Below are 288,358 nucleotides of genomic sequence, written 5' to 3' on the forward strand. Positions count from 1 at the left end.
ACAGTGTTATCCCATTACACAGTCACAGATGCTGGGAAATGTGTGGGAGGATGTTAGATGGGAACAGGACTGGGCTTGCATATTCCAAATGAATAGCTTGCCCATAGTCACTCGAGAACTTGGGTGAGTTACTGCAGAGATGCCACATGTTGAAGCATAACATAGCACCATTGTGGCAGGTTGGGGGGGGGTTGGTGGTGGGTCAGGAATAAAAGTAAATTTGAAAAAAAGAACAGTTGGCTAAACTGGGGTAATTGAATTTGATTTCCATCACTGAGTTATACAACACGTAAAGCAGCAGGGAAAGAATACAAATATGCATTGCTAAATTCATTTCCGAGATGCCAGGTGCACAGATTGAATACCTTTCACATGTAAATGGAGTATTATTTTTTACATTGTGTTAACAATATCAGCTTTTTCAGCGCATCATGACGCACTAGTTTAGACTTGAAACCTAAATAAGGACTCACACTTAAAATAGCTGGCTGATTATCGTGAAATATTATCAGTAGTTTTGAAGGATTTCACATCGTGTTGAATTTGTGGCAGCTTAATTCTGGAGTTTCTGTACTGAGCTTTTGTAAAGGATAAAAGATACACTTGTTCTTAATTGCAACTTGCCAAATAGGTAAAAAATATCAACAACAACAAAATGGACTTATGAGCCAGTATGCATCTCACAATAGTAGTTTGTTGCTTCATTGTGTCTCCTGATTTGCTTATAGTGTCAACAATAACGTACATGTTCGTTACGTTTGGAAAACTTAATGATACAGATCAGGCAGTTCAAGCGCTTTTAGCAAATAGTTACAGTCTGCATTAAATATTTCACTGCAAGTTACTTTCTACTGTTTGACCCTATGCTAGAAGTAATAAAATTCAGCTCTGTAAATCGAAATTGCAGCTTATTTTACCATACGTGAGGAGGTCATGAACTACATTACCAGTAAGATTGAGACCATCTGTTCAGCTGCCTCTGCAGCTTTCCCTAGTTTCTCTTGTATCTGTTCTTGTCCTTTCTGAGCTCATCTTGCCCACAAACCCCACCTCCTGGTCCCTTATCCCCATTCCCAGTGAACTGCTGACCATCCAATTTCATTTCCTGGCCCCTAAGCAAACCAACAGTGTAAATGATTCCCCCCTCATATTATCCTCCTTTTCAAAGCACCATGCCCCCTCTCCTGAAAAACCTGAATGTTGTTTCTTCTGTCCTTGTAAATTTCTGCCCCATTTCCAATCTCCCTTTCCTCTCATTCCTGAATGTTTTCATCTCCCAAATCCATGCTCATCTTTTCTTCAACTCCATGTTTAAATCTCTCCAATCATATTTCTGCTCCTGCTGCAACATTAAAACAGCTGTAATCAAATGCCTGAATGGCATCCTTTGTCTGCCATCATATGCAATGTCCCTCCTTGTCCTCTTTAGGGGGAATTGGTGGCGTAGTGGCAATGCCACTGAACTAGTAATCCAGAGGCCCTGGCTAATGTCCTTTCGGGAAGGAAATCTGCTGTCCTTACCCAGTCTGGCCTACATGTGATACCAGACCCACAGCAATGTGGTTGATTCTAACTGCCCTCTGAAATGGCCCAGCAAGTCACTCAGTTTGTCAAGGGCAATTAGGGATGGGAACACTGGTCTTGCCAGTGACGCCTACATCAAAAATAAATCTCTGCAGCCTTTGAGATGCTCAACCAGACCATACTCCTCCAACTCATCTGCACTGTCCAGCTCAGGGTTACTGCCCTTACTTGGTTTCCCTCTTACTGATCTGATCAAATCCATAGCGTGTCTAGCAATGGTACTGTCCCAGTACCATTACCTCTGGATCTACCTTGGCTCCCTCTTCCTCACCTAAATAACGCCTTTAGCTATCTAAAGAAATGGGGTCATCTTCCACATGTCTGGTGATGACACCCAACTTTACCCTTCCACCACCTCGCTCAACCTCTCACATTGCTTCTCTGACATCCAATATCGGATGAACTGCAATCATCAGTAAGACTTCCGCCTCCATAATGTTACCCATCTCTGCCCTTGTCTCTGTCTGTTGCAGGAACTCTGTCACTTCCAGACTTGTCTATTCCAATACTCTTGTGGCTAGTTTCCCATCCACTCCATACACTTCAGCTGCTCCAAAACTCTGCTGCCTGTATCCTATCATGCGCCAAGTCCCGCTCATCCATTAACCCTATGCTTGCTGACCTATATTGGCTCCAGTATCCCCAACACATCAAAATGAAAATTTTCAAACTTGTCTTTGAATGTTTTTATATGCTTCTCCCTATCTGTTATCTCTAGCCTTCAACCTCACCTCCCGCAAGAACACTCTGTTCCTCCAGCTCTGACCTCTTGTGCATTCTCCTTTACCATATCATTGGTGGCCATACCTTCAACTATCTAGCCCTTGCATTCTACAGTTCCGTCCTATAAACCTCTCTACCTTCCTCTTTAAGACTCTCCTCACTTCTGTCTAATCTTTTGGTCACTTCTCCATATATCACCTTTGGCTCAGCATCTGTTTTTGTCTGATTACACCTCTGTGAAATGCCTTGGCATATTCTTCTACATTAAAAGTGCAATATAAATGCAAGTTATTGTTGCAGTTTAAAAAATGTCAAGCAAGCATGCTGCTGCCAGCCTGGCAATGTAGCTTTGAATCAACCATGATGCACTATGTGAAAATACCTGAATGATGTGTCTTCCCTACCCTGTCCTCCACAAGGTTAGAAATAGACCTTCCTGAAGATTCAAACACTTGGGGCAGCACAGTGGTTAGCACTGCAGCCTCACAGCTCCAGGGACCCGGGTTCGATTCTGGGTACTGCCTGCATGGAGTTTGCAAGTTCTCCCTGTGTCTGCGTGGGTTTTCTCCGGGTGCTCCGGTTTCCTCCCACAAGCCAAAAGACTTGCAGGTTGGTAGGTAAATTGGCCATTATAAATTGTCACTAGTATAGGTAGGTGGTAGGGAAATATAGGGAAAGGTGGGGATGTTTGGTAGGAATATGGGATTAGTGTAGGATTAGTATAGATGGGTGGTTGATGGTCGGCACAGACTCGGTGGGCCGAAGGGCCTGTTTCAGTGCTGTATCTCTAATCTAAAACTACCCTATTCACTGTAGATCTGTGCTGAAGTAACTTGAATCCATTAGTGTGCACATCCAGGTGAAACACGTTACAACATTCCTCAGCTTGATTATAGCAGCCAACACCCCACTACAGGACATAAAATATGTAATCATTTCTAACTGATGCACGGAAGGTTCTGACAGTCAGCAGCCAGCTCATTGTGCTTAATACATTGAGTAAATCTGCTCATTCTAAAGCAACTAACTGGGGCAAATGATATGTATAATATGTATCTATATTATATATATTTATTTTCATGTCATTTCATAAACACTTGCATTGTAGTCCAACTATTGCAGTTGTTCATGAATTAACTTTTAAACCACATATTTTTGAATTCACTTCCTCTGGCACAGGTCTCACACCTTTAAATTCTTCTCATATCAGGGAGTGTGTTGTAATGGTGCTTGCTTTGTAATCCAGGGTAACTTGTCCCAGAGCTGCCTCTTTTTCTAATCTGCTAGCTTCAAATGTGATGAGTTTACTTAGCTGTTTGATCTGTGTTGGAAGGAATAAAAGTTGACTGGTTGTTATAAGTGCCACTTCCTGTTGACTGAACACTTGAGCAGTGCTGGTTCACATAAAATCCACAACCTTAACAGCATAGCCCTACCAGTCAAAGGAAGGTTATACAAAGATGAATAGACATGACCAGAAGAAATAGAAATTAAAGCACAAAAGTCTTCCGAGATTTCTCTTCTTCTCTTGTCTAATTTCCTTTTCAACATTTGTTAAAATTGAATTCACTCAATGGCACAGAACAGACATTGATTGGGAAAACTATAAGAAGGAAGAAAACAAATCCCCTATATTTTGTTTTATTTATGAGCATTTGTTCATGTATTTTCATTCATGGGTGGATGAATAAATATCATCCATTAATAATGATCTATCTTCAGATCCATAGTATTTAGGTTTGTCAATGCCGTTAATTTTCCAAATATTGTAAATGGGTTTAAGGTTAAGATATGGAACTAAAGTGAGTCAATCGAGTTAAGATGCAGATCAGCCAGGTGATCTAGTTGAATCGTAGAACAGGCCTGAGGGGGCTGAATGGCTACTCCTGTTCCTTAGCCATTTTATTCCTGTGATGAGAAGATGCTCTTCAAAGGACAGTTCTATGAGAAAAGAGTGATTAAGTTAAAGTTATATTTTCTTGAAAAAATATCTAAATCCCCACAAAAGTGAAAATTGGTATTTGTAAATGCAACTGAATGCTATCAATACAAATTGTAACCTCTCAGGCAGAAAATAATCTATATTTTGGGAAGGAAATTCTGAGGTAAATGTGTGAATCGTGGATCGATAAAGCAATTGTCAGCGTAGGAAGGCACTCTGTGATGGTGGGTCTCTGTACAAAATGAGTAATCCTGTTTTGTAGTCAGAATTAAAAAAAAGTCATGAGCTAACGTTTTGTGAAAAGGTACAGGCTACAAAGCTGACCATAGTGACACTAAATTGCCAAGAACAAACTACAAGGAGAGAGGAACTTTGTCTGGCACTACTTGTTATTGGTCAAAATGCTCGGAAGAAGATTAAGTTTGTGTTTGAATTTTTGACATTTTTAATTTTCCCCTCACAGGAGGTTTGTGTTCACAAGATTTTTATAGCCAAGGAAGACCATTTGGCCGATTTTACTTCATCTATCCAGGAATAAATCCTACTCTCCACCATTGCTTGGTTCTTAGAGTAATGGAGGCAACACATCTATCGGGGAGTCCATTCCATGCATTGATTGCAAGAACTCTTTATTTGTGTCTTACCGTGCAACTCCCTCAGTCTGAGAAGACTTTTAACCTACAAAAACACATTTTAAATTAATTATATAGGCCTTAAATCTATGTTCTCTTGTGTTGGCAAACATTTACAAATAGAAGTTTTATGTTCTTAGAGAATTATTTGTCCTTTTTCTGTGTATCTGTTGTTTCCTGCAAAGCAAAGATACTCAGTAGCATATGGACCAAAAGCTCCCAGGTTCAATGATGAGTTAAATATCTCACCTGGGGCAACACTTGGGTCAGTACAATTGGCCTTAATGCCTTGGCTGGGGAGAAGGAAATTTAGTCAGGGCACCTGCTCTTGAATTCTATCCAGTGACCCCTGTTGCAAAAGTAGACATGTTTGGCTGCTAGATGATAGGTTAAGTGAGGTGAGGATGGGGGCTCAGCTGTGACGGTGTCTATGGTGGAGTAGCTTGTTAAAACCCACTGTCTTACTTGATTGATAATACTACCCAGAAGCTCTTGGGGATCTTTGCTATAAAAATGCAAGTTCTTCTTGTTTTCTAGGCTGACACTTCACGAGCCGAGTGAGCTGCTGGAACTCTAGTCCATCATGAGTATCCAGGAAAAGAAAGAAAATTGAAGCAAGAAATGTATAAGCTGCATCCGCAGTGTAAAATAATAAAACTGTGGTATGTTGTACAATAAATTACTGCTTTTAGTCTTGGTTGAAAATCATGTTAGTCAGTTCAATTCAGAAAACACCGATAATATAACTCGTAGGAAAACCTAAATTATCAATGATCTAGTTGGTGTAGCACTAGATTCTTGACAAATGTCAAAATTGCTCAGTTACCTGTTGCCTTTTATATTATAACTATATTGCTGCACTGATAAAGTTACTGTCTAAATCCAAGTTGGGACCTGACTTGGAGGACAGAGTATGGCACTAAATCATTCCGGTGCGGATCTATGCTACAACTTCATAGCAACTTCATGGGCGGCACAGTGGTGCAGTGGTTAGCACTGCAGCCTCACACCTCCAGCGACCCGCATTCGGTTCTGGGTACTGCCTGTGTGGAGTTTGCAAACCCTGTGACTGCGTGGGTTTCCACTGGGTGCTCCGGTTTCCTCCCACAGCCAAGACTTGCAGGTTGATAGGTAAATTGGCCATTGTAAATTGCCCCTAGTGTAGGTAGGTGGAAGGAGAATGGTGGGGATGTGGTTGGGAATATGGGATTAGTGTAGGATTAGTATAAATGGGTGGTTGTTGGTCGGCACAGACTCGATGGGCCGAAGGGCCTGTTTCAGTGCTCTATCTCTCTATGACTGTATCAGTGTAAAGAGTAACTGTTTTGTGGTGAGGCTACAGTTATCAGGATAAATTTAGCACGTCAGCACGTACAGGAAAATGGTGAATGCACTGCCAGTGATTTTCTGTCCACCAGAATTAAAGGCCCAGATTTTGCAATGGTAATCATGGTGAAACTGTCAGTATTCACTGTCATTACTCCACCGAAACTGACAGCAACTTCTGGACTCCGCACATGCGTAGAATAATGTGGGAATCCAGAAGCTGCTGTCAGTGACTCTACGTTTCCCCGTAGGATGCGTTGCTGAGGCACATCCCAGAGTGCAGTTAATGCGAAATTATGAATTGATGAGTCTTGCTATAAAAACCCTTGAAAAACTTGCATGTTGTTTAACTTTTTGATGGCATATTAACTTCTTAATTGTTAAACACTTACGCTGGTCCTGAGAAGCCGATTTTGTATTTGTAGAATGTCAAATGTCTCCATGAACAAAGTTACACATTTTTAAAAGTTTTTTTTAAAAGTTTGTTTATCTTTATTTTAGCTTCTATCTTAATCCAATGATCATTTATTTCACTATCTGAAAATTTAGGCTAAAAGTGAAGGATATTCAGCACTTGTAACTTCTAGGTTTGCTGTCTGAGCAAATAATTCAATGTGACTGCTTACTTGCTTGCTGACGGCACTGCGGCTGCTTGCTAAGAATGGCACCAGATTTAAACTGCCAATGGGAAAGGGGGAAATCACACCATAGAGATCGCTACATCTTTGTGGGCACCCTTCTTTGAGGTCAGCATATGCACCATTACTTTGCCGCTGACCACAAAATCCAGCCCAACGACACTGGTTGTCACAACATTTGCCTCAGTGTAAATTGCAGCCTTAAACTCAGTTGCATCAATTCTGGAGCAGGCCACTAGATGGCACTATAGTTGGAAGTAAAGAATTCTTTTTAGGAAGAGGAAAATGTGGTATTGTCCCTCTGGAATCATGCCTCTTCATGAAAAATGGGAATGCTTTTTTCTCTCACTCTAATTAATGAACTGCTGATAAAATTGCAAAGATTGAAAGGTCCCATTTTTCATTGTTTTCACCCCCAGAGTCTGTCACGGCTGTCTATGAGAGGGCAGTTATATTCATATTTAAGTGATAATCTCACCTGACTGATCGATCATGCTACATATTATTTAGTTGCTTCTTATTTTCTGAGGGTCTGGTCTACAGCACTTTCAGGAATGGAAAGTAAAAAGATATTAATGATATGGGGTTGCACTAGGCCACAAAAATGCTAAATCGTACCTTGTCTGCTACAGTTAAAGAATCTGTCATTAGAAAGACTCCTGTTACCACTTTGCATTTCAGGGCATTACTAGCTTGGCACCAGGTCCCCACCTACTGAAAAACATCTACATTGTGTTTTATCCCCTGTTTAGTACCCTGACATTGACAGTAAAGATGTGAGATTTATCCAGAGTCCGTATTGGGACCAACTAACGAGCATCAGGCTAGAAGATGAACAATCAGATATGTTTCAAGTGAAGGGAGGAGTACGACAAGGATGTGTACTGTCACCAAAATGATTCAATCTGTACACAGAACAAATATTCTGGGAATTAGATTTACTTCCAGCTGCAAAAATTGGAGGTAAGAACATAAACTTCCAGTATGCTGACGTTACTTGCAGAATCAGAATATCATAGATCAAGTAAAATCTAGAAGTTTAGAATATGGATTGAGTATGAACACCAAAAAGACAAAAACAATGGTAGTTAGGAGGAATACATTTGAAGAAACCAGAGTGAAGATTGAAGTGGATGGTGTCACACTGGAACAAGTAAGTAAGTTTAAAAGCAAAATACTGCAGATGCTGGAAATCTGAAATAAAAACAAGAAATGCTGTAAACACTCAGCAGGTCTGGCAGCATCTGTGGAGAGAGAAGCAGAGTTAACGTTTCAGGTCGGTGACCCTTCTTCAGAACAAGTAAGTAGGTAAGTTTGTCTCTTTAGGACAGATGATAACAGAAGATGGTAGATGCGATGCTGAAGTCAGAAGAGCAATAGAGATAGCCAGAAGTAATTTTGTGAAGATGAAGGATGTGTTAACAACAAGAAAGCTCAAGCTTTTAACAAGGAAAAATACTCATAAGATGCCATATTCTATCCACTTTCCTGTATGCCTCAGAGACCTGGACAATAAGGATCTGTGGAAGAAAATAGAGGATTTTGAAATGTAGATGTTAAGACATATGCTTAAAATTCCTTATACAGATTATAAGACAAATGAAATTTGAAATTGCAAGAGCAAAAAGGACTCTAAAAGGTTACATCCAGAAAAGAAAATTCAGTATTCCGGCCATTTAATCAGAGCTGAAAAGCTACAGAGATCTCTTCTAGAGGGCAAAGTGGAGGCAGCAGAAAGAGGGATCAACCTAGGTGTAGTTGGATGGTGGACATCAGAACGGTTGCAGACAATCTACAGTGGATGTGTGAGGGTGGCACAAGATAGACCAACGTGACATACCATGACAGCAGATGTGGTAGGAGTAGCTGCAAGCAGCAGTAGTAGCAGTACCCTGATACTGATAATGATCATCTTTTAAAAAAAATGTTAGATTTCTATGAAAATGGAATAACTTTTCAAATTAATGCTGGAGTCTACTTGCTACGATCCTTGATCAAGTTCATGGTTGTTGACAACAGTTTGATCGCGGAAGGTTTGGGGTTATACCGTCAGACGTTTATCACATGGGGATAAAGGCCGAAGAATGATTCAGAGGTCTCTGCAGTTGCTGAGGTTACAAGGCTGTAGGAACATTAATGGTGGCATAGCAATTGTGTTAATGCAACAAAATATCCTTTCGACCACTGGTAATGAAACAGCATATTTCTAAGAAAGGCTGTGTAATCACAGACCTTTGCAAGGATTATAAATGTTAACTGTTCATCAAAGAGTAAATACCAAATTAATCACAATTATTTGAGGTACGTCATGTCGTATAGAACCATTTAACTGACTCAAATAAAGTCACGAAATTATTCTTGGAAGTAGTTTGCTTTTAGCTCATAACTATTGGCTTCAGAACCAAATGAGCAGCAATTATTGATCTATTTTTAAAAGTACAGACAGGTGGATATTAAAAGCTTCTTGAAATCCAAACTCCCCAATGGAATGTTTTATGAATCATCATTTAGGCAAGTTCTATTCTATTTAACAACCAGGTAAAGATCGACTTGATTTGCATGATCAATGTGTACTGAGGTTTAGACTTTAAAGAGTTCACTCCCTTTGTAGAACAATGGAATAATGTTTGACAAGCTAAGATACAAGGATTTTTAGCTGATGTAATGGTACAACTTAGTACAAAACACTCTACATTAGATTCACTCCAGTGAATGTGTATTGAGAACAATACTGCTGATGGTGATATTTTTTAAAGATTCAGATATTCTCATACCATGTGAAATGACTTGGAGATTAACAAGTTCCTGGCAAAGATAAATACACTGAAACTAGTTTTACAATGATAAATTCTCTCTCATGTAAGGTAGTTGTGTTGGCCCCAGAGAGCTGCTTATTGCTGTGAGACTGTTAATTCTCACCAAGTCCTTTTCGTGTTACAGTAAAACTTAATAGCCAAGGCCCAGTTAACCCTATTGAGCAAACACTATGCAAAGAATTGGGAACAATAGATGTCTGCGGTGAAGTTCATTTCACAGCATATTTATAGCATGGTTTTGTGGGGTATAAAAAGTTTTGTTTTTCATAAAGTTTTCAGCCTTTCCTCAGTATTTGTTTAATTTACTTGTGGTTTTATATCAGCAGTGTGCAATATATATGTGACCTCCAGGAAATAGAACAGATCATGTATATTTTTCTCACAAGATAAGTTTAGGTTTTTAAAAAAATGTCCTTTTGGACCATTTGATATTGTCTTTCCAGAAGACCAATCCATTCTTAAATGTTCTGTGACCAGGCATCAATCTTTCTTCTTAACGATCTGTTTGAGTTGCAGAACTTTTTAACTTGAATGGTGCTTCCATTTTGTATAATATCTTAAGAATACTTATGCGTCACCCTGTTCAAATCTCTCCATTGCCTTGCTCTTCCCTATCTTGGTGACCTCTTCCAGCCCGATAATCTTCTGGGAAATCTGTGCTTCCCCAGCTCTGGCCTTTTGTGCATTCAGCACGCCATTGATGGCTGTGTTTTCAACTGTCTCGGACCTAACCTCATTATTTCTTTCCCTAAACCCCTCCACCTATCTACCTTTCTCCTCTTCCTTCCTTAAGACCTATCTCTTTGACCAAGTTTTGATCCCCTGTCCTAATGTCGTCTTCTATGGTTCAGTATCAATTTTTGTCTGATTACACTCCTGTGAAGCGCCTTGGGACGCTTTACTTCATTAAAGGCGCTATATAAATGCAAGGCAGTGATGGTTAAAGATTATAGATGTACTTTTATTGTAAAAATTTGTCAGTGAGACCTGTGTGTATTATTGTAAAATTTGGTCCAAAGACCATATGCTGTGCAACACTGCTGCTACTTATTCCATTCCATTTACAAACTAAGTTCTTGGTCTTACCATGGTTGGCACTGTAGATGCTAATCTCTCCTACAGCTTTGAGTGACAATGTTGTGGGAATACCACATCCAAGTTCTTCTGAGTCACAGGCCATTCTCACTTGGACATATATTGCTGTTCCTGCATCATTGGAATTTGCTACTGAACACCATTGTAGGAGTACAATCACTGCAAGGACTGCAGCGGTTCAAGGAGAAGGCTCACCACCTTCTCAGGCAGCTTGGGATGAGCACTAAAAATGTGACTCTACCTCCACAAAAACATAATCACAATAGAAGTTTGCTGGCCCAAACTTGAGTTGATTTATAAAAAAAGACATCTGTGTGACTTTCTTCAGTCCTGGATAGGAGATAAGGAACAAATTTATTTGGTCCTATATCTGTTGAAAGATGAGCGGATCGGCACAGTGGCGCAGTGGTTAGCACCGCAGCCTCACAGCTCCAGCGACCCGGGTTCGGTTCTGGGTACTGCCTGTGCGGAGTTTGCAAGTTCTCCCTGTGACTGCGTGGGTTTCCGCCGGGTGCTTTGGTTTCCTCCCACAGCCAAAGACTTGCAGGTTGATAGGTAAATTGGCCATTGTAAATTGCCCCTAGTGTAGGTGGTAGGAAAATGGTGGGGATGTGGTAGGGAATATGGGATTAATGTAGGATTAGTATAAATGGGTGGTTGTTGGTCGGCACAGACTCGGTGGGCTGAAGGGCCTGTTTCAGTGCTGTATCTCTCTATGACTCTATGAGCAGGGATGTTCGTCCTGCCCAACATTTATTGCACAGCCGTCATCACTGAAACAGATTAGTGGTCATGCGTCACTGCTGCTTGTGAGACCACTCTGTATGTTTCCCTACATTACAGCAGTGATTATACTTCAAATGTACGTCATACCATGAACTTCTTTGAGACATCATGAGGCCATGAAAAATGCTATTTAAATGCAAGTTAATTATTTATTTTATGACATTGACTGCTGTAAATATGCAGCTATCCATGGAAAAAGGTAGTCTTGTAAAGGCAATATTTTACCCAACTCATTCACTCCACACAGCTGTCCTGATGTTAACTGTTGGTGTGTACTCTGCAGTTATATCAGTGACATCTCATAAATAAAGATGTAGCATCTCCAGTAGAGTACAAGTGAATCTCCAGTGGCATTGTGTCACGGGTTAAGACCAAGTATAGTTTTCAGGTGAAGCAGGATTAAGTGACAGGTGACAGTTGGACTAGGATGTTGGCACAGTCCTGTGTTGTTTTTCTCTCCTCGGGAACTATTGCAGTGCACCTATAAGACTGTAAAAGATCAGTGCACCTTTAAGAACTCTCCGGAGGCTCAGTGAGCCAAAGTGCATTCTGGTTGCCAAGCAACAGCCACAGAGAGAGAGAGAGAGAGAGAGAGAGAGAGGGGACAGAGATTCAATGTTGCAGTTTTGACTTTTAAAAATTAGCTGAGCGGCAATCAGTTGAGAGACTGTTCCAGCAATTGAAGGAAGAAAAGCTGTGTTGTTTCTCGCTCAAAATCCTACAAAGCTTCAAATCAAATTAATTCCATAAAAAAAATAAGAAAAAGTTTTTCTTTCGCAACAAATTGTTGAGATCTGCTGTGTTCATCGCTGGGAAAAAAGGAGAGTTTTATGCTACAACAGATGAACTGTTGAACCCTTATCTTTGGAAGGACATTCATTTTTCATGGGACCTTGGAAGACTGCAAGTGAACTTTGACTGTGTTGTATTGGAAGACCATTCATCAGGAACATAATCTGCAAAGACTTCATTTTTTTTCTATTTTTTCAGTCAACTAATTTAAAACTGAGCATATGTATGTGAATGTGTGAGATAGATTTTTAAATACTAAGTTATAAGGTCTTGGTTTATCTTAGTATTTAAGATTTTAGTTTTTAAAAAATAAATAGTAAATTTGTTGATACCTAAAGATAACCTGATTTGGTTCGCTTCATTCGGGGGGGTTACTAGATTATTCAATTTGGCTGTTTTTCTTTCCAATTTGGAAAGCTTAAAGAAATATGATACAACCTGTGGATCAACAGGACTGAGTTGACAGTGCATTGCTCCCAGCACGATCAGAATCATATATTTTGATTGGGGGCTTTGTCCTGAGCAGTCGTAACATATTTTAATTGGGGACTGGTCCATGGTTGAATTATTTTTAATTAGGCGGCTCGAGTCTGGGATCAGAATCAGACTAATTTGGAGGGCCCATGTTTGGAATCATATTAATTACTCATCTCTGGAATAACATATAAATTGGGCTCTCGCATCTGGAATCATATCAATTGGAAACTTGATTGTTGGGATCCAAATCTAATGGCAATTATGAAAAATAAAAGGTACCAGGATTCTTGTATAATAAGGTTCAGTCTATACTGTCGTATTGGCATTAGTGGGTGCAGCAGAGTTTTGGGAAAAACAGAATGTTTCCCTCAGTGACTTGATAACTTGAACTAAGAATAAAAATAATTGGTGGCAAAATTGGGGTTAGAATTGAAATCAGGTGCCAAAAAGCAGGGATAATTGACATAATAGCCCAACATCTGGAATTAGAAGAAAAAGAAGAAATTGAGAGACTAGCAGGTCGTGAGTCAGAGAGTGTTGCAGTGGAATTGGCTAGGATTCAGTTAGAAATGAGAAAACTTGAATTGGAGGAAAGGGAGAAAGAAAGAGCGTTTCAGGGAGAAAGTGAAGAGAGGGAATTTAAGTTAAAAGATATGGAACGAAGACAAAAGGGTAGTCTTGAATCCAGGGAAAATTCGGGTCAGGAAGAATCTGAATGTTTATCTCAGGACCCAGCGAAAAGATGTTTAAATTTATTCAGGCTCTTCCTAAGTTCGAGGAAAGGGACGTAGAGGCATTTTTCATATCTTTTGAAAAAGTAGCCAAACAGATGAAATGGCCAAAGGAAAGTTGGACAGTACTTATACAAAGCAAATTGGTAGGCAGAGCTGATGAAGTTTATGCCATGCTTCCTGGAGAGGCTTCTGCAGATTATGAGATGGTTAAAAAAAGGCTATTCTTGCTGCATATGAGTTAGTCCCTGAAGCTTACTGTCAGACATTCAGGAACTTACGGGAGATTGGCTGGGCAGACATTGCAGAATTTGAGAAGGTGAAACAAATTAATTTTGACCGTTGGATATGGGCATTAAAGATGGGAACCTTCGAGAATTGATTCTCTTAGAAGAGTTTAAAAACTCCATTCCTTCAGTAGTGAGAACTCATATAGATAACCTGAAAGTTTTGGAAGCTAGGCAAGCAGTGGAAATTGCTGATGATTTTGAGCTTGTGAATAAGACAAAACCTTTTGTCTGTCACCCCCATAACCCCGGAAGGGTAGAAAGTGGGAGAATGAAAGGAAGGCAAGTAGCCGGGGACAAGAAGGAACAGCTGGGAATGCCCCAGGATCACCACCTCAGGTCAGAAAGGAAGGTACTGAGGGTAGATGTGAGGTTCGCAAGCCCAAGTGTTGTCATTGAAGCAAAATGGGTAATCTTCGTTTAGAATGCTGGAAATTGCGAGGTAAACCCATAGAACTTGTTGGGGTACGCAAAGCTAGTGCAGAGGAAAAGACTCTGACTGAGTGTATAGCAGATCAAGCTGTAGCTTTAACGACAGCTGTGAATGTGAAACCAGATACTAAAACTAAGAGGAGTGTAGAGCTTAAGAATAAAATACCTGAAAATTATAAATTATAATGAATTTTTATCAAAGGGAAAGTAACTCCATATCCTGTAAATGAGGCAGGAAAACCTATCATTATCCTCAGGGACACAGGAGCAACCCAAACACTCTTGCTGGAGAGAGATATGACGTTTCCACCAGAGAGCACCTTGAACACTAAAGTTTTAGTTCATGGAATTGGCGGGGAGTACATACCGTTACCTTTATATAAAGTGTGCATAGAGAATGACTCAATATCTGGGATAGTAACTGTAGGAGTTGTCCACAGTTTTCCAGCAGAGCGAATTGATCTACTCCTAGGAAATGATTTGGCTGGATCAAAAGTATCAGTTTCTCCGACAATTACAGAGGATAGAAGTGAAATTAAGGAAACTGAGCAATTGCAGGAACAATTTCCGGGAATATTTTCTGCATGTGTAGTCACCTGAGCAATGGCTAATCAGGATCCATTGTCGGACGTAAAAGGGGGACCACAAACAGCCAATATTTGAAACCTTATTTGGGGATTTAGATAATCCAAATGAGATGTTTACCAGATCTTCTATCATTGCAGCACAGCAAGCTGATCCAGAGGTATACCGAATGACACAGACGGCTCCGACAGAAGCTGAGGTGAAAGGAGTTCCAGAAGGCTATTATATGGCAAATGGTGTTTTGAGGAGGAAATGGAGACAGCCTCATAGACCTGCAGACAAAAACTGGACAGTTGTTGAACAGATAGTGGTACCATCTAAATATCACCAAGGATTATTAAGGTTAGCACATGACATTCCTTTTGCAGGACATAGGGGAATTAGGAACACCAAATCATGCATAAGCCAACATTATTACTGGCCAGGTCTGGCAAAGGATGTGAGACAATTTTGTAGAACGTGCCATACATTACATACTGTGCAGAACCCATGCCAAAAACAAAAGTAGGACATTAATACACACTTACTATCATGGATATGGCTACTCGATTTCCAGAGGCCATTCTTTTGAGGACAGTTGCTGCTAGAATAGTAGAAAAGTTAACCCAATTCTTTACGAGATATGGGTTGCCACTTGAAGGTCAATCAGATCAAGGTTCGAATTTCATGTCTAGGTTATTTCAAGAAGTCATGGGTAATTTGGGGATTAGACAGTTGAAATCTTCAGCATATCACCCACAGTCACAGGGACCTTTAGAAAGATTTCACCAAACTCTCAAAACAATGATTAGAACATACTGTCACGAGTATCCACATGACTGGGATAAAGGAATGGACTTCCTTTTACTTGCCACCAGAGACTCTCCGAATGAGTCTACAGTCTTAAGTCCTTTCGAATTGGTTTATAGACATGAAGTAAGAGGTCCTCTAAAACTTATTAAAAAAACAGATTCTTGGAACAAAAGAGTGAATCTTCAATACTAGACTATGTATCTGTGTTCCGGGAAAGGCTCACGAAAGCGTGCGGTGTAGCTCAGGAACAGCTTAAAGCATCCCAAGCCAATATGAAAAAATGGGCAGAGAAGAATGCAAAAGCCCGTGATTTTCAACCAGGGGATGAATTATTGGTGGTGTTACTGTTACAGGGAGAACCATTAAAAGCACGGTTCAGTGGCCCATATAAAGTGATCAGAAGAGAGAGTAAGGTAGATTACTTGATTGACACCCCTGATTGCCGGAAGAAGAACCAGTTGTGTCACATCAATATGTTCAAGCAATATTATCACAGGGAGGAGGATAAGCCAGTACAGGTACGTTAGATAATCGGGACTGTTCAGAAGGAAAAGGATAGTGAGGATGAGGCAGAAGCAGGCCTAGGAAATTCTCAGATTGCACCTGCAACTAATATTAGTGAATACAGAATGGCTAGGAAAATTAGACAATATCCTTTGCGCTTGGGGACAAAACAACGTGAAGACCTAACCAGGCTGTTCACAACGTTTAAAAAGGTTGGTAGGGATAAGCCGGGGTGTAAAGGCCTGCTCAAGTCACAAAAAAAAAACCCGACCCAAACCTGATGGAACCACATCGGACCCGAGCCCAACCCGGCCCGAGCCCCTCCATTTTCCCCCCGAGCCCGACCCGACCCAACCTGAGCCCAACCTGACCACCGGAATGTTCCCTTTACTTACCTTCCGACTCCCAGTCTGCAGGGAGCTGCAGCATGAGCGTGATGACATCATAGAGATGCTCACATGCTCACCGCGCAGACTCAGAGTTTCCCTGCTTGACGTCCCAGACTTGCAACTCAGGTTAAGTTTTTAACTTTTAACATTTAACTGCAATTCTTGCTGTGTGTGTCCGACCTGGACCCGGCACGGCCTGACCCGAGCCGAGCCCAAAGGCCGGATCCGGAAGAGCGGCCCGATCCGACCCGACCCGAACCCAACAGGTGTCGTCGGGTCGGGTCGGGTTTGGGTCGGGTAGCAGGCCTTTACCGGGATGTGCAACCTTAGCCACACATGATGTGGATATAGGGGGGACCATTCCTTTAAAACAACATCTTTGCCGCTTAGGCCCATTCTGACTAGCCCTGGTGGAAGCAGAGGTCCAATGCATGCTGAAGGGCAGCTAGAATTCGCAGGTGGTCTTGATGTCTAAACCTGGTGGGTCAGCTCAAACTTGCATAGACTATGGAAAAGTCACTGTGGTAACGAAGGCAGACTCCTATCCAACTTCTCATTTAGAAGACTATATGGACAGATTGGGCAACACCATGTGTCTTAAAGAGACAAATGTGTTGGAGGGATACTGTCAAATTCCTTTGACACCCCAAGATAAGGAAAAGTCAGCTTCTGTTACACCGGTCAGGGTTTTCCAGTATCAAGTGATGCCACACAGGTTAAGGGGTACTCGAGAAACTTCTCAGAGAATAGTGAACCCACTAGTTGCCAGTGTTCCTAGCTGTGCAGTTCACCTGGCTGAGGTGATGGACAATAGGGGCACTTGGAATGAAAACACAAAACAACTGGGAGACTATGTTTAGAAGGTTGAAATGGTGCGTAAATGCGGGAAAATTTTAAAATATTTTTTCCATTTCTATTTTTTGCATTGTAATGAAACACATTTCGGGACTGGCGTGTCATTTCACCAGGGTCGGAGGTGTCATGGTCCTGTGTGTTTTTTTCTCTCCTCGGGAAATATTGCAGTGTGTCTTTAAGACTGTAAAAGATCAGTGCACCTTTAAGAACTCTCCAGAGGCTCAATGAGCCAAAGTGCATTCTGGTTGCCAAGCAACAGCCAGAGAGAGAGAGAGAGAGAGAGAGAACAGAGATTCAATGTTGCAGTTTTGACTTTTAAAAATTAGCTGAGCAGCAGTCAGTTGAGAGACTGTTCCAGCAATTGAAGGAAGAAGGAGAGCTCTCTGAGACAATTTAAACTGAAGGAAGAAAAGCTGTGTTGTTTCTCTCGCAAAATCCTACAAAGCTTCAAACCAAATTACTTCCATAAAAAATAAGAAAAAGTTTTTTCTTTCACAACAAATTATTGAGATCTGCTGTTTTCATCGCTGGGAAAAAAGAAGAGTTTAATGCTACAACAGCTGAACTGTTGAAACCTTATCTTTGGAAGGACCTTCGGTTTTCATTGAACTTTGGAAGACTGCAAGTGAACTTTGTGTTGTATTGAAAGACCATTCATCAGGAACGTAATCTGCAAAGACTTTTTTTTCCTATTGTTTTGGTTAGCTAATTTAAAACTGAGTATATGTATGTGAATATGGGAGATAGATATTTAAATAAGAAGTTATAAGGTCTTTAGATAATGGTTTATCTTAGTGTTTAAGATTTTAGTTTTTTAAAAAATAAATAGTTAATTTGCTGATACCTAAAGATACCTGGTTTGGTTCGCTTCATTCAGGGGTTACTGGGTTGTTCAATTTGGCTGTTTTTCTTTCCAATTTGGAAAGCTTAAAGAAATATGATGTGACATGTGGAGCGACGGGACTGAATTGACAGTGTGTTGCTCCCACCGTGATCAGAATCATATATTTTGATTGGGGGCTTTGTCCTGAACGGTCGTAACAATTTGCAAATGTAATTCAGTCCCCATTTTAAAGTCATGCATTCTATCCTTATTTTAGATTTCCATTTTACATTCTAATGTCCAATTTTATAATGGAATCTGTCTTTATAAGTTTGCCAAACTATAATTAAAGCCTCTTGCCAGTGGTGGCAATGTGGTGCCTCATTTGGGAGGATATAATCACAGCATGGCAAACTTATATAAGAAGGTTCCATTGTGGACACAGGACTTACAATGAAGCAATTTGACATGTGTGCACAGATGTAAGATCTTATTGAAAAACGAGTTGAAACATCTTCAAAACATTATGGCTGTAAAGGCTCGATGTGAAATAAATTTGGATAATCTCAATCCAGTTCCTAGGTAACATGGCCCACAGCATAAAACTGCCCCTAAATGAGCAGTAATGGGAAATATATTAGCAATCTCTCTCCAAGGGACCACAGGGCCGCTGGAATGAGAAATGGAAAAAAAAATTCTGACCGAGTCCAAAGTGGATCTTCTGAAGATTTATTCTCTGCTTGACCTGTGATTGTTCAAAGCTAGAATCCACGAAAAGCCAGTCCTTGGACCACCACCTCACTTTTCATCTCTCACATGGGAGCCTGGGTATATGCTTCTTCCTCACTTTGGGTGCTCGAGATGAAAGTGCTCCAATTCCCCTCTGTTAATCTTGCTCACCTTGATCAGTGCAAAATGGACACATAAATTAACTGAAACTAGTTCCTTACTGCAACAACCTTAATAAGATGTCGAAAAGATTATACCCCAAAAAAGCAAGAAGATTTTATTTTAAAAGAACCTGTATAATCTGATTAAGCAGGCTGTCAGTGGAATACAGCATATCTGTTTTACAGACATAATACAAATAGACTGGGCATGTTCTTTCAAGCAACTGCACGGCAGATTGCATTTCTTGGAGGTACTGTTGCCTTATATTGTCTGAACATGTATCAGGCACAATATGTAACCCCATTGAATTGTTAGTCACAGGAACCTCAGCCATGTCTCAAATATTTGTTTTGTTTTCTGCCCATATTTTTTTTAATTTATGTGCATGAGACTACATTCAGCAATTAAACCATTTGTTTTTGTTCTGTTCCTCACTGCTTTGCCATTGGTCTACAAGGTAGGACAGTATGGGTCACAGTTTTCTCCACAGCCATCCTATAATCAGCTGACACAAGCTAATGATTGACAAAGAACTACTAGAGTATTGCTACTGGTGGAGTGGCTATTACCAACTGTGGAACTGCACTTCAATATATCACCAGGTTTAAAGGAAGGTTGTCAAGGGGAGGACACTCAAAAGAAAGCCAGATAGTTTATAAAATAGCTAAATGCATTTTTGAGGTTATGAACTGCAGCTGGTATCTACAAAGGAAGGAAAGGAACCACACTACAGAATTTGAAAGATGCACCCAGAAATAATGGGATGTTTCTGCATAGCAATGAGTTGTACAGTCATGTAACTGTTCCATCAGGATTTAATATGCAGCTGTGGAAGTCATACATTTTCATCACACATCAAGCAGCTTTCACAATTGTAGACAGCAGCAATGATAACTGCTGTATTTATATAGTGCCTTTAACATCATAAACCAGACCAAGGCACTTCACATGAGCATTATAAAGCAAAATTTCAATATGAGCCACATAAGGTGATATTAGGGCAAGTGACCAAAAACTCAGAGGTAGGTTTTAAGGACTGTCTTAAAGGAGGAAAAAGGCAGAGAGGTTTAGGGAGGGAATTCCAGAGCTTAGGGCCTTGGCAGCTGAAGGCACGACCATGAATGGTGAAGTGATTAAAATTGGGGATACCGAAAGAAGCCAAAATTAGGAGTGCAGATTTCTCGGAGGGTTTGAGGGTCTGGGGGAGATTAGAGAGATAGAGTGGGGCGAGGTCATGGAGAGATTTATAAACAAGGATGAGAATTTTAAAATCGAATGGGACTTTGTGGTGACCTTGAGTTTACGGAGGGTAGAATGTCAGAGTCCAGCCAGCAGCGCTTGGAACAGTCAAATGTAGAGGGAACAAAGGCATGGATGAGGGTGTCAGTAGTGGATGATCTGAGGCAGGAGTGGAATTGGGCGATGTTAGAGGTGGAAATAGGTGCTGTTAGTGATGGTACAGATATGTGGTCAGTAGCTCATCATGGGGTTAAATATGACACCAAGAATTTAATAGAATTTAACATAATTAAATCACTTCTTGACACCAATCTTAAACCTTTTGTTTACTACTGATTTCAAAACAAAATATCTTTTCAAATATCTCCATTTTGGTGAGCTTTATTGTTGATGCGAATTTTTCATCAAAGGTGTTTTTGTCCCTCTCTCGCCAATTTCTCATTTGATGAGGCTGTTGGATGACCTGCTCTTTGACCTTTGTTGATGCTTTGCACTTGTGAGATGTGTGACATTTTGCTGGGATGTCTTGATCACAAGTTTCTCTTCTCTCTCCACAGGTTCTTGGCTGAGACTAAAACTGAGTAGGGAAATTAGAGGTGCGACCTTATCCCATCACCATGTGATATAGTGACTGTATAGACATGCACCACCCTCAGCATGGTAGTGGAGTGATTCTGGTTCTGGAATAGTAATCCAGAAAATGGATTCTAATTCCCCTACAACAAGTTGTGAATCAAATTCAGTAAAATCCAGTAATTTGTGACCAGAAGGCTGCTGGATCATTCTGCAAACTGACTGGTTTATTCATGTCCTACATAGAAATGAATCTGCCACCCCTATCCAGTCTCACCTACTTATTTACTTAGTTGTCAGAGCAACTAGGGATGGGCAATGAATGTGACCTTTTCAACAATATAAATAAAGGAGAAAAATGATACCTTATTTAGTGAGCCTTATCAACCAAACTCTCTCAATCTACTCCATTTACATTTTTTACAAAATCTATTTGCCCAATTATCTGAAATACCCCACACTATAGAGCAAAGAAGAACAGTACAGCACAGGAACAGGCCATTCGGCCCTCCAAGCCTGCGCCGATCTCGATGCCTGCCTAAACTAACACCTTCTGCACTTCCGGGGCCCATATCCCTCTATTCCCTTCCTATTCATATATTTGTCAAGATGTCTCTTAAACGTCGCTATCGTATCTGCTTCCACCACCTCCCCTGGCAGCAAGTTCCAGGCACTCACCACCCTCTGTGTAAAAAAAACTTGCCTCGGACATCCCCTCTAAACTTTGCCCCTCGCACCTTAAACCTATGTCCCCTAGTAACTGACTCTTGTACCCTGGGAAAAAGCTTCTGACTATCCAGTCTGTCCATGCCGCTCATAACTTTGTAAACCTCTATCATGTCGCCCCTCCACCTCCGTCGTTCCAGTAAAAACAATACAAGTTTTTCCAACCTCTCCTCCTAGCTAATGCCCTCCAGACCAGGCAACATCCTGGTAAACCTCCTCTGTACCCTCTCCAAAGCCTCCACGTCCTTCTGGTAGTGTGGCGACCAGAATTGCACGCAGTATTCTAAGTGTGGCCTAACTAAGGTTCTGTACAGCTGCAACTTGACTTGCCAATTTTTATACTCTATGCCCCGACCGATGAAGGCAAGCATGCCGTATGCCTTCTTGACTACCTTATCCACCTGCGTTGCCACTTTCAGTGACCTGTGGACCTGTACGCCCAGATCTCTCTGCCTGTCAATACTCCTAAGGGTTCTGCCATTTACTGTATACCTCCCACCTGCATTAGACCTTCCAAAATGCATTACCTCAAATGCAACATGGTGTAGCCATGGACGACACAACTGTAATTGTTTTTAGAAATTGATTGGCTTAATTTTAACCAAGTAGGAAAGATGTGCTAGGGTAGTGCAGTCATATAGGCCAGAAAGTGTTAGGATCATTCCCCATTACACAAAAGCAAGCCACATTTTTAGGTTTTCCTGGTGCTGCTTCTGGCATGCTCTCCTCATTGAACCAAGGTTAATCTCCTGGCTTGATGGTAATGGTAGAGTGGAGGATATGCTGGGCCATGAGATTACAGATTGTGTTTGAATACAATTCTGCTGCTGCTGATGGCCCACAGTGCCTCCTGGATGCCCAGTTTTGAGCTGCTGATCTGATCTAAATCTATCCCATTTGGCACGGTGGTAGTACAACCCAATACGATGGAGGGTATCCTCAGTGTGAAGATGGAACTTCGTTTTCACAAGGATTGTGCGGTGGTCACTCCTACCTATACTGTCATGGACAGATGCATCTGTGACAGGTAGTTTGGTGAGGACAAGGTCTAGTAGGTTTTTCCCTCTTGTTGGTTCCCTCACCACCTGCCACAGGCCCAGTTTGGCAGATATGTCCTTCGGGACTCAGCCAGCTCGGTCAGTAGTGGTGCTACCGAGCCACTCTTGGTGATGGACATTGAACACCCAGAGTACATTTTGTGCCCTTGCCACCTTCAGTGCTTCTTCCAAGTGGTGATCAACATGGAGAAGTACTGACTCATCAGCTGAGGTGGAGGGGGTGCAGTAGGTGGTAATCAGCAGGAGGTTCCTTGCCCATGTTTATCCTGATGCCACGAGACTTCATGGCGTCCAGGGTTAATGTTGAAGACTTCCAAGGCAACTCCCTCTTGACTGTATACCACTGTGCTGCCACCTCTGTTGGGTCTGTCCTGCTGGTGGGACAGGACATACCCAGGGATGGTGATAGTGGTGTCTGGGACATTGGATGTAAGGTATGTTTCCATGAGTATGAGTATGTCAGATTGTTGCTTGACTGGTAGTGTGTGGGACAGCTCTCCCAATTTTGGCACAAGCCCCCCCCAGATGTTAGTAAGGAGGACTTTGCAGGGTTGACAGGGCTGAGTTTGCCGTTGTCTTTTCCAGTGCTTAGATCAATGTCGGGTGGTCCATCCAGTTTTATTCTGCCACAAATAGAAACATCTTCTCTCTGTGTACCTTATCAAATCCTTTCAGCCCTCTATTCAGTTACCCTTCAGCCTTCTCTTTTCTAGAGAAATGAGCGCCCGCCTGTTCAGTCTTTCCTGATAGTTATAACCTTGTACATTTTCTCTGCACCTTCTCCAGTACCTCTATATCCATTCTTTGCCTGTTTGAGTAGATGCAGAGGTAGAAGAGCTACAATTGGCTTCGGAGAGGGGAAGAAATCTTCCAGGCTTCCTTCCCTGATTGCTTTATCCAGTATATCGCTGTTGGAAGTGTAAGGGCAGGATTGGACTCGGATGGAATTTCTTTCTCAATCACCTACCCTGCCAACATTCATCAAGTAAGCATTCACTTGAAAAAGTGGACACTTGAGTGAGGTGCTCGATGAGCTGTGCAGTTGTATTCAAAGAGTACTTTAGGAATATGTGGTCCTTAACACATTAATGTGAAATGGGAGGATGAGCGGAAGGTTGCTCTAAAAGGATTGGGGCCTAACTGTATAATCCAGAATAATGCTTTTGTGTGGGATTCGGAGCTTTATTTACCTGGGTTAATGGTAGTGAAAAATTAGATGTGCGTAGAAAATAATTCCAAGGCCATTTGCAGCAAACCTCCCTTGAAGCCAAGTCCTAAACTCATTCAATTTCTTTCAGGGATACCCTGATGGGAGCTACAGAGAGAATCATGAGGCAGCACCTCTTAATGCTCAACATTGGTCAGAAGTCTGCTCCCATGCAGATCACCAACCATTCCGAGTAGCTACAAGCAAGCATTGCATGGCAGGAGTATTGAAAGGGCTTTCATCTATACAGTGTATTTCACAACTCAGGACATCTGAGAGCACTTTACAGCTAATGAAGTACTTCTTTTAAAATAAAAGTGTTGTAATGTAGATGTTGCACCTGTCTCCCAGGGTGACGCTGCATGCTTGAATCAAACTGCCCTGCTGAAATAGCTCAAGAAAATGCACAGGATCAGACAGCCTCTGAAGCATCAGACATGCAGCAGCAATTTGCAGTGCTGTCCTGTAACCCAGCCCGAGACAGTACAAGGCCACTACCATCCCAAGAGACATTCAGTGATGCCCAGCATTTAGCCACCTCGCTTAATCCTCTCACTGGGGAAGCACTTAAAAGCAGCAGTAGGATAGGTTTTAGGAAGACACATACTGTACATGTCACCAAGACAACACACCACCTTAAAAGAAAATAGTAAACACAAATCGCTTGCAGGGAAATAACCGATTCCATTAGATGGCAACTTTGTCAGGGTATTCATTTGTAATAAGACACAATCAGGTGGAAAGGAAAGACTTGCATTTATATAGCACCTCACAACATCCCAGAGCACCTTACAGCCAATTAAGTACTTTTTGAAGTGTAGTCACTTTTGTAGTGTAGGAAATGTGGCAGCCAACATCTGCACAGCAAGCTCCCACAAGCAGCAATGTCATAGTGAACAGGTAAACTGTTTTGCTGCCATTGGTTGAATAATGGCCCCGGGAACTTTCCTGCTCGTCCCCAAACAGTGCCACGGGATCTTTTATGTCCATCTTTGTGGATAGATGGGACCTTCTTATTCAGACGGCATCTTCGACAGTACAGTGTTCCCTCAGTACTGCACTGGAGTGTGAATCTAGATTATGTGCCAAGCCTCTGGAGTGGAAATTGAACCCATACCCATCTCATTCTATGATTAGAATGCTACCACTGAGCCAAGACTGGAAGGTAGTCACTCATTGGTGTCTGTCGGAACTTGATGTGCACAATGTTGCTGCCACATTCCCCTACCTAGCAACAGTCGCTACACTGAAAAAAAAAGATAATTGTAGGATTATTAACTGTGCATCATATTTCCATATCTCTCAATCCGCCCTTTCTCTCCGATTGCATCAGATGAGACATTAAACCATTCGTCCTATCACATAGACGGAAAGGATCCCATAGCACTATTTTGAACAAGAGCAGGAGAGTTCTCCCCTGTGCCCTGGCCAATATTCATCCTTCAGTAAACATCGCAGAAACAGATTATCTGGTCATTGCTGTTTGCGGGAGCTTACTGTGCACAAATTATCTGCCGTGTTTCCGACATTACAACAGTGACTATGCTTTAAAAGGTACTTCAGTGGCTGTAAAGTGCATTGGAAGTCCGGAGTTTATAAAAGGTGCAATAGAAATACAAGTTATTTCTTATTAGAATAGGGATTGGGGAATTTAAGAGGTTCTTACTAGCAAATGGCAAGAGCTGTTTTAGCAGGCAGCACAACTCAACCAGAAAACTAAGGCCTGGTATCCCAATTTTCCAACTGGTGTTTGTGATTTTCTCATGAATGCCATTGGCAAGAAATAGGAAAATCAATAGGCCGACAGTGCAATGGGACTCCACCTTAGCATAATTAAGCTGCAGCTCTATACAAATATCGATCATTTTTATAGCATAATGTTATGACTGAGGCGGGAGGAATGCACTGTTTATTCTAGTCCCACTTCCCCACAGGTCACAACATATTTTAACATTTTCCCACTTACCAATCAGGTCAATCCTATACTCTCTTTTTCCCAGAATAAAATACACCAACCAGGTTTCTTTATTAAACAACAAAATTATTAGTTTATTATAAAACAAGACTTAACCAATAATGAAGTAAAACACACACACATAGATTGAAATATTAAAACCCCTTATTTATCTTAGCCCCTCTCACATGCATATATATACACTGGTTAACTGAAAAAAATAAAAAGGGATTTTTGTTTATAGCGCTAATACAAAGAAAACAGAGAAAAAAAACCTAGGCGGAGTACTTGCTCATTCTTGAAGAAAAAAAAAGGGATGGAAAGATGTCCTTTGTTTTGATTTGGTGTTTCAAATGCGTATAGTTGGCTGTCACTGGGATCTTCCTAGAAAAGTTCTTTCCAGGTGTTGTTGATGATCAATTTGAGTAGGCTTTCCAAGAAATGCAGCTACAGAGGCTTCAGATAGATCTTACAGCAGAAATGCAGCAACAAGGTTTTCGGTTCCCAAACATTCATACAGTTGGAAATAGGAAACTGACACATTGTATGCAGGGTTTCTTTTCAAGAGAGAGAGAAGCGCTGGGCGTTCTTTGGCAGGCAAAAACCAACGGTCTGTCGTAACAGTTCAAAATTAAACTAAAAACATTTCAGAAGTCAAGCCTCCTGACTGCTATAAATCTTGACCTGTAACTTCTTTGTAAACATCTCCCCAAGTCAAAAACAACCCCTGCTGAGTGATTATCCACAGACAGGTGCCTTGCAGTAAGACTTGCTTACAAGCCAAATCCAGGAACCTTTTGGTGACTTCTTTAAAAAAAACATAAAGTTCAGCATCTCTTCAAGATCAGTGTCCATAATTCAACTATAAATCCTTAAAACACATTTTACACAGTAGCTACTTTGTGCACAGTCATTCCACAAACCATGGCAAGATGAATGAATGAATTTGCAGTTTTTCATCTTAGTTGAGGAAGTTATGTTTGCTAGGACATCAGGAGAGTGCCTTGTGTTCCTTCCCATTGTGCATGGGATCTTCTGAATGGAGACAGGAACTTGGTTTAAATCATCTGAACGACTGCAATAGATCTGCACTTCAATCCCGCAGGCTGTGGGGTTTGAACCTTTCATCCTATGATTTGGAAGTGAGTCTACCAGATTTTGAAATTGGTGTTGAGAGTGTGGTTGCTGAAGGTAAGAGGTTGTTACTTTCTAGAGGAGTCTGTGGCTGTGTGTCCGCACTCCCTACCCACTGCCCAGAAGGAGGTGTTTTCTTTCTTCCTTTATATTTTATTTAGTGCATTTTCCAACATTTGGAAGGTTACTGTATTTCTGCCTATCAGGCCAAAGAAAATTTCTCCTGGCTGGGTTACAAATATTTGAACTTAATAGGATTTACACAGAGTTCAAAGCAACTTTACAGAGTTCAGTTTCTTTCACTGGGAATTCAACCCGTAGTCATCTGGTTAATCTGTGAACTGAAACATGTTCAACCTACAACAATCCCAAGTGGCAGTGTTCTACAGTCATAAGACAAATTGCATAAAATTACATAGACTGTATAGCACAGAAACAGCCCAACTGGTGCATGGTATTTATACAGCAGACAAGCCTCCTCCCACCCCTCTTCATTGTAAATTGAAAACTAATCTGTAGAAACAATTAGGCTGGATTTTGTGCAGCCGACTGGGGTCCCATCACTGGCCAAAAAGGTTTAGGGGATGCCCTCCTTGGCTGTCTGGGGCCCCCCCAGCTGCATTTTAACAGCGCATCAGCAGTTAACTTCCCGGTGACGGGATCCCTGTCCCTTTAAGATCGGGGATCTGGCCTCCAGGAACTGCCTGCCAATTAGAGAGCCGGCAGCTGAGCAGTCCCAGCTATGACCACTGCTGGAACTGCAGCAGGCAGCTGAAGAGGAGCAGCCATGGAGCCTGGATAAAGGTAAATGGCGGTGAGATTGCCAGCGCCATAGGCAGATCCTGGCAAGGGGGTGGTGGGTTAATGAGGACAGGGGGATGGGAGAGGGGCAACCTTTGCTACTGGCGTCCGTCAGTGGGCTACAGATTGCCCACAGAGGAGGGACCCCCCCCCCACCCACTCCCACTCCCAACCCCCACCCCCACCCCCACCCCCATCTCCGCTGCCTTGAGTAATTGGGCGACCTCCCCACGTGGCAGAGGCAGGCCCCTGCTGCTGATAAAATACCAGCAGCATTGGGAAGAGGCCCTTAAGTGGCCACTTAAGGGCCTCAATTGACCTCTGGGTAGGAAGACCATCATTGGCCTTCTCCGCCCCTGACTACATTGGAAGATGTCTGGAAGGCAATGGCACTCGCCTCCCTGCCTTCCCTTGCAATTTTATGGACTCCCCCTGCCTCTGTTCCCATCTCTAGTGGACCATAAAATTCAGCCCAATATTTCAGTGAGTGAATGATCAATGTATGGAACAGGCTCCCTAGGGAGACAATGGAAGCCATTAGTATTGATTCATTCAAATAAAAATGAGATAGATTTCTTTCAGAAATCTAACATTTGAGACACAGCATATGAGTAATATGAGACCTGACATGTGGTGAGTGTAATATTCTTGGCAGGAAGGTGATTTTGGACCTTTGTTTTCCAAAGCTCCAATCACTATGGTTTTCCTTGTGTCATATCTGAGTTTGCGAGAGACTCATTGATCGGGATTGATTGCTATGATTAGTCAACAACTACATTATTGCATCATGTGACTGCTGGGTTGGTTGAAGGCAAATTAGATGGAACTTGGTATTTTTGTGTCTACAAATTCCTACAGTCCGATGGCAATTTCTATTTTTAAGTAGTCCTGCAGGAGTGAAGGTGAGTCAACATCATTAAACCAAAACTTTAGAACTGAACCCTGGGTTAATAGGCGTTTCCTCTTCTAGATGTTGATTTTTGCACCTCTCCTGTTTTTAAATCCTTAAAAGACTGGAGGCTATAAATTATGTTTGACCATAAAGCCAAACTATGCTCTAAAGACGCTATTCCGTCTCCTATTTTAATGCATTATCTCTGATAAAATAGCAGGAAAACAATCACATATATGGTGATACCATATCATGTCATTTACATTCTCTATAGGCAATAGAGAATGCAAGAAATCCAGAATGTCTTGTCTGTTTTGTTAAGAGTGAATCAATTTGGGCTGATTCTAATCCTTCAGTGGCAATGCACCATGGTTGAAGGATTGTAATGTCAGCTGCACAGAAATACCTCTTAAAAAATCAATCTGCTCTTTCAGCTTTTTCAAAGAGCCGACACAGACACGATGGGCCGATTAGCTTGCTTCTGTGCTGCATCATTCTAGTCTAGTCTATAAATCCATTTACCATACATTCCATTGCAAAGCATAGTCAGTTCAGATCTCAATTTCTAGCTAGTTAGGCCACAGCTGGAGTACTGTGTACAGTTCTGGTCACCACACTATAGGAAGGATGTGATTGCACTGGAGAGGGTGCAGAGGAGATTCACCAGGATGTTACCTGGGCTGGAGCATTTCAGCTATGAAGAGAGACTGAAAGGCTAGGGTTGTTTTCCTTAGAGCAGAGAAGGCTGAGGGGAGGGGGGGGGGGGGGGGGACATGATTGAGGTATACAAAATTATGAGGATAGATTAGATAGGAAGAAACATTTTCCCTTGGCTGAGGGGTCAATAACCAGGGGGCATAGATTTAAGGTAAGGGGCAGGAGGTTTAGAGGGGATTTGAGGAAAAAAAATTTCACTCAGAGGGTGGTTGGAATCTGGAACACACTGCCCAACGAGGTGGTAGAGGCGGGAACCCTCACAAAATTTAAAAAGTATTTAGATGAGCATTTGAAATGTCATAGCATACAAGGCTATGGGCCAAGTGCTGGAAAATGGGATTAGAATAGATAGGCTTGATGGCTGGCACAGACACAATGGGCTGAAGGGCCTGTTTCTGTGCTGTATAACTCTATGACTCTATGACATATATGCATGTAAGTAAACTCTAAGATGTTCACCAAAGAAACAGATATAACGAAAAGACTAATGCAACATGAATTGAGATAGATTATTCTTTCAAACAACAAATGAGAGAAGCTGAGGGCCACAAATGAATTTTGCTTCTAGCACTGTTGAGTGTGCAGTGTAGATGTGTCAGGTGCTCACATTCCTTTCTCAGCATGGAAGCCATCTGATGCACAGCCCTGCACTTGCAGAAAAGCTTTTGCCCTGTAGCAAAATCAAGAATGCTTTTGTCAAAGCAATGTCCTTGATTTTTGTGAGCTATGTGCTAATGGCCAACTGGAAGGTATTACCCACTTCCCTGTTGGAAAGTGTATGATGTCCACTTGCTGCTAAAATGGACTTACTAATGTCATAGCATTGCGGTTTGACCCAAGATAAGGAGAGGCACAGAGTAAGCATATGGTGAGAAAGAAAAACATACAACAAAGGAAAGATTCTCAGGCTGAACTCACTACTCATCTGAAATGCTGATTTTATTTTTAATATCTTACACGTTGTTCTATTGTTCTAGTGAGTCATCTTTTTCTTGCTTTCTGCGAGATCATGTTTTTAATGTGGTTTTTAGCACGCAGGTCCAGCTGGCTAGTCGGTTCTAGTTTAGCCTCTCTATGTGTCTGGAAATCTTTAGTCATAATGTTAGACTGAGACAACCACCAATTCATTTTAAGTCATTTTACTTGATGCTACTACCCACCATGGTAACTTTAAACATTCATCATATGGCTGTGTTTCACTCGGTATTCAACATGGTAAAATCAATGGCTAAAAGTGCACAAACTGCTATACATAAGTTTCAGTACAACTGAAAATAAAATGTGTAGTATAGTACTGAACATAAAACAGACCATGTATTTCTCTGGTCCATGCCACTCTCCTGATTTCCACCAGTGGGGAGTTAAAGTGGTACAGTTGGACTTTGTTCCCTGGGTTAAGGAAGGAAAGAAAAAGAAAATCACACAGAGATCGTTATCCATTCATTACTGATGGAAAGTGCATGTGTGTGAAGCTGGGGTGAGGAAATGGGTGGGTTCAGCTGTCAAACAACTCGTCACATTCACAGTCTGGCCTCTCACTTAAAGAACAGCAAATAAAGAGAAGGCCAGGGAGTAAGTGGAAATGTGGTGTTGAGGTTACAATCACATCAGCATGATCTTATTGAATGGCAGAACAGGCTCGAGGGGCTGAGTGGCCTACCTCTGCTCCTAATTAGTATGTTTGTATGACAGGGGAACTGCCAGCAACTGTGGAATTGTACCTCAGAAAAGCTCAGTGCCTTACAGAGAAACAGGAGAGATAATTGGTGCAGGGGATGGGAAGGTGTTAAAAGATGTTTGGCCGCCTGTTTGCTCTCATTAGACACATGTAGTATATCCCAGCAAAAGCTTAGCTCCTTCAGAATTCATATCAAAGAACTCTTCAGATGCCACATGCAGTTCATCCTGAATGTGAAAAGGCAGAAAAAAATAGCCGGCACACGCAAAAACCACCAGCATTAAGTCAGTGGTCATAAATGGACAGCAGAACTGGCTGTATCTATATGTGGTGGGAATGGGTGAGCTTCAGCTCCCCAACAAATCTCTTATGGTAAGCTTGATTAGGGGAAAGTTAAGACCTGCAGTTAGTTCACGAAATTCAAAGCCACACTCAAGCAAAATATGTTTGACTGTGGCTTTCTAGTTCATGGAAGACTTTGCTGAACTGTGGTGTTGCCGGTTGCAAGGGTATGGTGCTTTGCTAAAGCCAGTGGCTGGTAGCTTTGTAGCAGAAGACAAGGAAGAAGAAAGTTTGTCTGATTGGTGAATTATTACAGTGAGATGTTTTACAGGAAGATGGTAATACCTAGACATTATCATTCCGCTTTACAAGGTGTGAGCGATGTGATTGTACTTGAAAGGAATGCTTGTGACAAATTACAGCTTTGCTTACTCACCTTTAGTTCTGGCTGGAGGTCTGATCTCTGTAAATTGGAAATTCCATCTGTTGAAGAAGACAGGATAAAAGGTGGGCGTCCCACATGATCTCCAGTGCACCGTACGCCATAAAAAGGGGGATAGCAATAATCTGGAGCCTGTTATCTCTCGCAAACAGCATGTATAAGTAGGCAGATTTCAGTTAATAGCAGACCTGGCCTACTGGAAGAAGCCGGAACTGGAACAGGTTCTTAAAACATAAGGTGGGCCCCACCTAAGAATTAATTCCTGATTTAGTCACTTGGTCTTTTCAATCTCAAAGATGGTCTACACCACTCGCATTTCACCTCCATTTCTCAATTTACAAAATGGAATAACTGAATTAGATAGTTCCATTATGATCTGCAATATGACTGCTTAAAATGTGGATAATGTATACACATCATGTGTATGGGAAAGACTTTAAATGTCTTCCTCTTTGTTTCTCTATATCATTTTGCATTTGTTGGTATCTTAATCGTTTTATTACGGTAGGTATGTGGCTTTGGTTGCAGATCAGTCAAACCCTCTCAATGTGAAGAAATGTTCATTTCTACTTGTTTTTGCTTTCCTTTTGTGGTGATAAAACTATTTCTGTGACATTTCTTTTCTTGCCCAACCCCCTTTTCGAACCGTGTGATGTTTTTAATGGAATACATGTGGCTCCCAGCTGTGGCATATGACATCTTTTGAACCACAAGTGAACCTGACCACACAACCAACATGCACTGATTATCATCATCTTACTTACGATGGTAGGTATCATGACTGAAGTTGAGTTGGCAGCTGTCTGTTCCATGGGTACTTCTGCTGCTGTTCCTATGGGTTGATGGAATTATTAGTAGTATATGATTTTTTTCCATAGCTTCACGATGCATGGCTAAGGTATCATTTCCTTTGAATTCTAAATTAGGTTGTAAGATAACCCACAACTTGAAAAAATAGGTTTAAATATCCTTTAATTGCTAGGAAAATGTCATTTAAGCGTATTTATTTATCTTTGTAGCTGTCAATCAACTATTTGAGAATGGTTTTTAATCTGATAGCTGTTTATGGTCCAGTCAATTTAGGATTATTTTGGGAGCAACTTCAGAATTAAATGAGATTGTGGTGACATGCAGTTTTAATATGCCATTATGTAGGGGAGGGAGCTATAGGGGTCGGGTTGCTTCCTATGTATTTGTGCAGAAAGACACATCTGGGAGTGTTACAGGGCTTCAGTACAATTAAACTGGTCAAATTTTTTTTTTAGAACATTACAGCGCAGTACAGGCCCTTCGGCCCTCGATGTTGCGCCGACCTGTGAAACCATCTGACCTACACTATTCCATTTTCATCCATATGTCTATCCAATGTCCACTTAAATGCCCTTAAAGTTGGCGAATCTACTACTGCTGCAGGCAGGGCGTTCCACGCCCTTACTACTCTCTGAGTAAAGAAACTACCTCTCACATCTGTCCTATATCTATCACCCCTCAACTTGAAGCTATGTCCCCTCGTGTTTGCCATCACCATCCGAGGAAAAAGACGCTCACTATCCACCCTATCTAACCCTCTGATTATCTTATATGTCTCTATTAAGTCACCTCTCCTCCTCCTTCTCTCCAACGAAAACAACCTCAAGTCCCTCAGCCTTTCCTCGTAAGACCTTCCCTCCATACCAGGCAACATCCTAGTAAATCTCCTCTGCACCCTTTCCATAGCTTCCACATCCTTCCTATAATGCGGTGACCAGAACTGCACGCAATACTCCAGGTGCGGTCTCACCAGAGTTTTGTACAGCTGCAGCATGACCTCGTGGCTCCGAAACTCGACCCCCCTACTAATAAAAGCTAACACACCATATGCCTTCTTAACAGCCCTATTAACCTGGTTAGCAACCTTCAGGGATTTATGCACCTGGACACCAAGATCTCTCTGTTCATCTACACTACCAAGAATCTTCCCATTAGCCCAGTACTCTGCATTCCTGTTACTCCTTCCAAAGTGAATCACCTCACACTTTTCCGCATTAAACTCCATTTGCCATCTCTCAGCCCAGCTCTGCAGCCATGATGAATTGTAGAGTAAACTTTCTAAATCCAAATTGAAATCCTGAGCTTGTGTTAACCGCTTTTAAAATGGGGTCTTGATCGGGAACTTTAACATTTCTCATATGAAAAGTGCCTTATTATTGTCTCTCTGAAATATCCCAGAGCACTTCACACAGTGAACGATTTTTGAAATGCATTGGCTGTTATTGGAAAACATGTTAACCATTTTGCAGACAGATAGATCTCACAAATAGCTTTAAGGTGAGTGACCAATTCATCTGTTTTTTGTATGTTGGGTAGAGGGATAAATGTTGGCCAGGTAACAGGAGAACTCTCAGCTCTTCAAATATTGCCATGATTTCTTTAAGATCCAGCTGAACGACTACAATAGGTAGATGTTGGTTTAACGTCTCTTTTTAAAATTCTTTCACGGTATTGTGGGCGTCGCAGGCTAGGCCAGCATTTATTGCCCCTCTCTAATTGTCCTTGAGAAGGTGGTGGTGAGCTGCCTTCTTGAACTGCTGCAGTCCAAGGGGTGTTGGTACACCCACAGTGCTGTTAGGGAGTTCCAGGATTTTGACCTAGTTCCAAGGTGTGTGGTTTGGAGGGGAACTTTCAGGTGGTGGTGTTCCTATGCATCTGGTGTCCTTGTCCTTCGAGGTGGTAGATGTTGCAGGTTTGGAAAGTGCTGTCGAAGGAGTATTGGTGAGTTGCTGCAGTGCATGTACATGGTACACACTGCTGCCACTGTGCATCAGTGGTGGAGGGAGTGAATGTTGAAGGCGGTGGATGGGGTACCAGGCAAGCGGGCTGCTTTGTCCTGGATGGTGTTGAACTTCTTGAGTGTTGTTGCTTAATGTCATGTTCAACATTGAGGGTAAATCTGATTTCAGATGCCATCAGCTAGCTGTATCTCTGGGAGGACATTGTTGTCCTTTAGCAGTGGTGACCATACACATAATAAAAACAAGAAATGCTGGAACCACTCAGCAGGTCTGGCAGCATCTGTGGAAAGAGAAGCAGAGTTAACGTTTCGGGTCAGTGACCCTTCTTCGGATCTAGTTCTGAAAAGGGTCACTGACCCGAAAAGTTAACTCTGCTTCTCTTTTCACAGATGCTGCCAGACCTGCTGAGTGGTTCCAGTATTTCTTGTTTTTATTTCAGATTTCCAGCATCCGCAGTGTTTTGCTTTTATTTTAGTGACCATACACATACCAGGCTGCACATTCTGACTTTGTGCATTCAATGGGGAACATCCCTCCCTAGTGGAAATTTATTTAGTTTAGAGATACAGCACTGAAACAGGCCCTTCGGCCCACCGAGTCTGTGCCGACCATCAACCACCCATTTATACTAATCCTACACTAATTCCATATTCCTACCACATCTCCACCTGTCCCTATATTTCCCTACCACCTACCTATACTAGGGGCAATTGCTAATGGCCAATTTACCTATCAACCTGCAAGTCTTTGGCGTGTGGGAGGAAACCAGAGCACCCGGAGGGAACCCACGCAGACACAGGGAGAACTTGCAAACTCCACACAGGAAGTACCCGGAATTGAACCCGGGTCGCTGGAGCTGTGAGGCTGCGGTGCTAACCACTGCGCCACTGTGCCGCCCTTTCTTTGTTTAATTTTGTTTGCTCCAACATGAATTAACTCAATAAGTTATGTGGTGACTGAAATATTAAGTTATGCCGATTGACAGCCAATGGCATGGACACATTCTAATCTCTTTGAGTCAGGAGGGGAATAATGCAGAAGTTCAGAATAAGGTTCAGACATTGGCACTTCAAACTCACAAGGTTCGAGATCTGTCAAACTGTAATTGTTTACATCAAGGAAATGGCTCTTGCATAAAAGACATCTCTTGTCACATGTGTGGTTGCTCATCTTTGGTTCTGGCAGGAGATCCAAACTCGGTGAATTGAGCTTTGCAACATGTACATGTCACATCTGGAAGGTCTATGAAGAAACCACTCCAATTATTTCACCCAAAGGTCAAGTTGTTTTTCCACTTTAGTAGAAAATACATTCCTTAATTGGTGTTTCCCTTGTTGACTTGCTCTAATTGTATTGCTTTGAAGTATTGTGCTAAGTCAGTTCCTTGCTGTATCATCTGGTTTATTTGTATCATTTAACTGGTAAATACATCTGACCAAGTAGTTTTGGCCACAATGCATCAGTGTTGGGATGAGTGTGAATTGTGAGTGGTCTACTCTGTGACGGGTTTGCAGTGAATATTGGTTGAGACAGGAAAACACGACTTCTTCAAGAATTACCTGTTTTAGATAATGTCAGCATTGTATAATGTTGAGGAATTTTTAAACCAGAGCACAGTTGGAGATGCAGTGTTATCTTTGTCTTACATAATAACATTGATTTTTCCAAAAACAATTAGCATTAATGTAGTTGTGTAAAATTATTTCAATGATGTAACTTCCCATTGCTTTTTGAGCCCTTTAACAGAGATAGAAAAATAATTAAGCTGTGAAATTATTTTCTTTTAGACGACACTTGAAGTGGATGGAGACAGATTCTGCAGTATCCTGCAGATGCAAATGATTTCATTTGAATAAACGATTATTCGTTACCTGACACTGATCATACCTGAAAGTCATTTGGAATTTGACTAATGAGCAAATGTCCCCTAATGTGTGCTATAGAATAAACTTGACACACGCAGGCATTGAGGTAACCTGAACCCCAGAGCTCATGTGATGCCACTATGATGGAAATGAAGTATTTTTGGCTCTGGTGCTTTATTTATTGTTAAAGCCAGTTATTGCTAGATGATTCTGCAAGTTACCAAAAATAAATGTTATGGTCTAAGATGCAAAAGGGTCACTTCAGATGTGTTATTATAAAAGCATTTCTTGACGCCTTTTTGCTTGGGTGTTGGTCTATTCAGTCTGGCCGTGTCTGGTATCAGCAGACAAATTGTGTTGTCTTTGAACTTTAACTGGCAGCTGTATCTGTGTGGCTAAACATCCTACTGTAATTCAGGACTTGTGAATGGCTGAATGTTTAATATAATTTAAAAAGAGACACTTTTTAATATTCTTTTCTCCCCCAGTGTATCTCCAAAGAATTTTGGATGGTATATTTCTCCCAGTCAGCCCTTATTCTGAACCCAACTGAGATACTCGACCAGCCCAAGGCTCTGTGATGATGCTTTGCAACGTATGTGGTGAACAAATGTGACTCAAGGACCTATTTTATGTTGAGTTAATTCAGAAGAACTGCCTTCTAGTTTTGATATTTTGATGGGAATAGAGAGTTTTGTAATTATTCATAATAAACTGTTTTGTGCTGAGTACTGTTCATTTACTTGTTTGATATTAAACATGTTTGTTTACTGGTTTGTAGTCTATGTCACAGTCTAATGGAATGTATATTCTACTGTTTTCTGAAGTTGAGGTGATCACGTGGCAGCATGTGTTGCATTCCAGTAAGTCAGAATAGCGTGACAAGGGTTCTCTGATTGACCCTTGGGTCTTGCTGCATTTGCCAGATATTGGGAAGGCAAAGTCACCGTCTGGTTTGTTGGAGATGTGAGGTTTACTTGCAGGAGTGTTTGACAACACTGTAGCCAATAAACTGCTTGTGTAACCACCCACCCCCCCCCACCCACCCAAAATGTAATAACTGCCTTCTACATTCATAACAGATACAGTCTTCAGCTTCTTCTCTGCCTTGTGGACTTCTTCCTTCAAATTTTACCCATGCCTCATGGAAGTGCTGACTTGTGATAAGTCATGGTTCCACAGACATTGCCCAGTCTTGTATCCTGTTCAAGCGTCCAATCTTCATTAATGAGCCCCTGTAGTCAGTATTGGCACAATCCATTAGGGAACACTGGAACACAATCATGAACAAGAACCCATGGCTTATTCTCTCCTCCTTGCTAGCCTAGGTGTGCTGAGGCTGACTGTTGCTTCCCCTATGGTCATTGTGGCTGAGGTCAACTAGATCTGCACCAACTGGGGATTAACCTGGAAATTTCCTGTTCTGTACAGTTCACTGGGTAGCTGTAGCCTACTATTTCCACTATAGCATGCTACCATGCTTATGTACCCAAACTAATATATGCTGTGAACATTTGAACTCTAGAACGTAACATGCCTTGCCTAATTGTAAGCAAATATTGTTACAGTTTAAAGTGCCTTAAAGCATTGCTGTGTCTGGTATATTTTGGGGGCAGAATATTATCTACTGTGTGTAATGACTAGGGTATCTTAAGCCTGGAGTGTGTTCAGAACTGAATTGCATATACATGTATTTGTGTGTGCTCGTGTGTGTAGGTTTTATAGTTCCTGCACAGTTATGGCGTAGTGAAGTGTGAAAATAACATTTGATTTTTAAGTTGTATAAGCCCGTCTGTTTTCTCACGGCACAGTCCATTCAGTTTGAAGTTACTGATGGGTTGGTTGTTATTTGCATGTTAACTGACATCACACCTTGATTATGGTTTGGGCATATAACTGCACGGTTATACTGCTGGATTTATTGTGTTCAGTTTTATATTCTTTGCTTTTCAGTTGTGGCTAGAGTTAGTGTTCATTTTTTTAAGAGGTAACTGAAATAACTGGTTAGTCAATTAAAAATAACAGGTTACGCAGAGAATAATGGAATAATAGCAGTTGGTAGGAAAAGAGACAGAAGTGTAAGGAGAGAGCCAACTATGTAACAGCCCCGACAACCAATTTTATCTGCAGTGCCTGTGGAAGAGTCTGTCACTCTAGGGGCGGCGCAGTGGTTAGCACCGCAGTCTCACAGCTCCAGCGACCCAGGTTCAGTTCTGGGTACTGCCTGTGCGGAGTTTGCAAGTTCTCCCTGTGACTGCGTGGGTTTCTGCCAGGTGCTCCGGTTTCCTCCCACAGCCGAAGACTTGCAGGTTGATAGGTAAATTGGCCATTGTAAATTGCCCCTAGTGTAGGTAGGTGGTAGGGAATATGGGATTACTGTAGGGTTAGTATAAATGGGTGGTTGTTGGTCAGCACAGACTCGGTGGGCCGAAGGGCCTGTTTCAGTGCTGTATCTCAAAATAAAAATAAAATAAATAAAATTGGCCTTTATAGCCACTCTAGGCGCTGCTCCACAAACCACTGACCACTCCAGACGCTTACCCATTGTCTCTCGAGGCAAGGAGGCCAAAGAAGAAAGAAAGAAAGAAATGGCTAGCTGAGAATGATTACAAGTTCGTAATCATATGAAAGGCTTGCATAGCTTCACAAACTGAAGGTAAAGTGTTATAACAGTTTCTTTAGATCAGATGTTGGCTATGATATCACTTCAAGACATCATCTCTATGTTGTAATGCATACAACTGGTGCGGCTTTATATATGTGTATATGTATATATGGATAGATAGAGTCTACTCTTAATTCAAAGTTATGTAATTCACATGATCTGATCATTTAAATTTTTGCCACACTAATTCCCCAATTGTAGTTGTTGACATTGCTTAAGTCAAATTATTGGATAATTCAAAAATTTTTCAAATGACCGGGAATAGACTGTACTTGAATCCATCTGTATCCTGGCAGTAGCTGCAATCGTCGATGCTCGTGTTCAACATGCTGGATCTCAAGGTCTGAACACTATGATCTCTGATTGAGTTGCTCTACAGAGAGCTAGCATGGACTCAATGGGCCAAATGGTTTCCTCCTGTGCTGTAATGAATCAAGTTTAATATTTGTGAAGTGATCATTGCAAATTTGACAAGAGTAATCAATTGTTGGTTTCCCAGGAATGAATTAATTTATTATTGAGCTTTTTTTTTTAGAAAAATGCTAGTGCTGGAAATCTAATGGTTGTCCTTAGACAGCTGTGTTCCCAAATTGTTCAAAAAATAAGTGCAATGGGGAAATGGTGCATCTTTTTTTCTCTTCATGTCCTGTGCCATTCTGCCCCTGAACAACCTCTATTACTTTTCTGGTGTCTGCACCTGACTGGGGTGCAGCAATACATATATTGCAGGAAAATGGTGTCAAAGGGCTCTGAACTCAAAATCTCATCTAATTGTACCAGCTGCATATCCGGGCCAAATTGTACCTGTAAAACCCTGACATTGCTATTTCCTGCAAGATCAATTAGCTGCTTTCAGGCTTAAAGTGACAGGCTGGTGTTGTTAACCGTGTTTTAAAAAAAATTGAAAGTGGTTGAGCTGCTTGCAGAACCTGCTGCTGAGTGTTGCTAGTCTTGCCCACCGTGATGGACATAGTGTTCTGCACTGTGTCATTCCTCCTCTTGTAATATGACTTATTTGAGGGGAAGCAATCAAGAATCCTCCTGGACAACTGCTGAAGATATTTACCTGTCCCTCTCCTAAGCCACAAGCAACTATCTTGCTCTCGCGGAGCAAATCCTTCCCCCAACTGTACAACTACTCTACCCTGACCCTGCATCGAAAGAGAATCCTCCTAGTCACACTACAGTTCACCCCCTATTACTGCACCCATCATTCTTCACAGCCATGCTTCTTTTCTCTGTTTCTCCATCTACTGCTTGTCACCATGATGCTGCTCTTTAACCAACCCCCTCCAACACTAACTCGCGGCACTCAACCATCTGATCAGAATGCTGCTGCCATCCCAGCCGTGAGCAGTTCACAGGAGCAAGACGTGAATGACAGACACCACAGCAGTGCGAATTCTGCTTGGCTAAAATACATTTCCACATTATCCAATAATCATTAGCAGCACTGGCCTGCAAATTTGCAGTGCAGTACATCCTCCCAGCCACAAAACTTGATATTACTTTACTGGGGCTCCCATTGTACCTACCCCTTTAAAGTGGCTGCTGCCTTTAAGGCACAGGAAGCACCCAGACTTCCTCGAACATTTTTACCCAGTGCCCTATACCATTCCTGGTGTATTCCTACATTATGTTTTTTTTATATTCATTCATGGGATGTGGGTGTCGCTGGCCAGGCCAGCATTTATTGCTCGTCCTTAATTGCCCTTGAGAAGTTGGTGGTGAGCTGCCTTCCTGAACCGCTGCAGTCCATTTGGGGTAGGTACACCCACAGTGCTGTTAGGAAGGGAGTTCCAGGATTTTGACCCAGCAACAGTGAAGGAACGGTGATATAGTTCCAAGTCTATGACTGAGATGAGGAGAAATTTCTTCACCCAGAGAGTGGTGAGCCTGTGGAATTCGCTACCACAGAAAGCAGTTGAGGCCAAAACATTTTGTGTTTTCAAGAAGGAGTTAGATATAGCTCTTGGGTTTAAAGGGATCAAAGGATATGGGATGAAAGCGGGAACAGGTTATTGAGTTGGATGAACAGCCATGATAATGAATGGCGGAGCAGGCTCGAAGGGCCGAATGGCCTACTCCTCCTATTTTCTATGTTTCTAAGTCAGGATGGTGTGTGACTTGGAGGGGATCTTTGTGGTGATCTGCCTTCTTGAACGGCTGCAGTCCATGTGAGTTGGGTACACCCACAGTGCTGTTAAGAAGGGTGTTCCAAGATTTTGACCCTGCGACAGTGAAGGAACAATGATATAGTTCCAAGTCAGGATGGTGTGTGACTTGGAGGATGAACTTGAGGTGGTGGTGTTCCCATGCATTTGCTGCCCTAGTCCTTCTAGTTGGTAGAGGTCGCAGGTTTGGAAGATACTGTCTAAGGAGCCTTGGTATGTTGCTGCTTTCCACTTGTAAGTGGTACACACTGCTGCCACTGTGCCTCGGTGGTGGAGGGAGTGAATGTTTGTGGATGGGGTGCCAATCAAGCGGACTGCTTTGCCCTGGATGGTGTCGAGCTTCTTGTGTGTTGTTGGAGCTGTACCCATCCAGGCAAGTGGGGAGTATTCCATCACACTCCTGACTTCTGCCTTGTAGATGGTGGACAGGCTTTGGGGAGTCAGGAGGTGAGTTACTCGCCGCAGGATTCCTAGTCTCTGACCTGCTCTTGTAGCCATGGTAGTTATATGGCTACTCCAGTTCAGTTTCTGGTCAATGGTAGCCCCTAGGATGTTGATAGTGGGGGATTCAGCGATTGTAATGCCTTTGAATGTCAAGGGGAGATGGGTCGATTCTCTCTCATTGGAAATGGTCATTGCCTGGCACTTGTGTGGTGTGAATGTTACTTGCCACTTATCAGCCCAAGCCTGGATATTGTCCAGGTCTTGCTGCATTTCTACATGGACTGCTTCAGTATTTGAGGAGTTGCGAATGGTGCTGAACATTGTGCAATCATCAGCGAACATCCCCACTTCTGACCTTATGACTGAAGGAAGGTCATTGATGAAGCAGCTGAAGATGGTTGGGCCTAGGACATTACCCTGAGGAACTCCTGTAGTGATGTCCTGAAGCTCAGATGATAGACCTCCAACAACCACAACCATCTTCCTTTGCACTAGGTATGACTCCAACCAACGGAGAGTTTTCCTCCTGATTCCCATTGACTTTAGTTTTGCTAGGGCCCCTTGATGCCATACTTGGTCAAATGCTGCCTTGATGTCAAGGGCAGTCACTCTCACCTCACTTCTTGAGTTCTTGACATCTTTTGTCCATGTTTGAACCAAGGCTGTAATGAGGTCAGGAGCTGAGTAGTCCTTGTGGAACCCAAACTGAGGGTCACTGAGCAGGTTATTGCAAAGCAAGTGTCACTTGATGGCACTGTTGATGACACCTTCCATTACTTTACTGATGACTGAGAGTAGGCTGATGGGATGGTAATTGGCCAAGTTGGGCTTGTCCTGCTTTTTGTGTACAGGACATACCTGGGCAATTTTCCACATTGCAGGGTAGATGGCAGTGTTGTAGCTGTATTGGAACAGCTTGGCTGGGGGCACGGCAAGTTATGGAGCACAGGTCTTCAGTACTATTGCCGGAATATTGTCAGGGCCCATAGCCTTTGCAGTATCCAATGCCTTCAGTCGTTTCTTGATATCACGTGGAGCGAATCGAATTGGCTGAAGTCTGGCATCTGTGATGCTGGGGACTTCAGGAGGAGGCCGAGATGGATCATCAACTCGGCACTTCTGGCTGAAAATTGTTGCGAATGCTTCAGCCTTATCTTTCGCACTGATGTGCTGGGCTCCCCCATCATTGAGGACGGGGATGGGGATATTTGTGGAGCCACCTCCTCCAGTTAGTTGTTTAATTATTCACCATAATTCATGGCTGGATGTGGCAGGACTGCAGAGCTTAGGTCCGATCCGTTGGTTATGGGATCGCTTAGCTCTGTCTATTGCATGCTGCTTACGCAGTTTGGCACGCTGATAGTCCTGTGTTGCAGCTTCACCAGGTTGACACCTCATTTTGAGGTATGCCTGGTGCTGCTGCTAGCATGCCCTCCTGCACTCTTCATTGAACCAGGGTTGGTCTCCTGGCTTGATGGTAATGGTAGAGTGGGGGATATGCCGGGCCATGAGGTTACAGATTGTGGTTGAGTACAATTCTGCTGCTGCTCATGGCCCACAGCGCCTCATAGATGCCCAGTTTTGCATTGCTAGATCTGTTCGAAATCTATCCCATTTAGCACGGTGGTACTGCCACACAACACGATGGAGGATATCCTGAATGTGAAGGCGGGACTTTGTCTCCACAAGGACTGTGCGGATGGTCACTCCTACCAATACGGTCATGGACAGAAGCATCTGTGGCAGGCAGATTGATGAGGACGAGGTCAAGTATGTTTTTCCTTCGTTGGTTCCCTCACCGCCTGCTGCATACCCAGTCTAGCAGCTATGTCCTTTAGGACTCAGCCAGCTCAGTCAGTAGTGGTGCTACCGAGCCACTCTTGGTGATGGACATTGAAGTCCCCCACCCAGAGTGCATTCAGCACCCTTGCCACCCTCAGTGCTTCCTCCAAGTGGTGTTCAACATGGAGGAGTACTGATTCATCAGCTGAGGGAGGGCGGTAGGTGGTAATCAGCAGGATGTTTCCTTGCCCATATTTGACCTGATGCCATGAGACTTCATGGGGTCCGGAGTCGATGCTGAGGACTCCCAGGGCAACTCCCTCCCGACTGTATACCACTGTGCTGCCATCTCTGCTGATGAGTGTAAATTAAGTCCAAGAGGAAATTGGGACACTGAGGTCGAGGTCTTGGCACAGCACACTTGATGTGTGCAGTCCATCCAAATGCCCCATTTTCCCCTGCCTCCTCCCTCCCAACAGCACTGGTAGACAAAAGTGCGACTCTAGAAACACAACATTTTGGAAATGCATAGCATGTCAGTTAGTGACTGCAGGAGGGATTAATCTTTTAGGTGGGATCTTCATTAGAACTGAAACAGTAACCTTTCTTTCTCACAAACACTGGTCGAGCAGCTTTGTGCTTCTACCATTGTCTGTGTTTCTCCATTATTGATCTGTTCTTTTATTCTTATTGAGGGAGATTTTTATTTTGTCAAATTCTGGAGGCTTTTAAACACATGAATAATTGTTGTTGCAGGGCCATCACGCGCTCTTGTTCTTGGGAGGAATGCCAGCTCATCTCAGTTTTAATTCACAAGATGCTGAGTGACTGCAGGTCCTGACTAAACACTTACTCTTCTCCAGGAGTACTCTTTGATCTGGAAGGCAGCTTCTGAATCAGAGGATTAGTAGCATAATACCCTCATGAATGCTTTTATTTTTGTATGGATTTCTTATCCTTTGGCCTCTTCATCTCTTTCCCCCACCCCTCTCCCCCCAACAGTTGAAAAACTCCCTAAGTCCCGCTCTTGGCCAGGCAGGAGAACTTTGCCTTGCCTCTGCCAGTACTATAAGCAGCAGGTGTGTGACTGCAACCTGAGTTAACTGGCTGTCAGGTTGTTGTTCCCTTCCTCCCTGTGACAGTTGCCTCTCGAATAAGTAACAAGTGAGTTTTGTGGAGAATTGTGGATTTGAGTCTGCATCCTGAAACCTTGTGGCACAATACATTGTGGAGTGCCAGCAAGTGCCAAATGTATTACCCTCATTCTAGGATTTGTTGTCAAACAGGAAAGATAAGCACATCACTACCAAATACCTTATGATTAATATATATTTTTTAAATTGTGCAGTGGACAGTTTAAAGTCAGGAGAAATACATGCAGAAAACTCCACAGAAGGAGCAAAACCAGGTAAACATGCTTTGGACACTAAGCTGCATTCCGCTTCTGACCTGAAGTCTCTTTGCAGTCACATGTGGAATAGACCAGTACAGTATGATATTGCAAGCCATTTAAAATACATAGGATGCTTCCTTCCAAATAAATAATGTTATTGAAACTACTTTGTTACACATCTTTTTGTTACATTTACGATCTTTTTTAACTATTAAAATTGCTGCTTTAAAAAAAAATCTTTTACATCAAGCCAATCCCCGGCTATGTGCGTCTATGCAATTAACAGGCACTAGTGTTACTTAATGTGAATGTCACTGCTGTACCAGTCTATGATGGCTCTGAAATTACACCGTGTGAGACATTTCCCTCTCTATCATTATAGTGGAGGAATTAATCCATTTAAAGTGAATGGATTAATGCCCGTGTTAAGATAGCAGAAAGAGAAATTTCAGACAAACACATTAAGTGTTTATAAGTGGTGAAATTTCAGGGCCAGTGTGAATTAAGGCTGTAATGCTATTCAACATTATCATAATCTCAGTTTAAAATATCGTTTCAATATATCATGATACATTTTATATGACATTTTAGAAGCTGTTCATAGGGAAGAACAGTTGTGCAAGTTTTGTTCTACAGAAGTGAGCGTGTTTCAGTTTTCATGGCTTGGCCAACTGCTGGGCTTGCGTGCAGAGTGAATAACACACTTCAGTGAATTATGGCTAAGTCATGCGCCACATCCTTAGACCCAGCTCCAAAGATTCATTCCACCAGAATATTGCACAAACGGCACTGCGTCATCACCATAGGCCAAATCCAGTCCTTGGGAAGGAGGCCACATTTGAAGGGAATGTGTATCAATGATCTCCCACTTGGGGCTGCCTCTTGAGCAGAGCTTCCCACCGGGATGCTGAATGTAACTGTATATATGTTTTATTTGAGAAGCCTGGGTGAAGTTCAGGACAGCAGCGAGATGGAAGCATTCAGGAGAGAAGGTGGGCCGTATCAGGAAGCAGTCATTAAATGAGCTTTGGTTTCAAAAGCATGTAGACTGCAGGGAAGACTGAGGGATGTGTGACATTTCACTGTTTTGAGGTCATGAGTAGGAATGAGCTAAGAGCAGTCGAGAACGTGTATAGAATGGGGTTGGGGGGAGGATTGGATGTCAAAAATGTGGGTTGAATTGCAGAAATGACTTGTGAGTAAATGGGTTGATGATAAAGAAAACATCTTGTGTTTGAGAGCTTTGCAGTTCAATGTTAATGCATGTTCAATTTCTATTGGGCTAGTATCCACTTTTATTTCTCTTTCACTCCTGACAGATGCCAAAAACACTCTAAAGTCCACCTTACCATCAAGTGCAGTACCCTATCTAAACATCAAAATCCTTAGAGAGTCCCTTAGCTACAACTTAATGATAGAATACTCATGATGCATTGACGTTTTTTGAGCATGCCCAATATAAATGCAAAAGTCCCATTCAGTAGTATCAAAGATCAAAACTCTCGACACGTCCTTTAAAACAAGGCCATTTTCTGAAGTCATCTGTACATATCTTTTTTTAAAAGGAAAAACTAGGTTTGTATGGCACAGAGTTGACTTGACAAACTAATGAAACAAGACGGCTGATGCACTCCTACTGCCGTTTTTTTTTGGATTGACGTAAATACTGTGAATATTATGGGAAAGTTAAGAAAATAAAGGCCATAAGGTGTAGATTTAATTTTGGCATTTCAGCCTATGTTTCTTCCCCCCCCCCCCCTCCCCCTGCTGTGCTTGGACAGCCTGTAATTTCCCATTCATCAATGGGCGGAAGTTCAGAAGCAGTAGCCCAGCATTCAAGTAATACCATATAAGATTGACAAAAAGGATCTCGATCCAATTCTTGCAGTTTTTGGCACTTGATTTTTTTTTTTTGCAAATTGAAGGTGTGGGGAATTCTAGGTCATTCTTGGTACACAGTATATTGCACATTTACATTGGCTTATGATAGTTATTGATAAGGAAATGGTTAACTGTTCTGAATGTACAAAAAATTTGAGGCACTTCATGTTGGCCATAGAAGTTCTACAATGGGGCAAGATTTGCTGAAACATAGGTTTTGATTGTAACTGGTGTGTCTCTGTTACTGTCAGCTATGCTCACATTGTAGGCTCAGCAGAGAATGGTTTCGAATAGTACGCAGAAGCAGCACACTGGTAGTTATTACCTTACATTTCCTTCACTACGAAGTACTTTTGGATTTTGTTTTTTCTTCCTTCAACCAGTGTTAAACATGTGACCATCTGACATGCCTGCATTTCTGGGGTCATTTATGTGGTAAGAATAAGCATAAGGAATAACCTGCAGAGCTTTGGGGAAAAGAGCAAGGGAGCGGGAGCAAACGGGATAGCTCTTCCAAATGAGCAAGCACAGGCATGATGGGATGAGTGGCCCCCTCCTGTGTTGAAAGATTCTATGACAATCGGGCCTGGTAGCCTCCGGTTCAAACCAGCTTCCACCCAGAAGTAGGCAGTTGGTGGTCGATGCTGCTTTAACTGTGTCTGTAATCAAACCAGGGACAATCTGGAATGACTGTCCAGGCGCTAAGAACTAAGATCAGCTTAGCAATACTCTGATCATGCACAAGCCAAGGCGGTGAATGTGGACAAGCTATCTGACCATATCGGGCATCACAACCAGTCGATCCTGTTCTTGCCTGTTACCTATACCGTGTTTCGATGCTATAGGCATTAAATGATGAATTGCAATCACCAGGCTTTGTTGCATAAATACCAAAGTGCAATCATACTCACTATTAGAACAGGATCTTTTCCTTTTACTGTTTATTTGCCCCCAATCCCCTCCTGAAGGTGCTTAGTCATGATGAAGTGCTTAAGGTTGCCAGAAGTCATTCATGACTTCACACAATTGGTTAAGTTTCACATGAGCCTCAATAAAGAGTAACCTCAGTTATTTGACTGTGGAGTGCATTACAGTCAGGCCCGATCCTATCCTTAGACAATGGCCATAGGCACAGCAGGAGTTACTGCATGGTAATAAGAGCACATGCTACCCCAGAAAATGAAGTCACCCAAGAATCCCCTCATTGAGGTGATAATGGCTATTTTAATTTTGGGGGCCTTACTACAGATACATTTTAAGAAGATATATGAGTCAAAGTCAAATTCTGGCTCTTTTTAAATTTTCTGACCTATTAGTTTCATTTTTTAGAAGAGAAGGGTACTTGGACAGAGGACATCTAGAGGACAGTCTCAAAATTAAACCTGAGACTTTCAATTGTCAGAGGAAAAACTTGGGGCATTCAGAAATGTTTCACAATGTTTTTGTTATTCTTTCCCCCTCCACTCTTCTCCTGAAGGTGCTGATTCTAATTGGGTCACAGTTCTACAGACACAGACAACACTCCAGGACCTCACCCAACTGACCATTCATCATGTGTGAGCTTAAGACAGCAAGGCTGTTCAGTCACAGACAGCATCACAATAGATGCTGCCCTTACTGGCTGTCTGCACACATATGCATTCTATCAAGAGTAACTGGGTAGCACAAGAGCTGGCTGTTTTTGTTTTTATTCCATTGCCCTACTCTCCACCTCGCTAAACCACTCACGTGGAAGCCATGTCGAACATTCCAACTGCTGTCCCTGCTGAAATCAGCTAACACACCACCAGTCTGTAAAAAAAAACATTGTTTTGAAATACCTTTGAAAAGGTCAGGCTAATGGTTGCACCAGTATTTGAGCAAAATACCAAATACTGCACCATTTTTTGTTAAAATTGTGGTACTTTCACCTGATCCCTTGTACTCTGACCTGTATGAATGGATTAATTAATGTTGGTATCAATTACCATTACAGGGATAATAATGACAGTTGGAAGGCCAAAACAGTGAGGGTGTACAACAGTGAAAATTTGTGCTAACTTTACACTGGAAGGTTTTGAAAAACAGAGCCATTTAATATTTTCAAGCCTTTCTGGTCAAATCTGTCCGTGTTCCACCGATAGTTAAAAGTAATCAACTGGAAAATAAACTGCATGATATCTTGATCATGCTCTTAATATTAAAAACAAAATTGCCTTCATTTCCCTGTCAGTACACAGCGTGGGGAGATTATGTTGTGATATTTGGGTCTATTTCCGAGATGGACATGGCTATAAAATGCTACAAGAACAGTAATTTGAATCTGCCATTATCATGTTGCTATGACATGTCTTCCGCTTGCAGCAATAATCTTATCTGGATCAAAAGTGAACATTGCATTAATTTTGATAAGGAGGGATGTAACCCTTAAAGAATTGCCTTGGATGGTTGACACAGAGCATGATTTTCCCCTGAGCATTTCAGCGCAAGTGCTATGTGCCCAAGAAACATTGGGATCAGAAAGAGGGATTTTATGAGACCAGGTATGTGCAGTAACAACATCTGCAATGACCTATTTCGGCTATTGAACGTTACTTTAGAATTGACAAACATTCAACTTTGCAGCAGCACGGCGAAAACGTGACAAGTGTGTGTCCTGTGTATGGATACAAGTCAGATGTGATTGCACTTTACAGAAATTCAGGGCTATAAACCTTCAGAACACAGAGTCTTAAATATGCTCAAATTCGTCATCTCGAATGGGGTAAAAGGTCAGCAGTGTAGCTCTGTCCCGTGAAAGTGGCGGTCAATTTTGTACTGATGTGGCACTGGTGAGGATTGTGGAGAGATTTGAAGTCTAGACCCTGTCTGCTCCTTATCATGGAATGATTACAGCACAGAAGGCGGCCATTCGGCCCACACCTGCTCTCTGCAAGAGCAACTCACCTAGTCCCAGTCCCCGGCCTTGCTGAGGGAGAAAATGTGCTGGAGGACGTAACAATGGTCATTTAAGATTGGGGCAGCAAATAAGATCAATTATATGGGGGGAGGAAAAGGAGATGCAGAGGATTTATCAGAGCTGTAATGTACTTGCCTTTCAACCCTGCCTGGTGCTGCACACTGGAGTAGATGTGTTATCTGTGATGTTGCTCCTGTTGATAAAAGCCCCTCATTCTCAGGGAGTTGTGCTGTCACTAAATGCTCTTCAGCGATGAGCACTTAACTTACAGTCTATTGTGGTCAAGGTTTATTATGTGCTACCCCTTTTCCCTTCTCCTGGGGAGGCAGGGTTTTGTGTGTGTGTGTGTGTGTGTGTGGTGGGGGGGGGGGGGGGGAAGGGGTGAAGATGGTTGTTCTAGAACTGTAAGAATGTACAAGACAGAAAAAGACCAGTCTGGTTAATCCAGCTGGTCTCAATATTCACTATGGAATGTCTAAGGGAGAAAGTTAAAGGTCAATCATTTCTCTTTACCTCAGAGGCAAAGAAGGCAAAACTTTGAATCACAATAACAGTTCTTGTGGTGCTTCCTGCTCACTGTATATACAACATAAAAAACAAAAGTTAAAATGGCCTTTGACGTGCCAAGAAACATATATGTTATGGGTGTTATGAATAGAGGAGATGCCTGAACATCCTGATACCGTTAAGATTCCTTTTATCTTTAACCCTCAGAGGCCATTCTAACTTCCTTCCATGATGTACATACAGTGAACTGGCGACTGTGGTACTCCTGCATATTCTGGTTTACCAAGTCTCTCCTGTTTCTTTTTTTTAAAATTTCTTTTTAAAACATTTTTTTAAAAGAAAGCTTTCACCAAGTACAAAGAACAATTATATACATACTGGTTGCTTATTCAGCACACCAAATTACACTGCTACATTGGGTAGTTAATACTTAACTGAGGCCTTATCAACTCTTTTCTTTAAAATTAGATATGCGTAATTGTACAACTTTCACCTTGGGAAGCTACCACTGGCTGACTGAATTAGCCTTGAACTCTTGCCTCTACTGCATTTCCTGAGTGTTTCTCTTCTCCCAAAAGTGACGGTACAGCTTTAAGAGTCTCCTGCTACACCCAGGCTCAGTAAACTTTTCACAAGCTCCATTCTCAGTTCAGTTCACACAGTGACAGTGGAAGGATGGATCTCTCCTTCCCCTGAGTGAAGTATTTTCAGTTACCTCTCCCGTTTATTGTGAACAGCTGGCAGAACTACTTCCAAACGTAATCATTTCTAGAAAAATATAGGTGTAATATGATTGCTTTAGTTCAGAGAGTGTACAGGATGAAAATGATCCTTATATTGCAGAAGCTTGTACAGTGCTTTATTAACACTAAAAACTGCAGTGCGACTTCGAAGATCAGTACCCGAAGCTTCACCGTCTTGAGGTCATCCTTATTTGGGAGAGAATACCCTAGAAAATCAAAGGAAGCCAATGTTAGTCATTTGGCTGCAAGGTATAATATTTTGTTCAATATTACTTTTCCAAACATTCATTCTGTTAACACAGACTATCTTTTGAGACTGGGCAAAATAGTTTTAAACCCTTGCAAGTGATGCAACGATTAGTGCCTATGACGCCCAAATTCATAAATATGACTTCTCCGTATCAGTTACCCAGGAGTGAATATGCCTGCTTACAGAATGAATGCCCATAACTCTCCTCCTTGCATACTCACTATGTTGGACTGAGGCACTTCCCACTGTCTTCTATGCTCAATGTTTCCCAGGATCTGATAACATTGGTTACTCTTCCTTTTAGCTCCCCTTCTTCCTACAATCGACATTCTTTGAAAATTCAAACTTAGTGTCAACTTCCCACACTTCTTCATTTATCCCAACTATTTGCAACCTTAGTTGTGTCTTGTATTACTGCTCATCATTTACATTTCTTAGTTCAAAAAAAAATGTAGCGATGGGCAAAAACAATTAGTGGGCTGCCTGCGAAGTGGAGACGTGCACTACTCACAGAAAGTACTTGTAGTTGGAAGGTTTCATATCATCAATGTCTCTGGGTGAAAGTGGAGGGAACAGAAGATCAACAATGTTAAACTTCTCATTCTCTTTGAATACTGAAATCATTGGCACTTAATGAGAGGCCAAGTGATTTCTTCTGTCAATTTACAGGACTAATTCCGTTTTATAAAATCCTGCTGTTGAGAGCTACATTGGACTGAATAGGATCTTCAAGCATGGAGATTTTTTTTCTATATCTGATAATACTAGAACTTGAATGCCATCAACTACTGCCTGCAACTTTAATTATTAAATGTAATGATGTTTTACAGTTAAGAGTGTGACAAAGTTGAAAATCAAAGAAATATGTTTGTGGTGCTAACCACTGGCTTTGAATGGTATTCTATTCATCACCTTTACATATATGAGCAAAATGAGGCTGGTATTTTTTAAAATAAAAGCCACTGAGTAAATAACAAGGACAATTTGTACAAACACCAGCACCAGTATTGAGGGCACCAGCATCAGGACCAGGCCTTTATCATCCAGTGCCATCAATCCAGTCTGGACGTGCATACTGTAACAGAAATGCAGAGTTCCATGTGGAAGCAGTAAGAGTTCTGTAAGAACTGAGGATATTCTGAAAATCAGTACTGACATCAATTAGGCTAGTCCTAAAAAAAAATGGAGAAGGGTCTCGGGTGCAAATGTGCCATTTTTTCTCCAATTTTGAAATTGTTAATTGCTAGGATTGGAATTCTGGAAAGATGGCTTCAAATGAGTTGAATGTCCTTCTTCATCCACACACATCGGGTTATCTTCCAAATGATGTGAAAGGGGAAATATTAGTGTCAGCAGCAGTGCCTGGCCTCAAAAGGTACTGTGTCTCATTAAAATGCTGCTGGAGAACTGCAGTGTCAAATGGATACCCCACTGCTGCTTTCCGGTTCTAGGTTGGTGCAATATTGGGTGGCCTGGAGGCTGGGTCCAGCTGGCAGGAAGGCAGGTGTGGGAGAGGGGTTGGGCTCTTGAGGTAGGGTGAGGGGGGGGGGGGGGAATGGGGGCCAGGTAAACCTGAGGCAGCAGCAGCCCACAGTATTCTTGAGGAGCCTCAAAGAGCTCCTTCTAGTCTGACAAAAATCATTTTAAGACTTGGGGCCACTTCTGTGCTACCACCAGGTTTTGTGCTGTACCCTCCACTCAGTAAAATCACATTAGGCTGCTACATGTGATTTTCAGAGGTTAATGAAGCTGCTGCCTGAATCAGGCAAATGCCCCAGCTACCCAGTGGAAGGCCCCAGGAAAAATGGCGGCAGTGTTAGGCCAGGTGGTAAGTCCCCGACCACCATTTTAACTGCATCAGCACCCTATTTCCATCAGGTGAACGGAGTGAAAATCTCCTCCACGGGGTTTAGTGCAGCTAGTGCTCCATCATAACTGCTATTAGAAGTATTTATTACATTGGCTATTGTACAGCCGCAAATGAAAGCTGTGGACTAAAAGCTCAAAAGGCCTATTTGCCAGGGATAAGGAACTGATTGATTTGTTTCACACTTTCACCACCAAAAGGTCAGAGGACAAATTGCCAGACGACTCAGATTTATCATTCCTCCGCAACTCACCCCAAACTAGATCACCAGGAACCTTGGATGCATCACCTTCAGCCCAGTGAGCCTCTCGAAGTTAGATATTTCCCTCCTCTCCATGAGGAACATAGGGACAGGAGTGGGCTATTTATCTCCTCCAACCTGTTCTGCCATTCAATGGCTGATCTGTAACTCCATAATACTAACTCCTTTCCCCCAATTCCTTAATACCTCTAGTCAACAAAAATCCATCCATCTCAGATTTAAGCTCATTTAACTGCTGGGGAGCTTGGTTGTGTTTACACTTGACTCCAATAGGTTGTTGGAGAAATTGAGGATCTTCTCTATCACCAGGTGAGTTGGAAGAACACAGAAAAACAAGATTTAAAAAAAAACTTTCAAAGTTGTTCCCTTCCAGTTGATGACGCTGCCAAACCAGGTAAAATTTGCCAAACTCCCAAATGCGTCTTAGAAAATGAAATTGGGAAGTCAGTCGAATTCTCTCTCTTTCATATTTTGTTTTAACTTTTCAGTGGATTCAGACAATAGTTCCGTGGTTCATGGGACATCATGTTGAAATAGCACGGCTTGATAAAATACTTTTAAGCCACGGTTTAAAGAATACAGAGGACGACATGAACGGCAAAACTTTGCACAGATGTGACCAATTGCACGTCATTGACGTATGCAAGGCTGCCTTTGACATTGCGTAACACACATTCCGCACATAGCGTGCGTGTGCATTTCCAATTATACTCAGGTCTGTATCTTGACAGCTTTACATGCAGGGTTATAACATATTATATGACCATGTTTGTTACTGGGCAACCACTTCAATGATTCCTATACAATGCATTTTGTGGTTAAATAGCTAATAATAGACCAAAGTGTGTGTTTGCAAAGCTGTAACGTGATCAAGGGTTTTGAATGATACTTGGAAGCATACATTAAAACCTCAAACGTCTTGCAGCCTTGAGTACATTTTCAAGCTTGTTTATATTATTTATATTGTACACAGATTTCCATTTCCTATACATGCTCTCAAGCCTTTGGGAGTTTACTTGCTCCGTTGTTGCCAGTTTTTAGTTAGTAATCATTGTTAAAAGTATGGTTGTTTTCCCTGTGTGACCTTGTATCACATAGAAGGGTAGAGTTCCCAACCCTCCAGGACTGCCCTGGAGTCTGCTCTGGGAATTGGAAGACTCATCTTCAGGGCGATCCAGGAGAGAAATATTGGACATGGAGGAAGAAGACTGTTTAATGGACCAAAGAATCATCCAACTGGATAATGAAGAGCTGGTTCACTTTCCAATTGGCCGTGGGAAGACACTGCGCCCCGAGGATGGGCATGTTAGGCAACCAATGGCAGGACAGTGGGGGCGGGAATGTCGGAGGCGTTGGCAACGCTATAGAGGAGTGAATTACAAAGTCAATGCGCTGGATTTTAAGAGCCCACTGCCAATCTCGGCGGCGAGCTCAAAAAATAGTGGCCCAGCCAGGCGGGCTGCACGCCAGGGCCGCTGCGATCTTAAGCATGGTGGCTCATTTAAATAGCTGGGGCGGCCCACCCACCCCCCCCCAATCTCGTGGAGGGGGCGGGCTGTCTGTCCCTGGCAATGGTGTCAGCTGCCGGTGCGCAGGTGCCATTTTTAAAGGGCAGACAGCCCTGCCGGCAAATTAAAATTTTTGAAGACAAACCCCCTCCAAAATCAAATAAATAAATGTCTAACGTCACTTTCCCACCCTTCTCCCCCCCCACAATGACAATGACATTAACTATTTGTCCTTCCCCCCCAAAACACTTCCCTTTAATATCAGACCTTTACCCCACAAACTACACAAATTTACAGTTCAACCCTTCCCACCATCCCCTGCACCCATTACGTTTATTTGACCTCCCCCCAACCCCACCCTCACCCCCCCCCGGCACCCGCACTGAAAATCCTACCCCCTCACCCCTCCCCACCGGTGTTGCACCGCCTTTCCCCAGACGGGGATTTGAAAGTGCGGGCATGCCAGCCGCCACACTGAAGATAGCGGCGGGCCCTCACGATCGTGGGTAAGTGTATGTTAGTTCATTCTTTTTATTGATTTGAATATTTAGATTGTGGTCCCGTTGCCCAGCGACCGGGGGGGGGGAGGGGTGGGGGTGGGGGTGGGGGCTGCCCCAGAGCCTCGCCACTGCCGGGAGGATTGGGCCGGGCCCTCAAGGTGTTGAAGTCCGTGACAGGCCTCATCCAGAGCTATCTTCAGGTACCACTCCCCACCCCCCCCCACCACCACCCCCACCATGGAGCCTGTGCCTGGGGGAAGAACAAGATCCAGCTCGTGGTGTTGGTTGTAACGGAGTCAAAAGGCAGTGCAGTTTGTATGGGAAATGATGAACTCACCGCCTGGATAACTCAGTATCTGCAAGTAGCCTGGGGCATTTCTGCGCTGTGCTTGCTATTCCGAGGCGCCCGATTCTGCAGCTTGACTTGTTAGATTCTGAAGCACCATTAGTTTATGCTATTGAAACATTTAGCCTCTTCTGGCCATGGCCTAGCTTTCAGCTGTTGTGGTCCCGGAGACCATCAGCAGCATAACCAGCTTCTCAGTTCCAGGGGACCCAGCCCACTACTTACTGGGTCTGTTTACTGGACAGGAAGGGTATTGCAGCTTTCATTGCTCACTGCAGGATGGTTCGTCATCTGGCTATGTTGAAATGTTGTCCACTTCACAATTAAACATAACTAAAGCACCTAGGGGATATAACTGATTGGAATGAATGATGCTTGTCTTCCAGCTGATACGCTATTCCTTCCCAACCCTAAATCCTAAGCAGTCTTAGGACTATTCCTAGTGATTAAAGTACAGAGGGAGTGCTGCACTGTCGGAGGTGCTGTCTTTCAGATGAGATGTTAAACCGAGGCCTAGTCTGCCCTCTAAGGTGGGGGTTAAACATCCTAAAGCACTATTCAAATTAGAGCACGGGAAGTTCTCCTCAGTGCCCCGATCAACATTTATCCTTCAACCAGTACCTAAAACAGATGAGCCGGGGCCATTTATTTTGTTGCTACTTGTGGGAGCTTGCTGTGCACAAATTGGTTACAGTGTTTCCTATATTACAACAGTGACTATCCTTCAAAAGTAATTCATTGTAAAGTGCTTTGGGGTGTCCTAAGGCACTATATATATGCAAGTTTCTTTTTTTTTACACCAACTTCTGCTTTCTCCATTCTAAACTGCCTCCAAGGAGGAATAGATCAGGATCAACAGAGCAGTTGAAATGTAAAACAGTGTCTATTATATGAGAGATAAGTGGAAGCGTACCTTTCACTGTGGTGTAGCCTATTGGCGCCAAACATGGGGGCTACAGGGTTAAAGAACTGGCTGAAGAGGTTTCTATAAATTGAATCAACATCTCTACAAGGTCACTTCCTATCTCATGTTTACGTTAACTTATCAAGGCACGGAAATATATTGCCTCAATGTCTCTCTTTGAGTTTGTATTTTGAATGTTCTGACAGCCAGTTGACTGTGTAACTCCCCCTAGCTCTCCCAACAATTCATCATCCACAAAGGGTACATACTACAGGGGTCTTGTCCTCAGTTCTGGTACCAGTCTGATGGGTGGGACTGCCCGCAAGGTTCCTCCTCAGTTCAAGTTTCACCGATTGCCTCTTGCCCACAGTTTCACTCCTTGGCATTCGCTCTGTGGTGATATCTGACAGGATCTGCTTTGCTATTTCTTTTTTCTTTGACAGTAAGCTGGGGTTGAGTGCAGAGAGCGAGTCTGAGCAGTCCTGCCCTGTCTGGACAAATACTGGGAGTTAGTAAGAAAAATGTGAGCACAAGCCTCAGGCTCAGACGCTTATCAAGGGAGGGATGCCGTGCATTGCAAAATCATTTGAAACCATTGCATTTGTTTTTGCTTTTAAATATATTGAATGCCAGAAGATTCCAGAAATACATTGCATGAGAAGAAAGTCTAATTGTTTAGCAGAGCTTACTTAAATGCCAAACTTAAATACTTATTCTCAACTCTTAAATGCACCAGTATATAAATATGAATGCACAACATTCTTAACAGTAAATGTGTCACACTCTGGAATGTAAAAGGAGCCTTGTACAGACTATAGGTACAGATCTCCTTTCCAATTTGGCATTGTATTAGCAATCACACATGATTCAACCTGCATTTCATTAAAATTCTACTCTTCAAAGTTTATATTCTCCCTTCCCCAGCCTTCAAATTTTTAATAAGGCACCAGTTGAGCTTCCAGGCATTGCAGGAGGGGTGTTGAGATTAAATGTAGTCTTCAGGTGAAGTAAGGTTAGAAGACAGAGCTAATTTGACCAGGTTTACAGATGTAATCCAGTCTCCAGTTTATTGCCGTATATTCTGTCCTTAATTTTTGCATTTCCATTCTGACTGCTTGAGATTGATTTTCACTTACATCAGGTGGCTGGTGGCCCAAAAAATCAGGATCTCCACCTGATGTCTTCGGCGAAAGGCTAGACCATTTTGATGGTCAGGGTTCATTTCCATTCTGTTGGTGAGCTTCCTGCTCATTTCCAGCAGTGATGATCACGTCACACTTTGGGCTGGGGTTTCCAGTGGTCCTGCTGTGCATTTAAAGTGCGCTTGCACCACTCAAAAGGGCAGCAAGGACAGTAATTGCGGATCCAGGGCTCGGGTTATCTCCCGGGATACGTAGGTTTCGGAGAAATGTCAGCAGCCGGGTCTAAGGAGAATGAGCCTTGCCCACATGCAACCAAGCTTTTTGTTATTCATTTATGGGATGTGGGTATCGCTGGCAAGGCCAACATTTATTGCCCATCTCTAATTACCCTTGAGAAGGTGATGGTGGTGAGCTGCCTTCTTGAACCACTCCAGTCCATGTGGTGTAGGTACACCCACAGTGCTGTTAAGGAGGGAGTTCCAAGATTTTGACCCAGTGACAGTGTAGGAACAGTGATATAGTTCCAAGTCAGGAAGTTGTGTGACTTGGGGGGACTCTTGCAGGTGATGGTGTTCCCATGCATCTGCTGCCCTTGTTTTTTAAGTGGTAAAGGTTACGGGTTTGGAAGGTGCTGTTGAAGGAGCCTTGGTAAGTTGCTGCAGTGCATCTTGTAGATGGTACATATTGCTGCCAGTGGTGGAGGGAGTGAGTGTTGAAGGTGGTGGATGGGGTGCCAATCAAGTGGGCTGCTTTGTTCTGGATGGTGTCGAGCTTCTTGAGTGTTGTTGGAGCTGCACCCATCCAGGCAAGTGGAGAGTATTCCATCACACTCCAGACTTGTGCCTTGTAGATGGTGGACAGGCTTAGGGGAGTCAGGAGATGAGTTGCTCGCCGCAGAATTTCCAGTCTCTGATCTGCTCTTGTAGCCACGATATTTATGTGGCTGTACCAGTTAGGTTTCTGGTCAATGGTAACTCCCAGGATGTTGATAGCGGGGGGGGGGGGGGGTGGATTCAGCGATAGTTATGCCGTTGAATGCCAAATGGAGATGGTTAGATTCTCCCTTGCTGGTGATGGTCATTGCCTGGCACTTGTGTGGTGTGAATATTACTTGCCACTTAACCACCCAAGCCTGGATGTTATTCAAATCTTGTTGCATGCGAGCACGGACTGCTCCGATATCTGAGGAGTTGTGAATGGAACTGCGCACTGTGCCATCAACAGTGAACACCCTCGCTTCTAACCTTATGATGGAGGGAAGGTCATTGATGAAGCAGCTGAAGATGGTTGGGCCTAGGACACTACTCTCAGGGACTCCTGCAGTGATGTCCTGGGACTGAGATGCTTGGCCTCCAACAACTACAACCTTTCTTTGTGAGATATGACTCCAGGGGGAACGTGAGGAAGAACTTTTTTACATAGCGGGTGGTAATGACCAAGAACTCGCTGCCCACAAGGGTGGTGGAAGCGGAGACAATCAATGATGTCAAGTGTAAACTGGATGGCCACTTGAAGGAAATAGACTTGCAGGGCTACAGGGATCAAGTGGGGGAGTGGGACTGACTGAATAGCTCTGTGGCGAGCCAGCATGGATTCGATGGGCCAAATGGCCTCTTTCTGCACCGTAAATGACTCTCTGATCACAGCCAGAGGAGGGTTTCCCCCTGAATCCAACTGTCTTCAGTTTTACTGGGGCAACTTGATGCCACACTTGGTCAAATGCTGCCCCTCACCTCACCTCTGGAATTCAGCTCATTTTTCCATGTTTGACCAAGGCTTTCGTGAGGTCTAGAGCTGAGTGGTCCTGGCTCTCTCTCCCCTCCGGACCACTCCCACTGCCCTCATACATCACTATCCTCCCTCTAACATAAACAATAATTGAGCTTTGTCCTAAAATGACTTGCAACCAACCCATACCAAGACATGCAGCACCTTCTAGTGATTGTGTTTGATTTCTGCACTCACTGCTTCCCCTGCCCTGTGGGGAACTGACAGGAGGGGAGGAGTTAGATTCATTTAATAATTTTATGTAGGAGTTCCTGGAAGCTCGAGATGCCCTTTAACAAATTACATTTACAGTTTTTTTTGGAGTACATGCAGAGATCTCTTTTACATTTTCGTTTCCAAATGTGCTCCCCTTCGGTTTTGACCTGTGTGGATTGTGGGGCAAAGCCTGGAAGGGTGGGAATGCCGAGCAGAAACCGTGAAATATGGAAAAGCTCACAACTATCCATGAGGTGATGGTTTATGCAATGGTTGGACTGTTCTGGAATGTTTTAGGTATTCTGTACTATCCTGTTACATATCTTGTCTTCACCTACACGAGGGAGACCAAGTGAAGAGGGATGGTTATGTACTATTGCTGAGACACGTTAATGACTCCTAAGAATTTGTTCTATTGAGTAGATTTTCTTTTTAAGAAAGTTCTTTTTTTCATTACTTCTCCTACCCCTCACGGCTGCAATTGTCTCTCTGGTATCTTGCCCAAGTGGCCATTTTTCACCTGTGAGCCCAAAGTGTCATCTGTGGCTCAGCTGGTTAGCAATTTTGCTTCTGGTTGTGGGTGCAAGTTCCACTCCAAGGCCTCTCGGCTAGGCTTCAATGCAGTGCGGAGGGAGTGCTGTCTTCTGGGATGAGACATTAAACTGAGGTCCTGTCTGCCCCTTCAAGTGGGCGTAAAAGATCCTATGGCACTATTTCGAAGGAGAGCAGGGGAATTATCCCTCATGCCCTGGCTAGCATTTCTCCCTCAATCATAGAGTCAATGAGAAGGAGGCCCATTGGCCCATTGAGTCCATGCTGGCACTTTGCAGAGCAATCCAGTCAGTCCTGCGCTCCCATTCGATCCCTGTCGCCCTGAAAGTTTACTTCCTTCAAGTGGCCATCCAGTTTCCATTTGAAATCATTGATTGTCTCCACTTCCAACCCCCTCATGGGCAGCGAGTTCCAGGTCATTACCACTCGCTGCGTAAAAAAGTTCTTCCTCACATTCCTCCTGCATCTTTTGCCCAAAATCTTCAATCTGTGTCCCCCAGTCCTTGTACCATCCATAAATGGGAACAGTTTTTCCTTGTCTGACTTATCTAAGCCTGTCATAATCTTGCACACCTCTATCAAATTTCCCCTCAATCTCCTTTGCTCGAGCGAGAACAAGTCAGCTTTCCCAACCTAACCTTGTCATTAAAATCCCCCATCCCTGGAACCATTCTGTAAATCTCCTCTGCACCCTTTCAAGGACCCTCACATCCTTCCTAAACTGTGGTGACCAGAATGGACACAATACTCCAGTTGGGACCTAACCAGAGCTTTACAAAGATTCAGCATAACTTCCCTGCTTTTGTACTCTATGCCTCTATTTATGAAGTACAAGATCCCATATGCTTTGTTAACTACTCTCTCAATATGTCCTGTCACCTTCAAAGATTGATGCACATGCACCCCTAGGTCCCTCTGTTCCTGCACACTCTTTAGAACATTACGTCTAAATTGCCTCACCCTATCCCTTCTGCTAAAATGCATCTCCTCACACTTGTCTGTATTAAATTCCATCTGCTACTTGTCTGCCCATTCTGCTCGCCTATCTATGTCCTGTTGCAGGCAGTTTGAATCATCCTCACTGTTTGCCACTCCTCCAAGTTTGGTATCATTGACAAATGTTGAGATTCTACTCTGTATTCCAAGATCAAAGCCATTTTTATATATAGCAACAAAGCAGTGGTCCCAGCACTGACCCTTGGGGAACACCACTGTCTACCATCCTCCAGTCTGAAAAACAACCATTTACCATGACTCGCTGTCCTTAAGCCAAATTTTTATCCAATTGGAGACTGACACTTCTATTCCATAAGCCCCAATTTGTTAACCATCACAAAACAGGTTGTTATCACATTGCTGTTTGTGGGAGCTTGCTGTGTGCAAATTGGCTGCTGTGTTTCCTACATTACAAGAGTGACTACACTTCAAAAGTACTTCACTGGCTATAAAGCACTTTGAGACATCACAAGGTCATGAAAGGTGCTATATCAATGCAGATCTTACTACTGACCACTCTTAACAGGAGTGAAGCACAGGACAGAGAGTATTATCTTGCTTATAATATGGCCCAGTGATGTACTATCCTGTAATTCTGCAAATTACAGTGTATTTTACTAGACAGAACCAATAATTAGCCCAGTTTTTAATTTAATTCTTAAGGAGTTTTGCACTTGAGTTAACTGATTCAAGCTGGAGCAATAATGAGTATACAAGCTGACCTCACTGGCCTTGGGAAAGTCACTATGGTTCTTGTTTCTGCACCCTACTGGAAAGTACACATATGCAAAGGAATATAAAGTATGATTAGAATAGCATCTGCAGCATTGTTTGTGTTCTGAGCGGACAGTCTGCATTCTGGATGTCAATCCATGCAGTACCTGAGAAGATTGCCAATAACCCAAGGCTCTAAAGCTCCAACTACTACATAGAGTAGTTTCAGCCATGCTGAGCATGCTGGGTAAGGTGAGCACCATTACCATGGCCATTGTACAAACAGTGCATGCATGTACAACCTGCACCGATGAAAGCTTTATAATGAATTTTTAAATCAAAATAGTTTTCTTGTTGTTTTGGTAATAAATTGAGTTGCAGATTATTTTCACAATGTGTTCACCAAGAAGATTCAGGCCTCTCATTTGGAGCTGAAGTTAGCAGGCCTCAGTTCTTTTTCTTTTCTGTGACAATTAGCTTAACTTGATGATGTGACTAATGCATGATTACCGTGAGCCAGGAGCAATAGGCTGGACAAAGACTGACTAGAGAACACAGCTATGACAGTACTCCAAACAATTCCAGCAAGTGAGGAAGTAGGGCTTATCATCATCAACACAGAGGACTGGAGCACAATGCCTCCTCTTTGTCTAAGCCCAGGTTAAGGAGTTGTGAGACAGGCCAAACTCTCAATATTTTTTCTATAATATGCTGCCTTTTGAACAAAGTTATTTAAAAAAATCTAAAACTTTTCTGGAAATGTATGAAGAAAATTGGACGTAGTGATATGGAGCAAACATTTTGATATTTGCCAACAATTTGCTTTCAGAGTGAGCAGGAACTATTTTGGCAGTACTGTCCACGTGAGTTTGTTTCACACTCTGTGAAACGAGGGCAGCAAGAACCAGTTTCTGTTCCCCACGTAGCGTGATTAGGCCAGATTAGGTAAATTGGTTCTCTGAAGCAAGTTTTTTGGACAATCTGGCATGGTATTGTATGGTAATTCTTTCCAGTGCCCACCCACAAATTCATTGAAGTCACTTGCCATGGTGGGTTGCTCATCCAGTTCCTTTACCAGACCCCCACAGAGAAGAATATCTGTCATTTTTGTTGCTTTCAGAACCCCAGGAGAAGATTCATTCTGGAATGAAGTTTATTTGTGGCCCTGAATTTGGCAGAGAGTTGGAAACAGTCGTGGTTTTATCTTCATGTTCGAGTTGCAATTTGAGGAACTGAATGGCATGGAGTAAAATTAGAGCAAAGAAATCTGAGGACATCCAAACAAATTCAAGTTTCTGCACTGTGTTTGTGGCTTTTTTAAACAAACAAAATTCAGCTATGCTCTTGGTGCAAATACTGTTACTGGTTTTTTTGTACCTTTGTCTCTCCGACCAGCTGCGTCCTCAACCTGATCACACTCTGAATCCAGGAACAGACTGACTTTCCTGGGCATGTCTTTCACGTTGGCCCTGCCTCTTCCTGCACCCACTGTAACCACATTCAATTCAATTCAGAAATGTGACTTAATCCTGCTTTTCTAATACATTGCATGATGAAGAACTATCAAATACGTCCCTTTGCATCTTCAACCGATTACTGTCCCTGCTAGTTTGCATTCTGCAGGACCTCACCCTAGTGCTTAGAATTCATACATGTGAACTGTCAGTGTTTCACAAGCCCTGTCTGCCTGGTCACCTTTTGCTAATGGAAATTGGTCTTTCACGGCCTCTGGCACTTCTCGCTAATTGTTCCCCAAACGGTCTCAAAATTTGCTTGTGTGGAGTTTTACTGATCGGCATGGTTTTTAAGATGGTTCTTGGGATTGTCATGGCTTGCATAGCAGATGCTGTGAAGGCCTGCACAAGCAATCGGCAAAAAATCTTCATAAGCCTTTTGATGTGGTGCCTCATGTGGCCCTCATCAAGAAGCTGAGAGAGTACAAGGCCAATATTTGGATTTTATCCACAATGTGTAATGCAGGCCCCAGACGTTATGTAAGGATAGATAAGAGACTCCCAGGATAATTCTGCCAGAATAATTCTCCAGGAGTGAGGTAAAGCTGTTCACTATCTTTTCTCACTCGATGTCTTTATAAAGACAATGTTGGATGGCATCGTAAAGGATAACCTCTGTGTCTGTACTAGGTATTTCAGAAATGTACATCTCAAGAAACTTAGCATCCAGAACACAAGTTTTTTTTTAAATTCGTTCATGGGATGTGGGTGTCATTGAAAATGCCAGCATTTATTGCCCATCCCTAATCAACCATGCGAAGGTGGTGGTGAGCTGCCTTCTTGAACCACTGCAGTCCATGTGGTGTAGGTACACCCACAGCGCTGTTAGGAAGGGAGTTCCAGCATTTTAACAAGAGTGAAGGAATGACGATATATTCCCAAGTCAGCATGGTGAGTGACTTGGCGCCGGGGTGGGGGGGGTGGAAATTGCAGGTGGTGGTGTTCCCATGCGTCTCTTGTTCTTGTCCTTCTAGATGGTAGAGGTCACAGGTTTGGAAGGTGCTGTTGAAAGAGGCTGGGTGAGTTGCTGCTGTGCATCTTGCAGATGGTACACACTGCTGCCACTGTGTGCTGGTGGAGGAGGGAGTGAATGTTGAAGGTGATGGATGGGGTGCCGATCAAGAGGGCTGCTTTGTCCTGGATGGTGTTGAGGTTCTTGAGTGTTGTTGGAGCCGCACTCATCCAGGCAAGTGGAGAGTATTCCATCACACTCCTGACTTCTGCCTTGTAGATGATGGACAGTTTGCTTGATTGGTGTCCCTGTCACCTGCTTGATATTCTCCTCCTCCCATCACCGGCATACTGTGACTGCAGTGTGTATGATCTACAGGATACACTGTGACAAATCACCAAGGTACTAAAGAGTACCTCCCTCATACCCTATGACATCAAGAAGGATGAGCAGCAATGTCCTGGGATCACCAGCGAGTCCAGGTTCCCTGCCAAGTCACACGCCATCCTGACTTGGAGATAGATCACCGTTCCTTCATCGTTGCTGGGCCAGTATCTTGGAAGCTCCTCCCTAACAGTACTATGGCAGCACTGTCACCACAGGAATGGCAGAGGTTCAAGGACGTTCACCAGCATCGTGTCAGGGCAACTCGGGATGGGCAATAAATGCAGCCTCGCCAGCATCCTGAGAATAAATAAATATAGTAAAGCTGAGGAAACAGTTGCAGCAGATTGTTTGTTTTTAATGTGGAAGCAAACAGTCGTGCTACAATAAACACTATATGAAAGTCCTGATGAAGGATTTGTTTCTGTTCAGAGTCAGTTAAACCATGATGAATGGCAGTATTAAGAATAATATTGGTTTTGGCACCACCAGAATAATTAAAATTCCTGATTTGCTCTTTTCTTTCTTTTTACTAATTGGCTTCTTCCATCCCAATAAAGACATTTCCATAAATCGCATGAGAAACGTCAACTTTGGCTGATAAAGTTAAGGTAGATTTTGAACATTGATGATAAATGATGTTCTTACTGTAACTCTTTAAAAACAAAAATAAAGGAACCTTCCTGCTGCTTTGTTTGGTAGATAACCAGGATACCAAGTCGGAGAGCTGCAAACGTAAATGCCTACCCTTACTGCCGTTGCCACTTATTGGGTGTCACCAGTAATTGACATCTCTATGCCACTGGAAGGTCAAGGTGACCCCCGCAAATATTTACATATTTTTGGAGAGCACTAGTGCAGTCTCCCAAAAGGTAGCAACATCGGCCCAAAGGAAACACAGTTATCACTGCAGAGTTGATTTATTGGTACAAGAAAATAATGTACTATTTAGCAAACAACAGTTGTATGATGGACAAAAATCTAATGACATCAAGCACCCTTTTTTTAATGTTCCTTCATGAAATGGAGCATGTCTGGCAAGGTCAGCATTTACTGCCCATCCCCAATTGCCCTTGAGAAGGGGGTGGTGAGCTGCCTTCATGAACTGTTGTAGACCATGTGGGGTAGGTACACCCACAGTGCTGTTAGGGAGCTCGTTCCAGGATTTTGACCCAGCGACAGTGAAGGAACGGTGATATAGTTCTAAGTCAGGATGGTGTGTGACTTGGAGGGAAACTTGCAGGTGGTGGTGTTCCCATGTGGCTGTTGCCTTTGCTCTTCTAGGTGGTCATGGGATTGGACCCTCTAGAGTCTGGGAACCCCAGAATTCCAGACTCCACTTCCAAAGAAGTGGAGAGTAACTGAACAAAAGGACACTTCTTCTCCTCACATTTTATCTACACAACTTTTATATTAACTACACACAACTATCGCAGGTTTGTTGCAATGCTGCTTGTGACAGACTCACTTGCTTGCTTACAACAACCTATTTTGCCCGTTTGCTTGCCAGGGAAGATGCTGCAGCACCAGCTGATCCAGTGTTAAAATGGGCAGAAGGGCCCCAAGGTTAATAATCTGCCACAGAAGACCTGGGCCAAGACAGAAGCCTTCAACAGGTTAGTGTTGGGTGTAGAGCCGATGGAGAGGAAGCCTTACAGGTCCATTACCTTTGCTTCCCAGGGTTTACCACCAGCTCCCACTTGGCATTGGCAGGAAGTGGCGATAAATATAGATGGATGAAAGGAAAATCCGTCAAGGACACTTGCCCCCTTCACCCTTAATTTGCAAGCAGTGGGTTGGGACCATTCATTCCTGATTATGATGGGGTTGCCATTGCTGCCTACATCTCACGCTGGAATAAACAAAAGTTCAAAGAACAGTTTTACACACTTGATTTTATTTTTAATTAAAATATCTTTGGGTTGGTTAAAAAAAACTCCAAGGTCCCTTGGGTTCTTTGTGCACTTTTCCCTAGCAGACAAGCTTTTAATGATTCTTCGAGAGGGATGTTCAGGATCTGGCCACTAGGAAGTGCACAGGAGAGACTCAACCGACTTACTTGAGGCTGACGTTATTTTTCCTTCTCGGTTTCCTGTGGGAAATACACATCATCTTTATATTGGCTGCTTGATGGCTCAGCTTGAAATCAGGAATTTGCCATAATGGTAAACAGAAACCACAAACTCGTTGGGAATGATAGCATACTGGTTATGTTACTGGACTAATAATCCAAAGGCCTGCATTAATGATCTGGAGACATGAGTTCAAATCCTATGACAGCAGCTGGGGAATTTAAAGTCAGTTAATTAAATAAACATGGAATAAAAAGACTAGTACCAGTAATGGTGACCATGATTGTCATATAAACCCATCTGGTTCATTAAAGCCCTTTAGAGAAGGATATCTGCTGACCTTATCCCATCTGGCTTATATATGACTCCAGCCTCACAGCAATGTCAATGACTATTAGCTGCCCTCTGAAATGTCCTTGCAAGGCACTCAATTCTCAGAAAGGGGGTTCACCATCACCTTCTCAAAGGGAATAGAGAATAAATGCTGGCTTTGCAAGCAGTGCCAACATCCCATGAGTGGGTAAAACACACCAGCCCCTTACTACTCCCTGGTGCAGTGTTTTTGATATGGTTGTGGCCTCTTTTACTTTATTCCAACAAAAAAAATTCTTCATGATTCTGATATTTTGAACACCCTGGCCTTTTAAAAATTTATTCATGGGATGTGGGCATCGCTGGCAAAGCCAGCTTTTATTGCCCATCCCTAATTGCCCTTGAGAAGGTGGTGGTGAGCTGCCTTCTTGAACCGCTGCAGTCCATGTGAGTAGGTACACCCAGGGGTTCCAGGATTTTGACCCAGCGACAGGAACGGCGATACAGTTCCAAGTCTGGATGGTGTGTGACTTGGAGGGGAACATGCAGGTGGTGGTGTTCACATGCATTTCCTGCCCTTCTCCTAGTTGGCAGAGGTCGCGGGTTTGGAAGGTGCTGTCTAAGGAGTCTTGGTGCGTTGCTGCAGTGCATCTTATAGATAGTACACAATACTGCCACTGTGCGTCGGTGGTGGAGGGAGTGAATGTTTGTGGATGGGTGCTAATCAAGCGGGCTGCTTTGTCCTGGATGGTGTTGAGCTTCCTGAGTGTTGTTGGAGCTGCACCCATCCAGGCAAGTGGAGAGTATTCCATCACACTCCTGACTTGTGCTTTGTAGATGGTGGACAGGCTTTGGGGAGACAGGAGGTGAGTTACTCACTGCAGGATTCCTAGCCTCTGACCTGCTCTTGTAGCCACGGTATTGATATGGCTACTCCAGTTCTGTTTCTGGTCAATGGTAACCCCCCCAGGATGTCGATAGTAGGGGATTCAGCGATTGTAATGCCATTGAATGTCAAGGGGAGCTGGTTAGATTCTCTCTTGTTGGTGATGGTCATTGCCTGGCACTTGTGTGGCGCGAATGTTACTTGCCATTTATCAGCCCAAGCCTGGATATTGTCCAGGTCTTACTGCAATTCTACACGGACTGCTTCAGTATCTGAGGAGTCGCAAGTGGTGCTGAGCATTGTGGAATCATCAGCGAACATCCCCACTTCTGGCCTTCTGATTGAAGGAAGGTTGGGCCTAGGGCACTACCCTGAGGAACTCCTGCAGTGATGCCCTGGAACTGAGATGATTGACCTCCAATAACCACAACCATCTTCCTTTGTGCTAGGTATGATTCCAACCAGCAGAGAGTTTTCAGGCTAGGAATCCTGTGGCGGTATCACGCCTCCTGACTCCCCAAAGCCTGTCCACCATTTACAAGGCACGAGTCGGGAGTGTGATGGAATACTCTCCACTTGCCTGGATGGGTGCAGCTCCAACACTCAAGAAGCTCGACACCATCCAGGACAAAGCAGCCCGCTTGATTGGCACCCCATCTACAAACATTCACTCCCTCCACCAGCGGACGCATAGTGGCAGTATTGTGTACTATCTACAAGATGCACTGCAGCAACACATCAAAACTCCTTAGATAGCACCTTCCAAACCCACAACCTCTACCACTTAGAAGGACAAGGGCAGCAGATGCATGGGAACACTCCCCACACCACCTGCAAGTTCCCCTCCAAGCCACACACCATCCAGACTTGGAACTATAATCGCTGTTCCTTTGCTGGGTCAAAATCCTGGAACTGTGGGCACTTGTATTCTCCTTATTTAAGGAAGGATGTAAATGCGTTGGAGGTGGTTCAGAGGAGGTTTACTAGATTGATACCTGGACTGAGCGGGTTGTCTTATAAGGAAAGGTTGGACAGACTGGGCTTGTTTTCACTGGAGTTAGAAGAGTGAGGGGAGACTTGATTGAAGTTTATAAGATCCTGAATAGTCTTGACAAGGTGGATACGGAAGGGATGTTTCCTCTTGTGGGCGAATCCAGAACTTGGGAGCTTTCTTTTAAAATTAGGGGTTGCCCGTTTCAGACAGAGATGATGAGAAATTTTTTCTCTCGGAGGGTTGTGCGACTTAGGAACTTTCTGCCTCAGAAGATGGTGGAGGCAGGGACTTTGAATATTTTAAGGCAGAGGTAGATAGATTCTAGTTAGGCAAGGAAATCAAATCAAAGGTTATTGGGGTTGATGGGAGTGTGGAATTCGAGACACAAACATATCAGCCATGATCTTATTGAATGGTGGAGCAGGCTCGAGGAGCCAAATGGCCCACTTCTGCTCCGAATTTGCATGTTTGTATGTATGTAACTCCCTTCCTAACAGCACTGTGGGTGTCCCTACCCCACATGGACTGCAGCAGTTCGAGAAGGCGGCTCACCACCACCTTCTCACGGGCAATTAGGGATGGGCAATAAATGCCTTCATAGCCAGCGACACCCACATCCATGAATGAATTAAAAAAAAAGATTTCATTGAAACATATACAATTCTCAAGGGGCTTGACAGGGTAGATGCTGGGATTATGTTTCCCCTGGCTGGGGTATCTGGAACATGGGGTCACAGTCTCAGAATAAGGGGTCGGCCATTTAATACAGAGATCAGGAGAAATTTCTTCACTCATTGGGCTGTGGATCTCTGGAATTCTCTACTCTAGAGAGCTGCGGATGCTCAAGCATTGAGAATATTTAAGTCGGAGATGGACAGATTTTTGGATACGGGGATAGTGCAGGAAGGTGTAACTGAGGTAGATGATCAGCTATGATATTACTGAATGGCAGCGCAGGCTTGAGGGTCTAAATGGCTTAATCCTGCTTCTGTTTCTTATGTTTGGGCCTTGGTTTGTGGCTTCATCCAACTGCAGCAACGCCTCACTAATACTGGTCAGGAGCAGTGGGCTAAATTCTGAAATGAGCTTCCTGAAGGGGGAGCTTGGACCCTGAACCTTCTGACTCAGACACGAGTGTTTCTAAGTGGCCGAAGTTGGTCCATACATAGTCTTGTAGATAATCTGACTAGGGCTATGCTTTAGACGAGAATTGTGAGTCTACACAGACTTCAGAAGAAAACGGCATGAGAAAGTGAGCGTAGAGTGCACTTAACAGAGAAATAAGAAACAGTTGAGAATAGATCCCAATAATTAAATGCAAGGTGGCAATGAAATAAATCGTTTTTCCACTGAGATACTGGGAGGTGAAGTCTGTGTCATGCCCCATTTCTGGGTGCAAAATGAGGTGGATGAATTTTGAGCAATTTAAAAAAAAATTCATTCTCAAGATGTGTGCAGTTCTGGCCATGCCTTTTTATTACCTACCCATAGATGCCCTGAAAATATGGTGGCGATTCAAGAGCTGAGTATCTTGCTATGGCATGTCAGTTAAGTGTCAACCACATTGGTGTGTGGCTGGAGTCACATATAGGCCAGGTAAGGATGGCAGGTTTCCTTCTAAAGAACCAATTGGGTTTTTATTGACAATCCAACAGATTCATGGGTGGGAATTTAGGTAATGGCCACTTAAGAGTCTCTTCCCACTGCCATTGGTATTTTACCAGCAGTGGATGGGTACTTTAGCACCTGAGGAGGCCGCCTAATAATAGCTGCTGGCCTCCTTGTGGGCTGTGGGGGGGGGCTTTACTGATCGGGCACTTTGTGCTCCACCGAGGGTCCACCCAGAAGCACGGGCCGCCTACCCTCCCCCCCCCCACCAAAACAACCCCTTCATCCTAGACTCCGATCCCCCACCACCTTGCTGGGCATAGCCAATTGTTGTCGGCAAGGCCCAACCTCCACTTACCTTTTTGGATGCGCACGTCCATATTTCCCCTCTCGCTGCGTGCAGTCTCAGCACTGGCCACCGCTCCCAGTGGCACTGCTGGCATTGAACAGCTGCCAGCCCTCTGATTGGCTGGCAGTTCTTGGAGGCGCGAATTCCTGCCTCAGAGGGGCCGAAGCCATGAGCTAATTAAGGGCCTGAACTGAGCAAAACTGCAGCATGGCTTTCAGGCCTGGTGGAGGCAGGCTCTCCCCCAGCTTTGTAGCCGGTGGGCAGGGCCATCGCCTCACCGTTAAATTCAGGCCATGATCACTTTTATTGAGACCAAGTTTTTACTTCCAGATTTTCAAATTACCACAGAGGAATCTGAACTTGCATCCTTTGGGCTTTCTCATGTTCCAGCCCTCTGAATTACTAGTCCAGTAACATAACCATTACTCAACACTACACTAGTCTTCCCACGTCCAATTATCCCAGCTACTTCTGATTGTCCAAGAGGCCGGCTTGAAACAGACGCTTCATCCACCAAGCGTGAGTTTCCAATGCTTGACCAGTCTCTCCCACCACCCACTTGTTGACTGAGTGTGGCAAGCACAAATAAAGTAAAAAAGGACAGAAGGAAAGAAAATGTAAAAGAAGCAGGTACAATATACAGGATAATTTGAGACCGAACGCTCAAAAAAGATGTGATGCAGCAAGAGGTGACAAAATAACAAGAGTATTTAGGTGTGTGCAGGAAATAAAGGTTATAGGGAATGGAATTTACAAAGTTATGTGCAAATGTCATTTTGACTCATGATATACTGCCCCAGATGTATTATGGTGCAAAACATGCTCCACAGTGTCATAAAACAGGGTTGAAATTAATAGGAAATATTTCACTATTTCAAATAGTTACGAACATACAAACGTATATATGAATATACAAATTAGGAGCAGGAGTAGGCCACTCGAGCCTGCTCCACCATTCAACAAGATCAGGGCTGATCTGATTTTAACCTCAACCCCACATTCCCGCTTACCCCTGATAACCTTTCACCCCCTTGCTTATCAAGAATCTATCTACCTCTGCCTTAACAATATTCAAAGACTCTGCTTCCACTGCCTTTTGAGGAAGAGAATTCCAAAGATACACGACCCTCAGAGAAAAAAATTCTCTTCATCTCTGTCTTAAATGGGCGATCCCTTATTTTTAAAAAGTGACCCCTAGTTCTAGATTCTCCCACAAGGGGAAACATCCTTTCCACATCCACCCTGTCAAGACCCCTCAGGGTCTTATATGTTTCAATCAAGTTGCCTCTTACTCTTCTAAATTCCAGCAGATACAAGCCTAGCCTGTCCAATCTTTCCTCATAAGGCAGGCCACCCATTCCAGGTATTAGTCTAGTAAACCTTCTCTGAACTGCTTCCAATGCATTTACATCCTTCCTTAAATAAGGAGACCAGTACTGTACACAGTACTCCACTCCGATGTGGTCTCACCAATGCCCTGTATAACTGAAGCATAATCTCCCTACTTTTGTATTCAATTCCCCTGGCAACAAACGATAACATTCTATTAGCTTTCCTAATTACTTGCTGAACCTGCATACTAATCTTTTGTGATTCATACACCAGGACACCCAGATCCCTCTGCATCTCAGAGCTCTGTAATCTCTCACTGTTTAGATAATATGTTTGGATTGCTAAATGTCTCTCTTTGGCCTCCTTGTCTCGAGAGACAATGGGTAAGCACCTGGAGGTGGTCAGTGGTTTGTGAAGCAGCGCCTGGAGTGGCTATAAAAGGCCAATTCTAGAGTGACAGGCTCTTCCACAGGTGCTACAGATAAAATTGGTTGTCGGGGCTGTTACACAGTTGGCTCTCCCCTTGCGCTTCTGTCTTTTTTCCTGCCAATGTATCATTGACATAAGAACATAAGAAATAGGAGCTTGAGTAGGCCATTCGGCCCTTCGAGGCTGCTGCACCGCTCAATGACATCATGACTGATCTTTACCTCAACTCCACCTTCCCGCACTATCCCCACATTGCTCGATTCCCTTACTACCTAAAAATCTATAAACCTCTTCTTGAATATACACAATGACCGAGCAACCACAGCTCTCTGGGGTAGAGAATTCCAAAGATTCACAACCCTTTGAGTGAAGAAATTTCCCCTCACCTCATCCTAAATGATGACCCCTTATTCTGAGACTGAGTTCTAGACTCCCCTGCCAAGGGAACCTTTTTCTCAGCATCTGCTCTGTCAATCCTCTTAAGAATTTTACCTGTTTCAATGAAATAACCTCTCATTCTTCTAAAATCAGAGAAATACCATTAGTTTAAAAGTAGTGGCCCACCACTGTTGTCAATGGGACTTACCAACGGACAGGTGTTATTCCAGTCTGCTACTTTGGATGCAACTGTGGCGTTCTGTTTCCTTCGTATGACAGTTTCTGTTGCACTCAAGTAGCTCCGATGTGAAACCGTTTCTGATGTTAGACTGCTTTTACGTTCCACCAAGTCCAGAGAATTTGAAAAGTTATTCAACCTCTTTGTGTACCCTTCAGTTAAGGTTCCTATCGTGCTGCTGTTTCGCTCAGCCGCCTCACCTGAGATGGTTGTACGGTTTGTTTTCCTTACAGTTACTCTAGAAAAATCCATGCCAAGATCGTTCTCGTATTTAGTGGACTCTGGCAGGGCTACTGCCCGACTGTTTCTCCATGAGGCCCTTTCCAGTGGATCCATAGAGAGACTTTTTGTCTCTGTTTCCACTTGCTTAGCTGTGAGACTCCTCCTCCTTGATTCGTAGGAAGTTACACTGCTGTCATCAGCAGCAAACCTAGGAGACTGTATCGTAATACTGCTGCTAACTGACATCTCGGACACTGATTCAGTCTCGTCCTCATCGCAGCTATCTGATTCTGAGGGCTTCATTGTAATATCACTCCTTCGGATTGATATTTCATAAGGTATACTAATATTGCTCCTTTGTAAAGGTGTTTCACTTGAACTTATAGTAATATTGCTTGTGGAAGTATGTTTTTCCTTTGGCATTGCAATGTTATTGACCCTTTGAGAAGGCAAATCTGATGGAAGTATTGTGATGCTACTGGTCACTTTATTTGGCACAGTTTTCGGTGAGAGCCGCTGCTCTCCAGCACTTGGTTCTGTTCCAGCAGTCATCACTTCCTTCTTATCGATGGCGATGATAGCTGGCTTAATAATTGCTTTTGATCTCAGCCCCTCTCTCGGGCTACAAACTCTCTTCAATTCTGGGCCTGGCCTTTGATTCACAGTTACATCTTCAGAAGCGATGGCTTCGGTGTGTTTATATGCCACTGGCTCTCTGTCTGTGTTGCATTTCATGTCAGTGTACTCCATACCGATGTCCTGGGACCTTGTTGAATGCAAGACCCTTGACCTGCGTGGTCTTGTTGTCACGGATGTAACTTCCGTCACGGTTTCTGGTGCATCAAATGTTGGCAATTTTTCTGCAGACTTTACCGCAGTGAATTCATTATTGGTGCTAACTGGTACTTCAACCTCAACTGAAAAGGCATTCTTGGTCTCACTGTTGGAAGTTGCAAAAGCTGTATGATTCCTATAAGAGGGGATTGTTCCATTCAGAAGGCTAGCAGTAGTACTTACAGACGATGAGTCCTCGCCAGAATCGTTAACCTCATCTTGAGCCATCACATTCTCATTTTCAGAATTGTGTAAATATCTGAGTGTCTTTTGCTGTCTTTCAGAAAGTGCTGATGATTGTTCCAAGTCACCACAGTCTCTTGATGTTCTATCCGATTTACTCTTTGGTCCATTTTCACTCTGTTTACTCTGAGTGGTCCATGGTCTCTTTACATTGGGCTCGTTGGCTGCTGGAGGATAGCGACTGAGCACTGATGGTGGTTCTCTGGGCTTCTTAAGCTTCTCTGGGTGCAAGTCCTGATCTTTCTGCACAGAGCTGTAGCTGTGCACAGAGGATTTATCTTCTGATTTCTTTTCATTAGAAGCTGCTGTTCTTGGGTTTGAAGAGGGCCTTTGAAATCTTCGACTTGCACTGGGACTGAGAGGACGCCTGTAACTTTTCCCCAGATTGTCATCCTCTAGCAACAAGTCTCTGTTTCTCATTCTCTCCCTCTGTGACCTTGGCTGAGATGAAACCTCGTAAATCTTCTCTTTCAGGATCTGTGGTTCTGGTGCAACACTTTTGTATTTTGCTTTGTCCTGTCGAGACCTATTACGAATCTCCTGGTGTGCAGTCTCACCATTTTCTAAGGTTTTGTTCCTTGCCATTTGCAATTTCATCTCGTCTATCTGATCAGCCAGCATTTTGGCCTTGTTTTGCTCACTCAGAAACTTTTCTTGTAACTCGTTGTGTTTTGCTTCCGTTTTCTTCAAGTCCTCCTCCACCATCTCAAGCAGTTTCAAACGTTTCTTCAACTTTTCTATTTCTTGAGTGAGATCCTTAATTTTGTTGTCCTCCTGACCTTCTTTGTTTCTGAGCCCAACATTGTGTGTTATATTTAGAGAGTCTAAACTTTTCTTTGCCAAGCTGCCTTTAGGAGACAGGCCAGTGGACATGTCTTCCTCAATCCTGAGATCACCTCTATCCCCTGTATAATTATACGTTTTCTCATTTACATTTGTCCTGAGATTTGAGGAGTTCCTACTTTGATCTGTCACATTTATCTTGTTATTTTGTTCTAATTTCTTTGAGAGGTCCTGTATAACTTGTTCATTTTGCTTCAGTGTTTCATTCATGGTCCTCCTTTCCTCGGCTAAAATGACAGTTATAGATTTTAATTTTTCTAGCTCTTCGATTATGTTTTTTTCCGATTTATCAAGCCGACTTTCCGATGACTCAAGTTCCTTCACTCTCGCTCGAAGGACCTCCAGTTCCGTAATCAGCTTCCTGGTGAGGTTCTTCTCTTCATTCAAACTTAGGCACAGCTGAGTGCAGTCCGACTTACTTTTACTAAATGCTTCTTCCAATTTTTCCAGTTCTGCCATTCTATCCTGCAGTTTCTCAATCTCAACTTTGAGGTCTTTGCTCAGCTTAACCTCTGCCTCCAGTTTTTCTTTCAAGTTCCTGCACATATCTTCAGCCTTCCTCACCTCCTCGTCCTTCCCCTCAATGGTAAGTACCCTCTTGCGCAGGATATCCACCTCGGTCAGTAGTCTGGAGTCGCTGCCTTCAGCTTGGATGACTTTATCCTGCAGGTCCATTAACTCATCCTCCGTTCGGTGCAGAGTCTTGGTGGCTTCCTCTAACTCATCAACACGACGTCCCAAGCTGGTCAGCTTTAGGCGCAGCTGCCGGTTTGAAGTCTCTTTGAGGTTCATTGTGTCAGTCATCTCCGTTCCTTCAGAAGGGCTTGCTGAAGGTCAAGGTCGAGGGGTGGGGAATGGGAAAGGACTTATCTTTCTTCTTTGCACTTTTCCCTCCCTCTTTTGAGCATTTAGGCACTGCCCCTTCCTTGGCTGGACTTTAATTCTTCAGTCCCAAAATATTCTTGAGCACAATTTTCAGTCCAATGGAAATCTCTTACTCCTTTGCATCTGAAATGCTCTTTTCGGATTCAAAAGCATTTTAACCTGTTAAGAAAAAGAAGACCCTTGAGAAATTTTGCCAAGATTTTTCAGGTGTTTTTAGAAACATAGAAACATAGGAGCAGGAGTAGGCCATTCGGCCCTTCAAGCCTGCTCTGCCATTCAATACGATCATGGCTGATCATCCAAACTCAGTACCCTGTTCCCGCTTTCTCCCTGTATTCCTTTACCCCTTTAGCCCCAAGAACTATATCTAACTCTTTCTTGAATATATTTAATGATTTGGCCTCAACTGCTTTCCGGGGTAGAGAATTCCACACGTTTACCACTCTCTGGGCGAAGAAATCTCTCCTCATCTCAGTCCTAAATGGCTTACCCCTTTATCCTTAGACTGTGACCCCTGGTCCTGGACTCCCCCGCCATCGGGAACATCCTTCCTGCATCTAGTCTGTCCAGTCCTGTTAGAGTTTTTTAGGTTTCTATGAGATCCCCTCTCATTCTCCTGAATTCGAGTGAATACAAGCCTAATCGACCCAATCTCTCTTCATACATCAGTCCTGCCATCCCAGGAATCAGTCTGGTGAACCTTCACTGCACTCCTTCCATAGAAAGAACATCCTACCTCAGATAAGGAGAACAAAACTGCACATAATACTCAAGGTGTGGCCTCACCAAGGCCTTGTGTAACTGCAGCAAGACATTCTTGCTCCTGTACGCGAATCCTCTCGCTATGAAGGCCAACATACCATTTGCCTTCTTAACTGCCTGCTGCACCTGCATGCTTACTTTCAGCAACTGGTGCACAAGGATACCCAGGTCTCGCTGCACCTCCCCCTTTCCCAATCTGTCGCCATTCAGATAATAATCTACCTTCCTGTTTTTACCTCACATTTATCCACATTATACTGCATCTGCCATGTATTTGCCCACTCACTCAACCTGTCCAAATCACACTGGAGCTTCTCTGCATCCTCTTCATAGCTCCCACTCCCACCCTGCTTTGTGTTGTCTGCAAACTTGGATATAGTATATTTAATTCCCTCATCTATATCATTAATATATATTGTGAATAGCTGGGGTCCTAGCACTGATCCCTGCAGTACCCCACTAGTCACTGCCTGTAACTTGGAAAAAGACCAGTTTATTCCTACTATTTGTTTCCTGTCTGCCAACCCGTTCTCTATCCATGTCAGTGCCTTACCCCAATCCCATATGCTTTAATTTTGCACACTAATCTCTTATGTGGGACCTTATCGAAAGCCTTCCAAAAGTCCAAACACACCACATCCACTGGTTCTCCCTAATCTATTCTACTAGTTACATCCTCAAAAAATTCCAGTAGATTTGTCAACCATGTTTTCCCTTTTGTAAATCCATGTTGACTTTGTCTGATCCTGTCATTGTTTTCCAAGTGCTCTGCTATTACATCTTTTATAATGGACTCGAGCATTTTCCCCACTACTGATGTCAGGCTAACCGGTCTATAATTCCCTGTTTTCTCTCTACCTCCTTTTTTAAATAGCGGGGTTACATTAGCTACCCTCCAATCTGTTGGAACTATTCCAGAGTCTATAGAATTTTGAAAAATGACCAGCAATGCACCTCTTATTTCTAGGGCCACTTCCTTAAGTACTCTGGGTTGTAGATTATCAGACCCTGGGGATTTTTAATTAACAGTGTTCAATGTTATTACCTCAGTCAGGCAGTGCTTTGCATACACAGGTGTTCGCAAACCCTTGAAAAAAAGAGTCACTGAGAATTTCCTGTGGGATTCTCCCAATTGGCTGCCGGAAAGTCGGCAGAAATTCCAGGTACATCTGTAAGCAGGATATGTGCCAAAGTTACACCAACCGATCGGAAAAGACCACTAAGGAAGTTCCTAGTGAGAGTGTCACTTTTAGTATTCCTTTTAAAAGATGAGACTATGAGAAAACTTTATTACCCTCCCTCCACTTCTGCCTCCTGGTGGGTATAGTAATGTTAAAAGAACAAACTTGCATTTATATAGTGCCTTTTACAACCTTAAGATGTCCCAACATGTTTTACAGCCACCAAAGTGCTCTTGAAGTGCTATCACTGCTGTACTTCAGGAAATGCGGCAGCCAATTTGTGCACAGCAAGCTCCCACAAGCAGCAACGAAGTAAATGATCAGATCATCTGTTTTGGATGATGATTGCAGGATAGATATTGACCAGGACACAGGGGGAAAACTCTAGTGTTCCTCTATGAACGGCGCCATGGATTCTTTCAAGTCCAGCTAAAAAATGGCAGCTCTGACAGTGCAGCACTCTCTCAGTACTGCACTGGTGTGGCAGCCTAGATTTCTGTGCTCAACTCTCACGAGTGAGACTTGAACCCACAATCTTCTGACACAGAGGCGAGAGCGCCACCAACTGAGCCACAGGCAGCCATCTGGTACCTTGCTATGTGCCCCAATTCCTGTGTGATCCTGTTAGGCTATTCAATCACAGAGGGCTTCACAGTTTGTTCCTGAACCTGAACTTATCCTCACCCAATGTCTATACATACACATACCAATATGGGTTTCTGGATAGCATTTTTAGGAGCAGTAACCCTGGCCCATTTTTCATCTTCCTGGCTTTGGGGTACTGAGGCCAAATAGAGCGATTAGCCAACTCAAATATCCAATTATTTTCTTATTCAGATTTTGTTCATTTCTGTCCCCCTGTTGATTTGTGAAAGTGTAATTCCATTTAATTCTCACTTGTGGAGTAATTACAGAGCCAGGTAGTGCCTGCTGAGAGCTGTAAGGCCCTCGTAGAGGTCCAGCTCTATTTGGTCAGGAATGTCCCAGCTTAATTAATGCAGCAGTCAGATGTATATTAGAGATACCTCCACTCTGCTTCAACATTTTACATCAACCCAGCTTCACAACAGCATCAGTGGGATTTTTATATCCCATTTTCTAACCGGCCATCCTATTAGCCTTGAGTAGGATGGGCATTTTGACAGTTTGGGCTCAATTATGGGCAAGTTTTCTGCTATGGGCTGCACCCACAGGGAATTGGGTTGAAATTTATTTCAGTTAGCGACCTGTCAGTTAGCAGAGGCGAGATTATCATCCCATTAGTCTGGGCTAATGGCCTGGTGGTAACAGGTTAGTGTTCCAGTCCCCTGCACCACTCAGTCAAGCATCTGGAGATGTTTCTGAGAAAACAGCACTGATCTGACACCTAAATGGATGCTGGTACTGGGCAGAAAATAATATTGTGCACTTAATTGCAGAAAACCAAAACCATTAATAAATCAATGTGACAAGGTGACTAATTTGTAATGAAAGTGTGTCATTTGTAAAGGTTTCTGAGTTAGTAAATATTTTTGCAGTTGTTGACTTCATCTGACGGATTAAATCCAACATAGATGAATAGAGAAAAACACGTTAATCAAAACCAGGGGGGCATTTTCTTCAGGTGTTGTTTCTGTTACGTCTTGAAAAATGCATCCCATATTTAAAGGCTTGAAGAAAACTTGAGAATTATAAAAGGTCATTTGGGTCATTGTAGCTCATCCCTTTAATACTAATCCTGCATACTCTGTACAAAGAAATTCAGGATTACATCGTATTTACAGCACAGTAACAGGCCATTTGGCCCAACAGGTCTATGCTAGCGTTGATACTCCAGGCGAGCTTCCTCCCACCCCTCTTCATCTCACCCTATCAGCATATCCTTCTATTCCTTTCTCCCTCATATGTTTATTTAGCACCCCCACCCCACCCCCAAATGCATCTCTGCTAGTCACCTTAACTACTCCACATTCCCAACGCCCTCTGGGTAAAGATGTGCTCCTGAATTCCATAAGGAGTAGACCATTCAGCCCCTCTACCCTGCTCCACCATATGGGGAGGCAGTGGCGTAGTGGTATTATCACTGGACTAGTAACCCAGAGACCCAGGGTATTGCTCTGGGGACATGGGTTCAAATCCCACCATAGCAGAAGGTGGAATTTGAATTCAATTAATAAATCTGGAATTAAAAAGCTAGTCTAATGATGGCCATGAAACTACTGTCGACTGTTGTAAAAACCCATCTGGTTCACTAATGTTCTTTAGGGAAGGAAATCTGCCGTCCTTACCTGGTCTGGCCTACATGTGACTCCAGACCCACAACAATGTGGCTGACTCTTACATTCCCTCTGAAATGGCCTAGCAAGCCACTCAGTTGTATCTAACCGCCAGCACTGTGGGTGTACCTACCCCACATGGACTGCAGCAGTTCAAGAAGGCAGCTCACCGCCACCTTCTCAAGGGCAATTAGAGATGGGCAATAAATGCTGGCCTGGCCAGTGATGCCCACATCCCACGAATGAATTAAAAAAAAAATTCAATATAATCACTGCTGATCTGCGTCAACTCCACTTTCCCGCCTGCTCCCCATATCCCTTGATTCCCTGGGAGAGCAAAAATCTGTCTATCCCAGCCTTAAATACATTCAATGATGGAGCATCCACAACCCTCTGGGGTAGACAATTCCAAAGATTCACAACCCTCTGAGTGAAGAAATTTCTCCTCATCTCAGTCCTAAATGATCGACCCCTTATCCTGAGACTGCGCCCCCATGTTATAGATTCCCCAAGCAGGGGGAACAGCCTCTCACTGTCTACCCTGTCAAGCCCCTTCAGAATCTTGTATGTTTCAATGAGTTCATTTCTCATTCTTCTGAACTCCAGAATATAGGCCCAATTTACACAACCTCTTATCATAGGTCAACCCTCTTATCCCAGGGACCCATATAGTAAACCTTCACTGTACTGACTCCAATGTAAGTATATTCTTCCTTACATACAGAGATCAAAACTGAGCACAGTACTCCAGGTGTGGCCTCACCAAAGCCCTGTACAATTGTAGAAAGACTTCCTTATTCTTGTACAACAATCCCCTTGCAACAAAGGCCAACATGCCATTTGCCTTCCTAATTGCTTGCTGTACCTGCATGTTAACTTTCTGTGTTTCTTGTGCAAGTGCACCCAAATCCTCTGAACATCAATATTTACAAGTTTCATGCCTTTAAAAAAAAATGTTTTTCTATTCTTAATACCAAAATGCATAACCTGACACGTCCCCACATTATACTCCATCTTGTTGCTCATTCACTTAACCAGTCTCTATCTGTTTACAGCCTCTTTGTGTCCTCCTCACAGTTTACATTCCCACCTAACTTTGTATCATCAGCAAACTTGGGATACATTACTCTCTGTCTCTTCGTCTGTCATTAATGTAGATCGTAAATAGCTGAGGCCCAGTACTGATCCCTGTGGCACTCCACTAGTCACAGCCAGCCAACTTGAAAATGCCACGTTTATCCCTACTCTCTGCTTCCTGTCCATTAATCAATCCTCCATCCACACTAATATATAACCTCCAACTCCATGAGCCCTTGTTACATATTAATCTTTTGTCTGGCACCTTATTGAATGCCTACTGGTTCCCTTTATCTACCTATTAGTTACATCCTCAAAAAACTCTGATTAATTTGTCAAGCATAATTTTCCTTTCATAGAACCAGGTTGATTTTGTCTGATCATACTAAATTTCTAAGTGCATTGTTAAGATTTCCTTAATAATAGATTCCCTATTTGATTTAGTAGTGACTATCTTATAGTTCTGGTCCCCCCACAAGCAAAAGCATCCTCTCTGCATACCAATCCTCCCATCATCCCAAAGACCTCTATCAAGTAACCCCTCTGTTCTTCCCCCTCTAGAGAAAAGAGTTCATTCTTTGCTGATGGGTATATCCTCTCATCATTCTCGTAAATCCATTCCCACCCCCGCACTCTCTCCAGTGACCCTGCATCCCTTTTATAATATGGAGACCAGAACTATTCACAGCACTCCAAGTGTGGTCCAACCGATGTTGATATGTCTAACATAACTTCTCTGCCTTTCAATTCTCTCTCTCCAGAAATGAACCCCAGTGCTTTGTTTACCTGTTTAAATGGTCTTATTAACCCGCGTTGCTACGTTCAGTGATTTGTGCATTTGTATCCCTAGATCTTTCCGCTCTTGTACCCAACTTTGACATTTTTTTCTCTAAGGAGTACTTACTCAGAAAATTAATCCAATTCTATGTGAGCCATGTGTAATTGAAAACAACCTGCAATGCATACTGTCGTTTAGATGAAACGTTAAATCAAGGTCCCATCTGCCCTCTCAGGTGCATGTAAACAACTTCATGGCAAGATTTCGAAGAACCATAGAAAATTTACAGCACAGAAGGAGGCCATTCAGCCCATCGTGTCTGCACTGGCTGAAAAAACTAGCCGCCCAATCTCATCCCACTTTGTGGTCCGTAGCCTTACAGGTTACAGCACTTCAGGTGTGTGTCCAGGTACCTTTTAAATGAGTTGAGGGTTTCCTCCTCCACCACCGATCCGGGCAGTGAATTCCAGACACTCACCACCCTCTGGGTGAAAAAGTGTTTCCTCGTCCCCTCTAATCCTTCTGCCAATCACCTTAAATCTGTGCCCCCTGTTAATTGACTTCTCCTCCAGGGGAAACAGGTCCTTCCTGTGCCCAGATTGTCACAGATTTAGTAAGATATTCAAAGATCTATCAGATTTGAATCTGAAATTGTGAATAAATGCAACCCTGCAACAAAGCTGGTCATATATATAAATGCAGAGATCCAGTCCCCAGTGATGTTGGGATGTAAGCCTATCCTTATTAGCCTTCAGTGAATTTCCCGGTCGGTATGAATGACGACTATCTAATCATTCATTGCTGAAAATGCAACCTTATAATGGCTAGTACATAAATTATTTAAACATTAAAGTGTTCGTTCTCCAGTTCAAGGCCAAATCTCTCAGCTCAGCATAATTCACGCTATCTGCAGACTACATATCCCCTGTATTATTGACCTGGTACAAAATGAAGTTACACAAATTTGACTGCCATAAATCAATGGTTCGGAAAGACTCAATCAGCACTCACTGGCATACAGCGCCAGTCTCTGCCATTCTCACTCTGTCCGCAGACAGTCGAACAACTGAACCTGCCAGGCTGCTGCACAAAAGTAATACTTCAAATTCCCGAGCAAGTAACCTCATTTTTGAATTTGCTTTTATGCTTTCTCCCTCCCCACCACCCCCACCCCCACCACCACCATGCTGGACCAATTGCCCTCAGTACTTCTTCTTTGGGCAGCATAAATGAGACAATGGCTGCTGCATGACTTTGTATTGAGTGCCGTCTGGTGCATCAGCAAGCAGCAGGTTTACAGTTACTGGGGGGGGGGGGGGGGGGAAGCTGACATTGAGCAGGTAAGTTTCAGACTAAGTGGCCTAACTGCAGGTTAGGTTTGACTGTTGGCGACCAGCTTGAAGCCATTTAACCAGGGACTGGAATTGTGTGCAGTTGGAACGATCTGAATTTGTTTCGTTTTTGGAGGGGTAACTCTGAATCTGAGCCACACATTCTTTCACCGCCTTTCACTGAGCACTTGAGGTTTTAAAATTTTGTTTTTATTCTTTCATGGGATGTGGGCGTCACTGGCAAGGCCAGCATTTGTTGCCCATCCTTAATTGCCCTTGACAACTGAGTGGCTTGCTCGGCCATTTCAGAGGGCAGTTAGGAGTCAACCACATTGCTGTGGGTCTGGAGTCACACATAGACCAGACCAGGTAAGGACAGCAGATTTCCTTCCCTAAAGGACATTCATGAAGCAGATGGGTTTTTATGACAATTGATGATAGTTTTATAGCACCATTACTGAGACTAGCTATCAATTCCAGATTTTTTATTAATTGAATTTATTAATTGAATTTAAATTCCACCAGCTGCTGTGGTGGAATTTGAACCTGGGTCTCCTAGGCTTTAGCCTGGGGCTCTGGATTATTAGTTCAGTGACACTGACCTGAAACATTAAACTCTGTTGCTCTCTCCACAGATGCTGCCTGACCTGCTGAGTATTTCTAGCATTTTCTGTTTTTATTAGTCTATTAGCTGCTCTTCAGTTAGCCTGGCAGAGGATTACAATACAGCAATTATACAGAGTCCTCGCAATATCAATGCGTGCGATTTTTCAAAAGGACCTTTTCAAAGGACCCCATCCTGCCCTCCCCTTACAGCCACAGATTTGCACTTTCAACAGGAATCACTGGATGGGAAGAGTGATGAAATGTACAAATGAGGATATTGGGCGGAGATGGGATTGGACTTTGTGATGCCTTCTGTAGTGGAGCAGCCTGATAGCTCAGGGATCGGTGAATATTGGATATGCAGATTAAATATTGGGGGAAGCCTGTCAAGCGTATCGGAGAAAGGAGTCAATCGGCGTGAAATTGCTTTCGGTCTACTTTTGAGCCTGAAATAAACACGCTGCAACTGGGAGGCCAGAGACTGGCCCCGAAATTGGGCCTTGGTCTCATTTGGGTGAGCTGCTGGAGCCTGTCGCACCTCCACGCATTTCAAAGACAACTTTTGGGCAGTTTGTCCTGTCAGCTGGTGGAAACCAGTGCTTGAAGAATCCTCCGTGGAGCAGGCCTGGTTTTGGGCGGCCCAATTTGGCAGAGGGGGTCCTAAAACAGGCAACAGGCCGCTCACTTACATATGCAAGTGGCTGAAGGCCTGACTTTAGGCAATCGCCAGAACTGGCGCAATGACTTCAATGGCTCCAGGAGAAAAAAGAAATTCGTTTAAAAATCAAACAAATGGGCGCAGGCAATCTGAGAACAGACATAAATGTGTAGGATTTCCCCTCCTGTGATATTATGAAGTACCAGGTCAATGATATCACCAATAGGGAGGGTTGTCCACACCCCACTATCTCGTCAATGGATTTCACTCCCATTCGTGACAACTTTAGAATGCAGCAAGTTTAGTTCACCGCAGGGAGAATTCCACACACACACTGTTGCCTCACCGACTCAACATTTTTAAATCTTTGAAGACAGCTGTAGCAATTGAACAACAATAACCAGCTCTATCTTCATCAAACGTTATCAGAAAATGTTTGTGCAACTGTTTTTCATTTTATTTGGTCACACTGAGGACAACACCATGGATGAAGAGAGTGAGAAACAATCAGTGATTGAGGGGATGCTAAACTCGAGGTTAACAAGGCCCAGGAAATGGGGAACTTTGCCAAATATTGATACACTCTTAGTGACCTCATGTCCTAACTTGTGAAGCATAGGGCTTGATTTTAACTCCCACTCCCGCCTCGTTTCCGGGGCAGTTAAGATAGAGCAGGGGTTCTCACCCACACTGTTCCTGCCCTGATCTGGTCGACTGCAATATTAAATTACAGACAGCAAGAATGTTTGCTCCAGGCGAGTGGAGTCTGCCTTAAATATGCAGGTTGGGCTCCAATTACATCATTAGGGCCTGAGGAGGCAGGGGCAGCAGTTCCTACCCTGTCAGGCCAAATCTGCCAGGAACATCAACCAGGGCTACAACAGGCCAAGCAAGGTAAGTTTTTACGTTTCCTTGTGGGTCAAGCAGAGCGGGGGTGCTCCTCCAAGCCCCACCAGGAAACATGGGCCTCCTATGCTCCGGGCTTTGTACCAACACCCCAATCACAATTCAACAACAACTTGCATTTATATAGCACCTATAAAGTAAAACATCCCAAGGTGCTTCACATGAACATTATCAAGGAAAATTTGACACCAAGTCACATAAGGAGATATTAGGGACAGATGACCAAAAGCTTGGTAAACGGGGTGGGTTTTAAGAAGGGCCTTAAAGGAGGAGAGAGAGAGATGGAGAGGTTTAGAGAGGGAATTCCAGAGCTTAGGGACCAGGCAGCAGAAGACATGTCTGCCAATGTTGCAGCGATTAAAATCGGGGATGTGCAGGAGGCCAGAAGGAGCGCAGATATCTCGGAGGGTTGTCGGGCTAGAGAAGATTACAGACATAGGGAGGGACGAGAGCCTGGAAGGAAATGAAAACAAGTACGAGAATTTTAAAATCGAGGCACTGCCGGACTGAACAGGCCAGCGAGCAAAGGGAATGATGGTGAATGGGAATTGGTGCAAGTTTCCTACTCTGAGTCACTGATTTTCTTCAGTTATCCACTGACATAACCCTGTTCCAATTGGTATCATTCACTTTTTCTTACAGTGGTTAGCACCGCAGCCTCACAGCTCCAGTGACCCAGGTTCAGTTCTGGGTACTGCCTGTGTGGAGTTTGCAAGTTCTCCCTATGACCGTGTGGGTTTCCGCCGGGTGCTCCAGTTTCCTCCCACAGCCAAAGACTTGCAGGTTGATAGGTAAATTGGCCATTGTAAATTGCCCCTAGTGTAGGTAGGTGGTAGGAGAATGGTGGGGATGTGGTAGGGAATATGGGATTAATGTAGGATTAGTATAAATGGGTGGTTGTTGGTCGGCACAGACTCAGTGGGCCGAAGGGCCTGTTTCAGTGCTGTATCTCTAAATAAATAAATAAATATTTACCCAGAACTTTTCCTTCAATGTCTGAACAATAGGATAGTTTGCGGAAGGAGCAAGCTTGAGAGTACGTCTTGTCTTGTTTACCTGTCGCAGGCAATTACAGAACAACGCCTGAGGTCAGCTACCTGTCCTCATGGGCTGGGATTGTGTCTGATACTGTGGGACTAAACAAAGGAAGAAAAAAAAAATAGGGTAAAAGTAAAAGGTAAAGCTGTGGATGCTTGTGTGTAAAAGTGGTTGAGAAATAGAGGTATCAAGAATGCCGACTGGAATGCAATTTTCACAAAATATGGATAGCATTTCTATTATCTCTACAACTGGCACAAGTTCACAAGGAAGAACTCTTGGCAACCAGAAATTTCCAAAGTCAATTCCATTTTGGCCTTTTCTCGTTTTATGCTCGCTTATAATTTGAAGTATGTTAGAGAAGTCCAAGGCTGTCAGTTTTCCAGTTGAACTGCTCAGTCTTGTACATCTGTAATTGATTCACAGCCAAATACTGTGCACAACTGCACTCTAATCAGTCCATAATTTGTCTTAGAAGGTTACCAATTGAGGCTACACTGTAGCTTCTTCTCAAGACTCCACACAGGAAACGCTGAAGCAAATGCACAAATATAATTTGCAAGCACTCTACTTTGCATTGTATTGAGTGAGAAGGGCATTTTCTTTTGTCAGATTCTAGGAAACTGTGAGGACAAGGTTATCTCACACTCACCTGGAACTTGAGTGATGCAAGTCAAGTGTTGTAGACTCTCTACCTTTCTGGCACTTCAAAACAGTTAATTTCATTTGCATTTTGCAACTTTCCAAAAATGTAGATGTTGAGTCTGAATACTGCTGTGTTATACAGGAATATTTTAATGGGGCATGTTTAGCTTGCAAGGCAGGAATTCTTGTATGTGAAGCAATCTGGTGGTGCAATAGTATTATTAACGGAAAGATTTGAATTCTTCCCTATAATGCGATTACCTTTACTCAAGCAATTTCTTGACAAAAGCAATGAGAGTGAATGAATCCAAGGTAATTTTTTCCCCCATCCACTTTCAAGTACTAACAGAAGAACAGGTTGTGGTCATCGGCTCATCCTTACAGGTAGGTTTTTGTGTGTGGTTAGAAAAAGGGAAGGAAGGAATAAGGAAGAAATTGCTTCCACCATGCCCTCAGGCCATCCCAATGCACCTCACACCCAATAATTACTTTGGAAATGCAATCATGATAGAAGAAGCAATGGACGGTTAAGTTACAAGAAAATAAGGGCCTCATATAGCTGCAGAGGTATCAAAAACAATGGCAGGACTGCAATCTTTATGTCACTTTCACAAGATGGATACTATTTTTACTATCCCTACAACTGGCCTGGGTTCACAGAAAAGAACTGCTGGCAGCCAGAAATTCCCAAAGCCAATTCCACTTCATGCCAATTCCCATTTTGGTCTTGGCTGCATATACATACCAGTTGGCTCTGTCCCGATGCTGGAAGCTTAGAAGGACAATAGCCGGAAGCTCACTGGGGACCAATAACAGCTCATGGCCCCACAGACTGTCAACTCCAATAAACCACATTATGGTATCAATCCTTATATGTATAATTGTAATTTATAATTTGTTTCTTGCAGTGAAACTATGCCAACAGATTATGCACTCACTGCTGACTTCGGAGTTCTTGGGAAGCAATTATACCAGTGGTCCTGTAGTGTTCAGGGTTCAAGCTGAAGGGTCAATCAATGTCAATAAATTTAAACTGAATGCAATAAAATGTGGCTCTTGCAATCCTAATTCATCAACTACTGCAATAGTTTGAGTATTGAAGATTGTCTAAATATGATACAAAATTATGAGGGGCATAGATAGGGTAGATAGGAAGAAACGTTTTCCTTTAGCGGTGGTGTCAATAACCAGGGGGCATAGATTTAAGGTAAGAGGCAGGAGGTTTAGAGGGGAATTGAGGAGAAATTTTTTCACTCAGAGGGTGGCTGGAATCTGGAATGAACTGCCTGAGGGGGTGGTAGAGGCAGGAACCCTCACAACATTTAAGAAGTATTTAGATGAGCATTTGAAATGCCATAGCATTCAAGACTAAGGACCAAGTGCTGAAAATGGGATTAGTATAGATAGGTGCTTGCTGGCCGGCACAGACACGGTGGGCCGAAGGGCCTGTTCCTGTGCTGTATAACTCTATGACTCTATGGCACCGAGACTTTCTGTTGATATATATTTCTAATAATCCAATGACCATCATTACAACATCCATGAGTTTTAAAGCATTTGGAGAAAGGTACACTAACATATGTTTCTGCTTAAACCTTTCCATAGCCCATTTCAGTAAAGTATCAACACCAGAAGGGTTTTGTTTTATGACTTGCCGTTTAAAAATTGCAGTTTGTGGCCAAGAATAATTGATTTGTGTTTTCAACTTCATACTCAAACTAAAACAAATTGCACTAACCCATCTTATTTTCACTTATTAAAGATGTGGAGGGCAGCTGAGATCCAACATTATGCTTCAGTCTAGTCCAAACTGACAAATATAACAAATCCAATTCCACAACAATGGCAGAAGACGATGCGAGTGTCTGAAGCATGGTCCATTTACCCAATGTTGGCACAAAAAATTTCTGCTGGAGCTGTGCTCATCTCTATTTCCAAATCATGCTGCATTACCATAAAAGGAAACAGTTCAGGTTCATGCACCGTGGCAGAGATTTTAGCTCAGTTGTGATCTGAATAGACCTGACATAAGGAATAAAGGAGCAGTAAGTCATTGCATGAAAACTAATCAATGATCTTGGGTTCGCCTCCTAGAAGTCAAACATGGGATTGAAGTGGGAACTCTACACTATCACCAGGAATTTTCTCAGGAGTTCTCTGGATTGGCTGCCATAACTTTGGCAGAAGATTCATGAAAACCTGTTTAAGTGTCTAGATATACAACATCAAACGATAGTATTGAGATTTCTGCAGTTCCAGAGCCAAGACTAGCAACGGGTGAGTACGAGGACTGGTGAATAGCCATGGGACACCACCTCTCCCCAAGCAAGCCCTCTGCTTTTCGCTAGGTTTCTGATACTGTATTTCAACTACAATGTCCATGTCGGTGCAAAGTGAGACTACTTTAGACCGACTCTACAGGTACAGTATAAATGCAGTGTAAGAAATGATTTGTGTATTAGTAGTTGCAAAAATGAAAGTACTTTACTCTGTTATTTACATCTTAGCATTGACAAGCCACCTCCACATTTTGCATTGTGTGCATTATTTGCTGTATTTAAGCATTCCATGGACTTCCCCAATGGTTTAGTGGGTAAATGCATTGCATGGTTCATGATACTGGGCCACAGGGGCCAGGAAAGCGTCAGGTTTGATCAATGGTCTCTGTTGCATTGTCTGGTCTCAGTTGGGGTGCTGGAGTTGGTGACATCATCAATCCACTAGAGGGGAAAATGAACCAAAGTTCCCACGTCTGACCATTATCCATTGAAACGTATATGCGTGTAAATGTCACGTGAGAACACAATTGGTTTCATTTCTGATGCACTTTCACCCCTCCCTCACTGGCTAAACAGCTTGCCAGCAATCAATGTCTGGGTTTATGAGTAGACACTTGGGCTGGGCATTGGATTTGCTACCAGCATCTGAGAAACTCGATCCATAATCAGCCTGTGCCTACAGGAGAGGAGGGAGAGTAAAACAAATGGCCCATAATTAATGTTGAAAATGTGATTCTCTATCTGACCATCCCTCACACAGCAAGAGTCAAACAATTACAACTTCAGTGAAGAATAATCATAAGCAGTATGCCCCAATGGACTATAGTTCAAGCCATCATTTAATTCCATTCTAGTAATCCATAAACTTTGATTAACTGATTGTAAAACCTTGCTGATTATTGTGATAACTGATAGGTGGAGCAGTCCATTACCTTCAATAGAATAATTTTTGACCTTGAAGATACATTAAACCGTGCTATATCATCAATCAGGGCACAGAACGCAAAAACAGGGAAGTTAATGATATACCGGTATAAAACACTGGTATGGCCTCAACTGGAGTATTGTGTCCAGTTCTGGCAGCACACTTTCGAAAGGATGTTAAGGCACTAGAGAGGGGGCAGAAAAGATTCATGAGAATGGTTCCAGGTCTGAGCAAATTCAGTTACACGGATAGGTTGGAGAAGCTGGGCTGTTCTCCTTAGAGAAGGAGAAAGTTTAAAGGAGATTTCTTAGAGGGGTCTGGATAGAGTTGCTAGGGAGAAACTGCTCCCATTGGCCAAAGGCTCCAGAACCAGAGGACACCGATTTAAGGTGAATGGCAAAAGAAACAACAGCAACACGAGGAAAAACTTTTTTACGCATTGAGTGGTTAGAATCTGGAATGCACTGTCCAAGAGTGTGGTGGAAGCAGATTCAATCGAGGCTTCCAAAAGAGAACTGGATAATTACCTAAAGAGAAAAAAATTTACAGTGCTATGGGGCAAAGCAGGGGAGTGGGACTAGGTGAGCTGTTCTTGTAGAGAGCAGGCACGGACACAACGGGCTGAATGGCTCATTCTGTGCTGTAACCATTCTATGAATCAAGGGATCTATTCTATGAACTAATACAGACAGGCAGAGTTATTTTGACTTTGCAGTCTTATCTGCATACAAGAAGTAAGTAACATTTACTTAATGTCCTGTCACTTCTCTTGGAAATGTCTCAATACATTTGACACACAATGGATTTCAATCGCTGTTATTCCGTAGATAAGTTCAGCAATCACTTTTTTTTTAAAAGAGACAGCGTGCTGGAATGTTGGCTAGAATACTGGGAGATCTTGTTGAATCGTGCCACTAAATCTTAAAGGTTCACCTGAGCCTGTCCAGTTGGCGGAAATGGTCTCAATTTAGCACCTTGTCCAAACGACAGCATTTGGGACAACCCTGCATCGCATCAGTACTGCACGAGAGAGCCAACCTAGATTTTGTGTTGCATTTCTGGAACGGGACTTGAACCCATAATCTTCTGATGTGAGGCTGCTATCAACTGAGCAATAGATAAGATTAAATACACATGTCCAGCAGATCTCTTGACCTGTAATGTCTTGCAGGAGTGAAATTATGTCTCATGCTTGGGCTGGGGACTTACTTTTCAGTACAGCTGACAAAGTAGCTTATTTTGCTTGTCTTACTGGTGCTGTTTGATGGCAGGACCACCCTCACCTCCCACTGCATAATTAAAACGGGTCAGTTGAGAGTCAGTATTCAGAGTGGTTTTCCTTAATAAATAAAATTGGTCAGTTTTAAAATATCAATGTATGGATCATATGACGACACATTGTGTTTCATGGAATCAGCTGCTAATTTATCACCCTGGATTTACTGGGCACTAATGCCATAATTGATTTTGCAGTATAACCACACACAACGGGCTGAAGCTTCTTTCCCGGCTGCGATCTTGAGCCCGTTGGCTCATTATCATATGCAGGGCAGCGGCCCCCCACCCCCCCCACCCCAAAATCATGCGGTAGGGCTGGCCTTGGCAACGCCGTGAATGGGGTCATCTGTTTCTGCGCAGGCGCCATTTTTAAAGTGCTGCCAACCCTGCAAAGAAACTGCGGAGTTGATCCCTACCCCGCAACTGCACTAAAAATGCAGAGTTCACGCCCTTCCCCCCCATTACACTATAAATACAGAGCCCCCCCCTCCTTCCCCACCTCAGTGGCGCCAGCTTTCCCTGGATGGGAAAGTGAAGGTGCGTGAGTGCCGCCCGTCACAACTCTGGAACTACAGGTAAGATCGCTGTGGATTAGATTTTAATTCATGCAAACAGGTAACTTAAATATGTAAATTGGCTTCCCATCGCACAGTGGCAGAGGGCCCACCACAGAGCTTCCCCACCACCAGGAAGATTGGGCCTGGCAATGCCAGCATCGGGTTCCGTGGCGGGCCGATGCCACACCAATTTTCCGGCCTCCCCCTCGCCACCATGGAACCTGATAACAGGAGGGGAACAAAATCTAGCCCAAAAAATGTAAATATTGAAATAATTATTACATAGTTTACAGCAACTATACATTTCTTCAAGCCACAGAAACCCCAAAGGTAAAGGCAGTCAATCGTGGATAACAAAGAAAGTTAAGGATTGTATAAGATTAAAAGAAAAGGCCTATAAAGTTGCCAGAAATAGTAGTAAACCTGAGGATTGGGAGGATTTTAGAATACAGCAAAGGAGGATCAAGAAAGTGACAAAGAAAGGGAGAATAGAATATGAATCTAAGCTAGCAAAAAATATAAAAATGGACTGTAAAAGTTTCTATGGTTAGGTAAAAAGGAAACGTTTGGCTCAGACAAATGTGGATCCATTACAGGCAATCAGGAGAATTTATAATGGGGAATAGAGAAATGGCAGAGAAGCTAAATGATTACTTTGTGTCTGTCTTCACTGAGGAAGATACAGGAAATCTCCCAGAATTAAAGATTCAAGGGATTAGGGAGAATGAGGAATTAAAGGAAATTAGTATTATAAGAAGGTTGTATCGGAAAATTAATGGGGCTGAAGGTTGATAAGTCCCTGGGACCTGCTATTCTACATCCCAGAGTGTTGAAAGAGGTAGCTATGGAGATGGTGGATGCATTGGTGATCATCTTCCGAAATGATATAGATTCTGGAATGGTTCCTGCAGATTGGAAGGTAACAAATGTCACCCCACTACTTAAGAAGGGAGGGAGAGAGAAAACAGGGAATTACAGACCTGTTAGCCTTACATGAGTCATTGGGAAAATGCTAGATCTGTTCTAAAGGATGCGATAAATGGACACTTGGATAATAATGATCTGATTGGGCATAGTCAACATGGATTTATGAATGGGAAATCATGTTTGACGAATCTGTTGGAGTTTTTTGAGGATGTTACTAACAGAATTGATAAAGGGGAGTTGGTGGACGTGGTATACTTGGATTTTCAGAAAGCTTTTGATAAAGTCCCCCACAGGAGGTTGGTTAGCAAAATTAAAGCACATGGGATAGGAGGTGATATACTGGCATGGGTTAAGGATTGGTTAACAGGCAGAAAGCAGAGAGTAGGAGTAAAGGGGTCATTCTCGCATTGGCAGGCTGTGACTAGTGGTTACCGCAGGGATCAGTACTTGGGCCCCAGCTGTTCACAATATATATCAATGATTTGGATGTGGGGACCAAATGTAGTATTTCCAAGTTTGCGGATGACACAAAACTAGGTGGGAATGTGTGTTGCGAGGAAGATGCATATGGCTTCAAGGGGATTTGGACAGACTTATTGAGTGGGCAAGAATGTGACAGATGGAATATAATGTGGAAAACTGTGAGGTTATCCACTTTGGTAGGAGGAACAGATATGCAGAGTATTTCTTAAATGGTAAGAGATTATAAAGTGTAGATGTACAAAAGGACCTGGGTGTCCTTGTCAATAAGTTACTGAAAGCCAACATGCAGGTGCAGCAAGCAAATAAGAAGGCTAATGGTATGTTGGCCTTTATCGCAAGAGAATTTGAGTACAGGAGTAGTGAAGTCATGCTTCAATTGTATAGAACCTTGGTCACACAGCATCTGGAGTACTGTGTGCAGTTTTGGTCCCCTGACCTTGGGAAGGATATTATTGCCATAGAGGGAGTGCAACGAAGCTTCACCAGACTGGTTGCCGGATGGTGGGATTGTCCTATGAAGAGAGATTGGGGAAACTGAGCCTGCATTCTCTAGAGTTTTGAAGAATGAGAGGTGATCTCATTGAAACCTACAAAATATTTAAAGGGATAAACAGAGTAAATACAACTAAGATATTCCCCCGGTTGGGGAGTCTAGAACCAGAGGGCACAATTTCAAAATAAGGAGGAAGGCACTTAGGACAGAGATGAGGAGAAATTTCTTTACTCAGAGGGTGGTGAATCTTTGGAATTCTCTACCCCAGAGGGCTGTGGAAGCTCTGTTCAAGACAGATTTCTGAATACAAATGACATCAAGGGATATGGCGACAGTGGGGAAAAATAGCATAAAGTAGATGAACAGCCATGATCTGTTTGAATCGCAGAGCAGGCTCGATGGGCTGAATGGCCTCCTCCTGCTCCTATTTCCTATGATCCTATTAAACTGTTAAATAATTTAAATATTTTACATAACTTAATTTCTTCACACCACTAATTATCATTGCAACCCTTAACATTTCCAGTGTCAAGTTTCGATTCACTGCTCATCCATATTCTCATTGGAAAATTTTGCCCTAAAGACCATGCATTCAGTGCCTTTCAGGAATGATGGGGACAAACTGTTGGGCTTGGATTGGCTAACAGTGATTCCATCACTAACTATGCATAGACTGAAGAATGTAGACTCTATTAGCTGTAGAATCGCTGGGTAGCCAATTGTACGTCATGTCTTGATATAGCAGCCAATAACGTTACAATCGATTATGCCTTGTGGACACCACCAATGGTTTGGAGCTCTTTGAATTTCTGTGTTCACATTGATCCTTCTCCAATGATGTTGCTAGGACTTTTGTAAAACGGAGTTTGTTTGTTTTCCTCCCTTTTTCTCTCTCCTTCCCTCCTCCACTGAATGTCTTTATTCACTTTCCAAGGTTCAGTTTTATGTTTGCTCTCTGATACCTTGCCAAAGTATCTATTCGAACTTTTTAGGTTCGGCAATGAGTGCCCTACCTCAGCCCATTTACCTCTGAAACCCTCTTGTCACTTCGACTATTCCAATGCTATTTTGACCAGTCTCCCATCCTCCGCCATCTGCAAATGTCAGCTTATCCAAAACTCTGCTGCCTGTATCCTATCACACCAAGTCCTGCTCACCCATCACCACTCTCATTGTTGACCTACGTTGGCTCCTGGGCTCCCCTCCCACTCCCAATGTCTCAAATATAAAATTCTCATCCTTGTGTTTAAATCCCTTCGTGGTGGCCTCACCTCTCCCAATTGCTATAGCCTACTCTACCCTACTCCCATTTCCCCACCACCCCCACCATCAAACACCACTCCCATCAAATTCTCCATTCCTCTGACTCTGGCCTCTTCTGCACCCCTTCTCCATTTGCCTCAGCATTGGCAGCCATGCAACCAGCTCCAGTCCCCATGCCCTGGAATTCCCTTTCTTAAACACATGCGCCCCTCTCTCCTCTTTCAGGACCTCCCTTACAACTGGCCTCTTTAGTCATAGCTCCGAACATCTCCTCCTTTGTCTCGGTGTCCATTTTTTGATAATATGTTTTGCAACGGTTTTCTGTGTTAAAGGCACTATGTAAGTGCAGCTTGTTGTTGCTGGACCAAGAATATTTGACTGTGGAGGATTTCAAAGGCAAGACCAATCCTGTCACCCCCCACCCCCCAATGCCCACACACAAGCATGATAGCAGCACAGGATATGGCCAGTTATCAGGAGGGGCAACACTGAGGTCTTCCCCTCCCTAATTCAGGGATGCAAAGCCTAATTGTAGTGACTCCACCCCAAATCAGTTCAGCTGACTCATCACAGATCAAATCTGTGAACTTTCTGATCCATATGAATCATCAATATGTCCCAAAACACTTTACAGCCAATGAAGTTCTTTTGAAGTGTAGTCACTGTTGTAATGTAGGAAATGCAGCAACCAAATGGTACACAGCAAGCTCCCACAAATAGCTATGAGATAATGACCAGATAATCTTTTTTTTTTTAGGGACACCCGGAAGAGCTTGCTGCTCCTCTTCAAAATAGTGCCCAGAGGTCTTTTACGTTCACCTGAGATGGTAGTGGGGGGTGGGGGATGGGGTGAGGGGGGACCTCAGCTTCACACCTTAACCGAAAGTTGGCACCTCTGACAGCGTAGCAGCCCGAACACTGCAGTGGAACTCATTGCCTTAACCAGCTGAGCCTTTCAGGTTGAGCTGCCAGATCACAGGTAGCGATGTTGCCATTCTAATGTAATAAATTTCAGGGAAAAGTCTAAAACAGTGCACGTATTGTGAGAGAATGTAATACACAATGATTTCTTGCTGAGGTACAGGCATTTGTCAGAAGGAGCCAACCTGTTCAAAATGTCTCCTTCACAGTACCAATTAAGAAAATATTCAGCTTTTCAGGGTCTGGCAGTGAAGGTCAAAGATGGTCTCATTACTCCTGTTATTTTGGCTCAGCTCCATATGTGTAATGGACAGGAGTGTAGTCATGAGACAAGGAGATAACTACACAAAATCGCATGGCTCTGACATTGACTTCTACTGTGAAAATCTGGATATGCTAATAAACGATGCTGGGAATACTTTTGCCAGTTGGAAGGAAAGGGACTAATTTTGATTGTGCGTCCCCGATGATGCCACCCAATACAAAGTCAGTCAGATTCAAAGACCCAGAGCTGTTCGTTTGGGGGCACGACAATTGGCCTCAGTGTCTCTGGTTTGGTCCCAGTGTCTGTGGCTGCTGGATGAGAAGAGGACTGGTCCTGAATCTGTCCCCTTCACAGTCAAGTAGCTTGCAGACACCCACTGTCAACTAAATAATGAAGGATATCCAATGGGGCATTGCACAGATGGGCAAATGGTACTTATGGATTAAACCTAGCTGCCCTTGGGATTAACCTATTGAGGTGATCTTATCTAGAAACACAGGAAAACAAACAAGGTGAAATAAATAAAAGCAAAATACTGCAGATGCTGGAAATCTGAAATAAAAACAAGAAATGCTGGAAATATGCAGCAGGTCCGGCAGCATCTGTGGAGAGTGAAGCAGAGTTGACGTTTCAGGTCAGTGACCCTTCAACAGTTCTGATGAAAGGTCACTGACCTGAAACGTTAACTCTGCTTCGCTCTCCAGAGATGCTGCCAGACTGGCTGAGTATTTCCAGCACTTCTTGTTTTTAATTAAGGTGAAATAAATGCTCCCCAACTTTTTTAACTAAATGTAATGTCTTTTTGGAACACATGTCATTTTAGGGAAAGAAATCTGCCGTCCTTACCCGGTCTGGCCTACATGTGACTCCAGACCCACAGCAATGTGGTTGACTCTTAAAATGCCCTCTGCAATGGTCTAGCAAGCCACTCAGTTCAAGGGCAATTAGGGATGGGCAATAAATGCTGGCCTAGCCAGTGACACCTCCATCCCACAAACGAATAAAAAAATTATTCAGAATTATAACTTATAATAGTCGTGTGATAGGAGTCTTACAGTGCCAGTTGCACTGATAATGCAATACTTAAATTGAAGATTATGTTAATTTTTACAGAATTTGCACAATGTATCAAATTCAATCTTCCAGAGGGTTAGCACAGCTTAGAATGCATCAAAATCCTTTAAGTGGCTGTTAACTCCAGCGTTACAGTATTGGACTCACTTGAGAGAATTCCAGTATTTGCTTGTCATTCGTAGCTGGAATCCCACACCATTGATGGGCCCAGTCTGTAAGTGCAATGAGTCATATACAGAATACCAGTGGTACTAAATTCAATCCTTGATCCATTAGTCTACAACTAGACCAGACACACCCGACATCAATGAAGCAACAGGGTTAAAACAGCTCTTTCCAAACACTCCAGACCCACAAAAATTAAACAAGATAAGACAGCAGGATGGATCTGTCTGGATTTCAAGGCCAGAATGCCACGGCTTGGAGGACTTTGAAGTCCAGGCTTATCCCAGTGGCAACCTGACCTAGAAAGGGGGAGAAAACGCAACCAGCTTTCTCCTGATCACAATGCAGCGATCCCTGCTAGAATGTTAGTGTGTGAGGAGAGAAGAGGAGGAATGGAGAGGAGAGGATTTAACAGTGATGCCATCAATGATTGAATGTACTGGCAGGGCACACTTTATAAAATTATACCTCAAAAACAGCATTCTGAGTAAGGCATTGAAAACTGCCACTGCTAGTGAAATCATACCCCATCTTGGGCTAGCAACCATAGGAGCGAAGGAGTAAATGGGAGAAAACTGAAGAAAACTTTTCATCCACTCTCAATAAATGAGCATCACCTGTTTTGGCTGCTAGACGGGACTCCCAATGGCAGGTTTATGAGCTCTTTCTAGGCTGACACTCCATTGCTGTACTAAGGGAATGCTGCCCTGTTGGAGGTGCCGTCTTTCACATGAGATGTTAAACTGAGACCCCATCTGCCCTCTCAGGCAGACATAAAAGATCCCACTGCACTATTTTGAAGAGGAGGTGAGGAGCTATCCCCAATGTCCTGGCCAATTCCTCAACCAACATAATTAAAAAATAAAACAGATTATCTGATCATTACCACATTGCTATTTGTGGGAGTTTACTGTGAGCAGATTGGCTGCTGCGTTTCCTAAATTACAACTGTGACTACACTTCAAAAGTACTTCTCTTTGGCCTCCTTATCTCGAGAGACAATGGGTAAGCGCCTGGAGGTGGTCAGTGGTGTGTGGAGCAGTGCCTGGAGTGGCTATAAAGGCCAATTCTAGAGTGACAGGCTCTTCCACAGGTGCTGCAGAAAGATTTGTTTTTCGGGGCTGTTACACAGTTGGCTCTCCCCTTGCGCCTGTCTTTTTTCCTGCCAACTACTAAGTCTCTTCGACTCGCCACACTTTAGCCCCGCCTTTATGGCTGCCCGCCAGCTCTGGCGAACGCTGGCAACTGACTCCCACGACTTGTGATCAATGTCACAGGACTTCATGTCGCGTTTGCAGACGTCTTTAAAGCGGAGACATGGATGGCTGGTGGGTCTGATACCAGTGGCGAGCTCGCTGTACAATGTGTCTTTGGGGATCCTGCCATCTTCCATGCGGCTCACATGGCCAAGCCATCTCAAGCGCCGCTGACTCAGTAGTGTGTATAAGCTGGGGATGTTGGCCGCCTCGAGGACTTCTATGTTGGAGATACGGTCCTGCCACCTGATGCCAAGTATTCTCCGGAGGCAGCAAAGATGGAATGAATTGAGACGCCGCTCTTGGCTGACATACGTTGTCCAGGCCTCGCTGCCATAGAGCAAGGTACTGAGGACACAGGTTTGATACACTCGGACTTTTGTGTTCCGTGTCAGTGCGTCATTTTCCCACACTCTCTTGGCCAGTGTGGACATAGCAGTGGAAGCCTTTCCCATTTCTGCATCTAGAGACAGGTTACTGGTGATAGTTGAGCCTCGGTAGGTGAACTCTCGAACCACTTCCAGAGCGTGGTCGCCAATATTGATGGATGGAGCATTTCTGACGTCCTGCCCCATGATGTTCGTTTTCTTGAGCTGATGGTTAGGCCAAATTCATTGCAGGCAGCCGCAAACCTGTCGATGAGACTCTGCAGGCACACTTCAGTGTGAGATGTTAAAGCAGCATTGTCAGCAAAGAGGAGTTTCCTGATGAGGACTTTCCGAACTTTGGACTTCGCTCTTAGACGGGCAAGGTTGAACAACCTGTACCCTGATCTTGCGTGGAGGAAAATTCCTTCAAAAGTACTTAATTAGTTGTAAAGAGCTTTGGGGAACCATGAGGTCACGAATAGCACAATATAAACACAAATCCTTTTTCACAGCAAAATGCTTGTCCACAGTACCTTGGGACATAGAGCATGGAGGAGATTGTGGTGCTTGGGGATGGACGTGGTGCATGGGTGAAACTGCATCATAGAGGGGCAGAGGATGGAGCAGAGAGGAGCCTTGTGTAGACTCATAGAGTGATACAGCACCGAAACAGGCCCTTCAGCTCACCGATTCAGTGCCGACCCTCAACCACCCATTTATACTAATCCTACATAAATCCCATTTCCCTCTCCCATCCCCACCTTCCCTCAAATTCTCCTACCACCTACCTACACTAGGGGCAATTTACAATGGCTAATTTACCTATCAACCCGCAAGTCTTTGGCAGTGGGAGGAAACCAGAGCACCTGGAGGAAACCCACACAGTCACAGGGAGAACTTGCAAACTCCACACAGGCAGTACCCAGAACTGAACCCGGGTCGCTGGAGCTGTGAGGCTGCGGTGCTAACCACTGCGCTGCCCTGTGTAGGTCAGCACACCTTGCAGCCGAGATAGAGTAAGTATGACAGTGGATGGGAACATTGAGAATCTAACTGGGATTGAAATAAATCTAGATTATAAATATATTTTTAAAGAATTTGTTGCTTTTTCACACATGAAATGTCACTAAAGTTGATTCCTCTTTATTCTAACCAGACGTGTGAAGTATTTTATTTCCTTTTACTGAAAGAGTTAAATTTTAAATCTCTGCAGCAGTACCAACATCTTTAAGATATGCAGAGATAGTGTCATATTTCTTTGACCCATTATGGATTTTAGCTGAATGGCATGTGTTTATTGAGGCAGTACCTTGCCTGCTTTGTACTCCAGTCCTGTATCCTGTTCCAACGACTCAGCAGCTTCTCTCTCTCTCTCTTTTTCTCTCTCCACTTGCAAGGTCACCCTTGTTGTGCAGTGACTGCAGTGTTCCAATTTTATATGCCTCACTGCAAGGAACTGAAAGCAATCAAAGCAGCTCATTCCTGACTTGCTTTGTAATTGATTTACCTTTAAATCTCTCTGGATCGATATGAAATGACACTTCCCTGCACGATTCCCTTTTTTTTGGTAACTGCTAACTCTTCGTCTGATAGAAGAATCAGTGTCTTATGGAGAATGCTGCATGAATTTCAGTTTATAGTTGACAAATGGTATTACACACGCACGACAGTGAATTCGGTGGAGAGGTATAACTTAAATTGTGAAAAGAAAATCCAGTGTCCCAGCACAGCATACTTAATGGATAGAACGTCGCTTTAGTCACTGGGCCCCGGTGCTAATTCATTTACAATTTTGGCTATGCAGTGTTGCAAAACAGATGGTTCGCACTTACCTGAGAGCAATTGTTTATTGCTTCAGGAGTCCATTGTAATCCTTTGTCACCGGATGATGGAGAGTGTCTTTGCTGACACAGTGAAATGCGGAGATAACTACAGATTCTGGATGGTCTTTCTCTCTCTTCATCTCACCACCACCCCCTCCCCTCCCCACCTTGCTTGAGAATGCAACGTGACCCCATTGACACAGAAAAGCTCTCTGCTCCATTGCCAGCAAAGCCTGACTTTTATGAAATCCCCTAATTAAAAATCCTGTTACATTGCCATCTCCAGCTTCCTGCCCAACTCAGCTAACACTGTCATCATTGCCTGTGACAAATAGGCTGCTGCTGATTTTACTCATCTCAGAAGCGGGGCTGGCTGCTTCAAGGCAATGTAAAAAATGTCTGGAATGATCACAATATCTTCACTGATGTGAGGCTATCGCTCCCCATTGGAATGTTTGCTTTTGTATTTTAAAATCAACTTAGCTTTGTGTTTGAAGGTTTAGGACAGAAGTCACGCTATTAGGGAATGTTAGCATAATGGATATGTTCCTGAACTTGTAATTCAAAAGCCTGGATTAATAATCTGGAGACAGGAATTCAAATCTGACCACAGCAGCTGGTGGAATTTAAATTCAGTTAATTAAATAAATCTGGAATTAAAACCAAACTCAGCAATGGACTCCAGACCCACAGCAAGGTGGTTGACTCTTAACTGTCCACTGAAATGGCCTTGCAAGCCACTCAGTTAAGGGCAATTAGGGATGGGCCGTAAATGCTTGTTTTGCAAGTGACACCCTCATCCCGTGAATGAATGAAAAGAAATGCAACAACGATTTGCTCAGTTAAACTATAAAGTGGCAAGTGAGATTCAGATTAACTAGCTGTTAATTACCTGATGGGGGCAACCAAGTTTGCAGAGTTACCTCATAACAATTATATATTGAACTGTTCTGCTTTCACTAATCTGCTACTCTTCCCTTTCTAAAAGTGACAGGTCCTGCTGGGATACAGTTCTATATGGAACAGGGACATAGGTGCAGGAGTAGGCCATTCAGCCCATCAAGCCTGTCCTGCCATTCAATACCATCATGGCAGATCTTCCACTTCCATGCCTTTTCCCTCATATCCCTTTATGTCATTGGTATTTAGAAATCGATCAATCTCTACTTTAAACATACTCAATGACTGAGCTTCCACAGGCCTCTGGGGTAGAGAATTCCAAAGATTCACAACCCTCTGAGTAAAGATATTTCTCCTCATCTCTGCCCGAAGTGGCTTCTCCCTTATTATGAAATTGTGCCTCCCAGGTTCTAGACTCCCTAACCAGGGTAAACATCTTAGCTGCATCTACCCTGTCTATCCCTTTAAGTATTTTGTAGATTTCAATGAGATCACCTCTCAGTCTTCGAAACTCTAGAGAATACAGGCCCAGTTTCCCCAATCTCTCTTCATAGGACAGTCCTGCCATCCCGAGAACAAGTCTGGTGAATCTTTGGTGCACTCCTTCAATGGCAATAATATCCTTCCTAAGGTAAGGGGACCAAAACTGCACACAGTACTCCAGGTGCGGTCTAACCAAGGTTCCATACAATTGAAGCAAGGCTTCACTACTCCTGTACTCAAATCCTCTTGCGATAACGGCTAACATACCATTAGCCTTCCTAATTACTTGCTGCACCTGCATGTTAGCTTTCAGTAACTTATTGACAAGGACACCCAGATCCCTTTGTACATCTACACTTTATAATCTCTTACCATTTAAGAAATACTCTGCACATCTATTCCTCCTGCCAAAGTGGATAACCTCACATTTTTCACAGCCTGCCAACGCGGGAATGACCCCTTTACTCCTACTCTCTGCTTTCTGCCTGTTAACCAATCCTTAATCCATGCCAGTATATTACCTCATATCCCATGTGCTTTAATTTTGCTAACCAACCTCCTGTGGGGGACTTTATCAAAAGCCTTCTGAAAATCCAAGTGTACCACATCCACCGATTCCCCTTCATCAATTCTGTTAGTAACATCCTCAAAAAACTCCAACAGGTTCATCAAACATGATTTCCCATTCATAAATCCATGTTGACTATGCCCAATCAGAACATTATACATGAATAGGAAGGGAATAGAGGGATATGGGCCCTGGAAGTGCAGAAGGTGTTAGTTTAGGCAGGCATCAAGATTGGCGCAGGCTTGGAGGGCCGAATGGCCTGTTCCTGTGCTGTACTGTTCTTTGTTCTCTTTGTTATTACTATCACATCCTTTAGAATAGATCTAGCATTTTCCCAATTCTCATTTCCCCTGCTTTAAGGCTAACAGGTCTGTAATTCCCTGTTTTCTCTCTCCCTCACTTCTTAAATAGTTGGGTAACATTTGCGACCTTCCAATCTGCAGGAACTGCTCCAGAATCGATAGAATTTTGGAAGATGATCATTAATGCATCCACTTTCTCCATAGCTACCTCTTTCAACACTCTGGAATGTAGCATAGCAGGTCCTGGAATTACTTATTGACTTATCAACCTTCAGCCCCATTAATTTCTCCAATACAACCTTCTTACTAATATTAATTTCCTTCAATTCCTCATTCCCCCTAATCCCTTGGATCTCTAACTGTGGGAAATTTCTTGTATTTTCCTCAATGAATACAGGCACAAAGTAATCATTTAGCTTCTCTGCCATTTCTCTATTCCCCATTATAAATTCTCCTGACTCTGCCTGTAATGAACCCACATTTGTCTGAGCCAAAAGTTTCCTTTTTACCTACCTATAGAAGCTTTTACAATCCGTTTTTATACATTTTGCTAGCTTAGATTCATATTCTATTCTCCCTTTCTTTATCAGTTTCTTCGTCCTCCTTTGCTGTATTCTAAAATCCTCCCAATCCTCAGGTTTACTTCTATTTCTGGCAACTTTCTCAGTCTTTTCTTTTAATCTTATAAAGTCCTTAACTTCCTTTGTTATCCACAGTTGACTGCTTGACTTTTGGGGTTTTTGTGCCTTGAAGGAATATATAGTTGCTGTAAACTAAGTAATATTTCTTTGAAGACTGTTCAATGCCTATGTGCTGTCATACCTTTTAATGTATTTTCCCAATCCACCTCAGCCAATTTGCCCCTCATACCTTCATAATGTCCTTTGTTCAAATTTAACACCCTGGCTTCAGATTGAATTACCTCAATTTCTCACATAATGTAAAATTCTATCATTTTATGGTCACTCATCCCTAAAGGTTCTTTTACAACAGGCTTATTAATTAGCCCTTTCTCATTACATAATACTAGATCTAAAATAGCCTGTTCTCTAATCGGTTCCTCAACATTTTGCTCTAGAAAACCATCCTGAACACATCCTCCACAGCATTAGTGCTCATTAGGTTTACCCAGTCTATATGCAGATTAAAGTCACCCATGATTACTGTATTACCCATGCTACATGCTTCTCTAATCTCCCGATTAATGCCATGCTCCACACTACCACTACTGTTTGGTGGTCTGTAAACAACTCCTACCAATGTTTGCTGCCCCTTGCTGTTTCTTAGCTCCATCCAAACACATTCCACATTTTTTCTTCCAATCTGAGATCCTCCCTTACTAATGTATTGATCCCATCCCTTATCAGCGCAACACAACCTCCTTTTCCTTTTTGCCTGTCCTTCCTAAATGTCGAATATCCTTGAATGTTCAGTCTTGGTCACCCTGTAGCCACGTGTCCGTAATGGCAATTAGGTTATACCCATTTACCTCTATTTGGGCCTTTAAATCATCTACCTTGTTGCGAATGTTGTGTGCATTCAGGTAGAGTGCCCGTAACCTTGACATTCTGCATTCTAAGCCTAGTTGATGTTTGCCTTTGTTTCGCCTGCCTTCTAATGTCACTTGCTATTTTTCTACCTCCTGTTACCAGTTTTACTTCCTTCCATTTTGAGCTTCCCCTCAGGTTCCCATTCCCGGGACAAGCTAGTTTAAACCCTCCCCAACAGCACTAGCAAATCTCCCTGCAAGGATATTAGTTCCGGTCCTGTTAAAGTGTAGCCCGTCCATCTTGTACAGGTCACACCTGCCCGAGACCCAGTCCCAATACCTCAGAAATCTGATGCCCTCCCTCCTACACCAATTCTGCAGCCACGTGTTCAATCGATCAATCCTCCTATTCCTATGCTCACTAGCAAGTGGCACTGGGAGTACTTCTGAGATTACTACTTTGGAGGTCCTGCTTTTTAATTTCCTTCCTAACTCCCCAAAATCTGCTTTCAGGACCTCATCCCTCTTCCTACCTATGTCATTGGTATCGATATGGACCACCACCTCTGGTTCTTCACCCTCCCCCAGAAGGATGTCCCGTAGCCGCTCCGTGACATCCTTGACCCCGGCACCAGGGAGGCAACACACCATCCTGGAGTCATATTTACTGCCGCAGAAATGCCTGTCTGATCCCCTGACTATCGAATCCCCTATCACTATTGCTCTTCCACTCTTCTTCCACCTCTCCTGTGGAGCTGAGCCACCTGTGGTGCCACGGACTCTGCCCTGGCTGCACTACCCTGAGGAACCATCACTCTCACCAGTATCCAAAATGGAAAACCGATTAGCAAGCAAGATAGACTCAGGGGACTCCTGCACTACCTGCCTGGTTCTCTTAGACTGCTCACACAAGGAAGCCTCACATAAATGGTCACTCTTCACGTATGAGGCTTCAATTGTATAGAACTTTGGTTAGACCGCACCTGGAGTACTGTGTGCAGTTTTGATCCCCTTACCTTAGGAAGGATATTATTGCCATTGAGGGAGTGCAACGAAGGTTCACCAGACTGTTCCTCGGATGGCGGGACTGTCCCAAGAAGAGAGATTGGGGAAACTGGGCCTTAAAGCCTGGCTTCCCGCCCCGAACCCGACCAAACCCGACTACGTGTAATCGGGTTCGGGTCGAGTCTATATTCTGTGTCTAGCATTCGGACTTGGGTCGGGTTGGGTTCGGGTTGGCTGTGGTCGGGTTTTGTTTTGTATTGTTTTCTTTTTAATCTACGTTTTGATGCGATTTTTTTTCTGTACTAATAACGTTTGATATTTTTGGATCAGGTCGGGTATGAAAAATAATTGAAGGACTCAGGCTGGGTCGGGTTCGGGTTGGGTTTTAATTTTATACCCGAGCCAGGCTTTACTGGGCCTGTATTCTCTCGAGTTTCGAAGAATGAGAGGTGATCTCATTGAAACTTACAAAATACTTAAAGGGATAGACAGGGTAGATACAGCTCAGATGTTTCCCCTGCTTGGAGCGTCTACAATGAGCGGCCACAATTTCAAAATAAGGGGGAAGCCTCTTCGGACAGAGATGAGGAGAAATTCCTTTACTCAGAGGGTTGTGAATCTTTGGAATTCTCTATCCCAGAGGGCTGTGGAAGGTCAGTCATCGAGTATGTTTAAAGCAGAGATTGACAGATTTCTAAATACAAATGACAAAGGGATATGAGGATAGTGTGGGGAAAAGGCATTGGAGTGGATGATCAGCCATGATCGTACTGAATGGCGGAGCAGGTTCGATGGGCTGAATGGCCCACTCCTGCTCCTATGTTCCTAAGACAACTGACTGTTCATGGGCTGTTCAACTAGGGAAGGCAGTAACACTGACTCCAATCCTCATCTCTCTCTAGGTCCAAATATTATCTGTCAGGGGTCGCTGGATGGTTATCAGTAGAAAAGTTTGACCGACTCCTCCAATCCCACCTACCCATTCCCAGCAACACTGAAATTAAATGTAGCACAGCTTTCATCACTCCCGTGACTGATGTCTGCTAATACAGCACATTTTAGGAGTTAATCCCAGTACCCTTGTTGGTACGGTTCTGTACCTTCGGAAGGATGGTGCTGAGCATTTCCTCTAATTGCTATTAACATCAAAACCAGAAATAGGAGCACCACGATGCAAATGACTAAAAATAGGGCGATGGGAAAACCCTCCTTCCACGTGGTTCATTAATTCACTTAGCGTTTGGGGAGTTGGAATAGTTTTTTTCAAATTAAAATTACAGAAGTAAAGTGAAAGGTCTGTAGCGGGGGGAATTACAGAGGGGTATTTTCAGCTGGTTTATTTTGTGACGTTGGGTCATGCATGAGCAGAGCTATCGCAAGCATTTATATTTGTGAAATTACATGCTAACTTTATGACTGTACCACATAAATGCAGGGCATAAGTCGAATGCCTGAACAAGCAACTCAACTGATATCAATTGGGAAACCAGAAGCAATTGCTTATTTTTCATACTCTGTTCTTGCAGCTACAATTCCACATCTATGTATTTGTGTTGGGCATAGAGAGGAAATAAAATTACAATCACAACATTTGGAGCTTACCGTTAAAGTGGATTACTTCTTGTGTTTCGGCTACTTTGACTCACAGGATCTATAACTATGGGCTAGATTTTTAACCCCTGTCGGGGGCACGAAGAGAGGCGGGCAGGCATGGAACTTTGTATCGCTGGCTGCGTGCCAGCTCCTTGGTTCTATCCCACCCCCACCCCCAGGCCATTGGCGGGTCGCCATTTGAGCTCATTAAGGGCCACTTAAGGTCTATCGAAGGAGGCCGACCGGGATTCTCCAATCGATCTTCAGGACTCCGCAAGAGGCGGGAGACAGTTTAGCTGTCAGGAGGCGGCTTCCCGGCAGAAGACTGGGGTGCCAGCTCTCCAGGCACGGCTTAGAGGCCCCGCACTGTCTGCCTGCGTGCAGCATCCCCTCCCCTCCCCTCCCCCCACCCACCTCCCACCCCCACAATGGTGGCCTGGCTGCAAAGGCCTTTCTCTAAATTTTAAATTTGAAGGAGAGAGGGCGCCTCCATTTTGAAGCACCCTCTCCCTCACTTACCTGTCATGGCATCCAGCTGCTTTCAAGCTGGAAGGCTATTTGCCCTCCGGCTTTGACAGTCTTCCCACTCTCCTTAACTGGATGGCAAGCCTGTCCCTCCGACCCCCTAATGAGTGAGTATTTCCCACAAAATGCAGGCATCTGGCCCCGGGGTTCAAAAGCCCTTGGTGAAAATCCTGCCTACGATGCAGATCCTGGCAGTAGTTATATAGGGGAGAGTTTTTGAGGCCTGTCAGCAGTTATATTGAGTGAGAATCTTGAGGCCTCCCACCAGGCAGAAATGGGAGAGTAATACCCTGAAAATGTTGGGGTATAAGTTCGCAACCCATTCCCACTGATGGTGAGAATATATTCCTTCTAACTGCTCAAAGGCCTACTTCTATCCCAATGGAGAGCTCACCTGAGTCAGCCAGTAGGCTGTTTTAATGTGCAATTCAGAGACCTGTGGCATAAATAGGACCTCCATCGCCATTTCAAGATTCAGCTAGGTGGCGTGTGCACTGTCCACATTTGCAGTTATTTGTCCTTTGGGTAAGAATAATAGAAATCCCTCATGAATGCTTTTAGAATTTAAAATGCTGCCAATGGTTAAAAGGCAATTCCCTTCTTCCACAACAGCTGAACCCACCTTTCTATGGGGTTTTAGGAGCTGTCGCATAATTCATCGATTCTGCCCCTGCATGCCTGCTGCTTGATGGAGGGAACAGCAAACAGGCTAAGGCAGCTCTGGCATAGCCACACTCTCCCAAAAATGGTGCTAAAATATACAGTCTTTAGAACAGAAGGGAGCCCATCACCCTCACTCCTTCCACAGAGTATGTGCAATGTACCATGCCATGGAGTCTATATCAAAAATTTAAGTACAGGGAAAAAGCTCTTCAATAATTTATTTTATTTATTTAGAGATACAGCACTGAAACAGGCCCTTCGGCCCCGAGTCTGTGCCGACCAACAACCACCTACATTAATCTCATATTCCCTACCACATCCCCACCATTCTCCTACCACCTACCTACACTAGGGGCAATTTACAATGGCCAATTTACCTCTCAACCTGCAAGTCTTTGGCTGTGGGATGAAACCGGAGCACCCGGCGGAAACCCACGCGGTCACAGGGAGAACTTGCAAACTCCGCACAGGCAGTACCCAGAATCGAACCCGGGTCGCTGGAGCTGTGAGGCTGCGGTGCTAACCACTGTGCCACTGTGCCGCCCCTTAATCTCCAAAAGTTTCAAAAAACTATGGAATATTTATCCATCCTCAAATTTCTGCTATTCATCTCTGCTCTGGTGACCTCCACAAACAACAATTACAATTAGCATAGGAACCACCCTGTCCTGAGGAGTATTTGAACAGAATATGGAAAATAGTGGCCCGGAGTTAGTGGTCAGTGGTGAAGTAAGGGCACTCGCTGTTGGCCTCAAAGCAAGTGTTGCTGAGAGATCTAGAATTTCATCTCTTATTGCACTGCAGTGGTACTGAAACTGATTGCATCGTTCTTTACTGGGGATTCCCAGTGTGAGCTGCAGTGATTTCATCAGACTGTCTACTAAGTTTTTCAAAGTTTTTTTCCCAGACCGCGCCCCCCCCCACAACTAGGAAAGAAACAGCAGTAAAATAAAAATCAATTTTAAAGATGTTTACATCGAGTAAATTAAAGATTGAGACATACACATGGGATGAAGATAGAAACTGAAATATTCTGAAAAAGCTTTCAAAACATTTTTAAAATTTAGTTTAAAAATCTGCTAATTCATCATTTAACAGCACTCCATGATTATCAAGTTATTTTTTTCAGGCCAGTTCTGTTGCTCAGCAACGTTTATTCCTCACATTGCCATTAGACCCATTTACACCCGATTGAACAAAGTGTAACTTTTCAAGGGGTTTTGAACAGCAACATGGGGGTGGGAAAGTTGAAATTCTCGCTGATTCCAATGATTGCCAGCTCTGGGTGGTGGGTCCACAGTGCAGACCATAGCAGAGCACTGAGTGACAGAGCGCGACTTTTCAGGATCTCCACTCGAATCTGAACATGTCCGGCATCCTGATATTGTGGTGAGTTTCAGAGCGGTAATGTTGTCGAACAACAGGCCAATCAGCTGCTTCAGGTTTTCCCACGCGCATCATATGCCTACAATTTATTTCTGGCGAGATATATTATTAGGATTGAACTATGAAGTCTGTTATATGTCTAAATTATTATTTTAGTGGCAGTAAAAATAAGAGGGGCTGTTATGGCTAAAAGAAAAAAACAGGGTTGTAATCCTAAACTTTTGGTTATATTTGTAGTCCCATTAATGCATGTGGTTATGTTCAATTGGTGAAATGGTTTGCAAATATATTGGACAGATTTAGCAGATGGGCCTAGGAACCAACTGCAATGGCTCTTTGTCTAAACTCTGACATTGATACTTGCAGGTCAGATGGTCACAAGTTGAAGGGAGAGTCATCTCAGTGGATAGACAATGTATATATGACTCTAAAGGTTCAACGAATTACCATACCATACGCCTACATGAATTAGGAACAGAAGTAGGCTATTCGGCCCATCAAATCTGCTCCGCCATTTAATAAGATCATGGCTGATCTGTTTGTGTCTTGAATACTGCAATCCCATCTACCCCCGATCATCTTTGATTCCCATGCCTAACAAGAATCTATCCACCTCTGCCTTAAGAATATTCAATGACCCCACCTCCACCACCTTCTGAGGCAGAGAATTCCAAAGTCGCACAACCCTCAGAAAAAAAAATTCTCCTCATCATTATCCTAAAGGGGCGACCCCTAATTTTAAAACAGTGCCCCCTAGTTCTGAACTCACCCACAAGAGGAAACATCCTTTCCACATTCACCCTGTCAAGACCATTCAGGATCTTATATACTTCAATCAAGTCTCCCCTCACTCTTCTAAACTCCAGTGAAAACAAGCCCAGTCTGTCCAACCTTTCCTCATAAGGCAACCCGCTCATTCCAGGTATCAATCTGGTTAACCTCCTCTGAATCAACTCCAATGCATTTACATCCTTCCTTAAATAACGGAACCAAAACTGCTCAGTATTAGAGATGTGGTTTCAACAATGTCCTGTATAACTGAAGCACAACATCCTTACTTTTATTTTCAATTCCTCTCGTAATAAAGGATAACATTCCATTTGCCTTCTTTATCACTTGCTGTACCTGCATACTAACCTTTGTGACTCCTGCACTAAAACACCTAAATCCCTCTACACCTTGGAATTATTCGGTTGTTCCCCATTTAAGAAATACTCTGCTTTTTTATTCTTCCTGCCAAAGTGAACAACTTCACATCTTCCCACATTATACTCCATCTGCCAGACATGAGTTATCAACTCAGTACAGTAAGACTGTGTATCGCAGAAATTGGGAAGCCATAGCCTGCAGGGTGCAAGTACCTGAACGATGTATCATAGATAGATAATAGCATACACTTCCAATTTCCAGTGTTCCAACAAAACACAGCAAGGTAACAGCTACCTTAAACACCTTAATTTGAGTAATTATATCCCTGGGAGCCCACATCAGTGAATGGAAAAGCAGCCACATTGTCAGCAGTGGAAACATCCCTTCGAAGTTCATTCATAATTCACTGGGTTATAAACACATAGAACATTGCTACTTTGTCCTGTTTGTCATTTTATTTTGGCGTGTTTTTTCTCCCCAGTTCATATTGTGGTACAGTTCCACAGGGATAGCTAACTCTCTCTCAAGTGGCCTTTATTCTATGTGCGATCATGGAGACTGAAATGCTGGTCCATTCTCAGACATCTGCACATGTGTATTTGATGGTAATGAGCAGCCAAAAAAATGACAGTCTCCTAGCCACCGCCACCCCCCCCCTCACCGCGCCGCCCCCCCCCCCCCATCAATAAAGCAAATTTAAGCTGAATACCAAGAATTGAAGCTGGAATTTCCCACATCTGTACGCCTTCCGTTTCATTTGGGTGGTGAATTTACCAATTGTACAATTATTCTTTGCAAGCGCAGTGAATTAACTGAGACATTGCATTCCTGCACAGTCCTGCAATATGGGATGATCATTAAACCCAAAAGTTTGATCAAATGCAATCCACATTGAGGGAAGATTCAGCTAGTCATGGGAAAGGAGAGGTCTCTTTGAGAAATGTGCAATACTTGTAGAAACAGGTATTTTGCCCATTACTTGCCTTCTATGCAGGTGGAATGCTATTTTCCAAGTCATATCAAAACTTGCCCTGCAGGTCTGCCGTTAACAGCAGTTTAATGTTTGCAGAATATCTGGAAAGGAATGAATCATTTAGGAGTTCTTTTATACTTTACTCGTTATTCCCGCTTGCTGTTAGGTAGAACAGCTGCTAGTATCTGAGTATTCGTCAGTCTGGGGTAGGTGCTTGTATGAAGGTGGGCAATGCATTTAATTATTGTTCCTATTGATCTTGGTAGATTCTCCAATTTTGTCTATTCTCTTTTCAAAGTTGAGTTCATATCTGCACTCTGAAGGAGTGGGAATCCAATTCCGGAACTACTCTGAGTACACACTGACCCTGCTGTTCTACGATCCCTAGTTACACAGGATAATGACCAGCAACCAGTTTTTGATAGGGCAGAACAAAACCAACCACAGTTTTAATATTTTGCACAGATCAATCAAAATTGGTCCATGCCCATCAAACATGCGGAGATCAAGAAGATTAAAAATCACTAACCGTCTGTCTTAATGCAAATTCCAATCTCTCCTCAGCCTTAGGTGCCTATTCCAAGCACAGCATTTTAAAAGGAAACGGAACACATGAGCCAGCACAAAGCTTTGACCTGACAGGATAGATTTTCACCTTCCCACTGGGTATAAAAACTATGGTTGTGGTTCAGTCGCCTGTTTTTGAAATGGTCTAATTTTCATTTCTATTGGAATCAGTGGGTATGAAAATCAGGTGGGTTTTACATCAGAACAGCCGATCTGCAATGCCGGCTTTACGCCCTGGTGACGAGATGAAAATCAACCCAGATTTCACCAGAATGATACCGGGGCTAAAAGGGTTAAATTATGAGGACAGGTTGCCTAGACAAGGTTTGTAGTCCCTTAAGATGTTTAAAGCATTTGACAGTTTCTCTCTACCCTATTTCGTCTGGTGGGAAAGTCCAGAACAAGGCAGCATAATCTTAAAATTAGAGGCAGGCAATTCAGAGGTGATGTCAGGAAGCATTTCTTCACACAAAGGGGACTGGAAATCTGGAACTCCCTCTGCCAAAAATTGCTCGAGTTTGGGGGTCAATTAAAAATGTCAAAACTGAGATTGACCGATTTTGTTAGGTAAAGTTATTAAAGGTTACAAACCAAGGCAGGTAGATGGAGTTCAGATAAAGATCTTAGTGAATGACGGAACAGGCTTGAGGGGCTGAATGGCCTACTCCTGTTTCTATGACCCCTAAGCAGATTGAAATGACCAAATTCTGCCTCAATTTCGATTCTTCTCATACATTTGAATTCTTCCCTCAAGGAGATGGTGCAGTGGAGTCTACTCTCAATTTGCGCAGTTTTCCGTGTCCTTTGCACCAGGCTCCATTTCCCAGCGAAACAAATAAGAGTGTTTTTGGGCAGGCCTGCAGCTCAATGACCTCATTCTCTTGTGAAAGACGTGTTCAGACAGTCCATATAGTGACTGCATTTCCTTCAAAAATACCCATATTTTCATAAACAAACTTAAGATTCCATCTTCAATGATTAAAAACAAAAGTCAGTAATGCAAATAGGCTACCTGCATCATTCAGTGTGTTATGGATAGGAACCTCCTTTGAGACTTTGCTGTACCCTTCACAATGCCTTCATTCTTGTGACTATAATGTGAATGAACTGAGCCTGGGATGAGGTTTCGTGTACACTGACCATCTAACTGTGTTCATTCAGAATTATGAATGTGCTATTTTGTCTCATTAAACACAACAGCTGTAGTCAACACTGTAGTTGTGTTAATGTTTAGACTGGATTTGGCTAATATGCAGGGAACATAAAGTGGTGACCTGAAAAACCAAACACTGTATTCAGTCATTTTCTCACTGACACCATCTCATCCCCCTTTAACCAGATGTGCTATTCATTGCTGGGTCAGTTGAACTGCCCTTCACACACTGGTTCTCCACATTAACCAATCTCCAGGGGAACCAGGATCAAATGTAAATATAAAATAATGGATGGCTGGCCTGGATCACAGATGCTCGTGGGTCCCTCTGTTGGATTTTGGTCAGTGTGTGCGTGAGTTCTGCAGTCGCAGCTACAGAAGCAATGAGGGATATCGCAACAGAAAAACTGAAAAATGCGAAATAAAAACAGAAAGTGCTGGAAATGTGGGCAGGTCAGTTCGCATCTGTGAAGAAAAGACAAGTTATGTTGTTTTGGGTGTGTTCCCTTTATCTGATGACTGCAGAATAGATAGGCATGTTTGTAAAGTTGGACAAAAATGAAGCGATTAAAGGGGGGGGGGGGGGAAAGGAAACGATCAGCCTATCACAAAGAGGGGAGTGGGTTAAATGACCTTCAAACTTTACATAGAAAATTGCTTATGTCACAGATCCTCAGTGTAATGATGCAGGGATATTAAAAGGAGAAAAAGGAGGTGCAAAAGTGAGGGATGAAAAGAGACAAGCCAGATCGATGCAAACAGCAGGCACGATGGACTGAATGGCCTCCTCTGCTGTATCATTCTACAAAAAGGACTTGCATTTATATAGCGCCTTTTGTGACCAAGGGTGTCCCAAAGCACTTTGCAGGCAATGAAGTACTTTTGAAGTCTAATCACTGTTGTAAAGTAGGAAACCTGCCAGCCAATTTGCGCACAGCAATCTGATCATGACCAAATCATCTGTTTTAGTGATGCTGTTGGAGGGATTTATATTAGCCAGGACACTGAGGATAACTCCCCTGCTGTTAGATTAGATTAGATTAGAGATACAGCACTGAAACAGGCCCTTCGGCCCACCGAGTCTGTGCCGAACATCAACCACCCATTTATACTAATCCTACACTAATCCCATATTCCTACCAAACATCCCCACCTGTCCCTATATTTCCCTACCACCTACCTATACTAGTGACAATTTATAATGGCCAATTTACCTATCAACCTGCAAGTCTTTTGGCTTGTGGGAGGAAACCGGAGCACCCGGAGAAAACCCACGCAGACACAGGGAGAACTTGCAAACTCCACACAGGCAGTACCCGGAATCGAACCCGGGTCCCTGGAGCTGTGAGGTTGCAGTGCTAACCACTGCGCCACTGTGCTGCGCACCTGTTCTTTGAAATGGTGCCATGGGATCTTTGATGTCCACCCTGAGAGGGCAGGTGGGACCATGGTTTAATGTTTCATCCGAAAGACGGCACCTCCGACAGTGCAGTGCTCCCTCAGTGCTGCACTGGAGTGTCAGACTAGATTTTTGTGCTCAAGTCCTGGAGTGGGATTTGAGCAGCGTGAAAACAAGGGGTAGAAATAAAGAGAACAACTGTAAGTGCAACAGATGTGAAATAATTGGCCTCCTGCTATGTGAATAATGCTGTGATTTTTCTGTGCAATAACAATTTCTTTAAAAGAATCTTGCTTTTCTTTAAATTTTTGTACATTTCTTTGTAACAGATGGTCACTGCCATGTCTGGGTGAGTGGACTGCACGGGGAAGCGGGCACTGGTAATAAACAACAACAAATGTGCAGCATCAGAAGTGCAGCATAAGGACTATAATGGAGATGAGAAAGAGAGACTGCAAGTTGTGCTGTAAAAATGTGCATTTATAATTTTGAAAAGATAAAGAACTTATTTATATTGCAACGTCCTAAAATGTTTCCAACGGAGAAACCATTTTAACTGGAGCAGACATCAGATCCAACTTATAACTTAAATGATGGCACTAGCACAATGTAAAATGGCAAATCTATGATAAAGTTGCCCCCAGCTAAAGACACATCTGATCTCAGCACAAGACTGAATTCCAACCTACTGAACCAGTTCCCATCCTTCCCAATATATACTGATCCCAAAATAAGCAAAACATCCAGTGCAAAATCCTGATCCAAACAGGAAATATTCCCCAGCCATTGAAATAATACTGCACACACTAAACCTAATCAGCTCACTGCTGCATCTCAAGCAGCAACATCAGCAGACATAAGCAATCCAATCGCTCTGGTTAATGCTACATTTAAGTACTTTGTCATTGGTTCTGTTGAGATTGAATTGCTGCAGCACAAAGATTTCCCAGTCGGCTCCTTCCGTCAACATTTTGCAAATATGCTGATCCCAGCAAATTCACAAGTTGAAGTCTAAGGCTTCTTGGCAATGTCGCTACACGTTTATCAGGGTCTGACTGTATCAGTCTTCTGCTGAGTTGTTGCATTGACAAAGAGGCCACTTGAAGTGACAACAGACATATGTTCACAGCACAGAAATTACGTTAGAAAATAAAAACAGGAAATGCTGGAAATACTCAGCAGGTCTGGCAGCATCCGTGGAGAGAGAAGCAGAGTTAACGTTTCAGGTCAGTGACCCTTCATCAGAACTGACAAATATTAGAAATGTAATAGGTTTTAAGCAAATAAAGCGGGGATGGGGCGAGAGATAACAAAGGAGGTGTTGATAGGACAAGGTCACAGAGAATAACTGACCAGAAGGTCATGGAGCAAAGGCAAATGATATGTTAATGGTGTGGTGAAAGACAAAGCCGTTAGTACAGAGAGGGTGTTAATTGACAGAAAAATGAACAGCCTTGGCCCAAAGCACAAACATGAAAAAAAAAAGTGGGTAAGCACAGTAGAAACAAACTAAAATAAAACAAGAAAGAAAAAAATAAAGAAAAATAAAAATAAAAAGTGGGGCCCATCATGCTCTGAAATTATTGAACTCAATGTTCAGTCCGGTAGGCTGTAGTGTGCCTAATCGGTAAATGAGATGCTGTTCCTCAAGCTTGCATTGATGTTCACTGGAACACTGCAGAAATGCCAGGACAGCGATGTGAGCATGAGAGCAGGGGTGTGTGTTGAAATGGCAAGCAACCGGAAGCTCGGGGCCATGCTTTCAGACTGAGCAGAGGTGTTCTGTTTTTCTGTCAATTAACACCCTCTCTGTACTAATGCTTTGTCTTTCACCACACCATTAACATACCATTTGCCTTTGCTCCATGACCTTCTGGTCAGTTATTCTCTGTGACCTTGTCCGATCAACACCTTCTCTTTTGTTATCTCTTGCCCCACCCCCCGCTTTACTTGCTTAAAACCTTTTACATTTCTAATATTTGCCAATTCTGGTGAAGGGTCACTGACCTGAAACGTTAACTCTGTTCACTTCTCTCTCCACAGATGCTGCCAGACCTGCTGAGTATTTCCAGTATTTCTTGTTTTTATTTCAGATTTCCAGCATCTGCAGTATTTTCCTTTTATTTTAGAGAAATAAACGTTAAACTTGTGTAGGACTTTAGTTAGACCACACTTGTACTGTCCACAGTTCTGGTCTCCTCATTACAAAAAGGAAACAGAGACATGGGAGAAGGTGCAAGAACGATGACCAGGCTTGGGTTCTTTTCTCCAGAAAACAGAAGGCTTGAGAGTGACCTAATAGTGGTTAAAATTATGAGAGGGTTTGACAGGGCAGAGACTTAGAGAAAATCTTTCCACATCTGGGAGAGTCCAAAACTAGAAGTCATGAATACAAGATAGTCACTAATAAAGCAAATATGAAATTCAGGAGAAACTTCTTTACCCAAAGAATGGTTAGCATGCAGAACTCGCTGCCACAAGGAATAGTTGAGGTGAACAGCATAGATATGGGGAAGCTTGATAAGCACTTGAGGGAGAAAGGAATAGAAGGATACGCGGAAGGGGTTAGATGGAGGAGGGTGGGAAGAGGCTCGTGTGGATCATAATTACCAGAAGGGAACCGAATGGCCTGTTTCTGTGTTGTAAACTCTATATAACATGTGATTTTCATGATCATATAATGAATAAATGGCAATCATGTACTTTTGACACAATGATGTATATGTGTCGTCATGCTGGAATTGCAACATTATGTTTCCCTAAAGCAAGAAATGGATTATCAGAATCCAAGCTAAAAGGCAGCCCAAATATACTCAACATCCATGAAGAACATTAAAAGCTGCTTTTATATTGAGTTGTGTTGCCGACTTGGTGTCACGTGACCTCAAAGTAAAGTTGCCAGATTCACCAAGGATGGTGTGCTGAAAGTTACAATGTCTTCCTCTCTGCTGGCCTTAATGAATACAACAGCTTCATTTTGAGGCTTTGCAAGACCCATGCATTGGGAGCTGATTGCACAACCACACTACTGCACTCATTGAAAAGCAACTGTCGATCTCAGGTGTTCCTGAATTCCATGAACAAAGGCACTTGAAAGGTACATGCAAGTCTGCTGGATAATAAGTATGAAAGTTGTCTGTTGCTATCAATGTTTCCTTTCCTCAGGAACAATGCCTCTCCCTTTTAAAACTGCTGTGATCATCCCCTCCTCAAAATATCCACCATTGACCTTGCAATTCCGTCTTCAACCTCCCTTTCCTCTGGATATTCCACAAATGTCCGGTTGCATCCCAGCTGTCTCCCCAGGCTCCTTGTTTGAATCACTATAGTCTGGCTTCCCACATTCTCAAAGCATTGAAATTCCTTGAAACGCTTTCTGCTTGACCATCAATATATGTTAAGGTATATTATACGTTATATAAATGCAAGATGTTATTGTTGCAGTTGGAGGTTCTCAGGGATTAACTTTCTTGCCGTTTCATTTAAAGTTGAATTAGAGGTCAAAATCTGTTTCTTGGCATAGGCTCAAAATCATTTTATTCTAGAATCGATTGGCCTTATAAAATTAGTCAAGAAATTAGGATTAAAAAAGGAGTCAACATCAGCTATACTGTAGCTGACTAAAGCAATCGCGGCTATCTGATCCACAGGCAGTAGTAAGTTTATATAGGCAGATCCAGCAGGTATTAAGCACTTTGTAGCATCAGACATGCAAGCTAACTGTTCACAAGTGAACACAAATGGAATAAGCCTGGTGAAGTAATTTATGTGATGCTGCTGGATTGTTGTAGCAATTTGTTTTCAGATGCTCTTAAGAGCAACTTCAGCAGTTGAGGAGGTCGTCAACTCTTCTTTAGACTTTTCACTTTCGCTGTGAAGCACAGTTCACACAGCAGCAATAACCTATGTTTGCACAGTAGCAGTTCTGATGCCAGAATTGCAACACTAGCTGCTGGTTCAAAGGTTGGTTGATAAACAACAGCACTGTGCGATCACCTAGGTCGTAATGACGTACCCGCCTGTTAAGTAAATGTGTATTTGTGAAATACCCATCTGTCTAGACACAGCAGCTCAATTCACTTAAAGGAAGTCTGACACAAACAATTTCTGCATAAGAGTCAAAACATTGTTTCTCCATATATTTCTATGGCTAGTGAGCTAGTTAGGACTAAGCTGATAGTTTATAAGGCCTGTGTTCTCCGCACCTTGCTATATGGCTGTGAAACATGGGTGACTTACAGTTACCAGAAAAAGAATTTCTATCTTTGCTGTCTGCAGTTCTTTCTTTTGGGCCTCCTTATCTCGAGAGACAATGGATACGCGCCTGGAGGTGGTCAGTGGTTTGTGAAGCAGCGCCTGGAGTGCATTATGGGTATATCCTGGCAAGACAAAAATCACAAATGTGGTAGTCCTCTCAAAGGCAGAGCTCCCAAGTGTGTTGGCATTAATCAAACCGAGGCGGCTTCGGTGGATCGGACACATCCGCAGGATGGAAGATGGTCGCAAACCCAAGGACCTTCTGTATGGTGAGGTAGCCGGGGCCAGATGACCAGTGGGACGGCCAAAGCTCCGCTTCAAGGATGCTTGTAAGCCTGACATGAAGGCCCTAAATGTTGACTATCGCACCTGGGTGTCATTAGCTGGGGAAAGAAGGAAATGATGACACATCCTGCGGACTGGTGTGCACTACCACGATGACCAGTTGCTACAGCAGCTTGGCAACAGGCACCAACCTCAAAAACAACAAATGACAGCATCACTTGGCAGCTTCATGGCAGAATGTGGCAGAACCTGCCGCTCAAAGATTGGCCTTCACAGCCATCAGCAAAGGTGCACCAAGAGAAGACATCCCACCGAAATGGACTGTTTGCTGTGAGTCCATCATCTTTCATAGATGGAAGGATGCCAACCAAAAGTGAGCAAACTTTTTCTGATTTATATTTTCTTCTGCTGCAGTGTACCCAAACATAGTAATGCAACCGCACACCATTCCATACTGAATGTCAAATGCAGCTAATTTGTGCACAGCAAGGTCCCACATACAGCTGATAAATGAACAGAAAAACTATTCCACTAATATTTGTTGAACAATAAATGTTGGCCAGGAGACAGGGTGAAATTCCTTGCTCTTCTTTGAATAATTCCATGGGATAGTTTACATCCACCTATCTAAGAAGGCAGACCAATTATAGACCCCACCCAATTTCCCTCTCCAATTAGACTGACCAACCCAATACCCCATTCCGAAAGTTCAAATGAATCCTAATGTATTCAGTTTGCCTTGACCTTTTAATTAAAATTAGTCACTCAAGCAGAATTAATCCTCAATTTCTTGTCTCGAAACTAGGCCTTATTAATTCATTAAGGAGAAATATGGAGGTGGGGGTGGACAGGGTGAAATTGTTCTGGGACTGCAGCATGAAGCCCATTTTACTCAGAGTTGGATTTCCATTGAAGTCAAATCGGCGGCGTGTCAGACAATTTGCTGTCACCCATTCCATATCCCAAGAGCAATTTCATCCCTGTACAATCAACAACCTGGCATGCGGGGTGTGAGTGTACAGGATGAGACACTGTAAGACAAACAATGCCACGCAACTAAATCATTTGAATGCCATTCCATAAACTGTCATAAACCCCAGCCAGTGAGCAGGGCAATGTTGTGACTCTGTGTGATAAATGTTACATATTTATTACCTGCAAACCAGGATCAGAGTTGTTAATGCTTAATCAAAAATTTTATTGGTCCATGGGGTGGGCGTTGCTGGCTAGGCCAGCATTTATTGCCCATCTCTAATTGCCATTGAGAAGGTGGTGGTGAGTCGCCTTCATCAGCCACTGTAATTCATCTGGTGTAGGCATAGGTACAGTGCTGTTAGAGAGGGATTTCGATCCAGGCCAGTGAAGGAATTGTGATATAGTTCCAAGTCAGGATAAGTGTGTGGCTTGGAGGGGAACTTGCAGGTGGTGGTGTTCCCATACATTTGCTGCCCTTGTCCTTATAGGTGGTAGAGGTTGCTGCTATCAAAGGAGCCTTGGTGCGTTGCTGCAGTGCATCTTGTAGATGGTACACACTGCTGCCACTGTGCGTCGTTGATGGTGAAAGTGAATGTTGAAGGTGGTGGATGGGGTGCCAATCAAGTGAACTGCTTTGTCTGGATGGTGTTGAGTTTCTTAAGTGTTGTTGGAGCTGCACCCAACCAGGCAAGTGGAGAGTATTCCATCACACTCCTGACTTGTGCCTTGTAGATGGTGGACAGGCTTTGGGGAGTCAGGAGGTGAATTACTCGCCTCAGGATTCTTAGCCTCTGACCTTAATTAAAAAACTTTGAACTCAATCAGTGTAAGCACCAAGAAGGTCATTGTTGCTGAGCCAATTAATTATATCTAGATAATGATTATTGGTTTCATAGATCAGGGATCTCATTGCATTCGTTTTCTATTTTGCAGCTAAACTGATTCCCTTCCCCTACATTAATCAGCAACAAGGACATTGCCAAATATAGGCAGGATATCCCAGAGTGCAAAGGGAAGGCTACAGGCTATGGTATCACATGGGTAAGGTAATCTGAATACTGGAAGATCCTTCATTGCAGAAGTTTTAATGTCTATAAGGCACATCATCAGTCTGGCAGAAATCTCTTGCACAGCAACGACCGTCTGCTAACTATTCTTTACGACAATGACAGTTTGAAAGGAGGTTTCTGAATATTTAATCTATTGCTACTGTCAAATAAAAAGTACTGTTCATCATTCTGTCACCCTTAGCAAGTCAAAGGTTCAATCACATAGTAAACCAGTGGGATGTTCCCCTCTAATCACTAAATTCCCAAAAAGTCAGTTTGAGTGTAAAGCAGGTTTCCCTGCTCTACATTCAAGCTTGCTGGTTTAATAGCATTACTGAATGGGGTAAATAAACCAAACTTTTCCACAAACAACTACCCTGGAGCTCTCGAGAGGACAGAGTACTGCAGACTGGCACATTCCAAGGTCCAGGATTATGTGCTGAGGGACGCACTAAAGCTTGGGGCAGCCGCAGCAAAGGCTCAATGGGGAAAGGCCACTGTGTAAGATCCTCCCAACATAGTATACCGAGGGGCTAGAAACCATGAATGGAAAGTGTAGTGAGGCAACTCATATACTGTATTGAAAGAAACTGATTGGTATTGCAATTCATGCAAGTGAAATTTGCACTGTTATGCAATGTAATTTTACAAATTTTATGAATAAAGTATATTTTTAGAAAAAAAGCTAAAAGCTGCCCCAGAAAATGTACTGTTGGTGCTTTGAATGTAGCTCAACCTCTGGTCATGCTTGAAACAAATCCACAGGTAACCCCACACTTACGCATAATTGGACTGGAATCAAATATTGATCTAAAATAATTATGTAATGTTATCAGAGCAAAATACTGCAGATCCTGGAATTCTGAAATAAAAATACTAATGTCCTTCAGGGAAGGAAATCTGCTGTCCTTACCTGGTCTGGCCTACATGTGATTGCAGACCCACGGCAATGCGGTTGACTCTTACATGCCCTCTTAAATGGCCTAGCAAGCCACTCAGTTGTATATAACCGCTACGAAGTCAATAAAGAATGAAACCGGACGGACCACCGGCATCAACCCAGGCACCGGAAATGACAATGGCAAACCCAGCCCTGTAGACCCTGCAAAGTCCTCCTTACTAACATCTGCGGGCTAGTGCCAAGGTTGGGAGAGCTGTCCCACAGACTAGTCAAGCAACAGTCTGACATAGTCATATTAACAGAATCATACCTTACAGATAATGTCCTAGACACCACCATCACTATCCCCGGGTATATCCTGTCCCACCAGCAGGACAGACCCAGCAGAGGTGGCGGCACAGTGGTAGACAGTCAGGAGGGAGTTGCCCTGGGAGTCCTCAACATCGACTCCGGACCACATGAAGTCTCCTGGCATCAGGTCAAACATGGGCAAGGAAACCTCCTACTGATTACCACCTACTGCCCTCCCTAAGCTGATGACTCAGTACTCCTCCATGTTGAACACCACTTGGAGGAAGCACTGAGGGTGGCAAGGGCGCAGAATGTACTCTGGGTGGGGGACTTCAATGTCCATCACCAAGAGTGGCTCGGTAGCACCACGACAGACCGAGCTGGCTGAGTCCTAAAGGACATAGCTGCTAGACTGGGTATGCGGTAGGTGATAAGGGAACCAAGAGGGAAAAACACACTTGACCTTGTCCTCACCAATCTGCCTGCCGCAGATGCAACTGTCCATGACAATATTGGTAGGAGTGACCACCGCACAGTCCTTGTGGAGACGGTCCCACCTTCATATTGAGGATACCCTCCATCATGTTGTGTGGCACTATCGCAGTGCTAAATGGGATAGATTCCGAACAGATCTAGCAATGCATAACTGGGCATCCATGAGGTGCTGTGGGCCATCAGCAGCAGCAGAATTGTACTCAACCACAATCTGTAACCTCATGGCCTGGCATATCCCCCACTCTACCATTAACAACAAACCGGGAGATCACCCGTGGTTCAATGAAGAGTGCAGCAGGATATGCCAGGTGAAGCACCAGGCATACCTCAAAATGAGGTGTCAACCCGGTGAAGCTACAAACCCGGACTACTTGCTTAAGCAGCATGCAATAGACAGAGCTAAGCGATCCCATAACCAATGGATCAGATCTAAGCTCTGCAGTCCTGCCACATCCAGTTGTGAATGGTGGTGGACAATTAAACAACTAACTGGAGGAGGTGGCTCCACAAATATCCCCATCCTCAATGATGGGGGAGCCCAGCACATCAGTGCGAAAGATAAGGCTGTAGCATTTGCATCAATCTTCAACCAAAAGTGCCGAGTTGATGATCCATCTCGGCCTCCTCCTGAAGTCCCCAGCATCACAGATGCCAGATTTCAGCCAATTCGATTCACACCGTGTGATATCAAGAAACGACTGATAGCACTGGATATTGCAAAGATAATGGGCCCTGACAACACTTCTTTTTTTTTATTCCTTCATGGGATGTGGGCGTCGCTGGCTAGGCCAGCATTTATTGCCCATCCCTAATTGCCCTTGAGAAGGTGGTGGTGATCTGCCTTCTTGAACCGCTGCAGTGCATGTGGGGTAGGTACACCCACAGTGCTGTTAGGAAGGGAGTTCCAGGATTTTGACCCAGTGACAGTGAAGGAACGGCGATATAGTTTCAAGTCAGGATGGTGTGTGGATTGGAGGGAAACTTGCATCTACTGTTCCCATGCATCTGCTGCTCTTGTCCTTCGAGGTGATAGAGGTCGCGGGTTTAGAATGTGCTGTCTAAGGAGCCTTGGTGCATTTCTGCAGTGCATCTTGTAGATGGTACACACTGCTGCAACTGTGCGTTGGTGGTGCAGGGAGTGAATGTTCTGGATGGTGTCGAGCTTCTTGAGTGTTGTTGGAGCTGCACCCATCCAGGCCAGTGGAGAGTATTCCATCACACTCCTGACTTGTGCCTTGTAGATGGTGGACAGGCTTTGGGGAATCAGGAGGTGAGTTACTCGCAGCAGGATTCCTAGCCTCTGACCTGCTCTTGTAGCCACGGTAATTATATGGTTATTCCAGTTCAGTTTCTGGTCAATGGTAGCCCCTAAGATGTTGATAGTGGGGGATTCAGCGTTGGTAATGCCATTGAATGTCAAGGGGAGATGGTTAGATTCTCTCTTGTTGGAGATGGTCATTGCCTGGCACTTGTGTGGCGCAAATGTTACTTGCCACTTATCAGCCCAAGCCTGGATATTGTCCAGGTCTTGCTGCATTTCTACATGGACTGCTTCAGTATTTGAGGAGTCACGAATGGTGCTGAACATTGTGAAATCATCAGCGAACATCCCCACTTCTGACCTTATGATTGAAGGAAGGTCATTGATGAAGCAGCTGAAGATGGTTGGGCCTAGGACACTACCCTGAGGAACTCCTGCAGTGATGTCCTGGAGCTCAGATGATTGACCTCCAACAACCGCAACCATCTTCCTTTACGCTAGGTATGACTCCAACCAGCGGAGAGTTTCCCTCCTGATTCCCATTGACTTCAGTTTTGCTAGGGCTCCTTGATGCCATACACGGTCAAATGCTGCCTTGATGTCAAGGGCAGTCACTCTCACCTCACCTCTGGAATTCAGCTCTTTTGTCCATGTTTGAACCAAGGCTGTAATGAGGTCAGGAGCTGAGTGGCCCTGGCGGAACCCAAACTGAGCATCACTGAGCAGGTTATTGCTAAGCAAGTGCTGCTTGATGGCACTGTTGATGACACCTTCCACCACTTTACTGATGATTGAGAGTAGGCTGATGGGATGGTAATAGGCCGAGTTGGACTTGTCCTGCTTTTTGTGTATAGGGCATACCTGGGCAATTTTCCACATTGCCGGGTAGATGCCAGTGTTGTAGTGTTGGTAATCTTCTTCTGAGAAACTAATATTTATCTTAAACCTATATTAATCAATCAAAATCAACAGCAACATAAATCTTGCTTCTAAAACTGCATTGTTGTTGCTCACACTTATGACGATTTGTGCCGTGCACGCAGGAGCCAGTCTGGCTGTGTGACGTCATGTGAGTGGTGGGAATGAGGGTTCTGGCCTGTTCTCTTGTATGGCCTTAGCCCTGGTGTTGCACGTTAGTGACTTGCATCTTGAACCATCCCATGGACCACCTGGAGAACCCTCGCAGATGACCAATGGTCCATGAACGACACTTTGAGAACCACTGCTATACAACATCAATCAATAGAGAAAACAGAACGCTGAACTACACTGCTAAATCTGCAGAGTGTAAATCGGAGGGTGTCAATCCATACCGTGAGTATTGTGTCCAGTCCCTGAAATACAGGGAGACATTCAAGCCATGCAGACAGCATAGCAAGTGGTCCAGGAGTTAGATTCCCAGTGTCATAAAATTTGAGTTATGTGGAAACACAACAGAAACGCGTGCTCTTTATCTTTGAAAGGTGGTGACTGTGAAGGAGCTTCTAGAAGTGTCTATAAAATATTAAACAGCCTATTAAAGTATATCAAAGAGTTTTACTTCAAGGTAAACATCGACAGTAAAGCAAGAGGGAATAGATTCAATGTTGTGAAAGGCACATTTAGGAACTGATATCAGGAGGTTCTTCACAGAAAATAAGAAAACCTTGGAAAGGACCCTTTGGCTGTTCAGGCTTGAAGGGCTGAATGGACTACTCTTCCTCCTATTTCTTATGGACATACGGTAGGGTAGCTTAGGCAAAACGCTTGGAGGAATTTAAAAAGGAACTTGCATTTATATAGTATTTGTCATGACCTGAGCAAGTCTCAAAACTGGAGTCAATGGAATCAGGGGGAAAACTCTCGCTGGTTGGAGTCATATCTAGCACAAAGGAAGATGGTTGTGGTTGTTGGAGGTCAATCATCTCAGTCGCAGGTGTTACAAGAGTTTTTTTAAAATTAAAAGTTAAGAATTCTGTGTGTTTTTAAAAACTGAGACAAAAGGATTTTTCTGTGGACATTGAATGCTGAGACTTGATGTTTGAACTGAGTGGGACAGACTGCACAGCAGCGGTTTCCAAGCAGCTTTCTTTAGCAGGGGAAGACAAGTCACATGACTTGATTGTTAGAGTTTCAGTTTCACTTTTGCATTGTGAAGGAACAGTGAGCTAGACCAACAGGATGCAGTGAAATCTGTACTTTAACCTGCCTGGAGCAAGTGAAATCTGGCTGGGACCTGTTTGCACACCAGAGTAAAAGACCTCTCCCTGAAAAGGAAGACTTACATCTCATGGAAAGAAATCTTGCATTTGAGGTGTGGCTGTGGTCTGCCTGGAGAAAGAAAAAATCCCTGGAGAGAGAAAAGACCCAGGAAAAGAGGAGTTGCTACCCTCTGTGGAGGAAGACCGCTTTGCAGAGAGGAAGCCCTGCATTTTAAAGGTAGCAGATTCCTAGTGCCTCCAGTCTCTCAAGAATCCCTGCCTCAAGAGTGATTCCTGTTGCCTCTTGTGTTTTTGGAGATCCTGACATCTCAAGAAAGCTTCTATTGCTAGACTGCGACTTTAAAACAGAAGCAGACCTGTTGTTAGACCCTTTGCTGAAAGACCTGTGTGATGTCTGCTGCAGACAAATTGCCTTGAAAGCTACCCTTCACAGACTGTTCGCAAATCTCTCCTGGAGAGACTATGAGTGGCATCTGACTATTCAACTCTGGGACACTTCACCATCCCGGAAACATCCTACCAGAAAATGATAATCTCAGTCCTTTTATTTTTTCCTTTTTATTCCTGAGAAACAGCTATAAACCAAAACATCCTTTTTCCTCGGTTAACTCGTTTTTTTGCATGTATATGTGTGTGCATGAGGGTTAGGAAGAATAAGAAGTTTTAAAAGAATCTTTTCACATATAGAGTTATCTCATTATTGTTCAAGACTTAGTTTATTAATAGTTAATTTTGTTGTTGTTTAAAAGAAACCTGGCTTGGTGTGCTTTATTCTGAGGGACAAATAGAGTGTTTAATTTGCCTATTTTCCAGTAGATGGGAAACTTTACTAATATCCTGTGACCTGTGGAGTCGTGGGACTGAATTAACAGTGCATTACTCCCGCCTTGGTCGTAACACAGGACATCACTGCAGGAGTTCCTCAGGGGAGTGTCCTAGGCCCAACCATCTACAGCTGCTTCATCAATGACCTTCCCTCCATCATAAGGTCAGAAGCGGGGCTGTTTGCTGATGATTGCACAATGTTCAACATCATTCATGACTCCTCAGATACTGAAACATCCCGTGTCCATATGCAGCAAGACCTGGACAACATCCAGGCTTGGACTGATAAGTGGCAAGTAACATTTGCGCCACACAAGTGCAAGGCAATGACCATCTCCAACAAGAGAGAATCTAATCATCACTCCTTGATGTTCAATGGCATTATCGTTGCTGAATCCCCCACTCTCAACATCCTAGGGGGTTACCATTGACCAGAAACTGAACTGGACCACTTGACTGACACCCCATCCACCACCTTCAACATTCGTGCCCTTCATCACAGACGCACAGTGGCAGTTGTGTGTGCCACCTACAAGATGCGCTACAGCAACTCACCAAGGCTCCTTAGACAGCACCTTCCAAACTCGTGACTTCTACCACCTTCAAGGACAAGGACATCAGATGCATGGGAACACCACCACCTGCAAGTTCCCTCCAATCCACACACCATCCTGTCTTGGAAGTATATATCGCTGTTCCTTCACTGTCGCCAGGTTAAAGTCCTGGAACTCCCTTCCTAGCAGCACTGTGGATGTACCTACATCCCAAGGACTGCAGCGGTTCAAGAAGGCAGCTCACCACCACCTTATCAAGGGCAATTAATGATGGGCGATAAATGCTGGCCTAGCCAATGATGCCCACGGCCCACACATGAATTAAAAAACATTCAAAAGTTCTTCATTGGCTGCAAAGCACTTTGGGACATCTTGTGGTGGTGAGAGGAGCTAGATAAATGCAAGTCTGTCTTTCACTGTTGTAATGTACAGCAAGCAGATGGCACCTCCAAGAGTGCAGCATTTTCCCCCCCACCCCCAGTACTGCATTGGATGTCAGCCCAGATTATGTGCTCAGGAGTGGGGCTTGAACACATAACCTTCTGAATCAGTAGCGAGGATGTTATCTCGGAACACCCGAGTTGGATATGAGTTGGGGAGAAAACTAGGCTTTTCTAGATGGATGAACTGAGATGACCCATGCAGGGTTGGCCACCCTCCAGAATTGCCCTGGAGCCTCCAGGAATTTAAGATTAATCTCCAGGTTACTGCTTGGAGCAATCCAGGGGAAAATCATAGGAGCATTAAAAAAAAAAGTGTTTTTTAGAAAAAATTTCTTTGAGCAGTTTAGATGACCAATGGCAGTAGGGGGATGGGGCAGTTGGAGGGAAAAGGGCATGTGATGACACCTCCAAGGATATGGCCAACCAGAGTTAGCAGTGATAGAACCACGTGAAGGTCTTCATCCCTATTTATCTGGTCGCAAGCCATGACTGCATTATGGAAGCCTGCTCGGGAAGGATCTGAACATGTCTGATGCTGTGGTTGGAATGCATGTAGCCATTCCTGTTTATTAACAGTGGCATTTACATTGATGGGGATAAGGCATCAGGAAAGAAAGGCTCAAAGATTTGTATGTTGGTTTCATTCTTTCAGAGTTCGACGTACAGCAGGACTTTTGGAATCTTTTTTCACAAGTGTTTCCTCTTCTGTGGTTGAAATGTGGAGGTCAGTCTCAGAAATGCCGTAGCCCTCTGGTAACCTGCCCAAGTAACAAGTGTTGGCAGGCTATTCAACCACAGTGATCATCACAGGCAAGTCCCATTCTGCCCTTACGAATGGCTACTTTCAGACAGAAGTCAGTTAGGAAGAGGAATCCGGCCTGATTATTTTCCAATCTGTACCTCAAGGACATCCACCACTTCAGCACTGACTGGGAATTGATCTAATGTCTTTCTGGTCTGCTTGGCTCAGCACCACAGGAAACAGCGGGCTCGATTTTACCTCCGCTTAAATGAATGGGTTTTGAGTGATTTAAAATCGGGCCCAGTATTTAATAACCATTAGCCATTATCATTACCAAGAATGATGCAGCAGGTTTCATAATGGGATAAAGGACAGAAGGCAAGTTTTATTTTCCACTAGGAGACACAAACATTTTATTTAGTTTATACACATAGTTCTGAAGATCCTCTCATGTTGTTAATATATCATTTTAATATGGGCGGGGGGGAAATGCATAGAAACTAGAAAATTCACAAACAAAAGTTTCAGCTATTTCTAACTCAGTTTCAAGTTACTTTTAAAATGAGAGAAACAGTAAAATATTGGATGAGTAATAGGAATGGACAATTAAAACATCGTCTGGGTCTTGTGTTTCATTCGGGCAATGAGCCTGTAACAGCTAAAGAGGATTTTCATTAAGGAAGGCCTCCGTTTCACAACTGCAGGTACTCATCGTCAGGTAAGTGACCCTCATGACTGACGAGAAACTGGGTAACACAAGGGCTACACTGCAAAATACAGGAGGAGGGAATCAAAGTAAATTCAAGCTGCTGTGCTATGTTGGAAATTCCCAACACAAACAGCAGCGAGCTCACCATATTTTTTAAAGAATTAAAATTTCTTCAAACTGAGGATGCACTGTGCCATTAGTAATCTCAGCAGCTGAAGAAATGCGAGGACAGGTAAGTTCTTAGTTTGTACCAAAAGCCTATTTTTGGACGTCAATTATTAGGGACGGCTCCCCCCCACCCCCCAGCTCAATGGGTCATGAAGAAATGCCAAGCCGAGGCAACTTTACATGTTTTATTCATTTTAATCCACAAATTTTGATATCGTTACAAGATCTTTCTATTTGTCTGTGCATTTATCTGCCTCACTCAAATCACAGAATGACAGCACAGGAGGAGGCCATTTGGCCCATCATGTCTGTGCTGGTTCTTTGAAAAAGGGCCAAGCAATTTGTCCCACTCCTCTGCTCAGGGAATCTGTCCTTCTTACAGGGATGAGAGGGTAATCATTCAGCCAGCGCACAGTACGGAGCTATAATTGTCCTCAGCACTCCTTGGGCTAGAGAGGGAAATGACTAGCCAGGATTCCTGCTGCCAACTTGGAGGCAAGGATCAGACTTGCCTACAATATCCTGCACAGTCAAATAGTCTGGTGACCACTTAGGCTCACATATGAAAAAAAGTGGCCTTTGGGTGAGGTAGCATAGGACTGATGACCTCCAAAAAATTGTATCCCAGTTATTATCCTTGGCAGAAATGAGGAGAATACCGGAAGAAAATACTGGTTACAGAGAGTTTAATCCTGAGCATTTCAGTGTAAAAAGGACAGCAAGGAGCCAGCTGAACCATTCTTTTCACCACTGCCAACATGAGGGATTATATTCTTATCTCTGCACGGCATGCCGTTTCCCCACAATTCAGCAGTTTATAAATCATATGTATAATCTACAGGGAGTTGATGTTGCTATTGGTAACTATTGAGCCTCTCTCTCTTTCTCACTCTGAAGAGAAAGGCAATCTCCCTTAACGTCCTGTACCCTGCTGTTATTTCTACATCAAGTATTTACTGTTTGTTAAAGTCAACTAAGTCAGTCAGGAAACCTGAAGCTTCAGTGATATTTAGTTACTAACAGGTTACATCATTAACACTGCCCCCCTGAAGCTGGCTGGAATTCAGTTGCAAGCTGCTGCTGTATTTTCTCTCCCGTTTCCCCCCCAATTTTCATCCCTCATCTTTTTTAAGCACATTTTTTCAGTAGAGGAGAACACCTAAGTGCAGGTATATGGGTCACCCTTTGTTGGTGGCCTTTGCTCACTGTGGAAAGAAACTCACGTGCCAGGAACTATTCCCTATTTGTCGGGAACTGATCCAAAACGTTTGATCTTTGTGAGTTTTTGTATCAAAACCTAACCTAGCACATCTATGAGAACGGTTTCCTGGTCTGAATGGAGGTCATTTGACCATTACAGGATCCAGGTATGAAAGCACCTTAAAGATGCAACATTAGCTCCATGTTCTTCACCTGTGAACTGTGACAGCGAGCACTGGCATATTGTCCCAACATTCAAAGGGGGCCTGATGTTCGGACTCGATTGCTTAAAACAGGGATTTGCTCACTTGATAGTATTGTTTCTGAAGCACTGCAATTAGCACCAGCTACATTGCCATGAACAGGTCATAATACTTACTTTCACCTGCTCTCCTGCAACAATGCTCACTCAGCATTTCTCATTGGGCTGTTCACCGTTTTGCTCCCTCTCCTACTCCCACACTTGGGGATTAGTCATGCTATGATGAGAGTCCTGTGATTTCAACGCTGTGAAATCCTCTGCTAGGAGTGCCACCTCTCAGTTTGATTGCAATCTTTGGCAGCCTTGAGCAAAAGGAGACCTTTTCCCTACACACTCTGGGTGGATTCAAAGTTGGAGTACCAAAAGATGACGGATACTCTTGAAGTGACTCAGTTAAGGTCAGCCAACCAATCAACCCGGTTTGGATGACTTCATCCAGGTAGGTACGGTAACAAATGTGTCAACAACATTGTGTGAATAGGTCTGGACAGTGAAGGGAGTGTTCCAAACAATTATCTGTGAGCACAATTATACCAGGGATTGAATTTTACCCAAGTGTCAGAGTTATTGAATACCATTGGCTCCACTGTCTGTGTTTTAATTCTTGTATCTTGTAACGACCAATAATGAAAACAAAGAACTCAAAAGATAACTTTTTAGAGATTGCAGCAGAATTTTGTCTTGCTTATATTCCAATAGAAATGGCTGTTCTAGAGCAAACGATATTTCATTCAATCTACAGCCCATTTAATGTTTGTATGATTTATGAATCATTCTGTGATGGACTGAAGCATGCATCACGAGCTACTGTAGGTCACACGAGCAATTCTATGAGCAATTTTAACAAGCTAGATATATAAACAAAATGGCACCAAAATAGATGGTTTCGGGCCCTGTGCCTTCAACACCCACATAAATACAGTGACTTGTCACAAGTGGTCGTCACCTGCTTTGAACATTAGTAAGCTGAGCAGCTGAAATTTTCCACTCTGCCTCCATCAAAGCAACTTTTATGTTGGTCATAGCGCTTTAGGGCAGTGGCGCTAAAAACAGAGATCTGAAACCTCTGGGCTCTGTTCACTCCTTTTTACTACACACTAGTCAGTCTCTCACGGGGTTTCACCATAGGGAGTGAGGACCAAGTGTAGAAACAGACTGAAGCAGGGTTAGAGCCTGGGAGACATAACTGGACCAACGAGTGCAGATGTCCTTCAGTCCTCATTTTAAAATCATACACTGTCCTTATTTTAATATGCTTAGAATATTATAATTTTATAGTTAATTAACAAGACTTAGCAGTTAAGTAGCGTTGGTTGGAACATAGGGGTTTCACTGCAGACAGAGAATCCGAGAGATTGCAAATCATTGCAATTTCCAGTCGGAGTAATTATAGCTTGACAAATTAATATAGGCATTTCCATTATAAATGCTGACATGGGAATTTATAACAGGAGGATACAAAGTTGGTACAAATAATGTGATAACTGGAAGTGAGGTTTTGTAGTCAAGAAATGTGTGCAATGGTGAGATTTTTAATATATAGATGTGAATGGCCAGTCCACATTGGCAAACTTTATGGCTCCAACAGTAGCTCTTGCGACCCAGGTGATTGGAGCAGCAGAGTTTGTTTCCTTTATATCGATTATATTGAGTATGATGTGCCTGCGAGTCAGTTGCCAGCAATCGCCAAAGCTGGCAGACAGCCATAAACGCGGGGCTAAAGTGTGGCGAGTCGAAGAGACTTAGCAGTTGGCAGGAAAAAAGACAGAAGCGCAAGGAGAAAGCCAACTGTGTAACAGTTGTCAACCATTTGGAAATTACCGACTCCATTCATTATAAAGTGGACTTTAAAGTGTCTGTTGTAGAAACCACCTTGCAATATAAATGAGGTCCTCTTTACAGCCGCTAGTATTAGACCACTGCTCCAGAAACTGATCCTCGAGCATTCAGTTTTATATTCTCACCTTTGTCTCCAGGTAGTTTACACCCCAGATGTTGTTACATTCTCAGAGTGACGCATGTCCCATCAGTTTCCGAGTCAGCAAGTAACAACAGATTCAAGAAGAGGCCATTTTTACACCAGCCTGATGGAAACTCTCAATATTTCACGCTTTGTCCTAGATCGGGCTGCAAATGGTGGGACTGTTCACATGGAAATTGGACACATAACTCTGTGCTTGTCGCACATTAGTTGGATGCCAATTATTCATACCTGCAAAATGAATGGAATATAATCCTCCCAGTCTGAGGATTCAGTCATGTTTTAAAAGATTCCAGTCTAATCCTGTGTTCAGCACCAACAGGCCACTGTCTGGGCGCCGACCCCACAACTTGCACTGCTAAATACGGCTCTCTTTTTTTTATCCTTTCATGGGATGTGGGTTTCACTGGCAAGGCCAGCATCTGTTGCCCATCCCTTGAACTGAGTAGCTTGTTAGACAGTTAAGAGTCAACCACATTGCTGTGGGTCTGGAGTCACATGTAGGCCAGACCAGCTAAGGATGGCAGATTTCCTTCCCTAATGGACATTAGTGAGCCAGACAGATGACAATCGATGATAGTTTCATGGCACCATTAATGAGACTAGCTTTCACTTCCAGATTTTTTATTAATTAATTGAATTTAAATTCCACCAGCTGCCATGGTGGGATTTGAACCTGTATCCCCCAGGGATTAACCTGGGCCTCTGAATTACTAATCCAGTGACATCACCACTATGCCACCATCTCCCCGGTTTATTATGGTATTCATTCGAAAATTATCTCCATACATTTTTTTCAATTATTTAGAAGTTGACTGTACTTAGTTCTGTCTCTCACTTCATTTCCCCTTTATTTGCACACCCTTACACCACAAATCCCCAAACTGGTTTGCTGTAATGACTCAATGTTTTGCAATATGGTCACTTAAGTCCAAATAAAAGACCATATTTAAGATCACCTGTAGTGAATAGTTGGCATTGAGTGATTTTATACAGGGAAGAGGTACCTTTATGCACTACATTCTAACAGTCACTAAACTTCATAAAAAACATACTTTATTGGCTTTGGGGGATGTCATGAGGTAGTGAAAGGCACTATATGAATGCAAGTCTTTCTTTCTCTGTATAATTCATCACTATTTGTGAAGGAACTTTCTGCTGTCACTGGTACATCACCCGACTGTACGCGTGGGCCCAGATTATATGGGTTGGCAGGTTATTGCCCATAGAGATTAGCATCATCTTGTTCTTATTTGATGTTCACAATTCAATTTTCTGACAAGGAGCCACTAGACTGATTAGGATTGAGAGTCCTGGCAAATATTTCTCTCCTCCCTTGCTCAGTTGCTGATGGAAAACTCTCAATTTCCCTGCCTGGGTGCATTCAAGAAGCCTAACATAACTTCAGACAAAGAGGTCCACTTGATCGACACCCCATCTTCTGTCCTAAACATTCACTCGCTCCACCACCAGCACGCAGTGGTAGCAGTGTGTACCATCTACAAGATACACTGCAACAACTCACTAAGGCTCCTTCTACAGCACCTTCCAACCCCCCGACCTCTGCTGCCTAGAAGGACAAAGGCAGCAGATGGATGGGAACGCCACCACCTCCAAGTTCTCCTCCAAGTTACACAATTTTCCTTCATTGTCACTGGGTCAAAATCCTGGATCTCCCTATTGAACAGCATTGTCCTCACCACACAGACTGCATCAGTTCAAGAGTAAGCCCCATCACCATTTATGGGAAATTATTGATGAGTAATAAGTGCCAGCCTTGTCCACATCCCAGAAATGAATAAAATAAAAGGTTGATTACCAGTAAATGTACACACAATTACCAGAGTTCACCTTTCACTGTATACTCTTCTAAAGTGATCTTGTGTTCAGATTGTTTCCTTTTAAATGCATCTTTATGTTGATGAGTGCCATTGACAGTAGATAAGGGACTCTCCTACTATTGATGGCACTTTCTAGCTGGGAATCTCTGTAGACCCAATAGTGGTTTTCCACACACTGTAAATATATGGACCTTGAGAAGAAGTGACAACAGAAAAAAAGGCAAATAGGAGAGCCTGGTGCATTGAGGTGGCATTTGAGCAGTACTTTGCCAGGACCCTTACTTAGATATAAAAGTGCCTTAAAACATCCTTGTTTTGACTGCAATGCTTACACATTATAGATTTTGCAGTGGCAATTGCATTTAGCACAAGACCATTCAGTGCCTTTACAACAAAGTGTTTATATTACAGAATCACTTTCAGAAGCAGTTCTGTAACAGTGCATTAAGGGCGCGATGCTGTGGAAACTGCCCCATTCATACAGCAAAAAAAAAGGTATAGAAGTATCTGGTAGTAATTTCCCACAACGTTGAGATCCATACAGATGCAAACTGGCCCTTACAGATGGACTGAGCTGATAAAGTATGACTGCATCCACCCACTGACCGCATATACACTGCTGATGAGGTACTTCAGCCTCATGCACCCATCAGATGTAACAATATCAGGTTGTCTAGTATGCTGTTCTTGATGGCAGGACCAGGCAGTTCTGCAAAGTAAATGCACTAAAAATAAATGCATTCTGTACCTTTATATAGTCCCCTCTTACCCTTGTCCTGTCGATAACATAAACACCATTATACTCAGACTAGTCAAGGCGCTATCATATCCTCTGGAGCAGCAAGTGATAGAACATCATTATTGTGATGTGAATCTCATTAGGTCATACAGCTGGTTACTTTGGGAATATTGTATCGAACTACATGACTTACATTTCTACGGTGACTACACGTCCAAAGCAGAAGTACTTAATAGGCTGTAAAACACTTTGGGATGTCCTGAGGTCATAAAAGGTGCTATATAAATGCCAATTCTCTTTCTCTTATGCCATGCCTTGTTTAGAACTGACAAACCTCATCTCCAGTGGCTGAAAAAAGCTTTTTCTACTCTGTCCCAACAATATTCTCTCATGCCCAAGAACAGTAATGCCATATATGGACCAGCTAGTCTGTGACACAACAGACAAAAATTGTAAGCAAGCCCTGGACTGGAGAACGCTAGTTATCACACAGCCATTGTATTGCTATGATGGAGTGAACTGAACTAGTTTTCACAAGAACTGATCGTTCCACTAATCTTGCCTGCAATACATGTAGTACAGGCAAATATGAGTCAACATCCTCAACATATTATTCACTCTATTCAGTATTTCAAGTAACTGTCCCATGATTAAAATCTATGGAAAGAGTGTTTTCTGAAGAGTGGATTGATATTATTCTAGGGAGGGTGGTCCAGAATGAGTATGATTTCATATCAATAGTAACAGAAAATAAGGTTTTGAAAGTTCCAGGAGACAAAGAAGATGCGAGCTTTGATTACTGGTCTGTGTTGAGTTAGCTGATCTCAATCAGAGGTGTGGTAAGGACACTAACATTGATGGTTGTACCCCTAGGTTAAGGAGAGTAGGTTAACCCAGGGCACTCACTCCTGATCACTATTCAATTTGAAGTGTGTAGATGCTGGGTGAACTCTGGATCAATCAAGCGTGGCTGTGATGGACACCACACAGTTGAATAGCCTTATTAACTTTCAGTGCAGTTTCTTTACCATTTAGAGAAATGACTTAGACAGGAGAGGAATGTTGTGACGATACCACAGTAGGGGGCACGACAACCTGAGGAAGAATGTGGGTGACTGCAAATAGACAATTGTGGAATCTGACAGTTGGCAGATGCACTTCAATGCAGAGAAATGTGAAGAATAACATTTTGGGAAATAAGAATGGTAAATGATAGTGTAGCCAAAATGGTAGGTTTCCCAACATGGTGAAGGAAGAGGGAGATCTGGGGGGAAAGCAGACACATAGTGGGTGAAACTGGGCTTGGGGGACCAAGCAAAATGAGTGATAGAGAATGAAGACATTCGAAACAAAGTCTGTAAAACAAGCTGCCCATTTGTTGTCACTCATTTTGCTCCACAGTCAAAATTGAGCCCCTTTGGTCCTTAAAGATGGCGTGGGGTGGGAGGCGAGCGGTGGAAAAGACCATTTAAAAAAAATGTTATAACAGATTCTGGGTTTTATACCCAGGGGCATCGAATACAAAGGCAGGAAAGAGATGTTGGATTTAAACATGATGTTGGCTAAGCCGCAGTTGTGAGTCTTCCATTTGGTTCTGGCCATCTCATTACAGGAAGTTCCACTGAAGTTCACTTGCTGAGAAAGGTCCCATTTCTGTTAATACTGACTGAATCTAGTCATAATGCATGGACTCAACCTCTGGACAGTATGGCATGCTATTCCCTCTCCATGGTGAATAGTCTTACTAAAGTGACATGATAAAGGTCTCAGGTTCGAATTCCCCTTCTTTGCTAGGTTGGCTGATTGCAACTGGAGCACAGAAAGTGGTCTCTGCACCTCTGACTGTATAAAAGACAAACAGAATAGTCTATCCCGATGTGTGTCGCTCCTAGAATGTATGAGTGTGTGGGCATGATGTGAGGATACAACTGAGCTCCACTGTAATGCTCTCCATAGTCAGTGTGCTGACACTCACTGCCTAGGCTTACAGATGAAGAATGACCACTTGAGCAGGGTACTGGAGTATGCCGACGCCAAATTTCTTTAACAGCCCCTCCCAATCCTGTATCTGCTGCCACCTTGAAGAACAAGGGCAACAGGCACATCGGAACATCACCATCTTCAAGTTCCCCTTTAAGTCACATGCCATCCCAACTTGGAAATATATCGCCGTTCCTTCATTGTTGCTGGATCAAAATCCTGGAACTCCCTATCTCCTAGCAATATGGGAGCGCCTTCACCAGACGGACTGCAGCGCTTCAAGAACGCAGCTCACCACCACTTTATTGGGGGGCTATTAAGGACGGGCAATAAATACTGGCCTTGCCAGCAATACCCATATCCCACATGAATGAATAAATTCGTAAAAATATACCATCAATAAGAAAGGAGAGGGAGAACATTGGGGGCAGGGCGAAAGGTATACGTTGGAAATTGTCTATAAATAGAACAGCGCACTGGTATGCTGACGACAGGATATTTCTGTTGCTCATGATTTCTCCATCGCAACACACACTCCCAGCAATTTAGCCAGGTCCACCCATTGTGTCAACATGGTATTGCATTGGTATCCAGGGGTTGCCCTCTGCTGGCCCTCAAACTCACAAAATTGTGCAATAAAAATAAAACCAGACATCCACTTAAACTGGATTCCAGTCGATTTGTGGTTTAAGAGCAGCTGCTCTAAAGTTAGTAATTGTTTCAGTGAGGTTGGCTTTGTCGAATTTAGCAAAACAGGATTTCAACTGTCACAACTTGAAGTTAAGAAATGCGAGCAGCAGCTGCACTTTATTCCAAAAACCATCCACATCTATGATAAGAAGTCTGATTTTGTCAAAATTACGGCACTTGAGGGATGAATTTTCAGCATCCATCTTCAGTGAATGAGCTGGAAAGGGCAGAAAACCTCTTCTTCTGATTGTGTACTTATACAGACCAGAAAGGCTCCGGGTTTGATCGCTGTTTTGTATCGAGTCCACCAATCTCTGTTGGGGTCACAGTAGAGATGCTGCATTGGCCTTATCCCACCCCACCTAACTTTAGAACAACCCTCAGAGTGAAAAAAAAATTCTCCTCATCTCAGACCTAAATGACCATCCCCTTATCCTGAGGCTGTACTCCCATGTTCTAGAGTCACCAGGCAGGGGAAACAACCTCTGTGTTCTGATGAAAGATCACGGATCTGAAATGTTAACTCTGTTTCTCTCTCCACTGAGCTGCCAGACCTGCTGAGTATTTCCAGCATCTGCAGTATTTTGCTTTTGTCAAGCCCCTTCAGAATCTTGTATGTTTCAATGTCATCTCTCATTCTTCTAAACTACAGTGCATAGGCCCAATTTACACAACCTCTCATCCCAGGAACCAATCTAGTGAACCTTTGTTGTACTGCCTCCAAGGCAAGTACATCCTTCCTTTGATGTGGGAGACCAAAACTCTGCACAGTACTCCAGGTGTGGTACTTTCCCAAGCTAGTGTAGACAACAATCATTCAAGACCCCTACTATTGATTGTAATAAGTGACCCTGTGGAAAATACATGAGTGAATGTCCAGTGAGGATTGAACTTTGCTTATCTCCCATTGCCACATTGGGTGGGATAGCACAGAGCCAGTATTCATGCAATTGCACTCCACTCTAAGTTGAGATGAGCAGTGTATTTGGTGCAAGTGGTGACGTGGGAAATATACAGTTTAACACATCTCATTGCTTCTTTCCCATAAGCCTCCCATGGAAGTGGCACTAGGATCCTTTAATTGTTTGATGGACATTGCAGTTCCAATTGGCTCAAGAAAGTCAAGAATAAGAGCACAGATGGAACATATTATTAAACTGCATGAAGGCAATTTGTTTCCTAAATGTCTTGGCTCTATAGCAGGTGTTTGTGATTTCTGAGATGTTTGATTTGATGTGAGTCTTGGTGAAAAGACAGGATTGAAATGGGTTGGATTTGAGAGAATGCTCAAAGATGCTCAAACCTGATCCTATTAAGATTTGAATTCCTCCTTTCAATCGTTCAGCCCCAAAAAAGTAGCAGCTGAGGTATTTAAGCGATTTATTGCACATCTTTTTATCCTTTGTACTACAAGTATAAACAAGGTGGGGTTCGATAACAACATTAATGTGGTGCTGGGTCAATATTATGCTGTTTGTTGGTGTAGGAAGGAGTTGATCACATTGCCCAGCATTAAGCAGTGTAGTATTGGCAGGACCCTTGGTCTTAGCCATTCTACCTCTGCAACCTTCACCAGCCTTGCGTGTCTTTGTCTATTCTGCTTCTGGTATCCTGTGGGTTCACTTCTCCCTCTACTCCACCTTCAGTGGCAGAACTCTCGGCTGTATTATCCCTGATCCCAGTATTCTCTCCATAACTTCCTCCACTTTGCTGCATCTTTCCTCACCTGCAAAAACTTACTTCTCTAACCTTGCCTTTTGTCATCTTCCCAAGCCTTTCTGCATGGCATCAGTTTCTCCTCTGCTAAGCACCTTAAAATGCTTACTACATTAAAATAAAGTGTTATACAAATGTAGATTGTTGCTGTAAACCCAACTGCAGCATCCCAGGTCATGCACGGAACCTGGGAGCCCTCCTGTTTCTATGAATCAAAGCACACCACATAGTAGAATTACTTGCAGCATAAGGAAGATGGAAGAGACAGTTGTTCAAGAAATAGCCCTTCCTAAACTTAAATAACTGCAGTCTCATTAAGAATTATTTCGCTCATATGTCTGTGGAATTGGGATCAGGGTCCATAGCCTTCTGTCAGGGATTACAATGACAATTTTCAATGGGATTGGATTTTAGGAAAATAAGATAGCTCAGAGTGAGCTTGCGATAAGGTTCAGCTCACAGCACATTCAGAGTCAAACCTCCCAAACACTGCAGTTGTTTAAAATCAATTCAGGAACGATTCACATCCTGCTTTCAATCCTGTTGGTTCCTTACCTGTGAAACACCATGCGCGTGTGTTGAATTTGAAATCTTCACAGATATCCTGCACAGATCTGCTGACATTGATGCAGTTAGACTTGAATTCAATGCCGAGTGTAAGCTTCACAGGTATCTGAGCAAGGCGTTTTACACTATAATGGTACCAAATTATCATCTTTTCTCCTCCTTTCCTGAACGTGCTGACTCCCTCGATCACCTCTGCGTTCTCTTCCCCTTTTACTCCCTTTCGTTATTTTAGTCTGACCACTGAAACAGTTTAAAGCTTTTTAAATAGTAGACTTAGGCGGTTGATCGGCTCCTGCACAACAGGCAATCGCCTCCAAGACAACTTAACAAGTTTGCTGCAGCTGGCCACATCAGGAACTAGTGATGCCAGATCTGGGACCATTATAGAAACATCTTTAGTAGCTGGGTGTGTTTGAACATTATCAGGTTCTCTGCAATAGACCTCGGAGCGGGAGGTGGAGGCAGGGGGATAAACATACGTATAAAATGGTCTCTATTTTAGAAAACTGATTTAAAAACCCAAATGATCTGGGATGTTTCTGGAGTCTGTAAGTAAATTACTGTATTAGGTTCTGTTAAGTGATACATTTTCTGCTTTCTGGTAACACAAATGATTATATGAATTCATAGCCATACATATTTTTATCCCTAGTAACTAAATATTTGTGGTTTTAAGTTCCTGTTAAGTAAATATGTTTTTGCTTAGATTAGATAGTGCACAGTGACTTTCTATATTATGGCATCCAACTATTGCAGCAAGGACTTGTCTCTAATCCAATCAATATAACGGATATTAGAGTGTGGGTGTTTCCCAGCTGGGGGAGATGAGGGGCTAATGTCTTTATTCTGCAGCTACAGTCTAGTAAAAAAAAATAAAAGATGGGTCTGGACCTCATGTGGTACTGAGCTGCACAGACCAGCAATGCCCCAGGTTAGATTCCTAGTCTGTGTTGAGTCAGGAGATCTCAGCTGAGGCAGTGGTTGGTGTACTAATAAAGTTTAAGTATCCCGGGGAGGGGGAAGGAAGAAAGAGAGAGAGAAAGAAACAAAGATCTCCCAAGGCTCCTGCTTTAGACACTCCTGCTGGAAGGTCATCCGTTATGATTCAGGCTCCCTCCTAATATGTTTTACTCACTCGCACCACTAAAGTTCTGTGCTCTCTATGATTGAAAGCGTAATCTTAAGTATATACTCATCGGCGTCCAAAAACTACTTTGGCAATGGTCCCAGAGCTGGCAGTTATTGATGTGGCCAGTCTTAAGCTAAGCTGGCATGTTTTCTCTGGGGTTGCTGCCTGTTGTGAAAGCTGGTGCCACGATCAACCCATTAAACTGAATATGAAAGCAACTCCAGCGCAAACCATCATCAATTTTATTGCCAGCTAGCTTCTTTTGGATGAGACGTTAAATGGAGGCCTCGTCTACTTTGAAGAGGAGCAGGGGAGTTCTCCCCAGTCTCCTGGCCAATATTTATCTCTCAACCAACAGAACAGATTATCTGGTTATTATCACATTGCTGTTTGTGGGAGCTTGCGGTGCGCAAATTGGCTTCCGCTATTTCCTATGTTACAACAGTGAGTGCACTTCAAAAGTACTCCATTAGTTGTAAAGGGACATTGTGAGGTTGTAAAAGATGCTATGTAAATGCAAGTTTTTTTTTAAATTGAAAAGTTTTTACATCCCTTCGAAAGATGGGTGGTATCAGTCACGTCAAGTACTTTTCATAAAAGACTGAACAGATTTAATTCACAACTTGAATCATCTCCAGAATACGATACAGATGAGCTATTAGATTTTTTTTCAGTTAGATTAGAGATACAGCACTGAAACAGGCCCTTCGGCCCACCGAGTCTGTGCCGAACATCAACCACCCATTTAGACTAATCCTACACTAATCCCATATTCCCACCAAACATCCCCACTTGTCCCTATATTTCCCTACCACCTACCTATACTAGTGACAATTTATAATGGCCAATTTACCTATCAACCTGCAAGTCTTTTGGCTTGTGGGAGGAAACCGGAGCACCCGGAGGAAACCCACGCAGACACAGGGAGAACTTGCAAACTCCACACAGGCAGTACCCAGAATCGAACCCGGGTCCCTGGAGCTGTGAGGCTGCGGTGCTAACCACTGCGCCACTGTGCACATTGAACAGTGTCATGCAATATTGGAAGTTTGAACAAGGAGTTAAATAAACACACCAGTCACACAAGACCGTTTGAAGTCTATTTACACAACCTGCAGTTAATTATTTCTTAGAAATATACATTCTTGTTCCTCAGAAACAAGAGACTACAGTCTTGGTAAGGATTATGTAAGCACAGGCTTACAGAACTTAATGCATTTCCAGGATCTATGGCAAAACAGACCAAACTGCTAACACGTAAATTGTGCTTATATTGATGGGGATCAATAATACTGCTCAAATGCTGTGCCACTGTTATGTGTACTTTCACACCACAGATAGTGAATCTGGCTTGAAAATTCACATGGCCCCAGCTGTAATGCCCTCCATGGTCAACCAGCCTGCCAGCACCCACTGTCTTAGCTTACAGATACAGAATGGCCCCTCTGAGGGAGGAGTACATGAGGAGCTGAGGGTGGACCCACAACTCCATCTCAGCAAATGTCAACCTCTTTTGAGAGAAGGGGTGGTAAAACTAATGTAAATAACAGTGAAATACATTGAGGTCATACCCACTGCCCAAATTTCTCAGTGCCGCACACAATCTATGGAAGCCATTTGTGCTATGGTTCTGAAACAAATGTTCTCCTTCCATTTCCTATTCTTTCCAATCTTCAACTTAACCTCAATCAAAAAAAAAACCACACCTACAGTTGTACAGTATTTTGTCTGCCAAAGGTTTTACAGAGTTTAACCTTTGTACCCCTAATGTGCAATAAACTGCAGAAGGTGCTCAGATAGACATTCTCGTTGTATTCCTGTCCCCTCTTTAATTGAACAGAATTTCAGCTCAGATGGACTATGGACATGGTATGCAGTTCCTATGTGACTGAACTACACCCTTTGGGTGATCGTTTACTTAGGGTTTTTTTTTAATTAGCTTTCACAGCAAGGGGCAGAATGTTTCTGGAGAGGGAACGTGGGATTTTTCAGTGGAGAAAATGTTAAAACTGTGAACAACAGCTACACCAAAATCCCTAGCTGCTGAAAGAGGAGAGTGGGGCCATTATATAGAATCTACAGTGTAAAAACAGGTCATTTGGCCCAACTGGTCTATTCACACAAGCCTCCTCCAACCCCTTCATCTAACCCTATCAGCATATCTTTCTATTCCTTTCTCCCTCATGCACTGGCTTCCCCTTAAATGCATCAATGCCATTCGCCTCAAACACTCCTTGTGGTAATGAGTTACAACTTCTTGCAAACACTTTGCGCGAAGAAGTTTCTCGAGTTCCTGATTGGTAACTATTTTATATTCATGGCCCCTAGTTACAGTCTTCCCCAAAAGTGGAAAAATGTTCTCTATGTCTACCTTATCAGACCTCTTCATAATTTTAAAGACTTCTATTAGGTCACCCCTCAGCCTTCACTTTCTGAAACAGGTCATGGGCCTATCACTTTGACATCTTTTTATATAATGATAAACGTGCACAGGTTCAGCCCTGGGGATGGCTCTCCTGGTCAATGTTTCCCACATGTTGGGAATCTCATGGCTTCTGCATGGCAATGTATTGAGATTAGCAACTCAGAAGCATGGTGGGGGAGGGGTGTGGGGGTGTGTAGGGAAATCAAAAGCATACCTCAGCAGTCATACCAGATCAAGCTGAAACTGTAAAATGCTGTCTCATCATCACCCAGTGAGATGTTGTCATGATATTGAAATGAAACACTGTTTCTAAGGATTTTGCATCAAAGCTTAAAGCAGAGAATCCATTCAGTATCTCCTGTACCAAATATATTGAGGAACACAGGATGAATAACATGCAGGTACAGCAAACAATTAGAAAGGCAAATGGCATGTTGGCTTTTATTGTAAGGGGATTGGAGTACAAGAATAAGGAAGTCTCATTACAAATCTACAGGACTTTAGAGAGATCAGATCTGGAGTACTGTGCACTGTTTTGGTTTCCGTATCTAAGGAAGGATATACATGCATTGGAGGGGGAACAGCGAAGGTTCACTAGAGTAGTTCCTGGGATGACAAGGTTGTCCTCTGATGAAAGGCTGAGCAAATTGGGCCTTCACCCTCTGGAGTTTAGAAGAATGAGAGGTGATCTCAATGATTCTGAAGGGGCTTGACAGGATAGACACCGACGGGCTGTTCCCCCTGACTGGGGAATCTAGAACACAACAGTACAGTTTCAAGATAAGGAGGCGATCATTTAGGACGGAGATGAGGAGAAATCTTTTCACTAAGATGGTGGTGAATTTTTGGATTTCCCTACTCCAGTGGGTTGTGGATGCTCCATTGTTGAGTATATTTAAGGCTAAGATAGACAGATTTTTGCTTTCTTCAGGAATCAAGAGATATGGGGAGCGGGTGGGAAAGACGAGTTGAGGCAGATCATCCATGATGGTATTGAATGGTGGAGCAGGCTTGAGGGGCCATATGGTCTACTCCTGCTCCTATTTCTGATATTCTTATTATAATATGAATGAAGAAATAACCCACGTTATTCACTTATGCAGTATTCTTTGGAAATGGAATGATGTGATGGAGTGGAGTGTTACTGTGCTAACCTCTTTGTAAAACGGTCCCAGTGGTGAGACTTGCCTTTTCAGTAGGGAGCTTTTATTTGCAGTGCTCAGTCCGAAAACATGACCCCGAGCTTCTGGTTGCTTACCATTTCAACCCACCCCCCCTCCTGCTTCCGTGCCCACATCTCTGTCCTGGACCTGCTGCGATGTTCCAGTGAACATCAACGCAAGCTCCAGGGAACAGCACCTCATTTTCCGATTAGGCACACTACAGCCTTCTGGACTGAACATTGAGTTCAATAATTTCAGAGCATGACTGGCCCTTTTGTATTTTTATATTATTTTATTTTATTGCATCATTTTTTTTTTACCATGTGCCTGCCTACTGGGTTTTTCATGATTGTGTTTTTGGCTAGGGCTGTTCATTATTCTGTCATTAACACTCTGCACTAATGCTTTGTCTTTCACCACACCATTAGCACACTCTCTTTACCTTTGCCATGACCTCCTTGTCAGTAAATCTCTCCTGCCCTCCTCTGCCTATCACACACCTTCCCTTTTGTTCTCTTTCCCCCCCACCCCCGCTTTACTTGCTTACAAGTCTAATCTTTGCCAGTTCTGAAGAAAGGTCACTGGCCTGAAACGTTAACTCAGCTTCTCTCTTCACAGTTGCTGCCAGACCTGCTGAGTATTTCCACCACTTTCTGTTTTTATTTTAGCTCTTATTCCCAAGTCCAAATCAACATGAACAAGCAAGTAACTCAAATATCAAAATTTGCAGATGACACCAAACGGGGGGTACAGCTAACACTGATGAAGAATGCAACATAATATACAAGGTGGCATTAGAAAACTTGCAGACTGGGCAGTTCTTCAGAACTGGCAAAGATTAGACTTGTAAGCAAGTAAAGCGGGGGTGGGGGGAAAGAGAACAAAAGGGAAGGTGTGCGATAGGCAGAGGAGGGCAGGAGAGATTTACTGACAAGGAGGTCATGGCAAAGGTAAAGAAAGTGTGCTAATGGTGTGGTGAAAGACTGGTGTGGTGAAAGACAAAGTATTAGTGCAGAGTGTTAATGACAGAATAATGAACAGCCCTAGCCAAAAGCACAATCATGAAACATCACCTAGACCTTGGGGTCAGACAGCAATGGAGATCTAGAGATATAGGTGAGCAAGTCATTAAAAGCGGCACCAGAGGTCAGCAAAGTGATTATAAATGCTAACAAAGCACTGGATTTATTTCTCAGGGTATAGAATTCAAAAAGGCGTTAAGAGTACTGCACACAGTTCTGGTCTCCGTACTGTAAAAAGGGCACAGATGCACTGGAGAAAGTGCATAAAAGATTTACCAGGATGGTACCAACACTGAGAGATTATAGCTATTGGGAACGATTGAACAGGTTGGGGCTTTTTTCTGTGGAAAAGAGAAGACTTAGAGGCGACCTGATACAGGTCTTTAAAATTATGAATGGGTTGGACAGGGTAGATTGGAGAGAATATTTCCACTTGTGGAGAATCCAAAACTAAGGATCATAAATACAAGATAGTTACTAATATATCCAATAGTGAAAATAATAAGAAATTTCTTTACTCAAGAGAGTGGTTACTGGCTATTACAGAAATGGCTGAAGCATATAGCTTTCAAAAGGAAACTAGACAAGTAATATTCGCGCCACACAAGTGCCAGGCAATGACCATCTCCAATAAGAGAGAATCTAACCATCTCCCCTTGGCATTCAATGGCATTACAATCACTGAATCCCCCACTATCAACATCCTAAGGGCTACCATTGACCAGAAACTGAACTGGAGTAGCCATATAAATACCGTAGCTACAGGAGCAGGTCAGAGGCTAGGAATCCTGCGGCGAGTAACTCACCTCCTGACTCCCCAAAGCCTGTCCACCATCTACAAAGCACAAGTCAGGAGTGTGATGGAATATTCTCCACTTGCCTGGATGGGTGCAGCTCCAACAACACTCAAGAAGCTTGACACTATTCAGGACAAACAGCCCACTTGATTGGCACCCCATCCACAAACATTCACTCCCTCCACCAACGATGCACAGTGGCAGCAGTGTGTACCATCTACAAGATGCACTGCAGCAACGCACCAAGGTTACTCAGGCAGTACTTTCCAAACCTGCGACCTCTACCACCTAGAAGGACAAGGGCAGCAGATGCATGGGAACACCACCACCTGCAAGTTCCCCTCCAAGTCACACACCATCCTGACTTGGCACCATATCGCCTTTCCTTCACTATTACTGGGTCAAAATCCTGGAACTTCCTTCCTAACAGCACTTTGGGTGTACCTACCCTGCATGGACTGCAGCGGTTCAAGTAGGCAGCTCACCACCACCTTCTCAAGGGCAATTAGGGATGGGCAATAAATGCTGGCTTAACCAACGATGCCCACATCCCAGGAACAAAAAAAAAAGAGAAAAGGAAATGGAAAGGTATGCTGAAACGCTGAGATGAGGTAGATGCAATGGGAGGAGACTTGTGTGGATTTTAAACAGCAGCAAAGACTAGTTGGGCCCAATGGCCTGTTTCTGTACTGTATATGCAATGCAATTCTATGTTATTTGCATGCCATTCCCTGTTCAAGGAATTTGAAAGATAAATATAGATTCAATTTGCCCTCCACTCAATTCCTGATCTGAACTTCACTGAATGGGAAAGGTACCTCGAAGAGAGTGTGGAGTCTTGCAACTAGGGCAGAGAACAGTCAGCTAGTGGTATTTAATGGCCCCTCGCAGTGACTCCAGGAGGCCAACCCGCTTGGCAACAGTGGCATGAAAGGCCAATGGGACGGGAAAGCGTGGATAATTTGCAGTTCACCAGGCAGAAAGGACATCGCCACGTGTTGTATCAAAGAATTTCAAGTTGCACCTTGATCGTTTCCCAGCAATTTGAGAGTTAACATGAAACAGGAGAATTTGCATACCAGTAATGGCAAATTGAAATAAAATAATGATTACAGGATGCCAGATGATGTGAACCGGAGTCGGTTATAATCATGTTAATTTATGGCATATTTACAGTTCATAGCACTTGCTTGATGACTTGTTTGATGAAGGAACATTTTGAAGTTTCAAAAGGTCTGGCATGCTATAGTCTGTGCCTAACTAAGGCACCGCCCTCAAAATTATATGTTTTATCTTGTTCGCGAATCTTATACCAACAGATTCCTCTCATTCTGGTCTACAGCAGGCTCATGTACTCTATTCTTCCTGGAAACAGATATGACTGCACCCTTTATTCTGATCCTGGCAGCATGTCGCTTTTCTCCATAATAAGCAGTTAACCCATTTTTTCGGGCCAAGATTACCTGGGCAGTCTCACTCAAATGCCCTCCCCCTCCCACCCTACCATGGAGCACACAATCAGTGTGAACTAAGCAACAAAGACAATATAGAAGAAAAAAAGTTCAAGGAACTGCTACTGAATTAAAATTGTTTTGACAAGTCACATACATGAACGGTGTATTTTAAAAAAAAATTCTGATCCTTCCTTATTCTTAACTTGCCAAAGAAGAAAATGTAAAGGGAGCCTTGATTAACCACTTGAGATAAATTGACTGAATTACTAGGCAATGTGGCAGCTCCTAAATAAGAGAACCTACCATTGTTGGGGGCTATATGATATAAGAGCGAGTCATTGACAAGTAAGATTTGTCTGGAAACAGGCGGAAGCAACGAGGTTCCATTCCGTCCCCATGGAATGTGTTTTTATTTTAAAAACAGTGAGATGCACCACAGAAAGTTGCATTTCAAGGCCAAATGAGTGAGTTTTGCTGAAACAGAGCAAGCATCCATATGGCTTTATTTGTGTCAGTGTCAATGAGGAAACTGAACTTTACTCAGCCTGAAAAGGATTCCCAAAAAGGAAGTGGCAAAGAGACAAAGTGTTCTTCATTTTGGTAAAAAGGATGTGCCACATAATTTCAACAACAACTTGTATTTATATAGCACCTTTAATGTTGTAAAATGTCCCAAGGCACTTCACAAGAGCATTATAAAGCAAAATTTGACACTGAGCCACAGAAGGAGATTTTTTAAAAATTCATTCTTGAGATGTGAGCGTCATTGGCTAGAACATGGCTACCTGACCCGATCCCGACGACATGCGTCAGGTTCGGCTAAGTCGGGTTGCTCTGCTGGGTCCGGCATTTGGGCTCGGGTCAGGTCGGACACTGTGGCAGTGCTGCCTTTTGGTCAGAGTGGGAAAGGGAAGTAGGAATAAGCGTCATTAACTTCCGGTCGCCGGGTCGGGTCGGATGCGGGAAAAAACCAAAGGACTCGGGCCAGGGTCGGGTCGGGCCCGGGTAGGGTTTAAATTGTATACCCGAGCAGGCCTTTATCGCTGGCAAGGCCGACATTTGTTGCTCATCCACCTTGAGAAGGTGGTGGTGAGCCACTTCCTTGAACCGCTGCAGTCTGTCTGGTATGGGTACACCCGCAATGCTGTGAGGGAAGGAGTTCCAGGATTTTGACCCCGCGACAGTAGTTTCAAACCAGTTTTATTTGAATGACCGTTATTGGGAAATGGGAGGAGAGGTAAATTCTGCCCATCCTTGTCTCGACAACTTGGGTTGCAGATATTCCTGGAAGTTTCATCACATGCCGTCCGACCTCTAAATGGTTCACCCAGCCAAACAGCTTTTCTTCATCCCCATCAAATTTTTTTATTCATTCACGGGATGTGGGTGTCGCTGGCAAGACCAGCATTTATTGCCCATCCCTAATTGCCCTTGAGAAAGTGGTGGTGAGCTGCCTTCTTGAATACAACTGAGTGGCTTGCTAGGCCATTTCAGAGGGCAGTTAAGAGTCGACCACATTGCTGTGGGTGCAATCACATGTAGGCCAGACCGTTTAAGGACAGCAGATTTCCTTCCCTGAAGGACATTAGTGAATCAGGTGGGTTTTTAAGACAACCTGGTGGTTATGTGATCACCATCACTGAGATGAGCTTTTTATTCCGGATTTATTTAATTAACTGATTTGAAATTCCCCAGCTGCTGTGGTGGGATTGGAGCTCAAGTCTCCAGATTGTTTGTCCTGGTATCATAACCACTATGCTACTACTACAATACAGTATTACTATAACATTAAAGTGTTCCAAGAAAATGAATCAAACTGCTGTTTTAATACCCCTATGAATTTTCTCTTGGGTCCATCTTCAATTCCAGGAGGCTCCAGGGCAATCGTGCAAAGTTGGCGATCTCAGCCTCTCCTGCCTGTAGCCTGCATCCTGGAGGAGGCCTGACAACACCAACCCTCCCATACTGATGGTGTAGCAATCCACACAACTCTCTATCGGCTTTAAATACAGCACAAGTAGAGGCCTTGGAACAGATAATATGCATGCCATTGAGGCTGGGCAATGACACATGACTTGTGGGGGAGGTCGGGGGGGGGTGCGGGGGAGGTGTTTGAGGAACCAAAATAAGGTTTACAAAGGAGGGAGGGTAGAAATATATATAATGTTCTAGGTTTCTATGGCAACAGAAGTAGGTCAGTTGAAGGGATGCAAAATGGAGGCAACAGCTGTGCTCATTGTAATTTCTCAGTAGCAAAGCAAGGTCAGCAGGATGAATTAACCTGGGACAGACGGTACCCGTTTGTAAAAGCCTTGGTTTCATTTGACTAACCAGCCTCCTAATTTCTGACATTCCGACTGATTGCGTTCCCCCCTCGCAGCAGCTGCACCTTCAAACGGAGGGTTGCACTGAAATATTTCTAGTAAATTCAAGTATTTCCTGATCATTGATTTTAAAATCTATTACTTTATAATGTTGGGAGATTGTGGGTGTCTCTCCTGTGCTGTGAAGAAGACACCATGGCTGCATTTGCAGGAGTTCAGAAACAAACACAGAGTTCGCTGTTCCAGGATATCCAGCCTCGGCTCGCTGAAATAGGAAAGAGGGGAGGGGAATCTCCAAGCGCTCCTGCTCCTGGTGTTCTGGCCAATATTCATCCCTCAACCAACATCACTAAAACAGATTACTTGTTCATTATCAGATTACTGTTTGTGCGCCTAGTGGTAATGTCACTGAAACTAGTATTCCAGAGACCCAGGCTAATGCCCTGGGGACATGGGTTCAAATCCCACAGCAGCTGCTGGAATTTAATTCAATTAATCAATCAAAAAATCTGGAATTGAAAGCTAGTCTCAGTAATGGTGCCATGAAACAATCATCGATTGCTGTAAAAACCCATCTCGTTCACTAATATCCTTTAAGGAAGGAAATCTCCTGTCCTTACCCGGTCTGGCCTACATGTGACTCCAGACCCACAGCAATGTGGTTGACTCTTAACTGCTCTCTGATATGGCTTCGCAAGCCATTCAGTTCAAGAGCAATTAGGAATGGGCAACAAATGCCGGCCTTGCCAATGACGCCCACATCTCATGAAAGGATTAAAAAAAAAGCTTCCTGTGCACAAAAATTGGCTGCCATGCTTCCTACATTCCAACAGTGACTATACTTCAGAAGTACTTCATTGGATGTAACATGCTTTGGAGCCTCCTGAGGCTGTGAAAGACACTATATAAATGCAACAAAAACCAGAAATGCTGGAATCACTCAGCAGGTCTGGCAGCATCTGTGGAAAGAGAAGCAGATGCTGCCAGACCTGCTGAGTGATTCCAGCATTTCTTGTTTTTGTTTCAGATTTCCAGCATCCGCAGTATTTTGCTTTTACTATATAAATGCAATTTCTTTCTGTCATGTAAGAGTGTGCCAGAAGGGAATGAGGCACGGCTCAGCTCTGGTGCCCTTCATGGTTCAATTGACTGCCAACATTCATCATCTCACTTCAACACAAAAAGACTGGAAACTAAGGTGAGGTACCAGAGCTGACTGGTGCCGGCACAACCAAATCTCTTCAGCAGTGATAAAGCCATAGAGTCATTACGGCACAGAGGGAAGTCATTTGGCCCATCTAGTCCATGCCAGCTCCCTGTACAATCCAATGAGTCCCATTCTCCTGCTCTATCCCCGTAGCCCTGCAAGTTTATTTCCCTCATGTGCCCATCCAATTTCCTTTTGAAATCATTCATCGATGGGGGAATAGGTTATGAAGGGGAGAGAACAAAAAGAAACGGTTCTTAATACACAGTCAATAGCTGACATGTGTTCTACAGAGGTAACCACTGGAGACATTATCCTGTCTTCAGGATGATTCATACTGCACCTAAGGGTGAGAGGGCTGTCGTACTAGGACAGATCGAGTAGAATGAGCCTGTATTCACTGGAGTTTAGCAGAATGAGAGGTGGTTTCATTGACACATATAAAGTTTTTTTAGAGGGCCTCACAGGGTAGAAGCTGAGAGGCTGTTCCCTGGTTGCAGCGTCTAGGACTGTCAGTCATAGTCTTACTATGAGGAGCTGGCCATTTAGTACTGAGATGAGAATCTCTTCACTCAGAGGGTTGGGTATCTTTGGAATTCTCTACTCTAGAGTGTTGTGGAATGCTCAGCCCTCGAGTGTATTCAAGGCTGAGATCAATAGATTTTTTTTGGGACATTAAGGGAACCAGGGGATGAGGGGGAGAAAGAAGTTGTGGTAGAAGATCAGTCATAATATTGAATGGCGGGACAAGCTCAAGGGTCTGTATGGCCCACTCCAGCTCCTATTCCTTGTGTTCGATCAGTCCGAGACTGGTAGCTGATGTTCAGACTCCAGCCAGAGACAAATGGTTGGCTTACATTGGCTGGCTCGGGCCTCTCCAGAATTCTAACTGCTCTGCCTGAATGAAAGCCGTGTGCTGCTTGGATACAGATGTGCACAGAACCCGCATCCTGAATGTAAAAGCAGGGAGGGGAGTATTCCCCATTCCCTAACAATTAAATTGAAATTAGGTTGCTTTACCCCCTCCCCCTGAACACTTTGCAAGCTAAGCTGGACACCATAATGATGTTACACTCCACACAGCATCAAATGGAAGGGGTGTGAAACATCCCTCTCCCAGGAGTCTCCCTGGCTTGGAATCTCCATCTACACTCACACTGCAGCATCTTTGCAAAGTCCTAATTACTTTCCACCGATGGTGAACTAGGAATGCGAAAGCACCCTTCGTCCTTCAGGTATTGACCGACATTCCTGTTTTTATTTTTATATTCCAGGAATATCCTGTGCAAAACACATGGACCCATTTCCAAGAAGTGAGCAAGATTGCAAATTTGAAAGTGTTCCAAACGGTAATTGTTATGAAGTTTGGGCCCTGCCATTTTGCAGGACTGTCTCTTTCCTCAAGCCCTCTCAACAGCATGCCATATAGAGATCTTTTGACAGTTATATCTCCAGGTCTCAGTTTTCTTTTTAAACTGTTCTGTATCGGGCCAATGGGAAAAAAGACCCAGCAGGAGAAGATGCATTTACCCATGAACCTATTGGGACAGTGCAAGCTGGGATACTATGCCATACAGACCAGGAAATTGTGGGTCTGCACGGTGTGAGCTGACCTCAGCTGGGTTAACAGTCTGCCTGCTTTAGTTGGTCTCCGCATCCTTTGGCTCGAGAGGGAGAAAAATAATCAGCTACTGGTCCGACCCATGACTCTGTCCTGGGACCCTCGCAAGAAAGAGAGCATGTGTTGCATGTTTCACAAATGCAGCATCAGATGAGGCTGTAATGCTGCCCAATACTGTCCATTGTTGTACGTACCCCTAAGGCTCACAGTCAAGGCTGATGCATGCAGAACTGTAAGCCAACAAAGGGTCAACATTTTTCCGAGATGAAAGGGGGGACCAAAGAGAGAAAAATGAGGAAGGTGGGCGGAGAACAAATGAAATTTATATGTAGCTTCAACAGTAAACAAAGGAACATAAAGTATCTGGATAAGAAATATTGATAATCTGCTCCTTTTCTTGTGGGATCGATGGACCACAATGGTTGATGTTCCCCCTTCTTGATTAAAGTATGTCATTGCCCCTTCTGTGACCCACAGAATCACTTAAATAAATTGGAAATCCAATTTCTGTACCACATTACTTCTGATTGCAGTATAGATCCAGGGAAAAGCAAAAGGATTCGATTGAATCTGCTGTTGGGAGTTGGCAGCTGTGCACATTGACTCAGGCTGCTTTGAAAGAGGGCTGTGCAAAGTAGAAACAGGAAGCCTCGGTGATGCTAAGTGCCCATCTCGGGGCAGACCTGTCGGCAGCAACAGCCGATGTGCCCGTGGGCGGTGTGACGTGATCAGGTGATCGAAGGGATGGTGCTCTTTGAATCTGCCAGCTGACTGGCAAAGGGAGTCTCCCACACAGATACTAAGATCTCCCCTAATATAATATAAAAGCAAAATACTACAGATGCTGGAAATCAAATAAAAACAAATCGTGCTGGAAATACTCAGCAGGTCTGGCAGCATCTGTGGAGAGAGAAGCAGAGTTAACGTTTCAGGTCAGTGACCTTTCATCAGAACCGGCAAAGGTTAGAAATGTAATAGGTTTTAAGCAAATAAAGCAGGGGTGGAGCAAAAGAGAACAAATGGGAAGTTGTTGATAGGACAAGGTCACAGAGAATAACTGACCAGGAGGCCATGGGGAAAAGGGCAAAGGGGGTGTTAATGGTATAGTGAAAGACAAAGCGTTAGTGCAGAGAGGGTGTTATAGGACAGAATAATGAAAGCCCTAGCCAAATGCACAAACATGAAAAAAAACCAGTAGGCAGGCACATGGTAAAAAAAATTGAATGATGATACAAACTAAAATTAAAATAAAAAATAAAACTAAAAATTAAAAAAGGGGAACAAATTAAACTAAGATCTCCCCTCTACTAATGTTTAAAAAGGCATTGTTTACAATTCCATTACACCTTTCCTTGGATTTGGTACATCGGTCCAGCTCTCAAAATAATGGCCCCATTGTAGTTATATATTAGAATTCGAATTAGAACATTACAGCGCAGTACAGGCCCTTCGGCCCTCGATGTTGCGCCGACCATCTGACCTACACTATTCCATTTTCATCCATATGTCTATCCAATGACCACTTAAATGCCCTTAAAGTTGGCGAGTCTACTACTGTTGCAGGCAGGGCGTTCCACGCCCCTACTACTCTCTGCGTAAAGAAACTACCTCTGACATCTGTCCTATATCTTTCAACCCTCAACTTAAAGCTATGTCCCCTCGTGTTTGCCATCATCATCCGAGGAAAAAGACTCTCACTATCCACCCTATCTAACCCTCTGATTATCTTGTATGTCTCTATTAAGTCACCTCTCCTCCTCCTTCTCTCTAACGAAAACAACCCCAAGTCCCTCAGCCTTTCCTCGTAAGACCTTCCTTCCATACCAGGCAACATCCTAGTAAATCTCCTCTGCACCCTTTCCAAAGCTTCCACATCCTTCCTATAATGCGGTGACCAGAACTGCACGCAATACTCAAGGTGCGGCCTCACCAGAGTTTTGTACAGCTGCATCATGACCTCGTGGCTCCGAAACTCGATCCTCAGTTCTCACATCAGTTTTGTTCCAAACATTTCACTAATTTAACATTAAGCTTTTGTGAGTGGAGCTCGAGAACTGCTTGTCTGTCAGCTAGGATCCGCACTCGGCTGATTCATGCAGCAAAGCGGTAGATTTGGGAGGCACTAATGAATGGTCTTTGAATATTTAGAGTCTGTAACTTGGAATAGGTACAATAAATATGAATGGTGAAGCTTTGGGATTGTACAGTAAGAGCTGCAAACAGCTGCACTGGAGTCATCTCATCACCTTTATAAAATGCTCTAATTAGCAAACGCAAGAAGCTTGGTTGTAAGAGTAGCTATATCCTGAGCTTCCTTTTGCCCTGATGCCCAGCTTGCATCCTCTCGATTCATTGTGAGCTGATCTACACCAGTTATAAAAACATTTTGAGAAAGCTGACTATCTTCATCATCACAAGGGCAGCTTGTTCTAGTTCAGAGTATTTCAGTGTGCATCCTGTCTTACATCTGGCTCCATATCAGCTGTGCCTCAGTGGGTAGCATACTTGCCTCAAGCCAGAAGGTTCAAGCCCTACTCCAAAGACTTGTGGACAAAATCTAGGCTGACACTCCAGTGCAGCACTGAGGGAGTGCAGCAGTGTTGGAGGTGCTGTCTTTGGATCAGACGTTAAACCGAGGCCTCATCTGCCCTCGCAGGTAGACATAAAAGAGCCCTTGGCACTATTACGAAGAACATTAGGAGAATTATCACTGTTATCCTGGCCAATATTTATCCCTCAATCAACAACACTAAAAAATAGATTATCTGGTCATTATCACACGGCTGATTGTGGGAGCTTGCAATGAGCAAATTGACTGCTGTATTTCCTACATTACAATAGTGACTGCATTTCAAAAGTGCTTCATTGGCTGTAAAGTGCTTTGGGATGTCTTGAGGTCGAGGGAGGTGCTACATAAATGCAAGACTTTATTTCTTTTTCTTCCCATATATTGGGAAATGGAGTTACTCTGAATTTGACTGATGCTCATTTATCAATGTGCTGTGTAACTTTTGTGATTGTATTGGGTTCTGAATTGTGAGTGCCCCATCCCATGCAGTAAGCAGTAAGCGTATCATATGGTCACTCTGTTACATTTTGTATTCCAGGGCAGTCTGTTTCCCAGATCCAGTGGGACAAAATCAGCTGCTCATTTTGTAACTGGGTGGAAACAAACCAAGCTTCAATTCTAGGCTCCAGAAACCGATGAGATCGAAGTGTAGTGTGGAACTCACTACCACAAGGAATTGTTGAGGTGAATGACATAGATACATTGAAGAGGAAGCTGCAGAAACACGAGGAAGAAAGGTGGGAGGAGGCTTGTGTGGAGCATAAACACCAGCATGGCCCAGTTGGGCCGAATGGCCTGTTTCTGTGCTGTACGTTCTATGTGATTCGATACATAAACGTGAACGCTAGCTTCACAAAAATAATTCTCACACTTTACAGGTGTTATATTATAACCAAAGTTCTTGGCTCTGCTCCTCAGAGAAAGCTCCAAAATGGTAACGATGGATATGTTTCAAATTAGCATTGTCAAAATACTGCATTTTCTTTTTAGAGATACAGCACTGAAACAGGCCCTTCGGCCCACCGAGTCTGTGCCGACCATCATCCACCCATTTATACTAATCCTGCACCAATCCCATATTCCTACCACATCCCCACCTGTCCCTATATTTCCCTACCACCTACCTATACTAGGGGCAATTTATAATGGCCAATTTACCTACCAACCTGCAAGTCTTTTGGCTTGTGGGAGGAAACCGGAGCACCGGGAGAAAACCCACGCAGACACAGGGAGAACTTGCAAACTCCACACAGGCAGTACCCAGAATTGAACCCGGGTTGCTGGAGCTGTGAGGCTGCGGTGCTAACCACTGCGCCACTGTGCCACCCTTGGATTCTCTGCATCTTAGAAAGTTCCAGTTCAGATTGAAATGTTTTCAGAAAAAAAAAAATCAAATGCTTGTTGGTCAAACCTCAAGAGGCAATTAAAATAAACACTGGATAATTGTTACCTTGAAGCTGGCTGGTTGGCCAATGCTAATTATTGATCAAACTGTCCCAGTTACATGTGTTGTCCAGCGGCTACATTTTGGCCAAAATTTTTTGTCCCCTTTGTTTTTGCTGGGAAATGGTACCCAGTCATAACATGGAACGCACACCAGAAGCCAGCCATCCCAGCACCTGATTAAGGCTCAACTTGGGTGACAGTTTGACGGCAGAAATGATTTCACTCGGTGACTACCAGACTCTACCTTGCTTCCTTTACCAAGTCTCTGTTCTGCATGTACTTGTGTAACAGCTGTGCAAACAGGCTACAAAGAACGACAAAAGACATGATCTAGAATAATGACAGGTCCCTTCTCTGATGTCAAATATCTGTCTGTCAGTCATTATATTTGTGCACGGATGTCTCTTTATATGATTCTTGAATGATTCTACAATTATAGGAATGTTTATTCTTTGGTACTTGCTTTGCCTAACTTAGCATTCAGTCTTATGTGCAGTTGTCCAATGGTCAAGACTGTCACCCAGTTACAATAACTTGCACTTATATAGTGCCAATAATGTCCCAAGGTCTGTTCACAAGGAACAGCTGAACTGAGCAGGAGAGGATGCAAGAGTTGGAGAGGTGGCTGACAACTTGGTTAAAGCAATAATTTTGAGGAGGCTTTTGAAGGTGATGAGAGAGGTAATATGGCAGAGAGACTGAACAAAATAATTAGAGAATGCATGTTGATGGGTGGAGGCCCATCACTAACTGCTAAAAGAACAATGGCTGCTGACTTCTCAGCATTTAGAATTCTGGGCATGATTCAAGGAAAAATAAGGGAAAAAATTAGTTGCAAGTAGTTACTGGTCTGTAAATAGAATTAGTGAAATGAATTGGGGCATTAAGTACAAATTTTAAACTTCACTGGCCGTGAATCAATTGATTTTATGATAGGGGAGGCGATGGTGTAGTGGTAATGTCACTAGACTAGTAACCCAGAGACCCAGGCTAATGCTCTGGGGACATGGGTCAGAATCCCACAATGGCAGGTGGTGCAATTTGAATTCTATTAATAAATCTCAAATGAAAATCTAATCTAATGGTGACCACGAAACCATTGTCGATTGTTATAAAAACCCATCTGGTTCATTAATGTCCTTTAGGGAAGGAAATCTGCCATCCTCACCTGGTCTGGCCTACATGTGACTCCAAACCCACAGCAATGTGGCTGACTCTTAAATGCCCTCTGAAATAGCTTAGCAAGCCACTCAGTTCAAGGGCAATTAGGGATCAGCAGCAAATGCTGGCCTAGCCAGCGACTCCCAGATCCCACAAACGAATAAAAAAAACCCCTCATATTTTCTACTTTACAACAGTGACTACACGTCATTTAAAAAGTATGTCATTGACCGTGACACACTTTGGGACATCCTGAAAGGCGCTATATAAATGCAAGTCTTTCTTAATCTCTCAAACCCTCTTTATTTTTCTCTCTCCTTTAACCACATTCTTCTCCCCAATTTACTTATTAGAAATGTCAGTTTGCTGCTTTAGGAGGTGGCAACAGTGTAAAGTGTTTTCTGAAAAAGTGGGTCTGTAGTTTACTGGCAGCAACATGTAATAAAAGGGACAAATATAACGAGGAGTTCTTCGACTTGCTCTTGATTCCAAGTGTTGAGTACTTTGTTCTTATTACAAACATCAGGGGTTTCAGCTCCGTCTAGTATTACATATCATATGTCACTGTGTCAACAAAGCAAAGCCCTGCTTTGATAGCGTGAGACCTTTCAGCTACATCTGCCTGTGTTTTTTAAACTTTTCATTGGGTTAAAACTGCTATATTAACACCTGCTCCTGTGAAACCCCTCAGAATACACACACATTTACTGCCTCCCCCTCAAGAGTACAGGACACCCTACCCCCCACCTCCACTGAGAATACTGACAACTCTCTGCAAACCCCAGAGTACTGACACCATCCCATGAACTGTGCTCACTGACCTACGTTGGCACCCAGTCGGGCAATGTCCTGACTTTAAAATTCTCATTCTCAAATCCCTCCACGGCCTCACCCTCCCTTTCTCTGTAACCTCTTCCAGCCTCACAATCCTCCAAGATTTCTGCGCTCCTCCAATTCTGGCCTCTTGTGCTTCCGCGATTTCCATCACCTCACCATTGGTGGCCTTAAGCTCTGGAATTCCCTCCCTAAACCTCTCCACCTCCCCCTTCTCCTTTAAGCCATTCTTTAAAACCTCTCTTTGATCAATCTGTCCTCTATGCGGCTTGGTGTCAAATTTTATTTCGTAACACTCCTGTGAATTATCTTGGGATGTTTACTATGGTAAAGGTGCTGTACAAATACAAGTTGTTGTTGTTGAAATCCACCAAGAATCCTGGCACACTCCTCAAAACCCCCTGAGAATGCCCTCACCCTCCCACGGACACCCTGTCCTCACGTCTGAATAACAGTGACTGCTGCACAAAGGAAAATTATTTTATTAATGTGCAGTGAGAAAATTACACGCAGAATCAACAAATACAGAAAAATAACAGACAGACATAAAACCAGTGGAACCTCTGAAGTTCCCTCGCCTCTGGGGAGATCAGAGTTTGAAAACCTATGCCCAGAGTTAAAGCATTCTTGTCTGCACCACAGCTAGAAAACCATTTTTTTATTCCAATTTTCAATTGACTGACATCCATCCATGCAACATAAATGTTTACTTTTGATAGTTTAGTGTTAAAATTGATTCAAAAGCCAATTGCTAAAGAATTGCTGCTGGCTGCCAGTGCTTTCTGACATGCAGTATCTTCTTTGGCCTCCTTGTCCCGAGAGACAATGAGTAAGCGCCTGGAGGTGGTCAGTGGTTTGTGAAGCAGTGCCTGGAGTGGCCATAAAGGCCAATTCTAGAGTGACAGACTCTTCCACAGGTGCTGCAGATAAAATTGGTTGTCGGGGCTGTTACACAATTGGCTCTCCCCTTGCGCTTCTGTCTTTTTTCCTGCCAACTGCTAAGTCTCTTCGACTCGCCACTCTTTAGCCCCGCCTTTATGGCTGTCCGCCAGCTCTGGCGATCACTGGCAACTGACTCCCATGACTTGTGATCAATGTCACAGGACTTCATGTCGTGTTTGCAGACGTCTTTAAAGCGGCGACATGGACGGCCAGTGGGTCGGATACCAGTGACGAGCTCGCTGTACAATGTGTCCTTGAGGATCCTGCCATCTTCCATGCGGCTCACATGGTCAAGCCATCTCAAGCACTGCTGGCTCAGTAGGGTGTATATGCTGGGGATGTTGGCTGCCTCGAGGACTTCTGCGTTGGAGATATGGTCCTCCCACCTGATGCCAAGGATTCTCCAGAGGCAGCGAAGATGGAATGAGTTGAGACGTCGCTCTTGGCTGACATATGTTGTTCAGGCCTCGTTGCCGTAGAGCAAGGTACTGAGGACGCAGGCTTGAAACACTTGGACTTTTGTGTTCCGTGTCAGTGCACTATTTTCCCACGCTCTCTTGCCCAGTCTGGACATAGCAGTGGAAGCCTTTCCCACACACTTGTTGATTTCTGCATCGAGAGACAGGTTACTGGTGATAGTTGAGCCTAGGTAGGTGAACTCTTGAACCACTTCCAGAGCGTGGTCGCCGATATTGATGGATGGAGCATTTCTGACGTCCTGTCCCATGATGTTCATTTTCTTGAGGCTGATGGTTAGGCCAAATTCGTCGCAGGCAGCCGCAAACCTGTCGATGAGACACTGCAGACACTCTTCAGTGTGAGATGTTAATGCAGCATCGTCAGCAAAGAGGAGTTCCCTGATGTGGACTTTCTGTACTTGGGTCTTCGCTCTAAGACGGGCAAGGTTGAACAACCTGCCCCCTGATCTTGTGTGGAGGAAAATTCCTTCTTCTGAAGAAATGAACGCATGTGAGAGCAGCAGTGAGAAGAAGATCCCAAACAGTGTAGGTGCAAGAACACAGCCCATGCAGTCTCAACCATGCTAATCAGCACAGAGGGGTTTGTACATCAAACTCCTCTTGACACTCTTTATCAAGCTGGTGTAACTAAGGATTTTTACTTTTTCTCAATTTTCTCCCACTTCTCCTTTACTAAAAAGTACCACTTCACACTGGGGTACAGTTCTATTGTGTTAGCAACCCTCCTGAAGGTGGAACCTGAGAGGAAAATAATCTGGAAAAAAGGATTCCCTGTTTGTTACCCAGGCATGGGGTGAATTTTCTCCACAGATAAATCACTCTCCCTGGGACACAGGGAGTTACAGTTCACTTACTAGATACAGTAGCCAGAATGAAAAGAGTACAAGAAACCTAAAAGCTGGTCTGCTTATGCAAACTGCAGTCAGCTGAGCCCAGACACATCTGCTGGAGTAAAGTTTATGCTCCAACAGTTGGTGATTGTGGTAGGAGATCAAACAAGCTGTTTCAAGTTGAACATGAAATAGATCACAAGCAAACAGCATATTATTCTTACGTTAGTTGAGGTCTTTATTTATTCATGCAAATGCTTTCTTTAAAAAAAACAACTCACTTGGATGAATTGTTCAAATGAGAAAAGTAATCCTGATACTGATAAGTGTCAGTGGCAGTTCCACCTGGAGATAAGGTGAGTTTATTTGTCTGGTACATGGGCAGGTTATACAGTTGCTTCATTGCAATAACCCAGAAGGATAGAATAAAAGCAAAATACTGCGGATGCTGGAAATCTGAAATAAAAACAGAAAGCGCTGGGAATACTCAGCAGGTCTGGCAGCATCTGTGGAGAGAGAAACAGAGTTAACGTGGATGAAAGGTCACAGACCTGAAACGTTAACTCTGTTTCTCTCTCCACAGTTGCTGCCAGACCTCCAGAGTATTTCCAACGCTTTCCGTTTCTATTTAAGTAAAAAGTTGGAACTGAGTCAACTGGGGTTAGAGAAAAGACACTGCTGACCTGAATCAAGAAATGTGCATCTAAAGTCGAAAGAGAAAATTAATATTTTAATTTGTTGTGTGCCTCACTTTTATCGCTTATAGCAACTACATGGGTTTAGAACTGTGGCATATTCTACAGGGAAAATCCAATTTAAATGTTTATGTGGGTCTGGTTATACATCATTACCTGTACATCAAAAAAAAATCCTTTATCGGACAGAATACTACAAGTAAACATGCTTTCTAAGGTACTTGCATTAGGGCTGGAGCACTATTCAGCTTAAACAAACAGGTTGCGTGACGAGGCCACACTATTTACATTGCCAGGAACAGTTATGAAAATATTCAGGATTATCTTTACTTTTAAGTGAGCACTTGAAGTGTACAAAGCTGATACTGCTAATAAATTAACGTGCCTCTAAAGTGCAGATGCATTCTGAGAGTAAGACAAGTCGTCTTTGCAGAGAATAACAAACTGCCGTTTCCAAGTTAAAGATAGTCACTGAGTGATTCCTAGGCGTTTGATATTTCAAATACTTTTCTCTGCAGCCAAACAGAACCTCCGAGGCATTTCCTTGTCAAAAATAACAAAGACTCAAAAGCCTTGTTCAGAATGGCCACATCCAAACCAACAGCCAATACAGTTAACGATGTAGTACTGTAAACAATGCAAATTGGATTTTTTTTAAAGAAACCTACTCCGGCAATGCTGGGTTCATTAGGAATTGACTTGAGAATGGTGACCTTTGCTCCATTCGAGAAGTCGGCATTCAAATTCCCCTTCTAGGCCTGGAACTGTGTTAGCTCAGGTTAGCTTTGTGATTCTACCATTTAGATTCCAGATTCTACCATCTAAGATTCCAAACGAGAAGCCTCAGTTTTCCTTAAACCACTACATCCCAGGATTTGGGATCCCACTATTAGATTCTAAGAGAGCAGTCCGAGTTTATTTTTAACTACTATACCCCACATTTAGATAAAATCTATCATTTTAAATTGACCAGCTAAACAGATCCAACCAGGGTGCAAAAACAAGTTATCAATAGATTAGATATTAGCCCTAGCCTAGGATTCAAATGAATTAAAAAAAAATGTTGAAACCAAATGTGTTCTTGATTTGACCTCCAACAGTGCAGCACTGAGGTAGATTCACCAGGTTAAACAGGTTATACCCATGACACTATTCATTGTTCTTTATTCGTGCATATGGGGACTGGGAAGGATAGAAAAGACCTGGAACTGAATCAATTAAAGGGTTGAATGGTGAAAGTGTGAGTGATGGGAAGTGGAAGTCAAAAGTGGAATGAAAGCCTCAGGACTGAACTTCCCCTCCCCCATTAAACCAGCTATTACAAAACTGTCTAGTAAGCAAAGTCTATAGTTGAAAAGAGAGAGACCGAGCCTTACTGTAAAGAATCTTGAAGAACTTGTTAGACATTACATAATACCTCAAAATGCTCCATTCTTCAGCAATCTCAAATCTCAACCTATCGACTAGCTAAAACTAAATTTCTGATCTAATTTGTTTTACAACTATGTTTAGGCAGGCCATTTGACCGATTAATGTACCACAGCCGAGCTCAAAGTGATTGTGATATAAGAAGTTCTTGCAACCGCTGTTTTCTGGGGGTGGTGTAAGTTAGTAAAATGGTAGCACTCTTCCCTCTGAGTCAACAGGTTGTGGGTTCAAGTCCCACTCCAGAGACCTTTCTTCGGACAAAAAAAAATCGAAGCTGACACCCCAGTGCAGTACCGAGGGAGTGCTGCACTGTCGAACGTGCCATCCTTCTAATGTGATGTTAAACGGAGCTCCCCTCTGCACTCTCAGTAGGATGCAAAAGATCCCACTATTCAAAGAAGAGCAGGGAAGTTATCCCTAGTCTCCTGGTCAATATTTATCCCTCAACCTACATCACTAATAACAGATGGTTTTGACATTATCACATTGCTGTTTGTGGGAGCTTGCTGTGTGTAAATTGGCTCTCATTGTTCCTGCATACAACAGTGACTACACTTCAAAAGCTCTTCATTGGTTGTAAAGCACTTTGGGATGTTCTGAGGTCATGAAAGGCTCTGTATAAATGCAAATTATTTCTTCTATATGGTGTATGCAAAATGACTATGTTTAATAATAGAAAAAAAAATCTAAGAACACATTTTATGGTCACTAAGAACATCGATAATGGTGGACTGAGACCAGCTTATTTTAATTACTGCAGACAGATAATGTTATATATACTTACAGTAAAATTAGAAGCTATGTACTGCAATGCATCAACCTGGTTAATGTATACACCAAGTAAATGTGAGCTATGCCAGTATAATCAGTAGTTTACTATGAAAGTATTTCCTCCACCTGGCGCCCATACACAGACTTATCTATAGTGTCTGGATAAGTCTGAAGGTTAAAATGTGAAGCTGTCTGCAGTGAATAGTATTTCAATCAGCAAGATAAATTTCTGCATTTACCTGCTGTCTAATTACTGCATAATCATCAGTCCTGAGCTCTGAGCCACCACAGCTGCAAACTTCACCCAGTTACATCGCAGAATGTGCAGTAAAACAGATTTGGACTGATACAATTCATTTAACTTGTTTTCTCCCCACATGTGGCACACAGTAACGGACAGCTTTAAAAAAAAAAGGGACCGGTATTGTAAAGGTTATGCCACTGGACTCATAATCGAGAGGGCTGGCCTAATCCAGGGAACGAGTGTTCAAATCCCACCACAACAGTTTGAGACTTTAAAAAAAATATGGAAATAAAAAGTTGGTATCAGGAAAAAAGTGACCACAAAGCTGTCAGATTATTTTAAAAACCCCCCAACGGTTCACTTCTGTCTGTTAGCGAAGGTGACCTGCTGTCCTTACCTGGTCTGGCCTACAAGCGACTTTTTTTAAATTCTTTCATGGGACGTGGGTGTCACTGGATAGGCCAGCATTTATTGCCCATCCCTAATTGCTCTTGAGAAAGTAGTGGCGAGTTGCCTTCTTGAACCAATCCATCTGGTGGGGGTACACCCACAGTGCTGTTAGGAAGGGAGTTCCAAGATTTTGACCCAGCAACAGTGAAGGAACGGCGATATAGTTCCAAGTCAGGATGGTGTGTGGCTTGGAGGGGAACTTGCAGGTGGTGGTGTTCCCATGCGTTTGCTGCCCTTGTCCTTTTAAGTGGTAGAGGTCACTGGTTTGTAAAGTGCTGTCGAAGGAGGCGTGGATAGAATCCGGTCGACTCTTAACTGTTCTCTGAACTGGCGTGATAAGCCATTCAGTTATGTCAAACTGTTACTAAGGTGGAACAGAAATGGGCAATAAATGTCAGTGCCTCCCACATCTCGCAAAATAATAAATGGTAAAAAAATGTGGTGTTGCTCACTTCAAACAAAGAAAGTGCAAACACTGCACACTTTTGGCATAAAAACTTTGATGTGCTGTTGGTTGACGCATATTGCTCAGTCTGTTAACATCAGTGGGCAGAGAACCACGCGGTGGGATTCTACAATTGAGTGATATGGGGGACAGAATTTTCACTCTATATGGGGGTAAGAGGACAGAAGTGGGCAAGCGTGAAAATCCACCGTGCCAGTTTGCTAGCAACACCCCGTCCCCAGGGCATTTTCCCAGAAGTGGGATCGGGGGTGAGGGATAGAAGGGTTACCCACCTGCATGCACAGGTAGCCAATTAAGGTATATAAATGGCCTCTTAAGGCATATTGTCAGACGGTGACAACTGAAGATTCATGATGGCCTGTGGGGTCCTGAACAGGCCTGTTGCCTGGGGGCAACCTCCCAGCAGCAGACCGGGGGACCGGAACTCCAGGCAGGCTTTGAGGCCCTCCCTGCTGGCCTGGCCATGGCTGCTGCCATAGGCTGCCCTGTGGACGGGCTTCCCCCTCCACGATGATGGCCTGGCAGCTGTGGCCATTTTTTAATTTAAAGTTTAAAAGTTGCTGAGAAGGGGCCTCAAGATGGAAATGCCCTCTCTCTCTCTCTTATTTGCAACAACAGGCTGCAGCTCCTTCCCTGCTGGAGGGCGTTAAATGGACAGCAAGCATGCCCTCTGGCCACTAATTGGCCAATTCATGGAAAGTCACTACTGGTGACTACACACAGTACAGGTTCGGGACCCCCATTTGACCCCAACATCAGGGTCTCATCGCAAAACCCAAAATCCTGCCCATGGTATCAGCGGAAGCCGAGGAAAGATGCACCTGAATCATTCCCCCTTGGTTTTATTACGCAGTTTTCCCATTTATCTTAGGGCGAATGTTGAATGTTGCCAAGATATTGCTACATGTTTAGTTTAGAGATACAGCACTGAAACAGTCCCTTCGGCCCACCAAGTCTGTGCCGACCATCAACCACCCACTTTATACTAATCCTACACTAACTCCACGTTACTACCACATCCCCACCTGTCCCTATATTTCCCTACCACCTCCCTACACTAGCGGCAATTTATAAAGGCCAATTAACCTATCAACCAGCAAGTCTTTGGCATGTGGGAGGAAACCCACGCAGACACAGGGAGAACTTGCAAACTCCACACAGGCAGTACCCGGAATTGAACCGGGGTCGCTGGAGCTGTGAGGCTGCGGTGCTAACCACTGCGCCACTGTGCCGCCCCAAATGTGTTTAAATCATGATGGGACAATGGCAGCTACAGAGCGATTTCGAAAGCTCTCATTCAACGAAGAAGCCTTTGCTGTTGCTCATACCTTGTTCGTTACGTGTGAGCCAAGAGAGAATGAATGGCAGGAGTCTATTCAACCATGAAAGGTTTCACAGCTGAGCTCGATCTTGCCCTCATCAGACATTTACACATGTGCATTTACCAGCAAGAGTTACTGAACAGTGACCAGGAACTGGCTGTGTTTCTCTTCCTCTCTAGCAACCCTCGTGCTGTGTTCAAATTAAGTCTTATTAGGACCAATTTGCAATATAATTCATCCCTTCCTAGGATATCAAAACTGCAAGGTTTCTTCCCTTCCTCCCACAATCTACGGATCTTTAAAACCCAAGCTTATCGCATAACCACTAGCTTATCTTTGCTTTGATCCTTTTCAGCATCGGTATCACGCATTATAGACCTCAGGGTCTCATCTAGCTTTCTCAAAGGAAAACCTGGAAGATTTATTGATTGTGTTATGCTTTGTCCAGAGTGCCAACATATGGTGACTTTGGCACGATTCACACTCGAGCTAATCCACTATCATGGAACAACCTCAAAACTGACACGGTTGGATCATGTGCGAAGCAAATGTTTTATGTGCATCACAAACTCTTCGGCAGGCAGTGCATTTTCTCTGCAGATCATTTCCATAAAGTCACTGCAACATCATGCATATTCATTCGGATTTACTACTGATTCACTGCATTGAGTGCAATTATCTGAATCAGCATGATTCAAATTAACAAATCTCACTGTAAATTGCCTTACAATGAATGGGAGAAAAGCGAAGGAGTTTTCCACTGCAACTCTTACCGTTTCAGCTGGATTTTGCCTGTGCAGGCATTGGAGAACTTCAAAAAGTTAACAGCTGGATTTTCCCTTTAATATAGTTGCCAATTAATGTTTGAAGCCTATCAAAAGGGGAGTTTTTTTTCTGCACAGAATGATTTGAACGAGGATCAGGAATAAACAGATTACAGGAAAAAAAATATGTTTTCTTGAAAATAAGACCCGAGTTGAAAATAAAGATTATTTGCTGCCGTCATTTGCAATATGCTTCTCTTCAATTATTAATGCATAGTTTTATATTCCTCCTCATAATTGACCACATTTCAACAGCTACTATGGCCTTGAAAGAGTTTTGTTCAGTCAATAACAATATGCAGTGTTAAATCATTGTGCCGCATTTCATCTGATGTGTTCCCTCTAATGGCCTTGAAGAATTTAACAAGGTATTTTCTAAAAACGAACGTAAAAGGACAAATGTTGCTTGTCAGAGTTTAAGTGTTCTTCAGATCACAACCCTGGCTGGGTGTCTCTTTTTTTTCCCTCTTGAATTATGATTGAAGTTTACAGATATAGCCATAAATACAAAGTGGTCACAGATAAATCAAATAAATTATTCGGGAGAAACTTCTTTACCGGAGAGGAGTGAGAATGTGGAACTCACTACCACATGGAGTAGTTGAGGTGAATAGCATCAATACATTTAGGGAAAGCTAGATAAGCACATGAAGAAGAAACAAACAGAAGGATATGCTGATAGGTTGAGATCTCCTCCTCGACACAGTTAATTACACCATCCTCCTCCTCTGTCATCCAGCTGGGTTGAACTGCTCTTGCCCAGTTTATTCGCATCTATCCAGTCATAGCCAGATCACCACCTACAATGGCATCTCTTCCTCCTCTCCCCTCTCGCACTATTATTATTATCGCTGAAGTGCCCCAAGGACCAATCCTATCTGGTCCCCTCCTATTTCTCATCTACAGGCTGCCCCTCGGCAACATCATCTGAAAGCAGTGTTGGTTTTCACATGTATGCTGACGACACCAACCTCACCATCACTTCTCTCGACTCCTCCACTGTTGCTAAATGATCAGACAGCTGATCCGACATCCAGTACTGGATGAACAGAAATTTCCTTCTATTAAGTATTGGGAAGACTAAAGCCACTGTTTTTGGTCCCCGCTCCAAACGCTGTTCCTTAGCTACTGACTCTGTCCCTCTCCCTGGCAACAGTCTGAAATTAAACCAGTCTGTTCGGAACCTTGGTGTGACATTTGACCTCGAGATGAGCTTCCCACCTCGTATCTGTGCCATCGCTAAGACTGCCTTCTTCCAGAGTAGAATGTGGGAGACCAGCCAGGAGTGTTAACTCTAGAGTAAAGGCCTGCTCAGGTCAGGGGAAAAAAAACCCGACCCGCGCCCGACAGAACCACATCGGACCCCAGCCCCACCCGGCCCAAGTCCTTCCATTTTTTCCCGCCCCTGACCCGACCACCGGAATGTTCACTTTACCTACCTTCCGATTCCGAATATGCAGGAAGCTGCAGCATGAGCACGATGATGTCATAGAGACACTCACTCGCTCACTGCACAGACTCAGAGCTTCCCTCCTCGACGTCCCAGACTCCCAGCTCAGGTAGGCTTTACAACTTTTGACGCTTACTGAACTCAACATCCCAGCAGAGCAAAACGTTATACTTACTGTGTGTATCCGACCCAGACCCAGCCCGACCCGAGCCGAGCCTGAAATCCGGACCCGAAAGAGCGACCTGACCCGACCTGAACCTGAGACATGTCGTTGAGTCCCGTCGGGTTCGGGTCGGGTAGCAGGAATTTACTCTAGAGGTAACAAAGGCATGAATGAGGGCTTCAGCAGCAGATGAGCTGAGATGGGTGTGAAATCAGGTGATGTCATGGAGGTTGGCGTTTTATTACGTTAAAAAGGCTATATAAATACAAATTGTTGTTGGTCATTATTGCTGTTTGTGGGAACTTGCTGTGTGCAAATTGGCTGCGGCATTTCTTACATTACAACAATGATTACACGTCAAAAGTAATTCATTGGCTATAAAGGACTTTGGGATGTCCTGAAGTTGTGAAAAGTGCTATATAAATGCAAGTCTCTCTTTCTTGGTCCCTTTCTGTTTCTCATCTACAGGCTGCCCCTCGGTGACATCGTCCAGAAACACATCAGGTTCCACACGTATGCTGATGACACCGAGGCCGACCTCACCACCACCTCTCTCGACTCCTCCACCATCTCTGATTTGTCACGCTGCTTCTCTGACACCCAGTCCTGGATGAGCAGAAATTTCCTCCAACTAAATATTGTGAAAGCCAAAGTTATTGTCTTTGGTCCCCGTTATAAACTCCATTCCCTAGCCAACTCCATCCCTCTCCCTGGTCACTGACTGAGGCTGAACCAGACTGTTCACAACCTTGTTGCCCGATTTGCCCTGAGATGAGCTTCCAATCCCATATCCCTTCCACCACCAAGACCACCTACTTCCTCCTCTTTAACTTCATCCATCTCCATCCCTGTCTTACCTCGAGACTAATCAAATGCTTTCCTAGTGATCTCAAATCTTCCACCCTCCATTAACGAGAGGCCATCCAAAACTCTGGCGCCCATGTCCTTACTTGTACCATGTCTCGTTCACCCATCACTCCTGTGCTCGCTGACCTACATCAGCTGCTGGTCCAGTAATCCCTCGGTTTTAAAAGTCTGATCTTTGTTTTCAAATCCCTCCATGGCATTATCCTCCCTATCTCTAACCTCCTTTAACCCTGCCTTCTTGTGCACTCCCTATTTTTAATGCTCCACCATTGGCGGCCATGCCTTCAGCTACCTAGGCCCCAAGCTCTGGAATTCCCTCCCTAAGGCCTCTCCGCCCCTCTACTTCTCTTTCCTACCTCTCTTTCCTCCTTTAAGCTGCTCCTTAAAACCTACCTCTTTGATCAAGCTTTCAGTCACCTGTTCGAACATCTCATAGAGCTCGGTGTCAAATTTTGTTTGGTAACGCTCCTGTGAAATGCTTCAGGACATTTTACTACGTAAAAGCACTATTTAAATGCCAGTTGTTGTAGAGATAAGTAAATAATTCCATAATTTTGAGATCGTGGAGAAGACTGCGAGAGTAGGAGCAGGGCAGTGCGTCTTCATTGTAACATACCGAAGATCCGGGGAAGAAACAATGCACAAGGTACATGGAGCTTAATGGTGATGGTTACAGATCTGAACCTTCTCCAAATGCAGCTTGCATTCTGCTTACACCAGTCGATAAAACATATTACATACTGTAGTGAAAATATGTAAAACATCTTTTTGAGGAAACAAACTACAGCCTTTCAATCATAATGAAACCCACTATACTTCAAATTCAGGACCTGAACTTCCCAAACATGGACATTTTCTATCGTACTTTCCTTTTATTGACTTCCAAAAAAATGTTTAATCTTTTGGAGAAACTTCCTTGTTCTGAAGTTCAGGAAAAGCCCTGGGGGCTGATAAACATCGGAGAAAGCCAATTATGAAAACAGTGCTGACAGGGCAAGTGAATGTTTGTGTCGATTGGAAGGCAGAAATAAAAAACTAGCTAAAACAAGAGTACAGTAGTGTTTTGCAAACTACTTCTTGTAACAATGGGCTGAGAATATTTTTGTTCTGCATTTTTCTCTGATTTTTCATTTGAGGTTTCAAGAAATCCTTTTTTTAAAAAACTGTGTTCAGTGATGCACCATCTACACCTATTCTGAAAATGCAGTGAAGGTTATCTGGCTTACAATGCAATTGTTTGAAGAAGTGATAAATCCAACTAATGGAGATTAGTAATAAATGGATTTCACCTCTGAATCTAGATAATACCATACACAAGTGTGACATGTTATCAGAGGCAGGACTGGATCTCACTAGCCCTCTGGAGACGGGTTGGGAGGTGGGAGGGCTCATAAAATGGCGGCGGAAGGTGTTGAGAGGGAAGCCTGCACCTTCCCACTGCCATGGGATATTCCCAGAAGTGGGAACTGCAACAGCGCACATCCTGCTAACTGGAGGCGGGCGGCCAATTAATTTAATTAAGTAGACAATTATTGGGCACTTTCTTTCCCCGCCGCATGGGGAGAACGGCAGGTAATCTGTGGCGGCCTCCCAGCGGGTTCCCATTTGTGGGGGAGGGGCCTTCCTTTCTGGGCGCTCCATTAAAGTCTGGCTACCCGACCCGAACCCCACCAAACCCCACTACGTATGTCAGGTTCGGGTCGGGTCTATATTCTCTGTACAGCATTTGGGCTTGGTTCGGGTCGGGCTGGACGGTACTGTTTTGTTTTATATTGTTTTCTTTTGAATCTACTATCTTTTTATTGTTTCGATACTATGTTTGATATTTTTGGGTCGGATCGGGCATGAGAAAAAAATTTAAAGGACTCGGTCCTGGGTTGGGTTCGGGTTGGCTGTTGTCGGGTCCGGTTTTAATTTTTTCCCCGAGCCAGGCTTTACGCTCCACAACACACAGAGGGGGCCCCTTGGCTGCAATGTTTGCCTCCGCTAGAGGGTTCACCCTGCCTGCCTAGCCCCGCACATTTAAAAAATTCTTACCTACCCTTCGAAGGTGCCTCAAGATGGAAGCACCCTCCCCTGGGGTCCCGCCATCCGCTCGCGTGGGCTCGGGACGTGCTTTCAGTCCAGGCGGCAGGACTTCACTCTTGCCAGTAAAATTCCAACCACAGTTTCCATTATAAATGTACAGATAGAAATTTACAATGAAAAAGGCAGGAAGTGTGTAGAGACATAAGATTTTTAATACATTATATAGATATTCTAATGGGGGGTCTGCCTGTCACACACTAGATTTTCCACTTTGTCACAGGTGCACAGCAGTTTTTTTTTTAAAGATTAAATAAAATTTATCACTAATACTGAGGGTTTCTGACCTGGAGACATATCAATAAAGGATTTATCAGCTGCACAGTTCCCTCACTAAATAGTTTAACTCAAATTGACCTGATACTCTGTTTTGTTAGACATAGGTCAAACTTAGTAGCAGGATAATACACTGTACATTATAGAGTGAAACACTCCTATCCTTTCATACTGCAGCATTTCAACCAATTTACAATCAGCAATGCCATGGGTGGTTCACAAGTGTGCACTTTTGCATATGTTCATCAGACCCCAGGCATTACCCTTTTTATAAAACACCAGCAAATCACTATTAAACAATTAGAAAATTACTATACTAAAAGTGAAAGAAACTTCTCTGCTGTTTTCTCCTAACCCTCTTTAACCTGAGGAAGTTAAGATACCAGAGAGCAGCCAAGCAGCGACCAATGCAAAGATACAACAAGTAGCAGCAATAATTAGCCTCTAACTGACCTCTGGCCCATTGGAAGTACCTGAACAGGAGTCTTTATTTTATTTATTTAGAGATACAGCACTGAAACAGGCCCTTCGGCCCACCGAGTCTGTGCCGACCAACAACCACCCATTTATACTATTCCTACATTAATCCCATATTCCCTACCACATCCCCACCATTCTCCTACCACCTACCTACACTAGGGGCAATTTATAATGGCCAATTTACCTCTCAACCTGCAAGTCTTTGGCTGTGGGAGGAAACCGGAGCACCCAGCAGAAACCCACGCAGTCACAGGGAGAACTTGCAAACTCCGCGCAGGCAGTACCCAGAATTGAACCCGGGTCGCTGGAACTGTGAGGCTGCGGTGCTAACCACTGCGCCACTTAACCTGAGGCTGTCAACCTGGAGCTGTCCATTTATCAACTAAACATTACAAATGTTCTCTAGACTCCAGACCATCAGTGGGCAAATTATACATAAAACTTATATAAATAACCTCGGGTATAACACATTACACTTCAAAATATATTCAGAGCACAAAGAAAGTCATCCTTTCCAGATTGCATACTGGTTAGACCAGGAACTGCTTACTTCAATGTCTCTCCCAGAAACTCTCTCAAACTTGTTTCCTATCTCTCAATTCACTACAACACAATGGGAGACCCAATAGTTTTTTTTGAAAGTTACAGAAAGAGCATTTGCAGGGGTGGGGGAACAGGAAAAGTAATAATGTTAGTATTACCTGTCTTAGCTGTTTTACTGTCATGAGAATGACATGATGGGTGTACCAGCCCTTATTAATATTGAATGGGAATGTAAGTTGCACATATTTTGGGACAAAGTGCGCTGAATTTCGTATGATAACAAACTCTTTTGTATAATTTGATTTTGATGCCGTCGTGGTAGCACTGTATGGCACCGGAATAAGAAAGTCTTGCTACAATTGTACAGGGCTTTGGTGAGACCATACCTGGAGTACTGTGCGCTGTGTTGGTCTCCATATCCAAGGAAGGATATACTTGCCTTGGAGGCGGTACAGCAAAGATTCACTAGACTGATCCTCGGGACGAGAGACTCAGTAAATTGGGTCTATATTCTCTGGAGTTTAGAAGAATGAGAGGTCATCTCATTGATCTCATACAATATTCTGAAGGGGCTTAACAGGGCAGACACCAGTCTCAGGATAAGGGGTCAATCATTTAGGACTGAGATGAGGAGAAATTTCTTCACTCAGTGTGTTGTGACTCTTTGGAATTCTCTACCCAGAGGGAGGTGGATGGTCCAATACTGAGTATATTCAAGGCTGAGATAGACACATCTTTGGTCTTTCAGGGAATCAACAGATATGGGGAGTGGGTGGGAAAGTGGAGTTGAGGCTGAAGATCAGCCATAATTGTATAAAGCAGACTTGAGGGGCTGTATGGTGTTCTCCTGCTCCCATTTCTTACGTTATGTAAACTTGTTATACATTTGGTTTATGCCGCAGTTGCTGCCATGTAAATGGTGAGTTGCAGTGTTAATAGGGGGGTGATTGTACGAGCTTGCACTGCTGGCATTAATGGTCGGAAAACTGTGGTCAATGCATTCCAGGAGTTGCTAGTCTCTGCTGCCAGCAGTCAATGTGGAACTGCGGCCCTGGAAAACACCCCCACCATTTTTTTGACGTTGTTATTTATTTCCTTTTGCCCTCTCCCCCACCCCTCCTCACACCAACACACATTTTTAGAAAGACGTAGGTGTTGCTCCCTGAACAACAACTTCTTAATCATGACTGCAATGCCCATGGAGAGGTTCTGAGTGCAGGCCAGATGCTGCCAGAGAAGGGAAGGTTTGAGAATCAGTCACTCGTGTTCTTCCTAGTGGCCAGCTGAACAGTAGCTGTAACTCACAACACAAGTTGTGGAAATTCGTCCCACATTCCGCTGGAGCAGAACTGATGAGAGACGCTCAACACAAAATGTCTATTCCCAAACTGCCTCTTACCAACAGTTCTGAACTGTATAACAAAGCAATACCAATTGACTGAGAAACATCGTACAGATATACCCCTTTACTACATTTAACGTTGTGCAGCAACTGAATAAAATATACCCCCATGTAATTTGCCATGTTGCACTGTCATATTCACAATGGAAATAATGTTCTATGTTTGAGCGCAGCAAAGACCTACAACAGCGGCCGGTACCAATTTGCAACCTAAGATGTGCTTTAGTGTCAGTTCAGTGTGCTGTATACCTCGAAGGGCAGTAACATCCAAGTTGCAGAAAATGTATTTACATCGCTGATAAGAGTAAAAAAAATACTGATCCTGCACTTCCTTAACAGATAGAATTAAGACATTAAAAAAATCGTGTCAAAAGATGTCAGTCATCTCACTCCTGCCTGTAAAGTAAAAAAAGCCAGCTCTACCTATCCTCCACCTCTCTTGACTCCACTACACTCCGTGTGTGGTAAGACTCTAGTCGTGGGTGAACCCCAATTTCTTCCAGTTAAACAGTAGGAAGACTGAAGCCACTGATTTTTGGCACTTGCTGCTGATTCTATCCCCCCTCTCTAGCCATTGATCCAGGCTAAACTAGACTGCTTGCACCCTATTGGACCTGAAACTGAGCTTCCAATCAAATATGCGCTCCATCACAAACACTGCCCGCCTACTTCTACTTTGGTAAAATTGCCTGCCTCCACTCCCTATATTAGCCCAGCTGCTGCTGAAAGCCTCATCCATGCCGATGTCACAAATTTAACTATTCTAATTGTTTCCTGGCTAGCATCCCATGCTCCACTCTCAGTAAGCACCATCTCATCTAAAACCCTGCTGCCCTTAACCTATCCTGCACTAATATCTATTCACCTTTCATTGACCTACATTGAATCTGAGTCTCTCAATACATCCAATTTAAAATTATCTTCTCATGTTTAAATTCCTCCATTGCCTCACCCCTTCCTGTCTCTGTAATCTGCTCCAGCCCTACAACATCCCTCCATCCCCAACCACCTGAACTCTCCATTCCTCTGACTCTGGCCTTTTGTGCACTCGCTCTTTAACGGGAGCTCCTTGCTCTCAGTAATTAATTGGCCATGCAACACTTTGCGGCAAGCTGTACAAATGTAAGTTTTTCACTCTTTCTATACAGGGCAGAAATTCTAATCAGCAAAATAAATGTACAAATGCCTAACACACTCATACTAGGTTCCCATGTGTGCAATTTTTACACAGCTGTTGGCCTATAAAATAGTCCACACAGAAAGTAAGCTATAAGGAGGATGTAAAGAGGTTGCAAAGGAATATAGACAGCGTAAGTGAATGGGCAAGAATGTGGCAGATCGAATATAATTTGGGGAAATGTGAAGTCATTTACTTTGGTAAGAAAAATAGAAAAGCAGATTTTCTTTTAAAAAGTTGAGAGACTGGGAAATGTTGGTTATTAGAGCGATCCGGGTGTTCTTGTACATGAAATACAGAAAGTTAACATACAGGTAGAGCAGGCAATTGGGAAGGCAAATGGTATATTAGCCTTTATTGCAACAGGATTGGAGTGTGAGAATAAAGACTTACTGCAATTATATAGGGCCTTGGTGAGACCACACCCGGACTACTGTGTACAGTTTTGGTCTCCTTACTTCAGGAAGGACATACTTGCCTAAGAGGGAGTGCAACAAAGGTTCAACAGACCGGTTCCTGGGATGAGGGGATTGTCCTAGGAGGAATGATTGAGTAGACCAGGCCTATATACCCTAGGGTTTAGAAGAATTAGAGGTGATTTCATTGAAAACATATAAAATTTCTAAGGGACTTGACACAGTAGTTGCTGGGAGGACATTTCCCCTGGCTGGGGAATCTAGAACTAGGGATCACAGAGTTAGGATTCAGGATAAGGAATTCATTTAGAATTGAGATGAGGAGAAATTTCTTCACTCAAAAGGCTGTGAATCTTTGCAATTCTCAGTTGTTGAGTAGATTCAAGACAGAGATGGATAGATTTTGCACATCAGGGGAATCAAGGGATATGGGAACGTTGTGGGATTTTGCTGAGGTCGATCAGTCATTATCTTATTGAATGGCAGAGCAGGCTCGAAGGGCCAAATGGCCTACTCCTGCTCCTATTTATGTTCTTATAAAATATGATAGAGGAACGTTATGCAATTTGTCAAACCTCATTGGTCAATTCAAATTTTCACTCATATACCTGACCCCTGGCAGTACCTGTCTATAAGCAATCACAAAGACAAAGCCTGGACACTTCTCCATTGTAGCAAACAAGATTAGCCTGCAATTCAAATAAAAAGATCAGTGTCCCAGTGATGTGACATGTCACATTGAGGAAAGCGCTGGGATGTTTTAATGGCAGATACTGTGCTTTGGGTTTTACTAGATTTCCCTTCAATGACCCAAAAATCGGCCTGCATTTCTCCAGTCAATGCAAGATCCCCTGGCCAAGAAAAATTCAGCCAAATCATTGTCCGCTGCATTCATCATAGACCCAGATTTAAAATGGTGAGTTAGTGCTGCATTGTATTAAACAAGGCCAACTGCCAAGATCTGTGGAGTGTTGGACGCTGATGAATTAGGATTTTTGTATATTATTAAAAAGGACAGATTTGTTTCCCCTCTGCTGATACTTTTTCCACCAATTATTGTATCTCCTGAAAACTGGAAAAATAAAAATCTTCCTGCCAAGCAGCTCGATGTACAGCGAGGTGTAAACAAAAAGAAAAATGGTGTTTCTGTTCTTAAGTCAAACTTTAGTACAAAGTAAGTAAATGTTTCATATCTTGTGATTTGAGAGTCCAGATCCTGTCCAGACTGACATTGTACATTCATTAAATTTATGCAGGATTATTGCAAGCTACTGTGCGAATGGCGACAAAACATTGGAAGCTGCTCAACATCATTCAACAGATCAATCTAAATTGAATTTTGTTTGGCCTTGTACACAGGGCTGTGCGGCACAAATCTTTCCAGCTCTGTCTGAGTTAGGAGACAACTGTCTCTCCATCAGAATGATCAATCCTTAAAAGCTGCACAACATCCTCTTTAATACTGCCCTTTAGCACTGATCAACCTGTTTGTTTCAAGGCACCTTTGGAAAATTCAGCCAGGAAACAAGTGAACCTGGTGTGATGTAACATTGGGACCATTTGTTAAACAGATTCCAACAATTTCATTAACTCTTTTGAAACTGCATTCACTTGAACAAACTTTCTTTTGTTGACAGGGGTAAAGTCCTGCAGAATGACTGAGCCAGAGCTGCAGAGTGAATCAGCGGAGCAGCGTCCTGCAGCGTGATGGAGCCCGAGTTGGAACTGGAACAGAATACTGCAAAGTGAGTGATGCAGAGCAACATCCTGCAGAATGACGGAGCTGTCACTGGACCATCTACGAGATACACTGCAGCAATTCACCAAGGCTCCTTCAACAGCACCTTCCAAATCCCCAACCTCTACCACCTAGAAGAACGAGGGCAGCAGATGCATGGGAACGCCACCACCTGCAAGTTCCCCTCTAAGTCACACACCATCCTGACTTTGAACTATATCGCCGTTCCTTCACTGTCGCTCGATCAAAATTCTGGAATTCCCTCCCTAACAGCACTGTTGGTGTACCTACACCACATGGACTTCAGTGGTTCAAGAAGAAAGCTCACCACCACCTTCTCAAGAGCGATTAGGGACTGGCAATAAATGCTGGTCTTGCCGCAATGCTCACATCCCAGATTAAAAAAGAAAGCCTTACAGTCAGATGCAGTCAGAGCCTGCACTGAAACAGTACTGTCGAGTATGTCATTTGAATATCTCTGATATTGCTGTAAGTAGGTTATCTTGTATTACATCCCCGCCAGTCATCTTCCCTCCTTTTCTGAAGGCAATAAACTCTGCCGACCCTCCTCTGGTACCCGAACCACTAGCCATCCTTCATATGGAAACAATTCCTAAATGGTCGGGGTGTACATTCATGTATAAATGAACAGCTTTTTAAAATAAAGGCGTACACTCATGTATATTTTATGAAGGTCTTGTTCAGTTAAGAGTGCATGCACATTTATGATGTTTACCCTCGATTTAATTCTGGTTTCAGGAGGCTGGATAGCACCACTGTTTAATATAGCTCAACTCATGCTTGGCCATTTTTGTCCAGCTACGTTAGGGAATAGGCACGTTTTTATTATTCAGTCGTGGGATGTGGGCGTCGCTGACTAATTGCCCTTGAGATGGTGGTGGTGAGCTGCCTTCTTGAACTGCTGCAGTCCATGTGGTGTAGGTACACCCACAGTGCTGTTAGGGAGTTCCAGGATTTTGACCCAGCGACAGTGAAGGAACGGCGATATAGTTCCAAGTCAGGATGGTGTGTGACTTGGAGGGGAACTTGCAGGTGGTGGCGTTCCCATGCATTTGCTGCCCTTGTCCTTCTAGTTGGTAGAGGTCGTGGGTTTGGAAGGTGCTGTCTAAGGAGCCTTGGTGCGTTTACATGCAATGGTTTACTTTCTCTGTGTTGCTGCGTTCGAGGGGTTTAAACAGGGCAAATTTCCAATACATCAAATTCGCTGCAGAGCCTTTACATGCAGTGCTATTGAAAAGACTGCTGCGGTCAGTGAGCTTGCTTCTGGAATGAATATGGAAGCCATCCTGTTGTGCTTCTGTTCTCATTAACAGAAACCCTGGCACCACAGCATCACTTAAAATATTTAAACTTTCTCAGGAACTGATAGTCTTCTTGTGGTTCAGTTTAAAAGTTACTGTGACCCTCGTCTCACTCACTGTAACTTGTAATAAGGAACACTTGAGAAACACTGATCCAGAACAATAACTTTAATTACTCCATTATAGACATTTCTTTCTGAACAGCCCTCTTCTTTATCCTCACCACCCCTCCATCCCTATTTTTTTCCTGTCCTTTCCTAATGGCACTGATGTGCTGGGGTCCAGTTCCATGCACAGTGGCAGCCAAAGGGCTATCCTTCCCACCTGAGTCGAAATCGTGACTTGTTGGTAGACTGTTTTCTCATTGATGTAACTGCAATCAAACCCGCTCGTGCCCTTAATTTGATAGCCAGAATCATGAACATTCGGGCCGGGGGGGGGGGGGGGGGGGGAGGGGGGTCACTGAATAGTGACAGGTGGGTGGGAGAGCAGGAACTACTGGCTTCAACCATTCCAGTGAGGTCAATTGTATCTCCTTCACCAAAGCCATGCCTTAGGTGGCACGGTGGATTCCATGGCAGGTTGGTACTGTGGTTGCCTGGCACAGAGTGACCAAGAGTCCTACCTCCCCGCCAACCCAGGCAACCTAACCGCAACATACGTGGGGTTGCCATCCTTCCAGGTTTGTCCTGGCAGCTCCAGCAATGAAAGATAAATCTCCAGGACATTGCTGTAAGCAACTTGGAAGAAAAGTCACAGCGGCATTAAAAGAATTGTGCGTCTTTCTCACTTTTTATGGATTAACGGGGGGCTTTCTGGAAAAAAAGCCGTTTGACTGGGTGGGGCAGTTGGCAGCAGCAGGTAATGTGATGAAACTTTTTTTTAATTTGTTTGATGGGATGTGGGCGTCTCTGGCCAGGTCGGCATTTATTGCCCATCCCTAATTGCCCATTAGAAGGTGGTGTTGAGTTGCCTTCTTGAACCACTGCAGTCCACGTTGGGTAGGTACACCAACAGTGCTATTAGGAAGGGAGTTCCAGGATTTTGATCCTGCGACAGTGAAGGAACGGCGATATAGTTCCAAGTCAGGATGGTGTGTGACTTGGAGGGGAACTTGCAGGTGATGGTGTTCCCATGCGTCTGCTGCCCTTGTCCTTCTAGGTGGTAGAGGTCGCAGGCTTGGAAGTTGCTGCCTGAATAGCCTTGGTGCGTTGCTGCAGCGCATCTTGTAGATGGTACACACTGCTGCAACTGTGCGTCAGTGGTGGAGGGACTGAATGTTTGTGGACGGGGTGCCAATCAAGCGGGCTGCTTTGTCCTGGATGGCGTTGAGCTTCTTGAGTGTTGTTGGAGCTGCACCCATCCAGGCAAGTGAAGAGTATTCCATCACACTCCTAACTTGTGCCTTGTAGATGGTGGACAGGCTTTGGGGAGTCAGGAGGTGAGTTACTCGCTGCAGGATTCCTAGCCTCTGACCTGCTCTTGTAGCCATGGTAGTTATATGGCTACTCCAGTTCAGTTTATGGTCAATGGTAGCCCCTAGGATGTTGATAGTGGGGGATTCAGCGATCGTAATGCCATTGAATGTCAAGGGGAGATGGTTAGACTCTCTCTTGTTGGAGATGGTCATTGCCCGGCACTTGTGTGGCGTGAATGTTACTTGCCACTTATCAGCCCAAGCCTGGATATTGTCCAGGTCTTGCTGCATTTCTACGCGGACTGCTTCAGTATCTCAGTCGTCGCGAATGGTACTGAACATTGTGCAATCATCGGCGGACATCCCCACTTCTGACCTTATGACTGAAGGAAGGTCATTGATGAAGCAGCTGAAGATGCCTAGATCACTACCCTGAGGAATTCCTGCAGTGATGTCCTGGAGCTGAGATGACTGACATCCAACAACCACAACCATCTTCCTTTGCGCTAGGTACGATTCCAACCAGCAGAGAGTTTTCCCCCTGATTCCCATTGACTCCAGTTTTGCTAGGGCTCCTTGATGCCATACTCAGTCAATTGCTGAATTGATGTCAAGGGCAGTCACTCTCACCTCATTTCTTGAGCTCAACTCTTTTGTCCATGCCTGAACCATGTAATGAGGTCAGGAGGTGAGTGGCTCTGGCAGAACACACTGAGCAGTGTGCAAAGCAAGTGTCACTTGTTAGCACAGTCAATGACACCTTCCATCACTTTACTGATGATTGAGAGTAGACTGATGGGGCGGTAATTGGCCGGGTTGGATTATTCCTGCTGTTTGTGTACAGGACATACCTGGGCAATTTTCCACATTGCCGGGTAGATGCCAGTGTTGTAGCTGTACTGGAACAGCTTGGCTTGAGGCACGGCAAGTTCTGGAGCACAAGTCTTCAGTACTATTGTCAGAATACTGTCAGGGCATGTAGCCTTTGCGGTATCCGGTGCCTTCAGTCATTTCTTGATATCACACGGAGTGAATCGAATTGGCAGAAGTCTGGCATCTGTGATGCTGGGGACTTCAGGAGAAGGCTGAGATGGATCATCAACTCGGCACTTCTGGCTGAAGATTGTTGCAAATGCTTCACCCTAAGGCCTGCTACCTGACCCGAACCTGACAAGACCCGACAACATGCAGCGAGTTTGGGTTGGGTTGGGTCGGGCCCCTCTTCCGGGTCCGGACACACACAGTAAGTGCTCTGCCGATAAGTATTAAAAAATTTTATTTTAAAAACTTACTTGAGCTGGGAGTCCGGGACGAAACTGAGTCTGCGCAGTGAGCGAGTGACATCACTAGGTCATCATCACTCATGTGCTGCAGCTTCCTGGAGGTTCCGAGTCGGAAGGTAAGTCAAGCGATGGTCAGGTCGGGTCGGGCTGAGGCTCGGGGCAAAATTGGAGGGACTCAGGCTGGGTCGGGCTCGGTTCGACTGTGGATTGGTCGGGTTCTTTTTCCCGACCTGAGCAGGCCTTTACTTTTGCACTGATGTGCTGGGCTCCCCAATCATTGAGGATGGGGATATTTGTGGAGCCACCTCCTCCAGTTAGTTGTTTAATTGTCCACCACCATTCACAACTGGATGTGGCAGGACTGCAGAGCTTAGATCTGATCTGTCTATTACATGCTTCTTATGCTGTTTGGCATACTAGTAGTCCTGGATTGTAGCTTCATTTTGTGATATGCCTGGTGCTGCTCCTGGCATGCCCTCCTGCACTCTTCATTGAACCAGGGTTGATCCCCGGGCTTGACGGTAATGGTAGAGTGGGGGATATACTGAGCCATGAGGTTATAGATTGTGGTTGAGTACAATTCTGCTGCTGTTGAAGGTCCACAGCGCCTCATGGATGCCCAGTTCTGCATTGCTGGATCTATTCAAAATCTATCCCTTGTAGCATGGTGGTAGTGCCACATAACATGAAGGAGGGTATCCTCAATGTGAAGACGGGACTTCGTCTCCACAGGGACTGTACGGTGGTCACTCCTACCAATACTGTCATGGACAGATACATCTGCGGCAGGCAGATTGGTGAGGATGAGGTCAAGTATATTTTTCCCTCTTGTTGGTTCCCTCACCACCTGCCGCATACCCAGTCTAGCAGCTATGTCCTTTAGGACTCGGTCAGTAGTGGTGCTACCGAGCCACTCTTGGTGATGTACATTGAAGTCCCCCACCCAGAGTACATTCTGCACCCTTGCCACCCTCAGTGCTTCCTCCAGTGCTGTTCAACATGGAGGAGTACTGATTCATCAGCTGAGGGAGGGCGGTAGGTGGTAATCAGCAGGATGTTTCCTTGCCCATTTTTGACCTAATGCCATGAGACTTCATGGGGTCCGGAGTCGATGTTGAAGACTCCCAGGGCAACCCCCTCCTGGCTGTGCCGCCACCTCAGCTGATTCTGTCCTGCCGGTGGGACAGGACATATCCAGGGATGGTGATGGTGGTATCTGGGGCATTGTCTGTCCCAGGAATACATCCAACCGGAGTCGGCAGCTCTCACCACACATCGCCGCGACTGAGTCGCTGAGTGTCTCTGAACAAGACTTGGGGATGGTGGGGAGGAGGGGGGGAACAAAGTTGCAACATTCCCGACGAGCCCATCAATCCGATCACTTGAAAAAAAGGAGGCGAGACTAATTATTACGATGTAACAAATGTGCTTATGGGCAGAGCAGCTTCAAGTCAAACCGTTCCTGTTTTTACAAAACGCCCTAAAATCGCACAACTAAACAAAGGATGTGTGTGAGTAAGGCATGTCAGGCTGTCTCGTACTGAAGCACATTGACAACACTTTACTCAGTGTGACTTTTTAGGGTCCAGAAAAACAAGACTGATAATTTTTACAGAACTAAAATCTAAGAATTGTGCATATTTTTAAATACATAACATAAAAATATAATTTGAGAATACTGATCTTTTCTCTCCCTCTTTTATATTAAAAGTACAGTGTAAGACACCCAATTCCAACAACAACTTGCATTTATAAAGCACCTTTAACATAGTAAAACATCCCAAGGTGCTTCACCAGAGCATAATCAAACAAAATTTGACACCCAACTACATTTAAAACGGAGATGCGAAGGAATTTCTTCTCTCAGAGGGTGGTGAATCTCTGGAATTCTCTGCCTCAGAGAGTTGTGGAGGCTAGGTCACTAAATGTATTTAAGGAGGAGGTAGATAGATTTTTGAAATCTCGGGGAGTCGAGGGTTAGGCAGAGCAGGCCCGAAAGAAGAGTTGAGGCCTGGGACAGATCAGCCATGATCTTATTGAATGGCGGGGCAGGCTCGAGGGGCTGAATGGCTTACTCCTGCTCCTACTTGTTGTGGTGTTGTGTTCTTGATGAGGTAGGTTTTAAGGTGCGCCTCAAAAGGAGGAAAGAAAGAGAGATGGAGAGGCGGAGAGGTTTAGGGAGGGAATTCCAGAGCTTCGGGTCTTGGCAGCTAAATGCAAAGTACAAAAACTAATTTTTTTCCAATTGTCGATGATGATACTGGCAAATTAAAGCTGGTGACCGCCAGAGATTGAGGTTTTGGTGAGCCACATTCTCATGTACCCTGAGATTTAATGGTAAGTTATTTTAGCAAGTTATGTCACCAACTGGGGAAAGGCAGCCAGTCTCCCAGGTCAGTGCATATTTCATTTTGTTTCTTACCTCCCCAGGTAGTGGTTTGTATTTGGGAGGGTAACCAAGACCACTCCCTTATGGACATGTTTCTCCTCAACACAAAAAATTAGATGCCTAAGGTTCAATTTCCAAAACATCTGCTAAAATCCCTGGAATCTCATGTACCAAAAATGTAATTTGATTTATTTGGACATAATAAAACAATGGTTCCGGATTTAATTGTGGAATATTATTCACGCAATTCGGGTAAAAATCCTCGAATTCCATGAAATTAAAAGTTTGATTTAAGCGGGAAAGATATAAGACTGGCCCTGTGGATGACCTGCTTCCAGTCGTCTTGGAGTTCTATTTCCTACATTACAACAGTGACTACATTTCAAAAGTACTTCATTAGCTGTCAAGTGCTTTGAGATGTCCAGTGGTTGTCAAAAGAGCTATTTAAACGCAAGTCTTTCTTTCTTGCTGTTACAGAACAGCTATTAGAAGATGCTCGATGGTGATTTCGGGGTCTCTCATACAAATCAACTGTCTGCAATTCGCATGAGCATCAGGAACATAGGAACAGAAGTTCAGCCATTCAGCCCCTCGAGCCTGTTCTGTTATTCAATTAGATCATGATTATATCTGTACCTCAACTCCATCTGCCTGCCTTGGTTCCATAACCATTATTATTTCAGGCCGATGGGATGATTCCCTAATCAGATGTTCCCAGTGAGGACTGTAGCTCACAGAGACCACTGGCAGGAAGTCGAGAACTTCCAGCCATAATGGAACTTGCAGGGTATCATAAGAGAAGCAACTCCATATCATCAACTTCCCTCACTTCTCCCAAGGTCACACCATGCCTAGTTCCTCTGCACACACAGAAGTTACAACATGGAAACAGGCCGAAGCTGTGCCCCATCCACATTTACCTGCCACACAAGCAAACCATTTTAATCGCATTTACCCAACCCTGTGCCAGTATTCCTTACAGAGACTGACAGTAGAGTGGGAGAGATAGAAAGACAGAACGTGCACAAACCACACTTGAGTACTCTGTATTCCCCCCACCCACCCACCCCCTTGCCCCAATGAAAGTCTAGAAAATTCCACAGCTCGCTACAACTTGGCTTTTGTTCTGATTACAGAGCCACTACTACTGGAAATAGTTCAGCAGAAGCTGAGGCTCCTGATGCTGTGGAAACTGCATCATTTACATTGCAGGGTCTATGACACGGAGGGTTGCACAATGACACATAGCTGCTTTGTCAATCAGATTATCATGAGATTTATAACAACAGTGTGTACAGCAAATCCAGCATAGAAAAACCCCACGTATACCCCTGAAAACATCATGCTTTGACATAGTACAACAAGCGTCAGGAAGTCCAGAACAGGGGAAAATATAAATTAAAAGATTAAAAAGATATTTGTTCAAAATGCTACCAGGCCACAATAATTAATTCAAAAATATCTGTCCAGAACAATGACTAAGGTGGTAACATCCCTGAACTAACATCTGCTCATTCACTGACAACCAATTGATTTTTTTTTTTAAGTTCATTTTATGTGAGCAGTAAATTTGATTTGAAAATGCATGTTTCACATTCACCAAAGAAATGGTGTTCACAGTTTTAGAGAGAATGTTGTCAGTGACCTTTGAACTCTGCATCCTTTAAATGAGGACAATCATAACGCACAAGATTGGGGTGAATGGTTTTTGTTTGGAGGAATGGTGTTAATGATGTGGAACTTGCCACTGCACTCTGAAAACATCAATGACGGAAATCACGTGTGAAAAGAAAGACTTGCATTTACATAGTGCCTATCATGACCACAAAGTGCTTTACAGCCAATTATGTACTTTTGAAGTGTAGACACAGTTGTAATGTAGGAAACTCGGCAGCCAGTTTACACACAGCAAGATCCCACAAACAGCAGTGTGATAATGACCAGATAATCTGTTTTAGTGATGTTGGTTGAGGGATAAATATTGGCCAGGACACTGGAGATAACTCCCCTAATCTTCTTCAAAATAGTGCCTTGGGATCTTTTACATCCACCTGAGCTGGCAAATGGGATCTCAGTTTAACGTCCCATCGGACGACGGCACTTCCCGACAGTGCAGCACTCCTTCAGTACTGTGCAAGCCCCGGAGTGGGACTGAATGCAGAACTTTGTGACTCAGGGGTGAGAGTTCTATCCAGGTGAGCCACAGCTGACATGCGTGTGGCTCTTAAAAACATCAGAACCGTTCCCTTGTTGACTCAACATGTTTACAAGGGACTAGCTAAGCTACACACTGTGGAGCCTTGGCCCGTGATGTGAGCTGATCTCAGTCATGGAATGGGGAAAGTCAATCAGAGTTTCTGCTTCCGAGCCCTTCTGAAAAATGCACTCAGGCGATTTCAGGCGAGGATTCATTTGGGCTCAGTTATGATTTCTCCATATACCCAGGTAAAGACTCTCTGGTCCATCCAGACAGTTCCATGCAATTGCCATTTCTTGTGTATATCAATAAATACACTCCCCATCACACCCAAAACCAGGTGATCTCCTTGGAAAGAAGAAAAAACCCAGGTAAAAACCTAAGCCAATTTGAAGGGGAAAAAAAATCTAATTCTACTCTCACTCACGTAGGTCACTCCGGCCCTGAATTCCCTACTTTCTGTAAGAGATGATTGTCCACCCCAACCAGAAACTGGTTCAGTTCTCACTTCAAGGAATTAAGAGCTCGGCATCACAGCACAAGAAGGCAGCTTATTCCAGAGGTCCACTACACTCTGGGCAAAGAGCCACCTCCTGACATCTAACCTAGATCTGGCCTAATACAACTTAAAATCGTGATCCCTGGTTCTCCCTATCCTATTTAATTGGAACATAACGTATTCCCTGGATTATCTTTTAGAGCTCAACAGACCACCCCTAATGAGTCCCAACTCTCAGCCTGTCTTGAAAACCAACTAGCTTTATACTAGAATTAACCCAGTGGCTCTCCTTTCCCAAGCCTCACTATGACCCACCTTTGTGAGGAGACCAAAATTAGACACAATATTCCATGCTTGCTGACCTACACTGGCTCCCATTCTAACAGTGCCTCAATTTTAAAATCCTCATCCTGGTTTTCCAATCCCTCCCATGACCTTGCCCCTCTCTATCACTGCAACCTCCTCCAGCTCCACAAGCCTTCAACATCTCCGCACTCCTCCATTTCTGGCATCTCGCACATATGCGATTTTAATCACCCCACCGTTGGTGACTGTGTTTTCAGCTGCCTTGGCCGTAAATTCCGGATTTACATCGCTAAACCTCTTCACCTGGTTCTCTCTCCTTTAAAATGCTCCTAAAAACCCTACCTTTTTGACCATGATTAACATCACCTGTTCCGACATCTCCTCCTAAGCCTCAGTGTCAATTTTCTACTGATAGCGCTCTTGTTAAGTACCTTGCGGCATTTTGCTATGTTAAAGGCAGTATATAAATGCAAATTGTTGTTGTTGGGCACACTGCCAGCTTTTTGGAGACTTATGACGGGCGAGGAACTAGCAAGTAGATCACAACAAAACAGCAAATAAGAAAGTGTCCCGTTCAGAGGCTGGTGTTTTGACTTCAAAAAAATGACTACCTTTTGAGCTACTTTAAAATGTTTTATTTGGCCCTTGGGAGAAATACTGTAAATATTTATGTGCAAAGTGTATTGTCAGCAGAGGTTTGAAATAAAGAGAATTGGTTACCGCTACCAAGTGAACACAACAAAACATTCACTCTGCTCATAATCTATGGTTGTGCCAGGTTCATATCTCTGCTGGTAAGCAGCTCAGGAATCAACTTTACATATCTTACTTGGACATATAAATAGTGCTTCCTTAGTTTTTTTAATCAATTGGATAGTCACCTATGTGTATTGTATGGCAGTCCCTGTACTGGGGATTGTTTTGTGGTATAATAAAATATTGTTCGGCTCAATGTGTAACTGTCGATGGCATCTCTCCTCTTGGATGCAAAGCAGCAACTGAAACGAACCAAACTAAGTGTGACACAGCTGCAAGGCCCAGGATACAGCCGTACAGATCACAATGATCCCGCAGCAATCCCATACTCTCTGGGCTTGTATCCACTGGAATTTAGAAGAGTAAGAGACAACTTGATTAAAACATATAAGGTCCTGAGGGGTCTTGACAGGGTGGATGTGGAAAGGATGTTTCCCCTTGTGGGAGAATCTAGAACTAGGGGTCACTGTTTAAAAATAAGGGGTCGCCCATTTAAGACCGAGAAGAGAAGAATTCTTTTCTCTCAGAGAGTCGTGAGTCTTTGGAACTCTCTTTCTCAAAAGGCAGTGGAAGCAGAGTCTTGAATATTTTTAAGGCAGAGGTAGATAGATTCTTGATAAGCATGGGGGTGAAAGGTTATTGGGGGTAGGCAGGAAAGTGGAGTTGAGGTCACAATCAAATCAGCCATGATCTTGTTGAATGGTGGAACAGGCTCGAGGGGCCGAGTGGCCTACTCCTGCTCCTAATTCATATGTTCTGCCTGCTCATGGCATCAGTGCCCTGGATCAGAGGAGAAACAGAAATAATCCACGGTTTTTCATCCTCTTCACTATCCAGCCACACTCACTGGAGAGGGCATCATGGTGCAAGCATGATCAGCCTGGACAGTGATGTCTCCCGACAGCTGAAAAGCTTGCTGATACTCCAGGCTCAGTAATGTAGTGCGGCCATTTGGGTGAAGTACTGGATGGCAGCCAACTGGAGGGATACAGCGGGAGTAATGGCAGGAGCAGAGAGGGAGGGCTAGAGTTCGTTGCCTGTATACATCCAAACAACTGAGTCTAAACTATAAAAGGAACATTGTTTGCAACAGAAGTAATTGAGAATTTAGTAGTTAATACCGTTTAGGTCAGGGGTCAGACTGCGGGCTGAATCCATTCTTTTGTCATTGTGAGTAAGCTATACAGGTAAATTATACAAGACAGTACATGCAGTCCTTTTGTAATGGTTTGGATTGCCAGACTCATTAACCGTCAGTTAACTGCATATATTTAGGGCCCTTCTCTATGCCATGATTAGCTAAGTGACACTGTGCAGCAGGACAAGTCGGTCTGTGTCAGAAGCAAGTCATGTTACTCATTAATAAGAAAAACGTTTCTCCTTCAGTTGAACCAATTGCGCATGATGTGTGTCAGGTTTGGAAAATGCTGCAGCTACCTGTTCACACTGAGCCACTGCAGCATTCCACCAACACTTTTGCTGTGGAAACACTGTAGCCAGGCAATAAATTGCAGATAGGTAAATGTATAGGTTGGTTTTTGAGTAAACAGATCCCTGTGGCTTTTATTATTCTGATTCAGAAGTAATTCTGATGAAAGAGTTTCACGTTTGAAATCCCCTTACCGTGACAGCACCCTTTATCTAACTCCTCTAGGAGACAGGATCACTACGATAGCACTTTAGCACTGTGCTGTTATTATTCCTTTATGATCTTGTTTTCTGAAATCTTATCTATTTTTGTAGTAATTTGATGCCTGGATAATGAAATTACATTTATTAAAGGTGGAGGAAGGGTTCCAGACTTTGCTGATGATGTAGGTTATTTCAATCCATTTGTGATTTGAAACTGCGTAGAAAAGTACATCCCATCAGAATTGCTCATATAAGCAGGGTATTTCAAACTCTCAGATTCTCACTAGCTTTACGTTAGGGCCCAAAATGCTGAAGACATTTTCCCTCCTCTACTCCACATGAATGAACGGCTTCTCTGCAGAGGATACAATGCAACACAATGTAACTAAGCTGAGCAGAGAAAAACACACACAAGGATCATAACCCTTACAACCAACCCCATACCCCCAACCCCACTGGGAAAAATGTCTGATGTGATATTTCATTCCTTGTATGCTCAAAGAAAGGATTTCTCCCCTTTTATCTAACCCAAGAATTTTTTTGTTCTGAAGAGTTTTTCTGCCACTGTTGGTACAATCACTTGCTTAATAAGGACTGAGAGTTCCTCCTTGTTTAACCCTGTTGCCCTCGTGGTAGCTCGAGAGCCAGTGTATCAAAGAGCTCTGCTCAACAGCTGCTGAGCTTACTCAGAGACACCTGGTCACTTACTGCAGGAGCCTTTCTATAGCTTCTCCATCCTACTCTTGCTCTTTCTCTCTGGCCTGCTCTTGCATTCTCTCTGTCTTACTACTGCATTTTCTCTCTCCTGTTCTGCTCCCTCACTCTGTGCTGCTATTGCTTTCTCTCTTGTTCTCTGTCCTGTTTTTCTCCTGTCCTTTTCTCACTCACTTACTCTCCCCCTGAGCTGCTTTCTCCCTCTCTCCCTCCCTGTCCTGTTCTCTCTCTCTCTTTTTCCCTCCCTATCTGTCCTGTGGTCTCTCTCCCTCTGTCCTGCTCCCTCTCAGTCTCCTGCCCTCCCCACTCTCGTGCTGTCTATCCTGCCCTGTTCATTCTCTGTCTTGCTCGCTCTCTCTCTCTCTGTCCTGATCTCTCTCTCTCTCTCTCTCTCTGTCCTGATCTCTCTCTCTCTCTCTCTGTCCTGATCTCTCTCTCTCTCTCTCTCTCTCTCTCTCTGTCCTGATCTCTCTCTCTCTCTCTCTGTCCTGATCTCTCTCTCTCTCTCTCTCTCTCTCCTAATCTCTCTCTCTCTCTCCTGATCTCTCTCTCTCTCTCTCTCCTGATCTCGCTCTCTCTCTCTCTCTCTCTGTCCTGATCTCGCTCTCTCTCTCTCTCTCTCTGTCCTGATCTCGCTCTCTCTCTCTCTCTCTCTGTCCTGATCTCGCTCTCTCTCTCTCTCTCTGTCCTGATCTCGCTCTCTCTCTCTCTCTCTGTCCTGATCTCGCTCTCTCTCTCTCTCTGTCCTGATCTCGCTCTCTCTCTCTCTCTCTCTCTCTCTGTCCTGATCTCGCTCTCTCTCTCTGTCCTGATCTCGCTCTCTCTCTCTCTCTCTCTGTCCTGATCTCGCTCTCTCTCTCTCTCTCTGTCCTGATCTCTCTCTCTCTCTCTCTCTCTGTCCTGATCTCTCTCTCTCTCTCTCTCTCTGTCCTGATCTCTCTCTCTCTCTCTCTGTCCTGATCTCTCTCTCTCTCTCTCTGTCCTGATCTCTCTCTCTCTCTCTCTCTCTCTGTCCTGATCTCTCTCTTTCTCTCTTTGTCCTGATCTCGCTCTCTCTCTCTCTCTGTCCTGATCTCGCTCTCTCTCTCTCTCTGTCCTGATCTCGCTCTCTCTCTCTCTCTGTCCTGATCTCGCTCTCTCTCTCTCTCTCTCTCTGTCCTGATCTCGCTCTCTCTCTCTCTCTCTCTCTGTCCTGATCTCGCTCTCTCTCTCTCTCTGTCCTGATCTCGCTCTCTCTCTCTCTCTCTCTCTGTCCTGATCTCGCTCTCTCTCTCTCTCTCTGTCCTGATCTCGCTCTCTCTCTCTCTCTCTCTGTCCTGATCTCGCTCTCTCTCTCTCTCTCTGTCCTGATCTCTCTCTCTCTCTCTCTGTCCTGATCTCTCTCTCTCTCTCTCTCTCTCTGTCCTGATCTCTTTCTCTCTCTCTGTCCTGATCTCTCTCTGTCTCTCTTTGTCCTGATCTCTCTCTTTCTCTCTTTGTCCTGATCTCTCTCTCTCTCTCTCTGTCCTGATCTCACTCTTTCTCTCTCTGTCCTGATCTCTCTCTCTCTCTCTCTCTCTCTCTCTCTGTCCTGATCTCTCTCTTTCTCTCTTTGTCCTGATCTCTCTCTTTCTCTCTTTGTCCTGATCTCGCTCTCTCTCTCTGTCCTGATCTCACTCTTTCTCTCTCTGTCCTGATCTCTCTCTTTCTCTCTCTGTCCTGATCTCTCTCTTTCTCTCTCTGTCCTGATCTCTCTCTTTCTCTCTGTCCTGATATCTCTCTCTCTCTGGCCTGATCTCTCTGTCCTGATCTCTCTCTCTCTGGCCTGATCTCTCTCTCTTTCTCTCTCTGTCCTGATCTCTCTCTCTCTCTGTCCTGATCTCTCTCTCTTTCTCTCTCTGTCCTGATCTCTCTCTCTCTCTGTCCTGATCTCTCTCTCTTTCTCTCTCTGTCCTGATCTCTCTCTCTCTCTGTCCTGATCTCTCTCTCTCTCTCTGTCCTGATCTCTCTCTCTCTCTCTCTGTCCTGATCTCTCTCTCTCTCTCTCTGTCCTGATCTCTCTCTCTCTCTCTCTCTCTCTCTCTGTCCTGATCTCTCTCTCTCTCTGTCCTGATCTCTCTCTCTCTGTCCTGATCTCTCTCTCTCTGTCCTGATCTCTCTCTCTGTCCTGATCTCTCTCTCTCTCTCTGTCCTGATCTCTCTCTCTCTCTGTCCTGCTCTCTCTCTCTCTCTGTCCTGCTCTCTCTCTCTCTCTCTGTCCTGCTCTCTCTCTCTCTCTGTCCTGATCTCTCTCTCTCTCTGTCCTGATCTCTCTCTCTCTCTGTCCTGATCTCTCTCTCGCTCTGTCCCTCATCTCTCTCTCTCTCTGTCCTGATTCTCTCTCCTGATCTCTCTCTCTCTCTGTCCCTCATCTCTCTGTCCTGATGTCTCTCTCTCTCTCCCTTTGCACCAATACAAACGAAGTCGGAAAACCTTTCCTGCCAAGGAACACACACGCAGCTCCCAACTCCAATGCCGGGGAACCGAAGTGAAAAGCCCTGTTCTCTTACCTGGGAAGAAGTATGTAGTCCATAGCAGGGCAGCGCCAGTAAACTCCCTTGAGCTTGTGCGCTTGTGGTACAGGTCCAACACCCCCTCCCCCTGCTTTTGCAGGGGTTTTGACCATCACATTCCCCCCCAAAAAATGTGCTTTCTAACAATGAAAGGTGGATTGCTGTGCACAGCACCAGCCTCCTGAAGCGGTGATGTCATTCCATGGCCATATATGGTGCAGTATACTGATTACTTTTGCTTTAGTGAAGGCGGAGCTCGCAATGCCTCCGGGCCGCAGGGCAGTCCCTCCAACAGTGAGAACAAGTCAGGCTGAAGCAACATTCAGGTCTCAGGAATTACAGCAGGAAGCAGTGGGGGAGGGGGCTTCTCAGACCATTGTTTCTCCCAACACTTTTAATCATGAAGTGTGCATTAATTTTCATCCAGACAGACATTGAGGCAACTCATTCATTTCTGGTGCATTAAAAAAAAGTTCGTAGCCACTCCTTAATTTGCAACAACTCTCCGCCTTTAAAGGCAGCAAATAGTTGAGGTCGCTAACTGAGTTTTATTGAACTTAAGGGTGGTGTTTCCATTGATTTACACTTGGGGTTGACAGGCTGTGGAATGCAGTTGACTTTATTGCTCCACTCGCCCTCAGTCTGGATCCTGCTTGTTATCCGCAGTTCTTCAGCCATCAGCAGAATTTTACACAAGGCACTGGGGGGGGGAGTCTTAAAAGATACTTTCGGCCATTGGAATTCGACTAATCCTCTAGAAATCACAGTCTGAGGCTGTAAATCCTAAACAATAACCACCCTCCCCATAAAAAACAGCCTCACACTCACAGGACCAATGCACACACAAAATAAAAGTCACTTTAGCACAGGCTGGAAACTGGGAAACGCAGTAACTTTATCCCGGCTTGGTACTGCACATATGTAAAGAATGTGCACAGTCATGTTGTGGTCACTTTTCACAGACTATTGAAATGTCTCCTTTCTGTTTAAGTTAATAAAACAAAATGTCTGCTGTAAGGATTCACTCCCACTTTTACTGCCATTTTGTCCTGCTCCCCACCCCCAAAACTTCCTTCCCCTTTACCCCACTCCCCCTTAAGATGCTGACTCATGATAGAGCACCAGAATCTCCAGTAAACCAACCACCCTCTTCCCCCTCCCTCCCTCCCAAATTAGCCAGTTTTCAGGTGTAAATTCATGTAGTGAACCTCAGCAGGCTTTTCAACTGTGGAGGCATCACATCAAAGCCAAGCCTCATCCTCACTGCAGTGACATCTGTACCTTCACACTTTGCCACAGGGGTCTCTGGTAGCGACCAGGAGCAGCAACCTTGCATGACTTTTTTATTCTCTCTCTCTAATCCAGGGACATTGAGGCAGCACTGGCTGGAGCCCAAATCTGGACTTTCTGTTCTGCGTTGCACTGGACAGTGAATCATAGAAAATTACAGCACAGAAGTAGGCCAGTCGGTCCATCACTGGACAGCAATTAGCCATCCAGCCTAATCACACATTCCAGCGCTTGGTCTGTAGCCTTGTAGGTTACAATACATCAAATGCATATCCAAGTACTTTATAAATGTTATGAGGGTTTCTGACTCTACCACCCTTTCAGGCAGTGAGTTCCAGATACGCACTGCATGAAACATTTCCCCTCAAATCCCCTGTGAACCTCCACCTCTCACTCTAAGTCTATGCCCTCTGGTTATGGACCCCTCAACCAAGAGGAATAGGGCCTTCCTACGCTCTATCTAGACTCCTTATAGTTTATACACTTCAATGAAGTCGCCCCTCAGTCTCTTCTGTTCTAAAGAAAACAACCCTAGCCTATCCAGTTTTTCCTCATAACTAAAATTCTCCACCCAGGCAACATCCTTGTAAATAAAAGTAAAATACTGCAGATGCTGGAAATCTGGAATAAAGACAGAAAATGCTAGAAATACTCAGCAGGTCAGGCAGCATCTATGGAGAAAGAAGCAGAGTTAACATTTCAGGTCAGTGACCTTTCATCAGAACTGGAAAAGGTTAGAAATGTAATAGGCTTTATGCAAGTGAAGCAGGGTTGGTGGGGAAAAGAACAAAAGGGAAGGTGTGTGATCGGGCAGAGGGCAGAAAGATTAAATGACAAAGGCAAAGGGAGTGCTAATGGCTGCAGTGAAAGACAAAGCGTTAGTCCAGAGAGAGTGTTCATGACAGAATAATGAACAGCCCTGTCCAAAAGCACAAACATGAAAAACCAAGTTAACACATGGTTAAAAATAATATAAAGTAAAAAATAATGAAAAAGGCCAGTCATGCTCTGAAATTATTGAACTCAGTGTTGAGTCCGGAAGATTGTAGAGTACCTCATTGGAAAATGAGGTGCTGGTCCTCGAGCCTGCGTTGATGTTCACTGGAACACTGCAGCTGAGCAGGGACAGAAATGTGGCTGTTAGAGCAGGGTACTGAATTGAAATGGCAAGCAACCGGAAGCTCGGGGTCATGCTTGCAGACTGAGCGGAGGTATTCCGCAAAGTGGTCACCCAATCTGCATTTGGTCTCCTCAATGTACAGGAGACCACATTGTCGGCAGCAAATACAGTATACTAAATTGAAAGAAGTACAAGTAAATTGCTGCTTCACCTGGAAGGGTTTGGGGCCTGGGATAGTGAGGAGAGAGGAGGTAAATGGGCATGTATTACACCTCCACACCCCCCACCCCACCCCACTGAGTATTTCCAGCATTTTCTTTTTTATTACCAAAAGCATGGGACCTACTTTTGACCCTGCGGAACTCCACTGGAAGCAGCCTTCTAGTCACAAAAACATCTATCCACCTTTACCCTTTGCTTCCTGCCTCTGAGCCAATCTTGGATTCAAGTTGCCACTTTGCCTTGGATCCCATGGGCTTTTACTCTCATGACTAGTCTTCCATGTGGGACCTTATCAACAGCCTTTCTAAAATCAAGGAGATGGCATCAAATGCATGATCCATATTGACCCTCCTTGTTACCTCCTCAAAAAATTCAATCATGTTAGTCAGACATGCTCTTCCCTTAACAAATCCTGTCCGTACCTTTCTAAATGAAGATTTATCCTGTCCCTCAGAAATTTTTCCAATAATGTTCCCACCACCGAAGTTAGGCTGACTGGCCTATAATTACTTGGTCTATCCTTTCCTCCATTTTTAAACAATGGTACAAAGTTAGCTGTTCTCCAGTCCTCTGGCATCACATCTGTAGCCAAAGAGGATTGTTAAATGATGGTCAGAGCCTCCACTATTTCTCCTGTGCTTCCCTTAACAGGCTAGGATACATTTCGTCCAGGCCTGGGGATTTATCCACTTTCAATTCACTCCATCTTCGCTGCCTCCGGAGAATACTTGGCATCAGGTGGCAGGACCGTATCTCCAACACAGAAGTCCTCGAGGCGGCCAACATCCCCAGCTTATACACACTACTGAGTCAGCGGCGCTTGAGATGGCTTGGCCATGTGAGCCTCATGGAAGATGGCAGGATCCCCAAAGACACATTGTACAGCGAGCTCGCCACTGGTATCAGACCCACCGGCCGTCCATGTCTCCGCTTTAAAGACGTCTGCAAACGCGACATGAAATCCTGTGACATTGATCACAAGTCGTGGGAGTCAGTTGCCAACGTTCGCCAGGGCTGGCGGACAGCCAGAAAGGCGGGGCTAAAGTGTGGCGAGTCGAAGAGACTTAGCAGTCGGCAGGAAAAAAGACAGAGGCGCAAGGGAAGAGCCAACTGTGTAACAGCCCCGACAAACAAATTTTTCTGCAGCACCTGTGGAAGAGCCTGTCATTCTAGAATTGGCCTTTATAGCCACTCCAGGCGCTGCTCCACACACCACTGACCACCTCCAGGCGCTTACCCATTGTCTCTCGAGATAAGGAGGCCAAAGAGAAAGATGTTAAACCCCTTAATACTTCCTCTCTCACTATGTTAATTTCATCTAATATTTCACAGTCCTCCTCTCTGATTGTAATGTCTGTATCGTCCCTCTTTTATGTGAAAACAGACTCAAAGTATTCATTAAAAACCATACCCATGTCCTCCGCCTCCACCCTTATGGTTCCTAATATGACCTACTGTTTCTTTAGTTATCCTCTTGCTCTTTATGTACTTATAAAAAAAAATGTGCAGTTACCCATTAAGGGAAGCTACACAAACCAAGCTGAAGGCACTTCATATTTTATTGATTTTTTTTATATTACCAACTCCGTACATTCCCCCTTTACACTCTTCATCAGGTTGCTGGCCCCGTGTATCTACAGTGCTGTTGGTTTACTATCGGTAACTTGGTTTACACAATGGAGTGCTAGGAAGGGAAGAAGAGCTGTTTGTTTGCAGTCAACTGAACACTAATGATGTAAAAGTGTCTTAAAGTACAAAAGGGTGTGAATGCTTATGATATGAGATTCCTTTCCCCTTTGTGGTAAAGATTCGTGTAAAACTGCAATTATACTGGCACCTCCTGCTATCTCCTCTTATACCAGTACTTCCTTTTATGCTGACAACTCCTTTTATACCAGTACCTCCTTATAGATTGATATCTCCATTTACGCTCGCCTTCCAGCCTAATATGTCAATCTAATATGGTGTCAGCTGTGGCTCAGTTGGTTGCACTCTGAGCCAAAAGTTTCTGGGTTCAAGACCCAGTCCAGGATTGGAGCATAAAAAGCAAGGCTGACACGCTGTTGCTGTCTGTCAGATGAGATGTTAAACTGTGGCTTCAGACGCTCTTCTCAAGGGCAATAAAGGCTGGCTTTGCCAGTGACACTCGCATCTAATTAATAGCTTTTTAAAAAAATCCCACACAGCTATTTCAATGAAGAGCAGGGGGAGCTCTTCCTGTCCAATAGTTATCCCCCCCAATCAACATCACAAATACAGATTATCTGGTCATTATCGCATTGCTGTTTGTGGGAGCTTGCTGTGCGTAAATTGTCTGCTGTGTTCGCTATGTTATACCAAAGAATACACTTCTAAAGTACTTCATTAGCTGTAAAATACGTTGTGATGGCCTGTGGTCATGAAAGGTGCTATATAAATGCAAGTATTTCTTTCTTTCCTTTAACCCCACTCACTTCCTCCAGATAAATGGTGTCATTATGGGACTGATATGCCTCGCTTTTTGTAGGATATGTTGAACATCCCCTAACTTTGCAACCTCCTCCAAACCTCCAAGAACTCAGCATCCTTCTAACTCTGGTCTCTTGTGCATTATCCGCTTTCTTCACACCACCATTGGTGGCCGTGTCTTCAGCCGTCTAGGCCCCAAGCTCTGGAATATCCCTCCCTAAACCTTCCCGCTTCTCTCTCCTCCTTTAAGACCTACCTCTTTCAATCCTACCTCTTTAACCAAGAATTTGATCACCTGACCTAACATCTCCTTTTATGACCCTGTGTTAATGTTGATTGATAACGTTTGGAATGTTTCACTACATTGAAGGCACATTATAAATGCAAGTTGTTGTTGTAATTATGGCAACTCAAATAAAGTTAGACCCTTTCTTTATACTGCATTAATACATAGTTCAGTAAAAATCCAAAAAGTTCATAGGCTGGCCTTTTACACCTGATAAAGGCCCATAGATCAAAGAGCTTAATTCTAAATTCGTAAGCTGTCAACATGGAAGATCAGACAAGAGGGTAACATTCTGTGGATAATTTCCATGCTCCTGTCAACAGAAAGCACTCAAGCAGAAGGAATTACATTCCAGAAAAACCAGACTCAAAATCTGTTTCTGTCAATGGGGTGAGGATGTAAGGAGAAGGACTAAACATTTATATTAAAAATCAAATCAACACACAGACAGTACAAGGATTACACCAGTTATCCAGGACATTTTATACTGGATTACGGCAGTTTGAGTTAAAAAGAAATTCTTTCCTTTATATAGCAAATTCATCACGTCTTTGAAATGTTTCAAAACATTTTACATATGGTGAATTGCTTAGTAATGCAGTAACAGTTCTTATGTAAGAAAATGTAGCAGTCACCTGGCACAGTGGCGCAGTAGTTAGCACTGCAGCCTCACAGCTCCAGCGACCCGGGTTCAATTCTGGGTACTGCCTGTGTGGAGTTTGCAAGTTCTCCCTGTGTCTGCGTGGGTTTCCTCCGGGTGCTCTGGTTTCCTCCCACAAGCCAAAAGACTTGCAGGTTGGTAGGTAAATTGGCCATTCTAAATTGCCCCTAGTGTAGGTAGGTGGTAGGGAAATATAGGGACAGGTGGGGATGTGGTAGGAATATGGGATTAGTGTAGGATTAGTATAAATGGGTGGTTGATGGTCGGCACAGACTCGGTGGGCCGAAGGGCCTGTTTCAGTGCTGTATCTCTAAATAAAAAACTTCCGCACTCCAAGATCCCTCATACAGCAAATAAGATGAACATAAGAATGTACAGGACAGGAAAGACCATTGCTATTCATCTGGCTGGTCCCAGTGTCTATGAAATATCATTAACCCACAGTACCTCATACACAGCTATAAAATATTTCTCCAGATGTTCATCCAACTGTCCATTGTATCAGCAGGTTCAATAATGCTCCACTGCCTTCTTTGCCAGTCCATTCCGTACATTCATCACCTTCTGTGTTAATTGATGCAATTTAAACTGTCTCTTCACCTTCCCTTTTCTAAATTTGAGGCTAAAAATCAGAGATAAGCACCAACATGTTGCACCATGGACATGGAGGCAATTAATCTGTATATAAAATGTATAGCCAATCTAATTCCATCAAAACACAGTCCGAATTAAAACACATTTCTCCCTATAAATAAAGTAGCTAAGCATACAAACATCAACGGACAGCAGCACAACTGTGTCAGCTAGCTAGCTAGCAAAGTTGTATGCAATGCAAATTACATTTGTTGACAGAATAGAGCTAGCTACACCATGTCACAGGGTGGTAGATGGACCTTATCGGATGACCTCTATGGATTCACACTGTATCAGGATTGCAAATTCATCCAATAAACCATGAAACTCAAGGAGAGGATTGTTATTGTGGTTATTGAGGTGAGGTAGTAGAAAAATCAGCACTAGGAAGGCGGACCATTTCTCACACTGCTGTTGTCAATAGACAATTTAACCTGTGATGGTCAATTTTTGTGCAACTTCTCCACCTGCTTGTAATATGTGTCTGAAGTCAGGACAGCCAACAAAAGGGCAGTGATCTCCAAATCAAGAGAATTTTATAGGATGGAGCAGATAGTACTTCAGAAGAGTCATATAAAACAGAAAAGCAGAGTAGGACAGGAAGGGACACAGAAATTAACAGTAGGTAGCCAAGACCAGTTTATTCATCTTGAAAGGCTGTTAAACAAGGTCCTGGATTCTAAAATACAGAAACAACAGCATCTCTCATGGACAAAATGTCACTTACCAAAGCTAGTGGCAAAATTAGATAAACACAATTACAAATAAAGAGCTCCCTTCAGTTCCTCCAATAAAGTGAGTCTCTTAAATTCACTTATGTCTATATCTCTGTCTATCACTGTTGATTCCAATTCAGCTCTACCAAAATAATTATTAACAAAATTATTTTCTGCAAAAAGTTGAGCAATTGTTACTGCATGCATTATTAAGTTACAAAATGTTTAGTCACTATCTGGCAGATTGTATTCCAGACTAACCAATTTATGTCAAAGCCAAATCTCTTACCTGTTAGCAAAGGTGCACTTTTAATGTAATGATATGATACAGACAACTTTCAAATGACATTGGCCACTCAGTTTATCTGCCCTCAAACTGGATAGTAAATGATATACATTGCAATCACTGATCTTTGACATACTTGTAAAACTTGTCCTTTAATCAAATTTGCAGCAAAATAAAATCAGTTAATGACTGTTTCGATCATGGATCATTTAAATATAATAGATTTTTATTTTGTTTTCCCCAACAGTTTTTAAGACTGCAAATGCAGCATGGATATTGTTAAGGAATCATAGAAGTTCATCATAGATTAAGGTTTATGAAAGCTATCCATTTCATTGTATTGACTGACTATTGTATATAGGTCAGCATCATCCTGTTTTTGCCAATATTACTCAGCTCCATTACACCGTACTCTTATATTCATGAGGAACTTACAGTGCTTTGGTAGGAACAACAGAAATACAGAGTATTTCTTAAATGGTGAGAGGCTGGGAAGTGTTAGGGTCTTGGGTGTCCTTATTCATAAGTCACTGAAAGCTAACATGCAGGTACAGCAAGCAATTAAGAAAGCAAATTATATGTTGGCCTCTGTCTGCCCCCCTCTCTTTCTCTATCTCTCTCTGTCCCTCACCCCCTGACCATAGCTGAGAGTGGGAACAGTGGTTTCTGAACTTCAGACAGATTCATGGTTTTCTGGCAGGCTTTTAAAAAAAATCAGAACCTGCCGGAAAACCCCGAATCTGTCCAAAGTTCAGAAACCACTGTTCCCGCTCTGAGCACCTGTCAGCTGTGAAACTGACATTTGCGATTTTTTTTTTAAAGCTGGTCTGGTCAGAAGAAGAAGCCAATGGGAAATTTCTCAACCCTGAAATTACCAGTCACGGACCTCAAATATTTTTACCATGGTCACTGATGTCCGTGTATGGACATGTTGCCGACCCCTGGGCCAAACGCTCTTGCTATCAAATTATCAGACTGTTTGTCTGACATCTGGTACTGGACGAGCAGAAATTTCCTCCAACAATATAACAGGTAGATCAAAACTATTGTCTTCGGTGCCTGTCATAAACTCTGTTCCCTAGCTACCAACTCCATGCCTCTCACTGACAACTGCTTGAGCCTGAACAGACTGTTCACGATTTAGTCCTGAGATGAGCTTCCAAGCATGGCCATCACTAAGACCTCCCATATCCACCTCCGGAACATTGTCTGACTCTGCACCACCCCCCCCACATTTGCTGCTGAAACCCTCATCCATGCCTTTGTTACCTCCAAGCTTGATTATTCCAATGCAGTCCTGACTGGTCTCCCATGTTCTACCCTCTGTAAACTTGAGGTCATCCAAAACTCTGATGCCCAGTCCCCTAACTCACACCAAGTCCCATTCACCTATCACCTATCACTCCTGTGCTTGCTGACTTACATTGGCTCCTGGTTAAGCAGCACCCTTACTTTAAAATTCTCAACCTTGTTTTCAAATCCCTCCATGGCCTCGCCCCTCCCTATCTCTGTAATCTCCTTCAACCCTACAACCCTCCAAGATATTTGGGGTCTTCTAATTCCATCCTCTTGAGCACCCTGATTTTAATTGCTCCACCATTGGTTGCTGTGCCTTCAGTTGCCTAGGCCCTCAGCTCTGGAATTCCCTCCCTAAATCTCTCAGTTTCTCTACCTCTCTTTCCTCCTTTAAGATGCTCCTTTAAATCTACATCTTTGAAAATGCTTTTGGTCATCTGCCCTAATTTATCTTTATGTGGCTTGGTATCAAATTTTGGTTTGCAACGCCCCTGTGAAGTGCATTGGGACACGTTATTACATTAAAGGCACTATATAAATAGAAGTTGTTGTAGATCGTGTGAATCTTGTTAAACACACTGGAGCTGAAAATCCACAGTGCTGCATAAGAGCTTTAGCACATTTGCTTGCCAAAGTTTTCAGGGCCAGGAGGAGGTCCCTTAATTAACTTTGCAATGGCACCACTCGCAGGGGTTGCCAACTCTGACTGGACATATTCCTGGAGGTTTCATCACATGATCTTCCACCTCCAACTGTCCCGTGGGGTCAAACAGTCTTTTCTTCTCATCTGCAACATTTTTATAACTCGTAAATGAACATGTTCAAAGCAAATGAAAAACACACCATTTTTTTAATGCTCCTACGATTTTTCTCCTGGATTACTTGCCGCAATGTCCAGGAGACTCTTGGAGTCTGCAGGACAATCCTGGAGAGCTGGCAAACCTTACCACCAGGGGCACATTCAGGGACCCTGCCCAATCCCTGAGGTCTCAACTCGGACTGCAAGCTATCAGTTTGGTAAGACCTAAGGCTCACCTAGGAAAATGCTTTATTATGTCCCACTCGACCTTTGGCCTATTTTTAAAAAAACAATTGCCCTAATTCTCTAGACCACATCAGCCTTAAAGCCCTAGGTGGAGCCAACATCTGCTAATCAGCTGCTGTCATACCTGATTTTACTCAGGGTACCCATCGCCAATGATTTGTCCAGCTACTGCTAAGCCAAGGGCAGGGGAATTCCCAACATTGGGTGCTCCCATCCCCATCCATATCTGCACTGCTGGCCTTGTTTGGTGTGGTTAGAGGCCCCATCTTTTACAAGGCCCCACCGAATTCCTGATGTAAGGCTGCGACATGGCGTCACTGGCCTGTACTCAAGGAGTGCTGCACTGTCGGAGGTGCTGTTTCTCGGATGAGACACTGAACGGATGAGCCATCTGCCCTCTCAGATGGACATATAAAGATCCCATGGCGGTATTTGAAGAAGAGCAGAGATGATCTCTCTGGTGTCATGGCCAACATTTATCCCTCAACGAATACCTAAAACAGATTATCTGGTCATTGTCCCATTGTTGTTTGTGGGAGCTTGCTGTGCACATATTGGCTGCTGCATTTCCTACGTTACAACAGTGACTACACTTCAGAAGTACTTCATTGGATGCAAAACTCATTGGGATGTCCTGAGGTTGAAAAGCACTATATAAATGTCTTTGTGGTGTTCTTTGCCTCTCTTTATGGATTAGTGCTACATTCCCTTTTCTCAAATTCTCGGGCACAGTCCACATTGCCAGAGATTCCCTGCTAGGACATCTCCTAATTCATTAATTACTCCTTGCATATCCTATTGCAATCAATCCTGATGTTCACAGTCTCCTTTGACTTTCTGCAATGCCTTCATTGTGTCCATTGCCTCATTCTTGGTTACGTCTATTCGAATCTCTGGAGCTTCAGCATTTCACCATATATATTAATGACTTGGATGAAGGAATTTGACAGATGTATATCCAGGTTTGTAGATGACGCTAAGTTGTGTAGATGGGAAGGGAATATTACAAAGAGACAAAGACAGACTGAGTGGGCAAAACTATGGCAGACTGAGTTCAATGTGGGGAAACATGAGGTCATTCATTTTGGATCCGACAAAGACAGATCAGAATATTTCTTAATGGTGAGAGACCTGGAGCCATGGAAGAGCAACAGGATTTAGTTGTCCATGTTCACAAATTACTAAAAGCTAATGTACAGGTGTGAAAAATAATCAAAGAGGCTAATGGAATATTGGTTTTTATCTCAAATGGACTGAAATTCAAAAGTGAGGAGCCTTGGTCAGACCTCACCTGGAGTAACTGTGTTCCGTTTTGGGGACTGCATCTCAGGACTAATATTTTGACCTTGGAAGAGGCACAGTGCAGATTCACCAGAATTAGATCAGGACGTAAAGGGCAGGATTTTAAAGGCTGTCCGATGCTGGGAACGGTGGCAGAGGGGGGATGAAGATCGCAACGGATGAGGCCCACCACTGACCCTGACGCCAGCAGGGCCCGTACTGATCTTGGTGGTGGCGGCAAGGCCTCATGGCGGCCCGCCCAGCCTCTCGGCGACAGGACCCGCATTAAAATATGCAAATGATACTAACCTCTCGTTAACACGCTGTCCGCAGCGATTCTGAGAGCAGGTTCCGATCTTCATTCCGGCGGCCGGCAAATGCTGTGCCTTCGAATCCCCATTTGGGGAAACAAGGCACAACTCCTGTGCGGAGCAGGGAAGAGGAACTGTTAGTGCGGGAGGAGGTAGCGGGGTCAAAATCCTCGGATTGATTGGGGGATTGATGGGAAGGGGTAAAGGTTATTATTTAGTCACAATAGTATTCCAGGGTGGGGGGCAAGGGCAGGAATAATGGTTAATGCCATTGGGGGCGGGGTGGAGGGGAGGGCATGGAAAGAGTTTTGCATTCATTTTTTAAAAACTGTTCCTTTAAAAATTGAAATGGTCATTGAGGGCTTTAAGCCCTTTTAAAATGGGGCAGCACCTGCGCATTGGCGCTGGACACCGTTGCCAGGGACGGCTCACCCGCCCCCTCCACGTCATCAGGGGGCGTGGCTGCCCCGGATATGTTAATGAGCTGCCGCATTTAGAATCCTGGTGGCTCTGCGACATAGGCCCCGTGTTTGTGGGCCACAAATGCAGCCCAAAGGGTTAAATTATGAGGTCACGTTGCATAACCTTGGCTTGTATTCCCTTGAGTTTAGAAGGTTGAGGGATGATCTCATTGAGATGTTTCAAGTAATTAAGGGATTCAGAAGAGTAGATAGAGAGAAACTATTTCCTCTGGTGGGCGAATCTAGACAAGAGGGTGTAACTTTAAAATTGGAGTTGGCGATTTAAAAGTGAAATCATGAAGCACTTTTTCACACAAAGGCTGATGGAAATCTGGAATTTGGAAATTCAAGATTTTCAGGACTAGGATTGATAGATTTTTGTTAGGTCAGGGTGTCAAGGGATATGGAACAAAGGTGGGTAAATAGAGTTGAGGTGCAGATCAGCCATGATCTAATTGAATGGCAGATCAAGCCCGAGGGGCTGAATGGCCTCCTCCTGTTCCCTGTGCTCGGTGTGGAAATTCTACCCCAATAGTAGGAAGGCTGGCTGATGTCTTGTTTGTGAACGAAGAATTCACTTAAAATACTTGCCATTCCGTGACTGCTGAAGATTATGGTCCTTTTCGAGTTCTTCAAGGGATCTCAGTTGTTGTCACAAATCTATTTGAAGAAACTTTCATGTTGTATTTTATGTTCCCAGCCGTCCTGATCTAGTCACCTATTTTGTATATCCTGACCAATTGAGTAGTCTCCCTCATCTAATCTTGTACTCATCCCCTGGTCTCTGGTTACCTGTCACGTGGTGATGTTATCCAAAAGTGCCAGATTAACCGAGAATCCTCTTTGTAAATTTGAGATGAATAGAGAAGAAATGCTAAGCATGGGTGAGAATGCAATACTTTGATCTGATCCTGAAGCACATGTCAATACGAACTGGTAGACATTCTATTTAAACACAGCGATAGAAGCTTTGATCAGCATTTGAATAACCTGGTGCCAACAAAGTAAATACCAGAACAGTACAGAAACAACACTGTAAGATTATACTTTTCAAGTATGGATCATGTACTGTACTAGCATCTGCTGCTTTATAGGTTTATGAAATATAACCTACCACTAGTGCAGGAGGAAAATGTACAGAAGGTTGTCATACAATTTATTAGGAAATGTGACCTGGGAATTCCAACGTTTTAACAGATTGTATACCTTAATCAGTTCACTTCTGCCACAGATATTAATTTTGATCAATATTATGGCTTCATTACTCTTCTTGGCTTTAAAGAACCACTTACTCTGATTCCTTACCATCTGTTTGTTCTTTTCCAATTTTCCCCCGTATCATTTTCGTTCTGCTGAAAGTGCAGACTCACATTGGGCTATCATTCCAAGGGTATATGGCCCTTCAGGCGTGACCACAGCCAGTGAGCACCACTGGGCTATATTCAAGTCATAGAGTCATAGTCAATAGAGTTATACAGCACAGAAACAGGCCCTTCAGCCCATCATGTCTGTGCAGGCCATCAAGCACCTGTCTATTCTAATCCCATTTTCTAGCACGGCCCATAGCCTTGTATGCAATAACATTTCAATGGCTCATCTAAATACTTCTTAAGTGTACAGAGCATCAGCTCAAGGTCAATTATATCCCCACTTGATGTCCATGCCCTTTCTGCAAACTGCATGTCTGTGGAGGCAGGGTGGGCGATAGGATTTGGCTCAGCTGACGTGTGGTATGCTGGACTGCTCGATCCGGTGGATCTGTACACCTTTAGGAGAGGGAGGGTGTGGTGGGGAGGACAAAGAATGTAATAAATACCAAGATGTCACTTTACACTCACTTGCGCTCTGCGTCGACTTGCTGGCAGCTTTTACTTATTTTCTTGCTGGTGATATTTTATTCTATTTTCTCTAAATTTTCATGTTGGGTTAAGTTCAGTGATGCTGAGCTGTGGGCAGAGTCCTTTGTTCAACAGCAAACAGGCAAGCAGATAGACCTCCTAAAGTATAGGGCTGATTTGCCAAATCCCTCTTCTTGTCAGGCCAGGCTCAGTACCAGGAGTCGAAGCATCTCTTAATTCATCCCTTGAGTAACTTAAGCTTTAAGATCAAGGTGGAGGGTGGGAGCAGTAAGAGAAGTGATACCCATTCCCCTGATGTGGTCCATAAAGCTATCCTGCACTAACGGAACACTTTCTTTTATTTTCTTTGCTCCCCATCTCTTCTGAAGATATTGGCCCTTTCATTACTGATTCACAGAATCACAGAATTGTTACAGCACAGGAGGAGGCCATTCAGCCCATCGTGTCTGCACCAGCTCTCTGAATGAGCAATTTACTGACTGCCATTCCCTCGCCTTCTCCCCGTATTCCTGCACATGCTTCCTTTTCAGACAACTGTCTAATTCCCTCCTAAAGGCCTCAATTGAATCTGCCTCCACCACACTCTCTCTGGCAATGCATTCCCGATCCTAACCACTCGTTGCGTGAAAATGTTTTTCTTCATGTCGCCATTGCTTCTTTTTCCAACTATCTTAAATATGTGCCCTCTTGTTCTTGATCCTTTCACAAGTGGGAACAGCTTTTCCCTGTCTACTCTGTCCAGACCACTCATGATTTTGAATACCTCTATCAAATCTATCAAAAGAAGGTACATTTCCTTGGGTAGTAGTCACTCTAGGAGTCGTGATTCTGGACAATGAGCAGATTGGCTGACTGTGGAGAACATCACGGCAGAGTCCAGTCCTGCTCTCTTGTGGAATTGGTATATAACTATCAATATTGCAGCCAATTGTAGCACCATGAATACTGCCCCCAGCTGAGATTAGCTAACTTGGTACAGTCCAGGGATCATACTTCTTAAAAATTATTTTAGAGATACAGCACTGAAACAGGCCCTTCGGCCCACCGAGTCTGTGCCAACCAACAACCACCCATTTATACTAACCCTACAGTAATCCCATATTCCCTACCAGCTATCTACACTAGGGGCAATTTACAACAGCCAATTTACCTATCAACCTGCAAGTCTTTGGCTGTGGGAGGAAACCGGAGCACCCGGCGAAAACCCATGCAGACACAGGGAGAACTTGCAAACTCCACACAGGCAGTACCCAGAATCAAACGCGGGTCCCTGGAGCTGTGAGGCTGCGGTGCTAACCACTGCGCCACTGTGCCGCCCATATCTAGGAGTTCTAATACCTAGGAGTTCATTGGTTTACAGATCACAGAGGATATCTTAGATGAACCTTATCTTATTCTCAACTAATGTCCATACACGCAACTTCCAGCTAGATTTGCTAGATAGGATCAGGAGCTGGAACCCTGGCACATTTAACTGCTACCTAAACCAGAAGCACTGACACCAATTGCAGAGCCCCGACTGCCACACTGGGCAAACTTGGCACAGATTTAGGGGGCTGAGGTAGGACGAAGGGGGAATGGGAGTGTGAGATTTTGTGTAGGTGAATCCTGGGCCTGCGGCATTCGAAATGAGCTGTTGGTGGAAAATGGAATAAAGAAAGAACTTGGATTTATAGAACATGTTACGCAACCGCAGGACATCCTGAATCCTCTCACAGCCAATGAAGTACTTTTGAAGTGTAGTCGCTGTTGTAATGTAGGGAAGTCAGTCACTGTGGGTAAAGGAGTATTAAACAAGTTGAACCTCAGTGACACAGACTTGAGGAAACAGGGCTAAGGATCAAAACTAAATAGATAAGACCCACCATTGTGACACACTTTCTCAGTCCATTTATTACAATGGAAGGTTTTCTACATTCATTATCAATCGGTACTTAATTTAACAAAGGGAATTTATTTGGCTTATTTTTCAACAACTATCTTTCAAAGGATTTTCTGAAATATGTACAAACATAACTGCAAAGGAATGATGTCAGAATACTTACAGGCTGAACTATTACAGCATCCTCAGCACAATATATAATGTGAAACTTCCTTTGCTTTGTATGTCTGTACAGCAGACGGGGCGTAGCCTGTGTTTTTCCACAGTATCAGTGACTCATACGAGGTACTGGACCCCACAGGCCTAAAGGAAAACATCTGTGAACAGTGACTGATAACACAGACAAGGAACTACACTCATACATTACTGGGTAGTGAATCAGTATGTGCAAGTAATAGCATGATGTGCACTTCCTAGAAATTGTTTTCCAATTCCCCCGCTCTCCACTTCCTATCCTGAAGGTAGCCGACTCTGTCTGGTATATAGCTACAATGAACTCCCCAGTAAATCGCCCAAGGAAACATTACCCTCCTATTCTGTGCTGGAGGTATTAAGTCTGGCTGAAGTTTGGTTCCACAGGCACCATGACAACTTCCTGTATCCAGGCCTAAATGGTCTGTCTTCATGCTTTCAGGGTAGGGCTCACTGGATAGCAATCAGAAGTGGAACCTTCACAATGGCTTTGACAAAGGACGATCTCCAGCATCCTTGGCCATTGACGACAGCCTTTGCCAATTGTTACAAGAATCATAGTGGAGCCATTCTCAAAATTTCTACGTGACTACTACCCCTCCAGTTTCAATTTCCATAAAGCCTGGTGAATCCTTCTCAGTAGCCAGAGAAATCTCCTCCCTAAGCAGAAGAAAGTACATAATTCTGACAAAATGAGTCAATTATAGAATTGCTCCAAAAATGAACAATAACTTATATTTTCATAGCGCCTTTGACATAATAAAATGTCCCAAGGCACTTCACAGGAATGTTATAAAACAAAATATGTCACCGAGCCACATAAGGAGATAGTAGGTCAGAAGACCAAAAGTTTGGTCAAAGGCGTAGGTTTTAAGAAGTGTCTTAAAGCAGGAAAGAGAGGTAGAGGGGCAGAGAGGTTTAGGGAAGGTATTCCAGAACTTAGTGCCTCAGCAACTGTAGGTGCAGCTACCAATGGTGGAGCGATTAAAATCAGGGATGTTCAGGAATCCAAAATTAGAGGAGCGTAGATATCTCGGAGGTTGTGGGGCTGGAGGAGATTACAGGGATAGGAAGGGGAGGGGCAAGGCCATGGAGGAATTTGAAAACATGGATGAGAATTTTAAACTCAAGACGTTGCTTGAGGGGTGATAGGTGAACGGGACTTGGTGCAAGTTAAGACACAGGCAGCAGAGTTTTGGATGACCTCATGTTTACAGAGAGTAGATTGTGGGAGACCAGCCAGGAGTGTGTTGGAATAGTCAAGTCTAGAGGTAACGAATGCATGAATGAGGGTTTCAGTAGCAGATGAGCTGAGACAGGGTTGAAGTTGGGTGGTGCTATGGAGGTGGAAATAGGTGGTCTTAGTGATGGTGTGAATATGAGGTCAGAAGCGCATCTTGGGGTCAAATGTGACACCAAGTTTGCAAACATACTAGTTTAAGCTCACACTGTTATTAGGGAGAGTGATGGATTTGATAGCTTGGGAACGGAGTTTGGAGTGGGGACCGAAAACAATGGCTTCAATCTTCCCAGTATTTAATTGGAACAGACCGTACTAATTTAGTCAGTCCAGCTATTCATCCTCCAATATCACTCGTCTCTCCTAAATTATAATAAGGCTACAATTTTTAAATACCACTATGTATTTTAAGAATATGACCAAACTATAAATGTTTGGTATTGGCTATAACAAAATTTGAAGTTCAGCCGGTCACCAGAATTAAATGTGAGTAAAGAGAATGGGCCACATCCAAGCTCCTCTCCTGAATGATCTGGACTCTATAACCTTAACTTGCTGCAACACGGGAAGGATATAACAGTGGTAAATCCACAAGTTCAGTGAGATACTCCACATTAACCAGCTCCAATTGCAGTAAACAACTTGGCGAGCAACCTTCATGTTTACTCATTCCTGCAGCAGTTTAATATCCTGTAGCCTTGTGAACTCCAATGTATATATCACTTAAATAAACTACACGTATATTCTGGTTTATGGTTTACTTTTTCTTAATTACCCTGACATTGTTTATTCTCCATCTACCACAGGTGAATTAACAGTTGGAAACTGAGGGCTGCAGCTCTGACTTCGGATGTTGCAAACAAGATGATTTGCTTTCCGTTCAGCCCTGTCTTTACTATTGAACTATCTAGACTAGATGAGGCACCAGATCCTATAAAGCAGTATGGCATCAAGAGACCAAATAAAGGAGTAAGAGAGAAGGTGAGATAAGTCAAGAAGCCTTGGACAAATGGAGCTGGTATTTTAAAGGCTTCTAGTTTGTAGGAGAAGGGAATAACATTGGAAGTCTGGAATTCCAACTTTGAGTCTTGAGAAAGAGTAGGAGACAGGACGGTGCTTTCTTTTTAGAACATAGAACCTGCCAGTTTTCTCCTGTATTATTTCTTTTGAAGGTATTGACTCTTTCAACGTCCTCATTATTTATATCTGAGCCTTTACAATGTTTGCACCCCATTGTGGGGAGGGGGACATCGCTGAGTCTCGTCCTGTCCTGCCAGCTGTCCACATATGCTATCACAGGATAGCAATCAATCTTTCACAACTTAACAAATGCCCAGTGCCCAAGTCAGCTCCCAGCTGAGATTAGCTCAAGTCAGCACAGACTAGGTATCATCCTGAATCAGCATCGCTTAGCTACTCACAGAGACGTCGAGAGAGCTGAATGATGAATCTTTAATTCAATATGATGAGGTTGTAAGGAGGAGGAAGATTGTGTAGGACAGTGAGAAAGGTTCAGAGAAGCTGAAACCTTAGTAGTATCAATAAAGTAGAGAAAGAGAAGGACATGCAAACATAGGGACATACAAAAAGAAAGGTGAACGATCATCAGGGCTATGACCCCAACTTCACTTAGTGCAACCTTGTCACTACCCTTTCTAGCTAAAGCTAGAAAGAAAGAGGTTGGAGGTTGAAGGTAACAGAAGTATTGTGGTCTTCAAATCTTCCTACATGGGGAAATCCTACATATGTTGACAAACCTCCTGGCACACCTGTCCTAATTTCCAAAGGACAATGTCAGCTACCTAAAGGAAAACACTGTAGAAAAATAATTCTTAGCAAGGAGCAGCAGAAAAATACAAAACCCTGATGGCCCTACAGGCTTCTGGGATACTCTCATGGACCTCCTTGACTCCTGAAAGCCCAGTTTGAAATCCTGGGGAATATTGTATAGTGGAGGTGACTTAACACTTCTTTCGCAAGTTGTGGAAGTGTTTCTCCTGGTAATACAGCTCCTCCAGTATGAGGTTCTTTATATACTTTGTAGGTACGTTTGATACCATACAAAGATGATTAATGTTGCATAAACCAATAACTAATTTAGTTCTATTTTTGGTGCTATAAATAATCATCATAGGAATTAAGAGACCATTACTTTTCCATAGAGTAAAATCATTTCTCTTGTGCCACAGTAGACTCCTCGTTATTTGATGAAAAAGATAAATTCCAGTGTTGTTCCAACATAATTTGCGAATTCACCGAGTAGCTTCGATTTCCACCCTTATGCTATACCTGCTTCTTGTTTTGTTAGTTGTTAAATCAACAGATTTTTGGATACTAAGGGAATCAGAGGACACAGGGATAGTGCGGGAAGGTGTAATTCAGGTGGAAGATCAGGCATGAACTTACAGAATGGCGGAGCAGACTCAAATGGGACGAATGGCCTCCTCCTGTCCTACTTCTTATGTTCTTATGCTATGAAGCTCAATTCTAGTGAACCAAATTGATGAAACAAACAAGAAGTAAGCAAATGACAATTTTTTGGAGTGAGTGATATCTCCTTGTTATAGCTTCAACATTTAATTGCATTTTTGTTGTTAGCACGTCAGCTATTTGATAAATAATAAGGATTGAAAAACACAATGCAATGTCAATAATGAATTGGAAGTGTGTATGTTGGATTTATCATGCCAGAACTTGTTTTAACCGTCAAAGGTTTACATGCTGGCACATATTCAAAAAAGGTAGCCAAATGATACAGGCGACTACAGACCCAATAGTCTTATTTGCGTTTCATGTAAAGTAATGGCACCTCATATAAGAGGCTCTTACTCAGATCTCATGCATTGTGTAACTACCTTGAAATACGAATAGTTGGGAAATTGATGGAGAGAGGATGCTGGATAGGTGGGGGTGGAGCTGGGCAAAGAGATTGGTGGTGAAGGCTAAATCTTGAACGGGGATAAGGTCGGGAAAGGGAGATATGTTGGAGGAGGCCTGATCTTTGGAGGGGTTGGGGGGGATGGGGACAGGGGTGGGGTTGCATGTGCCCAAGGTTATGGGGGGAGTGGGTGGTAAGCTGGTGAAATGGTATAGGGATAGGCATCAAGGAAATAGTCAGGGGGAAAAGAGAAGGAAGCATGGGTGCAGGCAAAAAATGACATGGGGTCTTGGAAATAAGCAGACAATAACTTGTTTTAAATCAATTATATGTGTTTTTAAAATTTAGTATCTCTAAAACATAAAATCAACTCAGCTGGAGCATGTAGAATCCTAACTCACACTAAGTCCCGTTCACCCATCACCTCGTGTTTACTGACCTATATTGGCTCCCTGTCCAGCAACACTTCGATTTAAAACTTCTTATCCTAGTTTTCAAATCCCGCCATGGCCTTGTTATCTCTATACCCTCCTCCAGCCCCACATCCCTCCAAGATCTCTGTGCTCCTCCAATTCTGCACCCTCCCCCCCCACCGCCCCCCGCCGAATTTCCATCACTCCATCATTGCATTATTGGCACAGTGCCTTCAGCTGCCTGGCTGCTAAGTTCTGGAATTCCCTTCCTGAATTTCTCTGTCTCTCTACCTTCCTCTCCTGCTTTATGATGCTGCCCAAACAAAACCTACCTGTTTGACCAAGCTTTTGGTTATCTGCCCAAATATCTCTTTATATGTGGCTTAGTGTCAGATTTTGTTCAATAACTCTCCTGTGAAGCACCTGGGATGTTTTATTACATTAAAGGCGCTATATAAAAACAAGTTGCTGTTGTTGTTGTACCCTGACACTTATTGCTTCAGTGGCACCTAAACTCAAGATAGACCTGAGAAGTCTTGAGGCTACGTTAGCAACTGTACCACTTACTTTGGAACCAAGAGTGGAGGACTCAATTAGAGGTAGGTAAAATTAAAAGGAATGCAGCAGAGAAATGTGACAGAAAAATGGTAACAGAATTAATGTGATGGAAGTCGTGTGACACGCAGTGGGATTCCAAGCTTTGACTGTTACAGAAAATGTGTGACAGGAAGTTATGTGTTCCATCATCGCAAGTACTGAACAGACAGAGGCAAAACCTTTAATGTATAATATTATTCCATCTCTTGCGGCCTTGCATGTGGAGAGTCAAGACCCATGTGGTCTTCAGGTGAATTGGGACTGGGGTTGGGGGAACAGGCGATAGGCGATTATTTGACCAGGATGCACAGACGTAATTCAGCCCCCATTTTAAATTCAAAACAGAAAATGTTAGAAAAACTCAGCAGGTTTGACAGCATCTGTGGAGAGAGAAATGAGTTCATGTTTCAGGTCAATTCTATGGTTCCTCTTGTCTCCTATTTTATATTTGTGTATGCTGACCTTATTTTTATATCATATTTTGATTTTATATATTATTTATAATTAAATATAGTTACGTTTATAGTTAAGATTGCAAGAATTTGTGGAAGTATAGCTCCCTGGAGCACAGTGCAGTCCAGGTGGGGTTGCTGGGAGATGCTAAATAGAGATACTCCAGCATCACCACTGGCAGGAGGGTGTTACAGAATGGCATCCACTGTCACCATTGGGTGGGGGACTTAGAAATTTATAATGGAAAAAGTTGCCACAAGAAAAACATGGAAACAGGGAGCAATATTTTGTAAATAGGAAGTGTGTGCAAATCTAATATTGCCAATTTTTTAGGACTTCAGTCTTGGAAGCTCATGCCCAATATAAAAGAACTTTGCTGGACTTTATTAAAGCTGCTTAGGCTATAATCGTGCACGGTTCAGTGAGTTTGCCCAGTAAGCCGCTGAGCCATAACAGGAAGGTCACATGTTCAATTCTTCACCTGTGCTGAGTTAGCTGATCTCAGCCATGATAGCTTTAGAAAGGGGGAAATTGGCCAGGGTTCCTAGACTGACCCGCCATCCAACGACACATGCTGCAGGTATTTATGTGTGGGCATTAGGTGAAGGTGACGCTTCCATTGTGATGTTGAATAGCCCTCACCATTCACTGTCAAAGTACGTGTGTAAATAATGGTCAATTGACGAGGTACTAGAGAGAAACTGGAATGTGGAAAATATCCGAACAGGAAGTCAACATTTTCAGGAAGAGAGGGGGAGAAAATTAGCGAGGATAATAAAGATGTTTAGGATAAGTACGGCTTTAGTATTTAGTGAAATACTGCTCCTTTGTTACTCTGATGATGAATCCAACCCTAAAACTGATTATAATCATTTCTTCTGCATGCTCTCTCTCTTTACTTCTAGCTCGTCCAACTAAGATTGGCAAATAGATACCAATTTAAAGCATAGCTGTACAATAGCGTCATATATAACCAATGGAACTGCAGGGAATCTGTCCAAAAATATTTCACTTTAAATCGTTAAAGGAGCATTGTTATGACTTGAGCTCATTCCAGATACTTTTCCCTTGTACCTGATGCAAAAAGTCTGCCTCCACAGTTAAATCCTCACTCACTATGAATTGTGCAATGGAATATGGAATAGCATGCGCCAGGTGAACAGCAAACCTTTTTTTATTGTTGCCAGATAGCAGGTAGGAATTCTACTATATCTCACGTTACTTTAGAAGACAGATAATATCAGCACGACCAAAAACTTTTCTCACACATTAAAGAAACAAACAGGTTTATGCATGACAAGATTAGTTATAGAAACAGCAGTATAATCAAGATAATGAATCAATTTAAATGCAGCAATCTGGAGTCTGTTCATAAAGGATTAAACAGCTTGATGAGATCCATTCAAAATTTCTTTGAAGAACTTGGGATAAAGTATAATACTTTTCAGAGACAGATAGCAGTCTGATTCTGCAGTGAATTAACAGAAGGGAGCTTTTGCAAGATATAGGCAGGTTCATGACATGCAAAAATGTTCCAAACCCACACCATATTTTTTTATTAATTGACGGGATATGGGCATCGCTAGCAAGACCAGCATTTATTGCCCATCCTAAACTGCACTTGAGAAGGTGGTGGTGAGCCTTCTTGAACCGCTGCAGTCCGTGTGGTGTAAGTCAACCCACAGTGCTATTAGGGAGGGATTTCTGGATTTTGATCCAGCGACAGTGAAGGAACAGTGATATAATTCCAGGTCAGGATGGTGTGTGACTTGGAGGGGACTTTCAGGTGGTGGTGTCCCCATGCATCTGCTGCCCTTGTCCTTCTAGGTGGTAGAGGTCGCGGGTTTGGAAGGTGCTGTCGAAGGAGCCTTGGTACGTTGCTGCAGTGCATCTTGTAGATGGTACACACGCTGCCACTGTGTGACGGTGGTAAAGGAAGTGAATGTTTAAGGTGGTGGATGGGGGCACCGATCAAGACCTTGACCAGACAAAACCAAATTGTTGATGTATGGAATGTGGAAGATTTTTAATGCTCATAAAGGTGCTTTGAAAAACAGGCTCTGCTTTGGGGGACAATCTATGAGCCAAAGGTAAACTACCTATTCAAGAAAGGGTGTAAGGACAGTCCTAGCAACTACAGGCCAGTTAGTTTAACATCAGTGGTGGGCAAGGTTTTGAAACAATGATCAGGGAAAAAAATCAACAGACACTTGGAGAGGTTTGAGTTAATTAAAGATAGCCTGCACGGATTGTAAAAGGCAGATCATAATTGACTAATTGAATTGAATTTTTTGATGAAGTAACAGAGAAGGTTGATAAAGGGAATGTGGTGCATGGTGTCTATAAGGATTTTTTGAATGCATTTGATAAAGTACTACATAAAAGACTGGTTAACAAAATTGAGGCTCATTAAATAGGAGCGTCAGCATCCAGTTGGATTAAAAAAAATTGGCTTAAGGACAGAAAACAGTGAGTTGTGGTAAATGGTTATTTTTCAGATTGGAGGATGGTAGACATTGCCATTCCCCAAGGGATGGTGCTGGAACCACTGCTTTTTTTTTTGCTGTATGTAAATGACTTGGATCTTGGAATACAGAGCAGAATTTCAAAATTTGCCGATGATACCAAATTTGGAGCTGTGGCAAACAGTGAGGATACGAATTGCCTGCAATAGGACATAGATAGGCTAGCAGAATGGACAGACAGATGACGGATGGAATTTAATACAGACAAGTGTGAGATAATGAATTTTGGCAGAATGGTTAGGGTGAGGCAATATAGACTTAATGGTGCAGTTCTAAAGAGCGTGCAGGAACAGAGGGACATTGGGAGTGCATGTGCATCAATCTTTGAAGATGGCAGGACATATTGAGAGAGTGGTTAGTAAAGCATATGGGATCTTGGGATTCATAAATAGAGGCACTGAATACAAAAGCAGGGAAGTTTTTGGTTAGGCCCCAACTGGAGTATTGCATCCAGTTCTGGTCACCACACTTTAGGAAGGATGTTAGGGTCCTTGAGATGGTGCAGAGGAGATTTACCAGAATGGTTCCAGGGATGGGGCATTTTAGTTAGATTGGGAAAGCTGGGGTTGTTCTCCCTGGAGCAAAGGAGATTGAGGGGAGATTTGATAAAGGTGTACAAGATTATGACAAGCTCAAATAAGTTAGACAAGGAAAAACTGTTCCCATTAACTGATGGTACAAGAACTAGGGGACACAGATTGAAGGTTTTGAGCAAGAGATGCAGGGGAATGTGAGGAAGAAATTCTTCACGCAGCGAGTGGTAATGACCTGGAACTTGCTGCATACGAGGGTGGTGGAAGCAGAGATAATCAATGATCTCAAAAGGAAATTGGATGGGCACTTGAAGGAAATAAACTTGCAGGGCTATGAGGATCGAGCAGGGGAATGAGACTGACTGGATTGCTCTGTGGAGAGCCGGCATGGACTCAATGGGCCGAACGGCCTCCTTCTATGCCACAAATGACTCTGTATTACATAATATAATGTAACATAATGTCCACTTTAACAATGCCAATAATCTACACATCATAACTAGAAGGATATGGCAATGATGATCTGGCTCCATATATTTTTTTTATTCATTCATGGGATGTAGGCATCACTGGCCAGGCCAGCATTTATTGCCCATCCCTAATTGCCCTTGAGAAGGTGGTGGTGAGCTGCCTTCTTGAACTGCTGCAGTCCATTTGGGGTAGGTACACCCACAGTGCTGTTAGGAAGGGAGTTCCAGGATTTTGACCCAGCGACAGTGAAGGAACGGCGATATAGGTCCAAGTCAGAATGGTGTATGACTTGGAGGGGAACTTGCAGATGGTGGTGTTGCCATGTATTGGCTCCCCTTGTCCTTCTAGTTGGTAGAGGTCGTGTTCACATTCACGTGTCCTAGTTCAGAGCATGACTAACTCTGTTGACCAATATTGGACCAGGATAAGAGCAGTCTTGTTTCTTGAATTACAGGGATTTTTTCTTTCCAGTGGCACTTACACTCTTGAAGAGTTTTACAATCAAAATATTCATAACAAGAATACTTTGTTCAAAGGGTTAGTGCAGACTTTTCATCTCGTAATGAGTCAGCTTTTAAAGCAATGTGTAGCTTCTATTTTGAATGTGAGATTTTAAAAATAATTTGAACTATAAAAAGTGATATAAAAATTCCTCCAACTATAGCCTCTTTCATTGCTTCACCGTTGGTGGCTGCACCTTCAGTCACGGAGACCCTAAACTCTGGAATTCCCTTCCTAAACCCCTCTGCCTCATAACCTCTTTCTCTTTCTTCATGTTGCTTCTTAAAACCTATGTCTTTGGAAAAACTGTTAGCCATTCATCCTAATACTGCTTTCTTTGGCTTGTTGTCAATGTTTGTCTGATTATTTTCCTTGAAGAGCCTGGGGACATTTTCTTATGTTCAAGATGTTACATGCAGGTGAACTGCTGTAAACAAAAAGTAGAAAATGTTGTGATGTTGCTTTAATACTGATTAATAAACCACTGAATATGTAAATAGTTTAGTATACATCATCACAGGAAGTGATGCAAGTTAACATGTGACGCCGTAGTTGGAGCAGTGTTAGTCAGCAGGTAGCACATGTACTGAAGAGCTCTCCTGGAATCCTATTATTCTTCAATAAAGAACCCGTCGCTTAGTTTACCAATCGTTGTGATAGTGCTTGGTACATTTGTGTTACGAGCCAACAACACAACAGAAAATATTCAATTTCTGTCACAGAATAGTTCATTCTGTAAATTCTGAAAACATCTTAGCTGAAAATGAAAAGGTTGCCTTTTGACTCAGTGCTGTGAGGTGTGGCTCAGTCGTCGCACTCTCACCTCTACACCATATGGCTGGGGCTCAAGGCCCACTCCAGGAATTTGAGTGCATAATGTAGGCTGTCAATCCCAGTGCAGTACAAAGGGAGTGCTGCACTAATACAGCTGCTGAAACAGGATCCCCTTTGCCCTGTCAGGTGGACATGAAAGATCCCATGGCATTATTTGAAAAAGAACAATTAGTTGTCCTGGGTAACATTTATTTATCCCTCAACAACCATCACTAAAACAGGTCCTCTGGTCATTTATCTCATTGCTGTTTGTGGGATCTTGCTATGCACCAATTGGCCAGCATTATATTACAACACTAATTACTGACGAAAAATGCTTCATTGGCCGTTGAAGCACTTTGGAATGTCCTTAGGCTTTGGAAGGTACTATCTAAATGCAAGGTATTTCTCTCTCTCGTTCTCTCGCTCCTTCAAAGGACTCCTAACACAAAGGGGGAATTTTAACATGGGTGAGTGCATGGGATTGGGTGCAGTTTGGGGGTTAAATTGGGAAATAATTCTGAGCGTGTTGGGAAGCTGGCTCCAAGACGCCGGCTTCCGGGTTTTACTGAGGCAGGACAAAGGGCAGGCAGCCAACACACTCCCAGGAGGCAGGTTGACATTTCAAATATTTTAATGAGGATGGCAGCCACTGATTTAACCTGCTTTGCAGGTTTAGGCCCTGGCTGGCTGGATTTCCCAGGTCTCGGGAATCCTGGCAGCTGAAACAAGACGAGAACAGCTTCAGGGAAAGGGTAAGTGCCTTTACAGTACTGCTTGTGGGCCATGAGAAGCAGTAGGGTTTCACCCAACCACCCCCCCCACCCCCCACACCCACGCTCCCTTCCATCTGAACACCCCCCTATACAAAGACCTCAAGGGTCAGGAATCAACCCACCCCAACCCCACCCCCCCCACCCCTTCCAGGGTCAGGGATTGGGTCCACCTGGTCCTGTGGCCTGCTTGGACTGGAAGTCCAGCCTGTCACTAAGATTGACTTCCTGGTGGGGAACCCGTCCAAGCCAAATGACGCACACTGTGAAGTTGAAACTCCACAACATGTAGGGAAACCTACATTTCTGATTTTCCTATCCAAAACTCTGCCCCATTCACCTACATAACCCTCCCCAGTAAATATCCAGGCCTTTATTTTCCCTCTCCTCTAAAATTTTTCTGGTGTGGTTTACCCTCAAATAGTCATTTGATTTAAAAAAAAAAAATCAATTTTACATTCTGAGGTTATTCAAGGTCAGGCTAACAAGATAGCATTAAGAGACAATCATCTCGGGCAACAAGTCAACCACTGTTGACAGCCAGTGTATCATTTTGCCTGATTTGGAACGTAACTGACAGGCCATTGCTAACTTAGCACTTAAAGACGAATAGGATTCAAAACCCTGCAAATTCACTTAGGTTTTCATCCAGTTCTGACTGATGTGATGAAAATCTCTTTGGGCGTGAAAGGCCCTAAGCAGAAGATATTTGGGTATCATGAGTTCAGCTCACATAGGCTCAATTCCACACCTCAAAAGCGACCATAATTCTGTACCAATAGCTCACTTTCTGTGTGACAGCCCGTCAGAATAGATACTATAAGGAAAATAGAAGCGTCAAATTGATGTCTGAGGGTTGCTCGTCTGAGACTGGGATTGGGATGTAGTAGTTGAGAGGCATTAGAGGAAACTTTATCTTAGATAGAATAAGATTTAGGAAGCAAGTGATTTGGATAATGTATGAAAAAGTGAATTTATTGCATTAATGCACAAAAATACCTTAACAACTTTTTAAAAATATATTAAAGTGTAAATTCAAAATGTAACTTATACTGAAAGTGGTGGGATGATTCCATTCACTCCCCTCCCCTTGTTTGCAACTAGGGTCTCAAAAACTGTTCCCTCAACAATTCAGAGAGAAGTATATTCTGTGTGCTTGGCACTAATGTATAATTAAAATAGATGAGGTGACAAAACTGAGGAAGATTTGCATGCCCTTTTTGCCAAACACTTATTAATCACCTCTCCTCACAATGTGTTATTAGAAAGACAGTTTTATTTGTGTATGACCTACATAGACTGCTGCAGTCGCTAAAAAAAACCTACGTAGGCACAGTACCCTCCGATCCTTTCCATATTAATACTTTCTCTCACTTTACTCAAAACAAAACTGGATTCAATCAGCTAATGTGTAAAAACTCACAAAAATTGATAATACTTATGGATTTATGATGTTGAGAAACAATCAAGTAAGTTATTTTTGATGTGCAAGAGAAGGTATCCATTTCTCAATCTATCCCTGACCCCCAGATGGACAAGCTGATCTAACACCAACAACATGAATTTATATAGCGCCTTTTACATAGTAAAATGTCCCAAGGTGCTTCACAGGAGCTTTAACAAACAAAATTTGATACTGAGCCACAGAAGGAGATATTTGGACAGGGGACCACAAGCTTGGTCAAAGAGGTAGGTTTTAAAGAGTGTCTTAAAGTGAGGGGTGGAGAGACGGAGAGGTTTAGGGAGGGGATTACAGAGCTTAGGGCCCAGACTGCTGAAGGCACGGCCGCCAATGGTGGAGGGATTAAAATCGGGAACATGCAAGAGTAGAGAATTTGAGGAGCACAGAGATCTTGGAGGGTTATAGGGCTGGAAGAGTTTATAGAGATAGGGAGGGGGTCAAGACCATGGAGGGATTTGAAAACAAGGATGAGAATTTTAAAACTGAGGTGTTGCCAGACCGTGATCCAATTTGGGTGCGATAGAGTCGAGTGAATGGGACTTGGTGCGATTTTATCCCATCTGCCTGTCAGACTGCTCGTCCAGCGTCCACCTCATCTGTTTGTCTCTTCGGGCCAAAGTCAAAGAAGTGAAATAAATCGGTGAACCTTCAGTGAATTTTAAGGCCAAGAGCCCTAAGAAGGTAAGCTTCTTTTCTTTTGAAGTCAGGCTTGACCTGATAAAAATCACTTAGGCAGCAGCATGGTCTGGAACTGCAACTAAATAACTACGGGAGAGGGATTTGTGAACATTCCACCTCTTTGGGATTCCTTTACCTTCGGCATTTTGCAGATTCCCATTGAACACAGCAATTTCAAACTTAGATCCCAGTGCAGAAACTGAAATTCAATCACTTGTGTTGATCTTTGGTTTTCTCATACTGCGTGTTGGACATTAATTTGGTCACCATTAAAAAAAATCCCTCCAGATTGAACAGAACTTCACTTAAATCCCATTTCCTGGCACAAATGTGTCTCCCGGTAGATATTAAATCATTGGAACCGCTACTAAATACAGACATGATCACTGCTTACTTTAAGGGATAACGTTTAAATGGGTTCAGCACAAACTTCCTTTGGTCAACCAGTCTGGACCAGCCCCAAAAATGCTCTTATTGTAAGCAGGAAGTTCCTGTTTCTAAATAATGTACCGATTTAGAACATCAAAGAATGGCACAAATGCAAATAGTTGTTAAAAATGTGAAGTTTTGATGCTGACTCCAAATTCTTTTTTACTTTTGTTATTCTCCCGAACAATGATTATTGTGCAACGTTTAGGCAAGGATAAAAACTGACAAATGAAGTATAAGTATAATCCCCAATAACTAAATGTGCTGTTAAATCCAGATAAACTAAAACCTAATCCAAGTACAAAATTCATCTTAACTTGCTGCTTTCCATTCAATTTCATGATGCAGAACTCTAAAACAACAGCTTGTATTTATATAGTGCATTTAACATAATAAAACGTTCCATTTAGAGAGGCATTATGAAACAAAATTTGACACCAAGCACATAAAGCGATATTATCTCAGATGACCAAAAGCTTGGTCATACAGCTAGGTTTTAAGGAGCGTCTTAGGGAAAGAGAGTGAGGTAGAGAGGTGGAGAGGTTAGGGAGGGGAGTCCAGAGCTTGGCGCCTGGGCAACTGAAGGCACAACCAGCAATGGTGGAGTGATAAAATTCAGGGATGCTCAAGAGGGCAGAATTAGATGTGTGCAACTCCACCACCACCTCTTCTGGGTGGGTAACCCCCAAAGCCTTGCCCGCCATCTTATGTTAATGGCACAAATTGATCTAAACTGTTATCACTACCTTCCCATCTCTCCTCCTTTTTCTGAGCTATATTCTGAGGTATATGGCCTGAGTTTTGTTCTGTACTTAGAGGAGAGCACAGAGGTTGGGGGGAGGGGGGTGGGGGGCGCAAACAAAATGGCAGGGGGTGCCAATCCTGGCGTTGCCAGGGCCCCCTGCCATTTTGTTCAGGTTGGGGAAAAGCAAGGCCAGCCTACCTGCCCCAGGCAAATTGAGGCCCTTAAGTGGCTAATTAATTAATTAACACCCTCTTCCTGCCTCCATCTCAATTTTACCAAAAGCAGAGGGGCCCGCCGCTGCGTGGAGATGCCACCAGGCAGCCTCCTAGCCGGATTGGGGCATCCCTCCTTTTGGGGAAATCCAGGGCCCACCTGGGAAGACCCCGCCCCCCCCCACCATCCTCACCAATTCCCCCCCACCACTCCACTGAACAGTGACCAGGAACAATAATCTTGGGTTATTTTCCCCTCTCAAGAATTAGCCTAAGGCCAACTGTTGTACACCTAGATGAGCCTGGTTGAAATTGGGTAACCTTGCATTCACCAAAAGTCCAATCTGGAGCCTTGAGGAGACTGGGTCTGCATTCTCCAGGGTTTGGAAGAATGAGAGGTGATCTCGTTGAAGCATACAAAATTCTTACAGGGCTCAACAGGGTTGATGCAGGAAGGATGTTTCCCCTGGCTGGGATGGGGAATGGGTGCGCAAAACCAAGGGACACAGTCTCAGAATAAGAGGCAGGCCATTTAAGACTGAGATGCGGAGCAATTTCTTCACTCAGAGGGTGGTGAATGTTTGGAATTCTCTACCCCAGAGGAGGCTCAGTCATTGAGTATATTCAAGAAAGAGACTGTTAGATTTCTAGATCTTAAAGATATCAAGGATATGGGGATAGTGCAGGAAAATGGCGTTGAGGTAGGAGATCAGACATGATCTAGTTGAATGGCGGAGTAGGCTCGAGGGGCCGAATGGCCTACTCCTGCTCCTATTTCCTATGTTCCTTCTGGACTGTCAACCTCAGTTACAAACTGCAATTACCAACTGAGCCATCTAGGGTGCTCCTCATATGGATTTCAGTAGATTCTCATTGTAGACACCCAGAGATACTGGGAAACCTATGGGAACTATGAGTGCTGTGCAGAGTGAAGTGTAGGCCATTTAGCATTATGAAAGGACCGAGCATGCATCAACCACTCATTGTAGCCCACCCCTGTCATGCTTATTTTTGCAGATGTAACTAATCGTATGTAACAGGGGAAGTCAGAAGGGGTCCGAACATTTAACATGCTGCTCAAGAGAGGAATTCAGTCTTATAAACATTCCTTTGTAGAGATCTTGTTTTGGAAACTAGCCATTGACAACATTCTAAGGCTATGTATTGTGTAGCAATGTTTAACATTAAACGATTCAATTACGAGTAATCTTTGCACTATGCTTGTGAATGTATTTTCATTATTTGTTCAGGTTACTGGTGCTGCACCTTTGATGCACCTCATTATTACTAATGTTCATTTAAATAAAGCATAAGTGGGATTAATTGTCAATGAAAATGGGTGGTGCTGTCTGAGTCTTGAGAGAACAGCACATGTTATACCACTATTTAATTGATATATTATCCATTAATAGAATTGGGAAATAAGTAATTTTGGAACTGTTTATTTTTTTTCAATTATGCATAATTAAGAAAAATTGACAGTGCCCAGTAAACTGAGATATCAACACCATATGCACAACACCTCGGAATCCATTTCCTTCAACACCTCACTGATTGTCTATTAATGCTCCAGTGAGTAAATTAGTGTAACACACAATGTATGATCTAGCGTGGAACTCAGTCATCCATGTTACTTCAATATGCTGTGCAGAGAAACGTCCTTGAGCTGGCTCCTGACTTTGTGCAATAGTGTAAAACAGGGCATAGTGAGTCATCAGCCTGTCTTACATCTCTCTCGACTTTTATTTCCAATGAAGCAGCTTCACACTGACGCACAGAGTCAAGATCTGCTCCCTTATGTACCAAAGGAAAAGTTAATTTATGTCACAGTCACATGACTGGAAGGGTCAGTGATATTTGGGACTTCTGGGTCCTCACTGTCATGTGAATGTAATGAGCACCTATCCTAAATCACTTCAGGTCTCGTTCAACCATCACTCCTGTGCACTCTACATTGGCTCCCAGTCCGACAATGCCTCTATTTAAAAATTCTCATCCTTGTTTACAGATGCCTCCGTGGTATTGCTGCTTCCTATCACTGTAACCCCCAGCAGCCCTACAATCCTCCGAGATCTCTGCACTTCTCCAGTCCTCGTCTCCCCCATATTCCTAAGCTCTGGAATTCCCTCCCTAAATCTCTCCGCCTATCAACCTCTCTCTCCTCCTTTAAGACACACCTTAAAACCTTCATCTTGGACTCAGTGTCAAATTATGTTTAGTAACACTCCAGTGAAGTGCCTTGGGATGGTTTTACTTTGTTAAAGGGGCTATATAAATGTAAGTTGTTGTTACTTCCAAAATTTAAACTTCACATTTTTCAACATATTACATAATCTACTCCTCATCATTTGTTTGTTTTCTATTATATAGTAATTTGAATTAAACAATGTAAATAACACACCAAAGTGAAAATTAATTACTAAGAAAATTGAAGTGTCAGATAATTTGAATTAAGCAACTTTAAATTAATAGCAGACTGCAGTCCACAGAGTGAGGTCCCCTGGGTTAGTTCCTCCACCGGCTGTGTTCCTATAACATAAACGTAACTATAAAGGGATTGAAACCTTTGTGATTTTTCCCTATTGGATTGTTAACCTGCCTTTTTGAGGGGAATGAGAAAGGACGTCATTCCCCATCATATTGACTTTTGAAGATATTTGCCTTTTTATAGAGTTCAATAATCTGGCAAGTGGGTCCTGTACCAATGGCTCTGACCTCTAACCTCTGCTCTGGATTCCCAAGTCCTGAATTAGATGAGCATAGGCGCCACAGTGGCGCAGTGGTTAGCACCGCAGCCTCACAGCTCCAGCGACCCGGGTTCGGTTCTGGGTACCGCCTGTGTGGAGTTTGTAAGTTCTCCCTGTGACCGTGTGGGTTTCCGCCGGGTGCTCCAGTTTCCTCCCACAGCCAAAGACTTGCAGGTTGAGAGGTAAATTGGCCATTGTAAATTGCCCCTAGTGTAGGTAGGTGGTAGGAGAATTGTGGGGATGTGGTAGGGGATATGGGATTAATGTAGGATTAGTATAAAATGGTTGGTCAATGGTCAGCACAGATTCGGTGGGCCGAAGGGCCTGTTTCAGTGCTGTATAAATTTAAAAAAAAATAAGAAGATGCCCCACTCTGCTGTTGAAGAAAGAACAAATTTCCATTTATAAATATATGAATATCTTAAAAAGAACTCATGATGGCTCAACTAGTTAAGGCAGTGAATGCCTGAGCCATACAACAATAACAACTTGCATTCATATAGCAACTTCAACATGTAAAAGATAACAGGGCACTTCACAGACAAGAAAATTGACATCAAGCCAAAGAAGGAGACATTAGGACAGGATTTAAGGAGCGTCTTAAAGGAAAGACAGAGAGGTGAAGAGGTTTAGAGAGGGAATTCCAGAGCTTAGGACTTAGACAGCTGAAGGAACAGCTGCTAAAGGTGGAGTGAAGGAAATCGAGGTTGCACAAGGGTCCAGACCAGGATGATCCCATGCTTGATCCCTGGTCTGTCCTGGGTTAGCCGATTTCATATGAGACTGCAGTAGGGGTTCAAAGGTTGGCTTTGGAACCCCTGAGTTAGTATTCCCCCTCCCAATTTCCATCCAGTAACTGGAAGTGTGGATGTTTGTTGGAAAGAGGATAAGACTTTTATTCCAATGGCCAACATGATTCCATGTTGGGAAACACAAGAACAGGTACTGAAGGGTGCCGATGAGAGTGGGTGGCATCTTTGCGAATGGATGAGTGGATGGAGTTAAAATTAAAAAAAGAACCTGGGGAAACGTTTTTTTTTCAAACTACTTTTGGCCTATTTCCTGAAGAAAAACTGATTATAGGGATTTGGGACTTTTCCCACCAAGATTCCCCTTTATAACACTAGTGACTTCAAAGTAATTCAATGCATGAAAAACACTTTAGGATTTCTGACAGACATCATAAAGCATTTTATAAATACAAGTCCCTTCTTGAAAATTGAAAACATCTATTCTTTTCAGTTGGACTTCAAAATCATACAAATTGTCAGAGCGTTTCCAATGAAAGTATGAGAAATGTTAAATGTTCAGAATTCTAAAGGTTTAATAGCATCAGTGACAACAAATATTTCCCATGATTGGTATGCGAGGAATATATTCTGCATTTAAAGCCTCTTTCAAAGACCATAAGCCTGACAAATGCATTTCATTTCAAACGAGGTGGCAACAGTCTGGGATTAGGAATGTAGATCTGTCTCAGGAATTTCAAACAGGTAGAAATCGTATTGAGAAGCTGATTCCGTACCCTTTTTTATGAATTCCTGAGCTGTAAGCTAACATGCACTTGTTTGACATTTCAAACTCACTGACTCAATCTATCTTGGAATCTGTAATTTATGTCTAGACTTCAAACTGATCCAGGTTTGTTGCACAGTGTGTAGTGCAGTTTGGAGGAGACTGAGTTAGCAATTGCATATCTGCCTTTCCATTCCCTTCATTTTGCAGTTGCCCCTATGCCAGATCCCAAATCAAAAGTCACCAGCACTGGGCCAGTTTAGGTTGGTTTCTAGTATATTTAAGCTTAGCCTATTCCTGTTATAAATTTGCTGCACTGTCACTGACACTTCCTAAAATCCATTGGGAGCCTCCCTAACATCATCCACACGAATGACTGTTGTTTATTATTTCAGCTACAGTGACAAAAATAAAGTTTTAAAATGATTCCTTTTCACTTTGAAAGTAGGTCCTTTAACACCTTCATCCATCACCAGGACAACGTGACCTGACGGCCCTCCAAACTTTTTCTTGAACTGCAGCACGAACCCCCATTCACCCATCACCATCCTCCCCCGCCTAACTAAACCTGGTTTCACCTTGAGTGTCAGCTGTAGATCAGTTTGTAACACATTCATCTGTAACTAATGGGTTTGAGACCCATTGTAGGACTTGAGTACAAAATTCAAGGCTGACACTCCAGTGCAGTACTGAGGGAGTGCTGCACTGTCAGAGGTGCTGCCTTTTGGATGAGATGTTAAATTGAGGCCCTCTCCAGTGGGCACTATCTTGAAGAAGAACAGGGGAGATATACCCTGTGTCCTGGCCAATATTTATCCCTCAATCAACTTCACAAAAACAGATTATATGGTTATAATCACATGTGCGATCTTGCTGTGGACAAATTGGCTGCTGTGTTTGCTACATTACAAAAGTGACTACACTTCAAAAGTACTTCATTGGCTGTAAAGCTCTTGGAGACAGCCTGTGACCATGAAAGACATTATATTCTTTCTTTCCCTTAACCCCACTCACTTCCTCCTGATAAATGGTGTCATTTTGGGACTCTGATATGCCTTGCTTTTTGTGGGATATGTTGAACACTCTTTGATCCATTTGACATTACATTACATCGCTTTTCTCACTCTGATCTTCGGTATTTCATTGAATCACCTTCCAATTTACACCAATCGCTTACCTTTATGCAGTTCATCTCTCACTCTTCCATTTCCTTCTTGAACTTCTTTCTCTCTGTCTTTGGCTTTCTACAGTTATCCACTCCACCCTGTAATGCCTCCTTACTTTTATCCCAGTTCCAGAAGAACTCCCATGGAATTTTAGGATCCAGGTTTCTGCAAATCCTACAATATGAAACAATGTAGATCAGTGCAAAGAGGTGGAAAAATGGAAAATAGGATGTATAACCTCACTATTGCTACTACTTTATTTGCATTTGCCCGCACAAAAGGGCAGATACTTTCTCTGACCGTCGGAAATGATGGAAGAAAATGGTAATGCGCCCACACAGTCTGGGACGTCTGATTTACAGCAGGGTTTTGTTTTAAGAAAGGTTTAATGATGGTGCGTTTTTGAAAGAGAGGCCAGTACTCGAGGAGAAAGATCTGTTTTCAATTTGCAGCAAGCATGGGGGTCAGAAAAGAAAATTGAGTGCTCAGGAGTTTATTGGGATGGGGGCTGAGGGAGCAGAGATTACATAGAAATGACAACCTAACAGGCCATTCGGCCCAATCAATCTGTGTTGGCGTTCATTCACCACATGAGCAGCAGTTCCCATGTTGTTTTATTTCCTTTTCCTCAACTCTCTCCTCCTATGCTATCCTGCAGCAAGTCCTTAAATACAAATGACATAAGGGGATATGAGGATAGTGTGGGAAAAAGGCATTGAAGTGGATGATCAGCCATGATCGTATTGAATGGCGGAGCAGGCTCGATGGGCTGAATGGCCTACTCCTGCTCTTATGTTCCTATGTCCCATTCAGCCATCAGCTCTGTCCACACTGACCTAAACCGGTTCCCTGTACCCCAAAGTTTCAAATTTAAAATGTTCATTCTTGTGTTTAAATCCTTCCATGGCATCAGCCCTCTCCATCTCCGTAATTTCTGCTGACTTACAATGTCTCCAACCTTCTGACTCTGGCTGCTAGTGCAATCCCCCCCACCCCCCCTACCCCCATCCCCTTCCTTTGCCCCACCCCTGGCAATCATGCCTTCAGCTGCCGAGGTGCCATCCTTTGTAATTCACCCCATAACCTTTCCACCTCTGCACCTCCCTCTTATCCTTTTAAGTTCCTCCTTAAAACTCTTCTCTTTGGCCAAGCTTTTGAACCTAATATGGGCGTTCAGTCATTGAGTATATTTAAGAATGAGATGGACAGATTTTTGGGCAGTAAGGGAATCAAGCGATATGGGGATTGGATGGAAAAGTGGAGTTGAGGTAGAATTTCAGCCATGATTTTAATGAATGGCGGAGCAGGCTTGCGAGGTCACATGGCACACGGGTCCTATTAATTAATTAATTGTCCTATTTATCCACAATTTAGGAAGGATGTGAAGGCTTTAGAGAAGGTGCAGAAAAGATTTACGAGAATGGTTCCAGGGATGGGAGACTTCAGTTACGAGGACAGATTGGCGAAGCTGGGGCTGTTCGCTTTAGAGAAGAGAAGATTAAGAGGAGATTTGATAAATGTGTTCAAAATCATGAGAGATCTGGACAGTGTAGATAGAGAGAAACTGTTCCCATTGGCAGGAGGATCCAGAAGACACTGATTTAAGGCAATTGGCAAAAGTAGCAGACGCGACGTAAGGAAAATCTTTTTTACGCAACCAATGGTTAGGATCTGGAATGCACTGCCTGAGAGTGTGGTCGAGGCAGAGTCAATCGTGGCTTTCAAAAGTGAAGTGGATAATTATCTGAAGAGAAAAGATTTGCAGAGTTATGGGGAAAAAGCAGGGGAGTGGGACTAGGTGAGTTGCACTTACAGAGAGCTGGCACAGACAGGATGGGCCAAATGGCCTCCTTCTGTGCTGTTACCATTCTATGATTCTATAATCCTATTTCTGATGTTCATATGTGCTAATATCTCCTTTGGTTTTTGTCTTTCTCCTTACGCCTCTGCGAAAAGTCTTGGGGATTTTGTTGACTTTAAAGGCTGCATATAAATTTGAGTTGCAGTTTTTACTGATTCTGACACCAGGTACCCAAGACAGATAGTGTTCCCTCCCTCAGCACTCACATTGCTAAGCACAAAAGCGAGTAAACAAAAACTTTAACTGTTTTATATTAAATGTTAATACAAAGTGAGGAAAACATCAGGAACATATTTGTGGAAGAATTCTTCTACTTTAATCATTCCACAGTGGAAATCTCTTGCCACCCTGTTGGCTGAAGCAGTTCTATGCTTGTTACGTGGGATGTTGCACATCAGGAGTGAAGTGTAAGAATCTACAGTGCCAATACTCCTTAGTTGCACCACCTCCTGGAAATAAAGCAGCACTACATTAATATGGAAATATTAGATAGGTAATGCTTCTGCAAATAAGGACGTGCATTTATATAGCGCATTTCACAACCACAGGACATCCCAAAGAACTTTACAGCCAATGGAGTCACTATTGTAATGTAGCAAATGCAGCAACCAATAAGCACACAGCAAGATCCCACAAACAACAATGTGATAATGACCAGATAACCTTATTTTTGTGATGTTAATTGAGGGGCAAATATTGAGCAGGACACTGGGAATAACTCTCCTGCTCTTCTTCAAAATAGGATCCACCTGAGAGGGCAGACAGGGTCTCAGTTTGAACATCTCATCCAAAAGGCAGCACCTCTGACAGCGCAGCACTCCCTCAGTACAGTGCTCGAGTGTCAGCCTAGATTTTTGTGCTCAAGTCCTGGAGTGGAACTTAAACTTCTGACTCAGAGGCAAGAATGCTACTAACTGAGCCATGGATGACAAGGGTAAGGGCTCCTACATCAGGAGCACATTGGAATTCGTGGTGCAGGAGCCTCTCAGCCCCTCAGCAATCTCCGTCCATTGCCCATAGGCCCAGGTATAGTTTACTGCTGGTCTGTGTAAACAGAACTTAACCTAAATGACCAATCACTGCTCACAAATGCCGGGTTCACAAAATCTTAAATTAAAAAGCTAATGTAAAATGATCTTCTAACTGTATTCAGAGAATGAATAGTTAAATCAGTCCGGGCAGTACATGGTAATGTTCTGGCCTTCAACAACTTCACCAGACTCAATTCAGCATTGACCCCTTTATGTCTGTGTCCAGACTGAGGGATAAAAAGTCATCTCAATGTTCTGGTTAGTGTATTTAGGAACACCACACAGATAGAAGCCGAACCTGAGCATCATAGAACTGTAATCACTATCCTGATATTCATAAAAGGAGTAAGACTTGTACCGGGTTAATGTAGCCCAGCTAGCCTAATCTCTGTAGTAGTGAAAATTCTTCAGAGTAGTTATACGGCTGCTTTAATTGCCCACATAATACCTACTTCGAAATTTATATAGCACCTGTAACATAGTTAAATGTTCCAAGGCATTTCACAGGAGTGTTATCAAACAAAATTTGACACCAAGCCAAATAAGGAGATATTAGGACAGGCGACCAATCAAAGAGAAAGGTTTTAAGGAGTGTCTTAAATGAGGAGAAAAAGGTGGAGAGATGGAGAGGTTTAGGGAAGGCAAGGCAGCGACAAGAAGCAATGGGTAGCATGGATTTAAAAGCAGTTGGTCATTGCCTCATTGGTCAAAAGGAATTCTTAGATATTTAACATTCACTCCCTCCACCACCGACGCACAGTGGCAGCAGTGTGTACCATCTACAAGATGCACTGCAGCAATGCACCAAGTCTCCTTAGACAGCACCTTCCAATCCCGCGACCTCTACCAACTAGGAGGACAAGGGTAGCAAATGGTTGGGAACACCGCCACCTGCAAGTTCCCCTCCAAGTCACACACCATCCTGACTTGGAACTATATCGCCATTCCTTCACTGTCGCAGGATCAAAATCCTGGAACTCCCTTCCTAACAGCACTGTGGGTGTACCTACCCACATGGACTGCAGTGGTTCAAGAAGGCAGCACAGTGGTGCAGTGGTTAGCACTGCAGCCTCACAATTCCAGTGACCTGGGTTCATTTCTGGTACTGCCTGTGTGGAGTTTGCAAGTTCTCCCTGTGACTGTGTGGGTTTCCGCCGGGTGCTCTGGCTTCCTCCCACAGCCAAAGACTTGCAGGTTGATAGGTAAATTGGCTGTTGCAAATTGCCCCTAGTGTAGGCAGGTGGTAGAAGAATGGTGGGCATGTGGTAAGGAATATGGGATTAATGTAGAATTAGTATAAATGGGTGGTTGTTTGTCAGCACAGACTCAGTGGGCCGAAGGGCCTGTTTCAGTGCTGTATCACTCTATGACTAAGGCAGCTCACCACCACCTTCTCCAGGGTAATTAAAGATGGGCAATAAATGCTGGCCTAGCCAGCAATGCCCACATCCCATGAATAATAAAAAAACAAATTCTTAGATATTTCAGTCCAGAGGATGTGTCCTGTCCAGTGGATACAATTTACCTGGGTTCTCAGAAGGTATTTGATAAACTTCCACCCATGAGGTTTTTGAAGAAGGCTGAGGCTAGTGGAATTCATGGAAAATAAGTGATGGATAATGGTGGGATGGGAGAATGTTGGGATCATGGTGATTACGCACCCCAACCACCATCTTCACCTCCCGGCTGCACCATTCCCACTGGTGAACCAGACACCCAGCAACAATAACTGATGCAATGTTGCTGAACTCCTGCAGCTCAGAGCTGGACCTGCTGCTGAAGGTTGCTTCTCATTGCTTTGGCTTAGAAACATAGAAAATAGGAGCAGCAGTAGGCCATTCGGCCCTTCGGGCCTGCTCCACCATTCATTATGATCATGGCTGATCATCCAACTCAGTAGCCTGTTCCCACTTTCGCCCCATATCCTTTGATCCCTTTAGACCCAAGAGCTATATCTAACCTTCATGAAAACATACAATGTTTTGGCCTCAACTGCTTTCTGTAGCGAATTCCACAGGCTCACCACTCTCTGGGTGAAGAAATTTCTCCTCCTCTCAGTCCTGAAAGGTTTACCCCGTATCCTTAGACTACGACCGCTGGTTCTGGACTTCCCCACCATCGGGAACATCCTTCCTACATCTACCCTGTCAAGTCCTGTTAGAATTTTATAGGTTTCTATGAGATACCCCCTCACTCTTCTGAACTCAGGCAAATATAATCCTAACCGACTCAATCTCTCCTCATACGTCAGTCCCACCATCCCAGGAATCAGTCTGGTAAACCTTTGCTGCACTCCCTCTATAGCAAGAACATCCTTCTTCAGATAAGGAAACCAAAACTGCACACAATATTCCAGGTGTGGCCTCACCAAGGCTCTGTATAATTGCAGCAAGACATCCCTGCTCCTGTACTCGAATCCTTGCCTTTTTTACCACCTGTTGCATCTGCATGCTTACCTTCAGCGACTGGGGTACGAGAACACCCAGGTCTCGTTGCATATTCCCCTCTCTCAGTTTATAGCCGTTCAGATAATAATCTGCCTTCCTGTTTTTGCTATCAAAGTGGATAACCTCACATTTATCCACATTATACTGCATCTGCCATGCATTAGCCCACTCACTCAACTTGTCCACATCACCCTGATGCCTCTCTGCATCCTCCTCACAACACACCCTCCCACCCAGTTTTGTATCATCTGCAAATTTGGAGATATTACATTTAGTTCCCTCATTTAAATCATTAATATATATTGCGAATAGCTGGGATCCTAGCACCGATCCCTGCGGTACCCCACTAGTCACTGCCTGCCATTTGGAAAAAGACCCATTTACCCCTACTCTTTGTTTCCTGTCCGCCAACCAATTTTCTATCCATCGTAATACACTACCTCCAATCCCACGTGCTTTAATTTTACATGCTAATTTCTTATGTGGGACTTTGTTGAAAGCCTTCTGAAAGTCCAAATAAACCACATCCACTGGCTCCCCCTCATCAACTCTACTGGTTACATCCTCGAAGAATTCTAGTAGATTTGTCAAGCCTGATTTCCCTTTCGTAAATCCATGCTGACTCTGCCCGATTCGACCACTGTTCTCTCAGTTCTCTGCTATAAAATCTTTGATAATGGACTCTAGAATTTTTCCCACTACCGACGACAGGCTGACTGGCCCATAATTCCCTGCTTTCTCTCGACCTCCCTTTTTAAATAGTGGGGTTACATTAGCTACCCTCCAATCTGTAGGAACCGTTCCAGAGTCTATAGAATCTTGGAAGATGACCACCAATGCATCCACTATTTCTAGGGCCACTTCCTTAAGTACTCTGGGATGCATACCATCAGGCCCTGGGGATTTACCGGCCTTCAATCCCATCAATTTCCCCAACACTATTTCTCTACTAATACTGATTTCTTTCAGTTCCTCTCTCTCACTAAGCCCTTTGTTCCCCAACATTTCTGGTATGATATTTGTGTCCTCCTTTGTGAAGACAGAACCAAAGTATGCATTTAGTTGGTCAGCCATTTCTTTGTTCCCTATAATAAATTCCCCTGTTTCTGACTGTAAGGGGTCTACATTTGTCTTCACCAATCTTTTTCTCTTACATACCTATAGAAACTTTTACAGTCAGTTTTTGTGTTCCCCGCAAGCTTGCTCTCGTACTCTATTTTCCCCTTCTTAATCAATCCCTTGGTCCTCCTTTGCTGAATTCTAAACTGCTCCCAATCTTACATTCTTTCTTTTCAAATCTTTTCTAATTCCCTTAAATGTCATTTCAGTCTTTTTCTCAAACATATAAACCCACTGATATTGGTTATAAAGCTTACAAATACTGCAAGTAAAGAACATTTAGGAACAAATTTCCTGGCAAATTTGAATGCCTCTTCCTTGGATCTAATGCTGTCTGTAATTTCCCTTGTAAGCCATGGTTTGACTACCTTTCCCATTTTACTTTTGCGCCAGACAGGAATAAATAATTGTTGCAGTTCATCCATGCGCTCTTTAAATGTTTTCCATTGCCTATCCACCGTTATCCCTTTAAGTAACGTTTCCCAATCCGTCATGGCCAACTTGCTCCTCATACCTTCGTAGTTTCCTTTACAAAGATTCAGGACCTTGTCTCAGGATCAACTTCATCACTCTCCACCTTGATGAAGAATTCTATCATATTATGGTCTCTCGTCCCCAAGGGGTCTCGCACCACTAGATTTTCAATTATTCCTCTCTCATTACACAATACCCAGTCTAGGATGGCCTGTTCTCTAGTTGGTTCCTCAACGTATTGGTCCAGAAAACCATCCCGTATACACTCCAAGAATTCCTCCTCTATGGTATTGTGACTAATTTGATTTGCCCAATCTATACGCAGATTAAAGTCACCCATAATTACAGATGTTCCTTTATCGCATGCATCTCTAATTTCATGTTTAATGCCAAACCCAACATCACTACTAGAGTTTGAGGGTCTATATACAACCCCCACTAATGTTTTTTGCCCCTTAGTGTTTCTCAGCTCTACCCATACAGATTCCACATTGTCAGAGCTAATATCTTTCCTCACTATTGCATTAATTTCCTCTTTACACAGCAATGCAACTCCACCGCCTTTTGCTTTTTATCAGTCCTTCCTAAATACTGAATATCACTGGATGTTCATTTCCCATCCCAGGTCACCTTGCAGCCATGTCTCTGTAATCCTGACTATATCATACCCATTTACATCTATTTGCGCGATTAATTCATCCGCTTTATTGCAAATGCTCCATGCGTTAAGGCACAACGTCTTAAGGCTTGTCTTTTTAACATTACTTATCCCCTTCCCACTATTTTTCACTGTGGCCCTGCTTGATTCTGGCCCTTGATTCCTCTGTCTATCACTTCTTATTCCCCTTATTGTCTTTTGTTCCTGTCTTTGATCCCCCCTCCTCAGACTCCTTGCAAAGGTTCCCATCCCCCTGCCATTTTAGTTTAAACCCTCCCCAACCACTCTAGCAAACACCCCCCCCCCCTAGGACATCAGTCCCGGTCCTGCCCAGGTGTAACCTGTCCAGTTTGTACTGGTCCCACCTCCCCCAGAACCAGTCCCAATGCCCCAGGAATCTAAAACCCTCCCCCTCACACCATCTCTTCAGCCACGTATTCACCCGATATATCCTGCTATTTCTACTCTGACTAGCACGTGGCACTGGTAGTAATCCTGAGATCATTACCTTTGAGGTCCTACTTTTCAACTTACTTCCTAGCTCCCTATTTTCTGCTTTTAGGACCTCATCTTTTTTTTTAACCTATGTCGTTTGTACCAATGTGTACCACGACCACTGGCTGTTCACCCTCCCCGTTCAGAATATCCTGTAACTGCTCTGAGACATTCTTGACCCTAGCACCAGGGAGGCAACATACCATCCTGGAGTCTCTTTTGCAGCCACAGAAACGCCTATCTATTGCCCTTACAATTGAATCCCCTATAACTATTGCATTCCCACACTTTTTACTCCTCCTCTGTGCAGCAGAGCCAACGTGGTGCAACGAATTGGGCTGTTGCTGCTTTCCCCTGAGAGGCCATTCCCCCCAACAGTATCCAAAGCAGTATACCTGTTTTGCAGGGGAATAGCCACAGGAGATTCCTGAACTGCCTGCCTAGTCCTCTTGCTGTGCCTGGTGGTCACCCATTCCCCTCCTGCCTGTCGGGTCTGAGCCTGTGATGTGACCACCTCTCTATACGTGCTATCCACAATACTCTCCGCCTCGTGGATGCTCCACAGTGTCCCCAGCTGCCGCTCCAGATCCGAAACCCGGGCTTCAAGGAGCTGCAGCTGGATACATTTCCTGCGCACATGCTGGTCTCGGGCACTGGAAATGTTCCCGGCTTCTGACGTGGAGCACGAGGAGCACACCACAGCTTTGAGCTCTCCTGCCATGACTTAACCCTTTAAATTAAATTAAACCTTCTGGAAGATCTTAATGTCCAATAATATCAGTTACTCTAGTGCCCTTCTTCCCTGGTCCTGGCTTGATGTAGTATGGGGTGGAACTTCAATGTGGCATCAAGCCTAGTGTAAATAATGCTCAATTGGACTTCCTGTTTATTGGATGTGAGACTGGAGGTTATAAAGGTCCATATAAACTGACCTGATGAAGGAGAGAGGGATTGCCCATAAAGAGGGCAGGTTCAGGTTGAATAGTAGAGATGTGCGGATGAATAAGAATTCTACATCTTGTTTGCAAACCTATTGGAAGGTATGTGTCTATAGAAATATATATAATTTACACAATTTCCCCAAGAAATGGATGGGATAGTCTTTGATAAGGTAGATTGCACATAACCTGTGGATAAGCATAATGTTTTTTCCTTCTATGCTTTCTTGTCTACTTATGTGTGATGAATGTCTTCAGGCTCTTTAAGCATCCATTCTTAGCATTCAGAGCCCCACTGAAACATCTCTCCAATTAAGTTCGGGTCTCTTACACTTTCTCACACACAGCACTCCCGAGATGGAGAACACATCCTAAGAGACTTAACCTCGTACCTTTTAGCTTTCAGAGGTTCTACATTCAGGTAGACCTTGTTGGCGAGCTCACCTGGCATCACATACCCAAGGCACAATTCCATGCTAGATAGAAGAGATGAAACATGGTACAACTGTTGGTTAACTGGATCGCCAGTGAGAGACCTAATAGAGGAAATCTTAACCCTTCCCTTTCCCTCCTTCCGTGTCTAGGTGTCTGTTCTCATATCTATTGCCATTGTGAAATTGTTTTTGATTAAAGACGCTATATAAATGTAAATTGTTGGAAGAAATTGTACATGTAAAATTGTCCCAAGTAATATATTTTTGCTGTGACCACTTACAGGGACTATGCAGATTTTCCCAATTCCCAGATTGTGTGTTTGCGCATGTGTGGGAACATGATATCACTGTTTACACCCTGGTATCACAGCAATGATGGATTGGGAAACGTTACTTAAAGGGATGATGGCGGCTAGGCAATGGCAAACATTCAAAGAGCGCATGGATGAACTGCAACAATTGTTTATTCCTGTCTGGTGCAAAAGTAAAACGGGAAAGGTAGCCAAACCATGGCTTACAAGGGAAATTAGAGATAGCATTAGATCCAAGGAAGAGGCATACAAATCAACAGACCTGAGGATTGGGAGCAGTTTAGAATTCAGCAAAGGAGGACCAAGGGATTGATTAAGAAGGGGGAAATAGATTAGATTAGATTAGAGATACAGCACTGAAACAGGCCCTTCGGCCCACTGAGTCTGTGCCGACCATCAACCACCCATTTATACTAATCCTACACTAATCCCATATTCCTACCAAACATCCCCACCTGTCCCTATATTTCCCTACCACCTACCTATACTAGTGACAATTGATAATGGCCAATTTACCTATCAACCTGCAAGTCTTTTGGCTTGTGGGAGGAAACCGGAGCACCCGGAGAAAACCCATGCAGACACAGGGAGAACTTGCAAACTCCACACAGGCAGTACCCAGAATCGAACCCGGGTCCCTGGAGCTGTGAGGCTGCAGTGCTAACCACTGCGCCACTGTGCCGCCCATATAGAATATGAGAGAAAGCTTGCGGGGAACATAAAACTGATGTATATGTTTCTATAGGTATGTGAAGAGAAAAAGATTGGTGAAGACAAATGTAGACCCCTTACAGTCAGAAACAGGGGAATTTATTATGGGGAATAAAGAAATGGCTGACAAACTAAATGCATACTTCGGTTCTGCCTTCACAAAGGAGGACACAAATATCATACCAGAAATGTTGGGGAACACAGGGTTTAGTGAGAGGGAGGAACTGAAGGAAATCAGTATTAGTAGAGAAATAGTGTTGGGGAAATTGATGGGATTGAAGGCCAATAAATCCCCAGGGCCTGATGGTATGCATCCCAGAGTACTTAAGGAAGTGGCCCTAGAAATAGTGGATGCATTGGTGGCCATCTTCCAAGATTCTAGAGACTCTGGAACAGTTCCTACAAATTGGAGGGTAGCTAATGTAACCCCATTATTTAAAAAGGGAGGTTGAGAGAAAGCAGGGAATTATAGACCAGTCAGCCTGACGTCGGTAGTTGGGAAAATTCTAGAGTCCGTTATCAAAGATTTTATAGCAGAGCACTTGGAGAACAGTGGTACAATTGGACTGAGTCAGCATGGATTTACAAAAGGGAGATCATGCTTGACAAATCTACTAGAATTTTTCGAGGATGTGACTAGTAGAGTTGATGAGGGGGAGCCAGTGGATGTGGTTTATTTGGACTTTCAGAAAATTTTCGACAAAGTCCCACAATAAGAGATTAGCGTGTACAATTGAAGTGCATGGGATTGGGGGTAGTGTATTGCGATGGCAGGCAGTGACTAGTGGGGTGCCGCAGGGATAGATGCTCGGACCCCAGCTATTCACAATATATATTAATGATTTAGATGAGGGAACTAAATGTAATATCTCCAAATTTGCAGATGACACAAAACTGGGTGGGAGGGTGAGTTGTGAGGAGGATGCAAAGAGGCTTCAGGGTGATTTGGACAGGTTAAAGGAGTGGGCTAATGCATGGCAGATGCAGTATAATGTGGATAAATGTGAGGTTATCCACTTTAGTAGCAAAAACAGGAAGGCAGACTATTATCTATAAACTGAGAGAGGGGAATATGCAGCAAGATCTGGGTGGTCTCGTACACAAGTCGCTGAAGATAAGCATGCAGGTGCAATAGGCAGTAAAAGAGGCAAATGGTATGTTGGCCTTCATAGCGAGAGGATTCAAGTACAGGAACAGGGATGTCTTGCTGCAATTATACTAGGCCTTGGTGAGGCCACACCTGGAATATTGTGTGAAGTTTTGGTCTCCTTATCTGAGGAAGGATGTTCTTGCTATAGAGGGAGTGCAGCGAAGGTTTACCAGACTGATTCCTGGGATGGCGGGACTGACATATGAGGAGACATTTGAGTCGGTTAGGATTATATTTGCTGGCGTTCAGAAGAGTGAGGGGGGATCTCATAGAAACCTATAAAATTCTAACAGGACTTGACAGGGTAGATGCAGGAAGGATGTTCCCGATGGTGGGGGAGTCCAGAACCAGGGGTCATAGTCTAAGGATACGGGGTAAAGCTTTCAGGACTGAGATGAGGAGAAATTTCTTCACCCAGAGAGTGGTGAGCCTGTGGAATTTGCTACAGAAAGCAGTTGAGGCCAAAACATTGTATGTTTTGAATAAGGAGTTAGATATAGCTCTTGGGGGCAAAAGTGATCAAAGGATATGGGGAGAAAGTGGGAACAGGTTACTGAATTGGACGTTCAGCCATGATCATAATGAATGGTGGAGCAGGCTCGAACGGCTGAATAATCCTAGTCCTGCACCTATTTTCTATGTTTCTTAGTGCAAAGATGTCGTGCTGCCAGTTTCCTTCCGGAATTCAGCTCCTCCAACTCATTCGCACCTTTCATGGATCTGCTCTCACTCAATGGGCGTGATTTTAATTTTTGGGTGTATAACGGGCCTGTTTCAGTCAGCCACACCTGTAGTGAAGTGGCATCAGCCTCATTTACATCAGGCCGACACTTTGGGTGGGGTCCAAATGGATCTCTCCAAGCCGATGCTGACCAATATCAGGCCACCATCAAGGTAGGTCGTGATCATGGAGGCAGAAGGGGGGAAGGGGTGTGATCCTGGGGCAGCAATGTTACCGATTGTTTTAGTGGGGCCGGGAGGAGCAGTCCTGCTCCGAGGATCCCACTTTATTTATTGAAATGGGCCTACTGCCTGAAACAGGCAGCTGCCTTGGACACCCAGCAGTAGGCCCCTTCCAAAATGGCAACAGCTCCATTATCAGATTATACCCACCCTATTTTGATGCTGATACTGTCCTGTTAATGACAGGTGAAACCTTGAGATTAACATTCCAAGCATCAGCCAGTATTAAACTGGAACTTGATGAAAGATCACAGACCTGCAACGTTAACTCTGTTTCTCTCTCCACAGAGGCTGCTAGATCTGCTGAGTATTTCCAGCACTTTCTGTTTTTATTTCAGATTTGCAGCATTTTACTTTTATTCAACTGGAACTATTAGTCATAGAGAGATACAGCACCGAAACAGGCCCACCGAGTCTGTGCCGACCATCAACCACCCATTATACTAATCCTATATTAATCCCATTTTTCCCTCTCACATCCCTATCTTCCCACAATTCTCCTACCACCTACCTACACAATGGCCAATTTACCTATCAACTTGCAAGTCTTTGGCATGTGGGAGGAAACCAGAGCACCCAGAGGAAACCCATATGGTCATAGGGAGAATTTACAAACTTCACCCAGTACCCAGAACCGAACCCGGGTCGCTGGAGCTGTGAGGTGTGGTGCTAACAACTGTGCCACTCTATTCTATATGATGCCAAGTCCATGACAGTGGGCTTGTATATGTGATGAAATTACGTCCATTAAGAAAGGTAAAAAGGGACTTGGACGTAATAACTGAACGTTTACTGGATGTTTCCAGTCAAATTGAAGCTGTTATCAACAAAATTAATAAAGGCATTTGTAATAACAGTTTTAATGTAGTTTTATTATTACCACAGCTTTATGTGGTGCAGGAAAGTTAGATAATGAGTTGTGGTTGTCCCAGACAAATGAGCTTGTGAACTAGACAGTTGAGAGTAAATTTACCGATGTTGCACTCACAGCAGGGAGCTGCACTCAAAGGGAGCAGAAGCCAGAGAATTGGCAACACAGTCTTATCTCTGACCCACAGTCCTGTCGTATGTGGTTCAGTACCTAACGGGGTAAATTTAACCCGACCCTACTGTGCTGCCAATGCCACACAATGCAATGCTGAGGGAGTGCTGCATTGTTGTAGGTGCCACTTTTGGAATGAGATGTTAAAATGAGGCCCCATCTGGCCATTCAGGTGTATGTAAAAAATCCTGAGGCACTATTTTGAAGAAGAGCTGGGGAGTTCTTCCTGGTATCCTGAATAATATTTATCCCTCAACCAACCTCACTAAAACAGGTTACCTGGTCATTATCACATTGCTATTTGTGGGAGCTTGCTGTGTGCAAATTAGCTGCCACAATTTCTACTTGACAACAGTGACCATACTTCAAAATTGGCTGTAAAGCATTTTGGGATGTCTTGAGGTCAGGAAAGGCACCATATAAATATAAGTCTTTTTACTTTTTCCATGGAGTAACTCAGCCATCCTGACCAGGAACTTCTTCGCTTTGATCCCACAATGTGCTGAGTTAGTTCATTTCAAATGGATTGACAGTAAAAATGCCACAATTAACTGTGGCACCGCTAGGTGAGAGAAAGGGAAAACTAGGTTCGGGTTTCAACTCTTTTTTTAAAAATTTATTTCCAAAATATACTTTATTCATAAAAATCTGTAAAAATTACATTCCCAAACAGTTTAAAACAGCATCAAGTCAAAAAATACAAACAGTGCAAAGATGATCAGCTTCCTTCAATACAATCATGTGTTTCAACTCTTTATTGCTATCTACTGACCACTGTTGCAGTGTGTACCTGTGAGCATTGGGTAGGAACTGGTTCCGGCTTGTCAGTAAGTTAGCCACTTACAGTCAAGGTTCCCATGTAAATGACAACCAGCTAGGTGGTCACCTGGAGGGCAAGCATTGCCTGTGGATCCATACGTACCCTAGCAAGGCAACAGGAGAGGAAGTGGAGAGAACATTAGGCCAGGGGATTCAGATTCTCCAGATAGATGCTACAGCCAGATGGAAACAGTTAATAAGAAGCCAGGGAAACCAGTCAATTAATGAAGCTCCCGACTGACATTCCCTCTGGATATTTTGTCTCTGGTAAATAGTTCTGTCATCAGACACTCATCATTGCACTTGGAGATTTCCCTGCTGAAGTTTCCAGAATCCCAGCTGTGTCTGCATCTCTCTGCTTTCCTTCTCCTTTTAAATGTCTTCTTTTTCCTTGGCCTTTTCATCTCTCATTCTTTTTCATGCACTCTTTCTCTCACTCTCTTAGGGATCTGACCACTGCGCGCCGGCTTCCAGGGTGGTCTGAGGATCCATTCCACCCCTTTACCCACTCCTGTTCAAAACACACATGGCCCATTGCCATGTCATTCATCACAGAGTGACCGAGGAGGCAAGTGGAGACCTGAACTAGTGATCCTCTGTGGAACCAAACAATGCTGAATATTTCATAATAGGTAGACACTGTTACAGAGATAAATCCTAAAGGCACAAGGGTAGAATGTAGTTTGTACAGAAAGTACTCCTCCCTCAAATGTTCTCATCTTTTAACAAATACTTTACCTACTTTTCCAATTGTGTGAAAACCATAGAAAAGTTACAGCACAGAAAGAGGCCATCCAGCACCAGCTGAAAAAAAAACAGCTGTCCAATCTAATCCCACCTTCCAGAACCTGGTCGTAGCTTTGCAGGTTACAGCATTTCAGTTGCAGGTCCAGGCACCTTTTAAAAGAATTGAGGGTTTCTGCCTCCATCACCGATCCGGGCAGTGAATTCCAGACACCCACCACCCTCCGGGTGAAAATGTTTCCCCTTATGTCCCCTCTAATCCTTCTACCAATCACCTTAAATCTGTGCCCCCTGATAATTGACCTCTCCGCTCGGGAGAAACAGGTCCTTCCTGTCTACTCTATCTAGGCCACTCATAATTTTGTACACCTCAATTAAGACACCCCTCAGCATCCTCTGTTCTAAGGAAAACAACCCTAGTCTATCCAATCTTTCCTCATAGCAGCAATTTTCAAGCCCTGTCAACATTCTTGTAAATCTCCTCTGTACTCTCTCCAGAGCAATTATTTCCTTCCTGTAATGCAGTGACCAGAACTGTACGCAATGCTCCAGCTATGGACTAATCAGCGTTTATACAGTTCCAGCATTATATCCCTGCTTTTGAATTCTATACCTCAGCCAGTAAAGCAAAGCATTCCATATGCCTTCTTCACCACTCTATCTACCTGTCCTGCCACCTTCAGGGACCTGTGGACATGCACTCCAAGGTCTCTCACTTCTTCTATCCCTCTCAATATCCTCCTTTTTATTGTGTATTCCCTTGCTTTGTTTGCCCTCCCCAAATGCATTACATCACACTTCTCTGGATTGAATTCCATTTGCCACTTTTCCGTCCCGTCCACTCAACCAAATCATTGATATTATTTTGGAGTCTACAGCTATCCTCTTCACTATCAACTACACGACCAATTTTTATGTCATCTGCAAATTTTGCAATCATGCCTCCCACATTTAGGTCCAAATCATTAATATATACCATAAACAGCAAGGGACCCAACACTGAGCCCTGTGGAACGCCACTGGAAACCGTTTTCCATTCACAAAAACATCCGTCGGACATTACCCTTTGTTTTCTGTCACAGAGCCAATTTTGGATCCAACTCACCACATTCTGCTGAATCCCATTGACTTTTACTTTTCTGACCAGTCTGCCATGTGGGACCTTGTCAAGTGGCTTACTAAAATCCATGTAGACAACGTCCACTGCACTACCCTCATCAATATTCCTTGTTACTTCCTCAAAAATTTCAATTAAGTTAGTGAGACATGACCTTCCCTTAACAAACCCATGCTAACTATCCCTGATTAATCTGTGCCTTTCTAAGTGACCCTTTTTAAACAATGGTACAGTGCTTTCAGACCTCCAATCATCTGGTACCTCTCCTGTATCTAGTGAGGATTTGAAGATGATCCTCAGCACATCGTCTATTTCCTCCCTGCCTTCCTTTAACAATCTGGGATGCAATCTAGCTGGCCCTGGCGATTTATCCACTTTCAAGGATGTCAGAGCCTCTAGTACTTCCTCTCTCATTATGCTAATCGTATCTAATATTTCACACTCCTCCTCTTTAACTACAAAGTCTACATCGACCCTCTCCTTTGTGAAGACAGAGACAAAAAACTCATTGAGAACACTGCCCACATCTTCTGCATCCATGCATGAGTTCCCTTGTACATCTCTGAGAGGCCCTACTCTTTCCTTAGTTATCCTCTAGCTCTTAAAGTACTGATAAAACATCTTCGGGGTTTCCTTGATTTTACCTTCCAATAATTTTTCATATGCTCTCTTTGCTTTTCCAATTTCCATTTTTACTACACCCCTGCACTTTCTATACTCCTCTAGGCTTTCTAAAGTATTAAGATTTTTGTGATCGTCATAAGCTTACTTTTTCTGCTTTAACTTACCCTGTAAGCTTCTAGATAACCAGGAGGCTCTGGATTTGGCTGTACCACCCTTTATCTGTAGTATCTCATTTTTGAATGCCTCCCACTGGTTTCCCACTGATTTTCCCTTAAGTAACTGTATCCAGTCCACTTTCACCAGATCAACCCCCAGTTTCTTAAAGTTCGCCTTCCCCCAATTTAGAACTTTTACTCCTGTTTTATCTTTGTCCCTTTCCATGATTATGCTAAAACTTACTATATTATGGTCACTATCTTCAAAATGGTCATCCACTTGCCCAGCTTCATTTCTGAAGAATAAATTTAGAATTACGCCCCCTCTCATTGGGCTTGTTACGTGCCAGCTAAAAAAGTTCTCTTGCATGCAGTTCAAGAACTTTGTCCCCCCTATGCCCTTCATGCAGTTTGCATTCCAGTTGATATTGGGGTAGTTGAAATCCCCAACTAGTATTGCCCTATAGTTTTTACACTCAGAAATTTGCCTGCATATTTGTTCTACTATCTCCTTCTCACCATTTGGGGGTCTATAGCACACTCCGAGTAGTGTGGCTGCCCCTTTTTTATTTCTGAGCTCCACCCATATGTCTTTGTTTGATGATTCATTTAGCATATCATCCCTCCTCAAAGCTGTTATTGATTCTTTAACTAATAATGCTACACACCCTCCTTTTTTATCCCCCTCTCTATCCCGCCTGAAAACTACATCCAGGGGTGTTGAGCTGCCATTCTTGCCCCTCTCTGAGCCAAGTTTCCGTTACAGCAATGATATCATGATGCCATGTGTCTATCTGTGCCCTCAGCTCATCGGCTTTATTTACTATACTCCTTGCATTGAAATAAATACCCTTTAACACTGCCAAATTCCTGTGATGCACATTTTTCAAACTTTGCTTCTTCTGTCTTTCAGAGTCACTCGCTATTTTCTGCCTCCTGTTCCCTGCCCTGAAATTGTCCTATCTAAGACTGCACTCAGGTTTCCATCCCCCTGCCAAACTAGTTTAAACCATCCTCAACAGCACTAGCAAAGCTTCCTGCAAAGACATTTGTCCCAGTCCTGTTCAGGTGCAGACCGCCTGGCTTGTACGGATCCCACCTTCCCCAGAACCGGTCCCAATGCTCCAGAAATCTGAAGCCCTTCCTCCTGCACCTTCTCTCCAGCCATGCATTCATCTGGTGTATTTTCCTATTCCTATACTCACTAGCACGTGGCCTTAGGAGTAATCCGGAGATTACTATCTTTGAGGTCCTGCTTGCTAATCTCATTCCTAACTCCCCAAACTCAGCCTGCAGGAGCTCATCCCTCTTTCTTCCTATATCGCTGGTACCAATGTGGACCATGTCCTCTGGCTGTGCACCCTCGCCCTCCAGAATGCCTTGTAGCCGCTTGGTGATATCCATGACCCTTGTACCAGGGAGGCAACATACCATCCTGGAATCATGTCTGCGACCACAGAAACGACTGTCTGTTCCCCTGACTATAGAATTCCCTATCATTATTGCTCTCTTGTCCTTTCTCCTCCCTCCTGCACAGCTGAGCCACCCATAGTGCTCTGGTCATGACTCTCGCTGCACTTTCTAGAGGAAACTCTCTCTCTCATTGGTACTCAGAACTGAATACTGGTTGAAAGTGGGATGCCCTCTGAGGACTCCTGCACTACCTGACTTGACCTTCTTGTCTGTCTGGCAGCCACCCAGTCCCTCTCTGCCTGTGCTCTCTTAAGCTCTGGGGGTGGGTGACTCTCTCCTGAAACGTGCTATCCGCATAGTTCTCTGCCTCGCAGATGCACCACAGTGACTCCAGGCTTCGCTTGAGTTCTGAAACCTGGAGCTCAAGCTTCTGCAGCCGGTGACACTTACTGCAGATGTGTTTGTCAAGGACACATGGTGTGTTCACAATTTCCCACATGCCACAGAAGGCACATTCCGTTTGGCAGAGCTGCCCTGCCATTACTTAGCATGGCACTAACTATTGCAAACGTAATAAGTGGAAAAACTTACCAGTTACTCACCAATCAGCTTCTTCCCCTGTACCGTGGAGGCTGAAAAGGCAGAAAAGAAAGAGACCAAGAGCAGCTCCTTCCCCTAGTCAGTGAAATCCCTCACACACAACTCACAGCCTCACTCTGTCCAAACAGCAATATTCTAATTAGTAGTTATTAATAAATTACACTAATTTTAAAAAACACACCTTAGTATCTTTGGCCTCCTTGTCAGTGGTTTGTGAAGCAGCACCTGGAGTGGCTATAAAGGCCAATTCTAGAGTGACAGGCTCTTCCACAGGTGCTGCAGAAACATTTGTTTGTCGGGGCTGTTGCACAGTTGGCTCTCCCCTTGCGCTTCTGTCTTTTTTCCTGCCAACTGCTAAGTCTCTTCGACTCGCCACACTTTAGCCCCGACTTTATGGCTGTCCGCCCGCTCTGGCAATCGCTGGCAACTGACTCCCACGACTTGTGATCAATGTCACAGGACTTCATGTCGCGTTTGCAGACGTCTTTAAAGCGGAGACAAGGACAGCCCGTGGATCTGATACCAGTGACGAGCTCGCTGTACAATGTGTCCTTGGGGATCCTGCCATCTTCCATGCGGCTCACATGGCCAAGCCATCTCAGGCGCTGCTGGCTTAGTAGTGTGTATATGCTGGGGATGTTGGCCGCCTCGAGGACTTCTGTGTTAGAGATACGGTCCTGCCACCTGATGCCAAGGATTCTCCGGGGGCAGCGAAGATGGAATGAATTGACACGTCCCTCTTGGCTGACATACGTTGTCCAGGCCTCACTGCTGTAGAGCAAGATACTGAGGACACAGGCTTGATACAATTGGACTTTTGTGTTCTGTGTCAGTGCGCCATTTTCCCACTCCCTTGGCCAGTCTAGACATAGCAGAGGAAGCCCACACCTTAGTAGTACTAACCTTATCACTTATAAGGTCGGTTTTTGAATTAAAAAAAAAGTCCTTTCTCTCCCCTGATTTTTTAAAGCTATTTACAGGCAATAACAGCTGTTACTTACCCAACCAATCAGCTTACAGACTTCCTGTCATGTCACTGCAAGTCTTTTATTCCTCTTTTGAAACTCAGCGTGCACCAACACAGAGATCCTGCCGACTGCCGTCACTCCAGTCCAAGGTAGGCGTAGGCCACGAGCCCCGCTCTTTATTTCACAGTTCCCGCTCTGGATCCGCCTCCTCCCAGGTCCGCCGCTGACTGCCGCCCCTCCAATCCAAGGTAGATGAAGAAAGGAAGAGACTCAAGAACCTCTGTGAGAAAAATATTCTCCTCATCTGTCTTAAATGGGCAACCCCTTATTTTTAAACAGTGACCCCTAGTTCCAGATTCTCCCACAAGGGGAAACATCCTTTCCACAATCACCCTGTCAAGACCCCTCAGGATTTTATATGTTTCAATCAAGTTGCCTCTTACTCTTCTAAACTCCTGCAGATACAAGCCGAGCCTGTCCAATCTTCCCTCATAAGACAGCCCGCCCATTCCAGGTATTAGTCTAGTAAACCTTCTCTGAACTGCTTCCAATGCATTTACATCCTTCCTTAAATAAGGAGACCAGTACTGTACACAGTATTCCAGATGTGGTCTCACCAATGCCCTGTATAACTGAAGCCTAACCTCCCTACTTTTGTATTCAATTCCCCTCTCAATAAACAATAACATTCTATTAGCTTTCCTAATTACTTGCTGAATTTGCATACTAACCGTTTGCAATTCATGCACTAGGACACCCAGATCCCTCTGCATCTCAGAGCTCTGAAATCTTACCATTTAGATAATATGCTTCTTTGTTATTCTTCCTGCCAAGATGGACAATTTCACATTTTCTCACATTATACTCCATTTGCCATGTCTTTGCCCACTCACTGAACGTATCTAGCCTCATTATGTCCTCTTCAAAGCTTATTTTCCGACCTATCTTTGTGTCATCAGCAAATTTAGCAACCATACCTTCGGTCCCTTCAAGTCATTTATATAAACTGTAAAAAGTTGTAATAAAAAACGGCATTCATGATTTATGATTTCAGACTTTTGCAATACTACAATGAAAACTGGTCAGTGTAGACACACCAGCCATCCACTCTCACACACCCTTCTTTATTCTGCGGTTTTCCTTCATTGGCTATAAAGCATTTTCGGATGTCTGGAGGTTGTAAATGAAGCCATATACATACAAGTCTTTCTTTCTTTTTCTTTCACATGTGACATCTACTTGCTTACAAGTGCACCTGTGCCTATTTTCAAACAGCAAAATGTTATGCCTCATATATGCACAATTACTTTTATTATTCATTAGGTGAAGGGCCAAAGTTGTGGAAACCACCACAACTGGAAACAGTAGGAGACGGAGCAAAATAAATAAGAATGTACTGGTTTGATGATGCAAGGCTTGGATTTTAAAAGCCTGAAGGCTGTATAAAGAAGGGAGACAGAGGTGACTAAAGTTTCCACAGTTTTAAGGTATTGGGAAAGGGTAAACATAGGGGCTGAAGTAATAATTCTTGATAATTCTAGGGATGGGCAATAAATGCTGGCCTTGCCCACATCCCAAGAACAAATGAAAAAAAGCTGAACACTGTGAGGGTGCGGAGAGGTGGAAGAGACAAAGAATTGTGCAGTTTCAACTCAGGAGGAGCAAAGGGGGAAATTTCAGAGGAACACTGACTATGGTGGTGACGTCAAAGTAAAAAGAGACAAGAAAGGTTGCCATGGAGAGTGCGGGAGGCTAGAGGCCAGAGGTGAAGGACAGGTGACAGACTTTATCTTGTAACCTGTCCAGGAATGCAAGAGAGGTATTCGGAGAGTACTTGCAGTGTTACAACATTTTTAGCTGAACTTTTCTAAAACTGGGTTTTTTTTTTGTTGTTTTTCATTTTCTCTACTTTTCTGGAGAGGATACAATGATGACCTATTTTCACTAATTCTCACAGGTTGGCGGTTCAGCCAAATCCACAAGACTTATGGTGCCTTCAGCACTGGAATGAGTGCAGTACCAGTGAGTTGTTGGCCCTGTCTATAAAATGCAGGTACAGTGCATTCTTTCAGACCTGGTGTCAATTAATCTTCATTTCTTTCACCCTGTGATGTAATTGCTAATGAACATCCCGAGGACGAACTGTCATTTAATTCTAAAATAATAACATTCTTACTCGGCCATGGAATGTCTGTTATGCATATATAACAAATTCTCATCCATCAGTGTACTGGCCCCATATGAAGCACTGGCATGTATTCAAGATAACAGCTTTAATTATGTTAGACACCAGTTGGCAGTATTTAACCCTGAAAGACTTCGAAGGTGAATCTTAAGTGGGCTAAAAACTAAGGTATAAAGATCTGTAAAGGATTGCCAAGATTATTAGGAGGTGCGATATTGGAACAAAGAGCACTAATAAAGGTCGAGAGCAGATAATTTATGCAGCCAGACTGGTTTTCTACTTTTCCGGAACCTCTTTTCCCCCCCTATTTTTCCTCTTTTCTCCCCTGCTGCTGTGGTCGCAGGTCTGTCAAACCAACAGTTCTTTGGTGCTTTATCCAATTTGACATTATCTATGTACTAGCCTAGATAATGAACACCAGCAGGCTGTTCAACTGCAGTGTGTATCACAATTGAACTTGGAACCACCCTTTCCGCCACGGGTTGCTGAATAGTGATCAGGGGCAGGAACCTGGGCCGATACTTACATAGAATTTACAGCCCAGAAATAAGCCATTCAGAGCAACTGATTTATTCTCCACAAGAGCCCTCCTCCCATCATACTTCATCTCACCATCTCAGCAGATCCTTCTATTCCTTTCTCCCTCATGTGCTTATCCAGCTTCTCCTTAAATGTTTTGATGCTATTCTCTTCAACCACTCCATGTGGTAGCAAGTTTCACATTCTAATCACTCTGGGGTAAGGAGGTTTCTCTTGAATTCTTTGTTGAATGTATGTATTAGTGACTGTCGTATATTTATGGCCCCTTAGTTTTTGACTTCCTCACATTTTCTCTACACCTACACTATCAAACTCCTTCATCATTTTAAAGGCATCTATTAGGTCACCCCTCAGCCCTTCTCTTTCCTAGAGAAAAAATCCTAGCTTGTTCAGTCTTTCCCAATCATAGAATGAATCATAGAATGGTTATAGAATGGAAAGAGGCCATTTGGCCCATTGTGTCTGTGCCAGTTCCCTGCAAGGGCAGCTCACCTAGCCCCACACTGCCGCCTTTTCCCCATAGCCCCCAATATTTTTCTCCAGATAATTATCCAATTTTGTTTTGAAAGCCACAATTGAATCTGCCTAACACTCTCTGAGGGAGTGAATTCCAGATCCGAACCACTGTCATGAAGATCCCACCTGCCACGAATGAAACATATTAATTTCATCATATAACATTAATTTTAAACTGTTGCTGGACTGAAGAGATGAATTGTTTAAAGAGATCAGCAGTGGCTGGAAAAATTTGCATTCTAAGAGACAGTTGCCTGGGAAAAGACAATGGAACTGCTCCCTGATCCAATTAACCCAAATGGATTTTAATCACCAGACACTGAAGGGGGAACAAGCCAACATTCCATTTTCCCCTCCCCCTCACTGCGGGTTTCTGCTAGGATGAAAGGAATCCACAAAAACACAGGAGAGTTTGTTAAAAAAACAACTAGTTACATGACTAACCTGCTGGCCCAGAGTTTTTGAATTGTGCTCACAGGACAGATTGAAGTCAGAGACTGCTTTGAAAACAAAAGTGAAGGAAGGTCTCTCTCCCTGGCTCTCTCTCTCTCACGAATTTCCAGATCCACTGAAGTCATTTAAACCTCAAGAGAGAAGACTCCTACATTAAAACAAGTTTGAAAGTGTGCACTGGGCCCCAACGAAATGGCAAGATTTAACTGCAATCAAAGACTCTACATTGAACTCAAAGGACAATAAATGACCTCCAGCTATTGCTTCAAACTTTTTCCCTTTATTCTTGATCCTTTTCTGTCTCTATCTGCGTGCGTGTTTCTCATCCCTGGAAGCATTCTTGTGAATCTTTACTGCACCCTCTTTAATTCCTTCACATCCTTCCTAAAATGTAGTGCCTAGAACTGGACACAATACTCCAGTTGAGGCCGAGCTAGTGTTTTATACAGGTTTGTCTCTCGAGATAAGGAGGCCCAAAAGAAGTATATATGGGTGGTTGATGGTCGGCACAGACTCAGTGCTGTATCTCTAAACTAAACTAAACTAAAAACTCACTTTGATTACCAGGAAATGCGCATTGGAAGCTGTGCCTGCTCTTTCGACATGAAAAGACATGGAGTTGCAGCTGGAAAGGGGTTTGTGGTGTGGGAAGGTGGGTGGGGGGTCACTCAATACCAAGCAGGATGGTGGAGGCTTGCTGAATTTACATTCCCTACCAAGCAGCATTCAGGCCTATTCCAGCACCCCTACCATAACCCCAATCAAGATCAGAGAAACTCAGCTGAGATTGGGGATCAAAAAGTCATTGAAACGTGTAAAATTCTTCGAGGACTCGATGGGGTAGATGCTGAGAGGCTGTTTCCCATGCTCCCATGCTGGAGAGTCAACAGCTGGGGGGGGGAGGGGGGTCCATAGACTGAGGATAAGGAGTCGGCCATTTCAGACCGAGAGGAGGAGAGAATTCAGAGGGTTGTGAATCTTTGGAATTCTGTACCTCAGAGAGCTGTGAATGCTCAGTTCATGAATATGTTCAAGACCGATATCAATAGATTTTGAGAAGTATGGGAATCAAGGGATATGGGAATAGGGAAGGAAAGTGTAGTTGATATAGGAGATTAGCCATGATCTTACTGAACGGTGGATCAAGCTCGATGGGCTGTATGGTCTACTCCTGCTCCTATTTCGTATGTCTTTATGTTCTTAAAACTGAGTGCTTCCAGGTCTGTGTGTCTAAGCTACACATTGGAACCTTTTGGTCTGGATGTCTTAGTTACTCATTGAAGAAACTTGTTGAGCGTTTGAGATGGGATGGTTTGTTTTATTTTATGTGACATGTCTGGATTATTTTTATGCCTAGGAATTCTGTAAGAATTTTCTCTGAATGCATTATTTAAGCATATAAACCCGAGTTATGGAACTTACTCTGGCTGCAAATGAAATCATCTGATGGCTCCAGTTGCTGGAATGTTGCTGAATTCATGAAACATAATCCTGGCAGCCGCACGAGTTAGTGCATTCATTTGAGGAGATGAGAGAAACGGAAGAAAGTAATAAAGCAAGACAAGACTTTAGAAGATATTTAAGTTCAGTGGTTCACAGAAGCAGAACCTTTGCTTTGCTCTGGTGGATATTTCATTGTGTTAGAAGAGAGCAGAATCCACAACTGTCCAATCCTCTCAAACTGTCTGGTTGCATAGTCAAGTTAGTGAATGAAATCATACAGGCACTGTCTCCTGCCTAATGAAGGATAAGAGGCCATTCTTGAAAATATGCCACTTGGCATCATTGAAATGATTCTGTTCTTTGTACCAAGATCAGCTTTCGATTGGTCTTACATATGTGAGTGAACCGATTACTGGAATTGTGCTGGAGCATTGAGAGAGAACCTGATGATGAACAATGTCTGTCTTGATGTGCTCTTTTTAAACTCACTTTGTTTATCCAACTGCCAAGAGGTGGCATCAAAAGGTGAAAATGATTGGTGCTAGTCACAGTTGCGTTTATTCACTGCACAATAATTAGTAGAAAAACATTGATTTTGATACAAAATGGAGTCTGCTGAGTTGTATGCTCGTGACACAAACACATTACCAGAAATATCTCAAGACATTTCACATACGATGAGCTGCTTCAAACTCCGATGACTGTTGCCATGTGAGTAAACTCAGCAGTCACGTTGTGCACAGCAAGATCCCACATACAACAGCAAAATGAGTTATTTCAGGCAATGGTGTCACTCCTATAATCATGAGGCCTATAGGATAACATGGTTACTGTCACCTGAACTCATTCAAACTCCATTTTTTTACTAACGTAGGATTTTGTCAAATATTCCCCCACCAAGATCCTCAAATCAAGACTTACACCAACTAAAACTCTATGGGTTGGATTTTCAGTCCGGGCTTGGGAACCCGATGCCTGGATGATTTCCCGGACCTGACCCCCACCCCCCCTACCCCGCCGTGTCAGTGTCACTAACATGACGCTATTTTAAGATGCAAAAGGCCCTAATTGGGATGGAGGCTAGTTCAATGCCCAATTTGTGGTGTTGGGCACAGACTGGATGCGGGCACTGACTCTGGAAGGTGATTCTCAAAGGCAGATGGCAGCCATGTCTGGGCTTGCTGTTATCTAGCTGTATGGAGCAGACAGGAGAGCAGAGGGCCATCAGCCTCACAGTCCAAAGAAATGCCCAAATGCTCATTCATCAGGTAATTAATCTGCTCGTTAAGCAATGGCAACTTTGTGCCACTGCAATAGTATTTCAGTTTGACTTTTCCTTCTGTTTCAAGACTTTTATATCAGCAGCAACAATAACTAATGTCTCCCCACTGTGCTCCTAATAGCTGTGCACGAACATGGCCCAGACCTTTCGCTCTTCCCATTCATTGCTTTGCAAATTTCAGTCAGTTCCTCTCCAGCCCATTAACAAGCTTTTCAATCAACTTATTAGCCAGGCAATTGGAGGCATGCCGGTTACTGCCTCCCTCCTTCCCCACCCCTCCCTTTGAAAACTGCAACATATACCGAAGGCATTGGAAGACCGACACGCCATCTGACAGTACTATTTTCAAAGCTGCCCATAGCCGAACTCGCCACCCCCCACAGGTCATTGAAAATCCAGCCCTACATTTTTGATGGAGGCTTCGACAACATAAATGGAGCATTTATCTCTTACCCTCAAAACACACATGCTTGTGTTGGACTATGCACCAACACAACTCTACATTGTTAATAATTCATGACCGTTGTCTGTTTCTGTTTGTGAAGAACGTAAACCTCCTGAAGTGTTTATTACTAAGTGGGCTAGAAATTCCAATCGTGCAATCGACTCTGACGTGTCAAATTAAAAGGTTTGGATTTATAGAGCATCTTAGGACCTTGTCAAAGTGCCTCACAGCTCTTCACACAATGAACTATTTCTTGGAATGCAACAACAACTTATATTCTCATATAGCACCTTTAACGTAATGAAGCATCCCAAGACGCTTCCAGGAGCGTTATGAAGTAAAATTAGACACCGAGCCACATAACGAGATAATAGGGCAGATGGCCAACAGTTTGTCAAAGAGGTAGGATCTAAGGAGCGTCTTAAAGGAGGAAAGCGAGATGGAAAGGTGGAGGGATTTAAGGAGGAGGTTCCAGAATTTAGGGCCTTGGCAACTGAAGATACTGTCACCAATGGTGGAGTGATTAAAATTATCTCAAGAGTTTAAAGCTCAGGAGGCCAGAATTAGATGAGTGAAGATACCTCAGAGGGTTCTCGGGCTGGGGGATATTATAGAGATAGGGAGTATCGAGGCCTGGAATGGCTTTGAAAACATGGATGAGAATATTAAAACAGAGTCATTTCCAGAGGCATAGTAAGGCTACAGATATATGTGAGTCTCTCTCTCTTATAGAATAAGACAAACAAACATTAAATTTAATTCTTGGGTTTCATGGTCTTTTCCCAAAATTCCTAAAAATAATATAAGATCAGGTTAGGAGTATGAAATTTCAGTTCAGTGAATGGTTCCAGATGTTGTCGAACAAGATGTTTGCTTTTCAAAGAATGGCTATTCCTGTGCCTATTTGGCAGTTGAGTCGTGTGTGGGAGTGATATTTAGCAGGTGCATGTCAAGAACTTTGCAAAAAGGTTCATGGAAATTTAAATTGGACCACCCTACTTCCAGAAGCTTCTAAAAACAAAGCCACACTGAAGCATCTTTTTAAAAACTCAGATTTTTACAGTGACAGATGATGTAATTCTAATCTGAACTAAGGATACATTTTCCATGAGTAATAATTCAGTTAAAAATTCAAGATGTAGCAGATTAGTAGAAGTTCTAGACATGGGTATCTGTGGGAATCATTTCGAAAGGCTGGGGGCTGGACACTGGTGAGTTTTAAAAAATCATTTATTGTCATACTTATAATGTTACATAAATGAACACAACATCACTATGTTACGATTCCATTAGAGACCTCTTTCAAAGAGAAATTTGAACTCCCAGTTATTAACTGAAAGAATTACGCCACAAGATTTCTCGTTTTAAACAAAAAACTTTATGGTACAAGAGTTAAATGAAGCAAGCACTACTAACTTAACACTATAATTTGTAATCACATACTTTAAACCACAATCTCAATAGAACACTCCCTGTTTGACTTTTACTTCCTCCCAAGAGTTCCCCTATACATTACAGGATCTTGAGGGATCATTCACTTCTACTGGGACCATTCCAAGGTGTGTCACAGCTCCCAGGAATTCACTCTAATTCTCCTGAGTTTCCCAGTTGTCTTCTGAGATGAGGCATTTCTTGGGGATTCTCCCCCCAGCAACCAGCTAGGTAAACCCTCCAGCCAAACTTCAACACCTCACAAATGTTGATTTCCCTAGCCTGAGCAAGGGCCTCACACACATCCTTGCCTAGGGACTCAAGATCAGAAACAGGTCTGGTTTTTGATGGCCTCTCTGCCTCTTGTCCCAGTTTCTGGCAAATTCTCTCTCCGCCTGTTCCCAGCTACTCCAAAACAGAGGCTGCTGGCAGCTTTCTCTCCCTGCTTCACCCGAGCTGCTTCCAAGAGGCCAACTGACTTTCTGTGAGAAATCACAGAGATAAAAACCAAGACCAAAAGAGCATCTCCCTGTATAATCTATTGCCATAGCAATGTGGTACATCTGCGATGTCCCAGATAGAAATTTACATTAATTTAACTTCTAGCTTCAAAACATCCATTTGATTCTGAGTACCCATATGAATAATTTATATCTCTGATGGGGACATCTGCGATCTCCGCAGACTTTCTGGCTTCATTGACAAGCTACAAGAAGGGCCACCCATTGTTTAGTGTTGCCACACTTCAAATTCTGATCTCTGAAAATAAACATGGAAAAACTTTTGAAGTGAAAATACCTTGGGTGGTCCGGCAATCCTGAATTCCAGTGTTTCAATTAGCTTACATTTACAAATTTAATTTCCCTATAACTAAAGGTGACCTCTGAAATATTAATGTATAACATGAAACAAGATGATCCTGACAACTATCAGAAATAACACTGTCGGGTAATCAGTGCTTCCCTGGATGTCTCAACAGTAAAGTGCAGTTGATGCTAAAACGAAGTAGCTGTGCCGATAACATTGTGCGGCTCGACCATCTTTCCCCATTGCTGGATCTCATGGACCTTCTCTCAACAAGTATTCTAACTCTGCCATACGAGTATCGATGAATGAATCTTGGTATAAAGAGGGCAAATTAGTAACACCGGGAACTGGTATAGTTACAAAAGTGCTTCTAAAAAGGAACACTATATATTGGGGGCTTGCCTCCATTGTTACCTCTGTTTACACTATTTATCACATTTCTTTGGTGCTGGCTGCAGGCTAAGTGAGAGGTGCCCAAGCTATTTATTCATGTGGAATGCGCAGCCTGAGAATGTGGTGGAGACAGATTCAATCGAGGCCTTCAAAAGAGAATTGGATAATTATCTCAAGAGAAAATATTGCAGGGCTATGGGCAAAAGACGAGGGAGTGGGACTTGGTGAGTTGCTCTTGCAGAGAGCTAGCATGGACACAATTGGATGAATGGCCTCCTCCTGTGCTGTAACCATTCGATGATTCTACAATTCTATGTGGGCCATGTAGGCTCTGCCAATGCTTCAATCTTAAAATTCTCATCCTTATTTTCAAATCCCTCCATGGCCTCACCCCTCCCTATCTCTGTAACCTCCTCCAGCCCGACAACCCTCCGAGGTCTCTGCCCTCCTCCAATTCTGGCCTTTTGAGCATCCCAAATTTCATTGCTCCACCATTGGCGGCTGTGCCTTCAATTAGCAAGGCCCTAAGCTCTGGAATTCTCTCCCTAAACCTCTCTGCCTCTCTAAGTCTCTTCCCTCTTTTAAGATGCCCCTTCAAACCTACATCTTTGACCAAGCTTTTGGCCACCTGTCTATATATCTCCTTATGTGGCTCGGTGTCAAATTTTGTTTCAAAAACAGCCCTTTGAAGAACCTTGGGATTTTCTGCAAATACAAGTTGTTGTTGTATGTAATATCGGGTCTCAGCTCACATACCATCCATGTTCTCCAGTAACTTGTGTTTATGTTAAGTTGGTAATACTGCCAAGGCTTGGGGGTGAAATTGGACTTGGGTGGGGCACACAACAGACTGTTATATCACAATCAGCTTAATTAAAGTCAATGGAATTGAATATTGAGCGAAGCATAATACAGGTGACCGATACAATACTGTCTGTTTTATGATCCACTTATATCCATTTTCACCCCATACTTGGTGTTCTGATTAAGGATTTTATTCACTAATGAGGCAACAGAGCTAATAACAACCCTTTCCAAACCTCGAGGCCCACAAAATTCAAACTGGATAAAGATAAATAGGACTGAATTGCCTGGGCTTCAAACCCAAGCATCTCTGGGATTGGAGGCTACTTATGGCCCACAGGTAGGGATGTCAAATCCTCTAGGATTGGGCTGGGGCCTGCAGGAATTAATCTCCCAAACAACTCAGGAGAAAAATCATTGGGGTATAAAAAAAAAGATGTTTTTTTTCTTTTCCTTTCAAATTTTTATTTATTAGTTGTGGAAATATTGGAGCAGGGGAGACAGTCAAGCAGCATCCAATGGTATAACAGATCGTCTGCTGGCTTTCCAATTGGTGTTGGAAGTTGGTGCCCTGCAAGGATGGACATTGTCGGGTAACCAATGGCAGGACCATTCTGGGTGGAGTGGTTGGAGGAGAATGACCAGCTGATGAAGCCTCCACATAAACCTCCAACCAGAGATGACAACCCTACTGACAGGCTGCAGCTTATCTTGGGCTAAGCCATCCAATGGAGAGATGGATAGAATCATTCAAATTAATCAACTCCACTGACTGCAAATGTCCTTTCTTTATGAGTCTGTCATATTTTTAACTGGCCGGAACTGGAACAAAATGGCAACCGAGACCACACAAAGTTAGAGCAGGAGCAAGAGTTCTATATTTCAATTTATTGAAAGGAAAAGAAAAAGGGAAATTCTAAAATCCTTTACAGCAAATTACATAGAAATTTCAGGGCTAAAACTACCCTTAGCTCTCCCCCCAAAAATAAACATTTAAAAAAGCCAAGTGGGGTGCAGACGGCTGTATGAAATGGCTTCACAACCTGCAAATTGTCTGCTTTAAGTTACCGACATATTGTGACAGGCCGTGCCAGTCATGAAATGATGACCGGAGGAAACAGTGCAATGGTGGAGCATCAAAATATTTGCTCGTGATTCCCAGATTGCTGCTCCATTTCAAACAGGGGCACAGTGGCGCAGTGGTTAGCACCGCAGCCTCACAGCTCCAGGACCCGGGTTCAAATCTGGGTACTGCCTGTGTGGAGTTTGCAAGTTCTCCCTGTGTCTGCGTGGGTTTCCTCCGGGTGCTCCGGTTTCCTCCCACAGCCAAAAGACTTGCAGGTTGATAGGTGAATTGGCCATTATAAATTGCCACTAGTATAGGTAGGTGGTAGGGGAATATAGGGACAGGTGAGGATGTGGTAGGAATATGGGATTAGTGCAGGATTAGTATAAATGGGTGGTTAATGGTCGGCACAGACTTGGTGGGCCGAAGGGCCTGTTTCAGTGCTGTATCTCTAAATCTAAATCTAAAACCTCAGGGTGAAAAAGGAACAAGAAACGTTCAGGCGGGTTTTTTGATAGAGATGGTTACTCAAATAATTTGGGACTTGGGTATTCACGAAGCAAAATTCTGAAAACTAAGGTGAATAGTCAAACCTTTCTAAACCAGCAGAGAATACAGGGATAGTGTCCATTTTATTTAGTGCTTCTGGTGCAGAACATTGCATGATGCGAGTGCATACCCAGACTTTGGCTGAAGAGCAAGGCACGTCCAATCTACGCCCTGGTTGGCTGGCCATTCGAGTCGTGAATGGAAATCGTTTTCCTCTGCATCTGAATTCTTCGTGTTCTGCCTGAGATGATGAGATGCCTTCCATAAAACGTTCCCCATGGGCGTGGCCCCTTTAAGTGGCGGCTGCCAGTGCTGATACTACATGACCATAAGGCTACAGCAACAACTTGCGTCTCCTTAGTGCTCCTCACATCCAAGAGGCATCTCACATCCTTTTGCAAAGACTGCGCTATTGCTGAAGTGGAGGGACCGCTCCCCTGGCTCCACAGCCCTTCTAAGAGCCTGTGCAGGCCTGCGATACCCACCCTCTCCCCCATCACCCGCCTGCCAACCTCGCCGCTAAAATTTACCCCACCACCAGAAGAGCAGCCTGTGGAAATGCAACTTTTGGAATTAGTCTTTCTTCAGACTCTTGGCCGCTCCAATTCAGCTTGTACACCATCTAATTATATATATATATATATTTGAGCACTGACTGACTCTTCACCTTTTTGGTCAATTTTGCTTTTTGCCTCTAATTTGTTGTCAGTTATTCAGCACTGGAGTCATTTTAACTCTCTTCAGATATACTTTAGCCCTGGGTCTACTGCTACTCTATTTTTGAGCAGTCTAATTGTTTTTCTAACTATTGCTCTTCTCCTGATCTGTTTGACCTTTCAGCTCAATTGTTTCTCATCTCTCACCTCTGGCTCTGATTCAATTCCATTTTTAGAAACATTTTCGGACAGCAACAATTTTCTTTCCCTACCTCATGCTTTTTAACCTGTTTGTGTTTTATGCAGTTCGCCATAGCCCGCATTGCACTTTGATCCTGTTTCGATATAGTTTTCTCCCTCAACCAGAACAGCCCTGTAATGCTTTTGCTTCCATTTCGCTCTACTGCTGTCCAGCACAGGCTCAACGGGCCGAATGACCTCCTTCTGTGCTGTACTATTATATGATTCCATGCTGCTTTACTCTGGCTTCCAAGTGTTATTATTCAGCTCAGTTTGGGGTACTAAGGCTGCTTGGTGTTGTGAGGCAATCACTTCCCTACTCTAGGGCTGGTATTTTACATTGAGGCAGTGGCCCCGCCCACTGGCTAAAAAGTCTGGCGTGAGCCCGCCTATGCTGGGTCTGGAAGCCACGTCGCAATTTTACATGGCCCAGGCCCCTAATTGGCCTCGGTCGGGACTTCCATCCCTGTGAGGTGGGAAGTCCCGCCTCTAAGAGCTGGTGGCCAATCAGCTGGCCGGCAGCTCTTCTAGCTCAACAGCGCCACCAGGAGTGATGGCCACTGCTGGGACTGCACCAAGCAACCCAGCAAGAAGAGGATGATGGATGTTGTCCTTCAGGAAGGTGACTGGGGCTCAGGCCTTGCCGGAGAGAATTGGCTGGGCCCCGGCGAGCGGTTGGGAGTCGGAGAGCAGGGCCGACGGGGTAGTTTTGATGGGGCAGCCTGTGCTGCTGGGGGGCCCTATGTGGGGTACAGGGTGCCCGATCAGATTTCCTCCCCCCCTCCCATTGCCTGCAAGGAGGCTGCCAGGTTTTACATGACAGTCTCCTCAGGTGCTGAAATGCCTGTCTGCTGCTGGTAATATATCAGTGGTGGGGAGAGGAGGCCTTTCAGTGGTAATTAATTGGCCACTTAAGGGCCTCAATTGGCCTGGGGCAGGTGGGCTGTTTGCCACCTCCCCCACCACTGGTAAAATAGCAGCAGGGGTGGGTAGGCAACAGGAACAGCACCACCCCTACCGCAACCTTTCACTTGATTTTACAATGCCCCCTTCGCCCAGCCCACTCCCTGGGGGTGGGGCCATAAAATTCCAGCCTAGGTTTACATGAGCAATTCTGTCCCAATGCAGAAATAGCTAAGAGAATTTACCCCTCTTAATTCACACTCTATGATAACCCACTTTTTGAGCACTAATTTCCCACTTTTCTGTGTTACTAATGTTGCTTATTTCGAACGATTGGATAGCTGTTTTAGCAGGGAATGCAGTCCCCGAGGCCCCAGTGATCTGTCCTGAGGGTTTTCCCCCCTGACCCTTGGCCCCATGAATTTTTTTTTTACTTACCGGTCGAAGGCCTGAGGTCTCCTGCCTTCCTCAGCAATGACTGCCTCTCCCAGTTGCATCCTTAATTGGATGGCAGGCCCGCAGATGGCCAATTAGGAAGCCGCCTAGGGTAAAATCGCCAAGCCTGTCCCGCTGCCGGCAAGTGCAAGCTCAGGACCTGCTTTTTACCTCAGATTTCCAGCGTCTGCAGTATTTTGCTTTCCTTATTGTAAATTGGAACGTTTGCTTTGGGTCCTTGCAGATCACCAGGGTTATATTTTCTGTTTAGGTTCGAAAATAATATACAAGTACTTGTAACAATACTACTTGTTACAAGTAGTAACAATTGTGACTACTAACAACAGTGGCCAAACTGAAGTGGTAACAAGATCGCAAAATGGGTCAATCAATCCATCCAAAGAATTAAATAGTACAAATATATTCCAGGCCTGAACCCTCCCCTAAGAGAGCAATTCCTTTTGCGTCAGTTCTGTTCCTGCTATATTTTCTGAAAAATGTTCACTGAGTTGAAGCATTTACAATTCCATCAGAATCCTGGATATGACTGAGAATATGTTTGCGGCCAGGTAACAATGGCAGATTTCCTTCCCTAAAGGACATCAGTGAACCAGATGGATTTTTACACCACTCGACAAGGGTTTCATGGTCACTGTTAGACTAGCTTTTTTTTAAAAACACAAACTCATCAATTGAATTTAAATTTCACCAACTGCCATGGTGGGATTTGAACTCATGTCCCAAGAGCATTAGCCAGGGCCCTGCATTACTAGTCCATTGACAACACCACCACCTCCCCTACAGATACAAATAGAAAACCATAGAACCATAGAAATGCTATAGCACAGAAAGAGGCCATTCAGACCATCATGTCTGCATGGCTGAAAAAAAACAGCCACCCATTCTAATCCCACCTTCCAAAACCTGGTCCGTTGCAGGTTACAGCAATTCAGGTGCAATTCCAGGTACCTTTTAAAAGAGTTGAGGGTTTCTGCCTCCATCACCAATCTGGGCAGTGAATTCCAAACACCCACCACTTTCTGGGTGAAAATGTTTTTCCTCATGTCCCCTCTAATCCTTCTACCAATCACCTTAAATCTGTGCCCCCTGGTAATTGACCTCTCCGCTAGGGGAAACAGGTCCTTCCTGTCTACTCTATCTAGGCCCCTCATAATTTTGTACACCTCAATTAAGTCATCCCTCAGCCTCCTCTGTTCTAAGGAAAACAACCCTAGCCTATCCAATCTTTCCTCATAGCTACAATTTTCAAGCCCTGGCAACATTCTTGTAAATCTCCTCTGTACTCTCTCCAGAGCAATTATGTCCTTCCTGTAATGTGGTGATCAGAATTGTATGCAATACTCCAGCTGTGGCCTAATCAGTGTTTTATACAGTTCCAGCATTACATCCCTACTTTTGTATTCTATACCTTGGCCAAGAAAGGAAAGCATTCCATATGCCTTGTTCACCAGTCTATCTACCTTTTCTGCCACCTTCATGCACTTCAAGGTCTTTCACTTCCTCTACCCCTCTCAATATCCTCCCATTTATTGTGTATTCCCTTGCTTTGTTTGCCCTCCCAAATGCATTACCTCACACTTAGAGTCATAGAATCATAGAGTCGTACAGCATAGAAACAGACCCTTCGGCCCACCGCGTCCATGCCGACCATAATGCCTATCTATACTAATCCCACCTGCCTGCATTAATTCCATATCCCTCTATGCCTTGCTCATTCAAGTACCTGTCCAGATGCCTCTTAAATGTTGCTACTGTTCCTGCCTCCACCACCTCCTCAGGCAGCTCATTCCAGATACCCACTATTCTTTGTGTGAAAAATTTACCCCTTTGATCTCCTTTAAACCTCCTCCCTCTCACCTTAAATCTATGCCCTCTAGTTTTAGTTACCCCTACCATGGGAAACAGCCTCTGGCTATCTACCCTATCTATGCCTCTCATCATTTTATATACTTCTATCATGTCCCCTCTCAGCCTCCTTCGCTCCAGGGAAAACAGACCCAGCCATCCAATCTCTCTTTATAACTCAAGCCCTCCAAACCAGGCAACATTCTTGTGAATCTTTTCTGCACCCTCTCTAGCTTAATCACATCTTTCCTGTAGTGCGGTGACCAGAACTGCACACAGTACTCCAAGTGCGGCCTAACCAACGTTATGTACAACAGTAACATGACGTCCCAACTCTTGTACTCAATGCCTCGGCCGATGAAGGCAAACATGCCATATGCCTTCTTCACCACCCTGTCTACCTGTGTTGCCACTTTCAGGGAACTATGTACTTGCACCCCAAGGTCTCTCTGCTCAACAACACTCCCCAGGGCCCTGCCATTCACTATATATGTCCTGCCCTGGTTTAACTTCCCAAAATGCATCACTTCGCACTTGTCTGCATTAAATTCCATTTGCCAATCCCTTGCCCACTTTTCCAGTTTATCTATATCTTGTTGTAACCTTAGACAACCTTCTTCACTGTCCAAAAAACCACGAATTTTGGTGTCATCTGCAAACTTACTAATCATGCCCCCTACATTCACATCCAAGTCATTAATATATATGACAAACAACAGAGGGCCCAGCACCGATCCCTGCGGCACACCACTGGTCACCGGCCTCCAATCTGAAAAACAACCCTCCACTACCACCCTCTGCCTCCTATCACCAAGCCAATTTTGTATCCAATTGGCTAGCTCACCCTGGATCCCATGTGTTCGAACCTTCTGGACCAGCCTACCATGCGGGACCTTGTCAAAGGCCTTGCTAAGGTCCATGTAGACAACGTCCACTGCCCTGCCCTCATCAATCCTCTTGGTCATCTCCTCAAAAAGCTCAATCAAATTCGTGAGACATGATTTCCCACGCACAAAGCCATGCTACTATCCCTAATCAGACCTTGCCTTTCCAAATGCATATAAATCCTGTCTCTCAGAATCCCTTCCAATAACTTTACCACCACTGATTAAGGCTCACCAGCCTGTAGGTCCCTGGCTTATCCCTGCTGCCCTTCTTAAATAAAGGCACAACATTAGCTATCCTCCAGTCTTCCGGTACCTCACCCGTGGCTAATGATGATACAAAAATCTCTGCCAGGGCCCCAGCAATCTCCTCCCTTGCTTCCCATAGCATCCTAGGATACACCTGGTCAGGCCCTGGGGATTTATCCACCTTAATGCGCTTCAAAACCTCCAACACCTCCTCCTTCGTAATGTTGATATGTTCCAGGATATTGCTGTTCCCTCCCTTGAACTCACTAGCTTCCATGACCATCTCCACGGTAAATACAGATTAGAAATATTCATTTAAGACCTCGCCCATCTCCTGTGACTCCACACATAGATTCCCACACTGATCCTTAAGGGGACCTACTCTCTCCCTAGCTACCGTTTTCCTCTTAATATACTTATAGAATCTTTTAGGATTCTCCTTTATCTTATCTGCCAGGGAAATCTCATGGCCCCTTTTCGCCCTCCTAATTTCCTTCTTAAGTGTACTCCTACATCCCCTATACTCCTCGAGGGACTCGCTTGATCCCAGCTGCCTATACCTGACATATGCTTCCTTCTTTGTCCTGACCAGACCATCAATATCCCTCGTCAACCAAGGTTCCCTAAACTTGCCAGCCTTGCCCTTCAATCTAACAGGAACATGCCGGCCCTGAACTCTTCCTATCTCACTTTTAAAAGCCTCCCACTTGCCAGACGTCCCTTTACCTGTAAACAGCCCCTCCCATTCAACTTTTGAGAGTTCCTGTCTGATGCCATTGAAATTAACCTTCTCCCAATTTAGGACTTCAACTTGAGGACCAGTCCTATCCTTTTCCATAGCTATCGACGCTAATAGAGTTATGGTCACTGGTCCCAACGTGCTCCCCCACTGACACATCAACCACCTGCCCATCCTCATTTCCTAAGAGGAGGTCGAGTGTAGCCCCTTCTCTAGTAGGGTCATCCATATACTGCTTCAGAAAACTATCCTGGACACACTTAACAAATTCTTCCCCATCTGATCCATTAGCACTAAGGCAGTCCCAGTCAATATTAGGGAAGTTAAAATTACCTACTATTACAACCCTATAATTCCTACACTAACTGTGATTTTCCTACATATATGCTCCTCCACTTCCCTCTGACTATTGGGGGGCCTATAGTATAATCCTATCAAAGTGATCACCCCTTTCTTATTTCTAAGTTCTACCCATATGGCCTCGCTTGATGTTCCCCCCAGGATATCCTCTCTAAGTACTGCCGTGATGTCCTCCCTAATCAATAGTGCAACTCCCCCTCCTCTCTTACCTCCACCTCTGTCACGCCGGAAGGATCGGTACCCCGGAACATTGAGCTGCCAATCCTGCCCATCCCTCAACCACGTTTCTGTAATAGCTATAATATCACAATCCCATGTACTGATCCATGCTCTGAGCTCATCTGCCTTACCTGTAAGGCTTCTTGCATTAAAGTAAATGCAGTTTAGCCTACCAGACCTTCCACGCTCCCTGTCCTGCCCCTGCATGTCCTGCCTACTGGACTTGCTTGTTTTAACCTCTACATTTGCCTCAACTATCTCATTGGAGAGACTACTACTTTGGGTCCCACCCCCTGCCAGAGTAATTTAAACCCTCCCGAGTAGTACTAGCAAACCTCCCCACAAGGATATTGGTCTCCCTCCAGTTCAGATTTAACCCGTCTCTCTTGTACAGGTCACCTCTGCACCAGAAGAGATCCCAATGGTCCAAATAGTTGAAGCCCTCCTGCCTACACCGGCTTTTCAGCCACACATTCATTTGCCTAATCCTCCTACTCCTACCCTCACTAGCACGTGGCACAGGGAGTAATATTGAGATTACAACCCTGGAGGTCCTGCTTTTTAACCTTCTGCCTAACTCCCTATATTCACTTTGCAGGACCTCATCTCTTTTCCTACCTATGTCATTAGTACCAATATGGACCACGACTTCTGGCTGCTCACCCTCCCCTTTCAGAATGTCCTGCAGCCGCTCCGAGACATCCTTGACCCTAGCACTAGGGTGGCAACATACCATCCTGGAGCCTCGTTTGTGGCCACAGAAACACCTATCTGCACCCCTTACAATAGAATTCCCTATCACTACAGCTCTTTCAACCCTTTTCTTTCCCTGCTGTGCAGCAGAGCCCTCCGTGGTGCCACGAACTTGGCTGTTGCTGCTTTCCCCTGGGAGGTCATCCCCCCTCAACAGTATCCAAAGCGGTATATCTGTTTGAGAGGGGGATGGCCACAGGGGACTCCTGCACTACCTGCCTGCGCCTACTACTCCGTCTGGTGGTCACCCATCCCTTTTCTGCCTGTGCAGCCATTACCTGCGGTGTGACCACCTCACTAAACGTGCTATCCACCACGTCCTCAGCGTCACGGATGCTCCACAGTGAATCCACCCACAGCTCCAGCTCTGTAATGCGGGTAGCCAGTAGCTGCAGCTGGATACACTTCCTGCACACATGGTCGCCAGGGACACTGGAAGCGTCCCTGATTTCCCACATAGCGCAGGAGGAGCATATCACGGGGCTGAGCTCTCCTGTCAGGACTTACCCTTAGATTAATTAGTTACTCCCTTAATTAAAAAATACCTATTACACTATGGGCCTTGTTCTACCCACTTCAATCTAAAGTCCTTAATAAGCTACACTGAATTAAAAAAAAACACTTTAGTAGTACTCATCTTATCACCAGAGTTTTCTTTCAACAAAAAAAAAACTTTCCCCTTATTCCATTTGCCACTTTTCCGCCCACTCAACCAAACTATTGATATAATTCTGGAGTCGACAGCTATCCTTTTCACTATCAACTACACAGTCAATTTTTGTGTCAACTGCAAATTTCCCAATCATGCCTCTTGCACTTAAGTCCAAATCATTAATATATACCACAAACAGCAAGGGACCGAACACTGAGCCCTGTGGAACGCCACTGGAAACAGCTTTCCATTTGCAAAAACATCCGTCGACCATTACCCTTTGTTTCCTGTCATTGAGCCAATTTTGAATCCAACTTGCCACATTCCCCCGTATCCCATGGGCTTTTACTTTTCTGACCAGTTTGCCATGTGAGACCTAGTCAAATGCCTTACTAAAATTCACATGGACAACATCCACTGCACGACCTTCCGTTAACAAATCCATGCTATCCCTGATTAATCCGTGCCTTTCTAAGTGACAGTTTATCCTATCTCTCAGAGTTGATTCTAATAATTTGTCCGCCACCGAGGTCAGACTGACCAGCCTATAATTATTTGGCCTATCTCTCGCACCCTTTTTAAACAATGGTACAATCCTCTGGTGCCTTGCCTGTATCTATTTGAATTTGAAAATGATCTTCAGAGTATCTGCTGTTTCCTCCCTGGCTTCCTTTATCAGCCTGGGATACAATCCATCCAGCCCCGGCAATTTATCCACTTTCAAGGATGTCAGACCCTCTAGTACTTCCTCTTTCATATGCTTATCGCATCTGATATTTCACATTCCTCTTTAATTACAATGTCTGTATCATCCCTCTACTTTGTGAAGACAGAGACAAAGTACTCATTAAGAATCCTGCCCACATCTTCTGCATCCACGCGTAAGTTCCCTTGTACATCTCTGATAGGCCCATTCCTTTCCTTAGTTATCCTCTTGCTCTTAATGTACTGATAAAATGTCTTAGGATTTTCCTTGATTTTAGCTGCCAATAGTTTTTCATGTCCTCTCTTTGCTTTCCTAATTTCATTTTTTACTTCACCCCTGCACTTTCTATACTCCTCAGGCTTTCTAAAGTATTAAGATTTTTGTGATTGTCATAAGTTTTCTTTTCCTGCTTTATCTTACCCTGTATGTTTCTGGATAACCAGGTGGCTCTAGATTTGGCAGTACCACCCTTTTGCTTTGTGGGGACATGTCTACACTGTGCCTGTAGAATCTCGCTTTTGAATGCCTACCACTGGTTTGCCACTGATTTTCCTTCAAGTAGCTGTATCCAGTCCACTTTCGCCAGGTCACCTCTCAGCTTTGTAAAATTTGCCTTCCCCCAATCTAACTGTATTGTGATCACTTTCTCCAAAATGGTCACATCCACTTGCCCAGCTTCATTTCCTAAGACTAAATCTAGAATTGCGCCCCCTCTCATTGGGCTTGTTACGTGCTTGTTAAAAAGGCTCTCTTGAATGCAGTTCAGAAATTTTGTGCCCTCTGTGCCCTTCATGCTGTTTGTATCCCAGTTGATATTGGGGTAGTTGAAATCTCCAACTATTATTGCCCTACTATTTTTGCACTCAGAAATTTGCCTACATATTTGTTCTACTATCTCCCTCTCACTATTTGGGGGTCTATTGTACACTCCTAGCAGTGTGGCTGCCCCTTTTTTATTTCTGAGCTCAACCCATATGACCTTGTTTGATGATTCATTTAGCATATCATCCCTCCTCACAGCTGTAATTAATTCTTTAACCAATAATGCTATAACCCCTCCTTTATTATCCCCCTCTCTATTTTGCCTGAAAACTCTACATCCAGGGATGTTGAGTGGCTATTTTTGCCGTTGGCATTACAGCAATGATATCATGCTGCCATGTGTCTATCTGTGCCCTCAGCTCATCGGCTTTATTTGCTATACTCCTTGCACTTAAATAAACACCTTTTAACACCTGCCAAATTCCTGTGCTGTACACTTTTTAACCTTGACTTCTTCTGTCTTTCAGAGTCTAGTTTAGAGATACAGCACTGAAACAGGCCCTTCGGCCCACCGAGTCTGTGCCGACCATCAACCACCCATTTATACTAATCCTACACTAATCCCATATTCCTACCACATCCCCACCTGTCCCTATATATTTCCCTACCACCTACCTATACTAGGGGCAATTTATAATGGCCAATTAACCTATCAACCTGCAAGTCTTTGGCATGTGGGAGGAAACCGGAGCACCCGGAGGAAACCCACGCAGACACAGGGAGAACTTGCAAACTCCGCACAGGCAGTACCCAGAATCGAACGCGGGTCCTTGGAGCTGTGAGGCTGCAGTGCTAACCACTGCGCCACTGTGCCGCTAATTTTCTGTCTCCCGTTCCAGATAAGGTGGTGTAGCATCTGCCTGTGGAGGTTTGATCGATTGTATATGGAAGAGAGCTGCATGCCTGGTACTATACCTTTTTCTTCCAACATGTGAGTGTAGAGTTCCATCTCTTCGTGTTTGCTCTGTGCAATTTTGTGAGACTTTGTAAAAAGAACATGAAGCTGCACTTACCTGAAGCAGCCAGTGTGTGTCAGTCACAGGCTGCAGCAAGCAGAGATCAGCACCTTTTGCATTTAAATTCATTCAGTTCCAACTGGATGAAACTTGTGAACTTAACACCTGCAGACTGGCATTTGCTGAATAAAAAGTGAAAGATCATCAGAATACGCATTGAATATACAAACTGGGAGCCAGGCTTTGCTGAGCGTCTTGAAGCAAATGCAAGTGTTTCAACCAGTTGTGTGTTTCAGTGTTTTCCAGAATTTAAAGAAAAAGAACTTGCATTTATTGACGCCTTGTAAAACCTGAGGGTGTCTCAAAGCACTTCACCTATAATGGAGTACTTTTGAAGTGTAGTCACTGTTGTAATGTAGGAAATGTGGCAGCCAATCTGTGCACAGCAAGCTCCCACAAACAGTTATGAGATAATGACCAGATAATCCATTTTAATGATGTCCATTGTGGGATAAATGTGGGTGGGAAACCCACCACCCACCCCTACTCTTTTTCAAATAATGCCATTGGATATTTGATGTTCATCTGGGAGGACTGATGGGGCCTTGGTTAAATCTCAAAGATGACACCTTGACAGTGTAGTACTCTCCCAGTATTGTCAGCCTTGATTTTGTGTTGAAGTCTCTAGAGTGGGATATGAACCCACTACCTTCTGATTTAGAAACTACCACTGAACCAAAGGCTGACATTGAAGGTATTGTCAATACAATACTATCTGCTGCAATATTATATTGACAGCTGTACGGGTATTGAGGAATATGGAGCAAAGGCAAGTTAAGTCACAGATCAACTATGATTCTGTTGACTGGTGGAACAGGTTCACGGGGCTAAATGGCCTCTTCCTGTTCCTGTGTTCTTATGTAATACTTGCCTTATCATTTTTGGGAGTTGGGAAGGAGTTCATAATGTGTGTTCTCCTTGAAAGTTCTTTCCTTTGTTGTCTAACCTCCTCAGGATATTAAGTAAATTAAGGAAAATCTGGAATAGTACACGTTATACGTAGTTATTAGCTGAATGGCCTTTTCTCATTTTAGATCTTCTTTCCAAAATGGATTCTCCCAGATTATGGTCTTCAGCTCCTTTGGGAAACAACTATCTATTAAATGGAGACAGTTGTTTTGCAAGGGACTGAAGGAAAGGATCAACGTTGCCCCTTTGTACATTGAAACTGCAAAGGCAGCATTGCACAGAAACTTCTCAACACTTCCAGAAGCTTCAAAACAACTTTGGCTCTCCAAGCAACTGGCTTGGAAAAACAGTGCCGAGACCATTAGAAATTCTCGGGCAAGGACAGCACCTAGCTTCACAGGGACAAGAGGCTACAGAAGATTTCACATGTTGGTTTCACGTGACTAGAAGGAGGTTTCGCGCAGGCTGCACCTGGATTCACATGGTTTCGGAGTGCCCCAGCCATCTGCTCATTGTAAGTACAACAGTGGGTGGGAGAGTGGACAAAATGGGACTTACCTTTAACTCACAGCTCTAATTGCAAAATCATATAAAAATGGGACATTGGGCAGATTCGTTACAGCAGTTGGAGTCTTGAGAAGCATCACCTAGAAAAAGAAAAGCCAAAAACAAGAAGAAATTTAAGAGCTATGACAGAACTCTTTGGTCTTGATACTGAAATCCTTGGTTTTCAGGTTATATGCAGTCGTTGAATTGTTTGATGCTTGTGCGAATTGTTTACATAATTAAATAGTCACTTTTTGATGAATAAGCCTACCATGCATGTAGAACATTCATGAAATCACTGGAACAACTGTATCCCTACAGAACCTGGCGACCAAAATCTGGAAAAATCACCTCGTAATCATTCCTGTCAGCTGAAAAACACTGAAACACAATTTTAGCACTCCTATTGCCAACAAGGCTGAATTGGCAAATTCATTATAAACCAAGGGTTGAGCCTGGCACCTGTCTCATCTGCATGACTCAGTTCCACAAGGAGTCCAGCAGATCTATCAAAGGAATCACTCATAAGCAAGATGGTCTACATTCTGAAGGAATAATGTGTCTGGACACCTTATTTTTTTATAGTAACACTGAAGGGAAACATTGTGCACAGTGCAAATTATATTCACAGAATGGGCTTGGAGTCCAAAGCAGTGCTTACATTTCATGTCAGAACATTGTTTTTGCAAGTCTATATGTAAAATTAAGATGTACAGAAAAGCTAATGTTAATGACACAACCAAACATGATAGTGTAGAGCATGACCTCGACATGTACATCACGGCCCATCTAATTGATTGGTGTCATTGACACCGCTATGGCTTAAACAGAAAAACCATTTTATTATGAAAACTATTAACAGGTCTCCCATGATATTGCTCAAAGCAAGCCCAATGAAATGCTGTTTTAAATAATGACAGGAGCATGGTATTGTGTAATGCAGAAAATGCTAGAAATACTGAGCAGGTTTGGCAGCCTCCGTGGAGCGATTTTTAGGTCCTGCCAAGGGCGGGAATGGAAGTGGCCAGGGGGCTGAAAATACTGGTGCAGGTCAGCGTGCCAGCTTCCTTTCGCCATCCCCGGTGCTGGTGAGTTTCGCCCAGGGCGGGCGACATGAGGCCCCAAAAACCTGCCTGATACATTAATGACGGTAATTAAGGTAGTTAAAGAACTAATTGAGAGCTTGTTGAGGACTATGTTCAAAGAACAAAGAAAATTACAGCACAGGAACAGGCCCTTCAGCCCTCCAAGCCTGCGCCGATCCAGATCCTCTATCTAAACATGTCGCCTATTTTCTAAGGGAAATTTTGTTCAGATTTTGGCAGAGGCGCACGGGCTACATGCTGGGTCACGGGCAGACCAGATGCACAGAAGTGGACACATAGAGGGGAGCCAGTCATGACCGGCCCAAGTTATTAGCTGTTCCCATGAAAGGGAGGACAACGCAGATGGGGACTTGGCCAGTGGCATACATGTGCTATCGGGTCAGCACAGGGTGCAGGAAGTGTGGTCAGTAAGCTTGGGTAATGCAGAGAGTCGAAACCCTGCTGGCATCGCAGGAGGAGAAGGTCTTCCAAACACAATTGGGAGGACACCTGAGCACAAGGAAGGCAGCAGCTGGCAATGGGAGGAAGGACAGCGGGCATCAGAAGGGTAGAGGAGAGGGACGAGAGGCAGGAAGGACATGGAGGCCATACCCTCAGTATAGGATCTACCACTGAAGATGGAGCTACCTTGAGGCGACCGAGAACCAGTGCCGCAGGAGACTGCGACTCTCCAGGCAGATAGTCACAGATGTCTGTGACCTCGTCGCCGTAGACTCTACATCTCGGCAGCACTGCTCACCATGCCCTGCCAATAGCTACCAAGGTCACTGCAGTCTTGAATTTCTTTGCCTCTGGCTCCTTCCAAGGATCAACTGCAGACCTTAGTGGTGTCTCACCAACAGCTGCACACCACTGCATTGCCCAGGTCACTGATGCCCTATTTGCGAGAGATGGACAGTACATACAATTTCAGAGATGGGGCCTCGCAGACACAGAGGGCAGTGGGTTTTGCCTCCATCGCTGGATTCCCCCAGATGCAGGGCATCATGGATTGCACACGCAGCCATCAAGGCACCGAGTGACTGCCTAGTGAGATTCATCAACAGGAAGGACTTCCATTCCCTCAACGCTCAGCTGGTCTGTGACCACAACAAGAGCTTCCTCCATGCGTGCACTTGCTTTCTTAGCAGCTGCCTTGACTCCTTCATCCTCCACCAGTCCAGGCTGCCACAGATCTTCATTCCACCCCCCAAACTTTGTGGAATAATTCTAGGGGACAAGGGATATACCTGATGAGGTGGCTACTCAGTCCTTTACAAGAACCTGACAGAGAGGCACAGAGGCACTAAAACCGAAGCTGTTTGTTCACTAGGACACCCATCAAGTAGGTCGTCGGGCTTCTTACGTTGTGGTTCCAGTGTCTGGACCAGTCAGGTGGTGCCCTGCAGTATACTCCTGCAAGGGTCTTGTGCATGGTGGTGGTCTGCTGCGTGCTGCATAACATGGCCCACCAGAGAGGTGTGGACCTTGAAGAAACTGAAGCAATGGATGGACACAACTCATTGGAGGAAGAGGAGGAGCAGGGGGTAGAGCAGAAAAGGAGGACAAAAAGTGCAGAACACCGAGGTGCCCCGGCACAGGGAGGTGGCTGGGCCCGGCAGGGGCATGAGGTTTCGTCAGGATGCCATTGACGTCAGGGATCATCTGATTCAGACTTGTTTCAGCTGAGCCCTTCTGACCCAGGAGGAAGGCCATGGTCTATAACTCTGTCTGAGCTGTCTGTGAGAACACTTCCATTGAAGATGCAGCCTGGAATAGATCCACTCTTACCACCAATGAAGGATGCAGATCTGCCCAGAGGTTTCACTGTCATTGTTCACTGACCCTTGCTCCTCTTCACCATTTCATTCTTCTTTTCCTGTCCTGCCATTAATAAAAGGAACCTCATACGCCTGGCTTCATGTGTCAATATTTACATGATGCTCAAAAAGACAGAAATTGCACAGTTTCATGTGATAGACACCCCAGTGACTCTTTCCATACTCTGCCCGATTCGATGGCCTCCACTCTTGGCCACTCCTATGTGGTGCTCCTCATGTGGCTACAGATGAGGAGGAAGCAGCCTGCTCACTTGTCTCTGCTCACGGCTGAGATGCACGTGGTGGTTGTCCTTGCTGTGCAGGTGGCAGAGGGGGCACCTCCAGAGGCTGGACAGCCTCTGTCACTGGGCCCTGCCACACAGATGGTCCCTCAGTCAGCGACCCCGTGAAGGGTGGCATCCTCATCCTCATTGGTGACATCCTCAGCCCTTGTCTGGCACTCTGGCTGGCTGGAGGGGAGCAACAGCTGGAGTGCAACTGGCATCCCCTCCAAACATCCCTGTGCCATCAGTGCTACTGGACTGTCAAGGCTACATAGTGTGGCGTGCATCCTATGAACCTCAGTGTGCAGTTCCTACATGTACTCCAAGTGCTGACACATATGGATCTCCATGAGGTTGACCACTCTCTCAATGGAGGAGCTCATGTGCTCAAAGCCCTGAGCCCTGGTGGAGCACATGAGCTCATTGGACTCCTGCATTCTCAGCCCATGACCCTGCACTGCCTCAGGGAACTCCCACATGTGGGAACACATCTGTTGCTGTTGTTCTAAGTAGAACCTCCTTTCCTGTGACTCCCGAGGCCCTGAATCAGTGCCCAGCTGAGCAGGGCAATGTCTGTCCTCCATCCTCCAAGGGGGACTGCACACATCTGCCTCCTCCTGCTCACTTGTGACGTGTTCACCACCCAGTGCCACTCGATCTAATCGTGCACAAAGACCTACTGAGGTGACTGTATCTGTGCTGGTGGAGGGTGTAATTGTAAGGTGTGATGGTGCTTGGTCTGGGGTCTACTCTAGCAGTGCTTGGCCTAGTAATGGTGCAGGAATCTGTCTTCGCACCTCAACGTCAGCACCTGTGGGAGGCACAAGAAAAGATCATGAGAACTAATTTTGGAGAGTAGAATCCTCTGCTGTGCTGAGGCTTCCCAATGCAGCTGAGTCCTCGGTGTTGCTGTCGGACAGGCTGGAGCTCAATGCATCCCCTTAATGTAAGCATTCCAGTCTCTATTCACCCTCTCCACCAGGGATGCCCATCTCACCTTCCCCAAATTGCAGGTCATCAGTGACCCTGGTGGTCTCCATGGCACCCTCTTCCATTGTGATGATGAAGTGCAGTTAGGGGACCCCCACCTGCAAGGATGAAAAGAGTGCGATCAGGAACTGCTGGCCTCTCTGGCCAATAGCAATGACTCATACTCATAAGAATCTGCATGTTTATCAATGCTGGTAGGTTCTCAGCAGCACCAATGGCTCTGATCCTTGCTGAGGGGTCAGTAAGTGCCCTGGACACAAACGCCTCCCATCATCAGGTGCAGAATGCAGTCTCAGGCTCCTCAGCTGGTGTGTCTGCTGGAGTTTGAATTCCCAGAGGCCTGTCTTGAGGGTTGGGTGTTGCACTTACCTTGACAGAGCAAACATGGTCATTGAACCTCTTCCTGCATTGGATCCAGTTCCTGCAGACCACACTCCGTCCGCTCACTGTCTCAGTGACTTTGATCCAGGCCTGCTTGGTCTGGGAGGGTGACCTTCTCCTGCCACTCTCTGGGAAGAGGATCTCCCTCCTCTCTCTCACTGCCACGAGGAGGACCTCCAGGTCGGATCCGCAAAACGAGGGGCACGCCTGGCCTGGGTTCCAGGCCTCAGCTTCTTCTGCTCCATATTTATTCCAGCAATAAATCTCTGGAATGGCAGCCACAGTAATGTCTGCTGTGGCAGGTTATAATTGGGCCCACTCTCTCTCAGAACCACCTTTGTTCCCTCCCCCATGGCCGCTAATTGGTCGTTGAACCTGCCCTCCAGCTAATTAACAGACCCCCTCTCCTGTGCAAATCGGGGGCTGTGATTGCTTCACCCCGGGGGTGGGATAGGGACCCGGAAACAGTCCTGACATCTGTTTCCTGCCCCCGGAAGGAAAATCCTGCCCAGAATTAACGTTTCAGGTCTGTGACCTTTCATCAGACCTGCTGGGTATTTCCAGCATTTTCTGTTTTTATTTCAGATTTCCAGCATCTGCAGTATTTTGCTTTTATATCACGAAGCACAGTGTTGGCCAATAGAAATTATCTACTAGTCACAGGTGTAGCTATGGCGACACATTTCCAGCTACATGCACTAATTTTAGTAAAAGAAACACCTTACACACAATTCAGGTAAATGCACTTCACACGCGTCTATTTAATTAACAGTAACCAAGGAAAACAACCACAACAATCAAATGAACGTTTGCCTGCTCTGCTTTTCATTTTGTCACTTTACTAACAAATGCACTGAAAGGTTAAAGTGCACCGGCCTATGTCGTGCGAATACAAGTATTGGGATGACAGGCCCAGTGACAGTGTCTATTATTCACTCTAATTTATGAATCAGAAATGCAATTAGCCAGATTAGGATTTCCAATTAGTCGCATAAGGCTAGTAACTAAAGGAACACTGATGTAATACTTTGTGCATTCTCCTGCTACAGTGCAGTTGTGTCTGAGGTGGCCCGATTCTTTAAGGCTACAAAATCAAATTGCTATAAGCTAAGGTCACTCAGAGTTTAGTTGCTGCTTGATGGGAGACATTTGCCGACTGGAAGCTACTTGTAAATCTATAATTCCAAGATGAGAGAAAAAAAAAATCAGCATTAAATGGCTGCGTTTTCTCCTATTTTATACTTATATGTTAGAGTGCGACGCCGGAGCTGTGATGGGCACTCAAATCCGCCTGTTTATCTAGCTAGCTGTGTTCTATAAGCAGAGTTGTGTGCTCTGCTGGCACCGTAACTTGATTGCATCTGTCTCCATGTATTTTGAGCTTTAATAGTAATGTACAAGGTCTTTATTTGAATGAAATGTTACATGTATACTCTGTACCAGGAAAATAATGTTGTAACTGCAGAATAATTACAATAAAACATTAAACGTCTTCACCTCAAATATTCAGAAAAACAAGATCATTGACACATTGAAAACTGCAACAGTTTATAAATGACAGGAGCAACGTTTGCTGAAAACCATGGAATAAGTTATCTTGCTTGATCCTTCATGCTTTTTAAACTGAAGGTGACCTTGGATGAAGATTCACACATTCTGCCCTGCAGCACTGCACACTGATATCAGTCCTCAGCCACTGACAATGGAAATAACAGTGAAACCCAACAAATCGTTCATCACTATGAAGTAGTAAGCCATTACAGTCTTACGGATTCAAGTGCTGCAGCCATATAGCACCTCACCCGTCCATCATTCTCCAGCCAAGTGCAGGCTGTGCATCACTCTGCTCCCAGAACTATGAACTGCAGTCCCCACCTGGTGTTCTGGTGAAACTACAATTACCACAAGCCAAAAAGGCTATCAAGAGACTTGAGAAAATGTTAACATGCAGCCATGGAGCAGCCATGGATCATCGACCTCATGTTCGGCTGATGTATTCCAATTAAAAAGGTTAAGTAGTGATGATATACTTGCACGGTTCAGTGCTTCAAGGCTTGACTGTAATTCTCAAAAAGTTTTTCTCTGTTTAGACAATTTTTTTAACCTTGAAGTAAACATGAAATTATTTCATACAAATTGATGCTGTCTTCGAGCACTTGGTATCCTGCCAGCCGGGGTCAGTGGGTAGCACTCTTGCCTCTGAGTCAGAAGGTCAGTGCACTTTTCCGACAGGGGTTGGCTTTATTTTACCCATTCCCCTCCCACCTCCCTGCCCCAGTTTCATTCAGAGGCACGAAAGCTAATTGTAATTCCCCTTAATCCACAACAGATTATCTGGTCATTATCACATTGCTGTGTGTGGGAGCTTGCTGTGTGCAAAATGGCTTCCACGCTTCCTACATTGTAACAGTAACTACGCTTCAACAGTACTTCATTGTCCTGAAGTCGTGAAAGTCACTATATACATGCAAGCCTTTCTTAGTTTAGTCCTCTTGCAGATAATGTCAACAAACACAGGACAGACTAGGAATGGAACCTGGACCCTTCTCAGTGCAACATTTGGTCATCAATGGAACTTGATTGTGACTGAGCAGAAAAACACAGATGCATTTTTCCTAATTTACATTTTTTGTATTTATCATAGATAGACACAATTTCTAGCATTGTTCTCAATGGTTAATGCATTGATACATACTGTAGGGTACCATGTTAGATTGGGGATTCAGTTGGTGTCCTTTGCTTGTCATCAGTAGATTCAATCTTGGCGAGTAGATATTGGTTTCTTAATGAAGTGACTTGAAGATAACTGAGCTCGAGGAGACATACTTATTATTTGCTTTCTTTGATTGAAATGTTGAAACTGCATTCTCTCACTTTGAGAGAAATGTGATAAAGCTGCTTCATTTCCTGTACCTACCTGTCAGGACAGTACACGTTTCACCTGATATATTAAAACATCACTTTATAATTCGATTCACACTACCTTTGTGAACACAAATCAAATCCCCTTTCACAACCTGCTTTATTGAATTGTTAGCCTCTCTGTAAAATAAAATTACATATAAGGAATTTTAATACTTCAGGCTGTTATCATTTTATAGAATTGAGTCTGTCTTATTTCTGTGTTGATATTCTGTGAAAAAAAAGGGAGACTAACAGCCCATGGTCTGATCAGGTAGGTCCTTAGTTAATAAAAAGTAAGTTATCTCAAGATCTGTTGTGGGCAATCTGTGAAAGAAATATCTATTATAGATTTATGTGTCTACATAAATAAAAGAACGAGCTGTATGCATCCATCCATCACATCATTCTCCCTGCGTCAAAATCTGAGGGTCACGCTGTTGCTCAGAGTGTCTATTGATAAAACAGCACAAAGTGTGACGGAATAGGTAGGGATTTTACCAAGCAGGAATGAATGCAACCAATCATTAGGAACAAAAAGAAACATGGGCATCTAAACGTGAAACATCAGAAATGGGCCATCAGCAGCAGTTAGAAATTCTTTAAAATAAGTCGTGAGCCAATTTAATCAAGCCAGATTTTTTTTTGAATCCTTTCAGCTGCGTTGTGGTTTCTCCACTAAACAGCACACAATCGAAAGTGAGAACAATTATAAAGCTGACAAGAAAATTAAATAGCGTTTTCTCTACTTGAAGTACCTATAACAGTTTCACCAAAGGCCTGTGTTATGATTCATGCTTCCCCCAAATACTTATTATTCATGCTGCACAATGCAAGCACCAGTTTTCATGGGCAAACATCTTCTCTCTATGATCTGAACTTGATCTTTTACACAAAGTATGTCAGATAATAGGACTGTAGCCAAAAAATTAACCCTATTACAGGGAAAATGAGCCTGTGGGAGTTGTTTATGCTGTAAAGTTGTTGCTGGAAAGATCCTCTGAAAATTCAGAAGTGCAACTCATATTGGTGATGCTGCCCTATTTATAAGGAGCAAAGTGGTATAGCAATGATGTCTTTTTCAAAATGCTAACTGCCTGCCTTCTATCCTCCCACTTCTGTTGTGCTCACCACCCAATAAGGTCCAATTACTTTGATTAAGGGAAGGTTAGCAAAAAAATTGAAAAGCAAATGAGTGGGAAACTAAACTGCTGATGAATCAATAAACTGTGCCCGCACTAGTCTGGGTATTCACTTCTGGCACTGATTCAGTGTCTGGTGGGCAGGGTAAGCAGGCTCCCCACTTGATGAGTTTGGTGGAGAGGCCTGAGCCATACTAATGGTTGGGTCTCACTTGAGTTTTACTGGTGAGCTGCCCACTTCTTCCAGCACTGGTGGGCACCTCCTCTGTTAGGAGGGCAGCATTACTGGCGAGCCAGCTGCACCTACTTCAAGCAAGCTGCGTTTCTCAAAGTGCACTTTCCTTTCCTTATTCCTGTCCTGTACTGCTCACTCTACTCAGTGACAGCCTAGCCATTCCACCTGAAAATTGCATTGGGTTCCTCCTTATGTCAAAAGACCACAATTTGCCTACTGTAATGAGGACCTTCCACAAGATGGCTGTGGGGGGGGCAGAGTTGGGGGTAGTTTGGGAGTGTCACCAGGTCTGTAAGCTCAGAAGCTGAAATTGTGATGCTGCTACCACCCAGTTTTTACTAGTTGCCGCTGCTGAACATGCAGTGACAGATGGCACATGCAAGCTCACCCAGGTTTGGTTGGACCACATAATGCACTATCAGGTCCTGCTCTCCTCTGCTAAAACTCCTCACTATTCTAGGATCATCCTGAAATGCAAAGATAATCCCTGGCTTCTTTTCTCTACTGCAAATCATCTTCTCAAATCCAACTCCCCTGTCTCCTCTACCCTCACCTTCAACAATAAATACAACAAGTTCAAAGACTTCTTTGTCACTAAGATTGAGACCATCCCATCAGCTGCCTCTGGCACTTCCCTCCTATTTCCTAGCCCACCAGATCAAACTTCTTCTAAAGTTCCTCCCTGCCCTAGTCTTGAACTCAGATATTTCTGTAGTTTCTCTCCTATCTCCCCTCATGCCTTCTTCAAGTTCATCTTGTCCTGAGACCCACCTCCTGTTCCCTTGACCCTATTCCCACTAAACTGCTGACCACCCAACCTCCCTTCCTGGTGCCCATGTTAGCTGATATTGTAAACTGTTCTCTCCCTTTAGGTGTTGGCCCCCTCTCCTTCAAAACTTCCATCATCACCCCTCTCCTCAAAAAAAAACAACCTTTCACCTTACCATCCTTACTGTCCCATCTTCAACCTCCCTTTCCTCTTCAAAGTCCTTGAACATGTTGTCGCCTCCCAAATCCATGCCCATCTTTCCCAGAACTCCATGTTTGAATCTCACCAATCAGGTTTCCATCCCACCACAGTATCAAAACAGCTCTTATTAAAGTTACAAATTACATTCTATGTGTTGGTGACAAAGGTAAATTATCCCTTTATTTTTGACCTTTCTGCAAATTTTGACATGATTGACCACACCATCCTCCTCCAACGTCTCTCCACTGTCGTCTAACTGGATGACACTGCACTTGCCTGGTTCTGTTCTTATCTATCTAATTGTAGCCAGAGAATCGCCTGCCATAGCTTCTCTTCCTGCTCCAGCACCATTACCTCCAGTGTTCCCCAAGCATCTTTCCTTGTCCCCCTCCTATTTGTCATCTACGTGCTGCCCCTTGGCGACATCAGCCAAAAACACAGCGTTAGTTTTCACATGTATGCTGACAACACTCAGCTCGACCTCACCGCCACATCTCTTGACTCCTCCACTGTCACTATCACTGACTGTTTATCTGACATCCAGTACCGGATGAGCAGAAATTTATTCCTTATTGGGAAGAAAGAAACCATTGTCTTCGGTCCCAGTTCCAAACTCTAGTGACTCCATCTGTCTCTCTGGCAACTGTCTGAGGCTCAACCAGATTGTCTGCAACTTTGGTGTTATATTTGACCCCGAGATGATCTTCTGACCACATATCTGCACCATCACTAAGACCACCTATTTCTGCCTCCGAAACATCATCTGACTTCACCCCTCTCTCAGCTCATCTGCTGCTATAACCCTCATCCATAATATAATAAAAGCAAAATACTGCAGATGCTGGAAATCTGAAATAAAACCAGGAAGTGCTGGAAATACTCAGCAGGTCTGGCAGCATCTGTGGAGAGAGAAGTAAAGTTAACATTTCAGGTGAGTGACCTTTCATCAGAACTGGTAAAGGTTAGAAATGTAATAGGTTTTAAGCAAATAAAGTGGGGATGGGGTAAAAGAGAACAAATGGGAAGGTGTTGATAGGACTCTTATACCTTTGTTGCCTCCAGACTTGACTATTCCAATACAATCCTGGCTGGTCTGTCACATTCTACCCTCCGTAAACTTGAACTCATCCAAAACTCTGCTGCCCTTGTCCTAACTCTCACCAAGTCCCATTCACCTATTACCCCTTTGCTCGCTGACCTACATTGGCTCCTGGTTAAGCAATGCAGCGATCTTAAAATTCTCAACCTTGTTTTCAAATCGCTCCATGGCTTCACGCCTCCCTATCTCTGTAATCTCCTCCAGCCCCACAACCCTCTGGGATATCTGCTCTCTTTCTAATTCTGGCCTCTTGAGGATCCCTGATTTTAATCGCTCCATCATTGGTGGCTGTACCTTCAGCAGCCTGGGCCCGAAACTCTGGAATACCCTCCCTAAACCGCTCCACCTCTCCACCTCTTTCCTCCTTTAAGATGTTTCTTAAAATCTTACCTCCTGACCAAGCTTTTGGCCATATGCCCTAAAATTGCCTTATGTAGCTTGGTGTCAAATTTTGCTTTATAACACTTGTGTAAAGTGCCTTAAGATGTTTTATTATATTAAAGGGGCTATATAAACATATAAATACAAGTTTTTGTTATTGATTTAGCTGCTGTTTTCCACTCTAAATGAATAAGGCTGATTGTGTGCGGCGACTGAATTACTGTGTGAACCCCAGCGAACTTCAGCGATAACCTTGCCTGTGATTGCTGACTCAGTTTAGTTTGACTCTCCGTGTAGTTTCAATGCATATTGACTGCGTGTGCTTAGACTCTGAAACATTATACATCCTATTGTCCAATGAGGTTAAATGAGGAGTTACTTTGAGTAAATGTATAGATTTTCGAAGTCATTAAATATTTAAGTGGCGGAATGAAGCATCTGTTCAAGTTTCTTTGTTACTCATCACTGATTTGTTTGCTAATTATCAATGTTCATAACTATGTATATTTTTTTCCAGGTCCCAATCCATTCCAAAGTGTCTTTCACAACCCCAGAATGGCCCAAAGCACTTTATTTATTTATTATTCATTCATGGGATGTGAGGTCACTGGCTATGCCAGCATTTATTGCCCATACCTAATTGCTTTTGAGAAGGTGGTGGTGAGCTGCCTTCTTGAACCGCTGCAGTCCATGTGGGGTAGGTACACCTACAGTGCTGTTAGAAAGGGAGTTCCAGGATTTTGACCCAGCGACAGTGAAGGAACGGCGATATAGTTCCAAGTCAGGATGGTGTGTGACTTGGTGGGGAACTTGCAGATGGTGGTGTTCCCATGCATTTGCTGCCCTTGTCCTTCTAGTTGGTAGAGGACGTGGGTTAGGAAGGTGCTGTCTAAGGAGCCTTGGTGCATTGCTGCAGTGCATCTTGTAGATGGGACACACTGCTGTTACTGTTTATAGCTAACAAAGTACTTTTGAAGTGTAGTCACTATTGTAATGTATGAAATATAGCAGCCAATTTGCACACAGCAAGCTCCCACAAACAGCAATGTGATAATGACCTGATAAACTGCTCCTTAGTGATGCTGGGATTAATGTTGGCTAGACAACAAGCGTAAGGTCCCCTGCTTTTCTTTGAATCAAGCCTCAGACTCTTAAAGTCCACCTGAGGGGGCACACAGGGCCACACTTTAATGCCTCATCTGAAAAATGGCACCTCTGACAGTGCAGCACTCCTTCAGTTTTGCACTGAAGTGCTGGCCTAGATTTTGCACTCAGGTCTCTGAAAAAGTCATATCTGATTCAAAATGTCAACTATGTTTCTCTCTCCACAGCTGCTGCCAGACCTGTGAGTATTTCCAGCGCCTACTGTTTTTATTTCAGATTTCCAGCATCCTCAGCATTTTGCTTTTATTGAACCCACAATCCTCTGCCTCAGAGGGGAGAATGCTACCAATAGAGTCACTGTTGACATTCCAGCTACTCCTATGAAACATACCTTGGGCCTTGTCCCAACCAGCTGCCGCAACTTTGGCGGAAACACTATTTATCCATGTATCCGAGATCTCCGCAAATTTCCCGCCAAATTACGGCAGCTGATCAGGAGCAAGCCCAAGGAAAGTTGCTGGTGTAGATAATTTGATTTTAAAAGCTGATTTATGGAAGTTCCTTTTTTGTG

General features: G+C 43.7%; 1 protein-coding gene across 3 annotated transcripts; it reads right to left on the bottom strand.

The window, feature by feature from the left end:
• Positions 1-44,823: 44,823 nt before the first annotated feature.
• On the bottom strand, positions 44,824-195,587 carry luzp1 (leucine zipper protein 1). 3 transcript variants are annotated; one of them, XM_068011658.1, is made up of 4 exons: positions 195,310-195,587; positions 73,409-76,624; positions 56,873-57,094; positions 44,824-51,172 (listed from the first exon to the last, which is right to left on the bottom strand). In XM_068011658.1, the coding sequence occupies exons 2-4, from the start codon at positions 76,382-76,384 to the stop codon at positions 51,134-51,136; spliced, it is 3,237 nt and encodes a 1,078-aa protein (XP_067867759.1). In that variant the 5' UTR covers positions 76,385-76,624; positions 195,310-195,587; the 3' UTR covers positions 44,824-51,133. The 3 variants fall into 3 exon arrangements, with proteins under 3 accessions (XP_067867759.1, XP_067867761.1, XP_067867762.1); XM_068011660.1 differs by lacking the exons at positions 44,824-51,172; positions 56,873-57,094 and adding an exon at positions 64,909-65,140; XM_068011661.1 differs by lacking the exons at positions 44,824-51,172; positions 56,873-57,094 and adding an exon at positions 66,539-66,932.
• Between the last annotated feature and the right edge of the window lie 92,771 nt (positions 195,588-288,358).

The sequence above is a fragment of the Heterodontus francisci genome, chromosome 31 (assembly GCF_036365525.1).
Source record: "Heterodontus francisci isolate sHetFra1 chromosome 31, sHetFra1.hap1, whole genome shotgun sequence".
Classification (NCBI taxonomy): domain Eukaryota; kingdom Metazoa; phylum Chordata; class Chondrichthyes; order Heterodontiformes; family Heterodontidae; genus Heterodontus; species Heterodontus francisci.

Bases quoted from the DNA above. Each gene is read 5' to 3' on its own strand.
- luzp1 (XM_068011658.1), bottom strand. From the start codon at position 76,384: ATGACTGACACAATGAACCTCAAAGAGACTTCAAACCGGCAGCTGCGC. The intron at 57,095-73,408 runs GTAAGTCCCATT...GTATTTGTCCAG, and splicing joins GGAATAACACCTGTCCGTTG to ACAGGGCAGGACTGCTCAGA. The intron at 51,173-56,872 runs GTATGTACCCTT...TTGATTTTCTAG, and splicing joins CTGAGGACAAGACCCCTGTA to GGTATTCTCTCCCAAATAAG.